The sequence below is a fragment of the Heterocephalus glaber genome, unplaced genomic scaffold (genome assembly GCF_053883595.1).
Source record: "Heterocephalus glaber isolate CG9 unplaced genomic scaffold, H.glaber_assembly_v1.0 deba00001104, whole genome shotgun sequence".
NCBI classification, from domain to species: Eukaryota; Metazoa; Chordata; class Mammalia; order Rodentia; family Bathyergidae; genus Heterocephalus; species Heterocephalus glaber.
The window spans coordinates 15,482-259,274 of NW_028258193.1; the positions used below are offsets into that span (position 1 = coordinate 15,482).

The 243,793-nt window shown below is 44.1% G+C and overlaps 2 protein-coding genes and 4 long non-coding RNA genes across 17 annotated transcripts in view; 2 read left to right on the forward strand and 4 right to left on the reverse strand.

Moving 5' to 3' along the window:
* Positions 1–9,713, reverse strand: part of LOC147828392 (uncharacterized) — a 24,669-nt gene extending 14,956 nt beyond the window's left edge. For all 4 annotated transcript variants that reach the window (XR_015450875.1, XR_015450878.1, XR_015450877.1 and 1 more), the window contains exons 1-2: positions 5,613–9,713; positions 3,996–4,073 (exon numbers count right to left, since the gene is read on the reverse strand). This is a non-coding gene — a long non-coding RNA (uncharacterized LOC147828392). The remainder of the gene's footprint in view (positions 1–3,995; positions 4,074–5,612) is intronic.
* Positions 9,714–26,229: 16,516 nt separating this feature from the next.
* Positions 26,230–31,215, reverse strand: LOC147828393 (uncharacterized). Its single transcript, XR_015450879.1, has 2 exons — positions 29,432–31,215; positions 26,230–29,117 (listed from the first exon to the last, which is right to left on the reverse strand). It is a non-coding gene; the product is annotated as an uncharacterized LOC147828393 (long non-coding RNA).
* Positions 31,216–127,310: 96,095 nt separating this feature from the next.
* On the reverse strand, positions 127,311–150,158 carry LOC101696623 (uncharacterized). Of its 2 annotated transcripts, XR_206276.3 has the most exons (4): positions 149,760–150,158; positions 146,088–146,283; positions 136,281–136,650; positions 127,311–130,145 (listed from the first exon to the last, which is right to left on the reverse strand). It is a non-coding gene; the product is annotated as an uncharacterized LOC101696623 (long non-coding RNA). The 2 variants fall into 2 exon arrangements; XR_002390847.2 differs by having other exon boundaries at positions 127,317–136,650; positions 149,760–150,154.
* Positions 150,159–158,711: 8,553 nt separating this feature from the next.
* Positions 158,712–209,741, forward strand: Fbxo25 (F-box protein 25). Of its 7 annotated transcripts, XM_087210068.1 has the most exons (12): positions 158,712–159,153; positions 163,403–163,454; positions 166,138–166,278; positions 184,208–184,308; positions 185,161–185,210; positions 187,975–188,067; positions 195,852–195,945; positions 197,322–197,506; positions 200,829–201,011; positions 203,952–204,095; positions 207,268–207,294; positions 207,850–209,741. In XM_087210068.1, the coding sequence occupies exons 3-12, from the start codon at positions 166,145–166,147 to the stop codon at positions 207,937–207,939; spliced, it is 1,101 nt and encodes a 366-aa protein (XP_087066194.1). In that variant the 5' UTR covers positions 158,712–159,153; positions 163,403–163,454; positions 166,138–166,144; the 3' UTR covers positions 207,940–209,741. The 7 variants fall into 7 exon arrangements, with proteins under 7 accessions (XP_087066194.1, XP_004869604.1, XP_004869607.1 ...); XM_004869547.3 differs by lacking the exon at positions 163,403–163,454 and having other exon boundaries at positions 158,712–159,140; XM_004869551.4 differs by lacking the exon at positions 163,403–163,454 and having other exon boundaries at positions 158,714–159,153.
* On the forward strand, positions 166,285–177,442 carry LOC147828394 (uncharacterized). Its single transcript, XR_015450848.1, has 2 exons — positions 166,285–171,261; positions 172,514–177,442. It is a non-coding gene; the product is annotated as an uncharacterized LOC147828394 (long non-coding RNA).
* Positions 209,742–219,810: 10,069 nt separating the features above from the next.
* Positions 219,811–243,354, reverse strand: Tdrp (testis development related protein). Of its 2 annotated transcripts, none has more exons than XM_004869552.4 (3): positions 243,137–243,354; positions 225,976–226,079; positions 219,811–222,372 (listed from the first exon to the last, which is right to left on the reverse strand). In XM_004869552.4, exons 1-3 carry the CDS (start codon positions 243,239–243,241, stop codon positions 222,027–222,029), a joined length of 555 nt encoding a protein of 184 aa, XP_004869609.1. In that variant the 5' UTR covers positions 243,242–243,354; the 3' UTR covers positions 219,811–222,026. The 2 variants fall into 2 exon arrangements, with proteins under 2 accessions (XP_004869609.1, XP_004869611.1); XM_004869554.4 differs by lacking the exon at positions 243,137–243,354 and adding an exon at positions 233,103–235,352.
* Positions 243,355–243,793: the final 439 nt, after the last annotated feature.

The window sequence follows — 243,793 nt, forward strand, 5'->3', positions numbered from 1 at the left end:
TCCTAATTTCCTTCCTGTTTTCCCAAACACAATGAAACTCATTAAATTGGTGTCTATTCATGTTCACGGTTTTATGATTTTCACCCCACATCCATGGCCCTATAAGCAATATACACTGTAAGTTTTGTGATTTTAAAATTTACATAAATATGATCATGCTGTTCAAATCATTCTGTAACTTGCTGTGATCACACAACATTACCACTGAGACCCATCCATGCTGATATATGTTAATTGAGTATACACACGTCTTTGGAGAGATCCTCCCTCTTCTATAGGATAAGTTATTTTCTGTGTCCTTTCATAAAATACATCAGGGATTCTCAAGTGGAGCAATTTTGGCCAGGGCAGTGTCTGGAGCCATTTGGGGGATGTGACACTGCCATCTAATGGGTAGAGGCCAGCAAAGCTGCTAAGCTTCCCACAGTGCACAGGACTGCTCCCACATTGAAGAAGCGTCTGGTCCAAAATGTTAACAGTGCCCAGAAAAATCCGTGGTATAAATAGAAACCATCTATTCTACATTCCTGAAGAACTCCTGAAAATGGGGAAGTAACCCAAATAGACCATTCAAACTGAGATAGTACACATTCTGCCTGATGGATCATCAGAACTGTGTCTTCCATGCACTAGAGAATGTTTGCTTCTTACACATGGATTTTCAACTGTTTTATGGATAACCATTATTGCTTATTTTGGGGGGTTGTGTTTATGGGCATGTGTACTGTGTGTGTGTGTATTATGTGAGGAGAGAATACCCACAAGTTGGATCCTTTGGATTCTTCATAGTGATAGGAAAATATAATGAGATTTATATAACTAGATTTAAGGTAGCAAAGAGTAGCCATATTTTAGGATCTCATACATGGTGTTAAAAGATAATTTTTAAATGATAAAATCATGATTCTCCTATACAAAAATAAACATGTTAAAGATTTTACTCTGCTCATTAATTTGAAAAATGTTAAGGTATTAACCAGTTTAAAAGAGAATCCAAAGAATAGACACAAGGGCCAGGGATTTAGCTCAGTGATTTTGCTGCGTGCCGCACAAGCGCAAGGACTCAAGTTCGATCCCTGGTACCAAAAAAAAAAAAAAAAACAATGAATAGACACAAATAGAGTGGACTCTTGACTTACAAACTCAATCAGTTTCCAAGGACTGGTTGTAACTCAAGTTGGTTGTAAGTCAATACAGCTGAGATCTGAATATTTACCTGGGTGCACACTATAGATAACAAAAGGCAGACTTAGGTCCATTAACCTAACTAACCCAAGTTGTTCGTATGTCAGGCCAGTCATACCTTGAGGGTCCAATGTATAGGGGAAAAACAGTGAAATGAATGTGCAAATTGAGGCAAGATTGGCTTTTCCATCATAGGAGAGAGAGACTGAGCTTCTCTCCTTTGCCAGACAGGAAATAATTTGTTTATAAACAATAAATGCTTTGCATTTCTATCTATTATCAATCATTTACAAAGTTGTAAAACAGCTCCCAAAGAACAAGATAACCCAATAGAGAGTACGACTTTTTTTCCTGTAAAGGCATAAATTTAAGAATGTATAGCCCAAACTTCAGACTATATACAACCTACTATTGTGATTATCTTGTGTAAGCTGTGAAGCAAATACAGGATTTCCACTACCCCCAAGAGTATGGATGTTTCTTTTGTCAGTCATCATGGGAAGAACACATTCCAGGGCAGTAAAACAATGCCAGGCCCAGGTTGAGACAGTTTGGAGAACTTCCTTCTCTAAGATGGGAAAAATTGGACCTCAGTCCCAAAGTAGGGAGGTACCCAGAGTCGCCTGTCTCTTGCCTCCCTGATCTGCCTCCCTACCATAGGATGGATGTGGGAATGAGGCAGGGTTTCATAGTTTCAGTTTGGATGTGTCAGTTCTAAACCTATCTAATTCTCCTGGCTGTTGTAAATTATTCTGTTTTAAGTTTCTTTTCCTTGATTTTCAAGATAAAGTGGATGATTTTAGCACATTTTAGATATGAGGAATTTGGAGAAGGAATGACCTTGCTTGGAGACCATAATAGGATGAATCATCAGTGGTCATCAGGGGAAGACAGTGATATCCAGCAGCATTACTGCCCAGAAGAAAGACGAAAAGGCAGGGGTCAAAAGTGACTGGGCCTGAATATTCATTAGGCACTAACCTGGGGACATCAGAAATAGGGAAATAATTGGAGGAAGGACAGTTTTCTGCAGTTTTGCTGATTTGAGCTTACACCATGGAAGCTGGGCTCGAATCTGAAGTATGCCCTTTGCTGTCAAAGATTATTAAAGTCTGAGACTCGTGTTACTGGTTGTGGGAACATTTTATAAACCAGAAAGATTGAAAATGCAATGATAAAGGTGATACAATAAATGGGTGCTTTTCTTCAGTTGTAAAATTCAGTTCCTAATTTGGCCTAGAAATGGTGAACAAACTCATATTGAATAGGTAACAAGACAATCAACAGCAAGAAAAAAATCAAGATCATGATGATCCAGTCTTCCAGAGGATTTAATCACCTGCCATTGGAATTACTATGCTTAAGACACCTTCTGCAGAATTCTTTGCATAAGCCTATTAGAGACAGTTCATGAAATGTGCTTCTCATTTTGTGCAACCTATTCAGATATAGGTTTGGCTTTATACTCATAAGTCCAAGACCACGGAAATTCACTCTCTTATTTTATTTAGTAAGAATTAGTACACTAAGCCTAAATTTTACACTTCTCAGCCTAAATGTCAAGGACAACTGTAGGTACATGATTAGCCCCCAGATGGAATTTGCATCAGAAAGGCAGCATGCCTGATAGAAAGGTCTGGAACCTTGGTCTTAAATTGCACCCTGGCACCTACTAATTGAAAAATCTTGAATAATTTGAATCTCAATGGGTTTTTATTTAATCTTATTAAAATGAAGGGTTTAAACAGATGATTCTTCTTCTTTTTTTTTTTTTTTTGTACTGGAGATCAAACTTGGGACCTTGTGCTTGCAAGGCAGGCAGTGGAACCACTGAGCTAAATCCCTGGTCCCTGACCAGATGATTTTTAATGGTTCATCTAGCTAAAGTTTCTTTGATTTTATAAAGCAGTTGTCCAGAATTCTTCCAGTTTTGCATGTGGCAGAGGAACAGACGTAACATATGGAAAGATAAGAGCCAAGAACTCTGACTTTTTCTCCACAAAGTTACTGACTAAACATCAAAGTGTTTGTATCTGATTTTTTAAATGACTTCAAATTTTGTCTTTTGTTCTCTTTACATCCATAGCTTTTTCACATAGAGTAAACTAGTTAAATTAAGTCAAATAATAATAAGGAAATAATTGACATCTATTAAAACTATTAAAAATCAGGAAAATACATATGCTGGAAAAGCTATAGAAAAACTGCAGCGCACACCCATGCTGATGTTACTGGCAAAACAGTTTAAGGAGACATTTTGAATATACTTATCAAGTATCATAAACTTGTTTGACTTAGGAAACCCCCTATTCCAAATTTATATTTGGGATTGCTCTATTTCTCCAACTCTAAGTTTTAACTTTAGAATTTAATATCAATTCAATAATTTTTAAAAAGGAAAAACCAAATATACTAAAATATTACTTGATACACAATAAAAGAATATGTATACCTTGGAATAAAAGAAGTATGAAAATTTTAAAGGAGAAAAATCCATATACAAAAATATACTCAAAGCAGACTTAGCTTTTGTTTCTTTGCTTTTTTTTTTCTTTTTGGTACCAGTGATCGAACTCGGGTCCTTGTGCTTGCGTAGCAGGTGGCAAGACCACTGAGCTAAATCCCTTGCCCAAATTAACCTGGGAAGTTGGATTGGTTTTGTTTTGTTTTGTTTTGGTACCAGGGATCGAACTCGGGTCCTTGTGCTTGCACAGCAGGTGGTGAAACCACTGAACTAAATCCCCGGCCCTCTTTGCTTTGTTTTTTGAGATAGGATCTTGTGATGTAATCTAAAACGGCCTTATACTTACTATGTCACTCAGACTGGTGCTGCACTCTCCAAAATCCTCCTGTCTCAGCCTCTTGATTCTAGGATTATAGGCACCCCTCTGTGTGGCATAGAGCAGAGTTATTTATAATTTCAAAAAATAGCACTGGCATCTAGTAATAAGAAAATGATTAAATAAAACATGTAATATACAAATACAGTGGATGTAACACAGCTCTTAAAAATTCTACAAAAAAGTGAAAAAAGAGGCATAGTTCCAAATTATTGTTACAAAATCTGTAAAATGTATAAGTGCATAAAATGTAGTTTTATCAACTTAGCAATATGTTCATATGGATAAAAATATTAAAAGATTTCAAACAAATGAGAAATTATGTCACTGAGATACTGGAATTGCATATTCGTGTGTATTTTTAAATGTCTTTCATATAGTTAAAATGTTTCAATCACATGTAAAAGTTCTTACAAACACACATGTTTGTATTATACATATTTAAAGTGTACAACATGTTTTCACATATAGTCCACCAAAAATAATGTATACATACTTCAGAAAAAAACATAAATATTTTAATACTCAATTTATTGAGACATCGTGAGATTAATGTAAGTTACCTTTGGCCTCTACCATTACAAGAGGTGCTCAAAGTGGTGTCTGTGCACTTCCAGACATTTATTAGTATGGCAAACTGCTGGGTTTTAATGTTTGTAGTGCTTTTAAAACATTTAAAATTGTCGTTTTGGACTTACATCCTAATTTCAATGTTATCCTCACCATCAGGACTTCTACCATGCATCGTTACTTCAAAAATTTTTATTAATCTTTCAGATATTTGTAGTGCATCTATGAGTTGATTTTATCAGAGGGAGGGAGTTTCTTATCTCTTGTATCATTAATTGAGGATTTCATACATGACTGGATAAGTATTGGTTTCCCGGTAAAAATATTACACACCATTACACACACATGCACAGTGAGAGTCTTGTGAGTTCTCTACCCTGTGACGCTCAACCAAAGCCTTATATAATTTTTCCTTTTTAATTTTTTTATTCTTTCCGAGAACCTTTGACATGTTTTACCATTAATTTTTTTTTTTTTTTGGTACCAAGAATTGAACTCAGGACCTTGCGCTTGCCAGGCAGGTGCGGCACTGTTGCGTTAACCCCTGGCCCCTACTTTCGAAATTTAAAACATTGGTTGCTTATACCCTGGTCCTGGATGGATTTGTCAGTTTTACTTTGGCTAGGGCTAGGTGTTTTCAAACCGACCATTGAATGTTTTCCCTCAACTTTAAAAAAACTTCCGTTTGCTCTGGAATCTTTTAAACATGCCAATAACCCATACACTGGATGTCTACTCTGTGGCTCTACCTGCTTTTTCTAAGCCTGCTAGGACACAGTCTTGAGGAAAACCTCCCTCGCTCTGAGTCTGAACCATCCCAGTACAGCTAGCCACTCATGTCTGTGGAAAGCTGCCCCACCTGGAGAGCGGTTCGCCATGGCAGCCAGCCACTTCCCTCCCTTCCAACCTACAGCCAAACCAAAAGAACAAACAGAAACGTGAGGAGGCAAAGCCCACAAATCTTGTTCAGTACAGAGGGGTCTGGAGGACTGGGCCTCAATCACATTTTTTACATACGTCAGTTTAAGAAACCTCTCACAAGACTGAGACTCCACCGCCGCAGTCAGGCACCGCAGCCGCTCCGGAAGGTACTGCTAACGGTCGCCAAGTGCGCGCCAGTTGGGAAGTTCCCGGATGTTCTTACGACACCTGTGATGCCCGGATGTTCTTACAACACACGCCCATTGTTGCGCAGGTACCTAAGAGTGCGCATGTGCAGGAAGTAGTACTGAAGGAGGCGCAAAATATGCCTTGACATCAACGCATAGAGTCCTACAAGTTCAACAAGGCTGTAGGAGAACTTCAATAGTGGGGATTTTTTACATCCCTTAATCTGCCTGATCCAAGACCCCACCCAGGACTACACACTGCAATTTGCTATCGTGTCATTTTTCATTTTTCTTTATTAAGTTTTATTAGTACATTATTGCAGTACATAATGATTGAATTCCTCTTGGGGAGTTGGTAAATGTACATAACACATCTTAATTCTTTTTCCATTCCTTTCCCTTCATCCTTTTTCTCCTCCATTCATCTCTTGGTCCCCTTCCCTTTTGCAAAAATCTATCTCTCTGATTTTTATTTTATTTTCCTCTTTATTTATATTTTGGGTTTCTTATACAAGAGAAACTATGTCATATTTAAGCTTGTGTGTCTGATTTATTTCACTTAACATTATGGTCTCAAGGTGCATCTATTTTCCTACATATTTTCTACCAAGTTTGCTTCAAGATAATCCTTATATATGACATAGTATTAATACGACACTTGTGTAAAGACTATATTTTCTATATCCATTCATGCCTTGATGGACATAAAGGCTGCTTAGAAGATTTCTCTCTTATGAGTTGTGCTACCATAATCAGTTTTTCAGTTTGTCTTTAATGACATTCACATTTTGAGGTTGTTTTGTAGTATTTGGAATCCAACCCACAGCTTCATCCATGCTAGGCCAGTGCTCTACCACTGAGCTAAATCCCCAGGTCTGGCATTGACTTTTTTTAAGAAGACAGCATGGTTGTTTTGTATAATGTGTCCATCTATTCCGTGTTATCTCCTGATATCTCAAAATCAGGTTATGAATTGGAGGTAGAAGTTCATACGTGATAAGGTTTGCATCCCTGTGGTGTGTTGTCTCAGAAGGCATGTCATAGGACTTGGTGTTGACTAATCATTGGGTTGAGGTGGTGTCTTCCAGCTTTCTCCACTATAAAGATACCTTTTCCCTCATTGCAGTTAAGGGCCTTTTATTTTTTTGGTTCCTGTTCCCCATGGAATCTCCATAGGGTCTTTTATTACAGCATGTCAAATATCAATCTCTTTATCATTACACCTGCCTTGCTCTTATGAAATTCCCTCTACCAGTTGGCAGTCTTACTACGAACCCAGAACCTCCAGCTAGAAACCTCAGGGGTCTTTATTTACTCCTTGTCCATATGTAGCCAAGAGGTCTTAGAGATTCTCAGAAACATCTCCCAAATCAGACACCTCTTCTACTTTAATAGTTCAACAGTCTAAGGGATTGTATTGGGTGAGGATTTACACAACATATTCTCTAAGGAAGAGGTTGGGAGGTATACATTTATGCCCAGGGACAGTTGGAACCCTGTAAAAGACACTTTTGACATGCATAGTTGTAGGAACATCCCAGCTTCTTTTGGGAAAACACCTCCACCTTCAACCCAAGACCTCCAATCTGTACTTTCAGGAGTGGATTATTTCGGATTTAACCAAATAAGAACAGTCATTTCCATGGTTGTACAGGTTGGTTATGAATAAATCATTTACAAAAGGCCAATCAGAACACATATGAAGAATGTTATTTGAAATGATGGAAATGCATATCTTCTCATCTGGGGAAATCATCTGAGAGCTGCTATTGCCTGAGGGAAGCCTGGAATACATAGGAGATGGAATGCTTAAGAACCAAGAAGTGGAGCCAGGTCTGAGGAAGGAGAACAACACAGTGAATGCTGGAAGTTTTTTAATCCCCCCTGAAGTCAGATGTCAGAATTGAACAAACCAGCTGTTCGTTACTTAAGGCTTTCAAATTTATTTCTTACTTTTAGCCTGAAATATGGTTAAATGATATGGGTCCCAAATTTGGCCATAACAGATGAATGAATGAATTACGGGTGACATGATTTAAAAAATCACTTTAAAATTTATTCCAGCTGAAAAGGATGCATATGGTGCTTTTGGGATGGGAGAGCCCAATGCCTGTTGTGCCTACGAGGAAGAAAAGGAGCAAGCTAAAGTGGGCTGACTAAGGCTGAAGAACCTCTTCTAGGACACTTGCTATGGCTGAAGAGAAAGGCCGAGGCAATGGATGGACACGGGTAGGAATGGCCAAAGACTTTTGCCATGGAGATGACCAGGCCCTGGGCAGACAGCAAGCAATATTGTCAGTGTCTTGAGATCAGCAAAGCAGCAGAGGTCTTGGGGCAGAAGGACTTCAGCTTGCAGACTAAGACAGCCCTACACACAAGTGAGGTCACGATGGACCGCCCTTGCTAGCTGGGGAAGAAATCCCAGGAGGACAGGCCATGACTGGGCGCTGTGTGGTGGCTGAGCAGCAGGGGAGTCAGGCCCTCCCAGAGACCGATGGAGCCTTTCTAGAGCTCGTGGAAGGCTCAGGACCCCACGGGTCTTGCCAGGTCAGGAGCTCTAGTATGGCTCAGGTGGGCCCACACCCTCAGGCTGAGGTGGGCACAGGTGTGGCCGGGAAGCTGCCGGGGCCTTGTGGAGAGCGTCGGACACAGACAGAGCCACTCCTGCACCCACACACCCTACTGTTTTTGACCACACACCTGGGGCAGGGGCCTAGACCCGTCCAGGACTCACCAGGGGCTGCCCCACCGAGTCTCCAGAACCTCCCCAAGAGCCAAGGTTGGACCTGCCCCCGAGAGGTGTCACTCACGTGCCGTGCAGGTGTCAAGGGCAGGACCTCGAGGGGAGTGACTTGGTCACCGAGACACGCTACCGGACACACACAAGTTAACCGAGGAGAGGTTTATCTCGGCTCGCGCTTGGGAGAGGTTTCAGTGCCTAGTCAGCAGCTCGAAGGCAGCGCGGCATGGCAGAGGGGCCTGGCAGACAGAAAGCAGAGTCCAGGGAGCAGAGGCAGTGAGATGAAGGCTTCCGGGCCCTGAACCAGGCGATTTCTCTCAGCCCAGATCCCACCTCCTGACAACCCAGGTGTACCACGCCCATGAGGCAATCACCTCCCAGAGGCGGCTTGTGAGTGCGTGAGGCTCTGCGGACAGGTAGCTCTAAACTGTCCCCAAGGGAGGGGGATGGGAGGGTGACCTTGGGGGCAGGAGGAGGGGCGCGCATCCCTGCAGGTCAGCTTCCCAAGCTGGAGCTCTCTCCTCCTGGGACCAGAGCAGGCGGGGCGTGCAGTGACACTGAGCGGCCACCGGAGGGCAGCAGAGCCCTGCGCTGAGATCCCGCGCTCAGGTTGCCAGGGGAAAGAGAATATGTTCGTATATTCGTGCTTATTTCTACCACCTTATTCTGTCTTCCTCTCTGTCTTGCTTCCTCGAAGTAGGCTGGAAACTTTTCGTTATTTCTTCAGAAGTAATTCACCTCACTGTTTCTTTTTCAGAGAGAGACAGAGAGAGAGAGAGAATAGGTCTTGCTCCGTGTCCGAGATCTGAGATTGCTGGGAAGCACCACCACACCTGACTTTTCCTTTTCTCTTGCAGTTAGGAGTGATGTATCTGGTCTCTGGTTTTTCCGTAGTGACCTTAGATATCACACCCTGAACTTTTGCTTGTTAAATGTAGGTCTTTAAATTTCTTGATTAACTTTTGTTTGGAAGAGGTTTAGCTTCCAGGAAAACCGAGAGAATGCTGGCCTGGCACAGCTCTGAGCAAGGGCGGGCGGGGACCCGGGCTCCCCAGAGGGTGGAGCATCTCCAACAAGCACTCCTTACTCCTCTGCCTAGGAGGACCCTGCCCTTTCCCGGTTATCTGATGGTTTGTTCCTGGGGCCACAGTGACGCCCCCCCCCCGCAGGGATCATCGCCCTGAGGGCTCCGCTGGGCGCCTGAGCTGAGCTCTGCAGTGGCACAGGGGGGTCTCAAGTGAGCTGTTCGCCGCCCTGGCGCTCTGCCTTCCTGTGGCCCGGGCCTTCCGCGCTTCCTTCCTTGTCCCGAAGGCCTCTCTCAGGGACCCCGGTGGCTGCGCCCAGCTGACAGGGAGAGTGCATTCTGCGCCACGCTGGTCCGGGCTTCCTCCCTTCCTGTTCGCCCACGCTCTGAGCCGATCTCCTGGCTTCCACACGGTCCTCTGCGTGGCAGTGTCCCCGCTGTCCTGGTCCGGGAGGAGGCCTGTAGGGGGGCCGCCTCTGCTGGGCTTCTGCACCCCGGAAGCTCCTCGCTCCCCTGGGTGCGGAAGGGCAGAGCACGCAGTGAGCCCGCGCGGTGACCTTGGCCCCTGAGGTGCTGGGTCCCAGGCTGTGCGGGTGGTTCCAGCCCGGCCTGGCCGGGCCCCAGGAAGCACCGGGTCCCGCCTGAGGGGCTCCCCCTTTCCGCCTCACGGCCACGAGAGTGTGGACACCGGCGAGCCCGGAGCTGGGGCTAGTTTAGTGCATGGTGATAGGTATGGGTCTAGTTTGAATCTTTGGCAGGTTGAAATCCAGTTGTTCCAGCACCAGTTATTAAATAGGCTATCTTTCGGGGAGGAGGATTTTAGTGAAACTCAAAGAAGCTTAGATCACATGACAGCACCCACCACACCACATGACCTAGGAGTCCAGGTCAGGGTCCCCACGACAAGGAGGCACTAGGGATCATGGAACATCTTAGAAAAGAGCCTACAGTCCCAAGAGCTGAAGGAGGAAAAGAGGCAGATTGGAGATGTCCAGAGGAAATTGCCAGCACCCTCTTACCACTTAGCTTGGCCACCCGGATGCAGTGCTCCACCACCCTGGCCCTGTCTCCAGCCCTCGTGCTGGGACCCCCAAAGCAGGAGGTGATTGTGCAGTTGGCCACGTGATTAAAATATGTGATAGTGGCCCGAACGGTGGGCGCCAGAGGTTCTTTGCCCCTTTTGTTTCTCCGGGTCCAGATGGAGCCCAGGCAGTCCCAGGGCACCACATTCTTGAACAGCTCCTGTGGAGGAAGACAGCATCACACGGGCAGAACCCACCCCAGAGAGTCGATGGCTTCAGCCATCCACAGGCAGGTGGCCGTGGCCTGAGCTGGACATCAGGAAGCTGCAGATATGGACAGAGACTTCTGCAAATGGCCGGTTTTCCTCCACTGCCCACTAGTGATGTCCAACTCATGACCTAGGACCTAGCACTGACGTGAAAATCAGTGGCATTGTCCCCGTGCCCATCCTCCCAAACCTCCAGCACGAGCAGACATCTGAGTCCCGCTCATTCTGAGGTATTGTCTTCTTTCCAACCTCACCTGCCCTCTGCTCCTTTGCCCGCCCAGGTCAGTGGCACATTTCCTGGGACAGCTATGACTGGGGGCTCTGTGTGGGTGTGTGCTGTAGAACCCATGAATCTCAAATGCCTACAAAGTGATAAGGCTGGCCAGGTCTCCTGGGATGATGGCAAGGTGACACATGGTCCTGCCTGCACCTCAGTGCACACCCTCCTCGGCCAGTTGGTCTGAGTCCCCGCCGTGTTTCCCAATTGTCCAATCGCAGTTGACATCACAGTCACTGTGTGAAGCGGGCATGTGAGTGCCCTGTCTCTACTGTCGACCTCCACCCAAGGACAGGAGTGGCTTGGGGCTGAGAGACAAGTATAGGTGATGCAGTTGGTAGAAGAAGGAACTTTGATCTGGTCAACTGGGAATGTCAGGACTGAGGAGATCAGTGCGAGAAGGATGGCTGTCCCCGGCCCGACCCCACCCCACCCCACCAAGCTCAGCTGCTCACCGAACCCATCAAGGTCAGCTGCTCTGCCAGCAGCTTGGGAGAGAAGGCTAAGCGCACCTTCTGCAAGGACCTGTCCTCGTCAGCGGCAGCAGAGAGGCAGGAGTGCTGTGGAGCTGGCTTCTGCTTCTCTCCTGTCTCCAGAGGAGGCTCCTTCTCTGGTGCTGGCTCTGGCTGCAGAGCAGGCCCATGGTGTTCTGGACATGGAGCCGGAGCTAGGAGGAGGAAAGCTCAGCAGTGTCAGTCACTTGCCAGCTCCCTGCGGAGCATAGCAAAGACATCCTGGCCATTTGGGGGATTCCAATGCCCAAGCAAAAGCCATGAAAGCCTTCCGGACTGCTGTGGCCCTCACCATCTGTTTCGGCCTTGTGGGGCTCTAGATATTCCACCTGAGCAAGGGGAAGGCACAAGGGAGGCTCCATGTCTGCTCCAGGTGAGTTCACTTGCAAGCCGGCCCTTTTGATCTTGATTTGGGGAATGTCCGGTGGATGGTGCCATTCGGACCAGGTTTCCAAAATGGGAGAGGTCATGCTGGGGAGAGACGAGTGAGCAGCAGAGTCAGAGGCCCGGGCTTTTCTTCCACCCTGCCTCTCTGAGACAGCATCGTGTCTTGTGTGGTCCTCTGTGCCTCGGTGTAGAGGAAAGCTGACCCCACCCCAAGCCCTCTGTGACTGTCCTAGCCTTGGCTGACTTTGTCCCACTAGGCTAATGCTAACATGGGTTTCCACTTCACACTGATGATTCTTTCTGAGTGAGGCAGGCACAAAACTCCGTGCACCTGAGCGCTCGGGGCTGGGCTCCAAGTCAAGTAGTCCAAAACAATCCATACCCTAGCAGGCCGCAATGTTTGCTGTACCTCCAGCCATGAAGTGGGGGCTGTGGGGGTGGGGGTGGGGCAGCGGGACAGAGCTCTGACACCTCACAGCCTGACCCTGTCCAAGCAGGCCCCTTACATACCCTGAGCGCAAGGGGAAGCACTGCCCATGAGAGCTCACGGCTGGCACTGACGTCCAGGATGGGCACTGGGCTGCCTCTCTCACATGTGGGTTCCTCCTGAACATTAGCCGGAAACATCTGCGGCCAGAGCCGAGCCAAGGTCGGAAAAATCTCGGATTGCGGTCCTTTCTGTGGCTAGACCTTCGGAAAGCGGGAAAATGGCAACAGCTCATCCTCCCCTCTCCACTGTCTCCCTCCAAGGGGTCAGGACGGGAGACAGCTTCAGAAGTGCACCCAGCTTCGTTGTGTTCTAATACCAAGGAAGTGAGGTCGCATCCTCAAAGTTTCGCTACAGTTAGGGTGAGGAAGTGGCTTAGGACGAAGGGGCAAGGTGCAGTTTGGGTTGTGGTTTTTGTTGGGATTTGTTTGAGTTTTTAGGAATACATTTAGGGTTCTATCATGGCTGAGGGTGGGAGATTCAGTGTTAGAAATTTGGCCTGCAGTTTACATTGTTGTTTATTTTTATTGTGCAGTTCACAATCATTTGAGGAGTGGCTACGTGTACATAACAGAGCTTGAAGGGCCGGGGATTTAGCTCAGTGGCACCATGCCTGCCTCACCAGCACAAGGTCCTGAGTTCAATCCCCGGTACCAAAAGAAGGAAAAACCAAAAATACTAAAACAACAACAACTCGTAGTACAGCTTATATACATGACGAGTTTTAGATTTATATACAACTAAGATGGCCACCCAGTTCTTCCATTTCCTGTTATTAATGTCATCCCTTAGTCTAGTACATCCTGTACAAGGAGTGAGCAGATATTGATGTATAATTACTACCTAAGATCCACCTTCACCACTTGCTCTCCACAACAATCTGCAGTCCCGTCCGGGCTGCCACATTGCATTTCATTGTTGCATCCCTCAGATGCCCCTTGACTGACGTTTTCACAAGTTTTCCTTTTTTCGTTTTGTATGAGCTGACAGTTTGGAGGATGACTGAGCTGATATCTTACAGAATGTCCCTCAATTTAAGTTTTCCTGACGTTTCCTTCCTGATTAGATGAGGGTTACATGTTTGGGTGCGTGGCTTTCTGCAGGTGTTCCATGTTCCTGACTGCACCCTCATGCTGGGTTCTCCAGTGCACCCTTGGCTGAACTCTCACAGCTGCATGCTCTGCCCTCTCAGGGACACCCAGCCTGGCCTGCCAGGCCTTCTTTGGAAATTTGGGCGGAAGCCTTCCTGACTCAACTCTTGTGTTCTGCATACCTGTGAAAACAGCACCCTGTAGATGACACAAAGTTCTACCACTGGCTCCAAGCAGTCCTTAGGCCTTTGTGCATCATGGCTGCAGAAGCATCCATGGGCCTGGATGGCTGAGCACCGTGAACTGAATGAATCCCAGGGAACCCGCCGAGGTGGCCCTTCTCAAGCAGGGTGCCCTGGGGCTCTCCTCTCAAAACAAAGTCCCTTTTGCAACTGTGAGCCTTGGAAAGCTTGGGCCTTCTGGGTTCCTTATATGTCTTCAGGGCATCTTTTCCATTGTCCTATTGTAAAGTACTTGGATTCTTTTTAATGCTAATCTTTAATCCACCAGGCTGTCCATTGCTCCATCTTTACAGGCCTTTCTTTGGGGTGGGGGTGGGGGGCTGAAAAGTTTTTAAATGGGCTTTTGCTCCTCATTTTCAGCACAAACCTGGCTCAAAGTAGCAAGCAGCATCCATGCTACGGCCTGATATTTAGGCTACCTTGATATTTTCTCCATCAGATGAATGATCCTTCCACCCTTCGTATCAGTCTCACACAAATCTCAGGACATGAACACAATACAGTCCTATTTTCTGCTGGAGCACAACACACATGGCCTGGATCCAGCTGCCACTGGCATCCTTCTTCTCAACGGGAACCTCCTAAGTCTGGCCTTTCTCATCTGCAATCTCTCTGCACTCTGGTCTTCTGAGCTCGGACCAGAATCTTCCATCAAGCTCAGATGATAGCATTCTAGGGCTGCTTCCCCAGCTGGCACCTCCAAACCTTTCCAAACTGCTGTGGACCACTTCCACAGGCCTCTGAACCACCTGGTGAGGTACAGTCGCTGCAGTGACCGGACTTCTTGTACCAACATCTGTATCACCCACTTTCTTGTCCCTGAACACAATACTCAGCGCTACACATTAAGGGAAGAGAGGTTTGTTTCAGCTCACATTTCAGTTCCTAGTTAGCTAGTTCCAGGATGGCAGGATGGCATGTCAGAGGTGCACATTGATAGAAATGCTGCTTGCCTGGTGGAGGCCAGGAGGCACATGGTAAAGTGTGGGCCAGGGAGCAAGATACACCCTCCCAGGTCACACCCGCGCTGACCCACCTCTTCCAACCAGGCCCACATCCTGACACCAAGCCTGGCGTAGCACCCCCATCACCCAGTCACCCTCTGGAAGCCCTCACCTCTGGGTGCAAGGGGCTTGAGGGTGACATCCAGATAGAATCCATAACCTGTAGTTTCCATAAAAGGATGCCATTTCTGATAAGTGATCTAGAAGTGTTATAAGAAATCTAGGCAATATTTAGAGCATAAAACCTTACAATTTATTGAAGACAATTTTCTTTTCAATAATGCACGTTATGATGGACAGAATGGGAGTTAGTACTGATGATGAGTTTTTATTTTCACGTTTTGCTCCAACGCCCTGTTCTGTTTGCAGTAGTAGTTTGGCCCTTGAAGTATTTATAACTGTGAAATGAGTGCACAGATGGGTTTCTGAACTGTGTTTCTTTCCTCATTTCTCTTTTGGTCACTTGTACCTGCATCAGCAGGAGATATTAATTTCACAGAAGCATTGACTAGTGATAATCAAGAACAGTGTGGCTATCAGGGCTATTTCAGCTTAGGTGATCTCAGACCGAATCAGGTGTGGATGTCAAGGATGTGTGTACGTGACATGTGTTTCACACCTAAATGTTTGAATTAGAAATGCAACAAAGAATGGAAGCTGGGACTGTATTGGGTGAGGATTTAGGCAACGTAATGTCTGAGGAAGAGGATGGGATGTGTACGTTTATGCCCAGGGACAGTTGGAACCGTGTAACAGACACTTTTTGTCACGCACAGTTGTAGGAACATCGCAGCTTATTTTGGGAGAACACCTCCACCTTCAACCCAAGACCTCCACTGTGTACTTTTGGGAGGGGATTTTGTTTGGATTAAACCCAATGAGGATAGTCATTTCCATGGTTATACAGGTTGGTTATGACTAAATCCTTTACACAAACCCAATCAGAACAAACGTGAAGAATGTTATTTGAAATGATGGAAATGAGAGCCTTCTCATCTTGGGAAATCATCTGAGAGCTGCTAGGGCCCGAGGGAAGCCTGGAATAGATAAGAGAAGGTATGCCTAAGAACCCAGAAGTGGAGCCAGGTCTGAGGAAGGAGAACAACACAGTGAATGCTGGAAGTTTTTTAATCCTTCCTGAAGTCAGATGTCAGAATTGAACAAACAAACCAGCTTTTTGTTGCTTAAGGCTTTCAAATTTATTTCTTACTTTTAGCCTGAAATATGGTTAAATGATATGGGTCCCAAATTCGGCCATAACAGATGAATGAATGAATTACGGGTGACATGATTTAAAAAATCACTTTAAAATTTATTCCAGTTGAAAAGGATGCATATGTGCTGTTGGGATGGGAGAGCCCAATGCCTGTTGTGCCTACGAGGAAGAAAAGGAGCAAGCTAAAGTGGGCTGACTAAGGCTGAAGAACCTCTGCTAGGACACTTGCCATGGCTGAAGAGAAAGGCTGAGGCAACGGATGGACACGGGTATGAATGGCCAAAGACTTTTGCCATGGAGACGACCAGGCCCTGAGCAGACAGCAAGCAATATTGTCAGTGTCTTGAGATCAGCAAAGCAGCAGAGGTCTTGGGGCAGAAGGACTGCAGCTTGCAGACTAAGACAGCCCTACGCACCAGTGAGGTCACAATGGGCCGCCCTTGCTAGCTGGGGAAGAAATCCCAGGAGGACAGGACGTGACTGGGCGCTGTGTGGTGGCTGAGCAGCAGGGGAGTCAGGCCCTCCCAGAGACCGATCGAGCCTTCCTAGAGCTCGTGGAAGGCTCAGGACCCCACGGGTCTTGCCAGGTCAGGAGCTCTAGTGTGGCTCAGGTGGGCCCACACCCTCAGGCTGAGGTGGGCACAGGTGCGGCCGGGAAGCTGCCGGGGCCTTGTGGAGAGCGTCGGACACAGGCAGAGCCACTCCTGCACCCACACAATGTACTGTTTTTGACCACACACCTGGGGCAGGGGCCTAGACCCGTCCAGGACTCACCGGGGGCTGCCCCACCGAGTCTCCAGAACCTCCCCAAGAGCCAAGGTTGGACCTGCCCCCGAGAGGTGTCACTCACGTGCCGTGCAGGTGTCAAGGGCAGGACCTCGAGGGGAGTGACTTGGTCACCGAGACACGCTACCGGACACACACAAGTTAACCGAGGAGAGGTTTATCTCGGCTCGCACTTGGGAGAGGTTTCAGTCCCTAGTCAGCAGCTCGAAGGCAGCGCGGCATGGCAGAGGGGCCTGGCAGACAGAAAGCAGAGTCCAGGGAGCAGAGGCAGCGAGATGAAGGCTCCCAGGCCCTGAACCAGGCGATTTCTCTCAGCCCAGATCCCACCTCCTGTCAACCCAGGTGTACCACGCCCATGAGGCAATCACCTCCCAGAGGCGGCTTGTGAGTGCGTGAGGCTGTGCGGACAGGTAGCTCTAAACTGTCCCCAAGGGAGAGGGATGGGAGGGCGACTTGGGGGCAGGAGGAGGGGCACCCATCCCTGCAGGTCAGCTTCCCAAGCTGGAGCTCTCTCCTCCCGGGACCAGAGCAGGCGGGGCGTGCAGTGACACCGAGCGGCCACCGGAGGGTAGCAGAGCCCTGTGCTGAGATCACGCGCTGAGGTTGCCAGGGGCCCCAGCTCTGCCAGGATTGTATGAGGATGCCTAGCATAAAGAGAATATGTTCGTATATTCGTGCTTATTTCTACCACCTTATTCTGTCTTCCTCTCTGTCTTGCTTTCTCTAAGTAGGCTGGAAGCTTTTCGTTATTTCTTCAGAAGTAATTCACCTCACTGTTTCTTTTTCAGAGAGAGAGAGAGAGAAAGTCTTTAGGTCTTGCTCAGTGTCCGAGATCTGAGATTGCTGGGAAGCACCACCACACCTGACTTTTCCTTTTGTCTTGCAGTTAGGAGTGATGTATCTGGTCTCTGGATTTTCCGTAGTGACCTTAGATATCACACCCTGAACTTTTGCTTGTTAAATTTAGGTCTTTAAATTCCTTGATTAACTTTTGTTTGGAAGAGGCTTAGTTTCCAGGAAAACTGAGAGAATGCTGGCCTGGTACAGCTCAGAGCAAGGGCGGGGACCTAGGCTCCCCAGAGGGCAGAGCATCTCCAACAAGCACTCCTTACTCCTCTGCCTAGGAGGACCCTGCCCTTTCCCGGTTATCTGATGGTTTGTTCCTGGGGCCACAGTGACGCCCCGCCGGGATCATTGCCCTGAGGGCTCCGCTGGGCGCCTGAGCTGAGCTCCGCAGTGGCACAGGGGGGTCTCAAGTGAGCTGTTCGCCCGCCCTGGCGCTCTGCCTCCCTGTGGTCCTGCGACAGGCGCTTCCTTCCTTCTCCCGGAGGCCTCTCAGGGACACCGGTGGCTGCACTGAGCTGACAGGGAGAGTGAATTCTGGGCTGCGCTGGTCCCAGCTTCCTCCCTTCCTGTTCGCCCGCGCTCTGAGCCGCTCTCCTGTCTTCCACACGGTCCTCTGCGTGGCAGTGTCCCCGCTGTCCTGGTCCGGGAGGAGGCCTGTAGGGGGGCCGCCTCTGCTGGGCTTCTGCGCCCAGGAAGCTCCTGGCTTCTTTGGGTGCCGAAGTTCAGAGCATGCACTAAGGAAAGCTGACCCCACCCCAAGCCCTCTGTGACTGTCCTAGAATTGGCTGACTTTGTACCACTAGGCTAATTCTAACATGGGTTTCCACTTCACACTGTTGATCAGGAAACAGATTCAGAATTACACCCCTCTTAGAAATAAAAGAATGTCATACTTTTGTCTTGTTAGCAGGACAAGACCAAAAGTCCTAGGTACATGAAGAAGGTGTGTGGAAATGATTTATGAAGGAAATATATATGTTTACTTGTTGGTTTCAAGTTTGTTATAAAAGGTTTATGGGAATAGAGGTTTCATTCCTTCTGATTTTAATTCTACAAGACATCTCTGTTAATTGACTTACCAAAAGTTTTAAATAGTCTTATTGATAATTATAAACCTAAAATTATAAAGAGATTATAATTCCTTTGGGCTAAATATATTTGAGTGCACCCTAGTTTTAGAAATTGTCTTATATCTTTGTTTTTTGTCCAATCGTACAGCTGTTTTGTTTATGGATAAAGGTTATTAAGTTCAAGGCATGCTCCCCTTGGTGAACAAAGGAGCAGCCACATGGAAATATTTTCCAATCTTTGTTCACTAGGGGGACCTCAACAGTTTTCATCTTACCACAGACTGACCCGATAGTTTTCATAGCCTTATAAAAGACTTACAGGAATAAATATTATTTAAATATATTATTATACTGTTTATATCAATTGTCAACAAAGGGATAAATTCTAAATATGTTATTATGGTGTGCTTACGCTGGTCATTTTTAAAGGACTAAATATCCTGTAAAAAACAACAATAACAAGGTTTTATTTTTTCTAGTGTACTAAATGTATTTGTACTTTCTGACTGTACAGGTTTTCTAATATTTGTTTATGATGCTAAGCTCTTTTCAATTCAGGTATTTGCCTTTCCATACACTCTAGCTATTTATGATAACAGATACATATATGGGCTACTTTCTTTAGATGGTATCCTATCAAATGATTATTTATTTATTTGTTTTTTAAAGATAATAATTTAGGTAAAAACTTTTGGTGTTTTTAAAAAATGAGTACATTTAACAATGGCTATTTTATATCAAGATGGACATTTAAATGTGTTACAAAGGTAAAGTCATCATAATTGTCATGTTAAAATATTATTTGTGGCTCTTTTTCTGTTAATATTCTACAGGAATTCAACAACTAAAAAACAACCATGATGATAACAGTAAGAACTCTCTATATTTTAAATTCCAAAATGCTTGCTATTCCAGTAAAACTATAATAGTTAAGTTCATTATTCTTGTTATGATGCTAACGCTATTGACTTTCTCTTCTGGATGTTCAACAACTAAAGTCTGGAGACCAGGACTGAAAGGTAACTGGGCTATGAGGACAGCCAATATTTTGGCCCTGGCCCCTCAAGGTCAACAACATTCCAGGACATGAGGGAACCTTCTCTACAGGGTCCTACATCTTTGGTAAGTCACTCAACCTCCTAAACTGGGAGATTGCTGGACACCAGAGGACAATATACTGTGTGCCAAAGGAGGGTCACCAAGAAAAATATCTCCAATGCTTTCACTGAAAGCAACTTGGTCAAGCAAGGCCATGACCCATCCAGACGACTGACACTGACAGAGGAGCAGAGAGGCACTATGCATGGTTCCAAAGTAATGGCGTGGGGAGACTTAGCTGACCTTAATAGATAACAAGAGGTTCATATTGATTGACATAGGTCTCGCTTTAACTTGGTCTTAAACACCCAGCAGAAAAAATAACCAAAAGAGGTATAAAACAATGACATAATAATAAAGCTAGGTTCAGAAAAATTAAGACATAGCCCACCCATTAAAATCTTTTGCTTCACTCATGACACAGCCATTTCAAAAAGACAAAACTTTGGGTACTAAATAGAAGCAAAAATCATTAATTAGCTACAAGTGTGTACAGATTCTTTTCAAAAAAATTAAAAGAAGTTCTTTACGGATACCCAATCCTAGAAACCACTGGTCTCCAGATCTCTCCTTTTAGATAGGTGTTTTTCTGATTCTGTGATAACTAACTATTGTGTAGGGATCAAAAAAAAAACCAACAAAAACCATAAAGTAAGAGTATTGGGAAAAAAAATCACCTGCTTGTCAGCCACAGTCAGGATAAGTTCTATACCAAGCAGCTACAAGATTTATTCCTTTTAAAATAATGTACATCCTTGTTCTCTGTTTATGATGGTGCTTCTCACTGTGCTCATATTTCCTGGATACCTACCCGTATCTAAAAAGATCAAGCCTTTTATGTTACACTTGATTGCCTCAAGTTGGCCAGGGTCCTTGTGGAGGTTATCAGTTCTCTTTATTTTTAAATATATCTAGGAGGCTTCCAAAAACTGAGAGATACAGGAATCAAACTGTCCTGGCCTTGAATTTAAAGGAGAAGTCAGGTTCATAGTAACACTACACTCATCAGTAGGTTGGCGTCCAAAAGACATTTGCTCAGTTACATACACCTTTTATATTCCAAACAAAGGATTATAAAGATTATAGAAATTGTGTTTATCACTTTTCCACTCATTCTCTAAGAGCAAGGACACGACACAGGGGCCCTTAGATCAGGAGCTATGATCTCTTCCATAACAGTCTCTTACTTCTATAACAAATGGGCCCCTAAACATCCAGCTGTCTCTGTAAAACCTATGTAAATAATAAATTAAAAATTACATGTCAAATGAAAAAAATTAAAACTCAATGGGCCAGATAGATATGCCCCCCAAGGTACTAATCAATAGTGGGGTACGTTTGGTTCCTGGAACTCATGGCTCGCCTGGCTATTACTACTCTTGGGACCCCTCAGTATTATCTGTTTAATTCTCTGTTTTGGACTGTGCCTGGTTTGCTGTTTTCAAAATTTCTTGCAGGAACGATTGAGGGCATTCACCAGCCAGACAGTCACAGAGTTCATCATGGCAGGGTACCAGCCAGTACGGCAAAAGGAAGAGGTCCCCACTTGCCACCGGCCTCATGAGATCCAGGTCTAGCCCCGATCTTCGCCCCTGGTCAGCAGGAAGCAGCTCCAGAAGAAGAGACCTTCGCCCAACTATCATACAACAAAAGCCTGGAATGATAGGTCTCCCACCACCTCAGCAGCTATTATGTACAGTAGCTGCCCTCTTCCTATGGTGCCTCACCCCCTACCCTGTGTGATGTCATGCCAAGATGGTTGCTCCCACCAAAGAATAAACCCTTCTTCCCAGCATGCCCCTGTTCCCACCTAGAAAGTAACCTAATACTCACCTCCTACAACCTAGTGACATCACTGGCTCCTCCATTCCCTAGTCACTACCTCACTCAACCCCACCTCAGCCCCTACAAACCCCACCCCAGTCTCTATAAAAGACTCTCCCTGCCCCGGCATATTGCTTTTGTCTCTCCTTTGTTGAGAGAGAGCCCAGCAGATCTATTCCCCTAATAAAGGCTTACTGTGGCCTGGTCTGATCTTGGTCTTCGGCCCTTTTACCTGACACCATCTTAATTGGATATAAACCTAAAACTCGTAATATATACAAGCTGTATTATGAGTTGCTGTGTTTTTGGTTTTGCTTTCTTTTGGTACCGGGGATTGAACTCAGGACCTTGTGCTGGTGAGGCAGGCATGGTGCCACTGAGCTAAATCCCCAGCCCTTCAAGCTCTGTTATGTACACGTAGCCACTCCTCAAATGATTGTGAACTGCACAATAAAAATAAACAACAATGTAAACTGCAGGCCAAATTTCTAACACTGACTCTCCCACCCTCAGCCATGATAGAACCCTAAATGTATTCCTAAAACTCAAACAAATCCCAACAAAAACCACAACCCAAACTGCACCTTGCCCCTTCATCCTAAGCCACTTCCTCACCCTAACTGTAGCGAAACTTTGAGGATGTGACCTCACTTCCTTGGTATTAGAACACAACGAAGCTGGGTGCACTTCTGAAGCTGTCTCCCGTCCTGACCCCTTGGAGGGAGACAGTGGAGAGGGGAGGATGAGCTGTTGCCATTTTCCCACTTTCTGAAGGTCTAGCCACAGAAAGGACTGCAATCCAAGCCTTTTCCGGCCTTGGCTCAGCTCTGGCCACAGATGTTTCCAGCTAATGTTCAGGGGGAACCCACATGTGAGAGAGGCAGCCCAGTGCCCATCCTGGATGTCAGCACCAGCCGTGACCTCTCATGGGCAGTGCTTCCCCTTGCGCTCAGGGTATGTAAGGGGCCTGCTTGGAAAGGGGCAGGCCATGAGGTGTCAGAGCTCTGTCCCGCTGCCCCACCCCCACCCCCACAGCCCCCACTTCATGGCTGGAGGTACAGCAAACATTGTGGACTGCTACCATACAGATTGTTGTGGACTACTTTGCTTGGAGCCCAGCCCCGAGCGCTCAGGTGCATGGAGTTTTGTGCCTGCCTTGCTCAGAAAGGATCATCAGTGTGAAGTGGAAACCCATGTTAGCATTAGCCTAGTGGGACAAAGTCAGCCAAGGCTAGGACAGTCACAGAGGGCTTGGGGTGGGGTCAGCTCTCCTCTACACTGAGGGACGGAGGACCACCCAAGACACGACGCTGTCTCAGAGAGGCAGGGTGGAAGAAAAGCCCGGGCCTCTGACTCTGCTGCTCACTCATCTCTCCCCAGCATGACCTCTCCCATTTTGGAAACCTGGTCCGAATGGCACCATCCACTGGACATTCCCCAAATCAAGATCAAAAAGGCCGGCTTGCAAGTGAACTCACCTGGAGCAGACATGGAGCCTCCCTTGTGCCTTCCCCTTGCTCAGGTGGAATATCTAGAGCCCCATGAGGCCGAAACAGGTGGTGAGGGCCACAGCAGTCCGGAAGGCTTTCATGGCTTTTGCTTGGGCATTGGAATCCCCCAAATGGCCAGGATGTCTTTTCTATGCTCCGCAGGGAACTGGCAAGTGACCGACACTGCTGAACTTTCCTCCTCCTAGCTCCGGCTCCATGTCCAGAACACCATGGGCCTGCTCTGCAGCCAGAGCCAGCACCAGAGATAGAGCCTCCTCTGGAGACAGGAGAGAAGCAGAAGCCAGCTCCACAGCACTCCTGCCTCTCTGCTGCTGGTGACAAGGACAGGTCCTTGCAGAAGGTGCTCTTAGCCTTCTCTCCCAAGCTGCTGGCAGAGCAGCTGACCTTGATGGGTGTGGTGAGCAGCTGAGCTCTGTGGGGTGGGGTGGGGCGGGGGACACCCATCCTTCTCGTACTGATCTCCTCAGTCCTGACATTCCCAGATTACCAGATCAAAGTTCCTTCTTCTACCAACTGCATCACCTATACTTGTCTCTCAGCCCCAAGCCACTCCTGTCCTTGGGTGGAGGTCCACAGTAGAGACAGGGCACTCACATGCCCACTTCACACAGTGACTGTGATGTCAACTGAGATTGAACAATTGGGAAACAGGGCCGGGAGTTGGACCAACTGGCCAAGGAGGGTGTGCACTGAGGTGCAGGCAGGACCATGTTTCACCTTGCCATCATTCCAGGAGACCTGGCCAGCCTTATCACTTTGTACGCATTTGAGATTCATGGGTTCTACAGCACACACCCACACAGAGCCCCCAGTCCTAGCTGTCCCAGGAAATGTGCCACTGACCTGGGCAAAGGAGCAGAGGACAGGTGAGGTTGGAAAGAAGACAATACCTCAGAATGAGCGGGACTGAGATGCCTGCTTGTGCTGGAGGTTTGGGAGGATGGGCACGGGGAAAATGCCACTGATTTTCACATCAGTGCTAGGTCCTAGGTCATAAGTTGGACATCACTAGTGGGCAGTGGAGGAAAACCGGCCATTTGCAGAAGTCTCTGTCCATATCTGCAGCTTCCTGATGTCCAGCTCAGGCCACGGCCACCTGCCTGTGGATGGCTGAAGCCATTGACTATCTGGGGTGGGTTCTGCCCATGGGATGCTGTCTTCCTGCACAGGAGCTGTTCAAGAATGTGGTGCCCTGGGACTGCCTGGGCTCCATCTGGACCCGGAGAAACAAAAAGGGCAAAGAACCTCTGGCGCCCACCATTCGGACCACTATCACACATTTTAATCAAGTGGCCAACTGCACGATCACCTCCTGCTTTGGGGGTCCCAGCACGAGGGCTGGAGACAGGGCCAGGGTGGTGGAGCACTGGATCCGGGTGGCCAAGCTAAGTGGTAAGAGGGTGCTGGCAATTTCCTCTGGACATCTACAATCTGCCTCTTTTCCTCCTTCAGCTCTTGGGACTGTAGGCTCTTTTCTAAGATGTTCCATGATCCCTAGTGCCTCCTGGTCATGGGGGCCCTGACCTGGACTCCTAGGTCATGTGGTGTGGTGGGTGCTGTCATGTGATCTAAGCTTCTTTGAGTTTCACTAAAATCCTCCTCCCTGAAAGATAGCCTATTTAATAAATGGTGCTGGAACAACTGGATTTCAACCTGCCAAAGATTCAAACTAGACCCATACCTATCACCATGCACTAAACTAGCCCAGCTCCGGGCTCGCCGGTGTCCACACTCGCGTGGCCATGAGGAGGAAAGGGGCTCCTCCTCAGGCGGGACCCGGTGTTTCCTGGGGCCCGACCAGGCCGGGCTGGAACCGCTCGCACAGCCTCTGACACAGCACCTCAGGGACCAGGGTCACCTGGCGGGCTCGGGCGCCCCCTGCTGGCCGTGTGGGCTCGCTTCATGCTCTGCCCTTCGGCACCCAGGAGAGTGAGGAGCTTCCGGGGTGCAGAAGCCCAGCAGAGGTGGCCCCCCTACAGGCTTCCTCCCGGACCAGGACAGCGGGGACACTGCCACGCAGAGGACCATGTGGAAGCCAGGAGAGCAGCTCTGAGAGTGGGCGAACAGGAAGGGAGGAAGCCGGGACCAGCGAGGTCCAGAATTCACTCTCCCTGTCAGCTCAGCGCAGCCACCAGGGTCCCTGAGAGGCCTTCCGGACAAGAAAGGAAGCGCCTGTCGCAGGACGCGGAAGGCCCCAGGCCACAGGAAGGCAGAGTGCCAGGGCGGCAAACAGCTCACTTGAGACCCCCCTGTGCCATTGAGGAGCTCAGCTCAGGCGCCCAGCGGAGCCCTCAGGGCAAGGATCCCAGCGGGGCATAACTGTGGCCCCAGGAACAAACCATCAGATAACCGGGAAAGGGGAGGGTCCTCCTATGCAGAGGAGTAAGGAGTGCTTGTTGGAGATGCTCTGCCCTCTGGGGAGCCTAGGTTCCCGCCCTTGCTCTGAGCTGTGCCAGGCCAGCATTCTCTGTTTTCCTGGAAGCTAAACCTCTTCCTAACAAAAGATAATCAAGAAATTTAAAGACCTAAATTTAACAAGCAAAAATTCAGGGTGTGATATCTAAGGTCACTAGGGAAAAACCAGAAACCAGATACATCACTCCTAACTGCAAGAGAAAAAGAAAAGTCAGGTGTGGTGGTGCTTCCCAGCAATCTCAGATCTCGGACACTGAGCAAGACCTACACTCTCTCTTTCTGGCTCTCTCTCTCTCTTTCTCTCTCTGAAAAAGGAAGCATTGTTGTGCCCAGATTACGAAGTCCCAAAGACCACCAGGAGGCCGTTTCCCATGTAAGCACAGGAGGGTCATTTATTCAAGCTTAAGCAGGGACTCTCAATTGTCACTGACACAGCTGATCAAGATTGAGAGCCCCGAGTTCCAAATTAGCAGGGTTTTTATTGAGCTTACAGCAAGCTTCAGTCATTAGCAGCCATATGATTGGTTAACATTTAGCAAGTATGAAGTGTAGAATTTTGATTGGCTAGGCTCATTGGGGGTTGAAGGGGATTATGTATAGGTTTTTACAAGAAAAATGGAGACAAAGGTTAGTGGTCTACTGTCACGTACTGATGGTCAGTGTTGTGCCCAGATCGCGATGTCCCAAAGACCACCAGGAGACCGTTTCCGATGTAAGCACACGAGGGTCGTTTATTTAAGCTTAAGCAGGGACTCTCAATTGTCACCGACGCAGCGGATCGAGATTGAGAGCCCCGAGCCTCGAAACTAGCAGGGTTTTTATTGAGTATACAACAAGCTTTGGTTGTTAGTAGCCAGGTGATTGGTTAATACTAAATACATATGAAGTGTAGGGTTTTGATTGGTTAGGCTTAGGGGGGGTTAAGGGGGTTACGTATAGATTTTTGCAAGGGAGAAGGGGGCAAAGGTTAGTGGTCGACTGTCATAAGCTGATGGTTAGCAGATCCACTGACTAATGGTCACATCTATCTTTTGTGGGCAGTTAGCCATTAACTGCTTACCTTATAGATAGTGTGTCCGGAATGTCCTTCCTGAGTACACAGATGGCTGGGTAATAAACTTAGGAATTTTGAGTGGATAAGCACAAATTTGAGAGAACAAAGGAGACAGCTCCAAAATGGAGTCACTCTGGCTCTACATTCCCCCCTTCTCATGGTGTTATAGAGGGCCAATCATGGGCCTCTGGGGGTTAATTCTGTCAAATCAATAGGTATTGGCTGGTATTGGGACCTGAGTACCATTAACTGAACAGCGTTAATTCTCTTTTTAATGAACGAAATTAGTCTATTAAGTATACAAGGTCCAAAGGTTAATAGTAGCAACACGATAAGCAAGGGGCCCAACAGGGTAGAAATTAGGGTAGTGAGCCAAGGGGAAGAATTAAACCAAGATTCGAACCAGGTTTGAGATTGTTCTCTTTCTCGTTTACGTTTGGCGATGTCTTTTTTAACTTTAGCCATGGATTTTTTGACTACTCCTGAATGATCTATATAGAAACAGCATTTTTTACCTAGTGTAACACAGAGTCCTCTTTGTTGAAGGAAAATTAAGTCCAGCCCCCTTCGGTTTTGGAGGACTACCTCTGCTAGTGAAGTTAAAGACTCTTGGAGGTGGGAGATGGAGCTTTTTAGCCTTTCAATATCTATATCTATGGCTGTCCTTAAGTCATTATAATATTTATTGTGTATTAGTAGCGATGAAACTCCCGTTTCTGTCCCAGCTAGTCCTAATCCTAAGAGAACGGTCAAAGTAATGGCCGTTACAGGTTCTCGCTTAACTCTGACCTGGGTTTCAGCCAGGCGGCTGGGGATGTCTTTTTTTGAGTGATATAACAACCGGGGGACTAATTGTACAAGTACACAGAAATCTCTTGTTTGTTTTAACACTAGCCCATGTACACAAGGGGTAAGTCCAGAGGAACAGGCCCACCACCCGTCATAAGGGGGAATGAGATATTTAGGCCTAGGTCTAAGGATGGTTTTGTTACAAAGGTGTTGGTGGGAGGCCGGGACACTGTCGACACAAGTTTTTTGTCCAGTTACCGATTGTAGGGTCAGCCTAGCTGTCTCTTTTTGTTGTCATCTACATTGAGTCGGGCTGTTTGACTTAGTGAAATTGTCTAGATAAGCTACTGCTTTATAGTATGGGGGCTTAGTATCATAACATAGCCAGCAGGACTGAGTGAGGTCTGGCCTAGATGTATTTAGGGCTTTAAAGGTGTGAACCATCAGTTTCCAAAGGGGGTCCTGGTCCCGGTTATGATCGACTTTATCAATCTGGGTGATCATTTGAATCAAGGGCGGGGATGTGGAAGCGGAGGTTAAGTCTGATGGCCGTACGGAGGCGTTTGGTTTTGGTGACATAGGCGAGCTTTTTGGGGGAGGGGGCTTAATAGGTCTGAAAGGGGCTATTGGAGCTAGCGCCAAGTTTGGCCCTATCAATTGGGGAGACCCTATGGTGAGCGGCTCTGCCTTCAGTTTTATAGTGAATAACAACCCGGTATCATAACCATCTTGATATAGACGGAGTCCCCAAGTCTGGCCTGTTTTTCATTTAGTGTACCTTTTACCTGAATCCGTGAATGAAAGTCTGACCGGGTTACAGAGGAACCCGGTACAGGGGCCACTAAGAACTAAGAAATTACCACCCTTTTGATTTGTCTGCAGGCCAGGGGGCCCAGGGACTCTTTTTAAAGAAATAAAATCGTCCTTGACAGGCGGGGCCCAGGAGACGGTGCCCGTGGACTCACATCCCCATTTGGCACAATAGAACTGGTCAGGTCCCCCGCACTTGTTTATCTGAGACTGTGTGTGCCTTTTTCCCGGACAAACATAAAAGGGGGTGTTTTGTAGGATGTTTTTATCAAGAGAATGGCTACACCCAGGGTCAAGTCTAGGAGGGGCCATGGGTACTGGAGCCATGGGCAGGGATGTTTTATTAGTATTATATTGGCCTATGTCTTTTTTACATATTGGCTCTCCTCTAGGCCCGATTTTTCAGTTTCCAGTGTTCTAAGTCCCTGTGGCGAGCGAACACAGGTCAAAGTCTAGGTCTGGCCACCAGGTAAGTGGTGGAGCCACTTCGGATGAACTGTTAACAATGTTGCCCGTAGACGTACTAATGATCATCCAGGTTAAATTTAAGGGAGCATATGGGTTTTGTCTTCCTAGTGTCGGTGTCAAAAGTACAGTTATCATAATCACGATCGTCGACGACGTAGCTTGAGTTTGAGGGGATTGTCTTGGTCTCTGGACACCTGTCATGATGGAACGAAGTCTTCTAGGACAGTGTGAGGATCTGCAGGGCGAACGTGGGTGTAGTGTACCCACGAAGCAATCCCGTCGACCTTGAGAGCAGTGGGCGTGGTCAGGACTGTGACGTAGGGTCCTTTTCAACGGGGCTCAAGGTCTTTCTGCCGGTGTCTCCGAACGAAGACCCAGTCTCCAGGTCGGTAGCGATGGGGCTCAGGAGGTGGTCTGGTCTGGTGTAAGGCTTCTAACTTAGGCCAGATGTCTTTGTGTACACTTTGGAGGCTTTTTAAAGAAAGTAACAACTTTTGGTCATCAAATTTAACAAGTACATTTGAGTGAAGGTTGGGGATAATGGGAGGGGGAATTTTAAACATGATTTTAAAGGGGGTCAACCCCATTTTATAGGGTGAATTGCGCACCCTATAAAGGGCGAAGGGAAGGAGAGTCACCCAGTCACCGCCAGTCTCTAAGGTTAATTTAGTTAAGGTCTCTTTTAAGGTTTTATTCATCTTTTCTACCTGTCCTGAGCTTTGGGGTCTGTATGCACAATGTAATTTTCAATCTGTCCCCAACACCTGTGCTAAGGTTTGACTCACCTTGGAAATGAAGGCGGGTCCATTATCTGATCTTAGCATTACTGGAAAACCGTACCTTGGCAGGATGTCTTTTAGCAGCTTTTTAGTCACACTTTGCGCTGTCTCGTGTTTGGTAGGAAACGCTTCTGTCCATCCTGAAAAAGTATCTACGAAAACTAACAAGTATTTATAACCGTACTTCCCAGGTTTTACCTCGGTGAAGTCCAATTTCCAATAGGCTCTAGGTCGGTTTCCCCTCAGCCTATTTTCTGGGTTGGCCCTATTGTGGGTGGCATTTGTCAATTGACAGGCTTTGCAGGTAGCAACAATATGTTCAATTGTAGAATTAGCATCACGGATCTTAATTTCAGCATGTCTCAGGAGATCTTGCATTTTCCGAGTGTCCATGTGGGTGGTCCGGTGTATCTTGGAGAGAACTTGTTCTCCCAGTGTTTTAGGCAGGATGACTTTACAATCAGAAGATTTTCACCACCCGTTGAGGCACTGGGGTGTAGGTAATTGTTTTATCTAATTTAAGTCCTTTTTAGTGTACTGGGGTTTTTCTGGTAGGGCTGCACTTCCCGGATCGGGCAGCTGAGTGGCCAGTGTCAGATCAACCTTTAAAGCTATTTTTCGGGCCGTCTGGTCAGCTAGATTATTTCCTCTGGCAATTGGAGTGTCGCCCTTCTGGTGTCCTGGGCAATGGATAATGGCTAATTTTTTCGGTAGCCAGAGGGCTGTTAAGAGGGCAAGGATCTCTTTTTTGTTTTTAATAGTCTTTCCTTTAGCTGTCAAGAGTCCCCTTTTTTTGTAGATGGCCCCATGGACGTGCGCAGTGGCAAAGGCATACCGGCTATCTGTGTATACATTTAACTTTAGGCCCCGTCCTAAAGTCAATGCCTTGGTCAGGGCTACGAGCTCTGCCCGTTGTGTTGAGGTCCCGGTGGGCAATGGTTCTGCCCAAATGACCTCAGTTTCTGTCACCACAGCTGCCCCAGCATACCTGTGGCCCTCACGAACAAAGCTGCTCCCATCAGTGTACCAGGTGTTGTCTGCGTCTGGCCATGGTTGGTCACTCAGATCTGCTCGAATTTCGTGTACCTGGGCCAGGATGTCTGTGTAGTCGTGAAGCGGAGCCTCTAAGTTCGGGTCTGGCAACAGTGTGGCTGGGTTTAAAGCAGCCGGGGCCTGAAAGACAACTCGGGTTGGATTTAGGAGTAAGCTCTGATAGTGGGTCAGGCGAGCATTACTGAGCCATCGATCCGGAGGCTGTTTTAGGACTCCCTCAATGGCGTGAGGGGTGGTCACGCATAGTTTTTGGCCTAATGTCAACTTGTCAGCGTCTTTGACCATTAGAGCTACTGTTGTAATCATTTTTAGGCACGGGGGCCAACCTGACGCAACTGGATCAAGTCTTTTTGATAAGTACGCCACTGGGCGGCGCCATGGCCCTAGATACTGGATCAGGACGCCCTTAGCGACTCCTTTGTTTTTATCAATGTAAAGGTGGAATGGCTTAGTAATATCAGGCAAGCCCAAGGCTGGTGCCGTCAGCAAGGCTGTTTTAATTTGATCAAAAGATTTTTGTAGCTTTTCTGTCCATTGAAAAGCCTGACTGTCTCTAGTTGCCTCATAGAGGGGCTTTGTGAGCTCTGCGAACCCTGGTATCCATAGGCGGCAGAAGCCCGCCGATCCCAAGAATTTTCTGACTTTTTGAGGGGAATCTGGTGTGGGTATCTTAAGAACTGTCTCCTTTCTAGCATCCAACAGCCATCTCTGCCCTTTTCTAAGCACGTACCCCAGGTAGCTTACCTCGGGTTTGCAGATCTGGGCCTTTTTAGCGGACACCCGATACCCCAGCTCTTCTATGACCATCAAGAGTCTCTTGGTTTTATTTAAGCAGTCTTCCTGTGTCTCAGCTGCCACAAGAAGGTCATCTACATATTGTAACAGAGTTAGTTGGGGGTTCTGGAGGCGAAACTCACCCAGGTCTTCATGTAAGGCCTCGTCGAAGATGGTGGGAGAGTTTTTGAATCCTTGAGGTAATCGGGTCCACGTCAGCTGTCCGTTGATGTCTTGCTCTGGATCACTTCATTTAAACGCAAAGATGTGTTGGCTTTTAGGTGCCAGTGGAAGGCTAAAAAAAGCATCTTTGAGATCTAAGACCGTGTACCAGCGATGGCTCGGGGGAAGAGAACTCAATAGGGTGTATGGATTAGGCACTGTGGGGTGGATGTCTATAACCCTCTTGTTTACCTCCCGGAGGTCCTGCACTGGCCGATAGTCATTAGAATGAGGTTTTTGTACTGGCAACAAGGGGGTGTTCCAGGCCGATTGGCAGGGTCTGAGAATCCCCTGAGCAAGCAACCTCCTGATGTGTGGAGTTATTTTTTTGGGGGCCTCTAGGGGCATAGGATATTGGCGAACTCGTACCGGATCTGCTCCAGGTTTTATTTCTATAAACACCGGTGCCCTGTGTATAGCTAGCCCCATGTCTCCAGTTTCCGCCCATGTTTGTGGGAACATGGAGAGCCATTGTTCCATATCAGGATCAGGAGGGGCCCTCTTTTGATGTAGTAGATATTCATCTTCCAGGTTTATGGTTAGTACCTGAATGGGCCTTCCCTCTTGATTAAGGACTCTTGTGCCCCCGGGTTGGAAATGAATTTGAGCCCCTAATTTAGTAAGTAAGTCCCTTCCCAATAAGGGGTAGGGGCAGTCTGGTATAACCATAAATGAGTGGGTTACTTGGCCCACTCCCAAGTCTACTGTTTTTTGGGTTGTCCATGAATACTTTTTTATGCCTGTAGCTCCTTGGACCCAGGATGTTTTATCAGAAATATGGCCACACGGTTTGAGTAGGACTGAATGTTGAGCCCCTGTATCCACCAGGAACTCAATAGGTCTCCCCTCCACTTTTAGGGTTACCCTGGGCTCGGGGAGGGGTGCCGAACCCCGTCCCCCCTAATCATTTGATTTATCCGCAGCCAGAATAGGGGTCTTGGGGCGTCCTTCTCGCTGTTTCTTTTTAGGACAGTCCCTGGCCCAGTGTCCGTATTCTTTGCAATAAGCACATTGATTTTTTCCCAACTGGGGGCGCTCTCTGCGTCTCTCTTTGTTTTTTCCTTTCATCACAATCTTTTTTAGTCTATGTTCACATTTTTTCTGTTCTCCCGCAGTGGCAGCCAGAAGGATCCGAGCTAAGTTTCGGGTCTGGCGGTCATCAGCTTTTTTTTGTTTTTCCTCTGCGGTTTCTTTATTGTTATATACTTTTTCTGCCACTGTCACTAAGTCCTGAATATTTTTTTTTTCTAACCTATCTACTTTCTGTAACTTTCTCTTAATGTCTGGCGCCGCCTGGTTGACAAAATGTATTATTACAGCTGCCTTTGTCTCAACTGCTTCTGGGTCCATAGGAGTGTACCTACGAAAAGCTTCCTGAATTCTTTCTAGGAAAGCAGCAGGGCTTTTATCTAACTTTTGTTGTACATCTCTTACCTTAGCCAAATTGGTGGGCTTTCTCGCCGCTGTTCTGAGACCTCTTAATAAAGTCTGGCGATAGACTCGAAGTCTCTCCTTACCTTCTGCCGTGTTGAAGTCTCAGTTAGGTCGGGACAGAGGAAAAGAAGTGTTGATGGTGTCTGCATTGGTGGTGGGCTGACCACTGTCACCAGGAACCAATTTTCTGGCCTCATTCTGGATTTTCTCTCGTTCCTCAGTGGTGAACAGGACCTGCAGAAGCTGTTGACAGTCATCCCAAGTGGGCTGATGGGTAAACAAAACGGTTTTTAACAGGTTAATTAAATCTCTAGGGTTATCAGAAAAATTGGCGTGTTGTCGGCGCCAATTATAAAGATCACTGGTAGCAAAGGGCCAGTAATGATGAGGCTGGTTTCCATGTTCATCAGGGGGCCCTATTGCTCGCAGCGGGCAGACAGTTGAGTCTGCCGGTCCTGCCGGCGAGGCGGCGCGCCGGTGACGAGTATTTTGGGCGGGACCATCACGGTTGTTGGCGGCGCCCGGGGCGGGCTCCCCAGCCCCGGCTGGGACTGGGTCACCTCCTCCAGCCTGCTGTGGCGGAAGAAAGGGGAGGGAATAGGGGGGAGGAAATATAAGATCTTTCTCGGTCCCTCCCTGGAGGACAGGGTAAAGTGGCGCGGTTGGCTTGGTTTCGGTTTGTTTTTTATCCGCGCGCTTTTTAGGAGCCTTTTTTTTGGCCATCAGGATTAACTCCGGTTGCTGCTGCTGTGAAGGCAAAAAGAGCTTAACCCATGGGGGCGGGTTAGAAATCAGAAATCCCCAAACGGCGATGTAGGGTATCTGATCGGGGGGGAGGGTGGCTTTACGAACTCTGCGAATTATCTGCAAATCAAAAGTTCCCTCGGGGGGCCATCCTACCCCGAGGGAGGGCCACTCTGAGCCACAGAGGGTGATGAACTTAGTCTTTTTAATTTTTAAACTTAAGTTATGAGCGCTCTCCCTAACTTCTTTGAAATGGTCTGTTACAAGGGAAAGAGGGGTAGTCACAGTCTGTCCCATCGTCTCGGTCCAAGTCAGCACAAACAGACACACAAACGCAACAGAGAAGCACAAGGTGAGACAAAACCGTCTTCCGCGCGATCGGAGGCAATGCAAATGGGACGACGGCCTCCTGCCGTGCCGCGGGAGCGACCCGCACCGTCCCTCCAGGAGTCTCACTGACCCGTACTCTTGGGGCACTCCGTCCCCACCAGTGGAATCCGGAACGTCTTCCAGGATCCCGGGTCGGCGGCCCTTGCAGCGCGTCCGCCTAGACCGTCTGCCGACCTTTCCAGAAAATAGGCCCAGACTTTACAAGCACAAAAAAACACTCACCAGCCGGCGTTGACCCTCCGGTACGGGAGTCCTGAAGGTCTTGGGATCCCGGACGAGCCCCCAAATGTTGTGCCCAGATCGCGATGTCCCAAAGACCACCAGGAGACCGTTTCCGATGTAAGCACACGAGGGTCGTTTATTTAAGCTTAAGCAGGGACTCTCAATTGTCACCGACGCAGCGGATCGAGATTGAGAGCCCCGAGCCTCGAAACTAGCAGGGTTTTTATTGAGTATACATCAAGCTTTGGTTGTTAGTAGCCAGGTGATTGGTTAATACTAAATACATATGAAGTGTAGGGTTTTGATTGGTTAGGCTTAGGGGGGGTTAAGGGGGTTACGTATAGATTTTTGCAAGGGAGAAGGGGGCAAAGGTTAGTGGTCGACTGTCATAAGCTGATGGTTAGCAGATCCACTGACTAATGGTCACATCTATCTTTTGTGGGCAGTTAGCCATTAACTGCTTACCTTATAGATAGTGTGTCCGGAATGTCCTTCCTGAGTACACAGATGGCTGGGTAATAAACTTAGGAATTTTGAGTGGATAAGCACAAATTTGAGAGAACAAAGGAGACAGCTCCAAAATAGAGTCACTCTGGCTCTACAGTCAGCAGGCATCTTGACTCATGGTCATGACCACCTTGTGTGGATAGTCAGGACGTTAACAGATTGTCCTATAGATAGTGGGCCCGGGACACTGGTTTCTAGGGCAAACAGATGGCTGAGTAATGAGCTTAGGAATCTTGAGTTACAGATCATGTCTTTTGTCCCAGATCAAGCACAAATTTGAGAGAAAAAAGGAGACTGCTCCATTTTGGACAAAATGGAGTCACTCTGGTCCCACAGCATGAGGTGAATTACTTCCGAAGAAATAACGAAAAGCTTCCAGCCTACTTAGAGAAAGAAAGAGAGAGAGGAAGACAGAATAAGGTGGTAGAAATAAGCACGACTATATGAACGTATTCTCTTTATGCTACGCATCCTCATACAATACTGGCAGAGCTGGGGCCCCTGGCAACCTCAGGGCCTGATCTCAGCGCAGGGCTTTGCTGCCCTCCAGTGGCCGACGGACATAAAGACCGTCACATTAAGTGAAATAAGCCAGACTCAGAAAATAAGTACATGCATTTTTTAAAAACGGACATGAAAGCAGGAGGGACACTACTTGACCAGAGAAAGGGAATAAAGCAGAGGAAGAAGTAGGTGTGAGGCAGGGTAATAGGGGGCTAGGTATGATCAAAATATGTTATATGCCTGTGGGAAAATCCCACAATGAAAACCGGCCTTTTTAAAAACTACTATACCCTAAAATTAATACCTATGAAAAAGAACAGTTCAGTAACGTAATCAAAAAGAAATGGGAACTCTAACGAAGAATCAAAAGGAAATGGGAGATACAAAAAAACATTGTGGCAGAAATGAAGAATGCCTTGAAGGATGATCAGGCTAGAAATGACTGGGGAAAAGAACAGTGAGCTGGACGATAAGTCAATAGAAACTCCCTAGGCTGAAAGGCAAGGAGAAAACAAAAGAATTTAAAAAAAACCCAGAACATTCAAGAATTGTGGGACAATTACAAAAGGCATAACATGCCCATAATGGGAACTCGAGAAGAAGAGAGGAACGTAAAAAATAACTGAAGCAATAGTAGCTCAGAAGTTTCTAAAATGAAGGACACACACCAAAACTCGGGTTCAAGAACCTTTACAACAATAAGCAAGGTAAATACAGAAAAAATTATAAGTACACCTATCAAATTCAATGTGTAAATATCAAAAACAAAGAAAATCTTGTAAAACGCAGGGAGATAAGACCTTACCTACTGAATGACAAAGTTAAGAATTACACCGGCGTTCCCAGAGATCATGTAAGCGAGAAGAGAATGCGCTAAAATAGTTAAGGTGTTGAAACCAATAACCCACCCGTACAATGCTAAAATTCTTTGTACGCCAAAACTTTCCTTCTGACCTAAAGAAAAGATTGTTTTTCAGATAACAACGGCAGAAAGGTGATGCCAACAGATGTGCTAGACAAGAAATGTTCCAATAAGTTCTTCAGAGATAGAAATCAAATATGACAAGAGAGAGACCAAGGAAGCAGAAAGGAAAGAAGGAATTGAGGAAGGTAGGAAGGAAGACAGGAGAGAGGGAGGAAAAATGGTGAGGAGAGGAGGAGAGGAGGAGGGGAAGAGAGAAAGAAAGGGCATTGGAGAGGAATACAGAAAGGTAAAATAGAACATTTTATTCTTAATCTATTAGATAACTGCTCAAAGAACTAGTAGCAACAATATATTGGGTGCATATAATTTATGACTGAGTGGAATCGGTGACAGCAACAGCGGCAGGGATGGTGAAACTTTCATAGCTTTCAATGATGCAAACAGCCTGCTGCAGCACAAGTGCCATAGGTTTGCCACCACTGGCATGGGGAGTAGTAGCACGGGGGAATTGAGAATGCTCCGCTCTAAGGTACCTATGTTAGCCGAGAAGCAGTATACTGTTCTTTGAAACTAACAACTTAGACTTGGCGGTCTTAGATAAGCTGTAACTATATATTGCAAACTCTATGACAAGCACTAACGTTTTTTTTTTTAATTTTTATTGATTTAATTTTTCTTTCTGGTACTGGGGATTGAACTCTGGTCCTTGCACTCGCTCAGCAGGCGGCAAAACCTCTCAGCTAAATCCTTGTCCCAGACTAACATTTTTATAAGGTATAATTGATATGCTAAGAGAAGAGAGAAAATGCATTCATTAAAGAAACAAGGCAAGAAAAATGACAGAAGGACTACTCTCCAGAATATAGAAAGAACTGAAAAAAATCTGACCCCCCAGATTCAAAGACCCAATTCAAACACGGGCACCTGAAGGGAACAGACATTTCTCAAAGAAGTAAAAGCAGCAAACAAATATATGAAAAAATGTTCAACATCACTCGTCATTCAAGAGGTGCAGATGAAAACAACCCTGAGATTCCACCTCACACCACCAAGAATGGCTGCTATCAAGAAATCATGCAATCACAAATGCTGGCCGGGTTGTGGGGAGAAAGGAACCCTTCTCCATTGCTGGTGGGAGTGTAGACTGGTGCAGCCACTGTGGAAATCAGTATGGAGATACCTCAAAGAACTAGGGCTAGAGGTCCCATTTGACCCAGCTATTCCCCCGCTGGGTATCTTCCCCAAAGAATTAAAAGAATCATACCACAGTGAAACATGTGTCCCCATGTTCCTAGCGGCACAGTTTGTAATAGCTAAAGCTTGGAAGCAGCCCGAGTGCCCATCAACTGGAACCTGGATGAAGAAAAGGTGGGGGGTTTTAATCAAATGGAGTACTACTCAGCCATAAAGAGGGAAAAACTAGAGTCACTGATAGCCAAATGGATGTATATCAAGGCCATGCTCTTCAGTGAAATAAATAGGACAGGACACACATGTGTAAATACCAAATCGTTTCACTAGTGTGAGAAACTGAGAGTGTAAACAGGGGTTAAAATGATCAAAATGAATAATTGATCATTTGAGATAGGAGAAAACAGGTCCAACGACGAAGGGGTGAAGGGAGGGGAACGGGAAAGATGAAGAGGGGAAGGGAAAACTATGCGAAAAGAAAAAATAAATGGAAATGATGTCTATGGAAATAGGGAAGGGTGGAGGGGTTGAAGGGCACACAGGTGATGGGGGAAAAAAAAAAAATAAGAACCAAGATACATCACGTACAGGTACAAACGCCCAATGATAATTGGCAATGAATTGTGTACCTAAAATGTACCAATAAAAGAACTTAAAATTTAAAAATTAACAAAGAAACAGAAGAAAAACGAGGGAAGATTTTTAAAGAAATGAAAAACTGTCATGACTAGAAAACACAAGCATGGTAGAGATTAACTGAACTATATCAATGATTATTTTTAATATGAATTACCCAAATATATCAATTTAAACGTAAAGGCTGTCAGAGTATACTTTTGAAAAAAATTCAAGTATAGCTTTTCTGGTCCACATAATTCCATCTGACATAAGTAAAAGTGGAAGGATAGAGAAAGATGATATACCGTGGCAACACAACCCAATGAAATCTGAACTAGCAATATCAATTTCAGACAAAGCAGACTTCAAGAAAGATTCAGGGATAAAGAATTGTACTAGATAATGATAAGTGGAGTCAGCTCTCCGAGAAGGCATGGGAAATCTTAACATATATGCACCTGAACAACTGATAATCAAAATATGTGGGAAAAAAGACCGTTAGAGCTACCAGAAGAAATAGACACATACATTATTAGAGTTGGAAACTTCAACACTCTTCAATCAGTAATTGACAGATGCAGCTGAAAGAAAAACTGGAAGGGCACAGTTGAATGAAAGGCCACCGTCAATTCATCGGATGTAACTGACATTTAATAAATACTTCATCCAACAAAGCAGAACACATTCTCTCGAAGCTCACAGGGAACATTTCCTAAGACAGACCACATTCTAGGCCACAGGACGGTTGTTAACAAATCATAGTTTGTTCTTGTACTACAATGAAATTAAGCTCGATATCAAGAATAGAAACATAGCTAGAAAATTCCCAAAATATTTAGACTGTAACACACTTCCAAATAACATTTATCAGGAGAGTCTCAAGAAACTTTAAACTACTTTAAAGTAAATGATGAGAACACAAATTATCAAAATACGTTGAAGGCAGCAAAACCAGTGCATAGAGGAAAATTGATAACACTGAAAGCATAGTGTTAGAAAAAAAGAAACAGTAATCTGAGCTTCCCCTCTAGGAAGCTACACAAATGAGAGCAATATAAAATGAATGCAAGGGCCGGGGATTTAGCTCAGTGGTTCCGCCACCTGCCTCACAAGCGCAAGGTCCCAAGTTCGATCCCCGGTACCAAAATAAAGAAAGAAATACCATGAATGCAAACAAAAGGAAAACAAAAAACAATAAAAATTATTGCATAAATCAATACAATTGAAAAATAAAAAAAAATTTTAAATATTGCTAAAACCAGAATACGGTTCTTTGAAGATCAATGAAATCGATAAAGCCTAACCAGGCTAATCAAGGCAAAGAGAGAAAGAGGTCAATTACTAATATCACAAACAAGAGAGGACGTCAATACTGAGCTCATTGAAATGAAGAAGATAATTAACAGTATTCTGAACAACTCGATGCTGTCAGAGACCAGAGAAGCGAGGCCTAACTGGCCTCTCTGAGCACAAAGGAGAAAGGCTGCACTCAGGGTGACTCCATATTGCGGGTTCCAGGGAAAAGCCAGAACACCTAAGATTAAGTTGTTTACCGGAGTACGTACTAGCGGATATTGGAAAGCCGCTGAACCTTGTGCTACTTTGATTGCTTGTACCGGGGTTTAGGTGATTGAATCCAAGATGAGCCAGGTGCCGGGGCTCCTAAGAGGCAAGAACCCCCTGGCTGCCCAAAGTTAAACTGATTCACGTCTCTTTGTCATTCATCCTTGCTTGCCCCCAGGTCAAGAAGAACAAAGTACCAGGTCCAGGTCCCAGTAGAAGGCTTGACTTGGCCAGTGGGGCGGGTCAGCTACACTGCGTCACAAATTTGATCATTTAAATGAAATGGACCAATTCCCTGCAAGATGCAATCTACAAAACACATAGGAGAAATAAAACGCCAGAAAGTAGAAGCAACCAAAGGCTATCAATAAGTGAGCGGATGAACAAACATCAGTACAGTCATACAATGGGACGTCATGAAGCAATGAAAAAAGCAATAACAGTGCTCAGCCATCCAGGCACAGGGAAGCCGGGACCAGCGTGGCCCGGAATTCACTGTCCCTGTCAGCGCAGCCGGGGGGGGGGGGTCCCAGAGAGGCCTTCGGGACAAGGAAGGAAGCGCCTGTCGCAGGACGCGGAAGGCCCCGGGCCACAGGAAGGCAGAGCGCCAGGGCGGCGAACAGCTCACCTGAGACCCGCCTGTGCCACTCTGGAGCTCAGCTCAGGCGCCCAGCGGAGCCCTCGGGGCAAGGATCCCAGCGGGGCGTCACTGTGGCCCCAGGAACAAACCATCAGATAACCGGGAAAGGGGAGGGTCCTCCTATGCAGAGGAGTCCCCAGTGCTCGATGGAGATGCTCTGCCCTCTGGGGAGCCTAGGTCCCCGCCCTCGCTCTGAGCTGTGCCAGGCCAGCATTCTCTCAGTTTTCCTGGAAGCTAAAACTTTTCCAAACAAAAGTTAATCAAGAAATTTAAAGACCTGAATTGAACAAGCAAAAGTTCAGGGTGTGATTTCTACGCTCACTAGGGAAACACCAGAAACCAGATACAGCACTCCTAACTGCAAGAGAAAAGGAAAAGTCAGGCGAGGTGGCGCTTCCCAGCAATCTCAGATCTGGAACACTGAGCATCCCCTACACACTCTCTTTCTCTCTCCTCTCTCTCTCTCTCTCTCTCTCTCTCTCTCTCTCTCTCTCTCTCTCTCTCTGAAAAAGCAACAGTGAGGTGAATTACTTCTGAAGAAATAACGAAAAGCGTCAAGCCTACTTAGAGAAAGCAAGAGAGAGAGGAAGACAGAATAAGGTGGTAGAAATAAGCACGACTATATGAACGTATTCTCTTTATGCTAGGCATCCTCATACAATACTGGCAGAGCTGGGGCCCCTGGCAACCTCAGTGCCTGATCTCAGCGCAGGGCTCTGCTGCCCTCCGGTGGCCGCTCAGTGTCACTGCAGGGCCTGCCTCCTCCAGTCCCAGGAGGAGAGAGCTCCAGCTTGGGAAGCTGACCTGCAGGGATGCGCGCCCCTCCTGCTGCCCCCAGGTCACCCTCCCGTCCCTCTCCCTCGGGGACAGTTTATAGCTACCTGTCTGCAGAGCCTCATGCACGCACAAGCCGCATCTGGGAGGTGATTTCCTCAAGGGCATGGCACACCTGGGTTGTCAGGAGGTGGGATCTGGGCTGAGAGAAATTGCCTGGTTCCGGGCCTGGAAGCCTTCATCTCACTGCCTGTGCTCTCTGGACGCTGCTTTCTATCTGCCAGGCCCCTCCTCCATCCCGCGCTGCCTTCGAGCTGCTGACTGTGGACTGAAACCTCTACAAAGGGCGAGCCGAGATAAACCTCTCCTCCTTTAACTTGTGTGTGTCTGGTATTGTGTCTCCGTGACCACCTCTCGGGGGCAGGTCCAACCTTGGCTCTTGAGGAGGTTCTGGAGACGCGGTGGGGCAGTCCCTGGTTAGTCCTGGATGGGTCTAGGCCCCTGCCCCAGGTGTGTGGTCAAAAACAGTAGGGTGTGCGGGTGCAGGAGTGGGGCTGGCTGTGTTCGACACTCTCAACAAGGCCCCGGCAGCTTCCCAGCTGGACCTGTGCCCACCTCAGCCTGAGGGTGTGGGCCCACCTGAGCCACACTAGAGCTCCTGACCTGGCAAGACCCATGGGGTCCTGAGCCTTGCACGAGGTCTAGAGAGGTTCGATCGGTCTCTGGGAGGGCCTGACTCCCCTGCTGCTCAGCCACCACACAGCGCCCAGTCATGGCCTGTCCTCCTGGGATTTCTTCCCCAGCTAGCAAGGGCGGTCCATTGTGACCTCACTTGTGTGTTGGGCTGTCTTAGTCTGCAAGCTGCAGTCCTTCTGCCCCAAGACCTCTGCTGCTTTGCTGACCTCAAGACACTGACAATATTGCTTGCTGTCTGTTCAGGGCCTGGTCGTCTCCATGGCAAAAGTCTTTGGCCATTCCTACCCGTGTCCATCCGTTGCCTCGGCCTTTCTCTTCAGCCATAGCAAGTGTCCTAGCAGAGGTTCTTCAGCCTTAGTCAGCCCACTTTAGCTTGCTCCTTTTCTTCCTCGTAGGCACAACAGGCATTGGGCTCTCCCATCCCAACAGCACCATATGCATCCTTTTCAGCTGGAATAAATTTTAAAGTGATTTTTTAAATCATGTCACCCGTAATTCATTCATTCATCTGTTATGGCTGAATTTGGGACCCATATCATTTAACCATATTTCAGGCTAAAAGTAAGAAATAAATTTGAAAGCCTTAAGGAACAAAAAGTTGGTTTGTTTGTTCAATTCTGACATCTGACTTCAGGAAGGATTGAAAAACTTCCAGCATTCACTGTGTTGTTCTCCTCCCTCAGACCTGGCTCCGCTTCTGGGTTCTTAGGCATACCTTCCCCTATCTATTCCAGGCTTCCCTCGGGCCCTAGCAGCTCTCAGATGATTTCCCAAGATGAGAAGGCTCTCATTTACATCATTTCAAATAACATTCTTCACGTTTGTTCTGATTGGGTTTGTGTAAAGGATTTAGTCATAACCAACCTGTATAACCATGGAAATGACTATCCTTATTGGGTTTAATCCAAACAAAATCCACTCCCAAAAGTACACATTGGAGGTCTTGGGTTGAAGGTGGAGGTGTTCTCCCAAAATAAGCTGCGATGTTCCTACAACTATGCATGACAAAAGGTGTCTGTTACACGGTTCCAACTGTCCCTGGGCATAAACGTACACATCCCATCCTCTTCCTCAGACATTATGTTGCCTCAATCCTCACCCAATACAGTCCCTGCTTCCATTCTTTGTTGCATTTCTAATTCAAACATTTAGGTGTGAAACACATGTCACTTATACACATCCTTGACATCCACACCTGATTCGGTCTGAGATCACCTAAGCTGAAATAGCCCTGATAGCCACACTGTTCTTGATTATCACTAGTCAATGCTTCTGTGAAATTAATATCTCCTGCTGATGCAGGTACAAGTGACCAAAAGAGAAATGAGGAAAGAAACACAGTTCAGAAACCCATCTGTGCACTCATTCCACAGTTATAAATACTTCAAGGGCCAAACTACTACTGCAAACAGAACAGGGTATTGGAGCAAAACATGAAAATAGAGACTCATCATCAGTCCTAAACTCCCATTCTGTGCATCATAATGTGCGTTACTGAAAAGAAAATTGTCCTCAATAAATTGTAAGGTTTTATGCTCTAAATATTTCATAGGTTTCTTATAACAATTCTAGATCACTTATCAGAAATTGCATCATTTTGTGAAAACTACAGGTTATGGATTCTATCTGGATGTCACCCTCAAGCCCCTTGCACCCAGAGGTGAGGGCTTCCAGAGGGTGACTGGGTGATGGGGGTGCTACGCCAGGCTTGGTGTCAGGATGTGGGCCTGGTCGGAAGAGGTGGGTCAGCGCGGGTGTGACCTGGGAGGGTGTATCTTGCTCCCTGGCCCACACTTTACCATGTGCCTCCTGGCCACCACCAGCCAAGCAGCATTTCTATCAATGTGCACCTCTGACATGCCATCCTGCCATCCTGGAACTAAGTAACTATGAACTGAAATGTTAGCGGAAACAAACCTCTCTTCCCTTAATGGGTAGTGTTGAGTATTGTGTTCAGGGACAAGAAAGTGGGTGATACAGATGTTGGTACAAGAAGTCTGGTCACTGCAGCAACTGTACCATGCCAGGTGGTTCAGAGGCCTGTGGAAGTGGTCCACAGCAGTTTGGAAAGGTTTGGAGATGCCAGCTGGAGAAGCAGCCCTAGAATGCTATAATCTGAGCTTGATGGAAGGTTCTGGGCAGAGCTCAGAAGACCAGAGTGCAGAGAGATTGCAGATGAGACAGGTCAGACTTAGGAGGTTTCAGTTGAGAAGAAGGATGCCAGTTGCAGTTGGATCCAGGCCATGTGTGTTGTGCTCCAGCAGAAAATATGACTCTATTTTGTTCATGTCCTGATATTTGTGTGAGACTGATACTCAGGGTGGAAGGATCATTCATATGATGGAGAAAATATCAAGGTAGCCTAAATATCAGGCTGGAGCATGGATGCTGCTTGCTACTTTTAGCCAGGTTTGTGCCGAAAATGAGGAGCAAAAGCCCATTAAAATCTTTTCAGTTTCCTATGAAAAGAAAGGCATGTAAAGATGGAGCAATGGACAGCCCTGTTGATCAAAGATTGGCATTAGAAAGAATCCAAGCACTTTATAATAGGACAATGGAAAAGATGCCTTGAAGACATATAAGGAGCCTACAAGGCCCAACCTTTCCAAGGCTCACAATTGCAAAAGGGAAAGACTTTGTTTTGAGAGGAGAGCCCCAGGGCACCCTGCTTGAGAAGGGCCACTTCAGTGGGTTCCCTGGGATTCATTCAGTTCACAGTGCTCAGCCATCCAAGCACATAGATGCTTCTGCAGCCATGATGCACAAAGGCCTAAGGAGTTCTTGGAGCCAGTGGTAGAACTTTGTGTCATCTACAGGGTGCTGTTTTCACTGGTATGGAGAATGCAAGATTTGAGTCAGAAAGGCTTCCACCCAAATTTCAAAAGAAGGCCTGGCAGGCCAGTCTTGGTGTCCCTGAGAGGTCAGTGCATGTAACTGTGAGAGTTAAGCCAAAGGTGCACTGGAGAACCCAGGATGAGGTTGCAGTCAGGAACATGGAACACCTGTGGAAAGCCATGCACCCAAACATGTAACCCTCATCTAATCAGGAAGGAAACATCAGGAAAACTTAAATTTAGGGTCATTCTATAAGATATCAGATCAGTCATCCTCAAAACTGTCAGCTCATACAAAATGAAAAAAGGAAAAATTGTGAAAATATCAGTCAGGAGGTGTCTGAGGGATGCAACAATGAAATGCAGTGTGGCAGCCCAGATGGGACTGCAGATTGTTGTGGAAAGCAAGGGGTGAAGGTGGATTTTAGTTAGTAATTATACATCAATATTTTCTCACTAATTGTACAGTATGTACTAGACTAATGGCCGGCATTAATAACAGAAAATGGAAGAACTCAGTTGCCATCTTAATTTTATATAAATCTAAAAGTCATAATATATATAAGCTGTACTAGGAGTTGTTTCTTTGTTTTTTTTTGGTTTTTCTTTCTTTTGGTACCGGGGATTGAACTCAGGACCTTGTGCTGGTGAGGCAGGCATGGTGCCACTGAGCTAAATCCCCAGCCCTTCAAGCTCTGTTATGTACATGTAGCCACTCCTCAAATGATTGTGAACTGCACAATAAATGTAAACAACAATGTAAACTGCAGGCCTACTTTCTAACACTGAATCTCCCACCCTCAGCCATAATATAACCCTAAATGTATTCCTAAACCTCAACCAAATCCCCCAAAAAAAACACAACCCAAAGTGCACCTTGCCCCTTCATCCTAAGCCACTTCCTCACCCTAACTTTAGTGGAACTTTGAGGATGTGACCTCACTTCCTTGGTATTAGAACCCAATGAAGCTGGGCACACTTCTGAAGCTGTCTCCAATCCTGACCCCTTGGAGGGAGACAGTGAAGAGGGGAGGATGAGCTGTTGCCATTTTCCCACTTTCCGAAGGTCTAGCAACAGAAAGGACCACAATCCAAGCCTTTTCCAACCTTGGCTCGGCTCTGGCCACACATGCTTCCAGCTAATGTTCAGGAGGAACCCACAAGTGAGAGAGGCAGCCCAGTGCCCATCCTGGCCATCAGCACCAGCTGTGACCTCTCATGGGCAGTGCTTCCCCTCGCACTCAGGGTATGTAAGGGGCTCCCTTGGACAGGAGCAGGCTGTGAGGTGTCAGAGCTCTGTCCCTCCCCACCTTCCCAGCCCCCACTTCATGGTTGGGAGTACAGCAAACATTGCGGACTGCTACCATACAGATTGTTGTGGACTACTTTGCTTGGAGCCCAGCCCCGAGCGCTCAGGTGCACGGAGTTTTGTGCCTGCCTCACTCAGAAAGGATCATCAGTGTGAAGTGGAAACCCATGTTAGCATTAGCCTAGTGGGACAAAGTCAGCCAAGGCTAGGACAGTCACAGAGGGCTTGGGGTGGGGTCAGCTTTCCTCTACACTGAGGAACAGAGGACCACACAAGACACGACGCTGTCTCAGAGAGGCAGGGTGGAAGAAAAGCCCGGGCCCCTGACTCTGCTGCTCACTTGTCTCTCCCCAGCATGACCTCTCCCATTTTGGAAACCTGGTCCGAATGGCACCATCCACCAGACATTCCCCAAATCAAGATCAAAAAGGCCGGCTTGCAAGTGAACTCACCTGGAGCAGACGTGGAGCCTCCCTTGTGCCTTCCCCTTGCTCAGGTGGAATATCTAGAGCCCCACGAGGCTGAAACAGATGGTGAGGGCCACAGCAGTCCGGAAGGCTTTCATGGCTTTTGGTTGGGCATTGGAATCCCCCAAATGGCCAGGATGTCTTTTCTATGCTCCGCAGGGAACTGGCAAGTGACTGACACTGCTGAGCTTTCCTCCTCCTAGCTCCGGCTCCATGTCCAGAACACCATGGGCCTGCTCTGCAGCCAGAGCCAGCACCAGAGATAGAGCCTCCTCTGGAGACAGGAGAGAAGCAGAAGCCAGCTCCACAGCACTCCTGCCTCTCTGCTGCTGGTGACAAGGACAGGTCCTTGCAGAAGGTGCTCTTAGCCTTCTCTCCCAAGCTGCTGGCAGAGCAGCTGACCTTGATGGGTGCAGTGAGCAGCTGAGCTCTGTGGGGTGGGGTGGGGTGGGGCCACCCATCCTTCTCGCACTGATCTCCTCAGTCCTGACATTCCCAGATTACCAGATCAAAGTTCCTTCTTCTACCAACTGCATCACCTATACTTGTCTCTCAGCCCCAAGCCACTCCTGTCCTTGGGTAGAGGTCAACAGTAGAGACAGGGCACTCACATGCCTGCTTCACACAGTGACTATGATGTCAACTGAGATTGGGCAATTGGGAAACAGGGCGGGGACTCAGACCAACTGGCAGAGAAGGGTGTGCCCTGAGGTGCAGGCAGGAGCATGTGTCACCTTGCCATCATCCCAGGAGACCTGGCCAGCCTTATCACTTTGTAGGCATTTGAGATTCATGGGTTCTACAGCAGACACCCACACAGAGCCCCCAGTCATAGCTGTCCCAGAAAATGTGCCACTGACCTGGGCAAAGGAGCAGAGGGCAGGTGAGGTTGGAAAGAAGACAATACCTCAGAATGAGCAGGACTGAGATGTCTGCTAGTGCTGCAGGTTTGGGAGGATGTCCATGGGGAAATTGCCACTGATTTTCATATCAGTGCTAGGTCCTAGGTCATAAGTTGGACATCATTAGTGGGCAGTGGAGGAAAACCGGCTATTTGCAGAAGTCTCTGTCCATATCTGCAGCTTCCTGATACCCAGCTCAGGCCACGGCCACCTGCCTGTGGATGGCTAAAGCCATCGACTATCTGGGGTGGGTTCTGCCCATGGGATGCTGTCTTCCTGCACAGGAGCTGTTCAAGAATGTGGTGCCCTGGGACTGCCTGGGCTCCATCTGGACCCAGAGAAACAAAAAGGGCAAAGAACATCTGGCACCCACTGTTCAGGCCACTATCACACATTTTAATCACGTGGCCAACTGCATGATCACCTCCTGCTTTGGTGGTCCCAGCACGAGGGCTGGAGACAGGGCCAGGGTGGTGGAGCACTGGATCCAGGTGGCCAAGCTAAGTGGTAATAGGGTGCTGGGAATTTCCTCTGGACATCTACAATCTGCCTCTTTTCCTCCATCAGCTCTTGGGACTGTAGGCTCTTTTCTAAGATGTTCCATGATCCCTAGTGCCTCCTCATCATGGGGACCCTGACCTCGTCTCATAGGTCATGTGGTGTGGTGGGTGCTGTCATGTGATCTAAGCTTCTTTGAGTTTAACTAAAATCCTCCTCCCTGAAAGATAGCCTATTTAATAAATGGTGTTGGAAAAACTGGATTTCAACCTGCCAAAGATTAAAACTAGACCCATACCTATCACCATGCACTAAACTAAGATCAAAGTGGATTAAAGATCTAAATATTAAGACAGAAACACTAAACTTGCTGGAAGATAAGTTAGGTAGAACTCTCAATGACATTGGCATAGGAAAAGACTTCATGAACAAAACCTCAGCAGCACGGGAACTAGCAGAAAGAATCAACAACTGGGATCTCATCTTATTAAAAAGCTTCTACACTGCAAAAGAAACCACCAACTGAGCTAACAGACAACCTACAATATGGGAAAAATATTTTAGCAGCTGTACCTCAGACAAACAACTGCTATCTAGAATATATAAAGAATTGAAAAAAATCAGACCCCCCAAATTCAAAGACCCAATTCAAAAATGGGCATCAAAATGAACAGACATTTCTCAGACAAAGAAGTAAAAACAGCAAACAAATATATGAAAAAATGTTCAACATCACTGGTCATTCGAGAGATGCAGATGAAAACAACACTGAGATTCCACCTCACACCACAAAGAACTGGCTGCTATCAAGAAATCGTCCAATAACTAATGCTGGTGGGGTTGTGGGGAGAAAGGAACCCTGCTCCATTGCTGGTGGGAGTGTAGACTGGTGCAACCACTGTGGAAATCAGTGTGGAGATACCTCAAAGAACTAGGACTGGAAGTCCCATTTGACCCAGATATTCCCCTGCTGGGGATCTTCCCAAAAGAATTAAAAGAATCTTACCACAGTGATATATGTGCACCCATGTGTATAGCAGCACAGTTTGTAATAGCTAAAGCTTGGAAGCAGCCCAAATGCCCATCAACTGGGAACTGGATAAAGAAGATGTGGGGTTTTTTTATAAAATGGAGTACTACTCAGCCATAAAGAATGAGAAACTAGAGACATTTATAGCTAAATGGATGCATATAGAGGCCATCCTTTCAAGTGAAATAAATAGGACACACATGTGTAAATACCAAATAGTTTCTCTAGTGTGAGAAACTGATGGTGAAAACAAGGGTTAAAATGATTAAAATGAATAATTGACAATTTGAAATAGGAAAAAAGGTCCAAAGATGAAGGAGTGAAGGGAGGGGAAGGGGAAAGGAAAAGAGGGAAAGGAAAAACTATGAGAAAAGAAAAAAAAAGGAAACAATGTCTATGTAAATAGGGAAGGGTGGAGGGGGTGAAGGGCGCACAGGGAATGGGGAAAAAAATAAGAACCAAGATACATCATGTACAGGTACAAACACCCAATGGTAAATGTAAATGAATTGTATACCTAAAATGTACCAATAAAATAACTTAAAAAAATAAATAAAATAAAAACTCTTCCCCCCTGAGAGTGCTGTCATTTGGGCCCAGTTAGTCCCTCCCATGGCTCCCTGGGCATCATCTCACTCAGGAGGGAAAGGCAGCTGAGGTAGCTGAAACTGGAACAGGTTGATCTCCAGCTGCCCCACCCTACATGCAATGGTTTCCTCCCTTCTCTCCCTAGGAGTGCCTAAGGCTCAGGAGCTTCTCCTCACTGCATGCCATCATCTCTGCTCTGCAGAGCACACTGGCCCATTGGCTGAGTAGCACCTGGGGAGTGGTATCCAGGTGGGCCTGGCTTTCTCCATAATGACACTGGGGCACACAAGGGCCCATCTATTGTAATAGATCTGACTCTGCCTCCTACATGACCCTGGGAGGGGTTGGGAAGCCAGGAACACAGAGGGAAGCCATCACCTTGTAGGTGGGATCCCTAAGCTTCCCTGCAATCACTTCCCTGGGTTTCTGACTCAGATTACTATCTTAGTTTCTTTTCTCTTTGCTGAGACAAAATAACCCACATCCAAAGTTAAAGGAGGAAAGGTTTAATTTCCTCACAGTTTGTAGTCAGTCTAAAGTTGTCTGGCTCCAAGGAAGGGAGAATGGCAGAGGAACATTGGAGAGGAGAAGCAGTTGATGGCAGAGTAAGGCAGGCCTAAGGAAGCAAAACAGCAAAGTAGTGAGGATGCAGCCAGCAGCAAGCAACAACAGCAGCCCTCTTCCAGTCCCTTACATTCTGTCCAGGGTGCACACCATTCAGGCGGGTCATGCCCACAGCCAGGGTGGGCCTTGCCCTTATGTACACCCCGAATTATGCCAAACCAATGAATGGACTCATTTAGTAAGCACACTCCATTGATCCCAGCATCCCACCCTCTGGATCCAGCCACCTCTCAGAAGCCTGACTTGCCCCCACATGGGCCTCTGAGGGGACAAATAGACATAAGCCATAAGAATTACTTAACTTCCAGGCACAGTTGTACACAAGGGTCTTTCAAGTGAGCACTAGACAGCAACAGAACTGTTTGCCCAGCTGAAACCATAACTGCCAAACCTGACAAAGCAGATGATCAGTGGAAATGGGGAGGGGACCCAGAGGGTCAAAGGAAAGGTCCCATCCCAGTCCTGGGGCTCTCATACATTTTAGATGAACCCAGCTAGAATCACTCACTCAGGCAGGTTGTGTCCTCTGGGTTCTCAAATAAAACAAATTTGAACTCACATACCTCCTATTATTCTGCAATTCCTCCTCACTGTTTCCCCTCTCAAACAGGAAAAGCTTCAAAAATTTCAATAAGTTGTGTGCCAAGGACATGCAGAGAGCAGGAATCTGCTCATGAAGGCAATTTTGAGGCTCAGATCTGGGGTGAAAGTGTTTGAAACAGAGAGAAAGGGGTGAAATTGGAAAAGGTTCTGTGCCAGATGGGATTGTTTTTCTCATTTGAAGCTTGAGAAATTCCAGTTGTATCTTCTGGAATCAGAGGACTGGCTGTATCTGTCCTTTTTTAAACTGAAGGCCTGGGGGCACATGAGGCTTAAGGGATGTCGCTGGGCTCTCCAGGGAGGGTGGATGAGCTGGCAGAATCAGCAGGTCTCTGGCTGCCATGCTGGTCCCTCCTGCTGGAAAGTGGCTTCCCCTATGCAGTTGGCTGGAGGTGATAAGGCTTCCTTACTCCAGCAACTTGGCCCACAATATTTTAGGAAATCAGGACCTGTTCCTCTTCCATCTTCACTAAACCTCTGACAGAAGGGGACACCCTGACTATAGTGGAGAAATCCCACTGGGACAGGTGGTCAAGGGGAAGCTCAGCTCCTGTGCCAGTGGGTACACTTGGGACTGATTCATGGGTGTGCTTTCACTCCCCTCTGGTCCTTTGCTCACACTGATGGGTCTTCAGATTCCTACTTCAGTGTCCAGTTGGCAGCAACACTGTCTCCTGATGGATGTTAGAACTATCTTGAGGTTGCATGTATTCAATAGTAGATCCTAACTGATCCGATCTCAGAGCCCATTTCCCAAGGAAATATGTCCTCGTCACTCAGAGTTGACAACTTGGGAGGTCACATTCTCTGTGGCTGAGCAGAGGCTCTGTCAAAAGAACTCCCTTGGGGGATTCATAGGAGGAGGTGAACTTGGGCATGGCCTCCCATCTAGCCCTGGGGCAGAGACTGCAGGGGTCCAGGACAGGCAGGAGCTTCTCAAACCCGCTATCTGAGACCTGCTGCTCTATTCCATTGTGCATGGGCATGGCAGGGTCTCCAGACATTCATCAGGAGCTCAGAGGAGGGGACAGTGGGCAGGGCTGGTGCTGGGATGTGGGATGAAAGGAGCTGAGCTTTTACTTCCAGTGGGCGGGTGAGAGGAGCTAGCTTCCCTTATACTGCTCTGGGAAAGTCTTTGTGCAGGCAGCACAGTGTGGCAAGGAGCGAAAGTTGAGGTGCTTTCTCCTGGATGCTCCTCAGAGTGGTGATGATTTCAGCAATAATTATGTAACATGGAGCCCTCAGGAGATGCTGTAGGGCAGGTGCATGTTGAAATGGGGAAGCATGCTCAGGGTTTCCAGGCCACATACCCAGGTGACAAACCAAGGCAGCATGGGAGCTGGGAGTGAATGGCCAAGCATAGTCGAGTAGTAACAGAGCTGTACCAGCTGACAGGAGCCAGCTGTGCAGGGTCTCAGCTCAGGGAGACAGTTTTATAAGGGCAGAAAGGTCTCAATATCCCTGTCTAACCTGGCAGGAGGGGCTCTCCAAGAAGGCCATCCTGGAGAACAAGCCCCAGAGAGCCCAGATGAGGCAGCAGCAGAAGAATAAGGTGAGTGTCCAGGGGTAGGAAAGGTCCCAGGAGTCAGAGGACAGGAGAGCCTCCCTTCCTTCCAGGACATTCCATGCCCAGAGAGCAGGGCACCTTCCTCCTCCAGCCTTTCCCTGCTGTGCTGGAGATGCCTCCATCAGAGAGGCCAGAGCAAGACCCTGGAAGGGCTACACACAACACATATGGGCTAGAGCTGGAGACGGGCACAGCACCATGTGACCCACACCAGTCATCCCCAGGGAAGCCAGGCAGGGTGGCATGGGCCTGCAACCACAGCACTCTGGGAGGCAGAGGCACAAGGATCTCACAAGTGTGTGCCCAGTTTAGGCAACTTAATGCCTCAGCAGGTCCCTGTTCCCGGGTGAACAATAAAAAAGGCTGGGGATGTAGCACAGTGCAAAGGCCCTAGTTCCAGTCCTCAGTATGAAATAAGAAAATCAGCATCAGGGAGGTAACTCGGGGTGTTCTGTGTCACAGGAAGCCCGGCAGGAAGATGGGAGGACTTAGTTTGGAGTCCCAGAGGGGCAGGAGACGGGTTTGTGCAGGTTCAGGGGGACTTCCATGCTCTAAGTGGGAGCGGGACTAGGTGCTCATCATCTCCACCCGACGGCACAGGGTTCCATCCCCTTCCTTGGCACGTTCCTCACTGACCTGGTGGTGCTGGACAAGGCGATAAAGGATTACCTGGATGTGAGTGACCCTCGGGCAGCAGCTTTGGGAACAGGATCCTGGGGCTTGGAAGGGAAGGCCCCTGTGTTGAACCCTCAGGTCCTGGCACTCGGCAACCTCACACCTGGCCCTGGGTGCTGGAGGCTCCAAGTCCATCCTGCCTAGGGGTGAAGCACCCTCCACAATGACCCCAAGTCCCTCTTTTCCAAATCCTGAAGCCGTGGAGCTGCCTGGCTGCAAAGCTGCAGAGGCCCTTGACTGAGCTGGACTCAGTCTCTCCTTCAGGTGGAGTCCAAGGGAGGAGAGAGAAGGAGGGACCCAAGGCCAGGAAGCACATCCTGCCAGTACTCCCTTCCTCTCCGAGGCCTCAGTTTCCCTGTCTGACACCAACTGCCATTTGGATTTATGTCCCTCAGCCTCAGCTCCCCTGTGCTTCCTCTGCAGAGCCCAAACCTGCCCGGGGTCCTCGTCCTTCTCCATGCACTCCTGGTCCCAGGGGACCCTGCCACGATTCCAACAGGACCAAGGCTGGGGTGGGCTATGCATGGCTCAGGCTTTCTCATGTGCTTTTGCTGTCTGCCTTGCAGGGAAATCTTGTCAACTTGGAGAAAATAAAGAAGGTAAGCAGCTGTGTCCTGCACCTCCAGGAGGGTGGGAAGGCAGAACTCAGAAACCTCCTGGGCTGGACGCTCCTTGGCTTCACCCTCTGCATTGTGCTTTCTTAGGAGGGTTTTGTACACACAGAAAGATGAAAACCATCCCGATGGAGTGTGTGCACAGGAGACTGGACCCGACACATGGACAACTGCCTGGACATGGGGCAGTTTCGGCCCACGTCCGAGAACAGCTTAGGGCTCGGGTGGGATTGAGAGGATGGGGGGACAATTAAGGAAAAGCCCTGCAGACCAGCCCTGAACTCTTCCCTCCTTGCTCACGGCCCTCAGCCCATGTCCAGTGCCAGCCCTCTCAGAACCCGCCTGTTCCTCTTGCCCCAGGAAGCCAAAATTCTTCAGAAGATGCAGCTGTTCCAGGTGGCAGCGAGGAAATATAATTTTCAGTGTGAGGAAAATGTTGAGGTCTGGTTCCACTCGAGGGAGTGGCTCAGTGAGAACGAGAGGTGAGGCCAGGCGGGACTCGTGTGAAAGCCCAGGGTTGGGGGGCTCTCCCTGGCTGCCCGCTGCGGAGAGCCTGTGGCCACGGCTCCAGTGTCAGCCACAGACCCTGCTGCAAGGCGGCTGCAGAGGCAGCGGGACTCGGGCTGCTGGGCGGGCCCTGGGAGGGAGACTCCAGGTGGGGCTCCCGGTGGACTCACAGATTCCTCTCTGTCCCACAGCTACAACCTGTCCTGCCTTCTGGACCCCTGAGCCCAGTGGGACAGCAGCACTCTCAGGTGCAGGAAGACTTCGTCCTAAGTCTCAGCAAGCCCTGAAGGCCCGCGCCATCAGGGCCAGATGGGCTCAGCACTCAGTGAAGTCTGAGCTGCGAGCTCCCGACAGAGCTGGCTGTCATGTCCAGCTCCACTCCGACCAGCCTGGGATCAGGGTGGGGCGTCTCACCACTGTTCCTCAAGCCCCATTGTCACCAATTTGATTTGCCCTTCCAAAGCCTTTTTCTTTTTTACATATCTTTAATTACTCTGTGCTTCTCTTGTTTCTCAGTGTTTTTATTCAAATTAATATAGATAAGTTATACATTGTATTTTCCTCTTTTTGTGATTTTTTTTCACCTTAGGCCATTTAGTCTATAGGTCACTATAGGTCAATGGAGATCATTCCTTATGAATGTATTTCATTTTCTGCTATTAAATTTGATACTCTATCTATCTGTCCCTCCATCTATACCATGGTCATGAAATATCTTCACAGCTTGAGGCCATTACAAACCCTCCATTGAAGCCAGGTATGTGAGCTTCCTGCTCTTTTTCTTCGGGAGGTTTACCAGACCACATGTGGTGTCTGTCTGTCTCTTCTACACTTTCTTGCATGGGTTTTAGAATCCATGCCGGGGATTTAGCTCAGTGGTTACACCACCTGCATGGCAAGCGAAAGGACCCGAGGTCAATCCCCAGTACCCGGTACCAAAAAAAAAAAAAAAAAGAATCCAGTCTCCAGCCCTCTAGTGCTACAGTGTCACCCTCTCTTTGCATTGTACCCATATTCATGATGTTTCAGCACCGCAGATCAGTTAAATCCTCAAAGAACACATCCCAAGCTTCCACTGCCACAGCGTATCACCAGAGAAAAGGCAAAACTGTTCACTGTGTATGCTAGATCAAACCCTTCTCCCACTCTCAAAATTGGACAGAAGAAAATATTTCCAAATTTACTTTAGAGGCACACTGTACCCTGGTACCTAAGCCAGACAAGGGTGTACAGGAAAGTTATAACCCAACATCCATCATAAACATATATACAAGAAATTCTAAACACAATTCTAGCAAGCTAAACTTGGCAGTATATTGCCAGGGCCATTTACATGATCATGTGGAGTTTATCCTTGTGATGCCATGATGTCTGAACACATTCATGTCGGGAAATGTGGTGCCACACAATAACAGAATAAAGGGGCAAACACCTAAACGGTCACCTCACCTGACACAGAAGGAATGGGTGCTAACATTATGCATCTTTTAATGATAAATGCTCTAAGCAAATCGAGTACAGAAATGTAAGACAACACAATAGAGGTCATTATCACAAGCCCACAGCTGGCATCATCCTCAGTGGTGAAAAGCTGAAAGCCTTTAAGGTGGTAAACAAGACAAGGATAGTCCCCCTCAATACTGCTTCTCAACACAGTGCTAGAAATGGGAGGCAAAGCAATGAGGCAAGAAAAAGAAATAAAAGCCCTCCAGGTGGAAAACTGCAGAAGAGAAGTTGTCACTCTTTAGACAGGATCAAAAGCTGTTCTAACAAATTCAGTGAAGTTGCTGGACACAAACCAACATACAAAGTCACACAGGCAATGCACAAAAGAAATCAAGAGAACAATCTCTTTTATGAGCCACACACACAAAAAATAGAAACTTACTTGTCTCTTTTTGGGGTTTTTTTTTGGGGGGGTACTGGGAATTGAACTAGCAACCTTGCCCTTGCCAGGCAGGTGGCAGAACCAATGAACTAAATCCCGGCCCCTAGCCATCTCTTTTTCAGAAGGACTTATCCTGGTTTCGGGAGCCACTGTGGCTTCAGAATGTGGAAAGACCTCTCAGTGCTATGCACAGGACAACCGCAGTGGCAGGAAGGAATTAAGCATGGAGTTAAGGAAGGAAGGAAATAGAAAGAAAGAAAGAGAGAAAGAAAAAGAAGAAAGAGAAAGAGAAAGAGAGAGAAGGAAGGAAGGAAGAGAAAGGAAGGAAGGAAGGAAGGAAGGAAGGAAGGACGAAGGAAGGAAGGAAGGAAGGAAGGAAGGAAGGAAGGAAAATACTAGGAGTCTTTCCCTACATGCTTGACTTCCAGGCACAGGGCTTGGTCCATTTTTTGGACCCCTCCCAGGGTGTTGGGGTCACCAGAATATTTACATCACTGAGCCAAATGCATACTGGACTCAAACCCTCTCTGTTTCTGTCCAAGCCCTGAAAGTCCAGTATAAATGCATGCCCGGACTTGGTGGGAGGTTCTCCACCCTTACAAGCTAGTGGGAAGTTTACACTGTTTTATTTGTTCTTTTCAAAATTCCAGGCCTTGGACAATGAGCAGGGATGCGTGGATGGACAGGATAAAGAAGGACCGTGACAGCAGTAATTTCCGGGGTGGCCCTCCTCCGATGTTGATATCAGAAGTAGTACTGCTGGGGCCCCTTGTCTGTTCCTATGGACTGCCTCAGCCTCCCTGACCCCACCAATGCGCATGTGTGCGCTGCTTTGGCCCGATCCAGGCTCACCGGACCCCAAACCTCGCCCGGTTTTAGCACTTTGTTGTCACTGAGACACATTCCCTGACACCCACTGAAAGGAGCACAGATTTGTGGCCGACAGGGTTCCCTGTGTGGGTCCCCAGCACAGGAGTCTTCAGCGGGGTGCCCGGGGCACCAAGTCTCCAGGGTGTCTACACGCACCAGCTCCCTGGCGCATGTGTCCTCCATGTGCCGATTTGGACGTGCAGGGGACCCCGGCCCAGCGACTTCTCTCCCTTCAGAGGCGCCTAGCCCTGCCCTATCCCCAAGACCTGCTCTCAGCCACCGGGCCCAGGCGCCTGCGGTTTCCGAGGGCGACCTCAGCAGGCAGTCCCCGGGAGCGGGGCCAGGACACGAAGCCGGCCACAGGCAGAGGACGGCGCGCTAGGCTGCACTGGACAAGGCGAGGGGCACTGTCATCAGGGCGCCCAGGGCCGGAGCGCCCCGCCATCCCCGCTGCTCGGGGCTCTGCGGCAAGGTGGGGATGTAGCACAGCTGGGGCAAGGTCGGGACACTGCAGTGTCCCCTGCCACTCCCCACGGTCTCGGCGCGGCTCGCGTGCCCCCTGTTGGTCCACGGGCGCCACTGCGTCCTCCTGGGCCCGGCTCTGGGCTCAAACTGGATGCGGCTTCCGTGCTACAGGAGCCCCAGCTCCGGGCTCGCTGGTGTCCACACTCGCGTGGCCACATGGCCCAAACGGCCTCCTCCGCAGGCGGGACCCGGCGTCTCCTGGGGCCCGGCCAGGCCTGGCTGGAAACCACCCGCGGGGCCTCGGACCCCGCACCTCAGGGACCACGGTCACCGCGCGGGCTCAGGCGCCCCCTGCTGGCCATGCAGGCTCGCTGCGTGCTCTCCCCATCGGCACCCAGGGGAGCGAGGAGCTTCCGGGGCGCAGAAGCCCAGCAGAGGCAGCCCCCCTACAGGCCTCCTCCAGGACCAGGACAGCGGGGACACTGCCACGCAGAGGACCGCGTGGAAGCCAGGAGAGCAGCTCAGAGCGCGGGCGAACAGGAAGGGAGGAAGAGAGGATCAATTTCCAACAATGCTACCAATAGCTGCCATGTGCTAGATACCATGATGTTCTACAGCAGGATGTCGAGCAAGTTCAGTACATGATGTGATGTTCACACACATGACCGTGTTAAACATGTGAGCATATGCATACTCTTAGAATTTGAGGATATTGGTCTATCATTATCCTTTAGCTAGCAGGAAACGGAACTAAGTTTAACTAAGTTTTTAAAGCTCAAACTGAACCTTGCAGGGTTTTCTACTTTTATCCTTGTAACGATATTTTCTCCCAGACTACATATAGATTTGCGTTTTAGAAAAATCAGTACCCTGAATTTTCCTGGAGCGTGGTGAACCTTTGGGTTATACCTACATGTGCTTATCTGTGTGCAGAGCTTCCTTCATATTTTGATGCATCTTTTTCTCTTCACAGGAGCATTACTATATTTCTAAGGTCATTTCTATATTTCCAGTTTTCTGTGTCTTCCTCATCCCCATCACATTCTCATAACTGTTCTTTTTCTTTACACTGTACATATTTCCTAATCTTGGTTTCCAAATATGTGCTCTTTATGGCCTCCAATATGAATTTCTACTCTGCCTTTACTGTTTTGGTGTTATTTATCCTTATATACATTTAAACATATCCTAGCTTTATGCTCATTAATATAAGTCAATTTTGGTTATAAGAAATCTGCTTCATGAGAATTTTCTTTTAATACCTGTACTTTGGCTAATGAGGCAGATCTTCAGATTTTTGTTTGTTTCTTGAAGTATCATTTAAACTTGATATCGCTCACCCTTTTTAGGTATACAGTCTTGTGAATTTTGACACACGTATGCAGCCCTTAAACACCATCACAAATACATATATTACACATTTCAATTAGTCCTTACTAGATCTTAACCCTTTACCCTTAGCTCTAGTGACCACATATCTGATTTGTCTTTATCATTTTATAGTTTCTTCCAGAATATGATATAAGGTGCTACTTTTGAGTCTGAGTTTCTCATATAGCACAATGCCATCAAGAGTTACAATTTTGTTGCATATGTCAATAGTTTGCTTCTTTTCTGCAGGGATATTCAGAGTGAAAAACATCAATGAAGAGTACATAGGAAACCAATAGATTAAAAAAACGGGTGGGTAATGCTTAAGTTTCATGAGATATATTTCAAGAAAGCTTGGTTTCTGATGGAGAACAGAGAAGAAAGGGGTTTAATGACACCAAAATTAGCAACCAAGGGATTGTGGAGAAAGCACTACTCTTACGTTAGGATTCCACAGAACAAGAAGTGAAAAAAACACCACTGGAGACAGCCCCCAATTCAGAGCAGTATGAAAGGGCTTGAAAGGAGAGTCAGCACTGCATGGTTAACATATTTACAGCAGGATCATAATTTAGAAGTCTTGCTGCCAGGTGGCTTAAACCATTGATGGTACATGTATGACTGTCCCATCAGGTAGTTTTTTATTAATTGTACTGGTAAAAATATCAATGAAAGTGATTAGATCTGTTTGTATCACCAGTGGTACAAGCTGCCTAATGGGACAGTTGTGCATGTACCACTGGTGGTTCAAGCTGATGGTAACATGCTAAACTCCAAGGTTAACAGCTGGGAGTCTTGGTAGACTCCTAGAGTAGTTTGCTTCTTTTCATCTTTAGTAGTATTCTTTTTGTGAATATATCACAATTTGCTCATCTATTCATCACCTTGTGGACATTTTGGTTCTTTCTAGATTTTAGGGATTTTGACTAAAGCAATTACAAACATTCAGGTACACATTCATGTATTTATTTCTCCTAGTTAAAAAGAACTAGGTAGCATTTCTAGGTTGTATCACAAGTGCAGATTTGATTTTATAAGAAGCTACCAAACTGTTTTAAAGTGGATGGATCATTTTGCTTTCACAGCTTCAATATTCCTGCTGCTCTGCATGCTTGTCAGTGCTTGGTACTTTCAGTTTATTTTTTGTTATTATTATTATTATTATTTCTTTTTCATTTGGGTTTTTGAGCCAGGGCCTCCCTTTGTAGTTTAGGCTGGGCCTGAAATCACTGTGTAGCCCAGGCTGGCCTCGAAATCCCAGCGATCCTCCTGCCTCAGCCTACCGAGTGCTGGGATTACAGGCATGCACCACCACGCCTGGCTTCAGTTCATTTTTAATTATTATCCATTCTAATGTGTGTTGCAGTGCTTTTGTTTATTTTACAGTGCTAGGATTGAGCTAGGGGCTTTATGCATGGTAGCTTTCCATGTGGTTTTAACTTACATTTACCTAAGGACTCCTGATGCATGGAGGTTGGTACCATACATCTTTCCATGTGCTTCATGTGCTTGCTTACTGTTCATCTTTTTATTTATTTATTTATTTATTTATTTATTTATTTATTTATTTATTTATTTTTGTGGTACTTGGGATCTAATTCAGGACCTTGCAATTGCAAAGGAGACATGGTGCCAGGGAGCTAAATCCACAGCCTTGTTCATCTCTTTTTTTATGAGGTATCTTTTCAAATACTTTTAGTATAGATTTATTCAGATGTCTTATTAAATTTTGAAAATTTATTATGTAAATGAACATATCAAAAAAATATTTGCAACTATTTTCTCTTGATCTAAGGATTGTCTTTTCATTTCTTTTTGTTGTTGTTGTTAAATTCATTTATTGGTACATTTTAGGTATACAATACAATTACATTTCTCATTGGGAACTGTACCTTTACATAACGCATCTTGGTTCTTATTTTTTTCCCCATTCCCAGCCCTCCCTTCACCCCCTCCACCCTTTCCTATTTACAAAGACTTTATTTCCATTTTTTCCATTTCTCAGCAATTTTCCTTTCCCTTCTTTCCTTTCCCCTGCTCCTCCCACTTCCCCTACCCCTTTGGACCTTTTCTTCCTATTTTGCATTATCGATTATTCATTCTAATCATTGGTACATTTTAAATATACAATATAATGACATTCATCCTTGGAAATTGGCACCTTTACATAGTCTCTCTTGGCTCTTATTTTTCACCCTTGCCCAGCCCTCCCTTCATCCCCTCCATTCCTCCCTATTTACAAAGATTTTGTTCCCATTTTTCCATTCACTCATATTAATCCCATTCCCTTCTATCCTTTCCCCTAGCCCTCCCACTTCCTTCCCCTTTGCCCCTTTTTGCCCTATTTCACATTACCTATTATACATTTAGTCCTTTGTTTACACTTTCAGTTTCTCACACCAGAGAAACTATTTGGTATTTATACATGTGTGTCCTATTTATTTCACTTAAGAGTATCGCCTCAATGTGCATTCACTTACCTATAAATGTCTCTAATTTCTCATTTTTTATGGCAGAGTAGTACTCCATTTTATTTAAAAACCCCACATTTTCTTTATCCAGTCTCCAGTTGATGGGGATTTGGGCTGTTTCCAAGTTTTAGCTATCATAAACTGTGCTGCTATGAACATGGGCGCACATATATCACTGTGGTATGATTCTTTTAATTCTTTGGGGAAGATCCCCAGCAGTGGAATAGCGGGGTCAAATGGGACTTCCAGTCCTCATTCTCTGAGGTATCCCCATACAGATTTCCACAGTTGTTGCACCAGTCTACACTCCCACCAGCAGTGGAGCAGGGTTCCTCTTTCCCCGAAGCCCCGTCAGCATTTGTTATTGGTTGATTTCATGATAGCAGCCATTCCTTCTGGAGTGAGGTGGAATCTCAGTGTTGTTTTCATTTGCATCTCTCGAATGACCAGTGATGTTGAACATTTTTTCATGTATTTATTTGCTATTTCTACTTCTTTGTCTGAGAAATGTCTGTTCATTTCAGATGCCCATTTTCGGATTGGGTCTTTAAATTTGGGAGGTCTGATCTTTTTAAGTTCTTTACAGATTCGAGATAGTAGACCTTTGTCTGAGGAAGAGCAGGTGAAGATTTTTTCCCACATTGTGGGTTGTATTTTCATGCTGCTGGTGGTTTCTCTTGCTGTGCAGAAGCTTTTTAATAAGAAGAAATCCCACTTGTTGATTGTTTGTGCTAGTTCATGGGCAACTGAAGTTTTGTTCATAAAATCTTTTCCTACACCAATGTCTTCAAGAGTTCTACCTAATCTCTGTTCCAACTGGTTCAGAGTTTCTATTTTAATATTTAGATTTTTAATCCATTTTGATTTTACTTTAGTGCATGGCAAGAGATGTAGGTCTAGTTTGAATCTTTGGCAAGTTGAAGCCCAATTTTTATGGCACCATTTATTAAAGAGGCTATCTTTCCTCCAGTGAGGATGTTTGGTTCCATTGTCAAAGATGAGGTGGCTGAGTGTGTCTGAAATTGTTTCTGCACCTTCTAATCTGTTCCACTGGTCCTCAGGTCTGTTTCTTTGCCAGTACCATGCTGTTTTTATCACAGTAGCTTTGTAGTAGAGTTGTAGGTTGGGAATTGTGATACCCCCTGCCATGTCTCTGTTACCTAGAATTGCTTTTGCTATTCTGGGTCTCTTCTTGCTCCAAATGAATTTTTGGATTGTTTTCTCAGGGTCCATGAAGTATGCTGCTGGGATCTCAATTGGAATTGCATTAAATCTATACAGCAGTTTTGGAAATACGGCCATTTTCACTATATTAATCCTTCCTACCCAGGAGCAGGGGATGTCTGTCCATTTTCTGATATCATCTTCAATCTCTCTTTTCAGAGTGCCATAGTTTTTAAGAGAAGAGGTCTTTGATTTCTTTTGTTAGGTTGATTCCTAGGTATTTCAGTTTTATGGATGCTATTGTGAAAGGAATTATTTGCCCTATTTCTCTCTCAGTGGGTCTGTCATTCATGCAGAGGAAAGCTATTGATTTTTGTGTGTTGATCTTCTAACCAGCTACTTGACTGAATTTGGTTATTAAGTCAAGAAGACTTTTGGTGGAGTTCTTGAGGTCGTCTATGTAGAGAATCATGTCATCTGCAAATAATGACAATTTGACCTCTTCATTTCCTATCTTTATTCCTTTTATTTCTTTCTCTTGTCTAATTGCTGTGGCTAATGTTTCCAGAACTATGTTGAACAAGAGTGGTGATAGTGCACATCCTTGTCTTGTTCCTAATTTTAGTGTGAAGGATTTCAGTTTTCGACCATTTAGTATGATATTGGCTGTTGGTTTTTCATAGATGGCTTCTATCAGTTTGAGGTAGAGACCATCTATTCCAATTTTTTGTAGGGTTTTTATCATAAATGCATTTAGGATTTTGTCAAATTCTTTTTCTGCATCTATGGAGATAATCATATGGTTTTTGTCCTTGGCTCTATTGATATAGTGTATTACATTGATTGATTAGCATATATTGAACCATCCCTGCATCCCTGGGATGAATCCCACTTGATCAGGGTGTATGATCTTCTTGATGATCTTCTGCATTCTATTTGCCAGTATCTTATTAAGGATTTTTGCATCTATGTTCATTAGTGAGATTGACCTATAGTTCTCCTTTTCAGTTGGGTCTTTCTCTGCTTTGGGGATCAAGGTGATGCTTGCTTCCAGGAATGATTTTGGGAGTATTGCTTCCCTTTCAATTTCATTGAAGAGTTCAAACAGTAGTGGCAGCAGTTCCTCTCTAAATGTCTTGTAGAATTCAACAGTGAAGCCTTCAGGGCCCAGGCTTTTCTTAGTTGATAAGTTTTTAATTATGTTTTCAATTTCATTGGTTGATATTGGGTTGTTCAGAATTTTTAGGTCTTCTTCATTCAATTTTGGTAATTCATATGTATCTAGAAATCTGTCCATTTCTTCTGTGTTGTCCATCTTATTGGCGTATAGGTTCTGGAAGAAAGTATTGATGATCCTCTGGATTTCTGGTGGGTCTGTTATAATTTCACCCTTTTTATTCCTAATTGCATGGATTTGGGCCTTTTCTTTCCTTTTCCTGATAAGGTTGGCTAAGGGTTTGTCAATTTTGTTGATTCTTTCAAAGAACCAACTCTTGACTTCATTGATTTTTTGTATCATTCTCTTAGTCTCCATTGCATTGATTTCTCCTCTGATCTTTATAATTTCCTCCCTTGTATAAGCTCTGGGTTTGTTCTGCTCTTCTTTTTCTAGAAGCTTGAGGTTCAGCATCAGGTTGTTTAATTGGGCTCATTCTGTTTTCCTAATATGCATATTCACTGCTATGAATTTCCCTCGTAAGACTGCTTTCATTGTGTCCCATAGATTCCGATATGTTGTATTGTCATTGTCATTTAATTGAAGGAACTATCTGATTTCTTCTTTAATTTTCTCTGTGACCCATTGGTTATTCAGAAGTGTGTTGTTCAATTTCCATGTGTTTATGAAATTTTTTGAGTTTCTTTTGCTAGGGATCTCCAATTTCATCGCACTATGGTCTGATAATATACAGGGGATAACTTCAATTCCTTTGGACTTAAACATGATCTATGTGCGAGTATGTGGTCTATTTTGGAGAATGACCCATGTGCAGCTGAGAAGAATGTGTATTCTGATTTTGTGGGGTGGAAGACTCTGTAAACATCTGTTAAATTCATTTGTTCAAGAGTTCAATTGAGTTCTAGTATTTGATTACTTATTTTTTGTCTAGTTGATCTATCTGTCTGTGACAGCAGGGTGTTGAGGTCCCCCACTACAGTTGTATTAGTGCATATATGGCTTTTCATGTCCATTAGTATTTGTTTTATATGGTTGGGTGCACTAGTGTTTGGTGCATAGATATTTATGATTGTCATCTCTTCCTCTTGGATTGTTCCCTTTGCAAGGATGTAGTGTCCTTCTTCATCTCTCTTAATCAGTGTTGGTTTGAAATCTACTTGATCTGCCAAGAGGATAGCTACTCCTGCTTTTTTTCGAGTTCCTGTTGCATGGAGTATTGTTTTCCATCCTTTAACTTTCAGTCTATGAGTTTCCTTTTGAATTAAGTGTGTTTCTTGTATGCAGCATATTGTTGGATTTTGCTTCTTGACCCATTCTGCCAGTCTATTTCTTTTGATTGGTGAATTGAGACCATTAATGTTGATGGTTATAACTGAAACATATTGACTTGTCATTGCCATGACCTTTTCTTTTTGTTGGGTTCTCCCCCTTTACATTTAATTTCTTGTCATGCCAGATGGGTTCATTCTGCTTTGCTTCCTGGGGTTGTGATCCTCAATGTCTGTTCCTAGGATATTGTGTAAAATTCTTTGGAGTGCTGGTTTGGTATTCACGAAGTTCCTAAGGTGCACTTTATCATGAAAGTATCTTATTTCTCCATCCATTTTGAAAGATAGTTTTGCAGGGTACATCAATCTGGGTTGAAGGCTGTTTTCTTTTAGGCCTTGGAACATGTCACTCCAAGCTCTTCTTGCCTTGATGGTTTGTGTTGAGAAGTCTGCTGTGATTCTGATGGGCTTTCCTTTGGATGTGATTTGCTTCTTTTCTCTAACTGCTTGTAGAATTTTGTTCTTCTGTTGAGTTTCTGGAATCCTAACTATTATATGCCTCTGTGTAGATTTTTTTTTTTATCAAGTCTAACTGGAGTCCTATATGCCTCACTTATCTGTATGTCAAGTACTTTTCCCCTGCTTGGGAAGTTTTCTGCCAATACTTCTGTGAAGAGTTTTTTTATGTCATCTGCACTCTCTCCTGTTTCTTCATTGAGTCCAATCAGTCTTAAGTTATTCTTCTTTGCATCATCTAGCAGCTGCTGGATTGATTTCTCATGTTCCCTTATAATTTTGAAGCAATTTTTCTTTTCCTGGTCACTAATTGCAATCTTATCTTCTATATCTGAAATTCTGTCCTCACATTGGCTCATTCTGCTGTGTAGACTTTCAATGGAGTTTTTCATGTCCTGGAAATCTATTTGCATCTGTTTTATGGATTCCATTTTTTTCCTATGTTGGGATTCCATCATGTTCCTCAGCTCCTCTCTAAATTTATTAATCATGTCTTGCACTAGGAGCACAATTTCTCCTGTTATCTGAGAAATTATTTCTGATTTCGTTTTTTCCAGATCCCCTTTTGTTGCCAGTTCAGTGGGTCCAGGTGGTTGAGTATCAGAGTGTCCCATCTCATTTCCCTTTGAGGTTGCTGTACGTGATCTGGAAGTCTGGTTTGGAGACTTATTTACATGTTTTCTCATTTTGACTGGGGGGGGGCGCTGTTGGCACCTGCATGGATTACCTCCTCTGAGCTGGGAGAGGTGGGACAGGGGCCGGGAGCAGCGGTAGGGATGGTGGCCCAAAAGCCCTTTCCTGTGGGCTGGGAGCAGCAGGAGGGATGGTGGCTGTGAAGCCCCTTCCTCTGGTCCAGGAGCAGTGGGACGGTGGCTCAGAAGCCCCTACCTCTGGGCCACGAGTGGCGGGACTCAGTACCATGGTCTGGTGGCCTGGTGTCCTCTGCGTCTTTGTAGTGTGGAACCAGATGGCTGCCTGTCTGCAGTGGGCTGATTTGACATGTTCTGTATGATTCACGACCTCGGTAGGGCCATCTTTTCATTTCTTAATAGTGCCTTTCTCCAAAGTATAAATTACAAACTTTGATGATGGTATATTCATGATGAATTGCTTTTTTATTTTTAAATGTATTACTTTCTGTTTATTAAGTCTTTATTAAGTCTTTTTCTTAAGCTCTACTTTATCTGATATCAGTATAGCCAATACACCATTTCAAAGTATGATATTTATGATATATTTTTTCTCTTTGGGGGCTTCTCTTTCTACATTTCTATTTCTATTTTTTTCTATTTCCCTTTGCACTCAAAGTTCATCTCTTTTAAAAAGAATTTGACTTGACCCTGCTCTTTTATCCAGTCTGATAATCTCCTTAACTGAATGCTACATCTTTTAAATTCAGTGAAATTACCTATATGGTTAGTTTTCAGTTTACCATTTTGTTACATGTTGTTTCTTTGTCATATTTGTTCTTTTTCTCCTTTTCCTCCATTTCTCCCTTACTCTGAACTGCTATTACATCACTTTGGGCATAAGAACTTTATCTTTTTGAATTTTTGTGTTATTGATGTCATCAATTTTCCTTCCATGTGTATTTTAATAAAAACTTCTCTGTTATTATTTTTACTTTAAGCTGCAGGTTGACAAATATATTCTATTTTTTTTTCTGTACCAGGGATCAAACTGGGGACCTTGCCCTTGCAAGGCAGGCAGTGGAACCATCAGGCTAAATCCCCAGCCCAGACAAATATATTCTGTAATAGGGCAGTTAGTAGTAGACTCCTGAGGCCCAGGAAAGTCATCCTCCCTACAAGCTGCCTTCCACACCAGGACAACACTTATTTATTTTCAAAACTCACTTACTTATTGCAAAGTGCCAACACTGCAATTAAACCTGAGTACTGAGGTGTTAGTTTACAGAAAATCAACACTTAACGTGATTCTCAGCTGCCAGGGCAACTTGGCTCATGTGGCAAAGGAGAGGGTTCAGGGAGCCCATGGGAATGAGCACCACAGGTTTGCCACACATGGTCTAGAGGACCTCATACAACTCACGTTGCTGCAGGGAGTGGCATGGCCTGCTTGCTAATGTGGCGTGAGAGTATTCAAGCCACATTTCACCTCAACAGAAAATTTAAATATATATCCGTACACATATGGCCCATCATTCTCTAGCTATGTTCACTCACGGTCCCCTCTGCCATAAGACTTCCACTGTAGCCTAGAGACTTCACTGCAGAGCATCAGGAATGCATTCTGCGTCTCAGGTCAAACTTGCTCAATGTTTGAGAAGTAGCTTGTGCCTTTTATGAGAGCCTAAACCCCTGTTTAGGATCAGTATCTGAGATTGCTACTGAGCCATTTCTGGAAATATGTATCTCCCTCACCCTACTCACTTACCCTGCAGTATGGCATGCACTGTCCATCAGAGAAAGGTCCAAGGCTTGAACAGTTAGCTCATCCAGCACTGTCATTCCCTCATGAAGACGCCAGTTGAACATAAGTGCCAGCTCTGTTTCTGGATGGTGGCCCAGTACACTTCTCAAAGCTTCTCCTACTGATGTGTTCTAAGCCATATTCACTTGCAAGGTTTTTGGCAACTACAAAACATTAAACATTAACCTTGTTTAATTTCACATATTCATTGGTAAACCTTACTTTCAGGTTCTGGTTAATGACATCAACAACAAACTATTCTCCATCTTCTTCAAACAAATTTTACAGATAAAATTGCCCCATTTTACTGAATTAACAATTGTCAAAGATCAGTTCTTATTACTACTTCAGGTTTGTGGCTGGTGGATCTGGTAATAAGCCAACTCTGTGTGTGTGTGTGTGTGTGTGGCTCTGTGTTTGTTTTACAACCAAACCGATGTTTAAGTGCCTTTCCTGATTCATGTGGCGGCAAAATTCTTCACAGCACTGTGCTAATAATATGTGTGCTCTCAAATATGTGTGCCATGTATTTGGCACTATGTGAAAAATAACAGTGAAATAACCTGTTTCAGTGGTTACCACTCCTGACTGTCTGTTTACAGATTCCACACTGCACTTGGGGTAGGGTACCCTATACAGTTAATCATTTAGGAAATAATTTTTTCATACCTAATATGATAACAGTGATTTATAGCTCATAGGCAACTTTTCTTTGGTGACCTTTTTTGATATTTTCAACAATGAAATGAGAAATCAGATTGTTGTGTCTGTATTTACTCCTTTGCTCTAGATATCAATATTCTAAAGTTATGGGGAAATATCATCATCTCTTGACATGAAAATGACTCTTTTGTTATGTTAAGAAGTTTAAATTGTCAGACTTTACACCTGAAGAGCTGGAAATACTTTGTCTTTCCCCTTCAGTCTCTATGCAGTCGTGGAACTCTATTATTTTTCTCTGAAGTATGTCCTGTATCTCTTCTTTTCATTTTCTTCTTATTGTGACCAACTGCTGTTCATGTTGTGCTCATGACATCTTGAAATACAACAACCAATTTTTGCAACAATTTTCTTAACAACAAAAAACTACAGTTCAAGTTATACAAAATGCAAACATTACAGGAGTAAAGTATACTGATTGCCTTTTCAACAATGATTAAATTACTGATTTGCACTTTAAAATTCTTCTTCAGTTACTGATTGAACCCAGGACCTTGCGCATGCTAGTCAAGTGCTTGACCACTGAGCAACACTCCACCTGTTCTTAAATTTTATTTATTTTTTGTACCAGGGATTGAATTTGGGACCCTGCACTTTCAAGGCATGTGGCAGGACCACTGAGCAGAATCCTACAACCTTTAAAATTTATTTTTAAGACAAGGTCTCACTAAATTGCCCGATGGTCCCAAACTTGCAATCCTCCTGCATCAGCCTCTTGAGCCACTGGGATTACAAGTGTCTGCCACCACCCATGGCCGGTTTGTACTTTTTTAACTATGGTCATGCACCATTAACTATGGGATATGTTCTTAGAAATCCATCGCTCAGTACTGCTGTCTAGGATGTCCATGATACAACTAGATAACATCATCAAGAACCACCACTGTGTGCATGGTCTGGCATTGAGAGAAGTGTCACTCAGTGTATGACTCTATTAATGTAGGAGTGTACATTTATAAAATATTTAATACATTTTAAACTGATGTACTAGTTTAAGATATTGTTCAAAGTAAATTTTATAGTATCTTTTTAAGATATTTTACTATAATTATAAATGATAATAGTTTGTCATTTTTTCCTCTATTAGTAAGGTTTTGATATCATAGTAAATTTAAAATGGATCGTATATCCTATATTTTTGATTATATAAAATAAAATAAATATATCTTTTCTCTCCCTCATGAAAAAGCTTTTAAAAACACATAAATGTGTTCCTTGACTTTTAATTCTCTGACTGAAGGTTTGATCTACTTTTACTCTAAGCCCATTTGATCCTGGGCTGTTCAGAATCAGGCCATATTTTTGACTGCCTTTCTGCTGTGGCCTGGGTCAAGAATATCCCTCGGTCCCATGGTACAGGCTTGGCCCCAGCCCATGGTGGTCCTGTACAAGCTGCGTTATTAAGAGGCAGCCTAGGGGAGGTTCTACTTCAAGGCAGTTGGGGCAGAAGGAGGTTGTGTCTGTCTGTCTCTGTCTGTCTCTATCTGTCTCTGTCTCTGTCTCTCTCTCTTTCACCAGCCATGAGGGGACCAGCTTTGCTCTGCCATGCACTGCTCATCACTATGTGCTGCCTCACCAACCACAGACTGACACCCCCAAACTGTGAGCCCAAATAGACCTTTCCTCTCATAAGTTCATATCTCAGGTGTTTGTTATGGCAATGAAAAGAAGATGGATATACTTCTCTTTGATGGTTATTGGTCTATTTAGGTTTTCTGTCTCTTTCTGAATCAATTTCGATAGCTGGTTTCTGGAGGATGTACCACTGGGATTCAGAGAACCCTTATATACTGGAGGAAACCAGAAACTTGCTCACCTGTAGTTTTCCCAAATATGGCAGGCCCCACAATTGTAATCCACACAGGTATAGTACATTTAGCATGGGGTTGGAGGATATATTTTATGAGATTCTTCATGAATTTTTCCTTAGTTTTCTTACTAGATAAAAAATAAATATACTGATGGTGTATTACAGGATAAATTGGACTCTGCATTTCCAATTGGCTGAAATGTTTCTCCTTAACTTAGCTCCAACACAATAGAATTTATAAGTTATTTTAATGTATACATAGAGCAATTCCTCAAGTACATTGAAAATCTGTAAAATAATAAAACATCTCAATTACAAAGAAATATAAGTATAAACAAATATTAATATTAGATAATTGAAAATTATTTCATAGCAATGCACAATCAAAATAATGTTTTCTAAAGGGCTTTCAGTTTATGACAGTTAATATCTTTTCTATATACTGGATATTTATGTCAAGGAGTGGTAGGTTGTGGCATTTTTTTCCCAGACCAATTTATCCTCGAAAACAGACCCATTCCTAAGGTGTTAGGGATTGAACTGTCTCCTCTGTCCTGCAATTCAGACATTGAAGCCCTAATCCCCAAAGTGACTATATTTGGAGATAGGGCCTTTAAGGAGGTAATTAAGGCTACACGAGGCCATATGGACAGAGCTCTAATCCAACAAGGCTGTGTCCCTTGCAGAAGAAGAGACCCCAGGGACAGGCCTAGAAAAATCTCCGTGTGAGGGCACTGTGAGAAGGTGGCCATTTCAAGCCAAAGACAGAAGTCTCATGGAAACCACTCCACCAACACCAGATCTTGGACTTCTAGCCTCCAGAACTGAGAGAAAATAAATTTCTGTTGTTTAATCTTTCCTGCCTTGGGCACTTTGTTAAGGTAACCAGAGCAGACTGCTTCAAGTGGGTTCTTGGGATATCTTTTGGAGTATCCTGGTAGGCCAAAAGTTTTACCGGTGATTTCCCACTCTCATAAACATTAGCAGTGGTCAGGAGAGGGGAAAATGCCCACAGAGGGCAGTTAAGGTGTGGGGATAGAAAAGAGAGGAAAGAGTATGGAGAGGAAAGAGTGGTCCCAGGTTTCACCTTGGTGGTGATGAGGGTCCACCAGTTTGGTTTCAATATGTTCAGTCTGAATATCCATGTTCAGTTTGAATGTCTTTTTACAGCATCAGATGGCCAAGCATCAGCCATCCCTAGACTCGACAGGGTAGGCAGAGTAGTGTGGTTAATATTGGGTCTCCTTGACATCTGTCTCCTTGACAGTTGCCACCAGGGAGTCATTTGTCAATATCATTGCTCTTAAGCTGGAGGGAAGTTCATGGCCAGGCATGCATGCTAGGGATAAGAAGAAACTCAAGGGTCAGGAGGGATGTCTGCTTCATCTTATATTCTTGGTAATAAAAGAAAAGCTAAGTTCCACTTGAAATCTCCAAGTATTTTTTAGCTAGTTAAGAATACTACACAATTCTTAAAATGTTTTGAATTATTTAGTCTTCTTCCTAGAAGTACCTGTATTTTATTAAAGCAATATTCAAAGAGTATGGTTTTCAGATATATTTGATGAAATTACCTTTACAGAGTCCCAGCAGCCAAACGAGCTTGTATACTTGTAGGTAAAGGCAAGCATTTTCTGGGCAAGGTGTGCTGATACTGCATCACATGTCTCAGTCAAACTCACGCAATTGTCCACCAGTTTCATACTCAATGTATACTGTACCATGTGGATTTTCTGAGCTCCATGAACAGAAATTATTGGCATCAAAAACTTCTTAAATTCTTACTAATGAGAAAAATCATAGAACCTAATATATCTGGTGGGAAAAAAGTCATTCATGTACAACACATAGACACTTCTGGTGACCACTTCAGTGTAACAAACAGGTCTTTTTCAGCCGCCAAGTGGCTGAGTGCTGGCAGCTAACCCTCCTCTGACCCTGTGAGGGCTCGCAGTTGCTCCTGATTTATGGAACTGTTTTCATAATTAAGTGGTACTGACAAAGTAAATACAGCCCTAAAATATGGGTTTCTTTTGAAATGTAATCTTGAAATAAAGCATTAACCAGTTTCCCTTGGTTTCATGCTCAAATGTTACATTTTGAATTATTAAAAATGAAGGAAAAGTCATAAGCTGTATCATTTGTAAATTATTCGGATCTGTTTCAAATGTTTCTCCCAGTTCACTTCTCAGGTGCTCAACTGCATCAATTTCCTGCTTATCTTCCTCATTCATCTCTTCCTCATCTTTTGTAAACACAATGCATCATTGTCCTCATCAGGCTCTTCCTCATCATCTTCTCTAACACCAACCTAAGAAAGAAAATATTCCCTTTCACTGCTCACTCAGCATACGTGCCAAATGACACTGGTAACACATCAGCAGGACTATTTTGTAACAACTTGGTATTGGTTGGTATCCTGTAAAAACAGTCATCTGGTAACAGTAAAATTTTAGATATCTGGCGTTCAAGACTCTGACACCACAGCAACCCCATTTGTAAATAAATAAATGAGTATTAAATGCTATTAAATGTGTAGATTTGTCAGAACACTACTTATTTTTGATGGTCTTCAGAAACAATACATAATGCAGCTCAAAGAGCATAGAAAACTTATTAAGTATATTAACTGGGATGAGATCGGTTCCTTTATCTGTAAAATAGGAGCAATAAAAGTGAAGTAGCTTACAAGGCTTAGGGGAACATTAAATGACTTAACATAGATAGATAATTTTTTTTATTTATTCATTCATTGATAGGCATTTAGGCTATTTTAAATGACTTAATAAATGGGAAGCAAAATCCAGTTATGATGGCACATGCCTGTAATTCCAGCACTTGGAAGACTGAGGAAGAAGGATTGCAAGTTCAAGCCCAGCCCCTACAACTTCATGACTTAGTGACTTTGAGACTCTGTCTCAAAATAAAAATAAAAATGGTCTGGGTATATAGCTCAGTGGCAATGTGTTCCTGGATTCAGTCCACACTACCTGAAAACACACACACACACACACACACACACACACACACACACACAGAAAGCTCCCAAAAAAGTCTGTGGCACATGATGCACTATTATACTCATTTGTTATAAAGCACTGTACTGATAATGTCACTGCCCTGACCTTTTAGGAGACTATAGCCTGCCTGAGAAACAGGATTATTTCATGAATGATTCTTAAAGATCATGGCAAGAATTTGGTACTAAATTGTGTACATAGACATAGAGTTTAAATGCTATTGTTCCTTTTGCACACACAAAAAGACATTTATTATGTGTCTCCTCTACCCTGCCTCCACATTATTCTCCCTGCAGTAGTCCTTGTCTCAATTGGAGCTTGCCCAGCCCAGAAGCCTCCTCCTGGGTGCTGGGAGCAGCTCACCTCCCCTGCGCTGGTGGTGGCAGTGGTACAGCAGCCAGGAAGCCTCTTCCTGGGTTCTGGGATCAGCTCACCTCCTCTATGCTGTGGGGGTGGTAGTACAAGGGGCCAGAAACCTCCTCCTGGGTGCTGGGATTGACTCACCTCCTCTGTGCTTGGGGGGGGGGGTTACAGCAGCCCAGAATCCTCCTGAGTGCTGAGTGTGGCTCTCCTCCTCTTAGCTGGGGGTGGCAGTGGTACAGCAGCCAGGTATCCTCTTCCTGCACACTAGGTGTGGCTCACCTCTGTTCTGGGGGTGGAGGTAGTACATCAGCCTGGAAGCCTCATCCTGGGTGCTTGGAGCAGCTCACCTCCTCTACACTGTGAGGGGGGCAGTGGTACGGTGGCCCAGAAGCCTCCTCCTGGGAAGTATGAATGGCTCACCTCCTCTGCACTGGGGGTGGCCATGGTACAGTGGCCCTGTAGCCTCCTCCTGGGTGCTGGGAGTGGCTCACCTCTTCTGCACTAGGGGTGGTGGTGGTACATCAGTCCAGAAGCCTCCTCCTCTGTGCTGGGTGTGGTGGTCATACAGAGGCCTGGAACCCTCCTCCTGAGTGCTGGGAGAGGCTCACCTCCTGTGTGCTGAGGTTGGTAGTGGTACGGTGGACCAGAAGCCTCATCCTGGGCACTGGGAGTGGCTCATTCCTCTGGGCTGGAGTGGACAGTGGTATGATGGCACAAAAGCCTCCTCCTGGGCACTAGGAGTGGCTCACCTCCTCTGTGCTGGGGGTGGCAGTAGAACAGCAGACTGGACACCTCCTCCTGGGCCTGTCTTTCAAATGAATACCTGGCCCTTGTCACACCACCACCCTGCTTGGCTGACCACACTCAGTCACACCGAACATTCTCCTATGTGTGTCTACTCTCTGTGAATGCAACAGGGTGAAAACACATCTTTGCTCCTTTGGCACACATGCTAGACTGAGCAAGGTTCTGCTATGGCCCCAGAAGGGTCTCTTTCTCTCTCTCTCTCTCTCTCTCTCTCTCTCTCTCTCTCTCTCTCTCTCTCTCTCTCTCTCTCTCTCTCTCTCTCTCCTCTTTCTTTCTTTCTTTAGAAACACATTTATTTTCTGGAATGGCTTTAGGTTCATAGCAACTTTGAGCAGAAGGTAGAGAGTGCTCCCAGGTCACTGGCTACACTGATAGATGACAGATGAATGCATGCACACACGCATGGCCAGAGTGTTCCAGGAATCACTGTCACCCCAGCCACCTCAATATCATCCTGCCTCCAGGATCTAGCTATATGCCCTAATCTTGTTTGTTCGTCTCTGAGGAAGGGAGCCAGTGTTTCCCCATTCAGGAAGGCTGACCGAAAATGGTTGGGTCAAAGATGGGCACCAGCATGACCACCAGACAACCAACCCCTCCCTCCCTCAGAATCCCCTATCTGCTGGACACAACAAGGCTTGCCCCTCGGCGCCATGACAGTTGGCAGTTGCCATGACAATGACCCAAAGGAACTGGAAGAAGAGAGGCTCCACCAAGATTCCCAGAAAACTTCTGCCGCATTTTCAGAAAAGACATGACTATTTCTCCCCTCCTTAAGCCCAGAAATGCCACCCCCACCAACCCCCCCACACACACACACTTCCTTTTCTCCTACATCACCTCACAGCAAGGCCCTCCTTCCCTCCCTCTTCCCCCAATTCTCTTCTGGGCCAAAAAGCACATCTGTCTGTAAATGTGAACACCTTCCCACTTCTCAGTCACTGGTTCCACAACCCCATGAGGGGGCAGAAGGACCTAGTGTGGGGGTCAGAAATCCATAGCATGAAATCTGACTAAGGAAACAGACCGGTCTTCACACTCCCCATCCAGAGTTCACAAGAGGGCTCACTCCCCCGTCCATCCCTGTCTCTCACCAACTAATGCTGCCTGAGCCCTCTGGGATTTCAGTTCTGGCCTTCCCAGAAGGACAGACAGTGTGAATTTCATGTCACCCACAAGTTCAAGCCCAGCCTGGGCAACTCAGTGACTCAGTGAGGCCCTACTGTGTGTGTGTGTGTGTGTGTGTGAGAGAGAGAGAGAGAGAGAGAGAGGAGAAGGGAAGAAAAGGGAAGGGAAGCCTGAGAAACGTTGCTCCATGTGGTGGAAGCCTTGGATTCAATCCTCAACTGCCCCAGATACATACAGAAAGACAGAGGGACAGACAGAGGGACAGACAAATAAAGAATAAAATGAAAAAGGCAGCACCAGAGAAGGCCCTGGCTCCTGTGCTCCATTTTGCACTCGTCTCATCTCACCTCTGTGAGGTGGCGCCAGGGGACAACACTCTGCATTTGGTCCCAGCCACCCAGAACAAAGGTCCCTCCTAGGCGCTCAGAGTCCCGGTTAGGACAACAGCAAGGGGAACACCCGAGGGCCTCCGCCACCGGGGGCCTGGGCTGCCTCTGTGTCCATCTCCCCCTCCACCACCCTGCCCCCCTCACCCCCAACACAGGGGCTGCAGTTCCCCCCAGGTGGGTGCACTCAGTCGGGTCAGCCAGCTCCTCCCTGGCACCTCTCTCGAAGCAGCTTGAAAAGCCTCTCTGTGGGGTTTCCACCCACCCTCATGAAGATCTCCTAGAGCATGGCCCAGGATGAGAACATACAGGACACAAGAAGGCATGAGTGACTCTTTCACACACACACACACACACACCCTGGTGCCCTTTCCCTCAGTGGTCCTGCACCTGCAGAACAACAGATGCCACTGGGCCCCAGGCTAGGTTGGGGTACCAGGGGAGCCTAGTGGGACAGGCCAAGGCTTCCCTGCCAGACTGGAGTGAGGGAGGGGGCACAGAAACTGCTGCTTAAGGAGGGGGGCACCCCCACCCCCACCACTTCCACTTAAACCCTGTCAGGAGACATGTACAAGTCAGGATGAGTAGGTGTACACTTGGACAAACAGGGGCCTCAGCCAGGCATGGCACATGCCCATCATCCTACAACTCACTCAGGAGGCTCAGGCAGGAGGATCAACACGAGGTGAAGGCCAGCCTAACACTAACCCTAACCCCATAACCCCTAACCCTAACCCCAACCACAACCACAACCAAAGCCCTAAGCCCTAACCTTATCCCCTAACCCCAACCCAAACTCCAACCCTAACATCTAATCCTAACCCCAACCCTAAATTCTAACCCCTAAACACTAACACTAACCCCAACCTCAACTCCTAACCCTAAACCTAAACCTAACCCTAACACCTCAACCCTAACCCTAACCCTTAACCCCTAAACCTAACCTAACTGTAACCCCAACGCTAACCCATAACCCTAAACCCTAACCCCAAACCCAACACTAACCCGAAACCTGAAACCTAACCCTAACCCTAAACACTAACCCTAACACCTAAACCCTAACCATAAACCCTAAACCCAATCCTAACTCTTACACCATAACCCCTAACCTTAACCTTAACCCTAAACCCTAACCTTAACCCTACACCCTAACCCTAAACCCAAACCCATAACCCTAAACCCTAATGCTAGCCCCTACCCCTAACCCTTACCTCTAATCATCTAACCCTAACCCCTACCCCTAACCCCTACCCCCAACCCTAACCCTACCCTAACCCTAACCCTAATGAAAGCTTCAAAAAAACTAATACCTAAGAATGAATGTAACAAAGAAAGTAAACATCCTCTAAAAGAAAAACTGTAGTAGTCAAAATAAAAGAGAGATTGAAGCAATTAGAAAATGGAAAGACACATCTTGTTCCTAGACAGGTGTTGCTGCACATCGGGAGTCGAAATGATCTTCCAGAGACAGGAGAGTTGGGTAAAATAAAAAAGAAATTTATTGTGAGGCAATGGCCAGTCCCAGGACTGACCTTGAGCTAAGGCAGTTTCTCCTATTTATACCTTGCTCGTAGCCTACAGGGTAGCTTGAGTTGGGGTTATACAGAATGTAGCAAGGAGGTGGTAAAGCAGCATTAGACAATTCTCCATTGTTTCAAGGTTGGGGGTTTACATAAACAAATTTCAAGGCTGGTTTCTAATCTTTCTGGGAACAAGCAGGCCCACAAGAGGGGGAAGGCCCACCCAGAGTTTCCAATCAGGGACAAGTTGGCACAGACGGGGTTTTAGGGGTAGCTCACACAAAATACATAAACAGTCCCTTGTTGCTACATTGAGCTGACACAGAATTCATAAACAAGTATTTTACAGTAATTATCCATTCCAAGTTATGTTTGGCAGCTCTTTCTACCTCACAGGCATAGCCAATTAATGTTGTCAAAATGTCCATATTCCCGGATTTTTTATTTTATTTTATTTTATTTTTGTGGTACCGGGGATAGAACTCAGGACCTTGTATTCCCAGATATTTTTAATGCAATTGTTATCAAACTACTTTCAGTGTACTTTACAAAACTATAAAGCACATTTCTACAATTCATAACAAATCAGAGGGCTGGGGATTTAGCTCAGTGGTGCCGTGCCTGCCTTGAAAGCCCGAGGTCCTGAGTTGGAGCTCTGGTACTGGAAAAGAAAATGAGAAAAGACCAAGAGTAGCCAAAGAACCCCTGAGCATAAGAGCAAAGCAGGAGGAATCATTATTTGAGATTTAAAGTGATGTCGCAAACTTATAGTGTACTGGAAAAAGACTGTGCTGGAAAAACTCACTATCCTAGTACAGAAAATAAAAGCCAGACCCATCTCTCATACATTCTCTAGAAAAAACAAATAAAAATGGACCAGAGAACTAGATATTAAACCAGAAACACTAAATCTGATGGAAAATAAAACAGATAAAGCTCTTGAAGACATTGGCAGAAGCAAAGAATTTTGGAATAACTCAATTGCACAAGAAATATCAGCAATCAACAAATGGGATTATGTCAAATTTAGATTTTTACAGCAAAAGAAACAACAAATTAAAGAGAGAACCACTAGAGTGGGAAAATCTTTGTCAGCTATTCCTTGGACAGAGGACTAACATTTAAATTGCATTTTACAAACTCAAAAACATTAGACACTCCAAAATAAATGACCAAATTTTAAAAATGAAAACTCAAAGTGAATAGATACTTCTCAGAAGAAGCATTTATGGCCACAAAATACAGAAAAGTCTGTTCAGTATCTTTGTCCATTAGAGAAATTCAAATCAAAACCCACTGAAGTTTGAGCTTGTTCCAGTAAGCATGCTTCAAGAACTCAAAAATAACGCAGGTGAGGTTGAGTGGGAAAGGGAACCATTCTGCAAAGTTCATTGCAAGAAGAAATAGTACAACCACTCTGGAGATTCCTCCAAAAAACTAAAACCAGAGATCCATTTGACTCAGGTATAACTCTTCTGGGTATCTTCACAAAATATGTAATGACATCTTACAGAGATACATGCACTCTCTATTTATAGTAGTAAAACTCGTAATACCTAAATTTTGGAAACAACCTACATATCCATCAGCAGATGAATACATACAGAAAATCAGGTGTATATACAAAATAGAGTACTACTCACCATAAAGAGACATAAATTTCACATAGGAGGCTGAGGAGGAAGATTACTGTGAGATCGAGGTTAGCCTGGTCTCCATAGCCAGTTCAAGGCAAGCCTGAACTATAGTGAGATCCTGTCACTATATAAGTTTGATTCATTTGTGGAAAAAATGGATGCATCTTGAGACTATAATGCTAAGTGAAATAAACCAGACACAAAGGGTCAAATAGTGAATAGTTTCCTTTGCAGTAAAAACTAAACATATACCTCATTTAAAGAGCTACATAAAAGAAAGGTGAAATGAAAAGGGGATGTAGATTATGTGGAGAAGAGAAGGGGACCTGGGACTGGAAAGAGGGGAAGATTGGGAGGGAAAGGGAAAGTAAAAATGATTAAGGTGCAATACGTACATGTGCCAATTCCCCAAGATAACTGCAACTATTGTGAATCATAAGTGCACACCAATGAAAGCAACAACAAAGATGTTGGCCCAGACTACAGTGTAGGATTAACTCTGCCTATCTCTCACTGAAAATGGGATCTGCTTTTATTCTCCCATCTTTTCTCCCCCCACCCTTATGCAACTCATCAGCAGTCCAAACACCTAACCTCCTTGGGGCCCAGACCCACAGGCTGGAAGGTTTTGCATAACACAATGCCAATGGTCACACAAAACTTCAATATCCCTGGGCCAGGGATTTAGCTCAGTGGTTTTGCTGCCTGCTGTGCAGGCTCAAGGACCCAAGTTCGATCCCCAGTACCAAAAACAACTTCAACAGCCCAGAGGATGAGTTTACCATGATTGCACAGCAGTCTGTGTCTCACAAAGGAAGAAACACCTTCTCAAACTGTACCCTTGGCCACTAGAAATTATGGTACCTAACTCTAACACAGAAAACCCATGGAAACTTCCTTCTCCATTTATTCTGTGATCAGAGTGGCTTTCCTCTCCTTGGTCAGTGCTGTCTTCCCTCAAAAGGAGCCCCAAAGTTTCACATCCCTGTGTGAGTGCCTGAAATACAATGGGTCTCATTTCCATTCCTCTCCAATCATAGGATCCTGTCCAGTTACTTGTTTTCTATTACCCTCTGTGTCACTCTCCTGCTTTCTCTCTCTTGGTTTCTGCTCCTCACCTGCTCCTCCTTCCCCACCTGTAGGTACACAAGGGTGAAATAAACCCCTGCCCAGAAGAGTTCACTTCCCAGTAGGGAAAAGCATACTAGAAAACAAAGGCAGTGGGATGGGATTTGGAAGTCATGGACACAAGGACTCAAGTCACTTCCCCAGGGGCAGTGGAGTCTCCTAAAATGGGGACAGAAAGGAGTATGCAGGTGGAGAGGGCTCAGGAGGAGCCTGTGGTCTGCTCGGCCTGGGGCTGCCCTGAGCTGTGAAAGGGCAAGAAAGGAAGGGTGGGAATCCACACAATGAAAACTGAGGGCTGCCCTGACAAATCCCAGAGCAAAAAGGTCCAGGATGGGAGGGCCAGGATGATTTTAACAAGAGTCAACAAATCCAGCAAGGAAGTAGAAGCTCTGAAAGGGTCATGTACAAAACAGGTATAAGAGTTCAAGCAGAGGTGACTCTGGGCTGTGGAGAACAGTGTGCACTCACCTAGTGGACTTTGGGCCAGAAAATGCATCTCCAGGTCAGGGGGAGATGTGGTGGAGAAACAAGTTCAAAGTGGTGTCAGTGGGCATTTTTCTCCCTATGCTGATGACCTCCTTCCAGCTGAATAAAAATGTGAAGTGTTCACATACAGCCGCTGGTCAACCAAGGGGCTTGTTATGGCTTCTATCTAGATGTCCCCCTAAAGCCTCATGTGGTCACAGGTGGGGCTTTTGGGAGGTGGCTGGAGCTAGAGTGTGTGATGCTGGGGTCAAAGTTGTGCTTCTAGGATTAAGGGTATGTGATTACTAAGCTAGTCCACTTTGCTTTAGCATCGTTCTGGATGTGGATAATGGGAAGGCCCACCATGCATCACCCAAAAGCCAGGTAGCCTAGAAGTGGTAAAAGGAAGAAGCTGCCGCCACCACTGCTGCTGCTTGCTGCCTTCTGCCTGAGCTGCATCTCATCAGTGATGCCCCTCTGCCCTGCCTCCCTGCCTTTGAGCCTCCCTGCCTTCAATCCAGCTGAACACACTGAAACCTCTCCAAGCTGTGAGCTGAAATAGACCCTCCCTCCTTTAACTTCAGGCATTGGGTATTCTGGCTTGGCAAAGCAAAAAGTAATTAAGACAGTACTGTTGATGATTTGCAGCATGAGGAATGGCAAGGAGTGCTGTGAGAAGGTCCAGCTGTTACAAACTTAGGAATGAGAGAACCTAATAGCTGGATGTGACATTGCATCTCTTAACTGAATGACCGTGGACCTGTGGGTCATCATCTCAATGAATGTTGACACTGAGAACTGATGACTCAGACAAATACCAGAGTCAGAATGTGAAACAAATACCCCACCACTTCCACATGAAAACACAAACATGCTTAGCATCTCAGCCATTAAGCAAATACAAACTACAACCACAGTGAGGTTCTCCTTCACTCCTACTACAGTATCTATCATCAATACAATTTAAGGTAGTAAGTGTTGGTAAGGAAGCAGAGAAACTAGAAACCTCACACATGGTGCAGCCTCTGGATGAAATACTTTGGCATTTCCTCCAAATGTAGAATATAGACTTAGTATACTACTCAACCTTTCCATTCCTAAGTAGATACAGAAAAGAACAGAAAATATGTATTCAATCAAAAATGAACATGTTCTTTATCTCTGACAAGGTCATGGCAATGGAAAACAGTCCCACAACAAGTTTCCAAAAAGAAAACTGGATCCAAATGGAAAAGAGAATTCTTCTCCTAAGTGAGACAAGTGGTGAAACTAAAGTTGGATCATGGACTGGACATTCATACCAAAACCCTTTTACCTCCTTACACGGGTGCTCTGTGGTGGTTACCTGGGAGTGCCTCTACTTTGGGTAAAATACACTGCCATTTTCATGCAGATTTGCAAATTAGGAAAGGTAATAACCACTGGAGAAGGTGAGTGGATAAATTATGGGGTACTCATAACATGATTGCAGATGTCCTATAGTTTGACATTATTGGGAAATAAAATATTTTTTCTATGATCATTATTATTCCAAAAAAGAAACATCAAACAGCACTATATAGAGCTTTCTTACTGTGAAGAAACAACTCCTGACACCCACAATGTAAAGAAGGGGAGGTTCAATTTGTCTCATATTTGTGGAGGATTCAGTCCATGGTTGGCTGGCCCCAAGGACCCAACATCATGGAGGAAGTGTGTGGCAGAGAAAAGCTGCTTACCTCATGGTAGGAAAGAAGCAGAGCATGGGAACAGTGCCAAAGATGGTGGGCTGAGGGCTGACATAGAGACATCAAAGTCATGCCTTCATGACCCACAGAGACACACAAAGAAATGTGTTCCACCAAGCCTCTAGGTAGATCTCAAAGCCAATCAAGTTGCCATTCGATCCTTAACTGTCACACTAACCCTACCAAAATGCAGCCCAGACAGGGATATAAAACCATTGTCCTTCTGTGTGGAAATTATACTAAAATGAGGAGGACAATGAATGACAATAATACAAAACACCAATGTGTGCACATTTTGTTAGGGTTAGATCCCACTCCCTTAGGTACTTTTCTCATTACTGAGACAAAATACCCAACACCCAAAATTAAAAGAGAAAAGGGTTATTTCAGCTCCCAGTTTGCAGAGGTTTCAGTCAATAGTCAGTTGGTTATGAGGCAGGGTAGCATGGCAGAGAGGCAATGAAGAGGAGAAGCAGTTCAAAGCATAGCAAGAATAAGGCAGCAAGCAGCAAGCCTGCCTTTCCTTTTTATCCCGTCCACACTACCCACGTTGTGGTTGGTGCCACCCACATGTAGGGTGGGGCTTCTGTCTTCAGTAAATCCATCCATCCAGTCACACTCAGCACCATGCTAATTCCAATCAGTGGACTAATTTAGTACCACGTACTCTTTTTTTTTTTTTTTTTTTTGGTACCAGGGATGGAACTCTGGAACTTGTGCTTGCAAGGCAGGTGGCAGCACCACTGAGCTAAATCCCCAGCCCAGTACCACATACTCGTAACCCCAGTATCACACACCCTAGATCTGGACAGCTCCGAAAAGCCCAACCTATTAGTGTATGAAGCTTTGGAGAGACATTGAGATACAAGCTGTAACAGCCGCTCTCTGGAAATTATAATATTCAGAGTCCATTGTGTGGACATTACATTAGAAATGTCCCTCTCCGAATATTATCATAACATTATGAAGTGGTCACACTGTTGATATTACAATTAGAGACAACTGTATGGATAGTATATCAGTAGCTGAAGGCAATGTCTGAGTATTATTGTACATGAGTACTGGAGGGCATTGCATGGATACTGTTAGTATCAGAGATCACAGGAGATATATTAGTACTACCAGTTGGTGTGTGAATATAAAATTAGTATTACAGGCCACACTGTGGACCTTAAATGCCCACTAAAGGCCACAGTGTTAATATTATATTAAGATGCTACTGGGAGCCAACATGGTGGAATACATCTGCAATCCAAACACTTGAGAGGCTAAGGGAAGAGGACTTGAGTTCTAGGGCACCTAGACTATATAGTAAGATGCTGTCTCAAAAAAATGCTGCTATAGGGCCGGAGATTTAGCTCAGTGGTTCTAGCACCTGCCTCGAAAGCACAAGGTCCAGAGTTCAATCCCTGGTACCAAAAAAACCCAGCTGCTATGTAGATTTTATATTAGTCTGAAAAGTCCCCAGTGTGGATATTATGGGCCACAGAATAAATAGTATATAATTAATAAAGGGCAATGGTGAGGGTACTGTCATAATATTAGGAGCCAGTATGTGAATAATTTATTCATATGAAGATGCCACTGTGTGAAGGTCTTAGTATTAGAACTCCACAGTGTGATATCATGTTGCTAATACACAGCTATAATGTAGATATTAAATTAGTATTAAGAGCCACAGAGAAAAAAAGAGAGCCACAGAGTAAATGTATTAGTTTTGATGCCATTCTGTGTATATTAGTTTTAGATGCTGAAGTGTGGACAGCAATAATAGGCTGATCTATGGATATTAAATTAGTGGTTGAGGAAGCAGTGTAGATATTAAATTACTATTAGAGGCCCCTGTGTGGATATTAATGCATGCACAGAGGGGCTGTACGTGCATGATTGAGCCATGCTACCCAATGGGACAGCCATGCATGTACCATTGGTGGTTCAAGTCACTTGATGAGACAGTCATGCATGTACCACCAATAGTTCAAGCCAGCGAAAAGTGTTAAATTAGTAATAAAAGTAGCTGTGTAGATACTAAATTAGTATCACATTCTGCTTTGCAGATATTCAGAGTATTAGAGAACATTGTGGAAATAAAGTTAGTATTAGAGGCTGCCTCTGGATATTAAATAAGTATTAGAGAATGGCCTGAGGACATTACATTCACTTACAGTTACAGGCCCTTTTGGATATAAATTTGTAGTAGAGGCTGTTCTGTGGATATTGAGTATTACACACCATCTTGTGGGTACTAAATTAGTATCACACATTACTGTGTGAATGTTAAAGTACTATTACATGCCACTATATGGATATCAGTATTAAAAACTGTTCTGGATATTAAATTATTACAGGCTTCTCCAGGGATATTAAATTAGCAGTAGACACCACTCTATGATCAGTAGGTGTTATATTCTGCTCCATGGATATTAAATAATTATTAGAGGCTGCTGTGCACATATTAAGTATTTGAAGCCACTGTGTGGATATTAGTGTTAAAGGCCACTCTGTGAATATTGGTCCTAGAGGCTGCTCTGTGGATGTAAAATTAGTATTAGATGTCATAGTTTGGATATTAAATAAGTATTAGAGGCCATTCTGTGTATACCAAATTAGTATTAAAGTCCAAACTGTGGATACTGCATTATTATTAGAGGCCTTTCTGTGGCTATTAAAATAGTATTAGAGGTTGCTCTGAGGATACAAATTTAATATTAGAGGCTACTATGTGGATATTAACAGAATTAGATTCTGCTCTGTGGATATTAAAGGCTGTCCTGTAGATATAAAATTAGTATTAGGCACCACTGTGCACATATTACTATTAGGGGTCCACTGTTGGTAGCATAGCCCCCTCTGTTGCTTTGATACTAGTACCAGAGGCCACTCTGTGGATAGTACTTTAGCACTGCAGGCCACAGTGGACAAAACTCATCACTTACTCCAGGCCATAGTGTGGACATTATCTTAGGGGTGTCCAGTGGAACTAGTCATCACTGTGAGTGACAACTTCTACATGAAGCCCTTCCTCTGCTGAGTTCTCTGGAGACCCATCCCTCCACCCTGCACTCCAGCCACGGACAAGAATCTTTGCACTCATGGTTGTGCGAGAGACACAGGCACTACTGTTCCCATGCTTGAACCCTGCCTCCTTAGTCCCACTCCAGTGTGAAAATGAGTCAGCCTCAAGCCCATATGAGCCCAACAGGGTGGAGACCATCAAGGCAGGCACAGTGCAGAAGCTGGTGAATCACCTTGTGCCTGCCCATGGAAGAGGCGACCCTCTTCTTCATGCCCACATTCCTATACAACTAGCCCTACAAGTTCACTACTACACAATAGGTGCAAAAACTGCTGTTCCTAAGGTGTGCTCCACATCCAAGCCCAGGAGGACTTGCCACCTCATGGCAGACCCTGGGAATGCTCTGCACCTCTCTGTGTCCCAATTTGCTCTGTGAAAGCTGGGGTGATCTGGGGATCACCATCCGAGCATGTATTTGGGACCAAGAGGGCTGAGAGTTAGAAGCACCTGCTCCAGGCCAGGGTCTGTTAGGGTCAGTGACCCAGGGCTATGGAACCTCCCCTCCACCATGAAGAAGCTCTCTGCACCTCACTTAACTGAGTCCCCAGGCAATGCAATTTCCCCATTTTTGAATGAATCCCAACTCTGGAGCTCCCTACCTAAACATAGTTAGAGTAGGGGCTCCCCATCAGAGTAGAGTGAGAGGCCCTGGTCCCACTGAGATATCTAGGTAGGAGACAGATGGCAGGATTAATTTATGAACACATGTATATGAAGCACCTATCATGTACAGGCATGGTTCCAGTCACTTAGCACCTAATTTAGGGAGAAACACAGGCAAAGCTCTCAGCCTTTTCCTGCTTCCATTCTCATCAGAGAAGGAGACAGTCCCCTTAGACTGCCTGGCAGGTAGGGGCTACAAGAGGTTGTTAAGAGACCACCCTCTCCTGACCTCTATATCTGAATTCCTTCACCCCAACTGTGAGGAGGATGAGTACATCAAGAAGTGAGTGGGCTTAGAGCCAAGACAGAAGAAGGCTTCTGTCTCCAGAGTAGGGGACATTTGAGGAACTGAGTTTGAGGGGGGCTGGGAAATCCCAGATCCCAACATGTTGTTGATTGCTAGTAGAGGAATGAGGGCTAGGGCTTTGCCTGCAGGAGGAGGACGACAGGCAATCAGGCAGCACAGGGGCTGCTGGGGGCTGTGAAGAGCAGGTCCCTGTGAAGATAGGCTCTCCACCACAGACCACCCCAGTCAGACATGCCCACATCATCCTGTATGAAGGCTGTAGAGAAGCAGTGAGAAGCACACTGCTCACATGAGCCTCATATATTTGTGCAGTGCCCAACTGGATGTCGGGTGGACAGTACCCTGAAGAATTCTGCCCGTCCCCAGACCTGGCCAGACTAACCAGCTATGTCCTACATCCTGATCAGCATGCTGGGCTGAATTCTCCACAAATGTACAAATTCCTGACCCAGCTGGAGGACCTAATGACCCAGCGAGGCCGAGCCTGAGGATGAGGAGGCCTGGGATGTGTCTGAGGGCATGGGTGGAGTGGCCATGGCTGAGCCCCACTGGGAAGGAGCTCTGATCACTGGATTCTCATCCACTGAGTGAGAACAAACTCCTCAACTGGCAACAGGTGTTCCAACCAAGGTGCACCAGCAGTGATTGTATTCAGCAGAGGCAAAATCTCAACCCATTCCAATCCTATCAGCACATCTTCCAGCAGCTGTGAATCTCAAGCCACTGATTATCCTTTCACTGAGATACAGTCACCTTCCAGTGTGGTAGCAGAACCTGTTTCCAAAATCACCAGGAGCCACCTGACTCAGAAGTGGTACAGCCTGATGCCATTCCACTTCTGACAGCATATCTTCTGGCTGCTGTGATCTCTAGCCACCTGAGTCCCCACCCACTGAGACAGAACCACCTCCCAGAGTGGCAGCATGCATTTCATCCAAGGTAGTACATCTGCAAGCTGACACAAGAGGAGTTCAGCCTGATTCCATTCCACCTCCAGAAGTACATCTTCCAATGAAGTTGATCTCGACCTACCAGATTTTCTGTCCACCAAGATAAATTCACTTCCCTCTGTGATAATGCACCCTCTTTGCAAGGAAAAGGATGAGCCAGATAATATAATAGATGTTAAGTCACACCTCATTCCACCTCTGGCAGCATATTCTCTGACTGCTGGGTCTCATTTCTATTCTTCTCAGTCAGAAGATCCTGTCTAGTTACATATCATATTATCCTCCACTTTACTTTCCTGCTTTCTCTCTTGGTCTCTCCTCAACTCCTTCTTTCTCCCACCAGGTACACAGGGATGGAATCAAGATACCCCTGTCAGAAGAGCTCACTTCCCAGTGGATCATCAGGGGCAAACACACTGGCTGTTATTGTCAGTAAGATAGGATTTAGAATGCATGAACACATGTCCCACGTAACTTCTCCAAGGGACTGAGGGGCCTGCTAAGGTGGGGATGGGAAGGAAGGGACAAGCAGGTGGAGAGGGCTCAGGGGAGGACTGTGTTCTACAGAACCCATAGCTGCCTTGAGCAGCAAGAGGGCAAGTGAGGAAGGGAGAGAATCCACATGGCCAGTGGAGATTGAAGGATAGCCTGAGGAGACCCAGAGCAAGAGAGCCTGGGTGAGGAGACCTCAGATGATTTGAACTGGAGTCAACAAATCCAGGAATCAAGCAGAGAGCTGTGCAGTGGTCACAGATCCCACAGGCATGAGGGTGCAGGCAGACATGGCATTGTACCACACAAACCGTGTACACTCACCTGAGTGGCCTTGGCTCAGAGGCTCCATGACCAGGTCAAGGTGAAGATGAGGCAGCTGGGGTAAAGCTCAAAGTGTCCATGGGCTTCCAACTCCCTTTGCTGCTCCACCCTCCTTCCATGCAACAGAATCTCCTGAAGCTTGACTTGCAATGACAGAGCTCTGAGCAGACAGCTGAAAAAAATGGGACTTGTTGCCCCATAGCAGCCATTCAGGACAAGAAACTATTAATGTTTGCATGGCATGGATAATGATGAGGAGTGCTGTAAGCAGACCCAGCTGCTGCAGACAGACATGAGAGAACCCACCAGCTGAATGTGACATCTCATCTCTTATCTAAATGTCTGTGATCCTGTGGCCTATCAGCTTGTTACTGGCTAGTTAGGTTTACAAGCTCAGGTGCATTTTCTCAACAATGAACAAATCAAAGGAGGCCATTCATTTTGGAAAAAATAAAAAAGATTTACCAAAAGCTAACTCCAAAAAGATGAGAGGGGGCATTTTCCTCAAATCACCATCTCACTGTTCTTAGCATGGGTTGGGGTCTTTACTCTCAAGGAACAGTAAGAGAGGGAATACAATGGAACAATAGACAAGTTCAGACTTCTATCCTTTCCAGGACCTCCCATGCCTAGGGGAATGAAATGGGGTTTGACATCCAGATGCCAAGATCTGCATATTCCATCCATTCATCAGGGCTGATGTTCATGCTCTAGGCAGGAGAAATTTCAGAGGGAAAATCCAATTTAAGTTGCCTTTTGCAGTCCCAATTACAATCTCATTGAATGTTGGCAATGAGAACTGACAACTGAGATAGAATGCTAGAATGTGAAATTATTATAGACAGCTATGTTAGGCAGAAGTTTTATAGGAAGCCAGATAGTGGTGGGCCCTCAGGAGAGAGTCAAGACACAAGGTGAAAGCACACTACAACTGTGATCGGAGATGCATCATTTGGAGGCCAGACCTCAAGATAATAACAAAAGGACCAGGCCTACATACTTCCCCGAGGGATAAGTGATAACACCTGGTCTAATAAACTCTAGATAGGCATCAGTCACCTCAGTGGGCAACCAAGACCCCAAGATCCATCACCTACCCGAGTTCTTTATTCTTTCCATGCACACTTGTTGTGTAACTTGTTCCCCTATTGGATCACTATTACCTAGGCAACTATACTTGTAACCATATTGGCTAATTATAGCTTTAACCCATGTTGTACCCACATGGTTTGTGCTCTATAAAACTTCGCTGTAAAGTGGGATCCTTGGCTACCCATGCAGGACTTCTCCTACCTCTCAGGAGCCATCCTCTCAATAAACCTTTCCTACTCTTAACCTCTGTTGTTCCTAGAATTCATTCTTCAATTTTAGAGAACACGAATTCAGCATATCAGACATCTAACAGGTTGGGAATTATAACATTTCCCTTATATCCTATTTGGAGGTCCTGATTTCATCCCTCTATCAAAATTACTCCCTCTACCCTCTCTTCATGTGAACTGGGAATGAGATGCTTAACGTCTCAGCCATTAAGGAAATATGATCCACAAAGGCAGTGAGATTTTCCTTCACTCCTGCTATGGCATCTATCATCAGTACAATTTAAGGAAACAAGTGTTGATAAGGCTACAGAAAACTGGAACATATACACATGGCACAGGATCTGTGTGAAATACTTAGGCATTTCTGGGGGGAAAATAAGTATAGATGTGTAACCAGCCCTGAAAAAGAACTTTTATCCCTTTGAGGACAAGTGGCTTTGAGGCCTAGGGTATGAACAGCTTCCCCCACCACCACTCATCCTTAGAAAGTGACAAAATATACTGATAGCCCAAGAAGGCCAGAGGTCTGGATTCTTTTCCACAAAAAAAGCTTAAAAATATGGCTGAATGTGACAAAGCAAGTATGAAGCTCTGCATCTTCTGCCACCCTTCCTTACTATAAAACACCCTTGCCCATCTGTAAACAGGGAGATGGTGATGTGAGGAAAATGGGTCACTCTAACCTTGAAGCTAGCTTTAAATAAATCCTTTTTACCCAAATATATGCCCTCCTTTGGTGTGCTCAGTGACAAGCACCCTACGAGCCTAAGTGGCTGGTAACACTTTGGGTGACCACAAAGCAACATTAGTCCCTGCTCCTGAGAGCCATGCATCCTAGCAATCACTTGGGAAAGAGACTGTTTGCTCATGGCTAGCTCAACCTGCTGTTGGGACTTCAGAGACAGTCCAGCGCCTACCTGCCAGGAACACCTTCAAACCCTGAAAATTCTCCCTTTTCCCATCCTCTGCATCTGCTGCCTATAAATGCTTTTGTTGGTTAAAAAAAAAAGGTTTCAGGAGCTCAATCTAGTACAAGTTCCAGGTTCCCTCCTATTCAGAACTGATGGGCTCTGCCTGGTTTCCCCCTGGAAGTGCGCTCCAAGGATCCACTCTCTGCAAGTTTGGACCTCTCTTAGGTCATTCAGCAGTGCCAATTGGGTGGGGCAAGGACCTTCACTCTTTGGGGCCACTCAGACCCACTGCAGGTCATTTTGGTGTGAGAAGAGATTGGCGTGAGAAGAGAGTCAGAGGTTAAAGAAAAAAGTTTCCAGACATTTGTTTTGGTTTCATTTGGTTTAGAACATTCCTTTGCTTTGGTCTGCTTTGATAGGCTTTTATTTGCTTTTATACTTGCACCACTGAGGTAAATCCCCAGCACATTTTTCTCTTCTTATAACCATTTTTATTCTAGGATGAGCAGCAGGGTTTCATTCAGTACCACCTAAAATTATATAAGCCATTTGGGCTTCAAGTCATTCTGAGGTTTCTTTCTGAGCCAATAGAGAATTCAAGGTTCTTGAGCCATTTGTCCACAAAATTTTAGAATAAATTTTTTTTAAAAGATAAAAAAAACCTGCTAGTGTGTTTTAAAAGCTCTGTTATAAACTGGTCAAAAATGAAAATGTCAAAATATGCTACTTGGCAGCTCCCTAATAAAGTTTTAGTTATCTATAACTTAAAAGGGGTGATTTTCCCTCATTGTTGAAAGTAAATGTACTCTTAGCGTGCAAATATTAGTGTTCCAATAAGCATATGATTTTATTAAGGTGGTGGTAGTGAGAAGATAATCTTGATTCCATTGAGAAACTTAAGTTTTCATAAATTTATTGGGAAAATAGCTTTTCCTGTACTGCTGAAGTTTCTTTTTGGTGAACAGTATCTTTCTAAAAGAAAAAGCATGAAGGAGAAATTGAGGTGTATATAGAGTATGTCCTCAAATGACCAGCATTGTATTCATGAATACTGTGTATCTTGCAATGAACAGTGTGGAAGCTGTTCATTTTTAAACCTGAAGTAAAATACTTTCAAGAACTTTAAAAAAAGGGACAGGGGGTGATTTTATTGTGATACACCATATATATGAAAGCACACTGATTTCATAGGGATGTCTTTTAAAAGATTCATTAGGGCTGGGGATTTAGCTCAGTGATTTTGCCGCCTGCTGCACAAGTGCAAGGACCCAAGTTCGATCCCCGGTACCAAAAAAATTAAAAGATTCATTAAAATAAGATTGGCTAAGATACAGATGTTTTGCCTTTGTGTTTTTCTTTGTGGGGAATATTGTTTCTAAATTGGATTATTTTTCATATTAGATAAGATACAAATTTCTGACCATCTATGTGTAAATGTTAACACAATAAAATGTCTTATATTTTCTAAGATCTATAATAAATTAAGGTAAAGAATAAAAGCTTCAAAAAATTCAAATTCTGTTTAATTAGGCAATCAATCTCCTTTGAGATATACATTTCCAACCTGGTTACAACCTCAATCCCACCTTCAGATGTGCAAATTGAAGATTAAATATTGCATAAGACTAGTAAAAAGCATGACAATAATATAACTTTTTAAAAGCTGATAAATTATACCTTTAAGTCATTGCTTTATGTGTGTTTGGATAAATGCATATATTATGTTATGCCTAACTCTATACTTGTATTTATATATTGTTGAGATGGTACCAGATTCCTTTTTTTAAAGTGCTCAATAACTTAAAAACATTAACCCAAATACCTATTTGTTCACATGACTTTTTTTTTTTTTGGTACCAGGGATCGAACTTGGGACCTTGCACTTGGGAGGCAGGTGGAGGAAGCACTGAGTTAAATACCCAGCACCTGTTCACATGACTTTTTTAAAAATGTTTTTAAAAAGGTCAAGCATGGTGATGAATTCCTGTAATCCCAGCATGCAGAAGAATGACACAGTAAGATTGCCGTGAGTTCGAGGCCACCCTGGGCTACATACTGAAAAAAAAAAAAAAAACAGTTTTAAAAGGTATAACACATGGGCCAGGGATTCAGCTCAGTGGCACCATGCCTGCCTCAAAAGTGCAAGGTCATGAGTTCTATGCCCGGTACCAAAAAAAAAAAAAGTTTTAAAGGGTGTAACAAAGGTTATATAAACGGCTAATGTAAATTTTCCCTGCATTAGTTAATCCAATTTATATTTGAGATGTTTTAACTTTAGAAAAAGTTTCAGTTCCACAAAAGTTAAAAATACTAATTGCTGGGTGTGGTTCATACACCTATAATACTAGCACTCAGGAAGCAGGAGCTGTGAGTTTGAGGCCACCCTGGGATACATAATCAGTTCAAGGCCAGCCTGAATTACATTGTGAAACCCTATCTCAAAAAATAAATTAAAGAGCATACAAAATATAATTAAAATTTTTGAGTTTGTTAGGATCTAAAAAATCAGAGTCAGTTAAACATTGAGATAATATAAATATACCAAAGCCTGGCTATTCATTTATTTCAAAGTTTAAATTATTTAGCTTCTCAAACAATGATATATAGCAATAGTCAATAAAAACAGTGCTTCTAAATTTGTACCAAGGGTCCTATATTTTGATAGACATTAGTTTTAAATGTTAGTGTGTTTGAGGTATTAATTTTTTTTGGTACTGGTGATTGAACTCGGGTCCTTGAGCTTGCACAGCAGGCAGCAAAACCACTGAGCTAAATCCTCAGCCCAAAATCTATCAATATTTTCCTAGACATTAGTTTAAAAAGTTTATAGCAAAAATGGCCTTTGAGTCCCTGATAAAAAAATGAAAATCATGTTTTTTAATAAATTGCAAGTAAAGGCCCAGGTCTACCTATTTCTCACCCGTATAGTGGTCTGCATGCCATGACTACAGTAGTTTCAGGATTAACTTCTTCCAAAATGTTCTCGAGACTGCTTTCTTAACCAAGAATGGTTTATGGAGCCTGACAGCTTCTACTTGTTTATTCTACTCAGCAGAGAATGAGTTAGATAAGAGGCCTCCCCTATGGTTTATTAAAATTAAAAAATGGAAACACTTTTAAATGTTTCTATTCATTAGATATTATCTAATAAAAATCTATTTGAGAGCTTTCTAAGTCTGTATAAAAAACAGGCAATTTTGTCTTATACACTAACGTGTGTCTAAATAAGCACTGTCCTGCCATGCTGTACTTCTTCCTAATTTCCTGAAAAAGCTGAGTCCACATTTACATAGATATTAACTCACTCAACTCTAAAATGATTATACAAAATAAATATTTCTCCCTACAGTTCTTAGAAGTTTCCAGATTTTCTGAGCTATTCCTGTAAGACCGAGGGCCTTACCAAACGCTCCGAGGAGCTAACTACAGCGACGATCACCCGGGAAGGAACACACCGGTCAAGTTGGAAAGTAAAACAGACCTTTATTAGTCTGGCCAGACGGCACTCCCAAAGCAAAGTAGCTGAGAGAGGCAACTGGCTCAGAGTCCGAGGCTGTTTTATAGGGGGTTAAAGGGGGGGGGGGGTTACATGTAGATTTACGGGAAAGAAAAAGAAGAAAAAGAAAAGGAACAAGGGTTTGGCTTATTGTCACATGTTGATGGTCAGCATAGCCTCAGTGAGGACACTGTGACCATGATTAGCAGATTTAGTTACGGTCTCCGGACAAACAAGGGGTTGAATGATTTACTTAGGATATCTATTATTTTAAGACTAGCAAAAACATTTTAGCCATTAGACATAACACAGTTCAAGGGGATACATAAATTTTGAATCATACAATCCCACATTCCATTTTCAATGACCACAATTAATAAAGTTTCCTTTATGGTCTTCCAAGTAGATTCACTTATGGGTATCCTTGTTTCCCAAAATAGTTTGCTTTGGGTAGCATAAAAATGTGATTATAAATAATTCATTGTGGGCAATATGAAGATTCAAGTTCAAAAGCCCCCAAAGACAATTGAATAATATTCTGTTATAGTGTATGCAAAGGGAATTTTGAGATATTGACAACTTTTAAATTTTTTTCTCAAAAAAGTTTGCTTTAAGATAATTACTTGTGGGGCTGGTGATTTATCTCAGTTGTTCCACTGCCTGGCTCGAAAGCGCAAGGTCCAGAGTTCGATGCCTGGTTCCCCCCCAAAAAAATTTAAATAGATAAATAAAAGCTCGAAGTTATTTACAATTAAGTTAAAATACTAAAGACATTTGTTAAATATAAATTCATATATTCCTTGTTTAAAATTTATAAATGATAGGGGCCAGGGATTTAGCTCAGTGGTTCCGCCGCCTGCCCTGCAAGCACAAGGACGTGAGTTTGATCCCCTGTACCGAAAAAAAAAAATTATAAATGATGCTGGGGATTTAGCTCAATGGTTCCACTGCCTGTCTCGAAAGGGCAAGGACCCAAATTCGATCCCCAGTACTTAAAAAAAAATAGATAGAAAATTTATAAATGATAACATTTAAATGTTACATATGTTTCATAAGTTGTTGATATGTGTCTGATATATATCACTAACATAAGCTCAAATATCTAAAAGTAGAGTTTTATCAAAATACAGGTCAACTAGTGAAAATGAGTTTAAGAAAATGTCTCAAAGTGATTAAGGATTATATCTGTTCACCATTTTAAGTTATTTGTGTAGGCACAATTTATTTCATATTCTAATAACAGTTTTTAAAGTCTTAAAAAGTCTTTTGATATAAAGATTTGGGGTGGGGGGGTACCAGGGATCGAACTCAGGATGTTTCACTTGAGAGGAAGGTGGCAGAACCACTGAACTAAATCGCTGGCCCCTCCTTTGATATAAAGATTTAATAGCTATAAGTTACCTGGTTTTTTTTAATTTATGTATATATTTATTGGTACATTTTAGGTATAAAATACATTTACATTTACCATTGGGTGTTTGTACCAGAACATGATGTATCTTAGTTTTTATTTTTTCTCCCATTACCTATGCACCCTTTGCCAACTGGTCTGTTAACAAGTTTGTTTACGCTGCCTAATGCTAAGAGTTTTAAGAGACAGTAAAAGGCTTGCTTGCTTCTCTATAATAAGTAAAGTGCTATTATTTGTCTATCTAGTCTTTGTTTAAATTAAGTACTTAAAATGAGTTTTTATTTTTAAATCTCTTTATTTTTACTAAAACTCCTTATAAGTTCAAAAGCAATGATTGTGGGTGTTTCCAACCTCAAATATGTTATATATGTGTGTTCTTTTTTTAGGTATCCAGTGCTTACATCAATATATGACAGTTTGAGACACAAATATGATCTAATAACAATGTTAAAATACTAATGATCCAGTGGCATAATTTTATAATATAAAAGTTCTGTTTCTATTATAAATTGATCACATTTGTTAACAGTATAATCTTTGAATAAAATGTTTCCAGAGACAGTTTGTTGTAAAAATATTTTTTAAAATTGTAATACACAAAAACAATGTCAAAATCTGTTTAAAAGAATAAAGCTAGGGCCAGGGATTTAGCTCAGTGGTTTCGCTGCCTGCTGCACAAGTGCAAGGACCCAAGTTCGATCCCTGGTACCAAAAAAAAAAAAAAGAATAAAGCTTAAGGTAGAGATCTGTTCTTAATAAAATTTAAAGCAAAACCATTTTTAAAGGCTACAGATTTGTCAAAATAATTTCTTGTGTTCTCTACTGTTTTGTTAAAATTAAATGCTTAAATAAATAAGTCTTTAAAAGTTCATTTTCCTTAAATATTATGCAGGGCAGCTCCTACTTTTTCTGCAAGTCAGTTTATAATAACTGCTTATTTTCTGTTTATACAGGAGGAACATGAACCTAAAATTTAGCTGCCTACTTTTATTCAGCTACCTCACAATTAAGCTCAAATGATAGTTCAACACTAACCCCAAACTTTGGAGAGTTGAGATAGTAGACATTATTTGTTATCTTTAGTAGGTAAAACTATTTCGCCTGAAAATGTTGAATTTTTCTTTTAAATATTCTTAGAACTTTCCCTCTAGTTTTGCTAGACTGGTTTCCAGAAGATCTCCTCATGTGAAAGTTAAGTGTGAGAACTATATTCTATTGTATCATACAAAGTTTTGCTAGTTGCATACACCAAAGATAGTCGGTTTGCTAAATAAATGGCACTGAAGAAAATCCTGACCTAAGTGCCACTACATGTCCAAATGTTTCTGACCAAAGAAAATTAGACAACAGTATTTATAGATATCTGACATTAAACTGTACATTTTACAGGCCAAATACACAGTCTAGGGGTTTATAAAATAAGTTAAAGCATTATTATCTCTAAAAATATCATGTACAGGATAAATTCCCCTTTAAGTACTTGTGATAGCATTTCAGGTGGAAACAGTCATATATACAAAAAAAAAAAAAAAACCAGATTCTCTGCTGTTAAGCATACAATTCAAAGAAATTTCAGAGTATTGAGAAAATCTTAGTTCATTCATGAATGATGTAAAATGTTAATTTGTGGGATTTAAAATGTTTCCTTTAAAAGAAATGTACCCAGAATACATAACCTCTGTACAGAGAAAAATATAAAAGTTCTGAATGACCATGTTTGATTACACTACATAATTTAGAATGGAAAATCACTAGTTGAACATTTCTCTCTTGCTCATTCCCCTGAAAGCACTGATTTGTGAGCTATCATTAATATTTAGTTGGGCTGCAAATGGAACAAGATCTTATTTTCAAAATGGCATAAATTTTCCTTTAAGGACTCTATTTTTAGCAGCCATTCTATCTTTAAAGGTTAACAATTTATAGAACAAATGTTTTAACTACTGTATACTTTTTTTACTTTGTACTCCCCATTTATAATATTTGCAAAAGGGTAATGTCTATGAAAACATTCTTTCACTCTCCCAACCCATCTTAGTCAAAAGTGTTTCCTCCTCTCTCATCTCTGACCTAATTGGGGAAGTGTGGAAGACACCAATCCTGCGGTTACTGGTAAACAAGTTTAAACCAATAGTGGTGCCACATGCCTGTAATTCCAGCTCTCAGGAGGCTGAGGCAGGAGGATCACCATACATTCAAGGCCAGCTGAGACTATATAGTGAGTTCAAGGCAAGCCTGAATTACAGAGTGAATTCTGTCTCAAAGACAAAACAAAACAAAAACAATTTAACTGAAGTGGTGTCACTTAAAAAACTGAAAATACATTTTAACAGCAATTTACACTGAGGGAAATATGGTTCTGAGGTATCCTACGTAAACAGAGATTATAAATAAATAAATTTGCAAAAGAGTATGCTAAAGAAATTCGTAGATATATAATTTTCATGATGATATACCATCTGCATTTTGCTAACAATACTTCCCTAAAAATTAGCAACTCTATAGAGTTACATTTCATGATAAAATACTACTGACTTTCAGGGGAAATAATTACATTGGCTGATTGTGACATATGCCAGTTGTGAAAATTCAGAGAAACAAGTTGATAAATTCCCAAAATAGCTACTTGAAGTTTTTTGCCAAAACAGAGGAATGTAAAGAAATTGCCTGAGCCTGCAATTCATGAATTAAAAGTTTTCTCCAGGCAGGGTAGGTGGTGAAAGTGAAGTAGGCCTAAGAAATATATTATCTTATAAAAATTCCACTGATTTCCTCACAGAGCTAACCTAATTGTAAGCAATAAACCTAACAATATGCCAAGCAATAATACAAACTCCAACATAAATAGTTCCTCACCACCTTGAGATTAATATAAAACTAGCCTGAACCTAACCAATACCAGCACTAACCCTATAGTTCATCCTAACCTAACCCTGGCTCCTGATTGTGGGCTGCCCTTTTCCCTCCAGGCTCCCTGTCCATGCTGGCCCCTCTCCACACAGCCAGACCCCTCCTTACTTGCTGCACCTCACACTCCTGCTGCTCAGTATGAGGGACGCCTAGGGCAGGCTTGGCAGGAAGGTGAGGCCTGGGACTGGTGAGGCCTGGGACAGGTTTGGTGGGAAGGTGAGGCCTGAAGCAGCTGTGGCAGGAAGCTGAGGCCTGGGGGTGGTGAGGCCTGGGGTTGGTGAACCTGCCCAAAGGAGGAGGGCTGAGGTCATGATAGGAGTCTCCTCACCCACTGTGGAGAGAGACGAAGCAGCGCTCTGTGATGACCACTCTCGAAGGCTCTCTGCTGGATGTAAAGCATGGCCCATTGCAGTGCTTTGGTCAGGAGGTGGGAAGGGTCCAGAAAGGAGGGTGCAGCTGGTAAAGTTGGGGGAGGGGCAGAGCCTAGCTACAGGATGAGGAGGGGTGTGGCCAGACATCTCAGCTATGGGTGTCCTGGGGCTGGATCATGGGAGGGGTGGGGCCAGTCACTCCAGGGGCAGGCCTGGGTTCAGGAGAAGGAGGGGTGTGGCTGGGGTTGGGCAGGATTGGTGGCAGCAGGGAGGGTCATGGGAGAAGGAGCCTGGTCTTGGCACCTCTCAGGCTTGGGCACCCTGGGGCTAGTCACAGTAGTGGACAGCTGGGTGCCAGTGGCAACGCCCTACCAGCCTGGCCCTTTTAGCCCTTCTGTCCTACTGGATAGAGGGTACTCGGGAGTCCAGCTCACCAGGACAACTGACAGGAGGAGGTTGGTGACAACAGCTGCTGACTCCACAGCATTGCCCACCAGAGGTCACAGAATCTTGCACATGGTAACCCAACCCAAAGCTTTGGTGCACACCCTCAACTACAATACCCAGAATTCTTGGCCTGACAGCTCACACCCAGGACTACGGTACCCAGAAGATGCTGCACGCCCCAATCATAGAACTAGTACCCAGAATCCTTGGTGTGACCCCCAGACTACATGACCCAGAAGATTATGCATGCCCCACCATAGACAGAAGCCTTAGCCCACCCCTCTCCCATTACAGTACCCATAATCCTCTGTGTGGCACTCCCTCCCAGGATTCCAGTACACAGAAGGAATCTGCATGCCTCAACCACAGAACTACAGTACACAAAAGCTTCAGTGTGCCACCCCTCATCATGATTCACACTATCCTCCCCAGGACACCACTACCTCCCCTTGACTACAATACCAGGAAGGCTCCCTGTGCCTCCCACCACCAAAAAGATCAAGGTACCTGTTGTAGTCAGTGGTTTGCAAGGGAACAGATGTAATACAGGACACACATAATTTATAGGATTATTTTATAATAGTCACCCAAAAAGTCAAATGCAGAAGAGTGCAAGAGACCTAAAGAATACAGCCAGGGCTGGGAAGGTAAGTCAGTGGCGCCACTGACTTACAAGTGCAAGGTCCTGAGTTCAATCCCCAGTACGAAAAAAAAAAAAAATCCAGCCAAGGGCTTGGAGCCCACAGCAGTGTCCTGCACAAGTCTAGCCAAAGGCCTAGACCCCACAGAAATGTTCTCCATGAGTCAGCATCAAGGATCTGCACTGGGAAGCCCCAAAGTCCAGTGGTGGGTTTTAGAAAGTCTGTGCTGACCAGGTAAAGGATCTGTGCCAGAACGCTAAGAAATCTACACTGCAGCCAGGAAGTGACACTCAAGGCGAAGACCAGAGCTCCCCCAAAGAGAACAGAAGCCATCTCCAGTGACAGTGAGGACCACATCTCCTTCTCCAACAAGAACAGCCAAGTGCCTATCAGGAAAACCAGCTTTGGCAAGCTTCTCTAGGAAAATCATCAGCATGCATCTTCCCCTCCTATTCTCCTTTTGTGCCATTGGCAACACTCCTCAGGTGGGTCTTCCGTGCCCAGAACCACACTGACCCTGTTCAGCTGGGCATTCCACTTAAATTGACCATTAGTTAACCCACCACAGTACCTAAAAGCCTCTGCATGCACACACCTGGACTGTACCACCCCCTTCCAGGATACTAAACAATTCCACATCTGGGACTGCAGTACCCAGAACCTCACCACCATCACTGCCCCCAACAACAGGACCAGGTACCCAGAATGATCCTCAGGGACCCTGCTACCCAGAATCCTCAGTGTAATCCTTACAAATACTGCAATACCCAGAAGCCTCACCATGACTGTCCTGAAAACTATGATACCCAGAACCTTCTGTGGCTCACAAGATTTCAGTACACATAATCCTCAGTGTACCCCCTAAAGAGGAAGGTACTCTGAATCCTTGGCAGGTTCCCTCATGAATTAATGTACCCAGATTCCGGAGGCATGCCCAGGACTATGGTATGCAAAATCCTTGGTGTGTTTTTAGTGCCCCCTCCCCCAAAGGAATACAATATCTTGAATCCTCAGCAAGCCCCTATGGGATTACAATATCCAGAACTTTTGGTGTAACCCCTGACTACAGTACCCAGAATCCTTGTTGTGGCCCATTACTAAAATAATCAGGATCTCCAGCCAGTCCCTGTAGATTCATTGACCAGGGTCTAAGGATGGCCATCCACTGGTGTTTATAATACACCTAGTCCTCAATGAGATATGCTAGGGAGTCTGAGATCCCTTGGTCCAGTGGGGCAGTCCTTTTCTAGCCCCCGGTTTCTGTACTTTTAGGAGTGTTATAGATGCATTGAGAACACTTCCCATTTCTCTGCTGCACATAAAAAATTTCTTAGGACTTTGGCCTTACTATTTTGCTATGCAAAACTTAATTTTCAGCCTGGTGTGGTGATGCATGCCCTTAATCTCAACACTTGGAAGGCTAAGGTAGGAGATTTGCCATGAGTTAGAATCCTCTCTGGGCTACATAAGTGATTTCAAAGTCAGCCTGATATACATAGAGAGATCCTGTCTCAAAAAAAAAATCAGTTTCATGTATTGTAAGTCACAGTTAGGAAGACATTCCCCTCAATGCTTTTTTCTACAGGTTTTGTGACTTTATTTATCATTTCTAGATCTCTCAGTGCTTTGATTTTTGTCCAGTTATACATCATGGCAGCACAAGTCCAGTTTTAACTTTTTATTACTTTCTATCAATTTTCCAAGTCAATTTCCCTTTATTTTCTTTCCAGGTACCAGGGATTGAACTCAGGACCTTGCACTTGTGAGGCAGGCTCAGCACCACTGAGCTAAATTCCCAGCCCACTCAATTTCCTTTTAAGGCCCAATCTTTACCCTCTGATTTGTAGTTTTAACTAGTGAGTTAAATAAGTGCAATAAAGTATGTAATACACCATTTATATGTATGCATTAATTTATATTTGGACATAGGTTGATTTCTAAGAGTTTTGTTTTGTTTTGTTTGAGACAGGGTCTCGCTATGCAGTTCAGGCTGTCCTTGAATTCACTATGTGGCCCAGCCTGGCCTTGAACTCATAGTGAGTGCTGGGATTACAGGCGTATGCCACCATGCCTAGCTCTAGGATTTTTTTTTTTTTAACATTAGTCTAATAGTGCACCAAAACCATCATAATCTTTTCATGATGGAGGGTTTATAATATATTTTAGGGCCAGCTGGACCATATTGGCTTTATACTTCAGGATTTTACTAGTTACATTCACTATCTCATTTTTTATATAAACTGCTATGGTTTCAACATCCACATCAAAACTCATATTGAAATTTAATTTCCTTTGTGAAATATTAAATACTTGGTAGTGGGAGAGTCTTTAAGAAGTGGTTAGGTCATGAATGGAATGATTCAATCACAGATTAATGGCTTATTGAGTCTGTCAGGTGGAGCTCTGAGAAAACCTATTTTGGCCCAGTGTTTGTACGCATATCTGTCCTCTCAACTCTGCCTTGGGACTCTACAATGTAGCCCCACCAGGAAGATGGTGGTCCCCTCACCGGATGAGGGCCCTTGACCTTGAACCTGGAGAACCCCAGGCTGAATAAACCTTTATTCATTACAAATGATCCAGTCTGAGGCACACAGAGTAACAGAAAATGAATCAACACATGGAGCATATAAATGGACTTCTTTGTCTCCAGAAAATAAATCTATTGACTTTTGTTGGAATTGCATTAAAATTATAATTTTGTGACATGAATGATTCTTTCATAAGTAGAAACATTTAATGTCATCTCGTTTGAATATAAGTTTTCATATGTAAGGAATGAAGAAGAAAGTTTCCTTACAAGGATTTTAAACACCAACTCTATATAAATTGTGGAAATACAGTCAGACAGTGTCAAAACCCCTAATAGGATCACCTGATGTTCCCAGATACTTGGAATTGTATATAAACAACGTGAAGTTCGTAAGTGGTATTTTTTAAAAATTGCACCTTGACTAGAACATCACCTACAGAGACACTCCAGAGATAAATAAAAGTTTAACAAACGTTGTATAGCTTATTCTACACGACACATCTGCTAACTAAAATCACAGTAAGAAACATTTGTAACTAAATCGTGTTAGGATTTTCCATCTCAATCTCACACTGAATTCTATATTAAAGATGCAGCCAAAATAGCTGAGGACTGAGCAAACAGCTGCCCATATGTACAGTAGACAGGAATGGAAACACTGACATTGCTAGAACTGGATAGCACTGTGTTGCACTAAGGTCTTGGGCAGCTTGTGGCCATGCATGAATTGTGTCCTCTCTGCTCATGGTCCTGCAGCTCTTGGCAGGGTCAATGCTCACACCACCTCCTCCAGGAAGCCCTCCCTCCTCACGCAATGTACTTTGTACCCCATCTCTGCACTGTCCTCTATCCCAATAGCATGGTCTACTTTATTCAAAATACCTATCTAATGTCAAACTGTCTTTTGGAGGGGAGGGGGACTTTGATCTCTTTTTTTCCTACAGGAAAATAAGTCCCATGAAATCAGGGAAGGACATGAAGTTTGAAAGAAAACCTTCCCGTATGAACACATTTCCTGGTTAGATCTGCCACCAGCCCCACTTCTCTTGGTATGTCCAGGCCCCTTCTAGACAGGGGATGCTAAGGGAATCCAGAGATGAACCTTAGGAGCAATGCAGCCTGGTGTACAATGGGTTCTAGCACTGGAAGCCCCCTTATGACAGTATTTCCAGTCTCTGAGAGACTGATACTGCCCATCAGCTCTGGATGTCAAGGGGAGATACTATTGCCGCTTAAGTACCATGATGGATGAATGTGCCTTCTTTTTTAAGAATTCCTGTGTGGGCCGGTGGTGGCGCTGACAGCCTATGCTTACCCGGCCGGCTGGTGTGCCAGTGGTTTTGTGAAGGGGCCAGGCAGCCACCTGGATGCTGAAGGCGCTGGACCTGAGTCACAGGGACCTGGTCAGCTCAGCCTCGCTGCTCCTGTGGAAAGACCGACATGGGTCTCCTTCGCTGGGAACCCAAGAGAGTGTGGGCTGTCTGTGTGACCCTTGGCAAACGCAAGGCGACCTCTTCCTGATAGGAAGATTTCTTTCTGCTCAGAGACCATGTTTTGTAGCGGTTCTCCGTGCACTCCCAACATGGCGTTTCCACATCGCTAAGGTTGCTCCTTCAGACACTGCTGAGAGGAAGCCGGGCCTCGTCCACGTTTAGTTCACGTGCCCGCAGATCTCCCAGAGCTCACTGTCTCCGCCTCCCCAGCCATGCGTCCTGTGAAGCCAGACACCAGCCTGGGCCCAGCAATCTCTCGGACTAGAAACCACTTCGGAAAACGAACAGCAGTAGTGGAAGCCACAGAAAGAGGAGTACCAGCAACGTGGAGGAACACACCTGTAATCCCAGCCCTCTAGGAAGCTGAGGCAGCTGCCTGGGCAATTTAGCGACACCATATCTCAAAATGCAGCTTTAAGAAGAGTTGGCGATGTGGCTCAGTACAAAGACCTGGGATTCAATCCTCAGAACCGCCAAAAAGAAAGAAGTAGAGAAAGAACCACGTGTTCTCTTTCACACAGGACAACTAAAAACAGTCCCCCTGAATGTAGATTAGTGATTGCCAGAGGTTGAGAAAGATGGAGAAAGGGAATCTGGGTTCAATCGAAAATGAAACAAAAGCAAAAATTAGCAAGACTTTAGAACCTGCGAGGCAAAGTCGAAGTTCCCTCTTCAGGCCGCCAGAAGGGAGTGCTCAACCACAGCACGGTGGAAGGACTGGGAGGAGTCTGAGGGAAGAGGGGCGGAGCCCTGCTGAGCAAAGTGGAGCGCTTCTGGGTGCCTCCTAAGTGGGCCAGCGGGTAGGACCGTAGGTAATAAGAGAAGAGGCAACCTGCAGGGTCAAGCAGAGCCAGCATGTATGTGCGCAGAGACCGGAAGTATTTAGGAAGGGTCTTCCCACTGAGGTGGGAGTGGGACTAGAAGGGAGGGAGAAAGTTATTTCCGGTTCATGCCCTCCGAACTCTTCCTATGTGTGCATCCCCCTCATAATGAAGAATAATGACAAACGCGGCTGATAAGACTGCAGAGAGTCGAATCGGCGACTTCATACAGATGCGCAACAAAGTCAGCATTGGGGAGCAGGGGCCTTGACCTCAGATAAGGAAGCCCCAGACCACCACTGCCTTGTAAGTCCAGATCTCGATTCACCCTTCTGTATCAAAAATCCAAGTGAATGTTATTAAACGGTCCAAACTGGACCTCTCCATAAATGTATAGAGGCTACAGTATTTTATTCAATGTTTGAGAGAAACACGGTGAGAAATAATGGCTAACTGTATAATTATACCACCTGTGATATAGTTTCATGGGGAAATTAATGCTTTTGGTAGAAAGGACTGCACTTTAGTGTACTTTGATGAAAAACTGAGAAAAAGCTTTGAAATGACTAATTCTGGTACTCCAGCCAAACATTTGCCTAAGGAAAATAATGCAGAAATATATGATTTAGGTACATCAAGGGAAAATACACCTGAAATTACCATTCTACCACCTTTCCAAGCTGAGTGGCCAATTCATGTATTTGCCCTTATTTATTCTTATCACATTTATTCAATGGTTTACCTTTTTATGATGTCTCAGACACCTCCCATGGACATATATACACTACCCATTCTTATAAATTACAGAGTCAACAAACTTTAATTTGTTTCTGGCCCCTCTCATAGAGTGAACTGAATAACTCTTTAGTCTTGGGATAGAATTAACAGATGTTGGTGTCAACTTGTCCTCTCCCCATTTCTATTTGTGTTCCCACAGGTATGTAGGCATCAGGACTGTTTCAAGTGAAGTTAGTGGAAAAAGTACTGACGTTGTTCAAGGCACTGAATTATCTTCAAAAACCTCCTCTTAGAGAAGCAAGTGCTCTGTGCTGTCTCAGTAACCGCCTGCTTTCTGTCCTTGCTGAGGTTGCATACATCCCTGTCTGTTAACCTGGGCCTGTGGCACAGACTGCATAAATTTGATCAGAATGCTTCTCCAACATATCTCCTTCAAACAGGAGGTCAGAGACCAGGGTCTGGACACAAGCATCATTTTCAAATGGCTTTCTTATGAGCAGCATTGTGCAGAGCTTACTAGACATTCTTAGTCCCAGGATACATGGCCCACAAAGACTTTCTGGGCAGAAGCCAGGAATCTGGGCTTCTGACAAGCACCCCATGCTGATTCTTTGATCAAGCAAGTGCAGGCACCATGGAGCAAGGCAGGTAAATACAGCCCAGTAGGCTGTGCTCAGGTAAATTACCCACCTGACAGGGGAGTGAAGACCAGGCTGGGTAAGGCCTCAGGTTTTGAGGAAGAACTGAGAGAAGTGACATCCATGCATAGTCCAGGACTCCAGTGTGAAGTGGCTCAGGGGAAGCATAGACACCTACAGCTACTCCTGAGGACAATGTGACCACACCTGAGGATTATAATGGCAGGGAACCCTTGTGTATAAGCAGATACATTATGAGCTTTGGCATCAGCCACTTGGCAGTGTGGGCCCTGGAGTCTGTGGCCACTTCCTGCTGGTAGGAGCTGCCCTACCTCTCCCTTACCCTAGGAGTAGATTTCTGGACAAGTCTCCTCTAGGCCTGTAGACAAACACTTTGAGATGCTCTTCTCCAGGGACCATGCTTTCTTTCTTCTTTTGTTCATCAACATAGCCTGGGAACAGGACCAGGAGATGTCTTAGGAAAGAGGGAGACAGGCATGCAGAGACAGGAGCTGCTCTCACTCTTCTCGGTCTTGTGGTAGTTCTCCACACAGTGGGTCCAGGGTAAAGATCAGACAAAGCCTTTCTATTCTGAAGATGTGCATAATATCGGTCACAAGTATCCTTCACCAAGGCTCACAAATGAAGGCCAAAGTGTCCGACTCAAAAAAGCTAGTGAAAGTTGTTGGGAGCAATGCTACATAATTCTAGGGAAAAATCATTTGGTTAGCCTAGTTCTCTTGCCTACAGCCCAGCTACAGAATAACTCCAGTTTGGCCTCCAGTCACAACTGAGACTTCAGTGATTCAGTGATGCTGTGATTCTCCAGGACAAGAAACATCCTGGGAGAACAAACATCTGCTCAGTTCCTCGTTGTTCTTGGACTGTTAACATCTTGTTTGCCCGAGATGAACTGAACTCTCTGCAAGCCTTCTGTTACACCTTGTTTATCCCAATGTGAACTATTGAACTCTCTGCAAGTCATTTGTTACATTTGTTTCTCCCGATGTACTGAATTCTCTGCAAGTCATTTGTTACTAGGTACGGAATAAAAGGTGTGGTAAGCTGGGGGCTTTTGTCTTTGCCGCCCAGAGCAGCACTGATCAGACCCAAAGCTCAGCTTCTTCTCAGTCTCATTTTTCTACCTTTCCTGTCATTCGCCGTGTGCTGCCGTGGCTTGCAGGAGACCAGGACTCACTGCAGAGGTTCTGGTAACGACCCCTTCCCCTGTCCCCTACAGAAAGAATTTTGAATTTCTTCATGAAACCTGACATTTGAGAGAAAAGAGACCACCACTCGCACAGCTTCCCTCACAGGCATATTCGAGGCTGGGGAAGAGAATGTGTTGAAAATCATTAGGGAGCCTCTTTGACCAAGTTTCTGCTGAACTTGTTGTAGAAGGGCATTACTAATGCACCTTCCCTGGGGAAAAATGCAATTAACACATTCTGAAAGACCAATCCACACTGTTCCTTGTCAAATAAAATCAGGTTATACAAAGGATACGTTGTATCTCTTTTTTCAAATGCAGAATTACTTGAAAATAATTAATCATCTTTGGAAACTTCATACACCCTTTGAAGCTTACAAGATCTTTCTGGGTAACTTACTCCCTAAGAGCACTGGCTGGTGCTTTCCACAGAAAACACAAGATACACACACACACACACACACACACACACACACACACACTGTGCCCCAAGGTTTATATGAATAAAATTATTGGCTCACATAAGTTTTTACCATCAGCTTTCAAGCTATACATCAGCTACCCCATAGGCGGATGTCAGTGTGGCAGAAAAGCTGGCCTGTAATATTAAAAGGCATTGCTACTTACTGAACTATCCATGCCACATCTGTAACACAAAATTAAGACAACTGAGGATCACAGTTTACATAAAATATTTCAAAAGTTGCTTTATTGATCAGCTTTCTGGTGCTGGAAATAAGTACCCAACATACACAACTTAAAGGATAAAGGGTTCATTTCTGTTCACAGTTTCAGATGTTTCAGTTTATGGTAGCTGGCTGAAAGGCAGGAACATCATTGTAGAAGAGTGTGGTGGAAGAGAGATGCCCACTTGTGGCAACCAGGAAGCAGAGCAGAGGAACAGCAGTAGAGAGGAAGGGGATCAGATATAGTCCCAAGATTGCATGCCCACCATGACTTAGCCAGACACACCCATGAGCATGGGCAACTCATCCCCTGGGCAGCTCCCAAGCCAATCAAGTTGATGACAAAGTTTAACCACCCCAGTTACCTTATTACTTCCCTCCCAATATCACAAGGTCTCCTTGCCCATGCCTGAGGTCTACTTGATGGAGGTTTACCAAGCACAGGTCTAGGAGGAGGCTACAGTAAAGAAATCCTCTTGCTACAGATGCCTGAACACGTGCAGCTTAGTAGGAGAGACAAATCTGAGCCCAGGAAGTGTTTACACACGGTGGTTCAATTGCAAGCAGACACAGGGTAGCACCAGGTTACAGAGGTTCAGATAACCTTTGCAGCCACCTGGCACTGCTTTGGTTCTGGAACCAACTCATCTTGACCATAAAACAGGGTGTTTCAAGCAGTTTCTTGTGCCACATCATGTTCTCTCCTTTCCTTTTCTTGCTGTGAAAGCATCAATACTTCATGCCAAGCCATGTACAAGAGGCCATATATACACTAATACCTAAGTTCATGAATCCATCTGTTCATGAACAATTCAATTCTCGAACAGAAGTGTTCAGCAAAATTTTGCTTCCATTCTCAAACTCTGCATCAGGTAACAAACACAACTGTAGCCACCTTCCCCTGAGCAAACATGAACACAGCCATCTTCCCCACTCTGACATGTGGTTGTGGCTTCCTCTCCTTGAGATCACAGTTGTGGACAGATCTGTGCACACCTGCTGTGAAGCTTTTTGTGTGTGCTTTTTAGCACATACCATACTGTACATCATGGCTCCAAAGAAAGTGCAGAGCAAGCATGATAACAAAAAGAAAGTGCAGAGCAAGAATGATAACAAGGTTTTAAAGAAAATAACCATTGAATTAAAGAAGGACATTGTACAAAAGCGTGAGCATGGTATTAATGTGACTGATCTGGCCTTGGAGTACAAAATGGAAAAGTTGACAATCTTGTTTATTTTGAAGGATATAGACTCCATTAAAGGAGCTGGTGTGGCAAAAGGAGTAACAATGGTAATCAAGCAGAGGACACAAGTGCTGGAAGAGGTGGAAAAACTTTCATTATTATGGTTGAAGGAGGAATAGCTGGAAAGTGATAGGTGTTAGTGAAACTATTAACTGTGGAAAAGCCAGGAAATTGCAGTGATTTACTGCAAGAAAATTCTTCTACAAGTACAACAAGGGATGAGTTTAAAGCCAGTAGAGGGCAGTTTGATAAATTTCACAAAATAAGTGGCTGTTATAAGACATGGTGGGCTTCCAGTTCTGAAAAGACTGATGGAGAAGCCTACCAAAAAGAATTTGAGGAATTCATGAAGACAAAAGGATACTTTGCTCAACAAGTGTTCAACTGCAATGAAACAGGGCTCTTCTAAAAGATGTGAACAGAACCTATTACACGAAGGAGGAAAGAATACTGCCAGGGCACAAGCCCATGATGGACAGATTGACCCATTTGCTGTGTGCAAATGCAAGCACCGATCTGAAGATTAAGCCACTACTGATGTACCATTGCCAGACCCCTGGTTCATTCGAGAACAGAAAGTGAACAAGGCCAGACTCCCTATCATGTGGAGGGCCAATGCAAAAGCTTTGGTCACAAGGCAATTATTCATGGAATGGCTGCACAGTTTTCACACCCACTGTTAAGAAATATCTTTCTGAAAACCAACTACCCAAGAGGTGCTTTCTTCTGATGGACAATGCCCTAGCACATTGGTGGATGATATGGATGCTGAGTACAACTTCATAAAGGTCAAGTTTCTTCCCCACTACACAACACTACTTCTGCTGCCCAGGACAAGCAAGTGATCTGCAATATCAAGAAGCTGTACACAAAGCCACTCTTCACCAGGTGTTTTAATGTCACTGAAGAGATCTCCTTGACTCTGAAAGAGTTCTGGAAGAAACATTTCAGTGACCTCCACGGCATCAACCTCATTAACAAAGCCTGAGAAAATGTCACACACCAGACCTTAAACTCAGTCTGGAGGAAACTGGCCAGAATGTGTCACGGAATGTGATTTTGAAGGGTCTGATGCACAGGGAGTAGTGGAGATGTGTCCATGGGCAAAAGTATGGGTCTAGGTGTCAGTGGTACAAACATGGAGGAGCTAGTTGAGGAGCATAAGGAAGAGCTGATAACGGAATAACTTGCTGAACTCAAAGTGAGCAGCAGAAGGCACTTGTTAAGGATCATTCCACTAAGGAAGAGGAAGACAGGGAGGAGCTTAGCAGTGATGTGATAAAACACATCATGGAAAAATGGAGTAAGTGCCAAGGTTTCTCTGAGAGGCACCACCCCAAGATAACTGTAATGAATAGAGTGTTGAATCTGATGAACAATAACATGATCTCTCATTTCCAGAGGGTTATGCAGCACAGGAAAAAATAAATGACATCAGACAGATTTTTCATCAAAATTGACCCTGCCACTAAGAGACAAAGAAAAAAGAAAACCTCAGAGTGAGATCTCCTTGATGTCCTTATCAAGGGGGACTCTCCATCCCAACAATAACTTCCCCCCACTCACTTTCCTGTCCTCCATGCCACAAGTCACCTCAAGTAAGGTTAGTCTTCACTTCCTTCATACTATACTATACTGTACATTATTTCATATATTTGTAGTTAAAAATACATAATGTTCAGAATGGATTCACCTTGTTTACATTGAACTCTAAGGGGAAATTTGATGTGGTTCATGACCAATTTGTTTTGCAGCCAGAATTGTGGAACAAATAAAGTTCATGAACCAAGGCACCACTGTAATTCAAACAACAACCAGCAGAGATTTTTAAATCAAGGTAGTTGTTCTGAGAGAAAATCCTTTCCCATGGTTCCCATGTCTCAGCAGGTATGGGAGAAGGGTTAGGAGGCTTCAGCATCAGGTCTTATCCTGATGATGTCAGGGCTTCATTGTCCACTCTGATCCTTTTGAGTCTGCCAAGCACCCAGTCTGTCAGTTCTGTGACTTTGACCTGAGTCTCTTCTACCTGCATACCTCTGAACCTCTCCCCACCTTCCAGCATCCTTTGCAGTTCACCCTTTCCACACCTGGCTCCTGTGACTCTTTGTGCCCTAATGCCTGCTCTTCACTTTTCCTGTCTGCCTTATGCAGACCTTGGACTCTACAAGCCAACAAGTTGGCACTGGTTGGCATTTATCTTCAACCTCCTTGTCCATTTCTCCTTGTATTATGTGTAGTTGGCCAAACTCCACATTCATTTAAATCCACCTCTCTGATATTCATTGCTGGCTTCTGAGCTGCTGAGTGGGCTTAAGAAATCCCCAGCCCTCTGTTGATAGGACTCATTTGAGAGCTTGCCTGCTTCCATAGAGCCCTTCACAGCAATTCCACAACATTCTGTCATCCCTTCCTCCCTGCTCCTGGGTGACCATGGCACACTTCCTACCTTCTTCCTGCTAATCTTAGTCCATTAACTAAACATGTGCTCAGAAGAGAGCTCACAGCCGCCTCTACCTCTTCTGTGCCACCTCTACCTGTTCTGTTCACACAGATTGCCCTCCTCTTCCCATGGATGACATTCTGGGCTTCACCTAAAGGCCACTGGAGAACCCATCCTTTCCTAGAACTCCCAAAGATCTCCAAACTCAGAGCCCTTTCTCTGCATGAGTGCCATTTCTACTCTGTTTCACTTTTGTCTCTTTATTAGATAATTCTGCTCCACACTCAGAAATGTTCTATGTCCCTCTGTTGATCCCACTCACCTTCTCAGCGGAGTCCTGGGAGGAGTTCTTAGTGTCCCCATTTCTTCTTTCCTCATCCTCCTCTGAATCCAATTCAATCGGACTTTCATCTTCTAATTCCACAGAAGTCTGTTCAAGGTCACCATTGGTCCTGCATCTGACTGGCACAGAGCCCAGTGGCCAATGTCCGGCCCTCCTGTCCTGATGAAGCTCTCCCCAGCAATGGGCACCATCCATCTTGTCACCTTACACTGAAACACTTCCTTTTCTTGGTCTCATGCACATCACTGTTCTGAGCTGTCTGTTCACCTCAGTGGCTGACTCAGTTCTAAGTGTCCCCTGGTGCCTCTTTCTGGCCCTGATCCTCATTGTTGAGTTTTCAGGATGCAGTCATGTTCCTCATCCCTGCTTGCACCCTGGGCTATCTCATCCAGTTCAAGGAATTCCCTGTCTTCTCTGGCCTGGCTTACATCTGAAATCCAGACACAGTCACTGACCCTTGGGTCTGTACATCAACCACCCTCTTGGTACTTCAATGTGGATGTCTAGTGGGCATCAAACTTAACATTTACCCAAAGTCCCAACTTTCCACCCCAGTTTTCCGATTTTCCTGTAAATGGAAACCCTAGCTTACAGTAGTGATGACCAAAGCCATAGAGTTCTCCACAGCTTCTTTCCTTCTCTCAGAAAACTTTTTCAATCAATAGACAAAACTTGCAGTCTGCCCTGCCAGTGTAGATCCAGCACTGAGCACACATACTACCCTCCACCTCTCATGTTTGAGTCTCTGTTTGCCCCACCTGGATTATCAGAATTTCTCCTTCCCCCATGCTCTGTTATTGACACTGTAACTCAGGCAGCTCTTAGGAGACACAGACAGATTGTGTCTCTCCTTGAAACAAAATTCTCCAATGGTTCCCACATCACTCAAAATAAGAGCAAGATCCTCCAGGGGCCTAGCAGCACTGAAGATGTGTATCTTCTACAAACTTTCTGGTCTAATTTTTCACCTTCCCCTACTTGCTCTCTCTCTCCTTTACCCTAGCTGGCCTCTTATAATATTCAACGCATTATGCATCTTCAGGACATTTGCACATGTTGTTCCCTCTGCCTGGACCACTCTTCTCCCAAACATCCTCAGGGCGTCATCCATCTTGATCATCAGATGGAAGCTCCCCAGCCACTCTGCTCTCTTATATTGCTTTTCTTTCTCTCTAGCCTTTAAAATCATGTGATGTGTTGCATATTTCTTTGTAAATAACTTGCCTGCCTGTCCTTAATCAGGATTCCCATAGAGCTCTTCCCAGGCCAAAAGCAGAACTAGAGACCAAGCTTGTGTGCAGATTGTTAGACAAGATCCAAAAAGCAAACGTGAGGCCTGGGGAGAAGGAGAACCGGCAAGACGATGCGGTACCAAGGTAGCCTCTATGATGATATGCTGGGGCTCAGTCTCACTGGGACTTCTGAGGCACCAGAAAGTTACCGGGAAGCCACCTACTGTGACTGCAGTGGATGTGTGGGTGTTCTTGCTGTCAGTTGTGGCCTGTACTCCTGTGGCACAGGAGTGAGGTGTGGCCCCACAAGACATCTTCTGCACCCCCAAGGAGTCTGATTGGACCTGCCGGAACAGGCTGCCAGGGCAGCATTTGCAAGAGTTGGGCTCTGGGCAGAGGGAGGACAAGTCCATCTCTTTGTTAAGGAACAAAGACCCAGCGAATGCAGTAGCTGTGGTCCTAATCCTAGCAGAGAGCTGACACGTGTGCTTTGCCTGCCGATGTAGGCACTGCTCTAACCACGCATCTAACTCACCACACTTGAGACTGGTACTACCACTGTCCCCTGTTTACAGATGAGGACACAGAGACATTAAGATATTAAGAGGTGGAAATGGCATTTGGACCCCCAGGTCTGGTTCTGACACGTGTGCTTTCACCACATGCCACAGTGTGGTGATGGGAATACAGCTAGCTGGTGATGAATAAATGTCAGCCCAGTGAGCAGATCTCCTGGGATCCCTAACTCAAATGTTCCCCATTTAGGGTTCCAAACAGACCCTGTCTCAAATTGGATGAATATTTTTTAACAATAGCCACAAAGTTTTTCTCTTCTCAAACAGAACTATCTGTGTGGAAACACACTCATGTACTTCTTAATTCAGCAAACCTTTGAGGACACAGAGGTACCTCGCAAGAGAGCCCATGTTCCTTCAGAAACTGAGTTTCTGAGGAGAATCGGGGTTTGTGGAATGCCCTGGTGCCTTCAGCATCAGTATCCAAGGAGGCCAGAGCAGGGGGTGGCCTTTTCTGCCTGGCCAGGAGTCCAGGGATCTTTCCTCCAGGAAACAGCACCTGAAGAAGTTTCCAGAGTGAGCAGAGGCATGATGTAAACCTGCTGGGAGGTCTTCCTTGCCAACCTCGGGTTTGCACAATGACCACAGTCAACAGAGGAGAAGCCAGCTGCCAGTCAGGTCCCAGGACAGCAGCTTGCTCTGCAGGGAGGGCGACTGCCTCTGCCAGGAGAGTGACATTGTGAGACTGTAAGAAATGTCACTGGGTGGCCAGGGCAGAGGGAGGAGCCTGATATGGTGACTTTAGCTTACAGAGCCAGCACTCAGGTCCCTACAAAGGAACACTTTTGGAAGAGGAACAACAACTGGAGGACACATTGTAGGATTTCACAGGGTGTCTTAGCCTTGGGTTTAAGGGTGCAGAGTGCCCAAGGCTTGCTGCACCGCTGACCCTCCTGGAAGCTAGTGGACATGGCTGCCAGAGCAAGCTGCGTGTCTGGACTGGGAATCAACACCTGCAGATCACCCTTGACAGCACCACCACAGTGCTGAGTCCCATAACCCTATTCTGTCTGAAGGGTTGTGGAAGATTTATTGGGAATGCCTGGAAATGAGCCTGCATGGAGGTCTCCCCAGAGCCTCAGGAGCTATGGGAAGAATACCAAGTGCTTCCTGGAACAACCAGCCCTGTGGGCAGCATTGGAATGCTCCCATGCAGTGTCAGGCAGGACAGACTCTCCTTCCTTTTGTCCGGATGTCATCACCCAGCAGAGGAATCTGACGAACCAGAACAGGAGCAGTGACGCCCTGAGCCCAGAAAGTAAGACAATGGCCACATGGTCCAGAGTCACCTGGGGGCCCCATGGGCTTGCCCAAGGGTCAGTCCTTCAAGACGGCAGTCACCAGGCAGTTCTTGCCACACATAAGACAGTTTGTTCCCAGGCAATCAGTCTCACACTTCAGCTTCATCAACAGGAAAAAGGGTCTTTTTTTTTTTGCTGTGCTTTGGCAGAGACAGTCAGCGGTGGCTCCATAAATTAAAACCTAGCATCCTTGGCCACATACTTTTAATTCTCTTGAACTGGAGTATGGGGAGACAGTGAAAAGAGGAGAGGGGAAGAGGGAGGGGAGGAGAACAAAGAACATTTGGCTACAAAACATTTAGGGTAAATGCAGCATCTTGCCACAAACCTGTAAGACGGGAGTCCATGTCCTATTGGGTTGTAAGCCCAGAGCAGAACCAGATGGAGCAGCAGGCTCCAAGGGTCCCTTACAGCCGTGCCCCTGAATGCAGATGGCAGTGGTGACAAGTCCAAAGGCACTTTAAAATCCAGAATGAAACTGACTGAAACAGGTACAAACTTTACTTCCCACCAAGCACCAGCAGTTGTAGACCCCATCATGGATAAATACTCTGTTCCCAGACAGTCTCTAAAGATGTAAATTCTAAATAGTTGCTGCAGTTACTGTTGAATTTTAATAATACATGTATAACCATCAAATTAGCACATTTCTATTTGTTCTCCTTTAACAAATACTGTATTCTTCGCAGAAGTTAACTCAAAGAATCCTAAGACTCAGGCACCAAGATAGACTTCCACATTGTGAGCGCTCAGTCCAGGGTCACTGTCTCCCTGGGGCAACCTCTGGTGCTGCCCAGCCTGCATCCACACAGCAGATTCAAAATAAACCACATCTTATTGCACTCGGTAATTTCTAACCCACAATGTGTTCTTTTACAAGGTGTTAACATGATGAGCTGCCCTATTTCTCCTCTGCTTGCCTCTAGTCTCCTGGACACAAGCTAATAAATTTCCACAAAAGTAATGATTCATATTTGCTGTTTCCAAAGATATCTGCAATTCCAAAGGAAGAAATCCAGAAGAATATTTAACAATGAAATTTCTTACTCAAATAACTTTTGGGCATTATTTGCCTTCCAGGGAAAATGATATTTGATCATTTTTACATAAATACCAAAGAAAATAGAAGAAAAAATATAAAATACCTATAACTTTCTCAATTTAGAGATAATTGCATTAATCTTTTAGAGTATAACCTCTCAATTTTTTCCATCATTTCTCCCCCTAAAATGGAATTATATGGTGCATATTATTTTGTAATGTAACTTTTCCCATTAAAATATGTAATTAAAATCTCTCTATATGATAAAATTTTTTTTCTAATTTTAATGTTTTCATAAACTATATTTGAATACCTATACTGATTCACATTTTTGTTGTTAAAATATCATTTAATTACCTCTCCTTGTAGTTAAGTCTTCGTTGAAATTGTGATTATATCCTTAGATTAAATTCCTAGAACGAAAGCATATGCGAAACTATGTGGCCTCAGGTATATAATGTGAAATTGTCACTTGGAAAATTTATAGCACCATCAATGCCTAAGTTGCCCATATACCTATCCTCCTTAACTGGGAGCCGCTGTAACTTATTTTATTGTCTTCTAATTTGAGATGATGAATCTCATTATCCATTTTTTTTTTTTTGAGGCAGGGTCTTGCTATGTAGTTCAGGCTCATCTTGAACTCATTATGTAGCCCTGGCGCACCTGGAACTCACAGCAATCCTTCTGTCTCAGTCTTCCAAGAGCTGAAATTACAGGTATGCGCCTCCATACCCAGCTTCCCATTATTATCTTAACTTGCAAGGTTAAAGGATTTTGTATGCTTCTTAGAAACTTACATTTCATGTTTTGATGAATTGTGCATTCATTTTCCTTATTGTTTTTCTAGTCAGTTTATTTCTTATAGGAAGAGTTTTTGTATATTAATAACAACTATTTCTACCATAAAGGTTGAAAATATTCTCTCAGGATTTTTTGTCTTCTAATTTTCTTTATGATATTTGGGTCTCATATAGATGTAATCAATCTTTACATGTAGCCAAATATATGTCTTCTCTTGTAAAATATTGGCCTCTATTATATTTTAAAGTTTTAATAATCCTTAATGAAACTGATTTAGGTCCCTATACTAAGACTGACAAGGCTGTAGAACTGCTTCATAGTATTTTATATAAGAGTGTTACTACAGAGAAGTACTTTGGGTATTTTTTGTTTTCTCTGAAAATTTTTGACCAGATTTTTGTATCCGATTATGCTACAACCTAAGTTGGGAAACATAAAGCATCCCATCTTTCTTCTATACTTTGAAGCAGTTTGAACAAATAGTGATTGTCAAGGGTTTGAAAGTTTGAAATAGCATGGACCACAAAGCAGTGGATTGTAAATGACTCTGCAGAACCCATATAGAACATAGTGGTGTGTGATGTGGTCCATCTAGGTGTCTTGTTAGACGCCAGTCTGTTTGCCTGCGAGATGAGTTCATCTGGGGCCAGCTCAGGGAAGGAACAGAGGTACTTGTTTCTTCTTTGGTGAGTTCAGACCTCAGGCAGATAAGGGGCTTTACAGAGATCCACTCCCTGCACGAGGAGGGGGAGAAGTAGAGAGGAAGTCTGGAGAACCTCTATTCTGAGCCTGTTTGAAAAGCCTGTCAATTTCTGTCAGATGAAACTGCTCTGCATGCTAAAAATATCTTCTCTCTGGGAGTATCGTTCTCTGAACACCAACTTCTGCTTCTGTCTCACTGCTTTCTCATCCTGTCTCTTTGAATAAAGATGAATGTCTTTTCCCACTACAAGTTGGGGTTTCTGTAACTTACTAATTCAAAACTTTCATAGCCTTATTTACTTCTCATCTATTTAAATGACCACAGTCTGAAAATAGACCTTCTAATCCTTGTTCCTTTTCATTCTTCAGCAATCCCACAAATAGAAGTTAGTTATCCATGCTTTCATGCAGATTGTATCTTCTTCAACCAAAGATACCCTCCACCCCCCTTAGTGAGTTCCTCTGAAAGTTTTGTGTTATGCTGTTTTACTACTTTTCAAATTTATCTGTGTTGTATTTTTTAGGTGTATCTCTTACAAGCAGCACGTGTTAGGTTTTGTTTTCAGCCAATCTGAGGTTGCTGCTTTAGCTTTCCAAAGAGGAGTTAGTTTATCCATTTCTGGGCATGTGAGATGTTTCCAAGATTTAGCTATTACAGATTGTGTTGCTATAAACATGGATATTCATATATCACTGTGTATGATGCTTTTAACTCTTTTGGGAAGATACCTAGAAGGAGAATGGATAAAGAAAATGTGGCTTTTATATTCAATGGAGTACTATGTTGCCATGAAGGATAAACTTCAGACATTTTCAGGTAGATAGATATATCTCAATACCATAATTTTATGTGAAATAAATCAGACACACATGTTTAAATATCACATTGTTTCTCTTGTGTGAGAAACCCAAAGGGTAAATAAGGAGCAAGATGGAGGATAGATATTAGGAAGTAGAAAGAACTTGTTCAAATGGCAAGGAGGACAAGGAAGGGGGTAGGAAGAGGGGGAGGAAAGGAAAGGGGATTTTTAAAAAAGAGAATGGAAGAAAAAAGTGGAAACAAAAATTTTGTAAATGGGGAGGAGAAGAAGGGTTGAAGGGAGAGGAGGGGAATAGGAAAAAAGAAGATTTAACATATATCATGTACAGGTACAACTTCCAAATGATGAATGTGATAATTGTATATGGCAAACATGTAATAATAAAAAGGAGAGGAGCCGTTGTGTTTGCATTCACTTCAGTGCATTGGGTCTACTCTCAGCACTTCTTCAGAGTTCTTTCTTTAATGTGTCTTCAATTTCCTGCTGCCTTCCAGGTTTGTTGAAATGATCTTGCATTTTGGTGTGAAATTGTTAATCATATTATTTTAACATTATAAAATGTTTCTTTCCAGAGAATTGTATTATTTGCATTAAATTAGCTTTACAACCATATACAACAACTATTTCAACATCAACTCTAAATAGTGCTGTTCTTTTTAACTATCGCTTTCCCTTAAACCATGTCCCTGGTAGACATTGCAGGGCTTCAAAGCTCTAGCCGGATCCCAGGGTTACCTCTGTGTAGCCTGATGGCAGCAGAGCTTTGCTCCCTCCTGCCAGATGGTGGCAGTGTCCTCCCCTGTCCTGCTGGCTGGCTTTCACCTCATTCGGCAGTAAGTCCTCAAATTTTCTGGCAAGTTTATAGCTCTCAAAATTTTTGTCAAATATAAGGTTGTTTCTCTAATTTCGGTCATTTCTTGGAATTGTGGGAAGAAAAGGAAGTTAAATTCATTGGCAAAGATCAGAATTTTGAGTTATAAAAGCTTCTAATTGTGGCATTTAAAAAATAAAGATACTTGAGGTTCAAGAGACATTCACTCTACACAAATGAGAATAGGGCCATTGGGTCAATGGTTGTAGATCTTATGTAAGAATTAAAAGCATAATATAGCCTCCAATAAACCACTGAGAACATTTCCATGATTTCAAATTTAAAAGTTTAGTTTTTTTTAAACTGCAGAACATCCTGCTTTCTAAACTGTTCAATGGATTAAACACATGCAAGTAAAGAGCAAGAGAAGAGCAATACCTAAGTTTTATATTCAATAATCATCTGAAATGGAAAATCAAATTATTCAGTCATTTCTTTTAGCCATAGCTCATTTTAAAAACAATGGTATCTGAGATTTAAGAAGACAATTGGTTGGACTTCTTTGAGAGTGCTGAATTCCTGTGCAGATGTGTTCCACTCCGCTTTTTCCATCATCCTTTCCATTCTCCTTCATCACAACCACCTCATGACAGAACCACAGATCTGGAACTCAACTGCATAAAGGCAGAAACTGAGGCTCACAGTGACCAAAGGTGTGGCCCAAGGACACAGACCCTGACTGATAGCATTGACCATTGCTTTTGGCAGCAGACACTCCTCTGCAGATGCCAGGGATACACCATCAAGCCCCACCCTGATTCCACTTTAATCCCTGCCAACCCAGAGGAATTGCCTCAAGGTTTTGGAAGCAGAGTGAGCACCCCATTCAGTCACTCCATGCCTGTGGCTTTGCAAGGTCTACTGTGACCCAGAGGCCAGGTGACAGCCAATGCTGGAGAAGCTTTTCAAAAGCACAGACACCCTTGCCTGTGTGGGTTTCAGAACCTTTCCACATCCCAGCCCTCCGTGCTAGCAGCATCATTTCCACTGAAGCGCATCTCAATGCCCAATGACGCTGAGCACTTTGGAAGGCTCGTGTCTGTGTTATCAACCATGGGAGAATAAATGGCATGCCTAGATATTAATATTAAAGTTGGTACACCAAGAACACAAAGTCAATTTATGTCCTGTAGTCTAGATAAAATAGCGCGGCCTCTGCCACAATCAATTATGTCACTTGGAACAAGGACAGAGGAAATCTCATTGAGATGTACTGTGTCTCTTCTCTGCAGCACACGCCACCCATTTAAATGTGATGACAAACTGGACAACTGGGTGACTGCTGGAAAGCTGGTCCCCACTTTGCCAGGGAGAGATCTTGAAAAGGCTGCTGCTGACTTAAAACTGTGGAGTCATCAGATTTTAGAAGTCACATGGCTGCGAACCTCCCAGGAAACTGGTTCTGTCTCCCTCACCTTGCTCCCATCATAAGATCTGTCACACCTCAGCCACCATGTCTCCATTTGGACAGCTCCCTCAGATTGTGAGCACCTTAGGGCAGGGAGTTTGTCTCATTCCGCTCTTGGCTTTCTTTTTTTTCCTTTCTTTCCTTTTTGTGGTATTGAGGTTTGAACCCAGGCATATGTGATGCACATTTTATCGTCCATACTGTTTTCAAGTACACAATTCTGACATTTACTTTCAGCTTTGTAACTTAGGAGAGTGTTTGGCACATAGTCACATGGCAGGAGCTGGCCTACCCTTTTCCTTTCATCTTAATTACAATGCAGACAGAGCTATTCTGTCCCTTTGGAGAATAAGCCAACTCCTTTGTGGCAAAGAGTGGTGGGGTTGCATATACCACATTCTGCCCACTGCTCTGCACATTGAGGCCTCGGATTTGAGCACAATGCCCATTACCCAAATGCCATGGCTAGGGTCACCCCAAGTCCAGGTTAAAGAGGTGCCCTTGGCCTCCCCCAGACTCCAACCATGGCTTCATTCACCAAGCCTGTGACTTCCTCATTGTAGAAACTTCAAACCACCATCTGGGCTTGTGTGGGACCTGCCCACCTAGGAGCAGGGTCCTCCTCTTCCTGTGGTGATCACACTAAGCTAGATAGCACCTGGCACCAAGCAGTATTTTGTCACCCAAAAGCCACCCACATGAGAGCTGATGGCTGCTGCCCCTTGGAGTCACACTGCACCCAGAGACCAGCCAGCCCCTTGGGAAGTTCTTAGTCCAGCTACTGACCTGCAGCCCTGACCAGAGCAACATGAGGTGACCTTGTCAGGAGTCAAGTTAGTTTCACCTCTTGGTCCTCATGAGATAGGAGCAGCAGCCAGCCTACGAGCCTGGGTTTAAAGGCACAAATCCCACCCAAGCGGCTCTATCTTCATCAGCCCCATCTGACCTCAGCCCCCAAAACCCCTTCCTAATACCATCACCTTAGGGGTGAGGGCTCAACACTATCAGGGAGACACAAGTGTTTGGTCCACAGAAGCTGGAAATGCATGGCTTCCTAGAGCTCCAATTTTTTCAACAGTTGTCAGCCCCTCAACCACTCCACAGTCTCACCCTTCTGTGAAAGTCAGAATGCATTAGTCTCCTTATGTCACAGAAACCAGTCAGACCAGGTGCCCAGCCCACACCCTTCCCTGAGCAAGATGATGGCCCTGGTGATGGTGATGCCAGTCACTGTGGGCAGCAGCAAGGGGCACTGAGTAGTGCTCCTAGAGAGAGGAGCAAGGACAACAGCCAATGTCAAGCCATGATACTGTTGTCCTTGGTGTGCCATCCTTGCCACCTCATGAATCACAGAAATATATCTCTTCCCCTAGATGACACACCTTGTGACCTGGGCAAGCCCCATGGCAGTGCAGAGGAGGTGCTTGGTGTCACCATTCTGTGATTTCCCCTCTATCTACTCCTACCAGCCCCTTTCGCTTCAGTTGGTCCCCAACATGTCACTTAAATTACAGTGACAGGGGCCATATAAGCACAAAAGCATGTTTCTTAATTTGGTAGAAGACTTCGGTGTTTTTAGATATTTGCCAGTGTTTCCCGCTGACTTGTTCCCCACCCCAACCCTTCTCATCATCCTCAGCCAAGCAATACTGTCTTTACCTGCTCAGAAAAAAAACTGCATCTGTTGAGAGGAAAAAGCACAACTGAAACTGAGTCTGTTTCTGGATTTGGGATTTCAGATCCTCAGGAGCTGAGCCAAACAGGCAGGATTTAGCAACATACTTGGGAGAGCTGGCATCCCACACTTCCCATCGACCCCCTCCCCAAATTCAAAAAGAAAGGCCCAGCTACCCGGGATGGGCAGCTGGAAGTTGGACAGGAAGCAGCAAGAGGGTGACATTGACAGAACTTTGCACACTGGGGCCAAGCCATAACCCTAGGCCTGCCAAGACTGAGTATGGCTCAGAGGAGAGGTGAGGACATGTCCTCATGCCCTGGTGCTAGGTGTGAATAGCAAACACCCCGTGACCACACTCCGAGCAGGTCAGGGAGGGCCAGTTCCACTGTGTAACACTAGGTAAGCTTAAAGGAAAGCCCAGGGATAAAGGTAGTCAAACACTAAGACATGTTTGCCCCACCTCAGCAGCATAGACCTGGTTGGGAAAGTCACATTTGTTGTGCCCTGAGTTTGTGAAACTTGTACTCACTACCAGATATTCTAAACCCATGCTTGTCTGAACACTAACCCTAACATTCTGATGGGATATTAATAGACACTACTTTCCAAAAACAGACTGTTTCCTGATCAAATGTGTGAGAGAACTGCTGTGAAAATAAAACCAAGCAGACATCTTTTCTATAGACATTTTCACACTAGTGATGCAGCTTCCAAACTAATGAATCTTAAATACTTGACCATTTGCACATCTTCCATAGAGTCCTTCATTAGGTAGACATGGACTCTGATGCCTTAAACAATAAAAGAATTCTAAAAAACAAAAAATCCCCACCCCTGAGCCCTGCACTGATTCAGCCCCTGAATTGATATCCTGTCAGTCAGCTTCCAAGTAACCCAGGCAATGGCATCCTCAGCACCTTCCTGCAGGTGATCCTAATGTTCCTACTAAGTGTGAATTAATTGGATTGCAGATTTGCAGGAGTGTGGGGCTGACTCACCAACTCAGGACACAGAGCTCACAGCCAGTGTGAGATATCAAATTCAGAACTGTTGTCTGGCTTTGAGGGACATGGCTCAAGTCAGTCCCCCAAAAAACACACAAGACACTCAGATACAAGAAGCTGCGGGCACATCTCAGAACAATACCAGAGGAGCAAATGTGGGGGAAGCTGAGGGCAAGGCAATTGCAAAAAGGGGCCCAGCCCATAGAGGGTTCAGAGGGTCTGCCTGCCCAGACCATGGCCCTTTGGAGATGTACTGAGCTGGTGAAAGAGGCTGAGCCCTTTTACAGGCATTGACAATTAACTGGCCTTCGGTGACTCTGGCAGGAGTGGTGTCCTCTGGGGAGGCAGCCCCATTCCTCTTCCATGTGTGGTTTCTGAGACACCACCAGGGAGCCAAGTGAGCCAATGTCCTCAGCCTTCTGGGGATCTGGGGACTGAGCATGGCACCGCCCACCACAGAGACAGCACGATCTCAGTCTCCTACATGCCTCCAGACACACTCTGGCCTCCTGTTGCCATAGAACTCTCTCCACGCCCCTCTTCAGGTCCCTTCCATTCTATGATCACTGTGTATTCTGCATTTTGCCTGTGCAATATGAGCGGTATAATGTGTCTCCACCTCTGCTGCCTTTGCAGCTGCCTTTGAGGAGCTTCCAGAGAGGACCATGCAACAGACAATGGGTTGGCTGGCCTGAATGGGCCCAGCACCAATAGGACCAGTTTGCACAGATATCTCTGGACTCAGACTCCTCCTTTCCACAGCAAAGATGTGGGGCTTCCTTCTGTAGAATCTGTGAAGTTTTATAAAGCCATACGTCTTAACGTGCATTTCTTGTGTGACCATTTGGTCTCCTTTTGGGGGTCCTATTTTGTTAATGTCTTAAATCTCTGTAGTGATCAAGAGTATCACCTCTAGGACTGGGGATCACCTCTAGGACTGGGGATCACCTCTAGCTCAGTGATGCCATGCCTGCCTGGTAAGCACTAGGTCCTGAGTTCAATTCCTGGTACCAAAAAGAAAAGTATCATTTCTGATATTTGATTCTAAAGTCCAAATCTCATATAATAAAAATTACTTTTGGAAATCTCAGCCTCCCATAAACGCAGCAAGACCTCAGACTAGGGTTTGGTCATACCTGGACCAGCAGCCCCAGTCACCACCCCAAAGGAGGACCTTTGGAGCAGCCACCTGTGCAATTATTTCTCTTTCTCTCCCTCCCTTTCTTTGCCCAGTGAAATAGAATCAATTTCATAAATATTAAATGTAATGTTTAAAACACTATTTCCCTGTTATTCAAATACATTATTGGTTTTTTGTGTATCCACTAGTAAAAATGTGCAGTGTGTCTACTGAGTTAATACTGGAATTAGGAACATTAAACTATACACTGATGTGTTTGGGGACAGTGATCCAGTAAAGACTGATACAGTTGAAGTAGTTTTGTGACTTGATTGACATATTAGCTAATTTTATGTGCTCACCAATAATATTTCCAAAAACATGGATAGAGAATCTGGAAGGATGAGAATAGAGAATAGAAAGCAAAAGCTTACAGAGAAGTTAAGGCAACGTTTTACTGAAGGAGACTTGGCATGAAGAAAGGGAGATGGATAGAGAGAGACAGCGTGGGCGGGACATGATCTGAAGCAGAGACCTGAGATGGTTCTTGGTGCAGACCATAGGTGTCCTACTTTTGGGTTTGTCTGGGCCACACTGAGTGAAGAAGAATCGTCTTGGGCCTCGTATAAAATATACAATAATTTTCATAAGTAACAGAACTTCCTTTACTTTTTATGTTTTATTACAACATTTTAAAAGGAGAGAAACATAAACATAGAATTAGTTTGCCTTCCTTTTGTGAAACCAGTGCATTGATGTCTGGTTCAGTGGGAGTGAAAACTTGAAAACTTCCTGAGTTTAATAATTAAGAAAGCTTACATGTCTGCTTAATAACAACAAACGTTTGTCTTCACACACTCACCCACATAGGCATGATAGGTTGAAAACTATTATCAGTGATCACTGGATTTCAATCAATCAGTCCCACAAATGCATGTAACTTCTGGTACACAGCAATTAGGGTTCATCTGATCGCACTACACCCTCCCCTATACATCTTTCCTGTGTGGCCGACACAGTCCACACTCAAGCACCGTGCCATCGAGTCATGAAAAATATGGTTGAAAATCATGTAAGAATGTTAAAATTTACAGTCTTGTAGGACAGCATTAGTAGCTGTCCAGAGCCATATGCAGGCTGGACATGCCCAGAATAGTGATGTTTGGAGGAGCTCAAATCTGTAAAGAAGAAAGAAACTTTATATTGGACCAAAGGATGTTGCTAAATAAACTCCAAAAATGTGAGCAAAGACTCACAAAGAAAAATTACAAATGTTCAATAAATATGTAGAATAATATCTAAGATCCTTAGTAATGGAAAGGAAAAACAATGCCACTTTTTCTGACCTGGCACTTTAAAATTATTTAAAAGCCTGAAAAATGTCCAATCACAAATTTCATACACTTCACATTCTAAGAGAAAATAATTTCCTGACTGCTATCAGGCAATTACATAAGAATCATAAAAATATGCTCAGTGGTATATCAGTTTGGTAGAAATGGGTCATTTTTACTTTCTTTTTATATACTTTCTTATATATTTTAAATTTTCTACAATGACTGTGTTTTACTTTTATAATCATAAAAAGAACAATTTTTTAACATTTGAAATTTTCAGAAAAGAATGTTAAAACCCAGGTCTTTTAGGTAGACATTGCTGAAGCCAGGTTGACTCTAGCAAGGCCCCAACTTAAAGCTAAATAATGATGAGGAAAGGGCAGTGTGCCTGGGGGGGGGAAGTGCCTTCTGGTAATTTGTGGCTGGATTTTTCTGTTGAAAATGTAAGTTGCTGGACACAAGACAGAGTGCAGCCATGACCTCCCAGCTCAAATTTCCTTACTTCCTGCTGACACCATAGGTACAAAGACCAACAAAAAGATCGTCACATCCAAAACACTAGAGTGAGAACTCTCAGGAGGAGCACTCCGTTGCAGCAGTTGGGAACACTTACAAACTGCTTATTAAGGGTACTCACCCAGCATCATGTGAAACAAGTCAAAGTGCTCTTTTTTAAAATGTAGTATTATACAAAAAATCAACAAGTGGGATCTCTTCTTATTAAAAAGCTTCTGCACAGCAAGAGAAACCACCAGCAGTGTGAAGAGACAACCCACAATGTGGGAAAAAATCTTCACCTGCTCTTCCTCAGACAAAGGTCTACTATCTCGAATCTATAAAGAATTTAAAAACATCAGACCTCCCAAATTTAAAGACCCAATCCGAAAATGGGCCTCTGAAATGAACAGACATTTCTCAGACAAAGAAGTAGAAAGAGCCAATAAATACGTGGAAAAAATGTTCAACATCACAGGTCATTCGAGAGATGCAAATGAAAACAATGCTGAGATTCCACTTCACTCCAGAAAGAATGGCTGCTATCATGAAATCAACCAATAACAAATGCTGGCAGGGCTATGGGGAAAGAGGAACCCTGCTCCACTGCTGGTGGGAGTGTCGAGTGGTGCAAGCACTGTGGAAATCAGTATGGAGATACCTCAAAGAACTAGGACTGGAAGTCCCATTTGACCCAGCTATTCCACTGCTGGGGATCTTCCCCAAAGAATTAAAAGAATCATACCACAGTGATATATGTGCCCCCCTGTTCATAGCAGCACAGTTTGTGATAGCTAAAACTTGGAAACAGCCCAAGTGCCCATCAACTGGAGACTGGATAAAGAAGATGTGGTTTTTTAATAAAATGGAGTACAACTCAGCCATAAAAAATGAGAAATTAGAGACATTTATAGCTAAGTGGATGCACATTGAGGGATACTCTTAAGTGAAATAAATAGGACACACATGTATAAATACCGAATAGTTTCTCTGGTGTGAGAAACTGAAAGTGTAAATAAGGACTAAAATGTACAATAGGTAATGTGAAATAGGAAGAAAAGGGGCAAAGGGGAAGGAAGTGGGAGGGGTAAGGGAAAGGAAAGAAGGGAATGGAATTAATATGAGAAAATGGAAAAATAGGAACAAAATTTTTTTAAATAGGGAGGAATGGAGGGGTTGAAGGGAGGGCTGGGCAAGGGTGAAAAATAAGAACCAAGAGAGACTATGTAAAGGTGCCAATTTCCAATGATGAATGTCATTATATTGTATACCTAAAATGTACCAATGATTAGAATGAATAATCGATAATGCAAAATAGGAAGAAAAGGTCCAAAGGGGTAGGGGAAGTGGGAGGGGCAGGGGAAAGGAAAGAAGGGAAAGGAAAAATGCTGAGAAATGGAAAAAATGGAATAAAGTCTTTGTAAATAGGGAAGGGTGGAGGGGGTGAAGGGAGGGCTAGGAATGGGGAAAAAATAAGAACCAAGATGCATTATGTCAAGGTACAGTTCCCAATGAGAAATGTAATTGTGTTGTATACCTACAATGTACCAATAAAAGAATTTAAGAAAAGAAAAAATCCCACAGCCATGAGGAGTTGAAAGATCACAGAATTTTCAATCTTCTTATTTTAAATCAAATTTACTTAATTTGAATAACTTTTTCAAATCTTCCACAAACATGGGAGAACACTTGTGAAATAGGTAAATGTATTTTGGCTGCTACCCACACAGTGCCCCACAACACCTATATACAGATAAGCCCCAAACTCACCTGTCTCCAGCTAATCCACTTTCGAGCAGGGAGAGAGACTTCTTACCTTGCCCGGAATGCCTAAAAGTCTTCTTTGATATTGCGAGTTTTGCCAGTTCTAAAGTTTGGAGGCAATATGACCCTGGTTTCCCCGGGAAACTTCTAAGCAGGAGCACTGAGAGTCTCCCTCCTCATGCTCCCATCCCTCAGGAAGGTGTGAGGGCCATCCTGGCTGCACTAAGGGAAACTGTCTTACCTACAGAGTCAGCTCTTCGTCCAAGAGCTGAGCTTGCTGCTATCCATACAAGTCCCTAACTGTGCTGCTGCCATCACTACCACATCCCTCTGCAGTGGACCGTTTCCTGAATCCCGAACACCTTCCAAAACTGCCCAATTTTTGCTACCACTGACTATCAATTCTGACTCCTTCCCGCTCATTTCTATTTATTACTCCGACAGTCATTACTCACTGGCACCATCGTTTATGAGAACGAATCCAGCTCACAATTCCTTTGAAGATTTGGTGAGCTGTTTTCTGATTTTGCAGAAAAATGTCCTACCAGCATTCTACCACCCACTGCAGAAATGTGGGATGAAAATATTGTCATGAAAGTCCCAAAGTGGTGACTCTGTACAGTAGTTTTTCCCCTGGCTGTAAAGTATGATGAAAATCTGGAATCAGAAAGGACCTTAGTAATAGTCTCTTTCAAATATCATACATTGTAGACTAGAGAACAAAATAAAATTCCCTGATCATTCACCAAGATGCAACTGAAACCACAGTCTAGGCCTCCTTATGTCTAGTCCTTGATACTGGCAACATCCTGTTTCTCAAAGTTGTCATGCAGCTCGACACCATTTGTTCTCTCATATTTTCACTTTTTTATTTGAGCACTTTAGGAGCTGCATTAACTCTTTTAGGCCATAGAAGATTCACGTGGACACTCTGATGGAAAGAGTAAGAGTGGTCGATGGCTCCTGAGAACGTACCAGGACACGGAGAGTGAACTCATGCAGGTGAAATTAGTTAGACTAAAATTTACCGTAGACTGATAAAGAAGAGTTAAGATTAGAACAAACAACAAAATCACGCTTACATGTTGAAGATCTCTGATCCAAAAACCTGAAATCTGAAATGCTCCAAAATTCAAAATCCTTTCATCACTCATGTGATACCACAAGGAGAAAATTTTATGCTTGACCTGATGTTATGGGTTACAGTTTAAACACAGGGGCACTAAGAATATTATATAGAATTTTTTCAAGCTGTGTATATGAGGTCTACATGAAACATAAAAGAATGTCATGTTTAAACATGGATCCTATCCCCAAGATAACTCATCATGTATATGTAGACATCACCCCCACAAAAAAAACCCTCAAAACACTGAAGGTTCCATGCACTTTGGGTAAGCGATACTCAGCCTATATAGTCAGAGACTGAAATGTCAAAATAAAATGTGACAGAGTCGTGAAAATTAGTAGCATCAAAAGGAAGAATGAATTCTTCCTGAATAAAAGATTTCATGATCAGCTTCTTTTTTTTCATGATCAATTTCTAAATTTAATTCGATTGACTGCTTTCCAAAACACAAAATGTATGTATTAAATTAATCATACAGACACAAACTACTATGCATATAAAAATGTTCTTAATCCTGGATATTCTTGGATGATTGAGTCTAAACATATGGCCAAAAGCCATGGAAGATCACCCTGGAGGAAGTTCAAAATTCTTTGTTGAAATTTCTTAATTCTGATCCTTGGTATAATGCCCAACATGTTGTTAGACTGATTACATCTGCAATAATCTTTTTTTTTCATTAAGTTTATTGGTACATTTTAGGTATGCAATACAGTTACATTCACCACTGGGAACTGTACCTTTAAATGATGCATCTTGGTTCTTATTTTTTCCCTTCCCCTGCCCTCCCTTCACCCCCTCCACCCTTCCCTATTTACAAAGACTTTGTTTCCATTTTTTCCTTTTCTCATATTTTTTCCTTTCCCTTCTTTCCTTTCCCCTATCCCTCCCACTTCACCTACCCCATAAGACCGTTTCTATCTGCAATAATCTTTTACCATAATGACATTGGTTTTAGAGGAAATATTTGCTCAGTTAGGATTCTCTGGCACCAAAATCCAAGAGCTGCCAGAGAGAAAGGCACAGAGTCAGAGAAGAGTGTCTGTGCCCCACCAAAACCTGTGCCTGGGCGTTCTGAGCACACAGGGCATTGTTGTGCCAGGCTCCCCTCCACAGCATGACCCATTCAGGCTGCACTGCATCCGGAGCAACAGCAAGCAGGTCCTGAAGGGTACAAAGCGGACACTCAAGTCACAAGTCTATCCAAAGAGAACAGGAGCCAAAATACCAGGCTGTAGATATGCCTGCTCTGATGGTCCAGTCCAGTTGTCACCCACTGGGCCACACCTATCCTGGAGTGTTGCTCCCTCTCGTGTGCAGCTTGGACCTTCAGATCTCACAGGACTCTGCTCATATGGACTCACCTGCCTTCTAAGCTCCTGCACCTGCTGGAGATGCGGATTGGGGCAACAGGACACAGTAAGTCTCAGGAAATCAAGTGTGTAAATTACCAAATGCCCATTTTCTTATCAGTACAATGGGTGTTCAAGACACTTCATAAGTTCTGTGATACTGAAATGATATGATGGACACTAGACCCTGCAGCACTGTGTGCGTCCACTTCCTATCTCTGAACCCTGAAGCCTGCATGTGTGATCCAAGACAGCCTGGCTACTGCTTGAGTAAATTAGTTAAACTAAAATTTATCATAGACTGATAAAGAAGAATTAAGATTAGAACAAGCAACAAACTCACACTTGCGTGTTGAACATCTCTAATCCAAAAACCTGAAATCTGAAATGCAGCAGACTTGGCCACTACACAGACTGTATTCAGAATCCTGCATCTTTCTCTTTTCACACAGTGTGAACTATCACAAAACTCTGCACTGTCTGTTTCTGTTTTTCTAGTTTCTTTGTTCACCTTTAAGATCTTATTTACCTGAAGAACCCTTGGACAAGGATGTGCAGTAGGAATCATGATGAGTAGGTCCCAAGGGCATGTGCTAAATGCCCTTCACCCCCTGCCTGTAGTGTCACCTCCTGGACCACCAGACTCCAGCAGACGTGCATGGGTCCCATGCTCTGTTCTTTCCTGTTGCTCTATTTTTCTACCATTGCACCAATGTTACACTAGTACCATTTCTACACTTTTGCAATAAATTCCCTTTTTGTAGTTCTAATTCAGCTACTCCCCTCAAAATGAGTTTCAACTATTTTTCTTTTTCAAACCTTTTTAGCCATGTATTACAAAAATATTTAAACATACACAGTAGATGGACTTGGATGGTGAGCTCTGTTCATCAGCAGTCACCATGTCCGCCCAACTTTGTTTGCTTCCCTAGATTCTTTTGAAGCTAGTTCCAGGCACTGTATTGTTTCGTCTCTGTGCATTTCTACACTTGATCTTAGCCAAAAGGTCAAGAAGCGATCATCTCTGAGCATTTCTTTCTTTCTTTCTTTCTTTTGGTACCAGGGATCGAACTCAGGACCTTGTGCTTGCAAGGCAGGCGCTGGAACCACTGAGTTAATCCTCGGCCCTCTGAGCATTTCATTAACTACTTCTCTATATATTTAGTTCCACCTATGCTCTGGGATCTATTTGGTAAAGTGCCTGTATGTCAGGAGGACCTTGATAGAACACTTGCTGAAGGTGAAGATTTGAAGAATTAACAAAATTGAATCTTTCCTGCCCATGAGGCTGGCATTTCTCTCCATTTATTCAATACTTCCTCTATGTCATCCCATTGGATATGTATCGATTTCTCCATAAAGATCTGCACATATTTCCAGATTTTGCTATAACTATGAATGCTATAGGTCTTACTGTACCCATGAAGAACATAATTGTAAAGTTTTTGCTGGTGTAAAGAAATGCTATAAATGTTATCTGCAATCTTGCTGAGTCCCCCTTTTTTGGTACTGGGAGTGAGCAATATCCTAGCCCTTTTAATTTTTTTTGTTGTTTGTTTGTTTGTTTGTTTTGACAGAGGGTGTCACTAAGTCGCCCTGGGCTGGGCTTGAACTTGTAATCCTCCAGCTTCAGCCTTGCACAATGGTGAGACTACAGGTATGCACCACCACATACAGATCTAAGCCAGTTTCTTTTTTTGTTTTTTTGTTTTGGTTTGGTTTTTGATACCAGGGATCCAACTTGAGACCTGGCACTTGTGAGGCAGGCAGCGGAACCCCTGAGCTAAATCCCCGGCCCTCTAAGGCTGTTTCTTAATTTTGAAAATCTCTAGACTCTTTTGATTTTATATGTATACAGTCATCTTGTGGGCAGGAAAACAACTGTTTTGCTCCATCCTTACAGATCTCATTATACTTTAATTTTCTATTTTACTGCAGTGGACTGGACCTCTGACTCATTGCTGATTGAGGGGAGTAACAGTTGCAGCATCATTTTGTCCTAAACTTCACAGGTGCTTACACCTCTGCCTTCCTGGCTAACTGTGTGGCTCTTCCAGTCTCTGCACTGGCCAAGCTGATTCTGATCCAGTTCTTGCCCATCTTTGGGAGGAGCCAGCTCTACTGAGCCCACAACATCCTTGGCTGTGCAGGAAGAGGGCAGAGAGAACACAGCCTGTTTTGCGCAGCCACCAGGGTAGCTCCCATTGTTGGTGTGACCCTCCCCAGACTTCTGTGTCCAGAGCACCCCTGAGCCGCTCAGTCCTTCCTGAGCAATAGGTCTTTCCTTCTCCCTGTACCTTGCCCCAGCAGGTTCTTAGCTCAAGCTGAACTACAATGAAAGTGGAGCTTTGGTTTTGGTTTTGTTTTTGCCTGGGTGCCCTCTGAGTAGGACAGGTATCTCATCTGCTCGTCTGTATGCACTTTGTCAGGACAAAGCCTGGTTGTGCGGTAGCCATGAATCCTCCATTAACCCAGTCTCCTGGGGTGAGATGTCCCAGGCAGAGCATCAGCATCAGGCCTGGTGCTGGGGCCCCTCCTCACATCCTACCGGGCCAGGCCTGCAGCATCTGAGTTGGAGGGTGCCAGCTTCTGCCCCCTGCCTGCCTGCCCACCTCTTCTGACCTCTACCCTGTTCTGTCAGGGCCAGAAATCTAGGGAACCAGAGGGTGTACCAGAAAGCTGGAACCTGCTGAGCTCACAGTTGCACCCCTCACCCTTGTGCCAGTGCAGAATTTGGGGTCTGCTTCCATCTACCTGTGAATGACGAGAGACCCCTGTAGCCCACTTTTTCATGTTATCACTGTGGGACATTTAAACAATTCATAATTCAGCAGCAGAGACATGAACCACCACCTAAGCAGTGAGTTTCCCAGTTAGAAAACAAGCGTTCAGAGAGAACATCTTTCAAGTAGAAGAATTGGTGGCTGGGCTGAAGCTTTCTCTCTTCCCTAGTAGGTTGACTGCCTGTCAATGATAACAGGCTAGCCTTCTCAACAGGAAGACGAATGGCTAAACCTCTTTTGGTGTTCTCTGTAAGTTGTTTCTTGAGCTCTGTCTCTAAATGGTGGCTCTCTAGTTTGGGTCAGCATTGTTACTCGGGAGTTAACAGCTGCTGTTTAGCACTCTTGCAGCTGACTCGTGCTGGAAAGAGCTAATTAGTGGTACATGCAGTGTCGTGTACACGTCTGACCTTCAACGCTGAGCTCTTTCCTAATTGCAGGTGTTTCTCCTTGTGCTTTTCAAGCAAAAATGGAGACAGAGTTGCCAGGGCCTTGCACCGCCCTGCAAAGTGCCCCGGTACCTGAGAGAGGGGAGAGAAAAAGTCAGCAGACACTGCCGCTCTCTGGACAGTTCACTTTCCCTGGAGCACTTAATAAGCCCACTTCTGAGCAGTAGATTTACCGTGGTGTCCACTGGATGTCATCTGGTAACAGGGAACCAGGACAACGTGATGCTGCACACCCAGCCCTGTCTCAAGCCCTGGGCCAAGTGCTGCAGCTAACTTAACTTTCACCATAACTGCAGGTGACTGCAATTCTGATCCCTATTTTTCAAAAGAGGATATTGTGACACAGTGGTCTCAACCACACAAGAGCCCAGATTTGAGTCTTGAGAGCCTGATGTTGGGCCTGTGAAGAGCATAGACAGGCAGAAGCCCCTGACCAAGTCTGGTCCTCATGGGCACTGAGCCTCAGCCAGCTGTTCCACCGTGACCGCTCACTGAGAGGATGTTCTTCTATATGGCTAGGTCTCCCATGGCTTGCCCCTTTCCACCTATCCCCATTGCCCAGCTTCACTCATTTGGTGACCACGCACTGGTCCCCCACATGCAGGAGGAAAGCAGGGAAAGTACAGAATTTTGACAGACACTTATCTAGTGTTTTCCAAGCACTGGTGCTGTACTGAAGTTCAACGTGAGACAAGACAGTTTCATTTCCCTATGGTGACTGCAAGCTAATCAGGAGAGCAAGCTGATCAAATCCCTTGGCCAATAAATAAAGGTCACCAAAACCAGAGAGCATATGAGCCAGGACTAGCTGCACCCTGTGATGGATGGAAGTGCAATGGCCACCTCTTGTACTGTAAAACAGTGTGCATTTCCAGGGCAACATACAGTAGCAGTAGCAGGGTCAAGCAGACAGTGGGCAGGAGGCAGAGAATGCTGTGGGTTCTCAAGGAGCCAGGTAAAACAGGCCCAGGGACCATTTATTCTCACAGGGACATTAACCTATTTGTGGATTGCAGGAAAGCACACCCAGGATGTCCTAATCCTAGTCCTAAAATCCATGACTGGGCTAGGTTATGGGAAAGGATGCTTGGCTTCAGGAATAAGCAGCCACCTTTGAGGCAGGAGCTCAAGTCCAAACCTGGAAAGCAGAGGAACAGAGGGGCCTAGCCCTGGTGGCCTTGAAAGCAGAAGGGGCTGGCAGACAAGGGCTGTGGGGCCTCTGGAAGCTGAAACAGGAAAGGGATGGATTCCTCTGCAGTGGAACACTGCCCAGCTGCCGCCATAATTTCACTGAGATAGACACAACTCAGTGCCCTGACACCCCGGACCTTCAGGTAACAGGCCGTGTAGTTAGAGCCATGAAGTTCACAGGCATTATTCGAGCCACCATAGGAAACTAATACGTCTCTTAAGTTTTCTTTTCTTTCTTGAATATTTTGCTTATCGTATGATTCGTGCATGAAACAACAGGTTTAACTATTAACAGGCAGCAGCTAACATTACCAATCCTCCAGACAGTTAAATCTGAGCACATGTCTCGAGTAATATCTAGCACGGTGTTTCATCCTTCAGTTTTACAAAACTGACAATTATAGCAACATAAAAAATGTACTACTGTTTTTCTCTAGGAATTTTGGGGAAGAAATGTAGGCTTTAGGGTTAGCATCTTATTTTATGTTTCTCCTTTTTATTTAAGATAAAACTTTCTCAAAATTGTCAAAACTACAGAGTCTGTTCAACATTTACATTTTGGACTTGAGAGGAGCTGGAGACCAGGCACTCGTGTTACTGTGAGGACATCAGAGCTCCAAGGTGCCCAGTACCACCCCTACCATTCCGTGAGGACCACAGAGCCCCAGGGACCCCACCCTGCTGCACCACAACAATCTGTGCTGGTTTGGCTACAGGGTCTGTTATCTAGGAACAGAATCTTACTATGGCTTTTGTACTGTAGTTTTTTATGAAACAACATTATGTTTTTTAAAATAGAGCCTAGGGGCTGGGGATTTAGCTCAGTGGTTCCGCCGCCTGCCTTGCAAGCACAAGGACCCGAGTTTGATCCCTGGTACCAAAAACAAAAAGCCCCCAATAAAATAGAGCCTAATTTCCAGAGAGTACAGTAAGTCCCCAACTTACAAATGAGTTTCATTCTAGGAGAACATTCACAAGTCAAATTTGTTCATAAGTCCAACAAACTGAGTCTTATACACCTTTGATACAAATATAAAATGTAAAGCATAAACACACATAAAAATGCAGTAAGTCCCTCAATGTAATGTACTACTGTACACTATTGCACTGTACACACTGTATATTACAGTAAGCATACAGCAGCACAACTGTGATCATGTCTTGCAGACACAAGAGCTACTTCCAAGATCTGTTCACATCTATGAGTGTTTGTGATGTGAGGTCCTTTCATATCTGTGAAAGTTAACAACTCAAATATTCAAAAGTCAGGGACTTACTGTATGAGATTAGTGCAGTGGGACAAGAACTCCTGCCTACTTAGCAAGATTGTGGCTTTGACGTCCACTGTCTAATGCTTGAGGCATCTCTATTGCATCAGCTCTGAGATGCTTGTGACAGTCACATAGTCCTTCATGTTCATAAACCAAGAAAGAAGGACACTTGCAATGAGGCTATCACAACCCATATAACTACAGATGTACTCTGACTCCAGAAATATTACGGGATGAAAACAATGTGTGTGCAAACCTTTGCAATATTGTTGTCTTCAGTAAAGCCAGAGGGAGCCAACAGTCTAGAAGCTGTGCCCAGGACAGGCTGGGAGGGCCAAGTGCAGGTGTCCATGCCGAGGTGATGTCCTTGTTTGTCGAGGAAACAGAATTTCATCAGATAGACTTCCTGAAGCACTACAGGAGAGTAGGAAGGCCTACATCGGTGCCTGCTGCTGACAGTTGCCAATAAGTCTGCAGGCTCCAGCCTGCACCTGGTCAGGATGGCCCTCCCTGTGGCTCCACATGGCTCCTTGTGGCGTCCCGATTGGCCAGGATGAAACTTGAATTTACCTCAAAACTTCTCATGAATGTGTACTCAATATAATTGTGCTCATGGTATTTGTTTACTGAAAAAGGACATAAAGGCAAAAAGGTATTAGTCGTTCAGTAATTTTCAAATATATTTTTATTTTATTCACCACTAAAGCATCTAAGTATATTGCAGATCAGAAGCCATGTGTAGGAGGCATTAACTTTCAGACCACGCTATTGGAAAAGCTCTAACACCCCACTACCTGTCTCCAAGGTTCTGAAGGCACAGCTGAGGACCAGTACAGTTCTCCATCAGCTGCAAGGCCACACTCCTAAGGAAGCCTTCGCAAGGTGACCATCACACCCCTGTGAAACCCTGCCCAGGTGACCCTTGACTCTGAGAGGTCCACCTCTCAGAGCTTCCACCAGGAGTGTCTGCACCATCTGGTAAAACCCTTCTGTTGCCTGTGAGTCTGTTCAGATACTTCCTGTTGTTCACTCTCATAATGGGCACCTCTCCCGCTGAAAGCACACATAGCTGAACCTAAGCAGATTCAACCAGTCTGCCATGGATCCTGAGAATCCCTTTGCAAGGAAGTTGTCACCCCAACTCACAGCCTAGGAGTCTAGTGTCTTTGTTGGTTTGCTGCCTCGGAGGACTGCCCCCTCAGGGAGATGGAAGGAAGACCAGGAGCAGAAGTTACCCGGCAGATGCCATTTCTTCACCTCTACAAAGGCTGCCTCACCTTATCTCACAGCCATCAGTGAATTAATCAACCAGAGAAGCTATTTTACAGTCATGGTGAGAGACTCCAAGATGCTGCCAATCGAGCCCTCTGGATGACCCTTTTCCTCCTTAAATCATCTTCTCTCATTTCCAGGGGTTGTTTGCCTTCCCTGGGGGTACCACATGACACCCAGATAAGGGGAAAGGCAGACACTGACTGATGGAGAGGTGCCCATGTTACCAGGTGGTTGTCACACCACTCTGGTCAGACAGGACATATGACGGATGCAGAGTGCCTGAAGAAAGGCTCTCTGCTCTCCTAAAGGAAGCATCAGGGAGGCAGAAGCTTATCCAGGTTCAGGAGGCCAACACGGTAAAGGTGGGCAGTGCCCAGTGACTGGTCCTGAGTGAGTGAGTGAGTGAGTCAGTAGGTCATGGCTCTCTTCCTTCTGCATCCATCCAGGCTACACCAAAGTACAGGCTCTCCAGCACCTGCCCCGCAGTCCCAGGGCAAGGAACCTCTGCATCACCCACCAGGAGTCTCCCTGTTTTCTGGTTGCTATCCTGACCCCAAAAGCACTCTGTGACCCTGTGTCAGCTTCCTGTGGCTGCTGTGACAAATCCTCACAAGCTTAGTGTCTAAGTCAGAAGTTCTCAAGTCAAGGTTCAGGGGGACAGCCCTTCTGGAGGTCTCAGGGAGGCGCCCACTTTCCTGGGCCCACAGCCCCTCCTTGTCTTGAAAGCCAGCAGCAAAGTGTCTTGTGATCACTGTCTCTCTCTGTCTTTCTTTCTCCTTTCCTCTCGCCGTACTTTGGCCCCACATTTTCTTCTCCAACCCTTCCCTGCCTGCCTCAGGTGAGGACTTTTGTGATTGTGGTGGATTCCCCTGGATACTCCAGAAAATTCTCACCTCAAACCCTAACTTAATTTCTGCAAATTCCTCTTGCCACTCAAGGGTCCCATGCATAGATCCAGACATGGGGATGCAACATCTCTGAGCCATCATCTGGCTGCCACACATCTGTCAAGCACCCCTTGCCCACTTGCCCTAGTTGGGCCTCATGCCTCCTGGGGATACAGCCAGCCCTCCAGCCCTCTCAGGTGCTGTGGTGAGGGGTGAAGTGGGACAGGCTGACCTCCTGTCACTGTCCACACCCTGCATGGAGGAGAACAGCTGCTCCTTTTTGGCTAGCCGCCATCCCCCACAGCCACAGCTCCCACCCAGCAGGGATTTGCTCTCCCTCGGAAGGACTTTAGTGTCCATATGGGCCACTGGCCCCGACCACTGCACCATCACAGCATCTTCCATGCCACATCAGTACTAGTGCAAACACTACCCTGTGTTCCCTGCTATCACCAGAAGCTGCTCAACCAAACTAGAAGTGGACATAATTCGAGCTCCCATCTCTGTTGCTGCCACCTCTCCATTTTCCTTTTCCCAGCATCCATCATGGTAGAGGCAGTCAGGCCAGCATCACATGTCCCTTTATTTGTGCTCCTTTCACAGCAGATAGTATAGACTCTTATCTGATATACTGTGCCTACCTGTATATCTCTACAGCTTTTATTTAAGCCCAGCTCAGAAAAAAGATTTCCTTGTCTGTACTTTTGCATGATGTTATCAGCAGACATTGGCAAATGCTATAAACAGTACACCCAGCCACTATTACATTCTCACATGGATGCCTGTGAAATTGCTCATTTCATGTCCCAGTATTGCTTAAAGATATATTTTAAAGAGCCAGGGATTTACCTCAGTGGCACGGAGCCTGCCTTGTAAGCATGAGGTCCTGAGTTCAATCCCTGGTACCAAATAAATAAAGAAATAAAGTGGAACGTCCTTCCAATTCAGAAAATTGCCTACTTTAAAAAAAAGATATATTTTTAAAATTTACATAAGACCAACATACCAAAAATCTGTTTGGTTGTCTTAAGAAATCCCCAGTGCTTTGACAGTGGACATGCAAATTATGAATTCATGGTTCAGTATTTTCCTTTCTGCTTTGGCTACCAAATAATCAAATTTGACTTTTCAGCAATAGTGTAGGAGGATATGCATATGTGTGTCTCTGTGTGAATGTATGTCTGTGTGTGTATACATGTACACGAGTAAGTGTGGTGGTTGCATGTGTGCACATACATGGTCCGATGTGCACTTGCACCTGGATGTTTGTGTCCAGTTTTTCCCTGACTTACTCTTAATCCATCAGTTATCCTTGGTCTTAACTCTTACATCTTCATATATTTGTTTCATTTTATTATTTATGTTCTTGGGTATAACTTAAAATGTTTTGAGGTATGATACATTATTAATAAGTACTCTATTGTCCTGTTTTTGCTTCATCCTTAAGTCTGTTTTCCTTTCTCTCCTCCATATGGAGCTTGTAGAATAGTGCAATTATAATAACCAAAAAAGGAGTAACTTCATTATCCCAATTTTATATATAAGAAAATGAGACTCAGAGAGGTGACAGCTATGACCAGATGGTCGAGTTAGCAGATTTCAGCTATATTTTAGAATTTCACACAGTGCTCTTTTCTTAGCCCAATAGCTGGAATTCCACCAAGCCAGTGTTCAGGGGAATATCTCTTTACTGTCCTGCCCCTAAAGAAGCAGCTTGGGGCTAGCATTTACATTGTAGTGTGTATGTAGTGTGTAACCAAAATAGACATAAGAGTTGATTCTCCATTAAGCTTGACTTACTCACATTGAGAATCTCTAGCAGGAAATAAAACAGCAGCAGTGAGATATACATTGTGTTTCATCTCTGGGTAACGGCAGATCTAGAGGTCCTTGTCCTTCATCCAGCCCTCCCCCACAAACCTTCCCAGAACAGGCAGAACCCCAGCCAAAGGGGAACAGCAGTCACCACCCCCAGGAGCTGCTGAGCTGAGCCTCAGACAGTTAGGGGCCACCATGATGAGACAGAAGAATGGGATGACAAAATAAGCCTCTGGGTATATTATCTATTACCCTTTGTAGCATGGTATGTTTAAGTACCATCATGAAATCTTGATAAAATCACAGAAGCAGAATGTTTGTGTGAAATGATAATTACCAAGAAAAAAACCCTCAATAAGCCCTCTAACCCTACTTGCTCTTAGTCAACTTAATAATCACTAACATTGGCGGTCACACAGGAAAACAATGTCTTATTCATTTCCCACTAGCTTTGTCTAGATAACAGCTCTGATGTGTGGATTATAACAGTGACCTAGGTTATTTCCCAGGGACTTGAGGGCTGTTTTCGCAGTAAATGCCAACTCTTTACTTGGCCTACAGATTCCTGATGGTGAGAATAATGGGATAAAAGGCTTGGCATCTCTGTTTTCATATTGTGTCTGTCCCCTTTGCTGTCTGAAGCCTTGGATCAGAGTCTACTCCTCTCTACACATAGATAAGTTGATCATTTAAAAAATGTTTTGTCTAACACTATAGTACAGGGCTAACTTGTCCTATTACCTGTTGGAGCTGGTATGTATTTTCTTTTGCTTCCTCTTTCCTGTTTTTCTGCGCCCTTCCTGTGCTTCAACAGCCCCAGCAGCCCAAGTACCTAAAGTCCTTGTGCCCTATCACACATCTCAGATCAAGAAGACCAGGATGTTTTGCACAAAACAATGTTGCCAACTACATGAAAATTCAACAGCCTCTAGGATGAGTTGACTTGATCACTTTATGCTACAAGTTTACCACAAAGGGCAACTTCTTTGGGGACTGTGCCCCTGGTCAACGGAAAATACCAAATTCAGCCCACCTCAGCAAATCCACAGACTCCTGCTTCCTGCTTCCTGCTTCCTGCTTCCTGTGTTCTGTGAGCAGGAGCTTGGTCACTCTCTTGACCGATTGCTGACTCCCTTCAGCCAGAGTCCCAGTCTCTGAAGCCCCCACCTCTCGTAAAGATTTTCCTGTGCAGGAGTATGTGTGCTCATGGCATTTGGCTCTATCTTATTTCTGCTGTGTCTGGGTCCAAAGATCCCATCTGTTATCACGCCCATCAGAGGCTCAACACACATGGTTAAACATCATTTGTGGGCTAGGTATTAGGATGCAGCTATGAAAAACAGGTCTATCCCTCGAGGGACTCAGGTCACAAAGGAAGATAGGCAATCCTCTCAACAGCAAAGGGAAATGACAGAAAGCAGAAAGGGAAGAAGTCAAGAAATTCACAGGAAGAATCTTGGCTTGTCCTTACAGTGATATATTCCAAAGAGGAAAAGTAGTATGGAAGTTAACAAGTGCAGGCTGGAATCCCACAAGAGTCAACATTCCTCACAATTGCCATTGTCCGAGTTGTAAAACTTTTTGTTCAATAATCATTTCTACCACAATTGAAATAAGAATAAACATCTCTCTTTGGTGATCCTGGCACTACACTGGAAGAACATATAAAGTGAACACAAAGTCCACAGCTCCAGTGGCCTCTGTTCCCTTCCCACCCAGTCCCATGTGTGTGCTGAGAGAACTGCCACTCCTTTCAGCCTCAGCCACCAAGGGTGGGGATGGCTGGGGACAGAGACTGGCCATGTGCCTGGCCTCACAATTGAACTTCCTGTGAATGCCTCAGCAGGCCAGCAAAGATGTACCTTAGCTCAGAGATCTCTCCAACTTCACAGTTCCAGCTTCACATCCAGCATGTCCACTCCCATCCACCCAAGAAGAAAGGTAACCAAACTGAATCTTAGATCCATCAGAGAACTTAGCTCACAGTGTAAACTGCTGCCCCAGAGCTGGATAGACAGGTAGTTGCAGAGTCACACGTGTGGGAGCATCCTCCTGGGGAACCAGGCAGGGCAGGGACAGCTAAACCAGAAGTGATCGAACTGGAGACCCAGTGGAGGAACCTGAGAACTCATAACCCCAGGAGCAGTCAAGGGGCCACACTGCGTTAACTCCCAGAGATCACCAGCTTCTCTGGGTGAATGGCAGAGAGAACCCCTGTGTGAGCCACTCTGAGAGGCCCCAGGGCACTGACCTCCCAGGGTATTACTCAGCACATCCTAATAAGCTGCTGCATTGTCAGAGTCTGGCCACTTAGGGAGAAAGAAATACCAACTCCAGCCCTTTCTAGTAGGGAGAGGGAGCGAAACTGAGACCCATCTGGGGCCACAGCCATGAGTGGGCACATCCTGACTGCATGCAGGATGGGGGACAGCTCACACCACATCCTGGGGATACTGGGGAGAGACCAGCACCACTCGGACTCCAAGGGACTGAATTGCCTATCTTGAGGGCATAGAGACCTCTCTTTTAATTCTAGATTAAATTGTTAGATACATATTTAACACAACATCCTGTGAGAGCCCTGGAAAGACCCAAAGTTCATAGGCAAACTCATTCAGCCTCTACTCATTCAGCACAGGGAAGTGTCACTGGCTCTGTCCAGAATTCCTGGCTTATCAGAAAGCCTTAGCATGGGCCTCCACCTTCCTGAATCCACCACACACCCTCTTGAGTCCCTGCTGCCCCGGACCACACAGACTGTTCTCACTGTGCCAGCTTTGCCCTCAGGGCCTCTAGTAGCCCTTCCCTGAACTACCTTCAGTTGGATGTCCTGTCAGTTTACTCCTAGGACTGCTACACCTGAAAAGGGAGTGAAGAGCCAAGTGTATGAACAGTCCTTTTTCCATTCTCTTTGGTGAAATAAATGGGCTCAACAGCTGCGCAGCTGTTTAAAAGAGCATTTGGTTGCTGAACCAACACTGCCGTCCCTATAACAAAACCACTTTCTACATCCTGCTAGATCTGACTTCTAATCGTTTGTTCTGTTAAGCAAATTTCTATCTATGTTCATACTTTTTTCTTCTATGATCTTTATCCAGTTTTAGGATTAGCACAATGTTGATTTCCTAAAATGTGGGGAAAAGTGTTCTTTTTTTTTTCTGCTTTAAATGTTTGATATAATTTATCAGTTAAAATGTATATGAGCCTGCTGTTGTCATATAGGTAGGTTTTCAAGCTAGGAATATGCTTTCTTTAATAGGTGATACTCAAATTTTATATTTCCTCCAGAGTTAGTTTCATTAATCTGTCTTCCAAGGTACTTCTTAGAAGTTGTCAAATTTATTTCAAAACAGATTTTTGAAATATGCTTTCTATATCCTTTTAAATTCTGTAAAATCTGTGGTAATGTCTCCTAGATCTTGATATTGTAATTTTAAAATGTATAATTGACATTGTGTAGTAGGATGTAAAGGTCTAAAGGAGCAGGGAAAGTGGGAGGGGTAGGGGAAAGGAAAGAAGGGAAAAGAAAAAATATGAGAAAAGGAAAAAAATGGAAACAAAATCTTTGCAAATAGGGGAGGGTTGAGGGGGTGAAGGGAGGGCAGGGGAAGGGGACAAAATAAGAACCAAGATACTCATGTAAAGGTACAAGATCCCAATGATGAATGTAACTGTATTGTATACCTAAAATGGACCAATAAACTTAAGGGGGGGGAAGGAAAAAGGAAAGAGCATTTGGTGCCCTGTGTCTTCATCTGTTAGGACTGATACATATGGAAAATCTCCTTGAGATTTCTGAATCTTCTGAAGGGATGTCAAAGCCACAGGATGCAACAACTGGATCCCCAGGCAATCAGAGGTGCACAAAGAACTTGGATTTTCCATACTTCCAGCCTCACTATGCTGTAGAGTGCTGTTTTCCTTGCCTTTCCTTTCATGTTTTTCCAGTTTGTGAAGCAAGGCACTTTCAGACATACTCTGTCCATTTTTTTTGTTTTCACCTTGAAATGGTTGTTGGAAGCTGACTTTGGGTCAGGCATCCAGGCAGAGCTGGCACTTGGTTTGCCTCGGAGTGGCTCCCATGTCATTTGTAGTATCTGCTGGAAGTGCTTTTGTTTGCACTTGGAAACCAACACTGATGACAGGAGTCAAGCAAATAAGTTCTGCGCACACAGTATTGGCACCACAGAGTCCAAGCATTCTGACTTTGTTCTTGGGTACAAGTCTTGGCACCCTACCAGGCCAGGCTATAGGACTTGCCACTGGGGGCAACAGGGCTTTGCTCATCCTAAACCTCATTCTTTCTGTAAATGTTTATGGCACATTGCTGCCAGCCAGCCTCTCTGCTAGCTACCCAGGAGAGTCAGATTAAAGAATATGCTTTAGTGCTGTCCTCAGGGAGGCTGCAGCCCTAGCTGTAGACTGGGTTGCACTGACAGAGTCGGCTGTGGGAGGACCTAGACACCTACTCCTCCAGCCCTATCGGACTAGGCTGGGAGAACGGAGCGGGACTCATCTTGGACAGGCTCTCAGTCCCACGGAGCCACTGAGCTCTCTCATTTGTTCTACATATTAATTGAAAGCTCTGTCATTGGAACAGAGCTTGCAGGCTTAAACAAACAGGAAAGTGGACACCAGAATGAACTGTTCTCACCTCAACTTTCCCCTCAGGAGGCAAAGCCTTGGCATAACCCTGCACAGACATTGCTATGTAATTCTCTTCCTGTCCTAGGATAATAGAAGGTAAAGCAAGAAAGCACTTCACTCTTTCTAGCAGGAATCACAGTAAATCCGTGTTTCCTTCCTATAAATACCCTTTTAAAATATGGTAGCTCTAACAGGAATTATGGACAGCACGATTGTCCTTCAGTCAAAGGAGAAGTAGCTGTACAAAGTATGCTATTTATTTTCTTCTCAAGATTTTTCCTAAGAATACCTGCCTTTTCCTAAGGGCTCTGAAAGTGTCTGGCTCATAAATCTAGCACAATATTTTCTTTTTTTTAAAATTAATTTATTTTTTTATTAAATTCTTTTATTGGTACATTGTAGGTATACAACACAATTACATTTCTCATTGGGAACTGTACCTTTACATGATGCATCTTGGTTCTTATTTTTTCCCCATTCCTAGCCCTCCCTTCACCCCCTCCACCCTTCCCTATTTACAAAGACTTTATTCCATTTTTTCCATTTCTCAGCATTTTTCCTTTCCCTTCTTTCCTTTCCCCTGCCCCTCCCACTACCCCTACCCCTTTAGACCTTTTCTTCCTATTTTGCATTATCGATTATTCATTCTAATCATTGGTACATTTTAGGTATACAATATAATGACATTCATCATTGGAAATTGGCACCTTTACATAGTCTCTCTTGGTTCTTATTTTTCACCCTTGCCCAGCCCTCCCTTCAACCCCTCCATCCCTCCCTATTTACAAAGATTTTGTTCCTAGTTTTCCATTTTCTCATATTAATCCCATTCCCTTCTATCCTTTCCCCTAGCCCTCCCACTTCCTTCCCCTTTGCCCCTTTTCTTCCTATTTCACATTACCTATTATACATTTAGTCCTTATTTACACTTTCAGTTTCTCACACCAGAGAAACTATTCGGTATTTATTCATGTGTGTCCTATTTATTTCACTTAAGAATATCGCCTCAATGTGCATCCACTTAGCTATAAATGTCTCTAATTTCTCATTTTTTATGGCAGAGTAGTACTCCATTTTATTAAAAAACCACATTTTCTTCATCCACTCTCCAGTTGTTGGGCATTTGGTCTGTTTCCAAGCTTTAGCTATCACAAACAGTGCTGCTATGAACAGAGGTGCACATATTATCACTGTGGTATGATTCTTTTAATTCTTTGGGGAAGATCCCCAGCAGTAGCACAATATTTTCTATCCTTGCAGTTTTCTTTTCCTGGTAGGAAAAGATAATAGCCTGAAATACTAATCTTTCTGCTCCCTTCCATATGATTTTTGTACCAACTAATCATATAGAGCATCTACGTTACCTCAAAAGGAAGCAGGAATTTTAGAGTTGAGATGGAAAGCAGAAGGGTAAATGTCTGATTCCTCTTGCTTACCTGCCAGGAACAAGTTACCAAGAGGAAGTGAAATCCACACCCAGAAACTCAGCTGTGTCTGTGGACTTTGTCCTGTCCTTGGAGCACCTTGGCTGAGTTCTCCGGCCATGTAGTCCACTAGCTTTTCTGTCCATGAGCTTTGAACTTTTGGTCAACAAATATCCTCCAAGCACAAGAGGGTGTGACACTGGTTAACCTGGCAATTCAGAAGAGAAACCTTCCCTCAGCAAGTGGGTAGGGCTAGAAGATGCACAAGTTCGCTCCTAGCACTCAGAAATGTCCACTGGAGTTTAACTGAATAAAACCTTTATTTGGTCCCCACATTTCTCTGCCTTTTAATATCATCAAAGGTAAATCCTCTGACAATGCTCAGAGTTTGTGCAGAGACATGCACATTTTACTGATCGTCTGCCCCTATTAAGGCAGCCTCTAGGAGGCCCTAAGTTAAGTCTTTATTGCTCTGCACATTCCCTCTGGAAGTTTAGAGAACAAACTTAAACAAAGAAGATTAAACATCAGCAGCCTGAGCAACATCAATTTTGTGTTCTTGCTTTCCTTAAACAAGTTCCCTAAACATGAAGTAGTATGGATAAATTTGATAAAAATGAGGGAGTAAAAGTAAGAAACTGAAGACATCCCATAGCTAAACTGTTAATACCTGGACAGATAAACCTACTTTCACATGGCCCAGGGGAAGCTCCACTCAATAACTAATAGTACAAATGAATAGCTTTGGGTAGCCTGAGAACACAGTGTGCACTCAGCAGGCAGCAACTACCATATTATTATTATTATTATTATTATTATTATTATTATTATTATTCTCCTTGTCCTTAAGGAATGAGCCTATCACATGTTGGGACAGTTCTCTTTGAGAACTGGACAAAGAAGTTATAACCAAAAAGTACATTGGTACTGTCTACTGTGCTCCCTGTGTTGCTTACTGTTATATGCCCCCGTTCTTCGGATGTCCTGGAAATACAATCCAGCGTTCTTCTGTACTGCATGAGGGGCTTCCTAGTGTTTCCTGAGGGCAAATTTTCTAGTTGTGAAAGTCCTCACTTCTTCCTTTCCGGAAAGTGATGCACTGGATGCAGAGTTCCAGCCCCTCACTGTCAGCACGTCCAGGCTTCTGATACAAAGCCAAAAGCCAGCCTTACCAAGGTCCCTCTTCCACCTTCTCCCCATAGCTCCAGAGTCTGTGTTTCAGCTTTTAACAGCTTGACCATGATGTGTCTAGGTGTCAATCTCTCTGAGTTTACCCCACCTAAGGATAAAACTTGGATGTGTTGAGCTTCTTGGATATGCAGATTATTGCTTTCCTTCGAGGGTTGGACATCTAGATGGTTGTTCTTCAGTAGTGAACCTTCCCTGCTCACTCCCCTCTCCAGGTACTCTTATTGTGTATCTGCTGGCACACTTCATGGTGCCCACCAACCTCTTAGCTGCATTTGTTTGCTTCAGTTCTTCTTCTATTCCACAGCTACATGTAGGCACGATTGAGACATAAGTAGAAGTGTAGTGTGAGACTTTTAGGGATTCTCAAGAGAGAGAAAATACACTCTACTCTCTTTTCTTCCCATCACCTGCAATTTGGATATAATGGCTGGAGCTCCAAAAGCTATTACGGGCCTGAGCTGACTCTAAGGATAGAAACCACTTATGTCAGAAATCTGGGACTTGATGAGTTTATGGAGCTGCTATGCTTTGCAGCTGCCTGCCTCCCAATTTCATTTTCTAGACTTTTTCTTTCTGAAAGAGAAATAAATTTTTATCTAGATTAAGCTATTTTTATTTTGAATTTTCTAGGACAGACAACAAAGCCTATTTCTAACTCATATATCTTGTAAGCAATAAAACTCTTTAGTGTAAATTTGCCATGAAATAAGTGAGATACTACCATTTACAAATAAATACTTACGGTGGTTTTTTTCAGGGACTCTGATAATAGTTAAATGTGTAGATTGCTTCCAGTGTACCTCACAGAGACAAGCAGCTATGTACACAGGGTGGAAAGGGCTACACAGTTATGTGCCAGAACTGGGGTGAAACGATGCTTCGGTACCACCCAAGGAAACTATGACTTTCCTTGTTTTTCAAGGCTTTTCTTTTTAGCAATTTCAGATCATTGCTCTCATCATTAGTCACACAAACCAAGAATATCTCCTTTAACACCTTCGTGGGGCTGCAGTTAACTATAACATCTCCTAGAAGCTGCTCAACTGAACTGTGCCTAATTAGCTTCTTGGATCTCGGAGTATGAGTCAGCTTCCTCAGTCTCCTTCTGTGGACTGCTATGCCTCAGAGATTTCCTGGTATATCTATAAAACATGTAGCTGACTTTGGGTCAATTCTAAGGATGTCCGTTAGCTTGGCACTTGCCTGTCTTCATTTCACTTCACTGGGACGTGGTAGAGAAGTTCTCCCAGGAAGAAAGTTTTCAACATAGAATCACCAGCTGCTGCCCATTTTTCTTTACCTGGTCCTAAACATTAGGCCTTCACAATACTGTACTCATGTGACTTGTATTGATTGCCCTGGGTTTTATATTGGAATAAAACTAAATGATTATAGAAACCGTGAGACAAAACTGTTGACTTTCTGCCATTCTTATTCACAAATGCATGGAGGTGATCAATCCACCTGGAAAGTGGACTCTGTGGATTGAAGAGAAAAGAGGAAGTAGCCACTAGGGTGAGAAGTGCCTCTGGTTTACTGAAAACCAGGTTCACAGAATGTGGTTGCCGCTGGAGCTGGGTTCTGAACACAGTAAAGTAACTTCGGGCCTGGTACAGATTTATTTGCAGTCCACTGTGGGCTTGGCCAACTTGGCTCTGAGGATCCAGGCTCATCAACCTCAATCCACCTTTTCTACCGCGCTTCTTCAGCTCTCAGAAAGAGATGATATTTGCATCTGAACATAAAAGTGAAATTTCTGCATTCTAATTTTATCTTTTCTGTGTGTCCTTTGCATTTTTTCTTTAAACAACTAGAATTGTGTTGACATTTTCACCTATTCCCTCCACTTTCTCTCTGACTTAGCCTTTAGGGTAAGGGCTCCTAATAGTTCAATTTGCTTTTGCTTTTTCTCTCAGAAGTTATTGAAAGGATGGTTCATGTCACTATTAATCATGTTATCATTTTATTGCTCATATCCAAACCAGAGTTAATTTTCCAAAATTATATCACACATTACCATAATGATTTACTACAACCTAGGTGCATTAAAATACTGTCTTCCTATTGACTCTAAATTTTCCATCAAAAAAGCAATAAACTTCTGCTGACAAAATTGTTTGGAATAACCCATGCTGTTCAGCATGCAAATCTGCTGTCTTTAATTCACCAAGTTCTTAACTGCAGCCCTCATGACAGGCTCTGGGGCAGGGTGTCATCAACTGTACAATCAGTGACCCTCACCAGACAGCTTCCTACATTTATCAAGATGTGTTAGAATAAGATCTCACAAAAACATGGAAGACACTAGTAGCTTCCACAGTTTACAGCGGGCACAGGTGGTGATCTGGGGTCTTTACCATCCCTGGTGAGGTCAACTGAAGGTACCCCCCTGGCTCCCCACTCAGTAATTTCACCTGAGCAGCTAAAAATGGGTCATAGCTGAAGAACACACACCATGGGAATTAGCAAATACTACAAACAAGGGCCACTTACACTGCTGACCTTCTCCTGCAGAGTCTGCTTACCAGCACACCACTGGACACAAGCCAGCTGGTCATCTGGGCCATCACCGTGGAATTTGTGTCTCCAATCCTAATCCCAGAGTGACGATGTTAGGTGATGGGACCTTTGGGAGGTGACTTGGACATGGAGGTAGAGTCTTGTGAGTGTGATAACTGCCCTTACAAAACAGATCCAGACCCCAGAGAGCTCCTCGCCCCTCCTCATGGTGACACAGCAGAAGGTACTGTCTGTGTACCAGGAAGTTACCTTCATCAGACACCAGATCTGCTGGTGCCCGGGACTACTAGCCTCTAGCACTGCATGCAGTGAGGGTCTGCTGGTAATAAGCTACCCTGTCTGCAACCTGAATGGACTGAAACAGCCAAGATTTTGTTGTTGGAGATCTGGCCAGGAGTGAATGATTAAACTGTGGGACAGAAGCTTTATGAGGACTGAATGGTTAAAGTATGAGACAAAAGCACACAAATAATTAAACTGTTGCCAAAGGGCACACAGTCTCTGTGAGGAGTGGATGGTTAATATGGGTCAAAAGCATGCAAGGCTGTGTGAAAATTGAGTGGTTAAATAACAAAAAGCTTAGGTTAAGTAAAGCATGATGTATCTGGCCATTTGTCCTTCTACTTTCCCCAAGAAAAACTGCATAGCCTTGAGACAGCTCCTGGCCTAAATTGCTTTTTTCCTTTTTTTTTTTTTTCTCTTACACTGATATTCTAAATAAAAGCCAGAGACTTCATGGCTTAGTGGCTTTTTTCTTCTCCCAGAGTCTCCCTAATGACTGAGTGCTCTTGGTTGAGAAATATTCCCTCTGGGCCTCCGGGTAGATTGAACTAAGATTTGTCTCCAAGCAATTTTCTTATCCTCCATGCCACCTGCAGTCACATGCTGCAACAATTTTTCAGAAGTCCACAATGCTGTATAGCCTTTTGCCCTCCAAGAGAACACTCTCAAGTCCCCTCTGTCAACTCTTCAAGCCCACCAATGGATGGATGGCCAGTTTACCAATATGATCCCATGACATTCTCATGCACACTTTGCCTAAGTGGTCAGTGATTCTCCACAGCTCCCTGTTGGTTTCACATCCCTCCAGGTCTCCTGCTCTGCTGGCTCCCCATGCCCTCCTCTAAAGGTTTCCCTCAATTGATGTGTTCATTACCCCAGAGGCAAGGACTTTATGTCCTCCCAAGAGGACATGGTCAGTCGACCCCAGGAAGCAGTACACAGTCACCATGGGCTAGAGAGTAGAGGTCCTAAGGTAACCAGTCAGAAGTAAGCCCAGGCCAACCCAGCCTCTGAAGTCCTACTGTGTGTGACACTATGGTTTATGCCACAGTCTCAGAGCCCAGCCTGTGTGGTCACACATTGGTGGGCAAGTAGAGAGCTCTGGGGTACCTTCTTCCCAGGCTCCGGGACTATCGAGAGAGCCCAGCTATTCTGTGAGAGAGAGAAGGCCATATTTGGAGTCAGAACTTCAGGCAGGCCTAGGCCCTTGGTTTCTGTACATAATATATGTGCGTCATAAAGGTGTGGACCTTATCTTCCATGAGGCTGAGGTACCGTGCCCAATGTCACTTGTTCTTAACAATCTGCTGCCCATTTATTTCACTGCTTGGCTCTCACATAAAGCAATAAAGCAATGTTAAAACAAGATAAGCATTCACCCTCGAAATAATCATAAATACCACACACGAACTTCGATACTGTATCTGATGTGACTTGGAAGTCTGGACTTGTTCCCAGCATGTCAGGAATGGTAGTAGGTGGTCCTGTTTGGACCAAGCGCTCCCAGCTGGGATTGGCAGCTGTCTACAGTATCTCTCTCCCTACATTTAGAGTTAGACTTTCAGGGCTCAAACAAAAAAATACAACTTTTTCCCCCTACCTTCAGAGAGCTTTCAGTCTTCGTGGAGAACCGAGGTTTTTGGGAGGTTGTTTTGTTTTGTTTTTTAGAGCAGGGCTGGGCTAAGATATAAATATTCTGTCATTTGTGGTTCAAACCCAGGGCCTCACACATGCTAAGTAAGTGCTCACTGCTGAGCTACATTCCCAGCCCTAGTTTACTTCTTACCACAACATTGTTACTGTATGGAATGAGGTGCGTTCCACACGTTGCGTAAATATCCCACTAGACATATTGCACTTTTTGTTCCAGAGGAGGGCACACAACAAAATGATTTCCTGTGCCTGGTGTGGTCACGGTCCAGAGTGTCCCAATGTTTATAGAAGCAAGATTCATAACAGCCAAATCTATATCAAATCTAACAGCCAAGCAGTCCGTATGTCCATAAACAGATGAATAAAGGTGTATTAATACATAATGGAACTACTAGACTATAATGAAGGATAAATTTGAGACGTTTGCAGGAAAATGGACGCATCTTGAAAAGATAGTTAAATAAAATAAGTTAGACACAAATTTAAATACCATATGAGAAACTCAAAGTACAAATAAATAAAAAAGCAAAATAAAAGATCGACAAAAGGCACTAGGGAGACAGATCTTTCGGAAATGGGAAGGGGGCCAAGAGATTGAAGGGGGTGGGAGCAGGGAAAGGGGACATAGATTTAAGATGTTCATGTATTTGTACCAGCTAGCACAGTAAATGTAATTATTTTGTATTTCAAACATGTACTAAAAAATTAAAATGGGGGAGGAACTCTAAAACTGGAAAGAAGGGGGAGAATGGGGAGGAGATGAGGATGAGAGCTGTAATACGATGTATTTAACTCTCTTGAGAAGATATTTAGAAGGGGAATATCTGGGTCAAATGGAATTTCTCTTTTTAGTTTTTTGAGAAATCTCAACACTGATTTCCATAGTCGTTATACTAGTTTACATGGCCACCAACAATGTAGGAGGATTCATTTTTCACCACATCCTCACCAGCATTTGTTATTGAATTTCTTAATGATTGACATTCTTTCTGGAGTAAGATGAAATCTCAGAGTTGTTTTAATTTGCATTTCTGTAATGGCCAGCTGAACAATTTCTTATGTATTTACTGGACATTTGTATTTCGTATTTTGAGAGATGTCTGTTAATTTCAGTTGCCCATTTTTTGATTGGGTCTTTCATCTTGGGTCTCTATTTAGTTCTTCATATATTCTAGATATTAGTCCTCTGTCTGAGGTGTAGCTGGCAAAATTTTTGTCCCGTTCTGCAAGCTGTCTCTTTACTCTGTTATTTCCTTTGCTGTGCAGAAGCTTTGATATGGTCCCATTGGTTGACACTTGGTATTATTTCTTGTGTGATTGGGGTTCTGTTCAGAAAGACCTCGCCTACAGCTATGACTTCCAGAGTTTTACCTATTTTGACTTCTAGTAGTTTCTATTTTAATATTTAGATATTTGATCCATGTTTATTTTAGTTTAGTACACAGTGAGAGATAAGGTCTAGTTTCCAGCACCATTTGCTAAAGAGGCTGTCTTTCCTCCACTGTATTTGTTGGCTACTTTGTCAAAGATCAGGTACCTGAATGTGTCTGGAGTTGTTTCTACATCTTTCATTCCATTCCATTGAGCCACATGTCTGCTTTTGTTTGGTTTTGTTTTGCCAATAACACGGTGTTTTTAACCACTGTAGCTTTGTAATATAACTTCAAGTCTAGGATTTTGATGTCTCCACATTGCTGTTGTTGCCCAGGGTTACTTTTGCTATTCTTGGTCTCTTCTGATTCCACATGAATTTGAAGATTTTTTTTTCTAGTTTTATGAGGAATGCTATAGGTATTTTGATTGGGATTGTGTTAAATCTGTATATCGATTTTGGAGGTATAGCCATTTTGACAATATTGGTTCTGACAGAATTTGGTACCAGGGAAGTGGGGACATTGCTGTGACTATACCTGATCATGTGGTTCAGAAGCCTCTGGGTCTGGCTTGTGGGAAGAGTCTGGAAATCTTCAGAGATGCTGGCTGAAAAAGTAGAGCTGTAATGCCTTACACTCTACATGATGAGAGACTCTGGCCAGAGCTAGGCATCTGCCCATTTCTTCAAGATTTTCCAATTTGTTGGGAGCACGATTTTTTATGTGTAGTAGTTACTATCTTCTTGATTTCAGTAGTGTTCATTTCATTTCTAACAAGATCAATGTGAGTCTTTTGTCTGTTTATTTATCTAATAGTTTATTTTGTTTATTCTTTCAGAGAACCAGCTCAATTATCGATTCTTTGTACCATTTTTTAGTCTCAATTTCATTAATTTCTGCTTTGATCTTTATGATTTCCTTCATTAAACTAGGTTTGAGTTTGGATTGTTGTTATTTTTAGAGTATCTTGATGTTCATAATTAAGTTATTTATTTGAGCTCACTCTTTTTTTTTTATAATATGAGCATTGACTGCAATAAGCTTCCCTCATAGGACCGCTTTCATTGTGTCCATAGGTTTTGGTATGTTGTTCTGGTATTGTTGTTTGATTCTAGAAGTTGTTTAATTTCTTCCTTGATTTCTTCAATGACCCATTGATTACTTAGGAGTGTTTTATTAACTCTCCATGTATGTGTAAATTTTCTGCGGTTTATTATATGACTTTTAGTTTCAATGCATGATGGTCTGATAGTATACATTGGGTGAATTCAGTTCTTTTGTATGTATCTAAGTGAGCTGTGTGGACTAGTATATGACCTATTTTGGAGAAGGTTCCATGCTGCTGAGTTAAATGTACATTCTTTTATAGTAGGGTAGAACACTCCGTAGTATCTATTAAATCCATTTGTTCAAAGGTGTGGTTCCACTCTGATATTTCTTTGTTGATTTTTTGTTTAGTTGTTTTATGTGAAAGTGAGGCTTTGAGGTCACCTACTATGACTGTGCTGGTGTTTATTTCATTTTTATGTCCAGCAGTATTTATTTTATGCAGTTAAGTGCTTCAATATTTGGTACATATATATTTACAAGTGTTATCTCTTCCTGTTAAATTATTCTCTTAACTAGTATGTAGTGACCTTCTTTGCCTCTTCTGATTAGTTTTAGCTTGAAGTTTATTTTGAGGGTAACGTTGCAACCCCTGCTTGTTTTCAGAGCCCTGGTACATGAAATATTATTTTCATTCCTTGATTTTTAGTCTCTGGATTTCTTTTTGGATTAAATGAGCTTCTTAAATGCAACAGACTCTTGAATTCTGCTTTTTGATCCATTCTGCAAATCTGTGTCTTTTAACTGGGGAGTTGAGGCCATTTATATTGAGTTATTTCTTACAGGAATTGATTTATTCCATTTTTTCTGTTGATGACTCCTTTATTTTTCCTATTTTCATGGAACTATTTGACTTATTTAATGTATACATTCCATCTGAATTTTTAGCTTTGTTATCTCTGTCTAGGATATTCTTGAATACTTTTTGGAGTGATGGTTTGGTATGCATGTAAAGCTGTTCTCTGTCATAGGATGTCCTTATTTCTCCATCTATTTTGAAAGAAAGTTTTGCAGGATATAGTAGTCTAGGTTGTAAGTTGTTTGCTTTTATATACTTCACCGTAGTCTCTACTAGCCTTTAAAGTTTGTGTTGAGAAATCTGCTTTCATCTCAATGGTTTTACCTAGTATTTTCCTGCCAGAGAGACTTTTGAATGTGACACATGTGGGAAAGCCTTTGCCCAAAAGCAGCTTGTCATTAAACATCAGAACACCCATACTGAAGAGAAGCTTTTTGAATGTAATGATTGTGGAAAATCTTTTAGCCAGAAAGAAAACTTCCTTATTCTTCAGAAAATTCAAATGGAGAGAGACCTTTTGAGTGCAAAGAATATGGGAAAGTTTTCATTCAGAAGTCAAATCTCATCAGACACCAGAGAACTTACATGGGAGAGAAGCCCCTCATATGTAAGTAAGGAGTGTGGGAAAATCTTTATTGGCAAATCAAATATTGTTAAGCATGAGAAAATTCATACTGGAGAGAGAAACCCTTTAAACGTAATGAATGTGAAACAGCGTTTGTCCAGAAGTACCTTATAAAGCATCCAAACATGCACATAGAAGAAAAAAAACTATGAATTTAATGAGCGTAGAAAAGCCTTCTCTCAAAGTTCATCTCTCACTGTGCTTGTGAGGATTCATTCAGGTGATAAGCCTTATGAATGCAAAGTATGTGGAAGAGCCTTCTCTCGGCATTCATCTCTCACTGCCCGTGTAAGAAGCCAACAGGTGGGAAGCCCTATGATTGTGAGCATTGTGGGAAAGCTTTCTCCCAATTCTCAGCTCTAACTCTGCATTTGAGAATACACACAGGTAAGAAACCTTATCAGTGTAGAAAATGTGTGAAAGCTTTCAGCCTTTTCAGAAGTCACACCGCATCACACACCAGAAAATTCTTATTCATTAAAAAATCTTCTAGTGAAAAAATAATACACCTCGAATTTGCATTTCAGAGTGCATCAGAATAGTTATTTTGAAGCAAAGCACCGCCAGTGAGATGAACTACAACAAATACTTAAAAACTTACAGGACACCAACATGCATATTGAAGACAGAGATGTTGGGATGATGAAACGACCGTGCCCCCCCACAACAAAACAAAGGTAATGCTATACTTCAGATGCAGTTCCCTAAATTTGGAAATAGAAAATAGAGGCCTGTTACCGCTCTCAGCATAAGTCTGAAGATCTTCATCAGTATAGTAAGAAAAATAAGGTGTAAGTATTAGAAAGAGACAAAAGCAGATGCAGAAATTCCTGTTAAGGACAGAGTTGCAGTCCTATGACTAAGTCATTAATTGGTTAAATGAAGAATCATATATAGTATGTACATTATACTATTGAGAACAAAGAAATGGTCAAAGGAAAGCTCCAACTTGATGACTTTGCTTTTATTTGCATAACTCTTACACACAGTACTGGAATGTATAACAGAACACAAAACTACATACAGTACAGTACAATCAGTAAAAATTACAGGACTGTATAAACAAGGTGTACTGTACAAAAAAAACAGGCTCTATAAACGAGATGTACAGAACTGTACCAAAAAACAAAAGAACACAGGTCGTAAGTCCAAGTGGCAGGTAGTAAGTCCAAACAAAGTGCCTGGTGGTAACTTAACAGTCGTTAAATAAGTAACTCATTAAACGAGGAATATCTGTATATGGTCATCTACAAATAAGAAGTGTTTGTAACAGTGACTCAGCAGAGCAGAAGAGTCCAGATAGAGACCTAAGCATTGATAACAATTTGAAACATGAAAGAGATGCCATTAGGGGATAAGGAAATAATAAGGCTTTTAGAAAATATTTGGAGGTAATTTGCTCTCTGAGAAGGAAGAATAGACCATGAATTATGCACAAAAGTAAAATCCACAGGGATTAATGACAGAAATATGAAAAGCCTATATACTAAAATGGTTATCACCTTGGGAGTAGGTAAACTATTCCCTTTAACAAATTCAAAGATACATAGTAGTGGGGCTGGGGATTTAGCTCAGTGGTTCTGCCGCCTGCCTTGAAAGTGCAAGGTCTCAAGTTCGATGCCCAGTACAAAAAAAAAAAAAAAAGTAGTTCTACTTGTATGTATGCTCAGGAAGAATGTACCAGGAAATTTAGTGTCTTGAATTTTAGTAGCCAGATGTTGGAAGCCAGACTCTTGCTAGAGGTGGCCAGTGAAGACTGGAAAGGGAAAAGAATGAGTGCAGGACATGGGGCGGGGCTTCAACTTTTTATATAAATATCTATTTCTTTTAAACTACAAATAAGTATATGAAGATACTGGCTATTATGGATTGTAGTATTATAGATAGATGAGCTAGGTAAAAATACTATAGGCAGTCAGATAGGGAGGGCTAAGTCCTCCAGAGGGCCAGGACAAAGGTGAAACACAACAGCTGCACATTGGCTGAAAACCAGGCCTCGAGAAGGAGACAAGGGCCTGGGATTTAGCTCAGTGGTTCTGGCACCTGCCTGGCAAGCGCAAGGTCCTGAGTTCGATCCCTGGTACCAAAAAAAAAACGAGATGAAGACAAGATGTCCAGACCCACATACATCTTCCAAGAACTGGGCTTAGTGAAGTACAGATAGGCATCGACCGCCCTGGGGGTGACCAAATACCGCTGGACCCACCACCTCCTAGAAGACTCCTTGTTCTTTCCATCCACGCTTGCTACGCGACTTGCTTCCCAACTGGACCACCATTACCTAAGTGACTGTACTGGTAAATTTACTGGGTGTTCATGGCTGTGGCCCACGTTGTACCCACGTGGGTTCACCCTATAAAACTTCTCTGTAAAGTAGGGTAGTTGGGCTACCCACTTGCACTCCTCCTGCCCCTCAGAAGCATTCCTATCAATAAATATCTTCCTACTTTTAGCCTCCGATGTTCCTAGGACTCATTCTTCGATTTCTAGAGAACTTGGTGTATCATACAGTTAACAGGTTAGAAGATATAATATTTCGTATTTCATGAGACAGTAGTATATATCTTCTCCTATTTTTTGTACTTTTCTGTATTTTTTAAATTTCTCAAAGAATGAGGGGTGAAGGATATGAACTCTACCTACAGAAGTCACGTTGTAATGGATTAATTCCCAAATACTCAACTTTATAAAAAATTATTTCTAAATTTTTATCAATAGTAAATGGACCGCACTCTATGTAATATGAAATTATCTATTTATTAAAATTAAAACCGACAAAGTAAAAGCATGTAGAAGCACTATTAAAATAAGTACATCAGAAATAATTTACAAAAATTTTTTTCCAAATACAAATATCTTCTTGCCGTGTTCCAAATATGAAAGCACTCGTCGTAAAAGGGAAAATACTAAAATTAAACATTTATACATATAATAAACATCTGTACGTAACATCAGACTGTTCCAAACATTTTGCAAACGCCAAATCCTGTAAGCTCAGGGCGCCCCCAGAGTAGGAACTACCCTGCCCGCGCGGCTAGGGGGCGACCGCCTGGCCGGAAGTCTGTCCGGGGCGCACCTCCGGTGGAAGGCTTGTGCTCACGCCCAGTTCCGAGCTGGTGAATCATCCCATCGCGCACGGACACAGCTCCTCTAGGGCGTTCCCAGAAAGCCCTACAATTTAAGATCAGCGGACAGCAGGCTCTGGGTTAGGCGACACCACCCGGGTCGCTGACAGGGCTGCAGACGGGATCTCCAAGCGCTGGCAAACTTAGCAGTCCCCAACTCCTGAGGGGCGGGTCACAAGGCCCCTTATTCGCGGCGCCCACGCCCGCGCTTACTGCGCACGCTCGCACGGAGGCCAAGGAGACCGGGTAGCAACACGCCTCGCGGCTCCGCGCCGGCCAATCAGCGCGGCCGAGGGAGGAGCTTGTTGGACTCCCGGGAGGCGGGGAACGACTTCCGGCAATATTGCGTTTGCGACGCCTTCTGTGTACACCCAGGTCGCTGTGCGTCAGGTGAGGGCTACAGGTGAGGAGGGGGATCGCCGTGTTTCCCGGAGAGGAGGAGGCCGCGGGCACGCGAGGTGTGAGGGGTGGTGAGGGGTCCTCGGGTCTGCGGGAGGGGCGGGCTCTGGAGGGGAGTGCCCTCAGGCCGTGCCCGCGGAGCCTGAGCGCTCGGCCCTGCCGCCTCTGTGCACCTGGCCTTCTGGCGCGTCCTCCTGCACTCCTGGGGTCTCCGCGGGCCCTGGCTAGTCCGCTCCCTCTCGACCCTGCCCCCCCCCCCAGCGCCTGCAGCCAGGCGCAGGTCTCTTCCAGGGGGTCTGCCCTCCCGCGCCCTTGGCCTGGAACACCTGCCAAGGCGCGACCCCTCCTTCAGGCCGCCAAGGGCTTGCCTGCTGCTTCTCTGGGTTCTTCCCTGTTGTTTTTCTCGCAGGTGACCCTTGAGGATTTTGCATCTTGGGCTCATAGCCCATTTTGACCTTTCCAGTTGAATTCCATCTCCACCCCTGGGCCATATATATACACCCATTTTGAGCTCAGCTGGGGAATCCAGAGAACGCTCTCCCTAAAGCTCTTTTCTTTGCCAGCACCAAATCCTTAGCATACAGCCCTGAACAGAAAGAACATGTTTTTTCTTACTCTTTCCTGATATATTTCCCCCTCCCCTTCTGTGAAGTATCTGTAATTATCTTTCAAGCCTTCTTGGTGTAAATCTCATTTCTGACGTTCAGCTTGCAGTTTACAATTTTTTGATGTCCTTTGGGATCAGATTTGCCCACACTTATAAACTATTTGATCCTAAATTATGTGCCTTTAAGTTGTTTGGAAATATTGTAAGAAAAAAAGAGCAATAAAAAAAATCAAATGCTTACCAAATTGAACACCAAGCACTGTTTCTTATTCCAGTACAATGAAAAATATTTTCTCAAAATTCATAATGAAAAAATAAAGAGTAAAGGGGGAAATAAATTCCTTTACCAACATTTTTCTCTGAGTTTGAAGCTGCCTTGCGATTTTCATTATAAGGTATTTCTTTTTATACTATATGTAGCTCTTACTTTATATGCTTAGCACTTTTTGTTTTTCCAGTAAATTATATTTTGCTTATATGGCTGTATAAAAAAATAGACCGTTTTTGAGCAGCTCAGGTTTATTAAAATATCAGCTACTACTGAGTCTCCACCCACTTTGTCATCAGCTTTTATTGTTTTTGAAGACCGACTTAACTAACTGCTGTTAAGTACTGATTATTCCATTTCTTTTTCATCTGACTTAAAAACAAATAGTGATACACATGTAGCCTTTTAAAATGTATTAGAGTTTTGGTTTCTATCTTGTTTTTCTCGTTTTAGTGCTTTTATATTTAGATCAGTCCTTGCTTTAGAGATCATATTGGTGACAGAAGTTTTTCTTTTAAAGACCCTTGTGATTTTATGGTATGTTTTATTTTTTTTCCAGTCTGGCATCTTTTAATAGTGTTTTCAGGGATTGCTGTTGTAAACAGTGATTAAAGTTTCCACATACTCTCATTCCACCAAACTCTTTGCCTCAGTGTCCTTTAAAGCGGAGATTAAACTTGTAAAATGAGAGTATTTCTTACCTTATAAGGTAATATGAGGACTGAATGAGAGCATACATTTAAATTGTTTAGAGTACTGTCTACCTCATACTAAGTTCCAATAAATATTTGCCATTGCTCTTCTCAGGAAAAAGTATGCTTGTTGAAGGAAAGACATTTCTTGTTTGATTCAGATTGTTTTATGTCAAGAGTGTCCACCAGGAAATGAACTTCATAAAGTCTTGTTCTCCTGCAGTACCCCACCCTCATGCCCTGTCATATAAACTGGAAGCTAAGAGAGATTTAAAATAATTCAGCCCCATGTGCTCTCTGTCATAAGTTAGTATAAAATGTGCTTACACAGAGTGCAAATTACACAAGCTATGTGACAACTGAGGACTCCCTTTGAGTAGTTGCTCCTGTGTATTTTCAAGAGTACAGTAATTTCTAGCTTTTTGTTCTTGCAGATTCCTAAGATGAAGATACTTTTGATTAAAATAAATTTATAAAGCTCTAGCAATTCATGTCTTCAGGCTGAGTATATAAATTTGTGTAAAACATCGTGGGTTATATCATTCTACATATTTAGTAACATTGTTTCCTTATTTGCAAAATCAGATGCTCAGAATGGAAGTATCTTTTAAAACTTGATCCCCTTCCCCTTTGAGAATGGGGGGGGGAGGTATAAGGGATGTAAAAAAAGGAATTAGAATGTGTTATGTACAAGTACCAACTCCACACAAGGAATGTAAACATATACTATAAACATGTACTAATAAACTAAAATTTAAAATAAAATTTTACATAGTAAAACAAACTTGAAAGGCCTTTTAAATTGCAACACCCCGCCCCCTTTTTTTTTATTGAATCCAGGGTCTCACACATGCTAGGCCAACACTCTATGACTAAATTTTCAGCCCTGTTATTGTTTTTACATAAATCTACTTCTAGAGTCTGTCTCTTAGTTCATGAACTCTACAGATTATACTTTAAAATAAAACTCAGTGTGATTCAAAGAGCATACCATGACAAATCTGTGAAATACACACTTCTACAGAGGATTTGAAACATCTGGGGCATGAGCTTATTCTGTTTCCATGATCCATTCTTTACATTGCACTCCTGCCAATCCTTAAAACAGCCGAAAAATTCAGACCAAACTATATTCGTTTCCCACCAAGTTGTTAAAGTCAAAATGAAATACAGTATGTATAGAGTTGCAAAAACAAATTGGTTATATTATTAGAAATGTCACAGTAGCTCTTTATTTTGCATAAATACTGTCAAGATTGATTTTGAAGTCAGGAGATAAGTACTAAATGAGGAGTGGGCATATTGTCTGTGTAGATTGACTACAATATTTGCATGTCATCAAGGTTTAAAATAATTTGTTAGCCAAGGACACAGACTGCAAAGGACATGAGTAGTAAGGGTGTGTTGTGTAAGGAGATTTTTTAAAAAATACTCTTCTCCCTTTCGATCGATTGTACAAGCCCTATAAAATGGTCGTTTTCTAAACAACACTGACATGTTGCTCAAAAACTTGTAGTTATTCAGAGAACAGAATTCATATACCTTGGATCCTGAAAGTTTTCCATGACCTGAGTTTGGTCATCTTATCTGCCAACTCCTCACCCCCAAGAGTTCTCCATCTCTGCCAATTTGTTCTTATTTTTCTCAAAATTGTCACATACATTCTGGCCTTATACTTTTCACCCATGATGGTGACTAATATTCCTTTCCTTGCCTTTCCATTTGTGTAAGACCTTAGCATGTTTTAAGTCTGAACTCAAGTCCTCTTTCTCCTCAGAGCCTTCCTGGCTGACTTGCCTTTTTTCTATTTACTAGTATTTTCTCTGTTTTCTTCATTATTCTTTTTCCTACTCATTTGGAATTATAAGATTGCATGCATACATGTGGACACACACATTAACACATTATATTACACGTTTATGGGGCTTTTTGTGTTTTTGTTTTATTTTTAGATCCTTGAGGGTAGGGACTTCTAGTTGGTGCCCAGCGTTTGTCACTGAAGGAGTCCTTTTTTATCACTAGTAATATTTTTCAGAATTACCACTTGATTTTTTTCCTGAATCAACAGTTTCAGTGGGATACTGAGATATATTTTGGTTACCACATGTAGCAGACATCCCTGCCCGGTACTAGCAGGCTATAACTGGCACAGGCTTCTTGCTTTCCATAATTTGGCTATATTGTTTTATATCAGGAGTCACACCAAAGACCTATGTGACTCAGATGGTCATGTCAGATGGCCGACTGGGCAAGTATAGCTCCTCCCCCAATAATGGTTGCCACAGAAACCTAAGACCTGATCTGTGAAATGGCAGGGCTCTGCTGAGTTATGTGCAGCTGAGGTCAGCATGACCACAATTAAAATCCTTCCCTGAATTACGGCTTCTCACTGACTTGATGGGTTGCTGGCTAATTGCACCTGGTCCCGGTACCTGTTAGTTCTATACAAGCAAGATAAGCAGTGTCTCCTCCTTTAGAGCCCTGCTTGGTGCCATCGTGCCAGATGTTTGACACCATATATTTCTAAATGTCTTCAAAACATACCCTGCTCTCACTTTCTTCCCATGCTTGTGACAGTAAACACTGGATGTCCTTGGGGACCTTTGTCTTTGCTGCCCAGTGCAGCACTGATCAGGCCCAAGACCCATCTTTCTCCAAATCTTGTTTCTTTCTTTATTCTTATTAGCTTCGTGTTGTATTGCCTCATTGGAGACCAGGATCCACGGCAGAGGTCTCTGGTAATGTCCCCTTCTCCATTCCCTATAAGCCTACAGTCCCTATGGCCGTGTTTCTGTAATTTGTATCTGATGAGACTGCCGTCACATGTGAAGCAGGCATTGTCTCTTCCTCGTTCATCTCTTGTGGGGGTGTTTTCTGGCCTACATATGAATGTTGTTGAGAAAATGGATTGACTGGGCATGGGTGGTGGTCTTCACATTTTGCAGTGGTCTGTATCTGTGAAGCAGGTCTGTAAGACAAGACTCAACCACAATGTGGTAAGATATAAGGATCATTTTTAAAGTATCTTTAAGAGCAAGGATTTAAACAATATGTGACTGAAAAAGAAATGTTCTGACTATAAATTAGTTTAACAAGGTTGTGAGACCTTCTTGATGTAAAAAAAAAATTACTTCAGCTTATGTTTTACATACTGGTGTAGGAACTGAGATCTGGAGTGGACCCATGTTGAAGTCTATATAGTTTCTTTCTGAATTATTTTGAACTCTTCAAAGATAGTGTTAATACCCATTTGATAGCCTGGTTTTTATTAATTACTCAAAATATAGTTGGTGGTACTTAGACACTTGAGATTTAGACTCTGGAATCTCTCAAGTACTCTCAGTGATATAATATGTATCATGAAACACCTCAACCCTGTTTGTGTGTGTGTGTGCATGCGCGCTTATGTGTAATTTTGTTGTTTTGCCGTGTTAGAGATTGAATCCAGGATAGGAAAAGCCCTATACCATTGAACTACACCCCCCAGCCCTTCCAAGTATACTTTGGACATGCAAGTCAAACATTGCTCTGCCAAAATTATTTTTGAGCAAGTTTTCCACTGCTTTTCTGTAGTTCAACTCAAAAAATGTGTTTTTTTTCAACTTCCAACATGTTTGGATTCTTCGTTTTCTCTTCTATTGATCATTTCATTCTTAAAATATTTTTCTTTTGACTTCCGTCTACCTACTCACCCTGCCTGTTCAGTTTTCTTTCCTGGCTCAACAACATCCGCTTGCTCTCATCTGTTGTATCTCCCAGCCCTCCTTTCCAGCTTCCCTTTCTTGGCTTGTCTTCACCCACTTGGCCCTGACCTGTTGGTGTTCCTTAGGGTCTTTCTTTGTCCTTCTGCATACTCTGAGATTATTTTGATTTCTTGATTGCTCTTAATTCTGATGTTTTTCCTGTATTACTTTCTAGCCTCTGTTTTCTGAGCCATGGGATCTGTGCAAGCATTCATTCATTCAGTAAATAGATGGGTACCTGGCTTTGTTCAAGGTAACTGGGATACAGAGCTGGACAGGTTGTTTTATTTTCTTGGAGGAGAACAGAGGGTAAAAACAAATGATTCCAGATAGCCCTTGTTATGATGCAGACACTATATAACTACAGAGACTGATGGGTTGGAGATCCAGACAGCAGAAGGGAGCATTTGCACAGGGTGGTCAGGGAAGGCTTTGTGGGGAGGGGACATTTGAATCTGCAGTGTTAGCCCTCCCCAAAACTGATTTTTAATTGGTCTGAGATGGGGCTATGCACTTGTATGTTTAAAGCTTTCCAGACTGTGATGTCAATGTATATTAGCAGTTGAAAATCACTGACCAAGAGGACGGGAATTCCAGTCAGTGGGAAGAGCTAGTATCTGAGGTCTCAGCCTTATCAAATTGTAAGTAAACTTCATGAGGGTATAATATCTATTGCATCTTTTTTTTGTTTTTCTTTTTTGTGTCACAGCAGATTGTACCCAGTGCCTCATGCATGCAAGGCAAGCACTGTACTACTGAGCTACATCCCCAGCCCCTTCTTATTTTATTTTTGACAGAGTATCCCTAAGTTTTCCAGGCTGGCCTTGAACTCGAGACCTTCCTGCTTCAGCCTCCCAAGTAGCTGGGATTACAGGCACATGTCACCACACCCACTTTGTAGCATCATTTTTATGTCATAATTTTCATAACTGGATTTTAGTTTATCAAACTTAATAGCATGCCCAAAATGGAAATCAACATCTCCTACCCGTCTCCCCTTTCACAAGCCTACTATAAACTTTTGCAGTAAGAATCTGGATGTCCTCTGTAACTTCTTCCCCACAAAGCCAGCCCATCCCAGAGTGCTGTCTGCTCTGCCTCCCAGTGTTGCTTTAGCCACTCCCTCCCTCTGTAGGTCTCCAGCTCTCTGTTCTCCTTGGTGCAAACCTCAGTTCCTTGTAAAGCTCAAGGCTGATCAAATCACTTAACCTGCAAGTCTCTGGACCCCCTCATTGATCTCAGAATAAAGCCTAATTCCTCTGCCTTATCTGGCCATGGCCACTTCCTCCTGATAAGCCCCATCCCAGGTGGCTTACCTAGTTTGGGCAAATGTAAGTGCATTTCCAGATATGTTGCCTAGGACCTAGCAAGTGCACTCTTCAGAATGATTCTGTAACTCTTGCTTGCTTTTTAGGCAGAAGTTTAGATGTCAACTCTGGTAAGCTGTCCTGACATATGCAAAGTTGAGTACTCACTCCATTTTAACACTTTGGCATGTCCAAAGCACTGTGTCATCGGCACTGTCTCACCACCCATTGCTAGCCAGCATTAATGATGAGCAGGTATCACAGTGTTAAGTAGGAAACTCTTTTGAATGAATGAACAAATGCTCTTAATGAAAGGAAACTTTTGTTAATTTTACATATATATATTTTAATGTAAATTACCTTTTTTGTAGGAGAACCATGCCATTTCTGGGTCAGGACTGGAGATCTCCGGGGTGGAGTTGGATTAAAACTGAAGATGGCTGGAAAAGATGTGACTCCTTGAGTCAGGAGCTTGAGAGAGAGAACAGCCAGTGCACTGTCACTCATGGCCTGTAAGTCACAGCCAGCAGAACGCGTCAGCCTGACGTTTATGGCCTACCTCTTTTCCATAACTTGCAGTTTTAGAGTTGCCCGTCAGAATGTGTGGTGTATGAAGTGAGTTATTCAGAATGAGCCTGGTGGATTGACTGGTGCTCATAGATGCTTTCTTATTATTTAAGATACATAATCCTTACAGTAATCTGGGAGCTAAGAATTATGTTTAGCCTCACAGTATAGCCGAGGAACCTGAGGAAATTAAAATACACAGTTTTGTCAGCATCTGTCAAGGACATAGTAATAGTGGCTTACACAAGATAAAAGACCTGAAAGTGTGAGTCAGTGTAGTGACATTGCTTGGTAACATCATCAGGGGCTAAGTGACGTCCTGTCATGTTTTTCTGCCACTGTCATCTGCAAAATCGTAGGGGATGTGTCACCCACCGCATCTACATACCAGCTGGGGGCACAGATGAGATAACATGATGCACAAATTACACACATCAAGTCTGTCTTCGCTGCACTGACTGGAGCACTGACCTCAAGCAGGCTGGCATAGTGGTCTGTCTAGTGCATGGCCATGTGACTAGATAAAAATCTTAAGACTGCACAAACAACAAGCAGGGTGCACAGTGGTGGTATGGTTACTGGCAATCTATGCTCAGTGGTAGCTGGGAAAGTGGAGGCTTAGGACAGTCTTGAGTCCTCATCCTCTGGAGCGTTGTGGGTCTAGTCATGGATTTTACTGAATGTTTTTATTTGACATTTGCATGCTTAGCAACTGTGAGTGTGTTGGGCCATCTGTTTTTCTGAAAAGTTTAGCAGCTTTAGACCAGAGACTAGTTTTTGCAGTATTTGAAGCAGAAATTAATGTTACATTTCAGTTACACTGCAGATAGCACATAATATTTATTGAGTATATTTTGGCATTTTTTTGCCTTTCTGAGTTGTATTTAATATTCATATTATAAAATTTGTTTGAGGTTGGTAATACTGTTGTAATAGGGTAATTAATGTTATACAGTTTTGAATTTTCTAGGTGATTGTTGTATTATTAAGTTGCTTTACATTTTGACAGCACATTACTTAAGTTTAAAGTTGATTTAAAGTATAGATAAAAATGTCAGGTATCTCCTGTTATTCCAGGTAGCCACTATAAAGTGTGAAGATTCCTAAAGTCGTAGTTTAGGGTGGGGAAACAAGTTTTTATAAAGCTGTAATTGAAAGATAATTTTGCTGCTATTTCTTTACTTGTGTATTTTTTCCTATCATCCTGAACATGTTTAAATGTATGAGAACTGATTTTTTTGCCTATGTACACATAGAATCAAAAAACCCAGTCCAGATGTGTTAATGGCTCCAGCCCGTATCCCCCTTCTCTGAATACGCACTCTCTTAACCCCTTCAAACTTCTGTACAAATAGCATGCCAAGAGGCACCTCTCTGCCCGATGAGAAAGGTCCACATGTCTTCAGTAAGACAGGAGATATTACACAGCAGTCACACTGCCCTCATGGGGCACGTGGAGGGAGGATCCGGCAGCTCTCTCCTGTCTCCAATTGCCTCAAAAGTTGAGACCTTTTCTTTCTTTCGTTTTTTTTTTTAAATTAATTTTATTGGTACATTTTATTGGTACATTTTAGATATACAATTCATTTACATTTATCATTGGGTGTTTGTACCTGTACATGATGTATCTTGGTTCTTATTTCTTCCCCTTTACCTATGCGTCCTTCACCCCCTCCACCCTTCCCTATTTACACAGACTTCATTTCCATTCTTTTTCTTTTCTCATAATTTTTCCTTTCCCTTCTTTCTTTTCCCCTTCCCCTCCCTTCACCCCTACCTCTTTGGACCTTTTTTCCTATTTCAAATTATCATTTATTCATTTTAATAATTTTAACCCTTGTTTACACTTTCAGTTTCTCACACTAGTGGAACTATTTGGTATTTACACGTGTGTCCTATTTATTTCACTTAAGAGTATGGCCTCGATATGCATCCATTTAGCTATAAATGACTCTAGTTTCTCGTTCTTTATGGCTGAGTAGTACTCCATTTTATTAAAAAACCACATTTTCTTTATCCAGTTTCCAGTTGGTGGGCATTTGGGCTGCTTCCAAGCTTTAGCTATTACAAACTTTGCCTCTGTGAACATGGGTGCACATGTATCACTGTGGTAAGATTCTTTTAATTCTTTTGGGAAGATACCCAGCAGGGGAATAGCTGGGTCATATGGGACCTCTAGTCCTTGTTCTTTGAGGTATCTCCATACTGACTTCCACAGTGGTTGCACCAGTCTGCACTCCCACCAACAACGAAGAAGGGTTCCTTTCTCCCCACAACCCCACCAACATTTGTTATTGGTTGATTTCTTGATAGCAGCCATTCTTTCTGGGGTGAGGTGGAATCTCAGTGTTGTTTTCATCTGCATCTCTCGAATGATGAGTGATGTTGAACATTTTTTCATATATTTGTTTGCTGCTTTTACTTCTTTGAGAAATGTCTGTTCGTTTCAGATGCCCATTTTTGAATTGGGTCTTTGAATTTGGGGTGTCTGATTTTTTTCAGTTCTTTATATATTTAGATAGTAGTCCTTTGTCTGAGGTACAGCTGCTAAAAAATTTTTCCCATATTGTAGGTTGTCTGTTAGCTCTGTTGGTGGTTTCTTTTGCAGTGCAGAAAGTTTTTAATAAGATGAGATCCCAGTTGCTGATTCTTTCTGCTAGTTCCCGTGCTGCTGAGGTTTTGTTCATGAAGTCTTTTCCTATGCCAGTGTCTTCCAGAGTTCTGCCTAACTTATCTTCCAACAAGTTTAGTGTTTCTGTCTTAATATTTATATCTTTAATCCACTCTGCTTTTCTCCTTTGTCCTCCTATCACAGTGCATATCAGGATCTGTGGAGGGCCACCCAACCAAGACTGCAGTGGGTGTCCAGTGCTTGCTTCCTTCCCAGGAGGAAAAGCTACTTAACTTTGAACCTAGAATTGAGAAAGAAAATAAAACCATGTGTAACCACCATTTCTATTTTCTGTTACTGGGAATTGAACCCAGGATTAGGCAGGTGCTCTGCCATTGAGTTACATCTCCAGCCCTTCAACCACCATTCTAAGTGGTTCAGTAAAATAGCCTTATCTTCCTCCATGTGTCTTTGAGAAACAGCACTTCCAATTCTTTTATTTGGAGTGGGCTTTCTAAAGTTAGAGCAATTGACATAGTAAAAAACCAGTGTAGGTGACCGAGATTTTGTGTTAATCTTCTTTTTTTGTAAACATGCATGAAATAGACCTTTATTAGTGTCCTCTTGTTTAAATTCACCTCATTTTATAGTTGAAAGTTCAGACAAAATAGGTAAGAAATTGTACAATTCATGCAGCTGCACATTCGTTCAACATCATGATACTGCCAAAGCCAGTGATGATGCAGCAGATGTTAAACCCTCTTCTGAATACTTAGTTCTTCATTGAAGAGGTGTTATCCATTGGAACTTATGAAGTGTCTTTCTGCGGAGCACAGCATGACACTCAAAGTTCACCTCACACCCCTCTAAGGCTCCTTACTCATAAGCTTTGGATGCATACAAGGGAGGAGGGAGCAGCCAGCCCAGATCCAGTGGAAATGGCCAGCACTTGCCAGGCGCTGATGTATATGCAGCTAGCAGAGAGTCAGGGCAAGCAAGAGAGCAACACACTGACTGGATGAACAGGAAGGGGGGCTCCAAGGACAAAGGGCACTGAGGTTGTGGCTGCAGGAAAGTGGTGCCAGGTAAATAGTTGGCCTTGACCTCTCCAACACAGTGTTGCTGCCACAGTTTATAGGTCTTTTTGTTTTTTGTTTGTTTTTGGTTTTTGATTTTTGAGACAGATCCTCCTGCCCCAGCCTCCCAAGTGCTGGGATTACAGCCATGCACCACCCACAGTTCATGTTGGATGGCAGAGCTTGTACAGTTGTGTTGAGGAAAGCTGTGAAGCAGAGCACCAGCACCTAGGCACTGTCTGTCTGTTGTCTGCCTCCCTTTCCTGTGAGATATCAGGCATGGCTGAGGGTATGCAGAGGTCCTTTGTTGCCCTTGTGAAGCCGTGGCTTAGGAGGCCTGTGCTCAGCCGTGTGTGTCACTTGGATCCTGGGGGGGGGGGGGGGGATTCTTTCACATTGGTTCATTAACTCCCTCTTACCACAGTATTTTTGTTTAAATATCATTAAGCACTCTTATTTTCAAGGCTTATTTTGTGTACTTGGTTTTCTGTGGGTGTAAGCACAGGGGTTGCCATCAACTTAGGGCCCCTCCAGCATTAGCTTCAATTCTAGTCCTGATATAACTGTGTTCTATGAAAGTTATTTTTGAATCATGGATCCCTCAAGGGCAAAGACAGAAGAAGCTGTGCTGTTGATTCCTGCCTGAGAATGTGAACATGGTCTCTGGCAGCACTGAGAGGTCAGAATTCACAGGTGACAATAATTGGCCACCAGCCATTCTCTGTCTGGTGAGTTGGTGAAACTTGTCAAATGTGTCTCACTGTAGGCTCTGTGGAGTCTTGTTACAGTTTTCAGTAAAACCCAGATGACCTTCCATGTGTGTATGTGTATATGTGTGTGTATATATATGTATGTGTGTATGTATTTTGTGTGTGTGACTACAAAGAAAAATACAAGTAACTGTTGTAAATGGTTTTAATATGACACTCAGCAAATACTGCTTCAGGTAATATTTATTGCTGATGCTATTTTTTCTTTTTTTTTCCCTCTATGCTAGGATTGAACCCAGAGTTTTGTACTGCATATGCTAGGCAAGCATGTTATTGCTTTTTTAATTAATGATTTCTTTTAGACTGTAAACTACTGTCTCTGACTTTATTTTACTATCATCTCTTCCCCAGACTTATGTTTGCTGTCAGTTACAAATGAACATGTGCTCATTGTAAATGGACAGCAAAAACGCCATGCATCCCAGAGTGTGTAAGAAGCAGCCTGAGGTTCTCAGCTCCTGCTCTGTGCAGGTAACCGGCGGCATAGTCAGTCACCCGGATGTCAGGGCTCCTGGAGAATCATGGTCTTTTTCTCCACTCCAGCCCTGCCACTGCAGGTGGTTTCCACGAGTCCACTGTGGGATTCGTGGCTGCTGACTTTGGTGCTGACCTCTTTGTTCCCATGATTTCTTCTCTTCCCTTGGCTGTCTTGGCATGCCCCTCAGTGAGTTCAGGCATGACAGTCTTACACACAATCACTTTAGTCCAAGTTTCCTGACAACCACCTCATCTGCTGACTTGATTGTCCCACTCTATGAAAGTCTCTTTCACATCTCGTTTTGCCAGCTACTAGTCCATGATCCCTTGTTTCAGCGGCACCCTTGTCAGTATCCTACTTCCATACCAGTCTCTCTTTTTTTTTCATATGATTTAATCTGGTTCCCACCCTACATCAGCCAGCTCATGAGCAATGTCTGAGTCACTTAGTCACTTTCTCACTGTTGGAACAAAATACCTGACACCCACAAGTTAAAGGAGGTAAGCTCACAGTTTGTAGAGATTTCAGTACACAGGTGGCTGGCTCCAAGGCAGGGTGGCATGGCAGAGGGGAATAGCAGGGGAGAAATAGTGCATGGTAAGGAAGGCTGGAGGCAGGAAGCAATCAGCCTGCTTTCCTCATTTCCCTCTATATCCTATCCAGGGTACAAGCCTATTGGCTGGTGCTGCCCACACCTAGGGTGGAGCTTTCCTCTTCAGTAATCCCATCGCCGATGACTATGCACAGCCAATCAGTGGACTAATCCAGTTATCACACCCATAATCTAGTACCACACACCCATGATCCAGCTACCTCCAGAAAGCCCCACCTATGCATGCATGAGGCTTTGGCGGGGTGGGCACGGGACACGGAGATACAAGGCATAAGACACAACAGAAAGATCCTACCATCTCATGCTGGGGCCCACTGACTTTTCCCGCCACATTCCCACAGGCGCTTATCAGGTCATTCAGTAGATAGATAACTTGGACAGTTGTTGGCCATCTTCTATGCTCTGTGGATCAAGTGCTACCCTCTTTATGGGCATTGCCTCCTCCTTTTCCACCAACTCTGGGTTTTTGCTCCCTACACACTTCACCAGGAAATCTGATGCCATCAAGCTCATTCTTAGAATTTAATAGATTTTAAATTTTCCCTTCTGTTAACTATCCCAGATCTTCATTAATTTTTCCCAGACAAATGGAATGTTCTGGATCAACAGCTCTTTTATTAAAACCCTCACAGTGACCAGTGAGTATGTTGCCCTCTGCCCCAAGATCAACCCTGGGATAGAGCCGGTGGGTCTTTCCTGTGAGAATGCAAGGAAGAGAGCTGACTTCTCTGCTTGTGGGCCGGAAACAGATGGGCGTAAGTCCTACCTAGCCTGACTAGGTAGGTAAAGTACTTGCATGAGCCATACCTGGACACATCTCTGGTTTCATAGTGTTACATGCTGGTGTATGCCTGTTCTGTCTGCAGTGTTCATTATGCTTTTACTCTGTGCTGTGAGTGCCAGCATATTGCATAAATCAGATGAGAACCTGTGTCTGATGGGGCTTGTATTCTCGAGTGGCAGGTGGGCAGGAACAAAGTGAGTTTCCTGTGGAATTTGTTCTGTGTTATTCTTGGAGGTAAGAATGCTGGGGCCGGGTGGTGGTATGTGAAGATGTGAAGTGTAGCTTCCCCTGAAGGCATCTGTGGACAAAACCTTAGGCATTGAGAGCTGAATGGACAGAGGGACCTCTGAGGGGAGGGGAGGAAGTACAGAGGCCTCAGGGCAAGAGTATGACTGGCACATTCAAGGACAACAAGAGCTTCCTTATGGTGGGGCAGGAGGAGGCCAGGCCCAGCTTTGAAGAGCCCATTGCCATAGGAAGGACAGCTTTCGCAGGGTGAGGTGGGGGCCCGGTTTTGAGCAGGGCAGTGGTGTATTATATTAAAAACATTGCCGAGAGGCAGGACAGAACATGGGCTAATTTTGAGAGGCTGGTGGGATGCTCTCCATGAGGAAGAGTCATGGCTTGGAGAAGATGGAGGTGGTGGCATGATGAGGGGTTTAAACCTAGTGGTTTATAGGATTTGCCGACACACTGAATACAGCGAATATGGTCCAAAAGCAGTGGACTAAGAGACAACCTACAATGTGGGAAAAAAATTTCAGCAACTGTATCTTAGACAAAGGCCTACTATCTAGAATATATAAAGAACTGAAAAAAGTCAGACCCCCCAAATTCAAAGACCCAATTCAAAAATGGGCATCTGAAATGAACAGACACTTCTCAGACAAAGAAGTAAAAGCAGCAAATAAATACATGAAAAAATGTTCAGCAACACTGGTCATTCGAGAGATGCAGATGAAAACAACACTGAGATTCCACCTCACCCCAGAAAGAATGGCTGCTATCAAGAAATCAACCAATAACAAATGTTAGTGGGGTTGTGGGGAGAAAGGAACCCTTCTTCGTTGTTGGTGGGAGTGTAGACTGGTGTGACCACTGTGGAAGTCAGTATGGAGATACCTCAAAGAACTAGGACTGGAAGTCCCATTTGACCCAGCTATTCCCCTGCTGGGTATCTTCCCCAAAGAATTAAAAGAATCATACCACAGCGATATATGTGCACCTATGTTTATAGCAGCACAGTTTGTAATAGCTACAGCTTGGAAGCAGCCCAAGTGCCCACCAACTGGAAACTGGATAAAGAAAATGTGGTTTTTTTATAAAATGGAGTACTACTCAGCCATAAAGAACGAGAAACTAGAGTCATTTATAGCTAAATGGATGCATATCGAGGCCATACTCTTAAGTGAAATAAATAGGACACATGTGTAAATACCGAATAGTTTCTCTAGTGTGAGAAACTGAAAGTGTAAATAAGGGTACATATGGATGAAATGACACTAACATATTTCTCGGATTGTGTTTCCATTGTGTGTCATATGACTGTATCGAAATTTAAATTAGGGAGAAGTTTGGCTTACATGGAGTCTGCTAACTAACTGGAGTTTTTTTCCATATCATTATTTGTTCAGTGTTGGTTTTGGGGATCTTTCTGAAACAAATCACCAGAGGTGGTGTCTTGTTGAGATGCTTTTTTAAGTTATATGGAAAAATGTTTAAGTGCTTTTCAGTTTTGTTTTGGTTGAGTTCTACTGTATTTGAATATTATTGTATTTTTTTCCCCTTGCATTGTTCTTCTTTGAATGGTTTTAATTTTTTGTATGTGTGTGTGTTAGATAATAAAGTTATTAAAAAAAAAAAGTAGTGGAGAAGGCTGGTGTTCGGCCTGAGCCACTGAAAGGCTGGGTTCCTGTGAACTACAGTAACACCTAGGTTCTCAGGTGTCTGTGCCAGGAGCAGAATTACCAGATCACAAGTGCTGCATCTCCATCCCTTTCTATTGAGCTGATGTTGGGGTGTGCCATTATGTGTTCATCCCCCCTCTTTGCATTTCTTGGAAATTGTGCATATCAACTCATGTCAATTTACCTTGTTCTTTGTATTGATGGTATTTCATTATTTGGATGTAGTCTGTTTACCTAAGCTTCCACTAATAACAGTTTTTCCCATTAAGTGTATTGGTACATTTTAGATACACATTATGATCACATTAGTCTTTGAGAGTTTGTACCTGTACGTGATATATCTTGGTTCTTGGTTTTTCCCCATTCCCCTTCCCTCCCTTCTGTTTTTTTCTTCTTTTCTCATATATTTTTCCCTCCCTTCTTCCTTTACCCCATCCCCTGTCCCTATTTCCCCTTCCCTTTTGGACCTTTTCTTCCTATTTTACATTATCTACTATACATTTTGGTCCTCATGTACACTTTCACTTTCTCACACCAGAGAAATTATTAGGTATTTACACGTTTGTCCTGTTTATTTCACTTAACAGTATGGCCTCAATGTGCATCCATTTAGCTATAAATTTCTCTAGTTTATCATTCTTTATGGCTGAGTGTAGTACTCCATTTTATTAGAAAAACCCATATCTTCCTTATCCAGTCACCAATTGACAGACATTTGGGGTGTTCTGAGATTAAGCTATTACAAGCTGTGCTGCTATAAACATGGGTGTGCATATGTTGCTGTGGTGTGATGCTTTTAATTTTGGGGGGAAGATAACCAGCTTGGGAATAGCTGGGTGAAATGGGACCTCTGATCCTAGTTCTTTGAGGAATCTCCACACTCATTTCCACAGTGGTCACACCAGTCTGCACTCCCACCAACAGTGGAGAAGGGTTCCTTTCTCCTCACAGTCCTGCCAGCATTTGTTATTGGTTGATTTCTTGCTAGCAGCCCCTGTTTCTGGAGCAAGATGGAATTTCAGTGTTGTTTTCATCTGCATCTCTCAAATGACCAGTGATGTTGAACATTTTTTCATATATTTATTTGCTGCTTCTACTTCTTCATCTGAGAAATACTATTCATTTCAGAAGCCCATTTTTGGATTGGATCTTTAAATTTGGGGGGTGTGATTTTGTAAAGTTCTTTATATATTTTAGATAGTAGTCCTTTTTCTGAGTAACAGCTGATAAAAATTTTTTCCAGCATTGTAGGTTGTCTCTTCACTCTGTTGGTGGTTTCTCTTTCTGTACAAAAGCTTTTTTTTTTTTTTTTTGGTACCGAGGATGGAACTCAGTTCCTTGTGCTTGCAAGGCAGGCAGTGGAATCACTGAGCTAAATCCCCCACCCTGTACAGAAGCTTTTTAATAAGATGAGATCCCAGTTGTTGATTCTTTGTGCTAGTTTACATGCAACTGAGATTTTGTTCATAAAGTCTTTTCTTACACCAGTGTCTTCAAAAGTTCTAGCTAACCTATCTTCCAGTAGGTTTAGTGTTTCTGTTTTAATATTTACATCTTCTTAATATTTAGTTCTAGTGTCACGACATTACTCTCCAAAATCCTGTGCTAGTTTAACGTTGATCCATTTCAATTTTAGTTTAGTGCCTGGTGAAAGATATGGTTCTGCTGGGGATTTAGCTTAGGTGCAAGGTCCTGAGTTAGATCCCCCGGTTACCCCCCCCCAAAAAAAGATATGGGACTAATTTTAATCTTTGGCAAGTTAAAATTCAGTTTTTCTAGCACCATTTATTAAAGAGGCTATCTTTCCTCCAGTGAGGGTGTGTGGCTCCTTTGTCAAAGATGAGGTGACTTAGAAAGTCTGGAGTTGTTTCTGCATCTCCTAATCTGTTCCATTGATCCTTGGGTCTGTTTCTTTGCCAGTACTATGCTGTTTTTATCACAGTAGCTTTGTAGTATAGTTTCAGGTTGGGGATGGTGATACCCCCTGCCTTGTCTTTGTTGCCTAGAATTGCCTTTGCTCTTCTGGGTCTCTTCTGGTTTCAAATGAATTTTTGGATTGTTTTCTCTAGTTCTGTGAAATATGCTGTTGGAATTTCAAATCGGGATTGCATTGAATCTATATAGCAGTTTTGGAACTGTTATATATGATCATTTTCACTATATTGGTTCTTCCTCCCCAGGGACAAGGGATGTCTTTCCATTTTCTGACATTCTCTTTGATCTCTTTTTTTAGAATGCTGTAGTTTTCAAAGTAGAGGTCTTTTACTTCTTCTGTTAAATTGATTCCTAGATATTTCATTTTTTTGGATGCTATTGTGAAAGGAATTGTTTCCCCAATTTCTCTCAGTGAGTCTGTTGTTTGTGTACAAGAAGGCTATTGATTTGTGAGTGTTGACCTTGTATCCAGCTACTCTACTTAATCTGGTTATTAAATCTAGAAGTCTTTTGGCGGAGTTTTTTGAGCCTTCTATATAAAGTATCATATCATTTGCAAATAATGACAGTTTAACTTCTTCATTTCCTATCTTTATTCCTTTTATTTCTTTAATAATAGCATTTTGGTTATTTCCTTTTCATTATTTCTGACACTGTGGCATCAGTGATACTATGTGAATACTTAGGAAGTCTAAGGTCGAAATAGAATTTTATATTTTTTTATTTCAAAAATCAAACTTTATTTTAAAATTAGTTGCAAAAGTAAGATATGTCTTTTAAAAAATAAGCAAAGAGGCCCAGAGATTTAGCTCAGTGGTTTCACCGCCTGCTGTGCAAGCGCAAGGACCCGAGTTCGATCCCTGGTACCAAAAAAAAAAAAAAGCAAAGAATCAAAAGACATATAAAGAACATTCCAATCATCATCCTCTACCAAACTATCCCTTCCACTAGTATACTTCTGAGGTAATTTTGATAACAGAGTGTATCCTTTAACATTTTTATTCATGCTCATGGTAGAATTTTATATTTAAAGTTCCAGTGTCACCACGTTACCCTCTAAAATCCTGTACTAGTTTATACTTTGAGTAGTAGCATACAAAAATTCCCATTACCTCCACTTCCTGCGAAATTCGCTGTAGATCAGAGTAAGTTCACACTGCATGAGGGGCGGTTGCAGGAGGGAGCCCACGTTGAAGTGCGTGTCTGTGCTCAGTGGTGCCCCTGGCTGTGGCTTCAGCTGCACTGGGGAAGGACTGCTTTTTCTTCACCTAGGGTACCAGCCCTCCACCCCCGGCCCCGGCCCTGCCATTTGCTACTTTTTTTTTTTTTTCAGTAACCTGAAGTACACAGGTTTTTATGGATTGTTGACAGCCTTGTCTTTGTCATTACTTTACCTCATTTTGGTCTTTGACAGTTTGGTAGAAGGAAAACAAATTTTATTTCTTTGTTTATTAATAAGAGTCTTGAAGGAATCTTTTTAAAGAAATTATATTTACCCTGTCAGTTCCCAGTTACAAAAAAAAAAAATTAACTGGGAATAGTTCATTTACAAAATACTAGAATGGTTGCAGTGTGTGTTTTGCATCCTCAAAGGGATCAATATTCTAGTTAAGGTTTCCTAGTTATATTATCTATAATTTTAAATGCACTTTTAGACTCTAAGCATGTGTTTGTTTACTTTGACATTGGTTTCATCTGTGTGTTAATTGGGGGGGGGAGCTTATACTCTGTTGGTGCCACCCAACTTCCCCCTTGTATTGGCAGAGTTGTCTCTCTTTGAAGTCCTCCGTGCCCTCATTCCCACCCCAACATCCTTCTTCTGGGCTTCCACAGACAGGCCTGGAATAGGTGGCCTGTACACCATCTCACTGGCATAGTAGGCACCAGTCTTGGACTTCTATTTGAGCTGCTAGTGAAGTGGGTTCCCCTTCTTATATGTTCTATGTTGTGATGAAGAAGACTTAGGTGCTCCAAGGCACCCAGAGGAAGTGTAGCTGATACGGGCTAGATCCCTGTATTCCCTGTATCTTGTTTGACCATAACAACAATGGGCCAAGGCTCTTTTCCTTTCGTAAGTAGGTTCCCCTTTTGTGTATACCAGATTGGATTCAGTTTTTCTCACTTGAAAGTATTCTAACTGATGTGGTCTAACTGATGTGTACATCTCAAGTTGAGTTTAGGTTATCTACTGGACCTTCAAAGTCTGATTCAGCTATATATATATCCCTATGTCTGTGCTTTATTGGTTCTCTGGGTATCTTAAGAATACTTCTGGCATTGCCTTTACCAGGTTTTGATTATTTAAATACAATATTCCCACCAAACAGTGACCTTTCCTGACTCATCTTGGAGCTCTTGCACCCCTGCATTGCCTCTTGAGCCATTAGATCTTGGGGTTCTGACCTGGATGAATTCAGAAGCTTGTTCAGTGTGGAGTCTGGCATAGATCAAAGACAAGCTATCAAAATTAGTTTGGTTTGATTGTTGACTTATTTATTTATTTATTTATGTATGTATTATTTATTTTTTTGGTACCGGGGATCAAACTCGGGTCCTTGCGCTTGTGGGGCAGGCGGTGGCACCACTGAGCTAATTCCCCGGCCCCCTGACTAATTTATTTTTCAAAAGCAGAGGCCTGGTTTACTTTTTTCTTGTTAAATTATCGTTTGATTCATGCTATTCTTAGACATCATCTGGCAGGGAGGGCTGTTAGAGCAAGCATCCCGTTTCCAGTGCTGGAAAGTTAAGGCTGTGCATAAAAAGCTGAAATATAGATGAAAGCTGCATACTTTTTTTATGTGACTTGTTCAATGTAAAATAAAATATATATATTTCAGTTTAAAACTCTCATACCCTATTTGAGGAATGGCAATGGAAAGACCTTAAAATTTCTAGCATCCAAGACAGCTTAAACAGTGTACTGTCTGGCTGCACTGGGCAGGCACACAGGCTGTCACCTGCTCCCCGTGTGATGGTCATGCAGATGGGAGCACCAGGCTTTGCCACTGACTCCTGCATCTGGAGAAGATGTGCAGGTACTCTGTTTCTCCTTGACCCTTCACCTAATAAGGTTAGCACCCATCAGTGGATCTGGCCTGTGACAGTCATGCTGTGCTTTTAACGGTAGTTTCTACTACCTCCCTTCCCTCTGGAATTCTTCTGTAGGAAGAAATTCTCCCTTTCCCTCATGAATGTATTTATATCAAACCCAGTGGCTTGACTCATTAGAAACTTATGCCCACACAGCTCTGGAGACCAGAAGTCCAAATTCAGGGCCCATAGGGTTTGTTCCCTTGTGGAGGCTGAGGGATCTTCTGTCCCGAGCCTCCTCTGGCCTCTCTGGTAGTGAATGCAGCCACTCTAATTTCTGCCCTCACTGTCCCTCACTTGTCCCCGTGCAGAGCAGCCCCCTCTTCTGGAGACCTCCAGTGCTTGGGTTTGAGACCTTCAGAGTCCAGGGTAGGCTCACTTTTAGATCCTTCATAATTTACAACCTTTTTTCTAAATAGAGCCACACTCAGAAGTAATGATTTAGACTTTAGGGGCCACATTCAATATACTGTAGTAACAAATGTAACTAGTTTTATTCTGTTCACAAAATTTTGACTTTAAGAAGTTGGGTGGGCATGTTTTAGTTTCCCCTTGGATGTCAAACCCTAGGAATGATTTAAAAAGATGTGTTTATCTTAAATACTGTGCTGTGGGTTGGATCTGGCTCCCCATATATTGAGTCCCCACCCTCCACTGTTTGGAGATGGGTCCTTTTAGAAGGTGATTACGGCTATGCGAGTTGAAAGCCTGGGACCTGAGAGACAGAGACAATGGTGAGTGTGTGGAGGAAAGCCACCTGAGAACATGGGGAGAAGGCCACAACTGAAGGCCTCCAAGGGGGCTTGGGAGGAACCAGCCCTTGACACCTTAATCTAAAACTCTCTGCCTTCAGTTCTGGAAAGAAACAAATGTCTGCCAGGCTTTCCCGTCCATAGCTAGAGGAAGGGGCAACTTTCCCTGAGGTGCATGGGTGGAGAGGGCATCTGTGGCCTAGGCTCAAGCAGAGGTGTCCAGAGTCCAGGTGTGAGGTGCACAGCCCAGTAGCATGTCCACCTGCTCCCTGTGAGTGGTCACAGCAGGACTGAGTACAGCCAGGACTCGTAAAACTATTCTGTGTGGGACTCACTTGAGAGCAATGGGAGCAGGGAGTGGGAGACATGGTGAGACTGGCTATAGCTGGCTGCTGCTGCAGGATGACCCACCAGCCCACATCTGAGAGCACAGTGACCTGCTTAATTCCTTGTCTTTTGTAGACAGTTAAGAAATAGAGGAATCAGGGTATTTTTGGAATTATAAAATTAGCAACTAGATCAAATAAAAATAGAAATGATAGAAGTCTAGCTAATTCAGAAGTAGGGTTGGCAAGGGAGACTTAACTTTATGCTTATTTGATTTTTTATTATATTCAGTATATACTTTTATAATTATTAAAACTTAAATCATTCTCAAATTTTGCTAATGCTTTTTACTAGCAACAGAATTTTTGGCATATCCTAGTAAAGTGAAGAACATTACCCTCAATTGTCCATTTCAGAAACTGGAGCCTTCCCTGCCTGTCCTCTTCTGAAACAGTGAAACAGCTTGGAGACAGCAGCCCATAGCAGCATATCGTAGTATAGGCGGTGCATAGGGCCACAGAATGGTGTGGGAGTGGATGCTTAAGACCCAGCTTGCCCGGAAGATGTCATCCGAGAAGATGCATCTTCTAGTAGGTCACTAGAATGAGGATTATAATTTAGGGAAATGATAGCACTCCAACTTCTGGTTGACAGGAGGTGGTGACTTCCAGGGATGCTCCATTGCTCTCTGCCATTTCTGCTGCTAGCTGCCCTCAGTGTTACCAGCCCTGGCTGCTGGCCGCTTTTACAACCAGTGGCTTTTGATGTCACTAGCTCTTAGTCTCCCAGCTCAGCATGCTGTAGCTGAGATGGAAATCACGGGTAGGCAAAAATATGCTATCTGGAAGAGACTTTATTAGGACTTAGGCTGTACATAAGGGGAACACTGCATGTACTGACCCATTAAGGGAACAGGGAGGTTGTTCATGTAGAAGAACAGGGTAGACTCATGTTGGCTCAGTGTCAGATTTTCTGTTTAGTCATAAGAACGGGAGGGACCTGATTGAGGATGGCTGCAGAGGGGATGTGGGGCAGGGTCATCTGGGATGGAACTGTGATTGCAGCTTGCTGGTGCCAAAGCTCATGTCTCTCAGAGTGGCTCTGGTGGATCTGATGTTCCTGTGGCTGGCCATGAGACACCTGGGGCAGCTTCAGAGGAAAGAAAGAGTGAAAAATACTCCTTGGGGAGCATCAGACCCTTCTCTCTGTCACATATGCATCTGTTGGTGCTACTGTGAATGTAGGAGTGCAAATGTCTCAGTTCTTTTGGCTAAACCCAGTGGCAGATTTGCTGGGTCATGTGGTAATTCTGTATTTAATCTTCGAAGAACTTGCATGTTTTCCAGAGTAACTGCACCATTTTACATTCCTACCAGCAGTACACAAGTGTTCTAATTTCTCCATATCTCACCAATGCTTTGTCGTTCTTTGGATAGTACCCTTCCTAGTGGGTGTAAGTGGTATCTCATTACAATTTTGATTTGCATTTCCCTAAGAACTAGTGATCTTGTGAACTAGTGATTTCATGTACTTGTTGGCCATAAAATTATTGGGGTTTCGTTGTTGTTGAAGATTCCATTGTTTTTTAAGCCAGGCTAGGTGATCTATAGCTTGCTCATGAAACCAAAGGCCATAAAGAGAAATGTTTGCTATGAAATGTAGGTGTTTGACAGTTTATATGCATGCAAAATGGAAAGATTTATGCAACATTGAATACTATTGTATTAACATATGTGTTAAATTTTAATTTTGAAAGCATTCATTTTTCTTCCCAACATTTTCATTTTTGTTTACTGACAGTATAAAACTACCTCCAAAGAATATGATTTTTTTCCCCTTCTGTTCAAAATACTTTGTAAAAATAGCAACTAAGTTAATAGTTTCTCCAGAGTGACCATTTTCTTTGCCTAGCACCTGTGGGACTCCCCCAGGGCCTAATCCCAAATCCTTTAAGCCCAGTTGAGCTATCAGCCCAGGCAGTGTCCAGTAGTACCAGGGAAGTGGATGCAATGAGACCACTGGTATGGAAGTGGCAGCCAACAGGCCAGAGACCAGATTCATAGAGGACAGGACGTGGTCACTGCAGGCAGCCCTGCCTAGGCTCAGCCCAGAACAAGTTGATTCCTCCCTGTGGGAGCATCTGAACATGGCCTCTCATTCAGCAGGTAAAATGAGGTCATTCACCTGGTTCGCCTTCTGCCTCTTGCTGCATCGCAGCAGAGTGCACAGGGGTCCCTCCCACTACAGGTAAGCCTGGCTGGCTGCCTGTCCTGCTTCCTGTTTGCTTTCTGTGAAACAGTTTCTGGAAAACAGTGTATTTCTGCTTTTACTTTGATATTTGTGATTTTAGCTATTAAGTTCTCAGATTTAAAGTCTCCATTCTGTATTCTAATCAGTAATAACAAACTAGTGTAAAATTCAAGGATCATTCACATTCCCACGAGTTGGTGTTATTTAGTGTCGCCACAGAACATTGTTGCATGTGTTCAAATGCACTTCTGCTTGTCTTGATGATTTACAGCTGTTGCCTGTGCTAAGTCTGTTTTGACAGTGATAAATAGATGCATGGGGCAAACTCAGCTGTTTTTATTAGAAGTGAATACTAGTGAGTGAAAGGGGGCTGGTAAACAATTTTCTTGTCAAAGAATGATGATGTGGAAATGAGCAACTTTAGTTCCTTGGTTTTGAGCATCATTCCCATGTGCCCCTAACAGCAGCCTTCTGAGTAGCACTTCCTTCTTCCCTTTTAGACTGAAAACAGACTGAATGCTCAGTGCATAAAAAATAAAACTTTATGTACATCCTTAATTTTGAGGGTGTGGATTGCTGTTCATAGTTTTCCATACTATAGGGAAAAAACTTTTAATGAAAAGGTGTTCGAATTGTTTAGTTATTGCTTTATGATTTTATTTTCTTATTGTGAAAAAAGAAATACTAGAAAAGCTTAAATGTATTTAAGTAGTAAAAAAATTATGTTTGTTTCATCAGGTTCCATTAAATGGCTTGACAACAGTTTTATGCTTATTAAAATCTTCAGTGTAGCAGTAGCCTCAGTTACATTTTTTAAATGTAGAAGATAAACAGAAATGCCAAGTGTTTACTTGACACTGAGGGCAAGTTATTAGTCTTAGGTATCATTTTTCACAAGCTTTTACCCAGAATTTTTATAGTTTTATTTATGATCTTCATGTTTTAGTAAAGCATTTTGATACCTGAAGCTGCCTTGGCTGAGCATGTGAAATCTGTGGAAGATTCTGAAGCATGTTTGGCACTTTCTGGTGTCACATTCTCGAAAGAATCGAGATATAGCTTAGATTTCTCAAAAGGAAATATGTATTAGACATTACCCTTGTAATATCAAGCTCATGAACTGTTTCTGAAAACAGTTAACTAGTATTTTCAGAATTAAACATGATTTTTAGTTTGCCTCCTGAATTACAAGTCAAGTATTTATTATATTCTCTTACAAAAGGTAAAACAATTGAAGACCTCATTGAAAAAATATTTTAATAAAACATATCTTTATTTCAGTATCTTAAATAGTGAAGATGAAATATTCAGTAATGAAGAGTGTGAATATGCATCCAAAAAAAGGAAAAAGGACCATTTCAGAAATGACACAAACGCCCAAAGTAAGATAATTTTTATTCATAATTTTAAATGTGTTGGTATGCTGAATTGTTTTGGCAGTGCTATCTTACGAAATTAAAGGTGACGCAGGTGTATAAACAAGCACTCTGTCCAGTGTTACCCACTGATTTAGTGATCAGACTTTTGCATCTCTGCCATTTGAGTTTGTAAGATGTGCACAAACAGAAGATGGCAAAACCCACAACACAGCCTCTACAGCTGAGTGACCAAAAGGCAGTCATGAACTTGGTTCATTCCAGAGCAGCCAGGCCACCTGAGAGGGGTGAGAACCTAGGTACAGTGTCATTGAGGCAGGACTCAGGGCAAGAACTGAGTGTGGAGGGGCTGGGATTCGGGACATTGGATGCTGAGGGTCTGGGGATGGCAGGGTGGTGACTGCTGCAGGGCCAACATAACGGATGTCACGAATACCTGTCAAGGTGTAGCAAAGGCAGGCCCAAGTGGAAAAGCTTTGGGATTATGTGAAAATGTGTGCCTGTGGAATATTACAGAGGACAGTACAAAAATGGGACTTTATTAGGGTGTATAAGGTTATATACATAATTTAATGAGTTATATGATCATTAGTGTTTTGATATGACTGCAGTCATTAATAACACTCATTTCTTCTGCATTGTAAGATGCAGTACTATCTTAAATCATTTTCCACGTGAAGGGATCTCAATACATCCTAACTGATACTAGGAAACAAAACATTTCTCTTTATATTTACCCAAGTAAAAGCAATCTCTTACTAATCTAGTAAGTCAGATAATTTTGTTAGCCTGTCCAGTTACTGAAATTCCTTAAAATCTATTTTCAAATGATTTATCAGATTTTAATTTTTATTCTAGGTTTTTATCGTGAAAAATGGATCTATGTCCATAAAGAAAGCACAAGAGAAGTAAGTGTTCTTTATAAGTAAGACAATATATATATAAACAATATCCTGTATTGTTTCTGTTGAGAGTAAAATATCACATCAAATAATCTCTGGCAATGTTAAATCTGTGATTCACATTCTGATAATAAGTACCCAGGGGGAGCTTTTGAAGTGTGGTTCCCAGTTGTAAGTGTGTGTGTGTATGTGTATCTGTGTGAATGTGGTATATTTGTGTAATATTGCATATGTGTGACATGTGGAGGGATATATGTATATATTGGTGTTGTGTGTGGTATGTGCTATATATATGTGGTATATGTGCATTTGTGGTATGTGGTACACAACGTGTGTGTGATGTGTACATATGCGAGCTATAGTATGTGTGATGTTTGTGTGGCATGTATATGTGTGGTGTGCCTATGAGATATGTGCGTATGGTGGCATGTGTATCCATCTAGTATGTGTAGGGTGTATGTGGCACATGCTTACGGGGCCGTGTGCATATGTGGTGTGTGGTATGTGGCAGTGTACTATATGATCCCTGTGTGTCTCAAAATCACCAGCGGTTCTTTCACAGTGCGTTCCTGTGAGGTGTGATGCACTATCCGAGTGAGCTGCTGTAGTTGGGTGAATGTGGCTAGCTCTCATGTGCTGAGGGTGAGGACGTCTATGAGTCCCTCGTTCCATATGGAGAGTGCCTTTGTGAAACTTACCAAGATTGGGCTTGCAGAGCAGTGTGAACTCCTTCCTGCCTTGTATAGCCAAGTTGGCAGAGTTTTCAATGAACCCTTAAACAAGTGATGGCGAACCTTTTAGAGACTGAGTGCCCAAACTGTGACCCAAAACTCATCTGTTTATCACACAGTGCCAACACTACCCCTATGTGGGTTGTTATCTGGTGCTCAGGTGCTGGGGTGACTTGGCTGACATGCCCACTGTGGCACACATGCCATGGGTTCGCCACCACTGCTTTAAACAAACCAGTTAGCTCTACTCTCTGTTTTCCTGTTTCTCTACTTACTTTTGAGGAAGCCTAGTTCTTTTTGCAGCCTTTGAAACTCTGCATTTGCTTTATTTCACAGCACTTCTGGGAAATAATTCAGAGAGCAATTGCTTATTATAAAGTTAGGATAAGTTAAATGTTGCAGAAATGTTAATAATTGATGTCTTAAACTAGCCCAATTTGCTAAAAACATAAAGATTTGATTCTGAGAAAGAAAAGTTACTCAATCTATTTGGTGATGATGTTGTTAAATGGGTACAGCACAACCTCAATCCTTAGCATATACTCCAGGATGCCACTTGAAGAGTGACAGGTATAGCCTGGTTTGTTTTAAGATTACAGTTGGCATAGCAACAAAATTTGCTGTGGGCTTCAGGGATGTCCCGTGGATCCTTGGAACAGGGATCTGACAGGCTCAGAAAAGACCCAGGCTAGTGCTGGGAGCTGGCAGGTCTATGTCCTGTCGCACAGCTTCCTCCTTGTACCTGATGCAGGCCCATGCAGCTTTGAAGGCAGGCACATTCATGGTCTGCCCTGTGAACCAGGTTTGGTTCCTGTTGTAAGATGGCAGCTACCTTGGTGAGTTTTCTGTACTACCATTAGAAGTCTTTTTTCCTTCAAAAAAGAAGAATTAAGGCTGTCAGCTGGAATGGATTTCAGATTACGACTTGCACCTAGTTAGCCTTTGCTTCCCCACAGCCAGGAGAGCATTCTGCACATACCAAATGCTTGATGCACATGTGTGTTGCAGTTTTCTTGTGAGCGTGTGCTTTGTGCACACATTGGGACTCTTCCTGGGATGGGCACTGCCAGGCATGTCTTCATATTTCCCCCATAATTGAGACCGGCACACTTGTTGTTGCTCCAGCTACCCCAGACCAGTTGCACCCATCTGCTTTAAATTTAGGGATCCATCTACCAACTTGTGGTTTGTTATTGTCCTTTAGCATATCAGCCCCTCAAGACCATATTGAAGATTTGCTTATAGACTTTGAGTGTTTCAAATACAGAGATGGCATTTCAGACAGCTTCAGAGCCTAAGGTGCAAATGTGCACAAACTGATACAGAATAAAATGTATGCCATTACAGAGGACTTCCAAGATGGAATAGCACTGTTTACAGGACTGAAAGAAAGTTACACTTCCTGTCTGATCCCAGGACCTGGGGTCTCATGACCAGCTTCTGGCTTTTTGAGTACTCAGCCTTCATGCTCCCAGCCTAGGAACAACCCATTGTCAGGTCTACCCACCTACCCCCCGCTCTCCACCCACTTTCTGTTGGAGGTCCCCTCCATGGCCAGGTCCTCCTAGACTAGCTTGCACCCTGGTCAGTATAGGACTCTCTGTTCTAGTGATATAACCAGCATCTGTAGCCTTACCCTCAGCAAAAGAAATCAGCAAGGTATATTATAAGTGCTTCTTACCAAGATATATTATCTAAAGGTACAAATTTCCAGTGATAAATGTCATTATATTGTATGCCTAAAATGTACCAATAAAATTAAAAACTAAAAAAAGTGCTTCTCTTTGTCATTATATAAGCAGTGCTGCAAAGAGTGTCAATTAATGTAATGCATGGTGTCTGGGTTATGCAAAAATGGCTTGATTTTACTCTATGCTATGATTTTACTCTATTCTCATTTAAACCTGGAACACATCTTAAAGTGAAAACAAGTGTTCTTTGCCAAAACTGTAAAAACTGTTCACACAGCCTAATTAACATTAACTGTCATCATGCTTTGGCTGGTTGCCTGAATTTAACTCCTCTCTGCTACTTTCCAGAGGCATGGCTATTGTACCTTGGGAGAAGCCTTTAACCGGCTAGACTTTTCAAGTGCGATTCAGGATATCCGAAGGTTCACTTACGTGGTCAAAGTAAGTGTTTTGTTTCAAACACTATTTTGATGACACTTTGAATAACTGTGTTTTGAAGATTACACATTTGGAATGTTCAAGATGCTTTGGACACCTGCAGAAAGATCTGCCTATTTGTTATGTAGGAAGAAAAAGGAGCAAGCTCAGTAGAAAACATGGGTTTGGGTTTTCTGACATCAGTGTCACAGAGTGGGGGACTCTGGCAGCAGGGTAACCCTCCCTGCCTTAGGCTTTGTGGAAGCTCATGCTGCTGTGGTACCTCTTCTTGGGCCTACCTTGGACCCAGCTGGGCTCCCTCTGGAAGATCCCAGAGTCTGTCTGTGAATTTACATGTATTTTCCACTTTATGATTTCCACAAAAAATGAGCTTCATTTCACAGAAGAGGAAATAGAAAAAAAGGAATTTTATATAAAACACAATTCCAGAAAAGCCTTGTACTAATGGTGTATCTTTAAATAAAAATTTTATTTTGGGCTACATTCAGAAGGAAAAGATCTCAGCCATATGGTCATTAACAGTTTGCCTTTGTTTGTCTAAAGTTTAACTACTGTGTAGTTTGCTCATCTTTACTCTGTTGTAGGCAAAGGACAAGTCATAGTTTACAAACCTATTAATTTTGCATTTTTAATGGTGTTGTGAGACACTGGAAAGATTTTTCTCTTAATGGCCTTTGGGCATTGAAAATTTGCTGGAAGAATGGAACCTTGGTGGTCGATTAGCTGTGGCCCTGCTGGCTTTGCTGTTTGCTGTGGCTCATTCTCCCCAGGGCAGCCAAGGAAGTGGTACCTGTGGCTCTACATGCAGCTGCATTGGCCAGATTCCCATTCTTCTCAAAGTTCTCATGGAAAGGGTTAGAATGACTCCTCGGGTATCTCTGTTTTGTAGAGTGGAACTGAGATTCGACTCTGCCTAGTCAAAATGTTCAGAATTAAGTGGCAAGGAGAGGTGAGAGCCAGCAGAGAGATCTGTTGTACAATGGCTGTTTCTCCACTTGCTCTCAACTCCTCTTGAGTGGCATTTCTTGACCATCTGTCTCCTGGAATGGGATTCTGTTCTTAAGCTTGAGGTAGAGGCCGGGGAGGGAAAAGCCACTGCCACCAGGCAGGATGCTGGACACTGGGCTGCGTCTTCCCACTGGCCCTGGAGAAGGTCTGAGTGTGTAATGCTTGGTTTGGGGCACTGTGTAGACCAGAGCCAGGCTTTATCAACTTCAGCCATTAAGTCATGTCAGGGCTTTTGTTTTGCCTGCATTCTACACATTGTTTTTATTTACTAGGTAGCTTTTCCTTCAGTTGACTTTGAAAGCAGAAATACCTATGTTAGCTTTGCACTAAACTATAATACCTCTAATTTAAATGTGCTATTTCCTAAAGTAGACAAATCTTAGGAACACAGATTTCAGAATCACAAAGTTTATGTACCTTAATTTTAGTTGTTTGAGAAATTAGCTTAAAGAGATCCTCTCTGCCCTTCAGGTGGATCAGTGAGGTGGCATGTCCAGGGTCAGGTACCTCAGGTTCATGGCTTTGGCTTAGTATCTAAGCCTTCCTTCCCATGCTTATGTTTATTTTTTCCTTTGGTGTTAATGTACATGGAGTTGATTGCCCTTGTCTTTATTTAGACTTTTTTTTTTTTGTACCAGGGATCAAACTCGGGACCTTGAGCTTGTGAGGCGGGCGGTGGAACCACTGAGCTAAATCCCTGGCCCTTTGTTTAGACTTTTATGTTCCTGGGAATCACTCTTGTCCTGGTCTCTTTAGGCCTAAATGCTCCTTTCTGTTTTCTAAGTGTCTTGAAGATTTATTCATTAATGAATATTCATTAATAGGTTGGAGAGCTTAGATATCCTGGGTGAAAACATGTAGTTATGTGCAGGTTTTTTATTTAAAGACAGTTTAGGTCCCTCCTGAGAACTACTTGGTGGCCAGCCCCCCACCCCCCACCAGTATGCAAGTACAATGAGTTGGATGCTGCCTCCTGGAGAGCCATGCAGAGCAGTGCCTCAGTAGACACACTGGGGTCTGAATTCCTCTCCATTGCTTATTCACCCACCAGAGACTTTGGGCAAGCAGCTGCACCTCCTCACCATGAGGACTGTGGGGAGATTTAGTCAGTAGAGCCTGGGGGCAGACTGCACTCTGAGGATGGTGCAGGCAGACCTTTGACTACCCACAACTCAGGGGGTGAAGAGAAAGACAGAGACCAAAATAGGCTGTCCTGACACCAGGGCAGGCTTTTGCTCAGATCTCATTTTTTGTAATTCCATAAACTTAGATGGAAGGAAAGTGCCTTTCTCAGTGCATCATATCATGTTCAAATGGTGGCACTTCAAGCTAAAGGAAACTATTGAAAAGGGATGTCTTTAAAATTTTTGATGCTATTGCTAAATAAGCCTTTGCTTTGTTGGCTTTGTTGGACTCTGTCTTAAGGGACACAGTTGAAGCTAATGTATTGCCATATCATATGGACTGGTTAGCAGGACAGTAAATAATAAAATTTTGCCAGGTACTGGTACCTTATCTTTTCAAGAAAAGTCATTACTTAGACTATTGGAAGTTATTTCTACTATTTTATAAAAAAGATTCTTCACATAAGGATGTCCTCTGGTTTCCAGTTAGCCTGATTTCTTTTATACAGAAAAAGATATATAAGCACTTTTTCAAAATCAACTTAGTGTTGATTCAAGAATTGGCTGTAAAATGTTTAATTCTAGACATTTTCTATAGTTTTTCCTCTTAAGAAAATGCTGGATGAAAGTGTACTAGCAAAACATTTAATGACTCTTAAGAACAAGATTTGTTAAAGAGGAAGGACTGAGAAAGCAGTCTTGGGACCTCTGGAAGCTGGCACCTTCAGTGGAAGTGCCTGTCACCGGGCTTTAGAGTTTCACTTGACTTCAATTAAATTGAATATGACCTTGGAGCTCTGGCACATTTAAGAAAAACTGAACCTAATTGATGAGGATGGTGGATAGGTTGTGCCTTAAAAGCTTGCCTCCCAGATGAATATCCAAATCACATTTAAGATTTGGGGTACCATTAGTACATTCTACAAGTGGGAAGTGTCATCTGTATTTTTCTGTAATTCTCAGCATTTTTATACTATCAAAAAGATAATTTGTAGAGTATGGCTAAATGCAGCAACTAAGAATACTTTTATTAAAATTAAAAATTATATGACAGTTCAACTTTAGGTAAGATAGCATTCTTTCTGCCTGTGCTAGAAGTCTGAAGGCAAGATGAGAGTCAAAAGGGGTGTTAATTGCCAGGAAAGGTTCCTCAGAAACCCTCTGCTTGAGCAGCGTGTGGATGGTGTCCTGCCGCTGGCTCTCTTGGGAGAGATGGAGGAGACTGAGCAGAAGAAGCCCCAGGCGTTGGGGAGCTTAGGGAGGCTACTGAACCATTGCTAGGAAATCTGAGACTATACCAGGGTAAGGAGAACCACTGCAGTTCTGCCAGAGCCTGGTTTCACACAATAAGAGTTACGTGCTTTTGTGTGAAAGACAATAACTGAGGCACTGTAGAATCAGATGATCAAACCTGACACCATGGAAGGGTGTTCAGAGCTCTTCATTTTGCTCCACACTCAGGGAATAGAGACAGCCAGGAGGGCCCAGTGCAGACTTTGAAGCTACACCTGCTGTGGGCTGGCTCCCTACTCTGGCTCTTTGGTTTAGGTTGTGTCCTCCCTCTCTGTACCTCCACTTTCTGATCCACAGGGCTGGGAATTGAAGGATATCAGGAAGTCCTTCAGATAGTACCTTTGTAATCGGGCTCACTGGAGGTCTATCAAGTATCTCACCGGATACAGAGTAAAGATGGAGTGCAGGTGCTTCCCTGTGCCAGTGAACAACACCATGCATGCTCTAGAGTGAGACCGCCTGCCTTTATGCACCTCTCCTACCCATGAGACCAGATGCTCACAAGACTGACTGTGATGGTGAGGAAGTCCATGGTCTTCACATACCTAAGTCCTTCCTGCCCACCTGGCTTTTGCAGCAAAAGAAATCATAACCTCAGCAACCTGAATCCTGTCTCTATTATTGGTTCTAAACTGAGGCAGAAACTTACACTGCTTATTGTGACATTGGTTGAAACGAAGAAATTCAATAGTAATATTCTGCGAATTTGAAAAGATAGGGCTGCAGATATAACAGGGATAGAGCACTTGCCTCACATGCACAAGGCCCTTGGTTTGATTCCCCAGCTGTGCACACACACACGCACACACACACACACACACACACACACACACACACACACGGAACCAGGCTAAAGTTTTAGTGATGGGTTTGTCAGCTTTGCTCTGTGGCCAGTTCCCTGAACTGTGTGTTTCTTTCATCACTTTAGTAGAGGCACTTTCTATATAAAAGGCAGTTGGAAAATGTTTTTTTCAGATTATCGTGGTATTGTCATATTGATAGTGTTAATTGTGGCTCAGTATATGAGTTAGCATTTTCTTTTCATCTGGATTTCAACAGAGGCTAGAAGGAAAATTGGAAAGGAGGGATAAAATCCTATTTTCAGAGAAGTAGGCAAGTACAATTCAGACTGTGAGGTATGTAAGGCCTCCCCCAGCAGCTAGGACTGACATAGGCAGAAGGAAACAGAAGTATGTGGTGACAGAGATGCAGCCTTCACCTACCTTGTAGCTGGGTGCTAGACTCTGGCTTCCAGTAAGAGTATAAAGTCCAGCATGATGGATGGTAGCAAAGGGCTTCTTGGACCCAATTGTGTTTAGTAAGGTGGTCTGCGGGGCCACCTGTGGGATTGTCTGTGTGATACGAAGCAGTGCAGAAGAAAGCCTGGAACAGGGAGGCCTGGACCCCTCTTGGACCCCTCCTGCAGACTCCTGCAAAATAGAGGCCAGGGAATTCCACTTCATCCAAAAATAAGTATAAAGAAGGAGGCAACTTTGAATACATGAATATTCTCTGAAGAAAATTTGGAAAGAACAGTGAAACCGGTCAATCAATGCAGAACACCAGAAAAAAATGTCCATGAAACAGGATGGAAATTAGGACCGCATCTCATTGTGAAGGAAAAGCAATAGGACCCCAGTTTACCAGGCAGAGAAAGTGGGCTCCAGGACAGACACAGGGAAAGATGTCAGTAAAGCAGGAGATGACAGGACCTGGGCGCCAAGGAAACTGAGGGACTTCTAGAGGGGCAGGCAGGATTAGAGAAAGAGGGGTAGAGGTTAGGGTGTCAGGGATGGAAGACACATGAGAACCAACAACAAGGCTGGGCATCAGGGTGAGAGGGCTGAGTGAGATGGCACATCCACACTCAGGTCTTCAGAGAGCAGCATGGTACTGGAACTGGACAGGCTCCCATCTGGTTTGAAAGGCTCCACTGCCCAGAACATTCCTGGGCAGGCCATGTTCTCGCAGAGTTACTGGATTCTGGAGAGGTGAGGACATGCTCAACAGGGAAGCAAACCCAGAGTCTCCATGGGAGGAAGAATCAACCCTTAGGTTCTCTACATCCCTTGAGTCATCCCTGGATCTTCCAGGGAGAAATGGCAACCTGTGAATTTTCTGTCCAAATGGTCTGTATTTTGAGACTGTACTCAGACAGTGTTGACCACATAAGAATTCGGGAAATATTATTCTCATGAGCATTTTTAAAGAAAGATTTAGTGAGCACATAATTTATGGAGTACAGTGTGACATTTTGATATGCAGGTACAATGTGTAATGATCAGATCAGGGTAATTAGCCTGTCTGTCCCCTTAAATATTCATCATTTCTTTTTAGTGAGCACATTCAAACTCCAATCTTGTAGCTATTTTGAGATATACAATACTTTAACTATATTCACCCTGATTGTGTTGTGTTATGTTCCTTCTGTACCTCATTTGCTCAGAGTTTTATCACAAAGATGTTGAATTTCATCAAATGCTCTTTCTGTATCTGTTGAAATGATCTTATGGTTTTTGTGCTTCATTCTGTTCATGGGATATATGTTGTTTATATTTGTATTTCTTGAACCATCCTTGTATTCCCTGGTCTTGATTGGAGTGAGTAGGCTCTTGATGTGCTGTTGGTTTCAGTTTGCTGGTGTTTTATGAAGGGTTTTACATCGATGTTCATTAGCCTAGTGTCTTGTTGTTGTATCCTAGTCTGGTTTTGGTATCAAGAGAATGCAGCCCTCATAGAATGTATCTGGGAGAATTCCTTCTCCTTAGGAGAATCTGAAGACCAATGATGTTCCTTCTTAAAATGTTTGATAGAATTCAGCAGTGAAGCCATTTAGTCCTGGCTTGTCTTTGATGGAAGACTATTTCTGACTGAATTTGTCTCTTCAGGTTTTCTGTTTCCTTAGGTTCACTCTTGGTAGTTGTATGGGTCCAGGGATTTTTCCCTAGTTGGTTCAGTTGTTGGAAGAGAATTCATCTCTAATGACCCCATCTATGTGGTCAAGTTATATTGTCTCCTTTTTCAGCCCATTCCTTGGCAGTCATGAGCATTTTTTAGGAAATTAAATTCGGCCAATCAAGAGATGGCTGGGGAAGCAATGGAAATGGACAGCAGTGCTGGCCAGTGCTTCAGCTGTCCACCAAGATGAGAGCACATATTGGGACCAGGGTGTTGAGGCAGAATGGGACTGGTGTAGGCCTTGGCCATGAGGAAGGGGCACAGCAGTACCACCAGGAGGGAGACAGAAGAGGTGGCTAGTAGGTTCTCACTGTTGCCTGTGATTGCCAAGAGAATGATGTTCACAAAAATCAAGCTGTAGAGGGGAAGAGAGAAGGAAAGGGAATTAGAGAGTGGCAGTTCATTTTACTGGGGGGGGAGCAGTAAACTGACGTGACTTACTGAGGTTCACTGTCTCTCAGGAGGGTGAGAGAGCCACAGAGAGTTGTTATAACGACGATACCTCTAGGACAGAACAATACACTTTCCTAGGTTTTTAAAGAATTACAGAGAGTGAATGAGGACTTTTTTTTAAGTTACAAAATCAAGTAATACAAGTAAGACCAAGTCTGTGTTGTAGCAGTAAACGTAAAAGATTTCCAAACTAGAGCAGCAGCAAAGCCCAACTCCACACTGTGTGTGAGGAGTACCTAGAGTGCAGAGATTCACAGAGGTGGGAGTGCAAGGGTAGGGAAGGCTTGATGGTCCCATACAAGTAAAAATGCCGTGTAATAGAAGGAAAACATAGCTCCTTTGCAGTGTCCGGAGACAGTCAGTAAGCAGCAGGCATAGCAGGAACCCAGGGCTGCGAGAGGCAGGGCGGAGGTCAGTGTGGGCACCCTCGTTCCCTTCACCAAGAGGTCCATCATACGTAGATTCTGCCACCGTGTGGTGCTGCTGCTCCTGAGGGTCCTGCTGGGCGTGTGCACACCCTGGCTACAGGGTGGTTGAAAGGGTTGGGTTGGGGTTTGCTTTGGCTTTTTCTCTTTGGTCTCTGGGTGGAAGGGCCGTGCAGCCTTCACAAGTGAGTCTGGGCATACAGCGATGCTGCGATGTGTGAACTAGTTTCATAGTCAACTTAATCACTTCCTTTACCCACCTGCTTCCAGAATTGGCAGGATGGTTGGTGCCAAGTGCTGCGGTGCATGCACAGAGGCTGAGCGCCTCCTCTCAGGTTTGTAGCAGGGACCTGTGCAGGGCTGGAAAGCTGGGGGCCAGCTCCCACAGTGACCTCGGCTTCGGTGCCCAATGCCCATAGCTGGATGCAGGCTGATGCAGAGGCCTGTACTTGTGCCATGTCACCATAGTATGTTTCCATGTAAAATGAACATCTACGTCACAAGTTTCTTTTCTCTTTCCTTTAAGCTATTGCAGCTAATTGCAAAATCCCAGTTAACATCATTGAGTGGTGTGGCGCAGAAGAATTACTTCAACGTTTTGGATAAAATCGTTCAAAAGGGTAAGATGATCACTGGCATTTTTAATAATCCAAATCTTAATTAGAAATTTGGTGCAGGCTGGGGATTTAGCTTAGTGGTGCGTGCATCTGCCTTGCGAGTGTAAGGTCCTAAGTTCGATCCCCAGTACCAAAAAAAAAGAAAGAAAGAAAGAAAGAAATGTGCAAAAAAAGGAAAATTTTCTTTCATCTTTCCCCGGTATATAATGGAGCCAAAAATAATAATCAAATATTGTGACTGCATCAAATAGGACAACAGCACATTCCTTTAGCTCCAAAAGCTCAGTGTGCTGCTCTTTACTTTTTTAAAAGTTGCTTTTGCATACACATGGATATATTATGACAGGAAAGATCATGAGTTCCAGATCTCTAAAAAGCCACTTTCCCTTTTTCGTAGTTAACTAATCACTGTTCATTTAGCTTCCTGGTTCCATAATTGACAGGACTGTGGCTCATTGATTTAGGCATCAAATAAACCAGTATTTTAAGAAAATGTAATGACCTTGCCTTGGTTTGTTAGTAGCTATAAGTAAGGGGACTTTAAATTTTACAACATTAGCTTATGTGTGCATATAGGAATTTATAACTATATGTGTAAGCCATTTTTAAATATTTTCTGTGATAAATACAAAAGAAAGTAAATGCTGACAATTTTAAAGGTAGAATTGTAGACCCAACTGAAAATTTACCATCAGATGAAATGTTAAGGTTTTTTAAAATGTTGGTAGGCCTGTGATACCTAAAAAATGCTTCCACTTTGAGTTGTAGTGAGATGAAATCCTCGTGGTTTTCTGTGGTAAAATATATATAAAATAACATTTACCATTTTAAGTGTATAGTTCAGCAGCATCACCACCATCCACCTCCGGAACATCTTACCGTGGAACAATATTCCACCATTCCTCCTACCCTCACACCTGACACCCACCACTTTATTTTCTGTTTCTATGATTTTGACTAATCTGGGTACTTCATGTAAGTGGAATTCTACCATGTTTGTATTTTGTGACTGGCTTATTTCACATGGCACAGGACGTCTTCAGGGTTCATCCGTATGTAGGATATATCAGAATTTCCTTCCTATTTGTGTATTTTTAAATTTTTGTTGATTGATTTTTTTTAGACAGAGTCTTGCTTTGTAGCCCAGGCAGGCCTTGAACTTGTGGTGATTCTGTTGTCTCAGCCTCCCAAGTGCTGGAACTACAAGTATGCCACACCGCACCTGGCTTCCTTCCTTTTTAAAGCTGAGCAATATTCATGGTGTGGATGGACCACATATTGCTTATTTGTACATCTGTAGTGGACGCTTGGTTTCAACATTAGGTTATTTTCAAAATGGTGGTTCACTGTGCCAACACACAGCTTCTTGTTCATTCTAGTTCTTGATGACCACCAGAATCCTCGCCTGATCAAAGATCTTCTGCAAGACCTGAGCTCTACCCTGTGTATCCTTATCAGAGGGGTAGGAAAGTCAGTGCTAGTAGGGAACATCAATATTTGGATTTGCCGCTTAGAAACTGTTCTTGGCTGGCAACAACAGCTACAGAATCTTCAGATGACTAAGGTAAAAATTTCTTTTTATAGGGCCGGGGATTTAGCTCAGTGGCACTGTGCCTGCCTCGCAAGTGCAAGGTCCTGAGTTCAACCCCTGGTACCAAAACAAATTTGCTTTCTATAAATACATTTTTATTTTTCATTGACACAGTAATTTTATATATTTATGGGCACAGTGTGACATTTTAGTACATATATGCAATGTGTAATGATCATGCCAGAGTAATTGGCGTATATCTCTTCAGACATAGAATATTATTTCTTTGCACTGGGAAAATTCAAATCCTCTCTACTATTTGTTTGGAAGTATTCAATTAATTGTTGTCAACCATAGTTACCCTACTCTACTATAGACTATTAGAAATTATTCCCCCTATCCATCTGTGTGCCCACATTATTATTAACCATCCTCTATCCATCCTTTCTCCCCCTTCAGCCTTTCTAGGCTCTGGGACCTATGATTCTATTCTGTACTTCCTTGAGGCCAGCTGTTTAGCTTCTGCATATACATGCAAACATGGGATGTCTTTCTGTGTGCAGTTTCACGTGCCATGTCCTCCAGTTCCATCCATGTGCTGTAAAGGACAGGATTTCGCTCTTTTTGAGACAGAATACTATTCCATTGTATACAGTATCACATTTTCTTTACTGATTTCATCCACCAGTGAACAACTCAGTTGATTCTTTCAATCTTGGCTATTGTGAATAGTGCTACACTAAACCTGCAATTACAAACATATCTTCAGCATGCTGATTTCAGTTCCTTGAGATATCTACCTGAGTGGAATTGTTGAATAGCTGTTTCTGAGGATTTTGTTTTGTTGTTTGGTGTTTTTAAGGTACATCATACTGTTTTCCATATGGTTGTACTAATTTACATTTTCTACTGTGTATCGGAGCTCCTCTTTCTCTGTATCTTCACCAGTGTTTATTTTTTGTCTTTTTAATAATTGGCATGCTGCCTGGGTTGAGATATCTCATTGTATTTTTTTTCCCCTGATTACTGAGGTGAGCCTTTTTTATATATATACTTATTGGTCTTTTGTCTGTTCTCTTGAGAAATGTGTAGCTTTTTTTTTGGTACTGGGGATTGAACTTGGGACCTTGCGCTTGCGAGGCAGGCGGTGGAACCACTGAGCTAAATCCCCAGCCCTGTGTATCTAATTTTTTGTTTTGTTTTGATTTGTTTTGTTTTTGGTACCGGGGATCAAACTTGGGACCTTGCGCTTGCGAGGCAGGCGGTGGAACCACTGAGCTAAATCCTCGGCCCTGTGTAGCTAATTTTTAAATTGGATTATTTGGGATTTCTTTGCTGAAACCCCAAAGCACTGAGTTCTTTATATATTCTGGAAATCCCTTGTCAGATGACTAGTTTGAAAATCTTTTATCCAGCTCTGTAGATTGATCGAATATGATTGTTTTATTGCCTGTGCTTTTGAGGTCATATCCAGAAAACCCCTATCTTGTACCAGTATCTTGAAGTGTTCCTTGCCTTTCTTTTTTTTTTTTGAGACAGGGTCTTGCTGTGTAGTCCAGCCTGGCCTTGAACTTGCTGTGTAGCTGAAGGTGACCTCGAACTCTTGGCGATCCTCCTGCCTCAGCTTCCTGAGAGCTGGGATTATAGGCATGAACCAGCACTCCTGGTTCCCCTGTCTTAGAGTAGTTTCATATTTCAGGTCTTAGATGTAGGTCTTACCCATTTTGAATTGACTTTTGTATATGATGAGAGATAGAGGTCTAATTTTAGTGTCATGCATATGAATATCGTTTTCCTAGCACCACTGTTGAAGAGTCTTTTCTTTATCCACCGTAGGCTTTTGCTGCTTTTGTCAAGAGTCAGTTGGTTGTAAATATGTGGATTTATTTCTGGGTTGTCTGTTCTCTCCACTGGTGCGTGTGCCTGTTTTTATGCCATTAGCATCCTATTTGGTTACTCTCACCCGCCACTGTGTGTCAGGTATTGTGACACTTCTGGCTTTGTACTCTTGTTCGGGATCACTCTGGCTACCCAGGGACTTTTGTGATTCCATGCACATTTCAGGAATGCTTTTTTCTATATTTGCAAAGAATGAGGTTGGTATTTTGGGAGGACTTGAATCAAGTCTGTCAATCATGTTGGATGGTATGGACATTTTAACAATAATGATTCTTCCAACCCATTAATGTGGGAATTCTTTCCTTTTTTGTTCCTTCTTCAGTTTTTTCACCAGTGTTTTATAATTTTCATTATAGAAAACATTTAGTTCCTTTGTTAAATTTGTTTCTATGTGTTTAATTTACTTATTTAAGCTATTGTGAATAGGAATGCTTTGGCACATGAATTTATTGACCTAAAATTCAGACAATCACCTAGCAAGAAGGAAGAGAAAAAAAAAATACTAACTCTGGAGAAGCAACTAAGTAAGAGGAGTTACTGGCAATACAATTTAGTTCTAATTTACTAAATGTTATTTTAGCCTCAAACACTTAATTTTGTTTAAAGGTAAATTAGTTTACCACGTAATTACCCACGGGGTGAACAGTCACCATTCCCACTGTCTTTCCAGTAACAACTATTGATATTAAGGGGTCTTTTGCTTTTATTTTATTTTAAAACAATTTAATTAATACTTGTGAAAGGGTAAAGAAAGGTTTCAGAAGCTTCACATATCTTTGTAAGAGATAATGCCTTTTGTCATATAAAAAAGTATAATAATTTTTAGAAACAATCAAGGTAAAAAGTAGGTACAGATCATATCAATTTTGTGTAATACTAGTACCAAGAAAAATGTTAGCATCACTGGCCAAAATCTTTGTCTTACTTCCTCTCGTAATAATAGGAAAAAGAATACACTACAGGTACATCCTCATAGTATAAGTTACAGCATGGCTTAGTATACACCTGATTTTCCAAACTGTTATTCTTCTCGTGAGGTTGTGATTTCCTTTCTCTCCTCCCCCCTACAGTCTATATGAATCCATTGCAGGGGCCCTGAAATACCTTAAATTTTGGTCATTTATTTACCATCTGCATATGAGACTTATAAAGAATAGTGATTTCCTGATTCACTGACATGGGAAATGACCAGTGTTCAAGGCCCTCCTTCCCCATGGACATGGAGATGACCAGTGTTCAGGGCCCTCCTTCCCCTTGAACATGGGGTGACCAGTGTTCAGGGCCCTCCTTCCCCTTGAACATGGGGTGACCAGTGTGCTGGGTAGGCCCTTGGCACGCCAAAGTGAAGGGGCAAGGCCAGGCTAGGGGGCGGAGCCTCTATCTCCATGTTGCAAAGCATTTATTCCAGCTCAGCCATTCCATTTCTATGTGAACAAAGCTACCCTCTTTCCTTCAGCACGTGAACAGCGGCCTCACCCTCAGTGACCTGCCCCTGCACATGCTGAACAACATCCTGTACCGCTTCTCAGACGGGTGGGACATCGTCACTCTGGGCCAGGTGACACCCACCTTGTATGTGCTCAGTGAGGACAGGCAGCTGTGGAAGAAGCTGTGTCAGTACCACTTTGCCGAGCAGCAGGTAAGTGTGTTAGGCCATCTGGGTCCACTGTGCAATCAGAAGGCATCGAGATTGCTATGGTCTCTCGTCTGTCAGTTAGCCAGATTTATTTTCCATATTCAAAGAGAATATGATTCTGAAAATAGCCCAGAAACAAACAGTGTAGCCTGAGCCATGTTCTCTGTTCCACCTGTTGGTGACAGGATCTCCAGATTCCCCTGCATCTGCCTGTCACCAAGTTTTATGTCTTGGAGAAGACCTGCAACTATAGGAGTCTTGATTCTCTGTCCTCCCTCTTGAGTCCTGAGGAGCTTATGGACATGATGAGGTGCAGCCAGCAGACTCCAGTGTTCTTCTTCCACAGGAAAGCTCTGCTCTGGCTCTGCTGAGCCTTGCCCAGCGCACATGCAGAGTGCTAGACATGGGTCTGTGTGAGGAGTGGCGAGTGCCATGGGAACGCAGGATGGAACTGTGCACGCTCATGGGGCAGAGCAGCTCTCAGCAGAGCAGGCCTGGTGTGGGAGGGTATCGTGAGCTAAAGGGGCACTGGGCAGTGGCCAAGCCACCAGAAATCCTTGTTCAGTGTGCTCAGTGAAACCAGTATAGCATGTGGAATGTACCACAGCTTTCAAAGACCTCTGTTCTTGCTTAAACAGACTGGCATGGTACAGTGGACCCTTTACAGGATATCTTAGGAATAGAGGGTGGCAACCAGGGAAGACCTCAATGGCCTGGGGCAGGAGGGTACAGAAGGGACCTGGCAGAATCCCAAGAAGACACCAATCAGGAACCAGGGCAGGTGTAGGAGCGACCACCAGAGGACAGGGCTCAGGAACCTTTAAGAGGGCCTGCTGGGGAAAAGAATGAGTGTTTTCCTATTTGAACAGGAAGGTGGAATTCTAAGTCAGCATTGGAAATGGAGCTGCTGATTGAAGGGAAGCACACTTGGGGTGCCTATGTGTCATACACTCACCCTGAGACCTCCCACCCCTGGACACAGATGCTTGCAGGAAGAGGAGTGAGAGCTCCAGCCATGCCTCTGCTTAGCCTGGCCATGAACAGAAGTACTGGCCAGAGCACCAGACAAGCATTTAGACCTCCAGGCCTCAACCATGGTGAAGTCCCTGGAACTCCTTGAAGGACATTTTAATGGGGTTGTGTCTGTTCTACACCAGTACTTCATGTCCCATAAAAGGTTAGGTTATTTCTCAGTTAGCACCTAAGGCTCACCTTGTTTGTACTACATCTTTTCTTGACTGAATTATGGAAATACAGCATCCAAAAGCTAAGTATCTATTCTTCAGAGCCTGCTAAGTAACAATGGGACCCTTAAAAAAGATAAGCATGTTAAAAGCTCATTCCATGAAAATACCAAAGTTGGTAGGCATCCTTGTGAAGAGCAAATGGTGGGAAGAAGGAGCTGGACAGCATGGTCCTAAGTGGTGCTGGAAGGGCCCACTGACCAAGAAGGCTCAACTCAAGCCTTGGGGCAGGCAGGTGTGGGGCTTGAGTACAGAAAAATGGCAGGTGGCTTTCTAAGAGGAGGGCATCAGGAGGGTGGACACAGCATCAATGTGAAGGAGCTGAGAATGCAGAGCTGCTTTTGTCTCTAGGAGCTGATAGAGCTGGGCATCTAATGCTTCCCTTCACTTTTCATGCTTTTCCTCCGATTTTATTAGGAACAGGATTTCCTCGTGGACTCCGCTCTTAATTTCCAGGTCTTCAAAGCCACGACTCCCTCCCCCACCACATGAGGGTCTTCTACAAGTGACGGTTCTCAGTTATGAAAAGCAAAGCATGCTCATGGCAGTGGTAGTTCTAGATGAAGCACAAACAGCAATGCGTGATGGCCCGTCAGAGCCCAGTCACCCAGCTGCTGTCAGCCTTCACGATATTTGACAGCCGTCACTGCAGCTGATTTCAGGGTATTGCCATCACCTGAGAAGGAACCTCATTCTGTGGCTGTCGTCCCACCTTCCCCAGCCTAGGGCAGCCCGCATCTGCTTTCTCTCTGGAGATGTCCCTGTTTGATTTTTGGCTTGAGTGGAATATAGACTCTTTGTCTTCTCACGCCTGGCTCCTTTCCCTCATCACAGTGTCCTCTCAGCTCCACACGTGATGTTATGAACCGGACCTTCATTCCTTTCAAGGCTACGTAATATTCTACTCTAGATACACCACATCGTGTGTACCCTTCCTTCAGCTGGTGGACATCCAGTTTGCTTGCACCTTGTAGCTATCAGGAGCACTGCTACTGTGTATATGTCTCTGCAAGCCTGTGTGGGACATGTTCCCAGGACTGGAGCTGCTGGTCAGACCGTGGCCCATTTAACTTTTGGGGAACTGCCAGGCTTTCTACCCCTCAGTGCTGCGCAAAGTACCCAGCTCCTCAAACCCCCAGCACTGGCTCTGACTTTCTGTTCACAGCTGTCTGCATGGGTGAAGTGGTGTTGTGGTCCACTTCCCTGATGATGGGTGGTGGGAACCGCTTCCCGAGATCACTGCCCACCTCTGTCTTTTCTTTTTTTTTTTTTTGGTTTTTTTGGGGGGTTTTTTTGGTACCGGGGATCGAACTCGGGTCCTTGCACTTGCGCAGCAGGTGGCGAAACCACTGAGCTAAATCCCCGGCCCCACCTCTGTCTTTTCTTGGAGACATCTTTTCAATCCTGTAGCCCATTTCCATAGTGGGTTGTGTTATTTATATATTCTGCATATAAGTCTCTTGCCATATATGTGGCACAAGTTACGTCATTCCAGAGCCAAGTCTTTAGATCTGTCTCACAGCTGTTTGGTATCATACAAATACACTGTGATTTATTTAACTTGTCCTTTATTGACTTAATCCAAATAAGCTTGATTTCAAATAGGTAAATGTTTTATATACTATACTGCCTTTGAAAAATAGTTTTGCACCTAAGTTTTGAAAATCATCAGGGTCTGAACAGAACTTTGTTTCTTTAGTTTTGTAGACATTTGATCCTTTCAGAAAAAGGTCATATTGAATGGAAGTTGATGTACTTTACACTTCAGAAATATTATCCAACTAAAGAACAGTATGGAGATACCTTACATTTTTGTCGGCACTGCAGCATTCTTTTTTGGAAGGTAATAATTTAAAATGTACTCCTGAAACTTGAAGGTTGGAATTGGGTGAAACAAACCATTCACTTGTATTTTAAGTAGAAAGGTAAGAAAAAGTAGAAATATAGTTTGTGATGAGAAAGCTAATGGGATATATTTTACCATATGGAGGTGGGAACAGTGTCTGTAACATATGCACCTTGTGTCTTGAGTCAGCAGTGTTGAAAGCTGAAATGCAATCCATTTCTCCCCACAGGGACACTATCTCCCTCTCATGGACATTAGCATGTAGCAGGCACCAAGGGAGCAAGGAGGCCTGACACACAGCCCGTCTGCATCTGGCTGCAATTGGCCTCTTGTGTCCTGTCTTAAAGACAAGCCCACTGTCTAAAGAGGCTAGGATACACTTCAGTTCCCAAAGCAAGTACTTAGAGCAAGGGGGCCATAGAGATGCACAGGCTTCAAAATAAACCCATCCCCTTCTTATTTAGTCAATCAAAACTTGAAACTATCAGAATTTATCTGCAGGTAACAAGCTAGAAACATCAGCTTTAGCAGTTTCCATATCCAGAGAGTAAACAGGGAATCCTTCACCCCCTGGCTTCCTACTAGTTGTTTTAAATCCTGCTACCCACACTTTGTCTCTGATGACAACATGCTTTCCCTGGTCAGAAGTGGGCCCTGTAGACTGCTGCTTTGGTACAATGTATTTCCTTAGTGTGTTGACATTGTTTGTCGTTGGAATGCATTTACATGGTTTGCCTGGTGTTTGAATGTGTTTAATAGGAGATTTTACTGGGGAAAAACTTTAAAATGATTTAAAAAAAAAACAAAAGCAAAACTGGTACCTGGGGTGAGCAGCCAGCCTTGACCCCACTGACCCAGGCTGTCGTGGGGATGGACTCCTCTCAGCTGTCTCCAGGTAGACAAGGAATGGGGCTTCTGCATTTAGGGAAGTAAGGCTTTTGCTGGTAGACAGCATCACCTGCTTTGGTTTTTTTTGCTTTACATTTATCTAAATGCATTGTCAGGTCACAAAGTGAGCACTAGATATTGGAAAAGACGCAACTGCTTTTAAATTTTTTCATTCAAACTGTTTATGATAGAATAGCTTTTTTTTTTTTTACTATGATCCATGGCTGAGCCGAGAACCTAAAGGTGTTGAGATTTTCTTGTATTTTAATAGGGTTGGTTCTCTTTACTGTATCAGATGTAAGCAGCATTATGAACACTTGCTGATGCCTCCAGCAAGAATAATCGACAAGGTTTGCTACTTCTGAGTTTCTGTTTTATATCTTGGTGTGACTCCTTCTGTCAGAATCAAAAATGGCAGGATACTGTGTCTCAAAAGCAGGGACCGTCCTGGGCCTAGACTCGCCCTCAGCCTTGGGTGACATCGGCCACAAGGAGTGTCTTCTCTGTGGCCTCACCTGGCATTGGCACCTGACCTGGCCTGGTCCTTCCAGGATCAGTGCACTGGCTTTTCTTCTGTCCTGTCACCACGGTGGATGACACCCTGTCACATTTCCTTTGAATTCATTGCTTCTCTTCTTTCGCCTGACTGGACTGTTTTATACTATGGAAATATTAAAGTTATGGACAGAAGGCTCTCAGTTTTATATGCTTGTATTTTTCCCAGATCAGTGCCTGATTGTATTGGAGCTCTCCTATTGGCTAATAGACACATATACTTTCTTTGTAGTGTCTGTGCTGTTAGGCAGTACAAGAACATGTTGCTTGTTTGCTGAAATATGTAAGATCTTTTTTTTATTATTAAACTGAGAGATGAGTTTTAGCTTTCCAAAAGAATTAGCCTATAAATTCCCATCTTGCTACACATAATCATGCTGTGGAAATTCATAATGAATCCTTCCTAGCAAAGAGGCATGCATTTCCAGCCTGGAGAGGAGTGATGACATGCTCTGCTATAGTGTGGTCCCAGGAACCCCTCAGCTCAGCTTCTCCCACTAGACATCCTTCCAGGGGACCAGTGACAGTCACATTTCTGCCTCGTAAAAAGGGAATGCCCTCTCCTGACTTAGTGCCAACGCCATCAGCACCCCCTGCCCAGGGCAGGCAGCTCCAAGTATCTCAGGTGTGGCCATGTGTAGACCACCAGCCCACCCATCCCGGAACAGATGTGTGCTGCCCAGGAAATGGTGCCTGTTGTTTTGTCATTTCTTCAGCATGTGAACTGAGACACTGAAGTCATCTCAGACCTGTTAAGGACAGGCAGGCAACTAACCCTTAATGGTCTCGGCCTAGATTGAGAGCCACCTCCACATGTTGGACATGGGGCCATTCTCCATGCCCTGCCCTGACCCCTGCAGAGGCCCCTCATCTGGCTCCAAGTGGGATTTTTATCTGTTATGAATCCACTGTTTTGAAGAGTTATGCTTATGACTTTTCTCCTTGCCTTTATGACCCACCTCAGTGGCCACCACCAGGTCACTGGGTGCTGAGAAGGGCAGAGTTAACGTGTGAGTGTTTCTATACCTGCCCCTCCCTGTTCCCCCAAGTGCACAGAACCCCAGCCAGACACTGTAGACTTGCAGGGCTCAGGAAGCCAGGATGAGGATTCAGCATTTGTGTCACTTTCTTTTCTCAGCATATGATTTGCCAAAAGTAAGGGCTGAGCACCCAGCAAGGACCTTGCCAAGCCCATGTGGCTGCCAGGAGCAAAGTTGTGGCTGGAAGCCCAGACCCCACCCAGTCAGTCCCTGGTCTCTGGGGAGCCGTCTCCACATAAGCAGGAGTGGGGTCGGGAGACCCTTGCCATTCTCCCTGAGGAGCAGTGTCAGGGACAGGCAGAGGCTCGACCGCAGGGCACTGGCAGATTGTCTGAACAACTGCTACACTGTTTGCAGTGCAGTCGACATGGAAAGGTCAGCACTTCCTCTCATTTTGTCCATGAACACTTCTGAAGGTTTTTCGGCACTGGCCCCATGACTTGTCTGTTTGAGATACTGAAAGGAAATGGGATTTTCTCCTTGTCCCAAAACAGGGTGTCTGATGGTGCCTTCTCTTACTTTGCATATTTTGTATTGTCCAAATTTAGTTACCTGATGCTTTTAGTTACTTTCATGAAGAATGTGCATCAAACCTAAATGCTAACTACTTCCTGCTCTTTCTAACCTGATTTCTCCTTTCCTTCCTTTGCTGTACTTCTTGCTGGTTCTTTTCTGCGCCATCTCAGGACTACCACCTTGCGTGGTTATTCAAGGTACTTCGGTGTTCTGTGCACACAGTTGTATCGCATGCCCCTCTGTCCTGGCTGGAGACTCACTAAAACTGTAGACCTGTCTGTCCCTAAAAGCTCACTCACAGGACATACCCAGCTCAGGGTAGTCCCCAAGGGCTGAGAACAGCCCTACCTGGCCTCTGGGGATGGTGACCGATACGGTTTTTTTAAAATGTTTTTGTTTTTTTGTTTTCCTGGTTCCTCAGCTCAAGTAATGCCAGACCCCTCACCCCTGCTGTGGGCAGTGGTCTGGGTCTGATCAGCCCTGTGTGGCAGGAGCTCAGGTGAGCAGAGGCCACTGTGGCCAGAGCAGCCAGGCTGGTTACAGAAGGATCAGGATGAGGGGCAGGCCAGGGGGCAGAGGGATGGCAGTCGCCTGCACCTGAATAGGAATCCCCAACTCCACTGAGACTGTGCTGGGGTCACTGTGTTCTAGTGATTCTCACTGTTGAGGTGGGGCTGGGCTCCCTTGGCCAAACGCTGTGACTTCTCTCTGGATGTGACAATGTCTCCTGATCCATCTTCTCCTCCCCACAGGACTCAGGACACCCTTGCACTGCAGCTGACCCAGACAGCTGCTTCACGCCTGTGTCTCCACAACACTTCATTGATCTTTTCAAGTTTTAAAGGCAGTCCTCACCACTGTCCTTGTTGGACACTACACACTGTGCTTTCTGTGTGGTAGCTGGTAGGAGATGTTTCCTGTGACCAAACGCTGCCTCGGAGTCTGAGGGCCTCACTTCCTGAAGGAACATGAGAAACTGCCCTCATCCGCCCCGTAGTGGGAAGGCATTGTTGGACATTGCTGGACATTGCTGTCTCTGAAGGAGTCAGGAGACCCAAGCAAATCATTTCTATTTCTTTCTTTAAATCTTCTCTTCTTCTAAGCACATTAAAATTTGCAATTTTGTATATTTACAAATACAGATCAAAAAAGCTTTTGGATTTTCAGCCCTACATTCTGTGTTGAACTGACACAACCAACCAAGACTATGCTTCATAGTTGCTAAATTACAGTTTTCAATCTTATAGTAACCGAGGTACAAGATAGAACGATTGATCCTTGTAAATACATTGTACAGAATATTTATTTTTCTTAAAACGTGATTTCACACCTGCAGTGGCTGTACCCATATAAGTCCTCCTTGGTGACTAGGGCGAACCTAGGGAGACACTGGGTGTTTTCATCTTGGTATTAACTCCCTGGGCTGTGAACTGTGCCAACTCTCTGTAGCCGACAACTGTTGGTCTCTGTTCCTGGGCACCCCTGCGGCCAGGCCCAAACCCCAGATGGAGCCTCTGCTGAGGGAGGGTACGGCAGCCCAATGAGGCCTGCGCTGAGCTTGGGTAGAGGGCGCGGCTAGAGACAAGTGACAAACATCCGTCTGTTGATCCCGCTTTGTATGTCTTGCATCTTGCTGAGAGAAGTGGTGTTGGTGGTTTTGATATCATTTAAGCCTTCAAAAGACTGTCTTATTTTTTAAATAATGCATGTCCATTTTAGAAAGTCTTGAAAATAAAGGTATACCAAAAAGAATTTAAATCACCCATAATTTCACCATGTAAAGATAACTTGTACTTGCTCAAAATACGAGAAAGTGCCCCTCAGCATTTGTACTGTAAATATGTTTCATGGTATACTTCATCTTTGAATGGGTTGGGTTTCCTGACAGATCATTTAAAACCTTTCTTCTAAACATACTAAAATTTGTAAGTCTGTCAGTTTGTAAATGTAAATCAAAAAAGATTTTGGATTTGCATCCCCATCTTTTGTACTAACAGACACAAATACTAAGAATTACACCTTCGCTCAGATGCAGCACAGACAGCAGGGCCTCTGTGTGAATCCTGGAGTAAGTTCTTCAGATACCATCAACATCCTGTCTGCTGATTTATGACCAGGATCATCTTCCTGCATCTTACACATGACTGAAAACACGGCTTCATTGGCTGCAGCTCACGGGATGGCGGAGCCACATCTGATACGTTACGAGTATTGGTGACTGAGTGGGACCATTGCACACCCGCTCTCATGGCACCATAGTGATAGGTCACATCTGTCACGGCTTTCAGTGTGTTTCTAGGTCAGCAGCCTTTCAGAAAGGGAGAATATTACATGTCCATTTTTCTTGCAATATGGATACATGTTTCATGGTATACTTCATCTTTGAATGGGTTGGGTTTCCTGACATCATTTAAAACCTTTCTTCTAAACATTTTCAAATTTATAAGTCTGCCTGTTTGTAAATGTGGATCAAAAAAGATTCTGGATTTGTGTCCCCACCTTTTATACTGAACATGTGTACCGCTTATTGGTGCTGTTTTAACAGCTGAAAGCTTGGGTGTATGGTTCGTTTACCCCAAGATGGGGCATTTCCTCTGTATTTATTTATTGTAAGGTGAGACATTTCGTTTGTGTATTCATTGGCTACTTGTTTTCTGTGTGCTCTTTGCCTGCTCTCTTCTGGTGTCTTGTCTCTTTCATATCAATTGCTTCTTAAAAGGATATTAACCTCTTCAAGTTACAGTTCTTTTCACCAATGGGTTATAACCTTTTAACTGTTATGATGCTGTTTGTGCTTTGGAGTCACACATATCCACATGTAACTTGTATAAATTGAACAATTCCTCTCTGATAAAAGTAACCACACTCAACACCTTTAGGCATCAGGGAAAACACATTTAGCTGTTAGGGAAACACAAATCAAAACTACATTAAGATTCCATCTCATGGCTGTGATCAAGAATACAAAGAACAGCAAATGCTGGCTAGGGTGCAGGGAGAAAGGAGCTCTTCTGTGCTGCTAGTGGGAATGTAAGTACAGTCACTGTGGAAATCAGTGGGGAGGCGCTGCAGAAAACTGAAAATAGGGCTGCAAGTGACCCAGCTGTACCCTCATTGGAATATCCGTGAAGGAATTAAAATCACCACATTATGGGGATACCTGCATACCCATATTTATTGCAGCACAATTCACAGTGGCCAAGACGTGGGGCCAGCCCAGGTGCCCACTGAATGGGTCAAGAAAATATGGTATGTCTACACCATGGAGTATTGTTCAGCGGTGAAGAATGAAATTATGTCTTTTTGCAGGAAAATGAAATGGGAGATTGCCCTGTTAAAATAAGCCAAGTACTACATTTTTTCTAATACGTGGAAATCTTAAGAAAAAGAAAAAAAAGCCATACTGAGAGTGTAGGGAGGACCCAGCCACTCCTCTCCTGCACACATGGAGCTGGGGAGTGACCCCTACCTGCAATGTGTGTTAGTGCAGCCCCACAGGAGAGCAGAGGACATGGAGCAGGGCAAGACTTGTTCTTGTCACCAGCAGGAGGCTGCAGAGTCAGAGGACAAAGACAAGGGTAAGGAGAGCAGTGCTGAGGTGTGGTCACTTACAGATGCATTTGAAGGGTACTTGAGAACACAGGTTCTGTTAGAGGGCCTCAGAAAGGACGCCCCACCTTCACTGGATAGACTTCTGCAGTGAAGCGGGCTTTCAGGGCCCCAAGAGCCCATGGCCAGAAGGGAGCACTTACAGCTGCCCAACCAGGCCCAGAGCACTGATGTCTGTTGACAGCCAGTTGCAACTTCCCTTTGTCAATTTTAAGATTGAGAAAGATTCATTTCTCACCTAATTTATAAATACATGTGAGCCAAAAAGGGCCAGGTGTCTGCCTCTCTACACCAGGGCAGGGTGAGCTTCGCAACAGCCTGCTGTCTGCCTTCTGTGTACAGATTGTTCAGGCCTTACACAGAAACTGGTCTGCTTCACAGCCGTGTTTAAGGGCCCAACTATGCATAATTTTTGCCTAAAATGTTTTTAGAATCAAATTTATATAAGCTTAGGGTATTTTGATCTTGTATCCCACAACCTTGCTGAAATATTTTTGTAGAATCCTTAGGATTTGCTATATACTAAATCATGTCATCTGCAAATAGACATGGTTTTACTTACTGCTGTCCAACTAGATGCCTTTTTTTTCCTCTTTGTTTTGTGATAGTTTTTGGTATTTTGAGACAGGGTCTCTCCATCTAGTTTGGGCTGGCCTTGAACTCAGAACATAGCCCAGGCTGGCCTCAAACTCCAGGAAATCCTCCTGCCTCAGCCTCCCAATCGCTGGAATTACAGATCTGTGCCACCACATCCGGATCTTTCGCTTACCTAACTGCTGGCCAGAACCTCCTGCACTGTGCTGAGTAGCCATAGCAAAAACCGGCTCCTTGTCTTCCTGATCTTAAGACAGTGTGAGGGGGCTCGGCCTGACACCAGCCTGGCCAGCACCTTAGCATCCCTGTGTCCCCAGTGGCCTCAGCTGACCTGTGTCTGCTGAAACAGAACTGTGCACCCAAGCAGGCTCCGCCTCATCTCCCTACCCTGTCTGCACAGAGGAAGAGGCCCCCCTGCTTTGGACAGGTATTCTGCTGGCCCTATCCTGCTCCTGTCTGTTTTTCTAGTTCTTTAAGGTGTAAATGTAAGCGGTTGATTTGAGATCATCTATTTCAGATTTCCTTTTACCTCCCCTTTTGCTGCATCCCGTAAGATTTTGTGTATTTTTATTTTAACTTGTCTCTAGATATATTTTAATGTCCCTTGTTTCTTTGATCCATTGGTTAAGAGTGTGCTTAATTTCCAGATTGCGGACTTTTTACTTTTCCTTCTGCTATTGATTTCTAGTTTCACCCCATTATGTCCAGAATACATTTCATTATTTCAATTTTTTGAGAAGAAGTGAGACTTGTTTTGTGGTCTAACATGCTGTCTATGTGGGAGACTCCATGTGCACCTGGATAGTGTGGGCTCACTGCTAGTGGTGCACTGTATGGGGGTCACAGCCCCTTCCTGACCTGGGTGCCCACTGCTGAGGGGGACGCTGGGGTCCCCTCATATCAGGCTTCCCTACCCTTCGACCCTGTCTCCATCTCCCTTGTTGCACCTTGTAAGCTCTGGTGCTTAGTATGTGTCTACTTGTTATATCTTCTTGGTGAGTTTTCAGTGTTTTTAATTTAAACAACAAGGATGAAGTTACAGATGTCTGGGATTTACTTCAGCATAATTCAAATAAGACAGGTCAGGAGTTGACCACGGCTGGAAGTACAGGTATGCACACCGTGTATGGGATCCACACACTTGTTCTGCAGAAGGGTAGACAGTATTTGCAGACCCACAGTGCAGCCACAGGCTGTCCATGCACAGGAGCCACTCAGCTGCATTCCCAGCTAACCGGATGCTGAAATGTGAACTTCATGTTCTTTTATAGTCCCTCACAATTTTAAAATGTAAAACTGTTCTGGGCTTTGCAAAAAAAAGTCACAGGCCAAACCTGGCCCACAAGTTGTAGTCTGCCAGCTCTCCTTGTCCTTATCTCTTCTTTGGTATATGTTTGTCATTTTCATTTAAAATCTTGCATGATTTTAAAGTACTTTTGTAATTGTTACATTTTTACTGCAAAACTAGTGTATTCTCTTTGTAAAAAGTTTTCCTAAGGGCCAAAACAAAAAAAAAAAACTAAGAATATTACTCATAATTGCACATCAGGATAATTACTCATAATTGATAACAGCTTTCACGTGTTTTATATGGCTTTTGAAGATTCATAATGTATTCCCAAGTGAGAGAAGCAGTACACACTGGGACATACCACCCTCCTCCTGCACAGACCCAGAGCTTCGGGCATTGTGTGTATCTCCCAAAGGGAGAGGCCATGTGACCACCTGTCTGGATCCCAGAGAAACACATTTTCATGTGCATCTGCAGGGGTCTTTGCAGATTGTTTACTGAAAAAAAGTTACCATCTCAACTTATAGCACCATTGGAAACCCTAGACTCTAAACGTGAAAGAAAAGAGTCATTTCTCAAAAAGAAGATGAAAATAAAGCAAATGCTATCTCATATCACATCTACCTCATCAGATTGTTTTCTTGAAAATACCGTTAAATGATCTAAACTTTGTAATTTTTTTTAAATCATAAAAGTATTTCCCTAAAACACCCAACGTTAGTTGTGTCTTAGTATGAAGGTTGTTAAATAGAAGTAATTACATAGGGACCAATATCATCACTTGTTTTGAAAGCAAAAATTCTACCCAAACTTTGTCACTAAGTGAAAATCTTATTTGCACCTCTGGAAATTCATGTGGAGACATTAATTTCTGAAAATACCAATCCCTCTAACTTGATAGCCTCCCAGAAGGGAGGATACAGTCACAGTGTGGGAGAGACATCTCATCCCATGGGGTTTCAGCAGCAGCAGCAGGCCATGGTGGCACCTGGAGTGGATAGTATAGCTCACAACCCAGGCGCAGTGGACGGCAGAGCATGGCCACAGGCCTTCACAAAGAAGGTGACTGGATGCCAGGGATTTAGCTCAGTGGTTCCGCCACCACCTGCCTCACAAGCGCAAGGTCCCGAGTTTGATCCCCAGTACGAAAAAAAAAAAAAGATAAGCACAGAAAGGGCCAAGACAAAGTTAGATTCCTAGGGCCACCCAGGAGCCCCCAGTCAGAAGGCTCCATCTGCCTTCACCTCTGCATGCCAGCCCTCACCCTGCTTTCCCACTGAGCATGCCTCTGTGTCCAGAGCCTGTGCTCTGCTGACGCCAGGCCCTGCCTATGTGCCGCGGTGGCCATTCTCCTCCCCACCCTTCCCCTTGCCTCTGCCTAGACCCAAGAACAAATGCTGTTGGAAACTGCTAGGGGCTCAGTATCCACATCATAGATTTCCCTCAGCAAACTCAAGGTACATTAGGGAGCACTAGCTTTTTTTTTTTTTTTTTTTTAAGTAAAGCCAATCCACAGGTTGGCTCTGAACTCCGTAGCTCAGGCCAGCTGCATGCCTGTAGCTCAGGCTCACAGCCGCCATGTGTGGATGGGATCTGGTTCTGAGCTGTTCTTGCCTACCTGTCCTTGCCCAGGAATTGGAGGGGAAGGTGCCCGCTGGGTCCCTGAAGTAGTGGTGGCGAACCTATGGCACAGGCACCACAGACAGTTGTTTGCTATCACTGCAAGCTCTAAAAGGTTCACCATCACTGCCCTAGAGCGTGGACCCACAGTGCCTCAGCTCTCCAGGTACTCTGGTCTCAAAGTGGTAACGATGGTTCTCATTCTTGCTGGGGTTTTTAAAACTCATGTTCACCACAAAATCCTTAAGTCGGGAGGGAAATGAAGTGATCTCCCTGGATCGACCCAGAGGTGGTGCAGCCAGCATCAGCCCAGGGAGACAGGAGAGGATCAGGCAGCAGGGGACCCAACCCAAGAGCTGCCCAGGATAAGTTTTAACTCGAATTTAACCAAGTTGTTTTTTCCTAACTTGTAACTTGTAGGAAATACGTAGGATGGAAGGATTACTAAACACTACAAAGAAACAGTAGTGGATTCTGGAAAGACAAGGATGCAGGCTTTTCAATTTTAAAAGGATTTTGGAGATCTTGGTACCTGGTTTAGGGGGGAAACACCATAAAAGCAGCAAAAAGACCTTTTCCAGGCAACTGGGGAACTTAAATATGGCTGTTGGATGAATCAGAAGCTATGTAGGAGCAACCCTGTCATACAGAACGGCACATACACAGGTGTCTGGTCTCAGGCTGCCCTCAAGCAGCATCTGTGCACTCAAACACAAGAAAGCACTTGCTGACTTGCGATGGTTTCAGAGTGTCCTGTATGCTTTGGCAGGTTTTATTTTTGTAATAAACTTCTAAAAATGAAAGTCTCCTCTGCAAAGCCAAAATAAGCCAAATTGAAATATGCTAATTAGTATGGTAATAACTGCCTCTTGGAGCTTTACTTATAATTTTTTCCTCTTACCCTCTGACCTCCAAAATCTCTTGAAGGTTGAGAATGCAGTCGGCTTGAAGGGTTGAAAAAGCAAAACCTCCCATCTGCCCCCTCCAGCCCAAAGCCCATTCTGAGCATTCCTAAGGCACACCTGGCTTGCTGGGAGGGGGAACTCCTCCCTGAGCAGTTACCTGGATGTGAACCCCTACGTGAACCCAAGTCTGCAGAGCTCTTCCAGACTCTGAGGAAGGGCGAGCGGGAAGGGCTAAGCAGAGACCCATGAACAGGATCTGGGTCTCAGAATGAAATTAAGCCCAAGCAGCTTATAGATTCTAAAAGATCCTGGTACAAGCCCATTTTTAAAAACATCTGCATAAGGCTGGCTAATTTAGGGTATCTTGTAATTCACATTTAGAGGAACTTTGTAAGCTCTGGTTATTTTGCATAGCAAGCCACAGACCAAACTCCAGAAGGAACCTTGTCCCCACTACTCTGTAATCCCCTGGTTTTCCCACTCAGCCCCAGACTCAGCTCCCATTCCCCTCCTGTCAAGATCATGCTCCATTCAGACAGCAAAATGGCAGATTTGCTTGAGGAAAACGTCTGCCCCAAGACAAAGCCCTGAGCACTGGCCTTGGTCACGAGGGAGCTATGCCAGTCCACACCACAGGTGGCGGCAGGCCCAGGCCCTGCCGAGTCGCAAACAGTCCGGGCACCTTTAAGAACACATGTAAGAGGTGTTTGGAAGTGCACAGCTTTCCCTGCCCACACCTGAGTCCCCACCTGACTGCCTCCAGATGCAGTTTATTTCCTGTCCACACTGACCATCCCCAGGTGCTCACCAGTCAGATTCTCCCAGCTCTGACTCTCCATAAAGTAGCATGGCAGATCCAGCCCCTAGAGCAGCCCCTCACCTGACTGTTGGGGGTGCCGGTGAGCGGGCCCCTGGCGCAGCTGTGAAGATGACAGAGGGATAAAGGATGAGTATGATGTGCGGCACCAGAGCGAGGGGCTCCCATCAGGGTGGCAGATGTGCTGGCTATGACCCTCATCATTTTGTCTAAACATCAAGTTTTTTAGAAAGTAATTTAATTGGTACATTTTAGGTATATAATATGATGATATGCATCATTGGAAATTTGTACCTTTACATAATATATCTTGATTCTTATTTTTACATCAAGTTATTTTTAAGTGGTCTTGCAACAACTACTTAAAATTTTTGTTTTGTTCAGCTCATTTCTGTTTTCTTTTTGTTTTTTTGCCCCAGTACAATTTTTGGCAGAAAGTCTTGCTGAGTCCTCAAACACAGCTGGCTGTTTGAGCTGGGTTTTCTACTTCAAGGAAGTGAATCAGCCTTCAAAAAACAGGCTGATTTTGTCTGGCTCATCAATCCCCACTCCCTCATCATTCCACTGTGCCAGGTCGTTTTCTAAACTTAAAATCAGTCAATAGCCCTGATGCCCCCTGGCCAGCAGAGGGAAGGGGACGACCAGAGAGTCCCAAACTCCATAAGGCTTTCCACCAGTGAGAAGCCCAAACACTAGCCTAGGTCATATTCCCAAAGTCCATGCAGTGACGGGCTGACCCGGAAGTTGGGTCCACATAGCCTAGCTGAGAGACACCTGGGCCCAAAGTGGGCACCACTTGTAGTTCAGTCTCTTTATGATCTGGGTAGATGACCAGGATCACCTGTGGTCTCACTCAACAGGAATCAGCAAGAGGACGCACAAGTGAAGAGGGGAGGCTGGGGCCATGACTTTTACCCTTCATACTCCACTGGGGCCACCTGCAACCAGCCCTCCTACCCTCTGGTTACTTCATTTCCTTATGGGGGGAGAGTGGGCTTGCTCAAAATACTAAAAGGCACATTTTCTAAACACATAGCACTTCATCATTATGCTCTCTTCCAACTTTTTTTTTTTTTTGGAGACAGTCTTGTATAGTTCAGGCTAGCCTTGAACTCTGTCTTAGTTACTTTCTCATTGCTGGGACAAAATACCTAACACCTGCAGTTAAAGGAGGAAAGGTTTGCTTTAACTCACAATTTGTAGAGATTTCGGTCCACAGTCAGCTGGCTCCAAGGCACACCAGGATGGAAGAGGAGAAACAGTCCATGGCAGAGTAGGCAAGAAGGCAGCAAAGTAATCCTCCTTCTCTTTTGTATACCATCCAGTCTACAAGCCTTTTGAGTGGTCCCACCTACATACAGGGTGGGCTTTCCCATTATCCACACCCAGAACTATGCTAAACCAATCCATTGACTAATTTAGTACCACGCACCCTTAATCTCAGTATCACACCCTAGATCCAGCCAGCTCCAAAAAGCCCTATCAGAGCATGAGGCTTTTGGGGGAGGGGGGCATCTAGATACAAGCCATAACAAATTCAGTGATCCAACGGCTTCAGGCTCCCATGTGCTAGGATTACAGGTGTGTACCACCATGCCCAGCAATCTTTCGACTTTTTAATGTATTCCAGAAAGACTGAAAAATATAGCTAAAAGTCATCCCATACATAATCCCTTCATCTTAACATATATTAGCCACATGGCCTGCTATGTTTCTTGGTCCTTGTGGGTTTGAAAACACTGGTGGTAGGGTGTGTCTCCTCTGGTAAAGACATCACCAAGATAATGGATTCTCCATCAAAGGTCACCAGACTCCAGTACAGTAAGCTACATTGGACTAGCTTACATTTTAAAAAATAGATTGCCAAGAAAATCAAGTGGCTATTATAAATATTATATTTTGTTACATCTCATGTTCTTAGGAATCATAGCACAGTGTCCAGCAAGGACACAGCCAACTAAGAAGCACATTAAGAATGGACACAGGCAAGACACGGGCAACACCAGACTGTTACTGTGCACATGCTTAAGGTCCAGCTTTGAGGGAACAGCCCCCACAGGGAGAGAGCCACAGAAAATTGTTATAGACTCCAGAGGCCAGCTTCCTCCTGAACCTCTGGTCTTCATGACTTACGGCTGTGTTCCAAGTCAGCCTCCACACCAGCCCCATGGGAGGCAGAGATCAGGATCACCTGCCTTGTCTGCACACCGGCACCTGCAGACTCTTCATTATCCAGGCAAAGGCTGATGAGCACTGACTGCACTGTCTGCTGGATCCCAGGGGCTCCCGCCCTTAGCTTTTCATACCTGAGCTCTTGGAGCTTGGCTGAAGATGAGGAGATCTAGGAGGAGTCAGGGTTTCATGGCTCCCCAGCCTTCAGTTCTCTGCCCACTTTCTACACAAGGGACTGGGCTGAGGCCCTCCGTGCCATAGCTCTGCTCCCTCTGTTCCCTAACAAAGCAAGTCTTCTTGTGGTAGAAATTTGATACTTAGCAACAATTGGCAAAAGCTGTGTCACCACTTTCCTGCTCTTAGGAAATTGTAAGTTTTCCTTTCGATGAGATTCTTCCTTCTCTGCAGCTGTCAGGACTTACGTGCTTGAGTGCAGCTCACATGGCCAAGACCAACACCAGGGCAAGAAGGTGCCTCCCACCCTGGGAGGGCTCATGACACCCAGATGCTGATGTCAGAGGCCCCAGGCAGCAAGACAAGAGCTGTGCGCACTTTGACAATCACCCAACGGAAAGTGTGTATGGCCATTCTCATCTTTGGAAGAACTAGAAAATGATAGAAAAATCACTTACCTGAATGAACTGAGCATAACTTCATCCCACCCAACCCTTGCTGCAGTGTCTGGGCTCCATGAGCAGAGACAGCAGTCTTGCAGCACCAGGAGGAGCCACACACTACAGCTCAAATGTGCCTGGCAGCTGTGCCAACTCCCGTGCTGCACTTGCTGAAGTCTCTTGTAACCTCACAGGAGAGTGAGCTCTCAGGTGGGTCTCTGGCTCCCATTAAACAACCTTGGGACTGTTTCAGATGTTTTAAACAGCTGTTGTACATTTGCAAAGTCGTCATCCCATTTCTCTTCAGGCCCTGTGCAGGTGTGCCCATTGCCTGGGTCGTGGGGTATCAAATGATGACCCGAACAGCCAGACTGAGCAAACAGTTAAAGCACACAGAGAAGGTGAGGATGGACACAGAGGCCAGCCCTCAGGCAACCAGAAAACAACAGGAGCTCCTGAGGAGCTCGAAAGGGGAGTACCACCAGACCACAGAGAAGGTGAGGGGGGCAGCGGCTAGACGGCCAGGAGCCAGGAGGAAGAGCCAGGGGAAACCCTACTTCTAGGGACACCAAGCTAAGGTCATCTAGTGTGGCTCTGCACCTCCCACCAGGACGTCTACACCTGCAGATAGGCAGAGGTCACGGGCCACACCTGGGCATCAAGTTCCTACAGGAGCTGGTCAGTAAGAGGCTTCTGCCTCCCAAGGACTCATCTTTTCAAGAGATGAATAAAAAACAATTAAGTAAAAATGTACCACGGCCGGGACGTTCCTGTTTCTCAACTAGATGTGGAAGGCAGAAACTTGCTTAAGGAGCTGAGAGGCTCACCTAGCTACGGTGCTAACCCCAGCAGCAGTGCGCTGGGCACAGGTGGACAAGGCAGCAGGTGCTGTCACCCTTACAGCTCCACCAGCAGCTCAGATATGCAAAGACATCTGGATGATGCAAAGTGTAACCATTTATTTATGAAAACATTCATATATAGTCTGCACCTTAAAATGAGGTTTACATGGTCAGGAAAATGCCATTAGCATTAAGTGATCGAGTAGAGTTTCCGTAAGGGGATGATAATAATCATGCACACTACCAAGGGAAGAAGACAAACAGTACTTTTATTTTTAAAAATCGCAGCATTAAGGTGGAACCTTCCCTCCCTGAAGTCAGTCACATTCTGTTAGAAACCACAGAACACTGCAGGGCACAGATGGCCAGGCCTGCACGTCCTCACCATTTCCCAGAGTCACAGCCCTCTCTGCTCTCTGGCCCAGTCTGCTCACTGTGTAAACACCAGATTCACTTTGATAAGTCCTTTCAAGAAGCATTTCCCCCTAAAGCACACCAATAAATATTTACACTAAAAACCAGATATAATAGAAGAAAAATAATTTTTTCACTAATCTTTGTAGATAAATTCATTTCACAGTGCATATGCCAATATCAGTCTGTCTCAGTCTTCATCTATGAGGAAGGACAGCATGGAGGCCCCTAGCATGTGCAGCAGAATGTCAGTGAGGCACTGCAGGCACTTAGTGTTCCATCAGAGGCATAGCCATGGCAGCCGGCTGGATGACTGCCAGAGTCTCAAGTGCAGCTCTTACATCCATCCTTACACACCCAAAAAGAAGCGCACACTAGCTACTGCCATAAAATACTTGCACGGGTCCTGGCATGCTGCAGGTCTATGCCATCCCAGCAGTGTTTCTCTGGGGACATGGAGGGTCACAGCCATCCATCCAACTATGTACCTGAGGATACTAACAATTTCCCAACTCAGCTTACTGTACTAAAAATTATAACTTTTCTCTGTTATTAAACAAAATTTTCACCATTTCAAAGTTCTAACAAATTTTTATTTGAATGCCACTTAAAGCATGACCCCCTTTCAAGGCTTGGGTAAGTAAACTTCTTTTTCTATTTTAAAAACGTAGATGGACGGATGGATGGACAGATGGATGGATGGGTAGAAGGATAGATGGATAGCCAGCTATAGAAGGCAGATGGACAGACTGATCAAGTAAACTTGTCTAAGAGTACAAATAAGCACTCTGACATACTGCACTGTGCTCGGCCATCAGGCTCATTCAGTTATTCCACAGAAGCATCAGATAGAACATCCACATAAATAAAACAGCACTGAAATGCTCAAGGATGGGCATTCCTTTTGCTGTTTTTGTGTTGTTTTGTTTTTCCCAGGAAGGGAATATACAGTGTACCTGGAGGCTTTTGTTTTTAAGTAAAAATATACTTCTTCTATCAAACCTCTTTTTCCTAAGGTAGATATCTGCACCACCTGCTGCTAAGAGCCACCCTGCCAGACACAATCAGTGCCGCTGACACACAGGGCCACAGAGGACCCAGCAGCAGGTCTACAGAGACAGGCAGAGCGTGACGCTGTCCAATCAGCCCCAAGCTATCTGTGAACACTTCCTAGAAATCTGACATCAATCACAATAAGTATCTCATTTCAAAAAACTAAACACCTAGGAAGAAAAGAGGCACTTCAGTGTATAGTTTCAACCCTATACTCAACAAGTTAACATTTTCCAAACAAAATTATTAAGTGACTAAAATTCATCTTCACTTTATAACATTTCTTTAATCTTTGAACCCCAAATGCAAATTTTTGAAGGAAATGAAGATGAGTATTTAGAAGTTCAGGGGAAATAATAAAATCCAGAAGAAGCAAGGTTACCATCAAGTGCACCTGGAAGACTGCTCCTCCATCAGCAGTGGTGGACGCCCCTGTGAGGAGCCATTTGACCCTCAAACATAACCTCTGCTTTTCCAGTATTTAATCTGTTACATTTCCTTTTAATTTAGTAGGAAAAAAGTTTAACTTTCCAGTTAACCAGAATATAAAATAACCCTTGAAAGATTCATTTTGCCTCCAGTGGCAGAAGAGGATGGCACACCTGCCACAGGGTGTGACAGACGGCCATGGGTCAAGTGCAAGGGAGAATGCAGAGGTCCCAAAACAGAACTACAGCTGGGGGTAGCATGGGAATACTCTGTGGCCAACTGTAGGTCATTGTGGGACATCAAAAATTCGCATGTCCAGTTTCAGCAAACATGGACTGCAGTGGGTGGACATTCTGCTTAAGGCAACCAAATGCAGACCTGTATGTGTTCACCCGGGACCCTCAGTGCATTAGGGCATCAGATGGGAAATGCAGGCACTGGGTTCCTACTGTAACACTGGAAGCTTTGACAACTGAATGGGGTGCACAGGACGCCACCAGGCCAAGCAAACCCAAAAGCTTATGCAGTGGTGCGAGGTCTGCACACACTTGGCACCACAGCTTGCCTGCTCACTCCACATCCTCCTGGCTGTCTGTCAAGTGACCCTTGCTCTGCCGCCGGATGCTGACCAGCTTCCCCGCTGACCGAAGGCTCCAGCGGGAGCTGGCTGCTGAGCTGGACAGGCTGGTGTACTTGCTGGAACCCTTTGCATCACCCTCCCAGCCTGACCAGCGCTGGCAGTCACTGGAGGCGTCCTCTGAATCAGCCGCCATGTCTTCGAAAGCAAGCCTTGGAGGTTCCCAACCTTCAATCTCATCTGGTTTCTTAGACTGTGTGTTTTGTTTTAAAACCAAATTGTCCCAAAATCCAGATTTCTTCTCTGACTTCAAGTCTTCTTTTAATCGTAAGTTAGTGCTGTAGGAGATGAGAGAGTTAAATGTTGTTGATCCAATGATGTTATAAATGTGTCAATTTTATAAAGCTCTCTTCTAAAACCATTCAGTTACTTAAAAAGCTAAAATAGAGCTATGTGCAAACATTTAAATAAGTATTAAAATTTAATAAGGAAAAATTAGTCACTACCCATTATTAATGAAGCTTGTATAAGCCATACTTTGGGATACTTCTTGGCATAAGCAAAGGCTCAATTCTCAGACACAAGATCTGAAGATGTTATTAAGGCTTTAGGTTCAATCCCCAGTACCACCTCCCCTTTAAAAAAAAAAAAAGCTAAAAAATATAACTGTTCAAGCCAGGGACAATGACAAATGCTTATAATCTCAGCACTCAGGAGACTAGGTGTGAGGATTGTGGGTTGAGGGAGGACCTTTCAAGGCCATATGAAGGGAGTGCTCAGGCATCTGAGCAAATCATACAAGAAATCCAGGGTTGAGATTAGGAAAGAAGGGGTAGATTCCATTTAGCAGGTAGGTTTTCAATAGGACTACTCATAGCAACCTAGTCTCAAGCATTAGTATGTACATAAAAACAATTCAGAAAGCATGTGTTTCCTGCCCAGGGCCATCCCAGAACACTGGGAGGAACATGGGATCCAGGTCTTGGCCCAGAGATGCTACTGTGTCAGTAAGTCCCCAGTAGCCAAGAGGACTGATCTGCCCTATCCTCCAGAGGGTGAAGACACTGCTTCATTAGAGCAAGGAAAATACTGCATCTGCCTTCGGTGCAGAGGGGCATAGACACACAGATGTCACGGTGCTGATAGAAGGAAACCACCTGTAGCTCACCAAGATGCACCTTCTCCTCAAACAGCACTTCCTGTCACACAGTAATCTGTAAATGTGCTTGCAGAGATCAAAAATGACCCTAAAAGGCACATGTCCTCAGACATTTGGCTTTTGGGAAATGATCGGATAGGAAGATGCTAACTAAACTCATCAATGCATTAATCTACTGGTAAGTGCATAGCTAAACAGGGCACTGGGAGGTAGGAGACGAGCTAAAGGGTGTGGGTCAGAAGGGCATGGCCTTGGGGTTTAGATCTTGGCCCAGCCTCTTCCTCTCTGGCTCTTCCCCTCTCTGCTTCCTGGCCATCATAACATGAGCAGCTTTCCTCCTGCATGTGCTCTCACCACCATGATATTCGCCCTCACCATGGTTCTAAAATCAACTGAGCTAGCTGACCATGGACTATAACATTTGAAACCATGAGCCAAAATAAGCCTTTCATCTTTTAAGTTGTTTGTGTCAGGTATTTTATCACAGGGACGGAAAACTGCTTAACAGAGAAAAATGCATCAAGAAGTGGGGTCATTGCTGTGCCTATACCTGACCATGTCAGAAGCCTTTAGAGCTAGTTTGTGGATGGAGTTTGAAAGACTTGGGAGATGCAGACTAGAGAAGTCTTAGACTATCATAAGTGGATCCCAATCAATGATTCTAGTGTGGGCTCGGAAGACCGAAATGCTGATAGAAGGATGATCTGGCTGAGGAAATCTCAAGGCAGCACAACATTCAGGATGTGGCACACATATTGTTCGTTTTTTCTAGCCACATTTTCAGTGAGCAATTATGAGTAAGAAGCAGAACAGAAAGTCTTGAAAAACTTGCACTTTGGCCAGGAAAAGAATACACGACTAGAGTTGAGGCCAAAGAGAGTATGACTGCTTCTTTTTAATGGTGTTGATATCTTCAGCAAATACTTTGCACCAGAACAAAAAGAAAGATGCCCTGAGGACACCTTGAGGAATCAGCAAGCTCTCACTCACGGCAGGCTCAAGGATGTAAAAGTGTTAACTTTTCATTCGAGAGAAGAACTCCCAGCCTCTTCTCAAACATGGCTGCCTAGAGAACAGGTTCTGTGTGATAAATTTCACCATGCTCACCCATCCAGGTACTCAGAGGCCATTGCAGCCACAGTCCAAGGGACCCAGCTGTTGTTAAGCCAGTGGTAGACCTTGGTATTGTCCACATGATGCTGGTTTTGCAGACATGCAAAACACAAGGGTTACAGGGTCCTGGAGGATTCCACCTAGATTTCAAAGGAAGGTTTGGGAGCTAGGAATCCCTATGGGCAGCCCCTAAAAGGACGATATGTGAAGTTGTGGTAGTGAAGGTGAAGCTGCAATGGAAACGTTAGAGATGCCAGTTTCCTCTGCTGAGAAAAGCTGCAAGCAATGAATAGAGCCAGGCTTAGAGGTCATGTGGGTTGCAATGGGCAAGGCCATAAGGACAGAGCTGCTCAAGCACTCTGGAGCTCACATCATAAATATTGCCCCAGATGCTGAACATAGACCTACAAGATTTAATGTTTTCCCTGCCAGGTTTCCATATGTCTTTGGGCCAATTCCTCCTTGCTATTTTCTATTTTCCTATTCCTCCTTTCCAAAATGGGAAACTGAAATCTGCCATTACATGTTAGAAGTATATAACTTTTTTTTTTTAACCTTTATAAGGTCTCACACTTAAAGGTTGCCTTGAGTCTCAGAGGAGACTCTAGACTTCAACTTTTGAGCCATGTTGGAACTGTTAAAACTTTGGGACACTCTTGGAGATGGACTGAAAACATTTTGCATAATGAGGTAGACTTGAGCCTTTCGAGTCCAGGGGTGGAATATTGGGGTTTGAAGCAATGTCCCCGAAAGGCTCATACATTTAGTAGCAGGGCTTTTGGGAAGTGATTGGATCATGAGGGCACTAACCTCATAAATGGATCAAGTTGTTGAGATCATAGCTGAATGGGTTGTCAGGAGCTGGGAACTAGGTGAAGGGAGTGGGTCACGGGGTGCGGGGGATGGCCTCGGGGTCTGCATCTTATCTGCAGCTCCTTCATCTTGGACTCATTCCCTCTCTATTCGGCTTCTTAGCTGCCATGAGGTGAGGAGCTTTCTTCCACCAAGCCCTGCCATTATGTACTTCTGCCTTGGAGCCAGCTGACTATGGCCTGAAACTTCTGAAACCGTGAGCCGAAATAAACCTTTCCTTCTTTAAGTTGTTTTTTCTCAAATATTTGGTCAGAGCAATAAAAGCTAACGGAAGGTAGCAATACTACAGGGCAGTCCATGAATTTATGTCCAACTTTAAATGCACTTTTTAACACTGTGAAATATTTATAAAATGGTACCAACATGGCAGTTTAAACTGGTTTAATTTTCTAAAATTGTTTACAATTTAGTAATCAATCCTTTTAAACAGTTTTTCTTTATATTCTGAAAGTAATAAAAGTATGGCTTTAGTCAGCCTTCAGGCCAGTAAGTTTAATTTCCAATTCTAAGTCCTTTTTTAACTTTCTGTAATGTTTCAAAATGCTTATGGCTCCCAGGACCTTTCACCAAAAGCACACCTTACTTTCCTGTGTCTCTAGAACTTCTAAGAATACAAGTCTCTGTGTACTGGCAAGGGGGAACTCTGGGGCCATCTCACACAGAGGGACTAGGATCTGCTGCGGGCAAGGTCTCCGCAATGGTCCCAGGGCTTACTCTACTGCAGCCATCTTTCCACCTCCCCGTGCCCTCCTCCCTCTCATGAAATGATCATTTCCTTTGCACCTTTGTGACTTACCCTTTGGACTTGGGAGATTTACATCTTTCGAGCAGATGTTGTTCATCATCTTTATTAAACAGAGAAGTCACATCTTTCCAACCTCGGAAACTTGTTCCCTGAACCTAACAAAAGGTTAAGAAAAATATCAAATCTGATGTAGCAAATCAACAGATCTGTTTTCTATTCCAGTGAATTCAGTGTCATGGAGATGGGAATATGGTCTCAGAGAGGCATTGTCAGGCAATTTAGTTATGTAGCCATCATAGTGTACTGACACAAACCCAAATGGTCTAGCCTGTCCACATCTCCATATATTGTACAGACTTCCACCCACAAGGCCATGAGCACCCTAAAATAATGAAGAAAAGCATGAGATGGTAAATATAGAAACTGATGCTGTACTCATTGATCAAGTGTTATGTGCTGATCATCATCCTATGTGCTGTACTTGATATGACTGGCATCCTCAAAAACCCAAAGAGTCTGGGCACTATGACACCACAATGGCTGTGACAGCACTCGGACAACGTCTGTGCAGCAGGTCCACTGCTGACCACATGTTGCCTAGCAGAGCTACCTCTTCCCTCTGCATGTTTCCTGTTAGCCACCTGTCATCTTAAATAGGATGGTGACTGTCCTACCTGCTCATCCATGCTGCTGAGTGACCTATATCTGGTAAAATGCTAGTCAGTAATCACATCTTCCTTAAAGCAGGTTGGGATAATGAAGCTAATGGTCAAATGAAGCTTCCAATACAAGTAGGAATCAGGTCTGTAATGCTTGGAACTGACCCCAGCAAAGGGCACCCTGTCTGAGTCCTGGGCATTCTCTGTACCACTGGAGGCTTCAGGGTCTGTGGAGGAACTCTGGCCTCTGCCCTCACCTTCACAAGTACAAGCGTCTGAGAAGAAATAATGTTTGGTTGATTCTGAACAAATTATTTTATACAATTTCTATTTCTAAAATCAGAGTATCTTATAATTAATGGCACCTTAGATCTATAAGCTATTTTGAATTTTTTTTTAAGAAGGAAAGTATACAAAGAAACCAACATTTCCTAAAAGCCCAGATTTGCATTGCATGGTTTAACATTCCTCTGCATCCATCATCTCCGCTGGGTCTGGTCAGGAGGAAAGGACCTGCCAAAGGGCAGGCCTAGCTTTGAATAATCCACAATATTATAAAAATGGGATACAAAAAATTAAACAACCATGAAAACTGAACTGAGAGACTAGGATGCCACTGGTATGAGACAATCATAAATACAACTGGCCCACCGAGGTAGCCTTGTGACTAAGGATCCAGTGTTCCCAGAATGGATGTCCTCAAGAGCTGATGGAGGACCCATAGATCCCACTGTCTACCCTGGGCAGAGGTCTGTGCTGCAAATGGCAGATGCCCCAGCAAATCCATTGGGAAGACATGAACGATCATGGAACTGGTACTGTGCCCACTCCAAAAGAAACCGCAACATCACTAAACCAGGTGTTTAGTATTAGCTTTTCCATGCTATTCTGAGGCCTTCCAGGCAGGGAGAATTCTCCAGTGCTGTGAAACACTGACATGCATATTTGGTAGTCCACATGGCTCAGCACGATGAGCTGCTAACAGGATCCCACCAGGAAGTCTGAATCCAGAGTTTTACCCATCTAGACCCTGCAGAGTAACAGTACACATCAACGAGCCGCATCCCTAGACTGAACAATAACCCACAGGACAGACACTGGGACCACAGTGTGGAAACTGAGCTGTAAGGCTCTCAGCCACTCAGCTAAAACAAGCAGCTGGAGAGGGAGCCACTCGGTCCAGACACCTGGTGGTTTTGATAAAAGTAATTTCATATGTACTCTTTGTAAAGATACTTTTTAAAAAAGCCTCATGAGCCATGTAGAAGAGACAGTTCTCATGCCACAGTGACATCAGATTTTAGGGGATGCGGAAGCCAGGCCTATAGTTTGCAGCACTCCCCTCACCCAAGGTTTCACTTTCCACAGGTTCAGTTACCCCCAGTCAGTTGAGGTCCAAAAATATTAAATGGAGAAATCCAGAAATAAATAACTCTTAAGTTTCAAATTATGCTGCATCCCGAGCCGTGTGAACAGAGCCCCTGCAGTCCTGCCCCATCCCACTGGGCCTGAGTCACCCAGTCCGGTGTGCCTGCTGCACACACTGCCTACCTGGTTGTCACTCAGGAGATGTCAGGCATAGGGGTGGCTGTTACAGTGTCACGGCACTTGGGTCAGCAACCTGCACTTTACATAACGAGGGCTGCAAAGCTCAAGAGTGCAGATGACAGCAGTTTCATGATACTGCTGTGTTTTATTATGAGTTACTGTTATCAGTCTCTTACTGTGCCTAATGCATGGTTTATTTCTGGATGTCCTCCAAGAGCCTCAGGTGCTCACAAGGGGGGCTTTTGGAAGGTGACTGGATCATGGGGCCTCATAGCTGACTTGCTGTCAGCAAGTGGTCACTGGAGTGTGGCCTGGAAGGGCATCTCTCTCTTCCTGGCTCCTCCCTCATTCTCTGCTTCCTGGCTCCCATGACCTGAGCAGCTCTCCACCAGGACCCTCTGCCATGCTTTTTTTCTCTAGAGCTGGGCTGAAACATGAGCCAGAATAAACCTCTCCTCCTTTAAGTTATGGATGTGGGGTACTGTGTCCCAGTAAGGAGGACTGTGACTAAGACATTAACTCTTACTGTAGGCCTGTACTTATGGGTAAAAACAGTGCACACAGAGTTTGGTTACAGGCATCTGGTGGGTCTTGGAAGTTCCCTCTTGAGGATAAATGGATGAGGGTGCTGCACTTACTACTACTGGACACCAAGGCTCTGTCATCATGAGTGTGCTGCTGTGCTTCCTGGCATGGATAACAAAGAGGTTGATGCACGAGCCAGGAGTGGTGGCCCACACTGGGAACCTGGCTACCTGGGAGGCTTAGGCGTAGGAGGACCATAGATTCAAGCCCAGGCTAGGCAATTTAGTAAAATAAAAAGAGCTGGGATGTAGTTCTCTGCTGCCTGGTTCAGTCCCCACTACTACTACTCAAAAGGAAGTGGGTGAATGTAGACAGTTGCACAGAGCCCACAGTCCACATCCTGCCACAGCGGTCACACCCCCAGAAGCTTCCTATAGGCCTGGCACCAGGGTGCTGCTGGCTGGGGTAACCTGTGAGGGAGGGAGAGCAACTCCCTCCCCCAGGCTCTCTTTGGCACTGCCATGTAAATTGCCACTATCCTGTCCCTCCTGAAGACGGATCATGGAGATGGCCTCACTCTGGGGGCAGTGTCCAAGCCACGGATGCTGTGCTGTCCACCTGCAGCCAGGCTGGGTTCAATCATGACACAGGAAAGGCAATTCTGAATTTCCAGCCATTCTGAAATTAAGACTCAGATAATCTTAGGTTTAAACATTCAAGTTAAGAGCAACTAGCAACTGGTAATTCTAGAGGAATTCAGGCACCTAATCTAAGTCAACTGTGAAACCAAATCCAAGCCCCTTTTATCGTACTAGAGTTAGAAGGCTACAGGGAAAGTTCTGAGAGATCTGCCCAATGCAGGACATCTCAGAGCAGCATGGGCCCAGGCTGACCTCATGGAACCAGGTGGACCTCAGACAGGAGAGACCACTATGCTATGCTCCTGTCCCCTGAACAGGGTTTATGCCTATTCTCCATCACAGAACCAGGTACACTCAGAAGTATATCATATCGTATCCAGGACCACACACCCATCCAAACACTGTGTCTAGAAACACACACAGACACACCCCACTATCCAGGACCACACCTATATACACCCTGTCTAAGATCACACATACACACTGTACTGTACCCAGGATCACATACACACACAGACACTGTACTGTGGGGTCACACACACACTGTACCCACAGAGGGGAACAGGGGCTTACAGGCCCAGGACTGTTGACCCCTGTCATTTAGGAAGCTTCCCACAGCACAGGCACTAACAGTCTCATGGTCTTCTCCATCAGGAATGCAGCTACACCGCTTCAGGCAGGAGTGGTTTTCCTCCTGCAATTTCTGTAAAATGTTACCTTTAAAAAACATTTGGGGGGGGGGGGGTACTGGGGATCAAACTCAGGACCTTGTGCTTGCAAGACAGGCGCCAGAACCACTGAGCTAAATCTCCGGCCCCTAGAAAACATTTTTAAAGACTCTGAGACAGGATCTCACTGCATTGCCCAAGCTGGCCTTGAACTGCTGGGCTGGAGGGATCCCTTCGAGTAGCCGGAAGTGCAGGTGCTCCCTGCCACACCCTGCTGAAAATCAAAGTTTAAGGCAGGGTGGGAAGAGGGAAGGCGGCAGAAGAGCAGGAGGAGAGGACAGACCGGCTGCGGGAAGGCCGCACTGAGGCCTCACAGGCCTACGAAGGGACCGAGGCCCTGTGGCCGCAGCGTGCTGGCCACGTCTTCTCTCCCTCTAGTCCCTTCTCTTGTCTAGCCAGGTGCAGAAATCAGAAGTTTTAGGAGAGTCTGGAGGTGGCTGGAGTCACAACCCCTCACTCCCCACAGAAATGAAATGGAGGCCCCCGGCCAGAGTGGCCTCGCGCGCGTGGGGGCCGTGGACTGCGCTCCACCGAGCACCACGTCACATGCACCTGGCCCAATTCCCTCAAGGCCTGAGCATTGGGGCCGGGGACTTAGCTCGGGGTTTCCACTGCCTGCCTCACAAGCGTAAGGTCCCAAGCTTGATCCCCGGTACAAAAAACCACAAAAACCCGAGGGTAGCACCCACGGGGCCTCAGAGGAGAAGCCATCAGCACTCAGCCACACACACCTGGCCAGTTCCTGAGAGTGCTCCAGTTAGGGTTTCAGCTAACCAACTTCTTTGCAGTCTGTCATTCAGCTCAGAACAGCCCACATGAAGACCCTGAAACCATTTAAATTCTGACACACTAAAAACAGTCAAAGGCACTGAAAACACTCACTAAGATAAACAAACTTGTGTTCTTTGCTTGTACACATGTTGGAAGCCAGACTTCCAATTCATTCAGAGCTTGTAGGCCTCATTTTTAATCATTTCCCATTCTGAAAACTTCTACATTATGTACTTTCAAAGTAAACATATTTGAAAACTAAATGACTAATTACTATTAATAATGGTAATTACTTATTTGGACCAGTGAGGGAAATTTACTTCCCACACTAAATTTTCAAAGTATTTTGCTGAAATAAAAATTAACCTTTCTTAAATAATCACTTAATACTCCATATATATAACCAATATACATTATAAACTCCACATAATCTTGTATGCCTGATGAAAACATATTAATTAACACATTTGAAATTACTTATATAATCTAAATTAAAAACCATAACACTGCCCATCTAGAAATGGACCTAGACTTAAAGCAGCAGTGCAGCCTTCCTTGTACAAACATTCTTTTGTTCAGCTGGCCTGCAAAGTGCTGAAAGGATTAATTCTGTGAGTGCATTAACGCAAGCCCACACGTACCTCTTTCACGAGCACTAAGTCACTTTTAATAACCAGTCCATTATGCTGGCTGCCTGAGTTGGGGCGGGAGAGGTTTTTACAAGGGATAGACATTGCTTCTCATGACAGCCAGGGAACATAAAAGCTGACAAAACCAATATGGCCAGATAAGCAATGCTTCACCAGTGCCTAGGATGAGAACAATAAGAAAATGACCATTTTCAAAGCCCAGGCTGTGCGCTGCACTACAAACCATGCTCCTGGGTGTCAGCAGCCTCCGACCAGCAACCCCAGCTCCAGGGGTCACCCAGCAGTACCTGGAGTGGAAGCCACCCCATAGAGAGCACAGTGGGTCTGCAGCCACATCCAAAATCAGAACCAGCAGCTGACGTCCTAGGTGCCAGCTACCTGGAGAAGGCAGGACAATGGCAGGATGCAGCTCCTCCATGGAGCCCCGCTCCTGCCCTGACTCCATCCCCACAAGCACCCTCAGGCTGTCCCCACCCTCCAGGGACACAAAAAGCAGACAGAGCAATACAACGGTTTGAAGAACCGAATCCTCCAGTTCCCTAGTTTGCAATGACAGAAAGAAACAGAAATTGCTCTCCAACCCAGAACTGGCATGGACACGAGGCAAACACATCCAGGCCGAGGAATGGTGAAAAAAGCAGAATGGAGAGCAGACTCATCCCTGTCGTCATCTGTCACCTTCTGCCTCTCATGGAGACAGCAGTGGACACCAAGAAGAACCAGAAGAAGCAGCCACTGCAGCTGCAGGACACCCTCCGTCCTGGGCCCTGGACCTGGCAGCAATGCCCAGCAACCCCCAGCGTCCCTTGTCATGGCCTTGTGACTGTGTCCTTGCTCTTCTTTCCCCTGATCCGCCTGGACCACCTGCCGGGCAGGCACCATGGAAGGAGGGGGATGCTGCTGCCATGAACAAGAGAAAGGCCTCACTGTGTTCAATCCCCAGACCTCAGAGTCTGCGTGCTGTAGCAGCTCTCATCATCCAAACACAGACGAGACAAGGCAGCCACGTTTGGCAGCACCCAGCACATGTAAACCAGGCTCCACAAGGAAAGGAGGCCTGGCAGCCCTGGGTCTGGAGTTGGGCACCACACAGTTTGGAAAAGGATGAGCGGCAGCCTCAAGGAAGCTCCAGAAGAGGGAGCCTCGGGCCACGCCTGCCTCACCAGGGCCAAGGCAGGAACTGCTGGTGATTATAAACACTGTGCTGTAAACAAAGCATTACAGAAATAGGTCTGGCTGATTTCAGAAGAAAATAAAACTGGACAGGACAAAGGATCCAGATTTCCTGGGCTTAAAATAATAAACTGAAACTGAGGGAGAATAAAGGGGTTGAAGAGGTGGGAGGAGAAGCCCAGGCTGCAAACAGAAGCCTGCCCTGGAGACCTGTGTAATGCAGCAGCAGCCTCACACTGGGCAGAAAGACTGCAAACTCTCAGAAGCACGGAGCTTTAAAGGCAGTTCCTTAAACCCATGTGGTGCACTGCACTACACACAGCAGAAGGGCTCTTCATCTGTTTGCCCTATTTTCCCACATTTGTCTGAAAACTGTGTGGCTGGGTTTTGCCTGTTCTTGGCCTTCTGGATGGGCTAGGGTGGGTAGTGGGCACAACGGGAAGTCTTTTCCTGTGGGCAAGCATATGGGTCTTCTCCACGTACCTCATGACAGCACCACCAGCATGCCTGGGCAGGCTCCAGTGTCATGAGACAAAAGGCACCAAACTCCTCCAGGCTTTCTTGTCCAAGATGCAGGTCAGTCCTGGCATAGAGGTGACAACAACCCACAGTCCTGCCAAAGGTCTAGATGCTGTTCCCAGCCTCCAGAGCCTGGTGAGATGCCAGTCATCAATCACACTAAAATCTTAAGTAGTTGTAATCATATTACTTGTCTTAGTTACTTTTCTCATTGCTCAGACAAAATACCCAACACCCAAAGTTAAAGGGGGAAAGGTTTACTTAGCTCACAGTTTGTGGAGGTTTCAGTTCATAGTAGGCTGGCTCCAAGGCAGAGGGGCACGGCAGAGGAGAAACAGTCCATAGAGGGCAGAAGGCAGCAAGCAAGAGACAAGCAACAAGACAACAGCAGCCCCTTCTGTCCCATATATATACATATATATATATATAATTTTATTTATTTATTTATTTTTTGGTACCAGGGATTGAACTCGGGTCCTTCCACTTGTGCAGCAGGCGGCGTAACCACTGAGGTAAATCCTTGGCCCCATGTCCCTTATATTCTTATCCAGGATTGTACCATGAATCAATCCTAGCATCGCATCATTGATCCCAGCATTACATAGCCTAGATCCAGTCTCCTCCGAAAACCCCCACCTACGATCACGTGAGGCTTTGGGGGACGTCTAGACACAAAACGTAACACTGCTAAAAATAGATGGTAACACAAATCAAATTGTGGTAAATGTCAAAGTGAAAAAATTCGAAGCTAAATAAAGATGCCAAAATAAACACATCTAAAACACAAGTCAGGGATTTAGCTCAGTGGTTCTGCCGACTGCCTTGCACGTGGAAGGACCTGAGTTCAATCCCCAGTACCAAAAAACAAAACAAAACAAAACCAAAAACACAAGTCAAAGGTAGTCATCAAAAACCTGCCCCAAAGAAAATGCCAGGCACAGATATTTCCCTGCTGAATTCTGCCAACTATTTACTGGTCTTAGTACCAATTCTGCACAAGTCCCTCCAAAATATAGAAAAGGAAAGAACTCATTTTGCTAGGGCAGTGTTAATCTGATAGTAAAACCAGACAAAGGCATCACAACAAAAGGAAACTATAGACCAGTATCTCTTATAAATAGAACCCCCAAATACTCAACAAAATACTAATAAACTGAATTCAAAAATAAATAAAGAGAATAACACACCATGGTCAGGTGGACTTTATCCCCGGAATGCAAATTGGTTAAACATATGAAAACCAAAAAAAATGTCTTATCAAGAGAACAAGATCCAGTACTAGGGATGAACTCGAGCCCTCACATATGCCAGACAAGCAAGAGCACTTCCCATCCCCAGTACCACAAAAAAAGAAAGAAAGACAAACCACACGACCACATCACTAGATATATGAAAAGCATTTCATTGCCAGATGGCCCAGGATACAGGTCAGTAGTAGAGCACACTGGGTTCAGTCCTCAGCACTGAAAAAGGAAGAGGGGTAGGGGGAGAGAGTGAGAGACAAAAGCAAAGGAAAACCATTTGACAGGGCCGGGGATTCAGCTCAGTGGTTCTGCCACCTGCCTCGAAAGCGCAAGGTCCTGAGTTCAATCCCTGGTCCAAAAAAAAAGAAAGAAAGAAAAATCCAACACCCTTTCATGATTAAAAAAAAAAAAAAAAAAAATCCCAGGCTGATAAGGGGCAGCTATGAAAAACCCACAGCAAACCTCATACTTAATGGTGAAAGACTAAAAGATTTCCTCCTAAGACCAAGAACATGACAAAAGTAGAACACCTGGCCCTCCTACATAACACTGCACAGAGAAGTCCAGCCAGCACAATTAGTCAAAAACAGTCAAAAATGCCTGAAAGAAAAAATATAACTATGTGCAAATTACACGATGTTTTAATATAGAAAGTCCTAAGCAATCCACTAAAAATCTAGTACAACTATTAAGAGTTCAGCAAGACCACAAGATACACAGAGCTGAACGTGGTGGCACACACCTGTAACCTCAGCACTCTGTGTGACTGATGCAGGACAATTTCAAGTTTGAGCCCAGTCCAGGCAATTTATCAACTTAGCAAGATTCTGTCTCAAAATAAAAGTGTCCTGGGTTCATTCTGTAGTACTGGGAAAAACAAAATTCATGATCAATATACAAAAATCCAGTGTGTGCTTACACACTAACAATGACCAATCCAAAATTATGAAATTAAGAAAATAATGTCATTCATAATGTTTAAAAATAATAAAATATTTATTAATAAATATGACAAAGTTCAAAATCTATTCTCTGAAAATTGTAAAACATTTTTGAAATTTTTTAAAAAATCTGGCTACATAGAAAGTCATATCATTTTCACTGATTAGAACATAAAAACATTGTTAAGACGGCAATACTTCTTTAAACTTAGCTATATGGATTCTAGGTAATTCCTATCAAGATCTTAACTGACTTTTCTATAAAACTGGTAAGTCAGTTCTAAAATTCATATGGAAAAACAAGATTCAAAACAGCTTAAACAACCTAGAAAAAGAAGAACAAAGTAAGCAAAGAGGCAAAAGTTTTCATTTCAAGACTTACCACAAAGCAAGAGTAGTCAAGACATGTGGTGCTAACTTGTGGGCAGAGACCAATGAAGTAGAAGCAAAGGTCCAGAACTAGACCCACGCTTCTGTGGACACCTGACTTTGCAAGAAGAGCACCAAGACAATTCGGCAGAAAAAGGATCCTCTGTTCAACAAATGGTGACATGACAACTTAATGCCACATCAAAGGAATTAAATTGGATCCTCACTTCACACCAGGTACAAAAATTAACTCAAATGGATCAAAGACCTAAATGTAAGAGCTAAAACTATAAAATGCTTAGAAGCAAATGTGAGAGTAATTCTCATGACTCTGGATTCGAGGAAAGAACCTTAGATGAGATACCAAAACCAAGAGCAATAAAAGAAAACAGTTTGAACTTCAGCAAAATTAAAAGCCTGTATGCTTCAAAGGGCACTATCAAGAGAACAAAGAACAGACTGAGTGGAAGACACTAACTGCAACTCATGCAAACAATATGGGGCTTTTACCTAGGATATGTAAAGAACTTTAAATTACGATAAAAATACACATCCCTCATTTTTTTTAAATGAGTAAAGATCAAACAGAAAAGTCTCTAGGGAAACTATACAAATAGCCACAGCATATTAAAAGATGCTCAATATCATAAGCATCAAGAAAATACAAATCAAAATGACATAATAATACTTTCCACCCACTAGGATGGCTAGAAAAAAAAGTCATAAAATTAAAAGCGCTGGTGAGGATTTGGAGAAATTAGAATTCTAAACCCTGCCTGTAGGAATGTAAAATGATGCAGCACTTTAGGAAACAGCGGCAGTTCCTAAAACAACTAAACACAGAATCCTCAAGTGGCCCAGCCATTCCCCTCTCAGGAACATACCTATGAAAATGAAAACAAGTGGATACAATATCTTGTAAGTAAATGTTTATGGCAGCATTATACATAACAGCCAACAGTGGAAATAACCCCTACATCTATCAACAGATGAATGGGTAAAGAAATGAGTTACTGAGTCAAGAAAAGACACGTAGGAGACACCACCCTCTTCCACGCCTCCCAGCCAGGAGCGCATCGGTGAGGAACACCCCCCACACACACCCTGGATCCACACCCCAGAGGCACAGTGGGTCATAAAGGCCACTGTCCTGAGCTCCAGAAGGTAAGAGTAGAAGTGAACAACAGAGGGCGGGTCTCTCTCAGGCTCTCTGATGAAAATTGAAGCCCACTGGAAAAATGAAGAAAATCTCTGCAAAACAGGCACACCAGACCACTGTAGTTGGTCAGTTGGAGGGATCATCACCTCCCATCGGAACCTGGACTATCCTCAGGGGAAGGGCAGCTGGAACCTGCAGTGGGACCTTGCAGAGTTCAACCCTGCAATAGGTCAGGGAGCTCAACTTGGGCCTTGCAGCCAGAGATCAGCCTAAATCGCAGGGGTCTGCTGCTGGCTTGCTGAGACTAACTGACTTGGATTGGCACACTGCTGCCCACATTGTCTATTGTGACAGCAGAGACATACCTCGAAGGGGGCCCTTCATTTTTATCTTTTATGTTCAAAATTATTTTTTCTCTTATTTTTAATTTTTAATTGTTTTTTTTCTATTCTTTTCAAATATTTTTTTTTTTCTTTTTTCTCTCTCTCACTCTTCAAAATTGTTCCTCATCTCCCTTTTTTTTCCTGTTCCTGCCCTAATTTGGATTTCTTCTTTCTCTTTTCTTTTTCTTTCTCTTTTTCCTTCTCCTGTCATTAGCTTCAAAGGAAAGTGAATAGTTTCTAGCTTCCCTATTGCTGATAGGTTGTTCTGTTATTATCTTTGTTCTCTCATTCTTTTCCTCTTGTCTTCAACAGTTCCTTAGAGTTTGTGTGATCTTTCTGTGTCCTCTGGCCTCACTTCTAACCTTTCCTATCCTTCTGCCTATCCCTCCCTTCCCAACTTCTTTTAAGTCCCTATCCCAAAGGGTAAAGTTGCTATACTGAAGAGTTTATTCACTATAAACATATGTTGGGCTGGTCCTTGATTTTGATTTAATTCACATGGTTAAAGGTGATAGATTAATAACTACTACAAACTGTCATTTTCTAAGCTGTACTCTATACTGTTGCTATTGCTGATTGTACCACCTGGGCTAAGGTGTTGTGATTGATCTAATCAGTTATCCTTCAGGTGTAATGAAAATGGGATTGCCCCAGAGTCATTAGAGACTCAAAACCTTAAGACCAGCTATATCTGAAAGATACCTCTGAAAAGCAATCATTCCATAAGGGTTCTAAGTACAAGCAACAAAGATACCTGTAATAAGTAATTTTGAAATATCAACCCAGGAACTAACCCAAGGTCAGTACCAACAACAAAAATAGAAATGAGAAGACATTTAAGTAAGGCACAATCCCAGACTTCCAGCTCACCAAAGACAAACTCTGGGGGAAACAAGGTGCAAAAGTCTGATAATTAACTACCTGGACACCCTAAGCTGATAGCACAGGAAGTAATAAAACAGATGAACGAGGCTCTAGAAAAATTCAAAACAGAAATAATTTCCCAGATAACTACAGAGATGGTGAGCAGAATGAAAGACATGATTAGAGACTCTAGAACAGAAACAGATAAAAAAAAAATAGATGCATTCAGGACCATGATGGAAGCCATGACTGCCCAGCATAGGAAAGAAATGGAAATCATAAACACACAACATAGGAAAGAAATGGAATCCATGAAACAGATTCAAACAGAAATCCAGGAGATTAAAAACTCTATTGAAAGTATGCACAGCAGCCTGAGCCAATCTGAAGACAGACTATCAGATATAGAAGACAGGATGGTGGTTAGTGACCATGAAAAAATATCTCTTATAACTAGTAACGGACCTTGAAAAATTAATCCAACGGCTCCTAGATGATGCAAAGAAGAGTAATATAAGACTGATAGGAGTCCATAAAAAAGCAGGAGAAAGTACAAATGACATAAAAAAAACTGTTCACAGAATTAATGACAGAAAAATTCCCAAACAGAGCAAAAGAATTTGACATACAGATAAGTGAGGCATATAGGACTCTTAACTAGCCACGATCCAAAAAAAATCTACACCTAGACATATAATAATCAAGATCCCAGAAATCCAACAGAAGAACGAAATACTGCAAGCAGTTAGAGAAAAGAAACAAATCACATGCAAATGAAAGCCCATCAGAATCACAACAGACTTTTCAACATAAACCCTCAAATCAAGGAGAGCCTGGTGTGAGGTATTTCAAACCCTAAAAGAAAACAACCTCCAACCATCCTCACTGGAGGAAAGATAGCCTCTTTAATAAATGGTGTTGGAAAAACTGGATTTCAACTTGCCAAAGATTAAAACTAGACCCCTTTCACCATGCAGTAAACTAAAATCAAAGCGGATTAAAGATCTAAATATAAACATAAACACTAAGCCTGCTGGAAGATAAGTTAGGTAGAACTCTCAATGACATTGGCAAAGGAAAAGACTTCATGAACAAAACCTCAGTAGCACGGGAACTAGCACAAAGAATCAACAACTGGGATCTCATCTTATTAAAAAGCTTCTGCACTGCAAGAGAAACCACCAACAGAGCTAAGAGACAACCTACAATGTGGGAAAAAATCTCCAGCAGCTGTACCTTAGACAAATGACTACTATCTAGAATACATAAAGAGCTGAAAATAATCAGATCCCCTAAATTCAAAAACCCAATTCAAAAATGGGCATCTGAAATGAACAGACATTTCTCAAAGAAGTAAAAGCAGCAAATAAACATATGAAAAAATGTTCACGATCACTGGTCATTCAAGAGATGCAGATGAAAACAACACAGAGATTCCACCTCACCCCAGAAAGAATGGCTGCTATCAAGAAATCAACCAATAAAAAATGCTGGCGGGGCTTTGGGAAGAAAGGAACCCTGCTCCATTGTTGGTGGGAGTGTGGACTGGTGCAACCACTGTGTAAATCAGTATGGAGATTCCTCAAAGAACTAGGGCTAGAGGTCCCATTTGACCCAGCTATTCCCCTGCTGGTTATCTTCCCAAAAGAATTAAAAGAATCATACCACAGTGATGTATGTGCACCCATGTTTATAGCGGCACAGTTTGTAACAGCTAAACCTTGGAAACAGCCCAAGTGCCCATCAACTGGAGACTGGATAAAGAAGATGTGGGGTTTTTTTTTAATAAAATGGAGTACTACTCAGACATAATGAACAAGAAACTAGAGACATTTATAGCTAAGTGGATGCACATTGAGGCCATCCTCTTAAGTGAAATAAATAGTACACACGTGTAAATACTGGTTTCTCTGGTGTGAACAAGTGTAGATAAGGATCAAAATGTATAATTGATATTGTGAAATAGGAAGAAAAGGTCTTATGGGGTAGGGGAAGTCGGAGGTATAGGGGAAAGGAAAGAAGGGAAAAGAAAAAATATGAAAAAAGGAAAAAATGGGAAAAAGTCTTTATAAATAGGGAAGGGTGGAGTGGAAGGGAGGGCAGGGGAAGGGGAAAAAAATAAGAACCAAGATCCATCAGGTAAAGGTGCAAGTTCCCAGTGATGAGTTATAACTGTACTGTATACCTAAATGGACCAATAATCTTAATGGAAAAAACAAAACAAAACTACAGAGACAGTAGGAGATCAGGGCTGTCAGGGCTTCCAGGAGGAAGGCACAGGCGGAGCACAGAAGGTTTCTAGGCAGTGAAACTACTCTGTGTGATACTGTAGTGTTTACAAGTCATCACACATTGTTCAAACCCACGCACTGTTCAGCAACAAGACTGGACCCCAGTGTGAACTGCGGGCTTCAGGTGGTAAAAATGTGTTTGTGTAGGCTCCCAATTACACAAGCACACTACTGGGCAGAGCTGCTGGTTAGTGGGGAGGCTGGAGCAGGGCAGGGGTGTATGGAAACTGCCTGCACTTTCCACTCAAATTTGCCTGTGACCTAAAATTAATGCCACAAAAGTCTATTAAAATAAAAAATGTTAAAACCCCTACACATAGAGGTAGACAAAGAATACAGATGACAATTCTTTAAGCAAAAGATCAGAAAAAGTGCTTTAACGAATCTGTTAATCATCTAACCAATGACTGAATATAGACAGAGGATATGTGGGTGTTTAATCTCCTATTCTTCCAACTTCTCTGTATTTTGGATAATTTTCAAAATAAAAACTTCTTAGAAAAAAATCGGTTTTAAGCCAGGTGGCACACATCTGTAATCTCATGTATTCGAGGCTGAGGCAGGAGGATCATGAGTTCCAGGCCAGCCTGGGCAACTTTGAAATATCTTGTCTCAAAATAAAAAAATGAAAAGGGCCAGGGATGTAGCTCAGTGGGAGAGTACCCCTGGATTCAATTACCAGCACTAGGGAGAGAAAGGGAGATCTTATGATTCATTCAGAGAAATGAAAGCAGAACGTAGGAGGGCTTCATTTGAAAGAGTTAATTTGGAAACAACATTGCTCATCTCTAACCAAGCTTCTTAAGTTAACTCTGTAACCACATATAAATGCCAATCCTTAAAGGTAACAGTTGCTGTTCATGAGAGCACAGACAGGGATACCGCCAGTTTGAATATGCCCACCTGCCATCTTAGAGAAATGTAGGATTCATTTTACTTAGGCCATGAGCAGTCCCCAGAGGACACATCAGCAGGTCACAGGGGACACATGAGAAGGTCACAGGGTACATGTCTGCAATCCCCAGAGGACACGTCAGCAGGTCATAAAGGACACGTGAACAGGTCAAAAAGGACATGTCAGCTTCTCACAGAGGACACATCAGCAAGTCACAAGCCCGTTTCTCCAACCCACCCCCTCAAAAGTCCATCAAAGAAGGCTGTTAAAAAAATCCCTCAGCCTCTAAGAGACACCTGTGTTCTGCTCGCACTGAGGGGTCCCTCTGGAGTTTAGCAGTAAACCTGCTTCCACTGTTGAGTTCTTGTCCCTTCTTTCCTGCTCAGTTTAGAGTAACTACAAAATTTTGAGAATTAAAAAATAAAAGGTATATAGCACTAATATTATCAAAAAGTAATTTCTCTCTGGGTGTGGTGGTATAATCCCAGGATATGGGAGGCTGAGGCAGGAGGATGGCAAGTCGGAGGCCAGCCGGGGCCACTTAGTGAGACCCTGTCTCAAAATAAAACAATAAAATGGGTGGGGGTGTAGCTTTGTAGTAGAGAACTTCCTAGCATGCACAAGACCCCGAGTTCAATCCCCAGTACCAGGCAAAAAAAAAAAAAAAACTTTCTCAAAGATGATTCAGACAGTAACCATATTTAAATGCTTAAGATGATCGACTCCAATTTTTGTCTATGTAACTTTTTTTTTTGGTACCGGGGATCAAACTCAGGACCTTGTGCTTTCAGAGGCAGGCGCTGGAACCACTGAGCTAAATCCCCAGCCCATTCAACTCCAATTTTTGTGAGTTGGGAATAGCACTGAACTCCTGTAAGAAGCTCAAGCAGGCAGTAAAGGGGTGAATATGATTAAACGACATTATACACACTCGGGGCTGGGGATTTAGCCTAGTGGTTCCGCCACCTGCCTCGCAAGCACAAGGTCCCAAGTTCGATCCCCGGTACCAAAAAAAAAGTATATTATACACACTCAGTGTGAAACTATGGGATGAGACAAGTGGATGATGCTGATTAGAGACTGTCACGTGCATGTACGAATCTGGCGAAATGAAATCCATTCACCTGCGTAACCAACATGGACCAATAGAGGGCTGTGACCTAAAGGACGGTAAGATGAAACAAGCTCGGTTCCTACAGAAGGAGCCGCCTCAGAAACTTCTTCCAAGTCCTCAGGAGAAAGGCGCAGCTCCTCGTCGGCTTCCAAAAGAGCACTCCCAAAACGTAACCCAAAAAGAGATTTCACGACCCTCATGTAAAACGACAACAAAGTGCTACGTTTCTGACCTAAATTCCACCACACAGAAAGGGAAGAGTGCACTGGAGGCGGTCGGGGGAGGGCTGTGTGCGCCTGCAGGATCCACCTGGGATCCCATTTAATTAAAAAATTCTAGACATTCCAAACATATCTCTGCACTTGTCAGCCAATGCCTTTCGATTTTCGGGCAAAAGGACTCTGGCCCTCCAGAAAATCAAAGGTTTAGGAAAGGAAATACGTGTTGTGCAAACAAACATCGAGCCCAGGGCACATTGTGCTGCGGGTGCCCGAGGCCCGGCGTCTGGAAGGGCCTGGAGCAGCATGATTCAGGGCTTCTGCGCCGACCCGGTCCGCCCAGGGAAGCAGAGGGAAGGGCGCCGCAGAGCCCGGACCCGGCCGCCGGTCACGGCGGGGTAGGTACACGAGGAAGCCCAAGCGGCTGCGAGCTGGGTCGACTCCTGCGACTCCGTGCTCTCGGGTCCTAGGCGCCGCCCCGCACCCTCACCCGCCGCCCGCACCCCACCTGCGCCCTCACCGGAGCCGAGGCGCCCGCGGTCCCAGCTGGCGCCGCCCCCTGCGGCCCGTCCTCCTCTTCGGGGGGCTCGTCCAGAAGCACCCGGCCCCGGCCCAGCCTCCACATGCTCCGTGCGCGCCCTCCGACTGCGGGACGCGGCCGTGGGCTCCGGCTGCTGCTGTACTTGAACCGGGGCGGGCGGGGCGGGCGGGGCGGGCGGTCCACACCTCCGGACCGGACGCGGCCCGGCCCCGCCCCCCCCCGGCCCCGCCCCCGCCTCCCGGGCCCCAGCGCGCCCATCCCGCTCCCGGGTCCCCCTCGGGTGCACCGCTCCCCCCAGCCCCCACTGAGCCCAGTGCCCGGACAAGCTCCCGGGTACCGGGACAACCCAAAGGAGCCCCACACCTCCAGACCCCCTCAACATCAGGTCGCCTCAACACCAGCCCACCTCAAACCTGGGACCCCGAGCCCCCGAGGCCGTGACGCTCCGAACTCCAGGAATCCCTCAACGCCGGGACTCCGACATCCAGGGAAGCCCAGGGACCTTTTCGGCTCTGGGACTCTGAGCCCCTGAGACACCCTGAATCCCGGCCCCGCAACCTTGCGACTTCGGTGGTCCTAGCACCCCAAGACCCCTCACAACCCAGGCCGCTTGAACCTCTCCCTTCCCGACCCGAT

Excerpts from the sequence above, each read along its gene's own strand:
- Fbxo25 (XM_087210068.1), top strand. The coding sequence starts at position 166,145 with ATGCCATTTCTGGGTCAGGACTGGAGATCTCCGGGGTGGAGTTGGATT. Across the intron at positions 184,309-185,160 it reads AAATGACACAAACGCCCAAA|GTTTTTATCGTGAAAAATGG; the intron begins GTAAGATAATTT and ends TTTTTATTCTAG. Across the intron at positions 204,096-207,267 it reads GCAGCATTCTTTTTTGGAAG|GACTACCACCTTGCGTGGTT; the intron begins GTAATAATTTAA and ends GCGCCATCTCAG.
- Tdrp (XM_004869552.4), bottom strand. The coding sequence starts at position 243,241 with ATGTGGAGGCTGGGCCGGGGCCGGGTGCTTCTGGACGAGCCCCCCGAA. Across the intron at positions 226,080-243,136 it reads CCGCGGGCGCCTCGGCTCCG|GTTCAGGGAACAAGTTTCCG; the intron begins GTGAGGGCGCAG and ends ACCTTTTGTTAG. Across the intron at positions 222,373-225,975 it reads AAATCTCCCAAGTCCAAAGG|CACTAACTTACGATTAAAAG; the intron begins GTAAGTCACAAA and ends CATCTCCTACAG.